The sequence below is a fragment of the Xiphophorus maculatus genome, chromosome 23 (genome assembly GCF_002775205.1).
Source record: "Xiphophorus maculatus strain JP 163 A chromosome 23, X_maculatus-5.0-male, whole genome shotgun sequence".
Taxonomy (NCBI): domain Eukaryota; kingdom Metazoa; phylum Chordata; class Actinopteri; order Cyprinodontiformes; family Poeciliidae; genus Xiphophorus; species Xiphophorus maculatus.
Window position 1 is genome coordinate 19322773 of NC_036465.1, and position 283448 is coordinate 19606220.

A 283448-nucleotide genomic window follows, 5' to 3' on the forward strand; every position below is an offset into this window, starting at 1 on the left:
TCTATTCAAAATAAACATGCTGGAAAAATAAAACAACCTTAATCTGGGCATCAGGCGTACGAATTATATAAAGCATAATTAGTTTACTATGTTCAAAACTTACATATGTTACCTAAAGCAGCCATTAATTTGGACAGCTTTATGCTTCAAGTGATAAGCAGCTTTGTGTGCCTTGCGCAACAATTGTTTGTTTTATTGTTTGTTTCTTCCTTGCAAAATGTTATTTATTTTTACTCATCTTTATAAATTTATTATAATCTTTATAAATTTATAATTAATTTATAATGTAATGATGTTACAATAAATCAGACACTCAGTACTAGATCAGCTTTTACATAAAACACTTTTCCTCTTGGTCATTTTTTTTGATGACTGCTCTTGTGCAGCACCTGGACACATACTGGCAAAACAAAGGTCAGAGGTCAGAGGCTGCGGTCGCCCTGCACATTGGAAAATTAAAATTTGCGGGGCATTCAAGTGCCGTTCCCATTCAGGAAAAATGATACTTAAATGTGTTCATGTTAAGAAACTGCACTGTTTGAAAACAGTAACGTTCAGCAATGGTTACATTGTAAAAACATTCTCCATTTCCTTTGGTAAGAAATACTATCAGAATATTTTTATATATTTACTGAAAACATTGGTTTTGTCAACGTTATTCTCAGTTGTCCTGGGTTGTGTCTAGAGTGATTGCTGCATTTATATTTTGTGGTGTTTAGTAAAGGTTAAGAAGAGTCACAAGACTTGAAGCTGTAAAGGTGGTGAGGCAAGAATTTCAATGTGTATCTCAGTTTTGCCCACACTGATCAAATAAACTGTTTCTTACCATAATTAACCAATTTAATTGGTATAACATTCTATTTGGCTAGATTTTGAATAATATTATCAAGTAGATATGATGTAAAGCTTAACGGCTGTAAATTAGTTAAATAGCAATGACTTGCAAAAACGATGCTGGCAACTCCTAAGATGATGTTATTGGTTTAATTTATGAAACAAATTAGTTACATTCTTACTATCATGGTCTTATATTGGCTCAGACTGTAGACATTCATCAAAGTATTATTTTATTAATAAATTGGAAATGAAAACAACTGAAAAATCTGTTTTTAAGAAAGTATGCAGTCAAAATTTCTCAATGAAGAATATGTTTCCACAACATAAGCTTACATCAGTCATTACTAAACACACTTAATTGATAAAGTGTACTTTTATAACTATTATTGATTGTTTTTGTGTGGTTTGGACTTTGAGTTTATGTATCTATACAGTTTCACAGTTACAGTGACTAATGCACACAAAATGTCAGTTCTCAGATTCTGTTCTCAGACAATGACATGCAAACCTTCTCCCTGACAACAGAAGCTAAAATGGTGCTCACTGGCAACCACTGCTTCAAGTTCAGCTTGGTAGCAAGTTTGCTACCAATGACTTAAACATCAATGTTGTTGCTACGGTAGTTGAAGCATGAAATGCTACTGAAATAGTAACAAAATGTTGAAATCAAATCAATCAAGGTGGCATGGGAACTGTTTTCCTAACAACCACTGTTTCTTAGCAAAGAATCGTAGCTGTCAGGAAGTTATGTTCAAAGTTTTAGGAATCGAGGAGGGCAAAGCTTTTAATGCATACTTTTTCTGTTTTCTAGCACTGGTTTTGTTGTTGCAGCATAATCTTAGTAAGTTGTGGGTGTTACTGTTTTATTATTTGATGAATAAATGAACTATTCCTGTCAAGAGTGAGCAGCAGAGGGGAGGATCCCTACCCTCCTCAGGGGAGGCTAACTACCAGGTTGGGAGCAGCGGGAGGCCAGCACCACAGGAGAGCTGGAGGCTCTGAAAGAGTCAGAAGGAAGAGGCAAGTGAAAGCAGAGCATGTAGCAGCAGAAGAAGAAAGGCAGCAGTAGTGATGCCAATCTTGGCTGGGAGAATTGAAAGATCTCAGGGAGCAAGCAGAGTCCAGATTCAGAAATGGCCGCCGTGTATTTTCCACCCTCCCTTGGACCAAGCGGACCTGGACGCCTTGAATGCTAAGAATGTTTAACCTAAATCATGATTTTAATTTTTTTAATAACTTTTTGTGGGTTTTAGTTTCTTTCTTTCTTACAGTGATAAATCTTTTAATTTATCACTTTGAATTTAATACAGTACCTTTTCACCCCATTCTTAAAAGAACTGGGTCACACCATTGCTAAGCTAAAGGTGGATATAAACAGAAATTTTTGCTCCAACACAGTCATGAAGCAGCTCTTAAATTGTACTAAGTTGATATATTTATTCATAATACAGCCTTTGATATTGTCTGGAGTCTGGACACAGCACACAGTAATCGAGACCAATGCTTAACCAGTGAACTAACAGCTTGGTTTAAATTATTAGAAAAATGTTCAGGCCAGACTTGTTACAAAAAAAAGTAGCTAATGTTGTTAGAATTTAATAATTACTAAAAGTTACATTTAAACACTAATACATTTGAATACAATGGGTATTATTTTAATGGCTAGTATTTAATACCATCCAAATACATTTATAGTAAAGAGCGAGGCTGAATTTGAGCTAGATGCAAGGATTTTAGTTTAAGTTCAGTGACACTTCCAGTGCGAATGTCAAATTGACCAAAAAGTCAAGTCAAGTTTATTTGTGCAGCACATTTCAGCAAAAAGCAGTTCAAGTGCTTTACATGATAAAAACATAATACAGCCATCAAATTTTAAACAAGCAAAAAGCATAAAATTTTGTCAAACGTCATCATCAAATATACATCAAATATACTGATTCATGTTCAAGGTAGTATTAATCACAGACAGCAGGTGGGGTTTTAGGCCTTGATTTAAAGCAGGGGTCCCCAAACTTTCTCCTGTGAGGGCCACATAACTTGTCCCTTCTCTGATGGGGGGCCGGGGTCAGTTTGTAACAGAAAAAATGTGACGATTGTAAGAGTGCTAAACATAAAAATGTATTGTTTTTCAGAAAGCACAATCAAATAACCTTTTCTGGATTCTTCAGAGAACAAAAGTCAGGAAATAACACTATTTATGAAATAAATAATAACCAAATAACACTGGGTTCTCCACATAAAAAAAAGGGTTAGGGTCAGTTATATGCATGTATAAAACAGTTACTAACTAGTAGTTAATAATAAATAAAGTTCATTACAAAGGAACATTTATTTTATTGCAAAAGTCCAACTTATCAAATAAAAATGCACATATATGAAAATACTCTGGTATTGTTCAGGGGGCCGGACCAAATGTGGAGGCGGGCCGCATCTGGCCCGCGGGCCGTAGTTTGGGGACCACTGATTTAAAGGAATGTTCAGTGTTTCAGCTGTTTTGGAGGTTTCTGGAAGTTTGTTCCAGATTTGTAGAGCATGAAAACTGAATTCTGCTTGGTTTTGGTTCTGGGGAGGCAGAGTAGACTCTACGCCATAAAATCACTTTAAAGTCTATTTTTTGAGCTAATGGGCACCACAGTGTAAAGACTTTAGAACTGGGGTAATGTGCTCAGTTTTTATGGATCTATTGAGCGTTCTGGATCAGATGCAGCTGACTGACATTTTTGAAACTCAATCAGAAATAGAGTAAATTGATTGAATTTATTTTATTGACTTTTTAGTTGTTACATTTATACAACACCTGCTGACTACAATCTAAACCATTCAAAGTGTAAAATGCAGTTGCACTGGTTTTGTTAGTTAAATTCCAACAGTTTGTTTTGTGAGTGCAGCAGCTCCTTGAAATGATTGCGACATGATGGTGATAAGAAAACTTTCACTGTCCAGTAACCCTGACAGTACAAGACAAATATTTTCGTTATCCTGGAGGAATTTATCAGTTATAATATATATAACTAAATGATAGTAATTCAAAGAAGTAAAAGAGACATTCAAATTTTGTGTTTAATTTACTTAAAAAGTAAATGATGTTGCTTAGAGTAGTTTGATAGCTGTTTTATTCAAATGATCATTAAAGCCATCTTTACATCATTACAGACTTTAAAAAAATAAAAAAGATAAAAGTTACCCAATGACAGCACTCACAGGTGACACAATGGCGCCCTCTACTGGGGCATTCACTGATCTGCCGCTTTCCAAACAAATCTCAAGTGGAGAGTCAGAAATCAAAGCTGACCTCTTCCAGCACTTCTTTATCCTCTAACACCGTATTTAAGTTTTAGTTTCACTTGAAGACAGTTCACAAAGACAGAAGGACGTCCACTAGTTTTAGTCCTTTGTTTAAATTCAGCTGTTTTTATTGTTTTCCTTTGGATTTCCGGTTGCACACTTCAAACCACAAAACGGCAGTCTTGAGTCCCAGGGTTAAATAATTTATCCGTGCCAGCTAGGCACCGTAGTTTCAGAACATCGGCTTGAATTTTTCAAACAAACATGAATCTTTCATGTTTTTCTTCACGTCAGCAGAACTGGGGGAATTCTAAAAATGTACATATGGCTTTTACATCAAGTCTGAGAGCAACAGAGATGACTTATTCAAATGTTCACATCAGCTCTGGAACAGGACATTCCTCCTCCTCCGTCCAGGCCTCCCTCAGCGACTGCTGATTTAAGCTTTTAAAATATTTTTCCACACTGAAACTCAGTATAATGTCTTCCTGTGCAGCGAATTGATTCTCTGTCTTCCTTTCAGCGGTAAAGAGGGGGCAGAAAATGGTCTTTCAGAGGAAGTGTGTGCATAAGTGCTTATCAGCTCCTCACAGTCCGACGGTCAGGCTGGCCTCCGCAGGGAAAGCCCTGTGTGCCGTGGGGTGAAGAAACAGGTCTGATGTCTCTGATATGATGCCTATATGGTGCAGAGGGAAGGCTGTCCCCTGGTGTACATCTAAGCAGGTTGCACAATTTCAGAATATTATGACTTGCCACACGTTTCTTTTATATTTGGCTTATAGAAGAGAGACTCCTCCTGCTTTCATGTTTTATTTAAAGTGCTGTCTTACTTAGAGAGAGATGCCAAGTCACCGCCTTTCCCTCTTTTTCATCAGGCAAGGAGACTCTTTCTACCCCTTCACTCTGCTGCCATATTTGATCATTAGGTGTTTTTTTTTCTTCAAATGCTTTGGTGTGTATGAGGAATGGCGCCTCCCGAAAGCTTTCCCATTTTGATGCTGCAAAACCACATACCTTACTCTGCATTGTGAGAGGAAATGAATGAACGATGTTCAAGGTTTTCTTTTCAAATATGAAATCTGAAAAGTGTGGCTTGGACTTGTATTCACTGCCCCCCGAGTCAATAATTCATAGAAAATGCTTTATTTGGACTTACAGCTTCAACTGTTTGTGGGTATGCCTCGACATGGTTTGCACAGCTAGAGACCGATGTTTTTGCACAAAGTAACTCAAGCCCAGTCTAACTGGACGGAGAATGTCTGTGAACATCAATTTTCAGTTGCTAAAAATCAGGAAAGGTCATAAGGCTATTAGAGCTTGAATTTACTTATTGATATGTTGACTAAAGCTCATTTATCTTTCAAGTACAAAGCCTTTAAGTTCTTATCACGAGAATTAGATTATTTGCTTTGGGTTGTTTATCTTTGTAAGTTTGGTGTATTGCAAATGTTTGTTACCATAGAATATTTTAAAATTTAGATTAGTTTGATTAGTGGTGAATTTTTTCCTTGATTTATGCAGTTGTTTCCTGGATCATCTTCGTCTTGGGGGAGATGTCCTGAACTGTGGAAGAAGTCGAATATAGTGCTAACGACTAGACTTTCTGAAATGTAATAATGGTAAAATAATCAACTTCAGGCTGATAGTTAGGTTGTCTGCTTAATTGTAAAACACATAAACTGATTTAAATATTACATAATAATGTAATCTAAAGTAGTTCTAAGCTGTGCTACATCATTGGATGGCTCCCAAGTACCGACACCTCAGCTGCTGTTTTAAAACTGCAAAAAGTCAGGTGTGCCGTGGTGGAGTAGTGGTTAGCGCGACCCGTATTTGGAGGCCTTGAGTCCTCGATGCGGCCGTCGCGGGTTCGACTCCCGGACCCGACGACGTTTGCCGCATGTCTTACCCCCTCTCCTTCCCCGTTTCCTGTCAGCCTACTGTCATATAAGGGACACTAGAGCCCACAAAAGACCCACTGGAGGGGTAAAAAAAACCCTGCAAAAAATCTAATCTACTCCAATTTGTTATTTGATCCCAGCCCAGTGGTACAGTTGGATCTCTGTCAACAACTCAGATCTCAAGATCCAATATGGCTGCTGATACCTGCAGTAAAAAGCTGTTTATTTATTCTTATTGCGGGCTTATCGCATCCAGTCACTCAAAGTACATGATGGTTCACAACTTCTGATGTTGCTAATCAGACCAGTTTGCCTGAACACTGGGCACAAAATTTACCAAAAGATATTATTTACAGATGCAAATTTCTGTTACGCTGTTATCAACTTTAGTTTCAGAAAGGTCTTCCTAAATAAATCCATAAAGAGTTGTTGAAATTGAAGGAAAAAAATAATAAAAAGATAAATGTGCTTAAATAATTAATCTTTTGGCTGTGTAAGTTGGTTGGCTTGACTTCACCGTTCATCTTTCGCTGGTTAAGTGCCAAAATACATCCAGTGGTACTTGTACCTCAGAGAACTTTAAATCCAAACCTGCCTAAGAAAATACCAGAAGTAAAAATGAAATCTTAACTGATTTACAAAAATGTCAAAAAGAGAAGAAATAAACCCCTCAATGAATAAATAATTAAAACAATTTGGAACCCAAATAGCAGCTGATCAGACCACTGATGATACAAAAGTAACAAACAAACAAGAATGAAGTGGTACTATAAAAAATATACACAATTGAATCAGGATTGTCTGCCCAAAATAGAAGACAAACTGAACAAGTAAACACCAAACATCCCATCCCTTTACAATCAGAAGGTGGTTTGACTCACTTGAGTATTTATGCTATTCAAGAAGAACTGCTGCAGCTCCAAATGTGACTCCAACAACAACAGCAAAACTCAAAATAGACTCATTAATCTGTTATCACCAGTAAATAGCAGACTGACAAAGTTCACTTAATGTGTACAATCCAATAGTAAACTAAAAAGTCATATTAATAATATAAAAACCTATTTTAAGAATGAAAAATAAACAGTAACTAAAACATAAGCATTTCCATTCAGTAATTTATGTGTTCAGCTGTCTCCATCCCAGACTCCAGTCTTGTGCGGCCTGCAATGCATTCCCAACAACTCTGACTCACTTCAGTGTTCCTGCTGAAGAGAACCACAGCATGATGCTGCCGCCACCACTTTTCACCCTAAGGCAGGTGTGTCCCAGGTGATTAGTTTTTGATCTCACATGGCGTTTTGCATTTTGCCGAGAGAGTTCAGTTTTAATCTGCTCTGACTGAAACGGCTTTCCTTTCACGACCTGGCTTGTCCCAAACTGGAAAGAGAACTTCTTCTTGCTTCGTTTTTCCCTCCACATCACAATTTAGAGCTACTTTATGTTGGTCTATCACATGAAATCCTTCTAAAATACCTTGAAGTTTGTGGTTGTAACATGGAAAAAAAAAGAGAAGAACTTCAAGGGATATGAACTCGGCAGCTCAATTTGAACTCATAATCCTCGCGCTGCAATGCCTTGGTGAGGATTAGTCACAATCAACTAACGTGACGACGAGTCACATTAGGTGTGTCAGAGAAACCTAATTAACTTCTCTCTTTCAGGAGGAACTAATCCTCCACCTAAAGGTAAGAGGGTCATATGGCTGCTGCGGTTCCCAGGTGACTCATTTGCATTGTTTCTCTGCAAAAAAAAAAAAAAGCAGCAGCATAAATAGTTTTGTTTGTTTAGAGTGAATGTCTGAGGGAAGGAGTCAGCTTGTGTTTGCAGGAGGATCGCAGTATTCCAGTCAAACCAGCTCAACTGGAGCATCTGCTGGGTTTTCTTTTTTTTGTCTTTGGCCCAACACTGTTTATACCTCACCTTGTATCCAGGTGAATTTTTCCACTCTTGCTGCATGAGAAACTCCAGCTGACAACAGAGTGGAAGGATAATGGCCCTCAGTGTGTTGTCACTGTGGGTCCACTGACTCAGTCATGACTGCCTGTGAGTTTGAGAATGTCATTTCGGACTAAAATATACACAGAGCAGCAGGCAGTCTGCCATCAGATGTCTTTTTTCCCTTTTTTAAGCTTCCATTTAAAGCAGCTTGACCATGTCTTGTCACTCCCACTGTTTGCTCTCCCTGGCTCCTCTGCCTGCACATTGAATCCTGTAAATATTTTAGAGTCGATAAATAAATCAAACAACCTCTTTTCTTACTCCGAGGCAGCACGCTGAGATGCTCCCCTACCTACGTCTGCAGCAGCTTATTATCGCAGCTCTTACTTTGTTTCAGCCGGAGCCCAAATGAGGCTCCGCTCAGGGACATTTTCATTTATTTTTCAAAAAGGCATCAAATGCATCCTCTCTGCTGCCAGAAACAGAAAAAAAGGTTGTTTTTTTTCACAGAAACTGTGCTGGAAAACCTCCTTTTAGAAGGTTTTTTTTTGTTTGTTTTAGATCTACCAAAGCATTTGATGTATTATATATTTTCTGACTTTAAAGGACCAGAGCATTTTTTGTTGTTGTTAAAAACAGCAGACATGCTTGTCAAGCCTTTCGAGAGAAAACCAGTGACATCTGAGCTCTCCATGTCATTAATGACCTACTTTGACTGCTCTACGGCTGTCATCTCCCTCTATACATTAAATGTACCATAGCTGCAGCAATCTGACTTATCAGGCTGCAGGCGTTGTGCATCAGCAGCGCGGGGGTCATGTGACCTGTGTTTCTGTTCATGTGCAAAAGGAACCCTCCCCGTCTGAATATGTAACCAGAGCAGGGCGAGGCGAGAGAGGCGGCTGGGGTTTGAGCTGAAGTCACCTGTGCTGGAGTAAACTTTAAGTCTCCCTCCTCCCTGGATGTCTGTCTGCAGTGACAGCGCGCTGAAGACTTTTTTTTTTAGCTTGCAAATGTTCCAGCAGCTGTTTGAGCCTGAGATGTGCATGAGGGAAACCAAAAATAGGAAGCACACACCTCAGAGCCAGCTGTCGTTCACTGCCTGCGGGACTGCCTCCCCTCCTCCCACCGCTTCTCGCTCTCCTCCGTCTTACCCCCCCCTGCTCTCATACTTTTCTTAATCCCAGAATCCAGCCTGGTGCTGGGATGAACTGCGCTTTCCCTCGCAGTGGTTCATTATGCAAAGTCATGAAAAACTAAAGGATGAAATCTTTGTCTCATGAGTTCCAGATGCAAGTTTATTGGGAGGCACACAGCAGTTTCTGTCCTTTCTAAGTGAAGAGGATGAGTGGGTGGAAATAAAAATTACTTGGATTAATCCATCCATCCCAGCCCAGACATCCCCAGCCACTTGGGTCAGCTCCTCCAGGTGAATCCCAAGGTCTCTCCAGGCTTATGGCCGTCAAGGCGACTGGGCATATTGGTGTCCCAAAAGCCAGATTAAGGTACCCTTATGGTTGCCTCCCACCTGACACAGATGTCCCCCCCAGGTTGTAGGCTCATACGGTTGGGGCTCCCAAACACCTGAACCTGGCGAGCCTCAGGAGCCGAGACGGGACCCCACAGGCACCAGAGCTCAGGGACGCTACACATTTTAAAGATAAAAATTCTGTACTTTCCCAGAGTCGGCTTTTTAGATATGATTTTCAGTCTTTATTTTATGACGTACCAGACATTTGGGTACAAAGGTTGCTGTGGAGCTGGCTTAATAAAACCTAATTATAAAAGAAAAAGAAACAGAAACAGTAAGAGCGATTGGAAGCAAAGGTTTAAAAATATGCTCCACAACAGCTTGTTTCTGTATTTTGTGGTCAAATTAAAATTCTGTCTTCAAATGAAGGCAGTGTGTAAATGACTGAAAACAGCAAAAACAAGAAAATCAATGAATAAACATTCAATGAAAGATTGAAGGAAAAACGAAAAATAAAAGTGTTCGTCTGTCAGAACTCCTTTATTTCAATGGCTCCTGGCTGTGTAGCTGTAGCTCATTCTGAAGTCCATAATGCCGGAAACATCTTCTCAGTTTTAAAACTGATTTGCATAAAGCTTTCCCCCTCAGCTCTTAAGCCCATCAACTCCATTTCAAAGAAAGACAAGAGCACCTGAAACGAGGATGGACACAGTATTTCAAGTAGCTGTTTGGTGTTATTTTGATGTTTTTATCTTTCACCGCACCTTTTAAGATGCTTTTAAGATTCAAAATGTGCATCAGTTCATAACCTGCTGCTGCTTGTATAAACAGCAGAAAGTGAAGAAGGATCGAAGTAGGTTAAGGCTGAGCACCGCTCGAAGCTCCACTTGGAGCAGAGTGAGCTGAAGGCTTTTCTAGCCTCCATTGGGTTCTGTGGTTCTGAAAGTATCAAATCTTTCACTCAAGCAACCGTTAAACTTTACAGAAATGTGTCCAATATTATGATCCTCTAGCGGACCATCCTAAGATTTATTTACCCCTCGGTTTGTACATTAATCTCCAGTATTATTGACGTTAAGCTAAGCATTCGGAGGGAAAGCAGACTCCCAGGTGCACTAGTATCAAATGCAGGTGTAATTTGTGATAATGCTGTCTCTGCTCTGATGTTTTCTGCAGTACATTGATGCAGACGTATAGTAATGTTTACTGAAAACTGCACTCCCAACGTGTTTTTACATCTTCAGCCTGAACAAATGGCCTCGGGGTAAGACAAGGTAGAGAAGACGGAAAGTACTCAGAGGAGGACGAACATGCTGAGGGTTTTTGTTGAAACAAAAGGAAAAGAAAAATGATTGAAGGTGAGTTACGAGACCCAAATTATTAATAACCCAAATTGGGTGTATTATTAATACACTCAAGGAAGCAGATTTAGATTTAAAGCAGTGCTTTAATTTTTGTCTATGGATGTTTTTCCTGACTGGAAGTAATATTAATATTTGAAGTTCAGATGTGAATCTCATAGAGAATCTCTGGAAAAAAAGTTAAAGATTTGGGCAATTGCATGGAGATCTTCTCTAACTTCAAAGTCTTGGAGCTCATCTCCACAAATAGGTTGTCAAAATACTAGTGCAACTAGTGCAAAGCTTATCAAGCAATTAGAAGCAAGATTTGATTAACCGCAATAACAAGGCAACAAAAAAAACAAAAAAAAAAACTGGAAAAGACAGTCCAAATACAGAGTAGACTTTGGAGTAGTAGATCCGTCAGAATCCCTGATCACAGGGCTGGTGGATTTGTAAGATCAAACAGAGAGAGACTCACAGTTGCTAAGGAAAATGATTATTTAATGCTAAAATACACTTAATCTTACGACATCTGTAAAGGGATAGCCAACACTTTATTTGGAACAGTTTTCTGTGGAGCATGGGGGAAGCAGGGCCTTTTCTTCCCCATTGACACAACAGAGCAATAAATTTGCATTCCAATGGGAGTGGGGGCTACGCAGGTGTCTGTGAAATCTCATCTTAGGACGTTTGGCGCCAGGGATCTTCCGTATCAGGCAGAGATGACCACGGGGTAGTCCGCCCTCTGCTTAGATAAAAAACAGACACCTTTGCCACAATGAGGGGAGTTTTTTTTCAAGTTCTCTGAGGGCTGAGGGAGTTTCTAATTTGTCAAAGAACGGAGCGCCTTTTTTGCATATATTAAATAGGGAAACTCCTCTTCTGTTTAAAAATTCCAGGCCAGAAAACGGAGTTAGAGTTTTTTTCATCTTTTCTCCACGTGGGCGCCTTTGTCTGTCTTATGTGTTTTCGTGTTGTCTGTTTCATGTTGTCTGTATAAAATGTATATCTCTGTACCTCTGCAGCTCTGTTAACGGATTCATGCGGTGCTTAGTATGAATTAAACTATGTGATCTGTGACGTCATTGTGCCTGCCGTTTCCTTGCCAGCTGTGACGAGATCCGCTCGACCCGGCTAACAGGAGGAAAAGGAGAGCCATGCTTTTCCAAAATTTAAGCTAACATAATAACTTTTCTCCTTAACACAGTCTAAAAAAAAAGTAAAGCATTGATCTCTGTTTGTGATCCTTGAAGACCCCACAAACACAAATGTTCCCCTTCCCAAAGTAAACGCAGTTCCATGGTTATAATGGCTCGCCATCTGTGTGCAGATGATGAAAGTCATTCACGTCTGAGTTTTTCACTCATCTCATCTGGAACAAACTCCCTCAATCACACCCTTTGATGTGCTCTAGTCTGTTTCTAATTCCCATTCAGCAGGCAGATACACATGACACACAGTTTGCTTGGTATCAGTTTCAGAGAAAGACTCAGAATAGATTATGCAAACTTCCCTCTCTTCCTTTGGCTCATCGTTATTCATGCTCATTCTCTGCAAACATCCATACAGCGTTAAAACTTGATTGTTTCATCCAGCAGGGAACAAATCAGCTGCGCATTCAAGGCAATATGACAGCTGAAGCCATCAGACAGGTGAGTTTATGGCAACACACAAAAAAAGAGAATCAAGTGGGAAACATTAGCACATTGTCTGACAAACACTTCCCAATACTTTTATCAATGCTGACCTGTTACTTCAGTCATAAAAAGTGTGTCAGCGGTGATTAACGTGACACCGAATCACATGTAGAGGCCGGATCACGACTCCTGTTAAACCATGGATATAATTTGTATGGCGCACAAAACCGAGAAATGTCACCAGTGCCCCGGAGGGGTTTAAGCATTCGCTCAAGGCTCCGTCTCACGCATACACATACACGGCACACACAGATACACCAGCTGAATGTTGTTATGTCACATTGATTTCTTCTCACAGTCAGAGTGTTTTTCGCCATGTTTCGGCAACAGTGCTGAACAAGACTGAATCAGGATTTTCTAAACTCAGCGTGGTTTTTTTTTTCTCCAAAAAATACACTGAAATACGTTAACATTTGTTGCTGTAATGGGAAAATATTTTAAACGATGAGAGGGGTTTGATTTAGATTGGAATGCAGTGTACAGCAACTCCACAATAGGTTTACAAAAGGGACAAAAAACGATTGTTGCATTTTTTTTTACATTTGGAGATACCAAGGAACGTTTACAGAGATGGATAAAAATATCACACACAATTAAAAAAAAAAACCTGCACTTTTAATTTCTCCATAGGATAAGTTAACATGGCAGAGCAGCTATTTAAAACTCCCATGAGTCCTTGCATTAAAAGTGGCAAGATAATTTATAGTGTTTCATATTTTCCCTTCAGGAACCCATGACAGCTAATCATTGTGGTGATTTCCTCAAATATCTCTAGTAATGCTCAGGATGCTGCACTGGTGATCATTAGCAACAGTGTTCATCACGTAGAAGTGTTTTTTAAACATTTTAAGATTTAAAATTTGCAGTATTTCTGTTGCAGAAAACTTTATTATGGGGGTCTCTACACTGCATCATTGTTTCTATTTCCTGGAGTTGCTTCACCTCATCTCATCCTGTGGTCTCCTTTATCTAAAGTTAATCACAGAATCGACCTTTCCTAACATCCAAACTGTGGATTTATCTCCCAAACATACACACTCTCACAGCAGATCAATTCGCCTTCACCCTGCCCTTAATGCATCTATCTTGTTTCTATTTTCACCTTCATTTTGCTGTCTGAAACCGGACCTCCTGTGGCCTAATAAATGACCGGCCAGATGTTGACTCTTCAGCTGGTAAAAAATGAAAACAAAGAAAGCCAGGACCGTTGAACCGATTCAATCAGAGTTATTTCTAAGGCTAATCCGTGGTTCAGCTGTGTAAGAGCTTGCAGGTTAAAACCAGAAGACAGCTTCCCCTGATTGTGGACTTTGATAGCCTGCAGAATGGGTCTCTTTATGGGGCTTAATAATTAACTGCATCTTTATTTAAATGCCAGTCATTTTTTGGAGTAGTCGCACGGCTCCCATTTAAAACTCATCATCAAAAATCAAACCCAATTACTCTCCGTCTTAGAGGCTGCTGGATTACTTTTCTGTTTGTTGCCATGGCAGTCACCCCACAGTAGCATTTCCAAAGTGTGGTGAAGGATTACAGACTGGAGTCAGACATCTGTGTCAAATCCTTCTCCAGCTCATTTCGGCTGGTTGTCATGTACTTGGATGACAGACGACAGCCCGACACTTTGCAGAGGAGATCAGAGCTCTACAACTCCATGATGAGCTTCAGACTGATGCTTATACCCTACTTCCTCCTCCTGCCTCACGGCGTCTCCCTGCGTCCTGTGCCCTGAGGTAATATGGCCTTTGAGGTAAATACCATTTGTTTTGTGGCTTTTCTATGATGGCTGAATAATGGCCTGGAGTTTGTGGCTAAATGAGAGTCTGAGGCCAGGATGGGAGTAATCTCGCCTTTGTTTCTGAGCCCTGACACAGGGCAATAGAGATTAATGAGAGCGCAAGGGTCTAAACACTTTCAAGGGGAGAAACATCTGCTCAGCTTTGTGGTGTTTACACTCTTGCTTGCAGCAGGCGGCCATTTTATGGCCAACGGGTGAATATATACCAACAGAACAAATAAATGAGTAGGTAAGAAAGAACAAAGCATGTCACTAGTATGCATAAATTACCTTCAAGTTCTCGACCAAGTGAAATATTTAAAATATTCGATTTTCATTGTAATTATTTTTTTCTCTTTGCTACTAATTTATGAGGTCTGGGGATATGATGTATTTGGTCTACGAACAGTGGAGGTGTTTCATAAATGGTATTCTGAGTAAGAGCCTCCTTCTGCTGTTCCACAACCACTGAATTTCAGAAAAACATTTAAATTCTGTAGCAGAGATAACATGCAGTGCAGTACAAGTTGACACAAAACACTTGAAAATAATCTTTCTGCTCTTAGTATCAAACAGGGGACATCGACTCTCCAATGACTGCACAAGCAAAAAAGCAATAAAAGATTTGTAAAGGCTACAGATAATTTGTAACTTTTTGTATCTGAAGCCTGTGCCCCTTTTTAATGCTCACCCACACTGTCCACATAAAAAACCCCACTGTCTGTGAAATTCTTATTGAATGGTTAGGTTATTACAACCACATGCAAAACTGAGGAAATATGCCTGTTTTTTTACTCACACTATATTAACTCTTGAAAGATAAAATAATGGATGTACATACATATGTACATATTATTCAATTAGTTTTTTATCTCCTTTAACATTAAAATATTTTGAGGATGTGAAACCAAATTCCAATTGTTGTGTCCACACAAACTTGGTCAATATATCATGTCTGTTAAGAAAAGTACTCTTGAGCTGGCAATAATTACAGGCATAAATGTTAAATAAAGTTTGAAACAATTGGACAAGCATATGGTTCTTCTTCTTACACGGTGAGCCTCCAGGTTTGCAACTGAGGAGGAGAGGTTTGTGGTTCAAATCTAAGGCTTCAAATGAGGAAATATGTTGAAACACTGTCTGTGAAACCTTCCTGTTCCAGGAGGCGATGGAGGTCCAATGTTAGCTGTGTACACCCACAGAGTCTGAGGCTGACAGGTGGTGCTGAAGGGCTCAGAGTTGGGAGTCTGGGGAACATTGGCAGGTGGACAGGCAGGTGAACAAGCAAGTTGTCAGGGTGATCAGGACAGCTGATATCAGGAGGGATGACCTGAGGAGCAATGAGGAGATTCAAGGAGGGAGTCCTGAGAAGAAATCTCACCAGGTGCGAGGAAGCAGAGCACTGGAACATGAGAACTGAACACGAACCTGGGAACTGGCTCAGGTAGAAACGAAGACAGCAAAGGTAAGTGTTAAGATACAGAAGAAGAAACAGAAGAAGAAAATACACTTGATTACCTCACATTGGAGCAAAACAATAAGGCAGGTGGATTGGAAAGTCTGCTCCTCCTTATGCTCCTTTCGATAAGTCCTACAGCTGTGAGGACACACCTGCCAGTAACACCCTGCAATGAGAGGAGGAGAGACAGACACACACCAACCTGCACACAGTTCTGTGGACAATAAATCTGAAACTGCTAAAGCCACATATGAATGAACTCTATTGCGTAATAAATACCCTCCTAACCCAGAAAAAAACTTGTGCTCTACCACAAGTTTTTTCTGCTTTCCGTTATTATAATTGACATCATTTAACTTAGAAATAAGCAGTAAAAATCTTACAAATTTGAAGATAGTGACATTTGCCGGGTAAAGGCTCAGCAAACAACATTTTGGGTCTAGGGTCACTTGTCCAGATCTCTTTTGCAAAGACATAAATCTGCATTCTGTTTAGGTTTAAAGCAGGCATCAGAAGGTCGGGATCAAAGTGATGAAACTCATTGTAAGTAATGTACAGTCCACCAAACTACGCATTTGTATTGTATTAGTTTAAAATTTGTGTTCATGGTTGGGTTTTAAATGCATCCTGTTACATCCACCTGCTGTTTTAGCACAGATGAGTAGTTACTAATTACATTTAGCCAGTCACATTTACTTAAGTAACTTTTTAGAAAAGTATCACTTTTAGGAGTAGTTTTACTTTTTACTTTTATTTGATTATTACCACTATAAAATATTGCTACTCCTACTTCAGTAAAATATCTGGGTATTCTGCCTAACGTAACTAAATGAAGAAAAAACATATTTTAACACATTTGTTTGCAAACAATTCAAGCAATATAAAAACGTGGAGAATGTAACTCTCAGTTTTTCTCCCTCTGCCTCTCTCTACCTTGCCAGCCAAAGAACCATTGCAGAGTATGCAGACCACTTTGATGCCCTCATAACTGTCATCTGGGTCCACAGCTTCAAGATTTGACAACAAATAATGTGTCTTAGCTCTGTCACCTCTTCAGATTCTTGTTGATGGTTCAAATCTTGCATTGCTACTGGGCCATAAGTGCTGGTAATGGGCTAGCTGCAAGCCTCTCTTCAGGTCCCTGGTGAACATTTCACTGAAGTCTCGCTGCAACTCTGTGACACATCAGGATCGATGAGGATCTGCTTAACTGAACTCAAATAGAAAATCAACAACATAAGAAGTTATTCTAGTTTCTTAAATCTGCTCAAATGCTATGAATCTATTTGTGTATCTGTGTGCTGTTTAGCATTACCATACAGAGTCAGTGGCTGCCAGCAAAAGTATCTCAAGAACTTTGGACTCAGAGTTTCTTGAGGGTAATGTTGCTTCCTAAATAAGTTCCTTCAGCGATGTCTAAAAGGTTGTGATCTGAAGCAGGTGCAGATGACAAATAGGTATGATAGATATTTATGCATTTTGTGTCTGGTGTACCACTTCTATGTTGAATAATAATCCTGTGGAATGGATTTTCCAAATTCTGGCATATATTTATTTCAAAGAAATTATGACGCCATGCACTTTGAATAGATGTCCAAGGTCTTTAAAGGAGAAACAGGCCCACTGCATCACAGATCCTTCATCATTCGCAACAGTGGGCTTGAAGTGCTTCAATATATATCCAATCTTTGTTTCGCTTCAGACCCACCTGAAGGTTTTTGTTGACAAAAGCACAGTGTTATTCTCATTTCAGCAAAACATTTGATTCCACTTAAAGTCTCAGCAGACTGGGTATGTTTGTGATGGTAGGACAGACTGGTTTTTCAAGTAGTTACTATGGAAACCTGTTTTCTAAGAGAGAGCTGTGTAGATTTTGTGCAACCTCCCCACGTCATAAATATGACTCCCACACCCATGGAGGAATATGTGAATCACATGGCAAGATAAGCCGACTATTTTACTCCAAACCTTTACAAAAAAAAAAAAACACTCACATATCAATTACGCATATTATTTCTATTTTTATTTCCGTGCTGGGTGTAATCTTGGTGGAAATATTTATTGCACTGTTCATAATCGTAGAGCAACTGATGCATATGTAGCATGCCCACCATCTGCGCGAGTTTAATCCACGGAGGGATTAAACAGGCGCGCTTCTGGTAATGTGAGTGGTTTCTAGCATGCATAATACTCTCAAATTGGTAAAACCAGAGTGTAATATCACACATCCTCACCTGCCCCCCGCTGAACCTCAAAATGAGATCATAATCATAGCAGAATAAAATAAGAGTTTTTTAATGAGTGGAGCACAAAAAATGAAGGCATGATAACACAGCTCCTCATAGAAAGTGCTACAATACCTATTCTTTAAACACAACACATTTCCACTTTAAATAAACTGGATTGCCCTCAAAGAATGGTGACACACTGCAGTGGAAAATAACATTTCCCACTGTGGGTTTGTTCGCCACTTAATTGCCACCGTCCAGCTATGATTCATTTCTTTACTTATAAAACTTAAATATTTAATTGCAGAGAATCTAGACCACCAATTATCAAACATTATTTTTTAAACTCTCACATGTAATTGTTAATAAACTATTTTAATCTATAAAGATGTATGTAGGTGATCAATATCATAACAAGCCTGATATTTGATCAAACCTTTGTCTGAAGGGTGGATTCTTACTCCCCAGTGAACGATCTTATAGAAACAAGGAGATTCTTTCTGTGTCTCATATCTTCAAGGTTCTGAAAAACATTGTCTTCATTATTAGTAATTTCTTTTCCCCTATGAAAATCAAACCTATTGATCATCATTCACATCTGTCTAGCGTTTCATTGATACATTTGCAGATAAAAGCATCAAGCATAATTTACTTCAAACAGACAGTAAAAATTTACATTTAGAAGCAAAAAGTTATTTTTTATTTTCTATTTTTATTTTTGACATCAGTCTCTGTGTAGCTCTTTCTCATCTTTGTTTCTGCTGTGAAAATATTGTCTTTCTAGTGGACCAGCGGTTTCTCATGTTGTGTCGTTCCCTCATTTGGAACCTGTTTAGTTTTAAAGGGTACATCAAAGAGACAGTTGTCCCTTCATCACAAACTTTGCAGGTGGTAACAAAGTGCCACATGACTGGTGAAAGGACAGATCATCCTCTTTTCCCATGAACTGATCATATGCATTCAAAATCGGGCATAGATTATCCCTGTCTAGCCACCACTACCAAATTCAGTAAGGATTCCATCTTTTTCATAACTACATTGTTGTATTCTTTGTCTGGCCATCACTAAGTCCAATAGATCAAGAACCACACTCAAAATTAATCTTAAAAAGGAAGAAGTTTGGAGAAGTTTGGAATCGGAAGAATATGGTCTGTATTTAAATAAGCGTACCTAGGTCATATGTATTGTCCCACCGGTCACTATTGTGACCGTCAACATGTTTGCACATCCTGCTCACACAGCAAAACAAGTTTTGTAAATGCAAAGGTGGATATCATAACTAGACACTTTAAATATGATGTTCAATAAAAATCTTTGTTGTATGTTTATTTAAACGTACATAGCTAGCCTCTTCTATGGGAGGTTTGTGGCAGTCTTCCTCTCGTCGAGGTGCAACCAAGATATAAACAGCTCTGGTCATGTGATAATTTACTCTAAACATGTGATGCTGCATCAGTATTATCTAAACACTCTAAACTTTCAATATTTGCTGAACATTAACTGAAAATTTAAATCAGTAAGCTTTTTGGAGTCCTTGAAAGTGAAATTACTTTCTTGGTCACTATTGTGACCGATGGGTTTAAATGGGTTAAAAGGAGAAATTGCTAAAAGGTGTCATGTTTGCGGTTGCGGTGGGCCCAAATGCAGAAAGGACTTGGGAAGAAGAGTGGCAGATTGCAACAAAACACAGGAACTTACAGATGCAGCATAATGAAAACAGAAGAACCCAGTAATGGCTCCTTCAGCAGCTCCACCGGGCCCAGATAGGGCAGCAGGGGAAACCATTCCCACTGCAGTAATTTGCAATCTGCTGCCACGCTTAATCATCTCCATGGTGAACAGACTTGAGTCACGGTGTCCTTGTACACTCTCACTACTTGTTTATGTTGTAGTTGTGAGTAGTGAGAGTGATGCTTCTGTCATGCATTGACAGACGCATCAATACAACACAGAGAAACCATCAGAGGAGGCAGTTTCTAATGTCAGTCCATCAAGGATATGCTGAAGAGACTTGAAGAGAGTTTCTCAAAAGGTTTGATCATAACTAGCTTCATTATGGTAACTATAAAACTGAGACTTTTTTGTATGTACAGTGAGAGCTTGGTAATGAATACAGAGAAGGATTTCCCCCCTAAGCTCTCCTAAAAAGGCATGAGAGAAATTAGCCGCCATCAGGGTCTTTATCTTGATTATACAGTAAAGCAGGGGAGAAAGAAGGAAAAGTGCTCTACAGCTATTTGAGGGTGTTTTATAAAGCAACGACACCTCAGGCTACGATTGGTGCGTGCAAAGATAATTGGGCAGCGTAGGTAAGAATTAAGACACTGTTCCCCTGCTGATTATTTAATAAAGCAACACAGTAGCTGGGAGCAGCAAATTTTCACTGAAATTGATGCTAAATAGGCGCCTCTTGCTTCATAAAATCAGCCGAAACCTATCAAGAAGCTGTGTGTAAATACTCTTTTCTATTATTTAATGATTCCTAGCGGATTGGCTATATATTGCTGTCTCGTTTCCCATAATGTCGTTGCTGTTTACCTGTCCCGCTGCGTTCACTGTCTGATATCACTGCTACTCAGACAATCACTGTTTATTTTCCAGATTTATGATGCAGTGTCCTCCAGTATTTCATCACCTGAGCTATACTCTGCACTCCTCTTTTGATTTATATTACCCCACGGCCCCGCAGTGCAGACCACAGTACTTCAGTGTAGCTGAGCAGTAGCCCTTGGAGGTGATTTATGAGCAATGGCATTTCCGGTCAGAACATCTTAATTGAGCCTGGATATTGTTCAGTGCAGTCCTTGAGAAAGGGATAAGGTAATGAGGGGGCAAAGTGACAAGAAGGAAGACAATTTGGCCCTCTTGCATCTCCCAAGAGGACACATTTTATTTTAAAAGAAAAAGCACGCCATGTACATTTTTGCCAATGCTGTGGAGCTTCAGCTGAAAATTGGCTTCTCTTCATTATTTTGTGCAGCTCATAATCCACTGGTGGGTTGTTTGCCACAGAGGGAGCTCAGGTAAGTCTGAGTAAGCAGCACTTCGATTGCTCTTGCTCTGCCCTCCAACAGCCTCTGCCTACTCTGGCTCGGTAAAAGCTCTGCAGCTGGAACTGAAAGGTTCGCTGACTGCACGCTACAAGGTATGAATGAGGTAGCTAAGCTGTATTGAACGGCGCTGGTAACACAAACAGCAGCTGTGATGCTGACAGCGGCTGTCTAAAGAGCTTAATGATGGCGCGTACGTCGTTGGACCTCGGTACTGGCGCCAGAGCAAAGAGCCGAGGGAGAAAATACAACTGGCGCCGTAGAACTGCCTAAGTAGACTCACAATGGACTCGTTGCCTGCTGCAGTCAGCATTATTGACTGGCATCTGTCATTGCAGAGAGTACGAGAAATTGGTGCGTGCATGTGCGCCTGTAATAATAGGAACAATACAGCGTAAAGGCCAGTGGAAACATCAGGCTCTTATTGAGTCTCGCACAAACGTTTTGCTACCTTTTGCATACGGCCAAAAATCTTAATGCGGTTTCTGGGGATTTGACTTGACGGTCAAAACCCCAAGAGGGTGTAAAATAGTAAAAATTATAGTACATGGCACTTTGTATTGAGTCCTCTTTAATGCCTGGGAGTTTATTTTACTCCTTTAAATACTTTCAAGCTAGTAGATATTTTCTTAAGGTTATTGCCTGATCGTCTAATTTACTTGAACTCCTTTTTATTCTTATTTTCCATTTTGGATAGAATGGGAATACACCAGAGAAACAAGAAGCCTTGAATTACAAATTACGAGTTTTTACTTTATATCTTAACGGGTTTTAATTGTGCTCACTCATTAAAATGTAAGTGTAAAATTTTACTACTACAGTAGAGAAAAATATTGATTTTGTAGCTCTTCATACATCTTTCAGAGGGGGCCAACAACAGAACAAGATAAAGAATTAAAAAGACAAAAGGTTTGACTGAATAAAATTCTTATAAAAGAGAAATAATACATATTTAAGAACCTAACAGAATTTAAACCAACTTTTTATTGGACTCTAAAAATTGTTTTCCAATATTTAATGCAAATAATTTTATCTTCCAATATCTACAAATCAGATGTCTTGTGCCTTAAAATTTTATAGGCTATTTCTAGCTTACACAGCCTTGAGGGTTTATGCCTAAAATAGAAAAATCTATATTTCTGTGAAATAATGACTCTTTTTTTTTTTTTTGCAGTAATGTAAACTGCTATGATGTAATTTTTGTACAACAATTTGTTGTTCCTTCAAATTTTGGACATTTCCTTCAAAATAGCTCATCGTTTAAAGGGATAGTTAACGATTTTGAGGTGATGTTAATTAGTTATAAGCTGTTACTTTTTAATCTTAATTTTCAGTCTGCAGTCGTCAAAATACTGCAGACAAGACAAACCGCATTAAAATTTTTAATAGGGCCTCACTTCAACAATCCTGAACTATCGCCTTTAGGCCTTTAAACAACGTTAAGTATCGTTTGGAGGTTTGTTTTACTTGCAGATCATAACGTGCACTGGTAGGTCATCAAGCAGAGAGACTACTGTAGGATATCTTTTTTATGTTTCTTTTCTGGGTTTCACCTCCAGAGTTTTACAGGGGTTATAAAGCTGACTTTCACCCTCGTTTTGTCACTTCTGTGCTTCGTTGCATTTAAAATATGCTCCCCTGGTAGTTTCCCACACTTGACATGGCAGAATAAGGCCAGATTGAGACCCTAAAAGTGCTCTTAAGTCACCTATTTTTGTCACTGCAGGCTCTGCAGGCATGTGTAGCAGGAATGTGGGTTTAACTTAGCTGCAGCAGAGCGTCGCACGGAAAGAAAAGCTGGAGATGTAGCTGTTTTAGTTGGTATCAAATGTTAATTGACAGAACATCAATTGGCAAACATAGCCCAAGAGGGGTGACAATATAGAGTAAATGCTGTATTTCTTTTTTTGCAGTCAGCTCAATGAGCTGCTGAATATGTAGGGAGAACAACAGCGTTTGATCGTTGATCCTTTTTTTAGACAACACTGTGGCACAATCAGGGGAATTCCTTTTTTCTTTCTCCCCCTTTACCCCTGTGGAGAAATATGTGAATCACAAACATGCAAATGGAAAACTTTAAACATTTGAGGTGTCTCTAAATATTTTTCACTCTCTTCCTGTGAGCTTCTGAATCTTTCTGTGAGATGTCATTCATCTAAAATTAGAAGAGCGAGCAGAGAGATATGTTGGCTCCGGATATTTTTGTATACATGCAACAGGACCTGTCCCAGTAAACACTTCAGAAGAACGAGTTAAATTACATAATTTGAATTCTTTATACCACATATCAGTGCTGTCAGAAACCATCGCCTGCCTACCGATGTGCGGAGTTTAGCTGTGTGAAAAAAAACTAGGACATTCACACATTGATCTCGGATTTCAGTTTTCATTTGTCTCAGCAAGCATGTGATCTAATTCTTCCTAAGCCACAGAAATAAACGTTATTTTAGTTATTACACGAAATATGTAACAGATATTTTTCTTGTACGTACATTTCTCACCCCTTAGCGCAACACCTTCAGTCACCCTCCAGTCCCTGACATTGGGGATAGTTTCCCTTACTGATCACTTTCAACTCTAAGATGTTGGAGGGATTTCAATTCGCCTCACAGCATATGAACCAGATTATGATCCAGGACTTTCCACGTCTTTATTTTTAACACAGCATCCAAGATTTTCCTCAAAGTCTCACATGGCAGAACTCTACAGTGGAGAGCTGGATGGCTTCTGCTGCAGCAAAAACACGCCCAAACCATGACACATCCACCTCTGTGCTTCATAGTGAGGGTTATTTAATCAAATTCTCTATATATTGTGCCACATGCATCTTCTGTTCAGGTCTCCGAACAATTCAGTTTTAGACTCATCAGTCTGAATAACTGGTCTTAATCTGTGTTGTCAACCTTCAGCATGTTGTAACATATTTATAAGAATAACAATATTCTATATTGCTATTCAATATAATTGGATTTTGACCAATAAGGTAAGTGGCTAGTTGTTTCCTCAGAAGATAAGTAAGTACGACTCAAAAAGAGCAGATAGGCTGGAAATTGTAGTTGCAAGTTGTTTATACGTATTTGCAATGTGAATAATATATATACATATTTACTATAGCATTGGGAACATTCAAATGGCCATTAATGGCCATTTGAATGTTAATGGCCATTAACAAACATAAGGGGAAAAAAAAAATAAAGAACACAACACAACAAAGGAAACTAAATCAATCAATTGTTCCCAAAGTTTCACAATTGAGAGGCCACACCTGTTAGTTCATTCATCCCAAATTGGGATTAATTAGGGCTCTCAACAAGATAATTATACTTTGCTTGGTTCAAATCCTGGTAGGAAACTGAAGTCTTCGATCACCCTAAAAGAGTGAATTCTTTCTTTGGCTCTATGCCCGGTCTTCTAGCTCGCCATCAACCTGGCCTGAATAACAAAACTGGACCATTTCCTTTATATATATATATATATATATATATATATATATATATATATATATATATAATCTAAACATCTAGTGTATGCACAATTCAATAAATAGCACTCTTTATACTACAAATAATTCTAAACAATCATGTTTAGTCATTGCAATAAATCTAAAATTCAGTATAAATTACATTCATGAAATATTCAATAAATATACACCATATAATCAACATGAAATGTAAAATCTAATTTAAACCAGTGTTTAATAAATATTTAAGCCACCTTTTTGCTTATCAATAAGAGTGTACAGTCAATAATTTAGCAGCTACACAATAACAGTGATTATTGTGAATATTATTCCAGTTTCGCAGTTTTATCTCACCCTACCGGGGTTTATTTTTTCCATCTCCCTTCTGGCTCACACCAGTTGGCTCCTACGGTTTAGCACATTAAGTGAGCATCGTACAGATTTACGGGAAATGAATAACACCACACTTAACTGACCTGCAACTCGGCTCCTGCCAACGTGTTCCAACCTTCCTGCCTCCCCGCTCCAGCTAATATACCTAGCAGGTAACGCTGCAGCGGTACATGTGACCCCAATACTCAATCGCAATTGGCTAATTAATAGTCTCGCGAGAATCGCCAATCATTCTATTAAAAGCATGGCGGGGTTTGAGATGTAAAAAGGTTAAAAGACTGGAAAATCGGAGGAGGAAATAAAGGTTAAAATTTACACCCGGATTACAATGTCCTTCATGATTTTCTCATAGAACAAAGTTTTTTTTCGTGCATACATTAGCCTTGTATTTCGACTTCAGAAATAGCCTTAACTTCAGTTACTTATATCACTTACAGCAGTGGTTCCCAAAGATTTTCTGGGCCCCCCTATGGATTACATTAAAATCCCCCCCACGCCCCCCCAGAAAAAAGAATCAACTGGGCACACACATCGTTCAACCAGACAAAAACCTATACACATCTTTTGTTTTCAAACTTCACTGAAGTTTATTTCACACTTCAGATTGCAACAAAACACACTACAAACCATCTTTACAGTGAAACACTTTTATGTAACTGTTTTTCTTTAGCATCCATACCGCTTCCCACGCCGCCCCTGCAATGGCACTGCGCCCCCCACCCCAACCCCCAGGGGGCGCACCCCACACTTTGGGAACCACGGACTTACAGTGACTCACAGTGTTTCTTTTAAAATACTTATAGTCTGGTCTGAAGGTTACCTTGCTTGGATGGACAAGCCTGGGCATGCTGGCAATTACTTTGACCTTCCTCCACTTTTATACTGTTTTCCATGCAGTGAAATAGCTGATATTAAACCCCCACAGATACAGAAATGCTTAAATTTTCTTTCTGAAGAACCCAGACAGCTCATCAACACTCAGCAAATTACAGCAAACCAGGATGATTCTCTAACAAAATGCAGCCAATGTGATGCAGCTTCGTTTTAAGACAGATGCCCAAGTGTGATAACCATGCTTCTTTGACAGAAATGTTTGTTTTTATTGTTGATTTATAGTACATGAATTTCTCAGTATTGTTAAAACTGATTTTAGATATTGTTCTGCATTGACATGTTAACCTCCAGTCTAGGGTGTCCTCATTTTATTCACGACATTCTTTCAGGTTGAAGAAATGGCAGCCGTCTTTGTCTCAGATTGAGGAGTCAAAAGAATAATAAAGGATCATTTCTGCTAAGCCTTCTTTAATGCAGAGCTTAATCTCCTAATAAATCCTATTTGTTTGGGCTTACACCATACTTCTATGATATCAGGTCTGAATGACAATCCTGTTTTAATTGTCTAATATCAAATAAACAGGAATACTTTCACTTCTGTAAGCTCAGTTTCTATTAGAGGGGCTGTCAGAGCAGTGTCATTGTCCAAACAGCTGCTGTGTGTTGCTCGGCCTTCAGTCAGAGAGTTGAGGCCAATGAACAGCGACGGTGAAGCTTTTCTATGGCAGATTTTCCGTTGCTTTGCATCCTCAAGGAGGATGTCGGTAATCGACCGCATATAAAGACTGCAGCGCCCGTGCCAGGATCTGAGGAAATTGATCTGAAGGGAAGGCAGAGTGCCCAAATGGATAAGTAAGTTCTGGTGGTTCTGTGCTACGGGTCAGCAAGGTCGTGTGAGTCAGGCCGCACAACGCCCCGGCTGCTCCGAGATGCTGTTAAAATTTGATATGTTAATCTAAATGAATTGATTTTCAGCACTGGTCGCAGCATTGGATGTCAGCGGATACGCGTCCAGGTGCAGAGAGACTCTGAATTTGCTCCTGGACTGAGAGAAAAAGGACAAGAACTGTTTTTCAGAAACGACTCTGTAATTTAAGATTCTGCTCAAATATCTAGCCGAATTTTACTGTTTTACTTCATTGCTGCCTCACTGAACCTTACAATGGAGCCTGTTAATCACAATGCTAAAGGGAACTTTTAAATTATAAAAAAAAGTGACATTAATAACAGAAATAAGTTATAATCTGCATTTGTATGTTTTTTTAATGCGTACAAAAAACTGTTAAACCCTTTTTGACACAGTTGGAGCCTCTGGAGGCAGTCCATTAAACTCAATCTGTTAAAACACACTGGCTCTCAAAAGTGCACTCACCTTTTAAACAGCAGATTTCTGTGATGTGAAACCACAAACTGTTTTAAGACTTTTTCTGCACTTGATGCGACTAACATTCTGTCAAATTCAGCAGGAAAATGGAAAAATAAAGACGCTGCAACAATGGACAATGGTAACTTTGTTGCAGAACATTTTGATTCATTTTTCGGGAGGAGTCAGTCAGTGTCTTCCATCTTGCCTCGTCAATGTATGGAAGATTTCACTTGCCAAAGTTCTGCATTTCTTTCTGTGAGGACATATGTTGTCCACAACCCTCTTCGGGCGACTTTATTAATTTCTGTCAAATTTAGTGCAGCTGTTTTCTCATGAAGCTAATTTGTTGCATGCTTGGACTCCCTGTGTTGCAAAAAATAAAAAATTAACTTTCACTTGATCTCTGTCTTTGCTTCCAACCCCTGAAATTTTAAAGATCTTCAGTTTTGATTTTTGCTGTTGTTAAACGTACCTTTTGGTCTCACTGGACCAAAACACTTTATCCCACAAGGTTTTTGGAAATCTTAGCCAGACCAAAATCCAAGAGGATTTCCAAAAACCTGAGAAATAGTGTTGGTTATTTCCAAGTTGGAAAACAAATGAAAGAGGACTAAAAGCTTTAATTTTTGCTTCTTTGTACAACTTTTGTTGTACATGTCTTGTTATTCTGCTCATAGTAGTTAGTCTGGTTAACTACAACCTCAAACAGATTTTTTTTATTATTTTATTTTATTTTGTTTTATTTACAATAGGAAACCAGAAGCTTTTCTCTCAGGTACAGACTGATTTGGTTTGCAGGTATGCCTCATAACAACAGAAATGCTGAATATGCGCTACATTTTCTCTTAAGACCAGATTATTGTTTTCTGCCTTTAGAACAAAAACCACACGCCCTGACACAGCTTCTTTTTTCCTTGGAACTTGTGCTGGAGGACACTTGAGCCCCCATGAGAGAAGCAGGTCTTCATCTATCATCTCAGGAGCTGTTTTTGGGGTTGCAGTGATGCAGCGCCCAATCGGAGCGTCTCACGGATGCAATGTGGGAACACTGCAGAAATCTGTTGGCTAAAAATAGTGCTCTCTGTGTGCAATGGTTTTTCTTCCTCTTTCCTTGAGGTCCTCTTGAGAGGATGGAGTGCATGTTTAAAATGTCAACAAGAGCGGATCTATTTCGCTACTTAAATGGAGTGAAGGGTTTGCTGGCGACTGGGCAGGAAGCCTGGATTAATGTTCAGACAAATTTCTTGCTTGCAGAAAACACTGAAGTCATATTGAATCAAAAATGTATTTTGACAATGTGTGCTTTCATATTTTCATTAGCACACACCTAATAATTAAGCACTTGCACTAAGCAGGCATTAAGAAATTTACATGTGAGCAGGAAAATATAAAGTACTTTTGGTGAAAACTAAACCGCTGCATGGGCAAAATAAACCAGTGTGTGACAGCGACACTAAAAAAGACGACAATTTTATCCACGACAAAAAAAGAAAAAATAGTCTGGCAACCAACGGATTATCCTGCATCATCAAGTTCAGTAGCAGGCAGAAATTTCACAGCTGGCAGGTCCCTCCATGCGTGCTGTCAAAATGTTTCTGCAGAGGCACGAAGAAATAAAAGAGACGGAGTTCTGGAAACAGAGCAGTACGAGCTAGGAAAACTTCACATGCAGAAAAAGAAAGGCTGAAATGTCCAGCAGTGCCATTAGCCGGAGCAGAGATCTGAAAGGAGGCAGCAGGTGCTCCGGGCGGACGAGCACAAAAATTGCAATATTTGAATCTGATAGAAGGCAATCCACGGCGGAGAGGCTGAAGGAGCTGTGAAAAAATGAAGGGAATGGAGGTGGCAGTTTCACACAGACATGTTTCTGGTTTCCAACAAATGCAGCAGGGCGCTGGGTCTTCAGATCTCAGAAGCACAAGCTGATACTTGTCTGTCAAGCTGCAAATGATAGGTCATCATTGTGCAGTGGTACAAAGAGCGAAATGTAAAGCGGGAGTGATGGAAAGCAATTTTCTGACACGCAGAACAAAGAGAAGTACATCTTGAGATGATGGAGTCAGTCTGACATTAAACACAGACACATAGGAAAATTCGATTCGTCCACATTAGTTTCATTTCTGTTTTTTCATCATTTTACTTTTCACGTCCAGCACTTGTTATTTCACATTTGCTGTCATATCTAAGCAAATAAATCTCTTCTGTAGAAATACAATCACTTTAAATGCTGTAAATAAAGTATCTTCTCTTTACAGATTTATTCTAATTTAACTTTTTTGTCACACTTAAATCCTTCAGATATTCAAGCAAATACCAACTCCTCTTCTCTCTTCAAATCACTCAAATTTAACCTTTCCAGTTACACAAAGACTTTAATGACTTCATTTGAATGCTGCTTTTGTATTTACTTGGATTATCTTGTTATGATCGTAGACATATGTGTGATAGAAAAGTGACAGACAAATAGCAAAAAAAAATATTCTGTAAAGGAACATGTACTTTTCAAAGCATAGATTTTTTGTAGTTTTTCTCATTTCTTAACCTCTCCTATTTTATTCTTTTGAGACATGCACAGCATCTTACAACAGTACCGTTTTGCATTTGAGCGTTTCCAAATTTTGTGATGTTACAATCACAAAATGCAATATATTTTATTGGGAAATTATGTGAAACCAACACAAAGCAGCGAATAAATGTAAAGTGAAAAAAAGCGATGGATCATTTTAGAAATTTGAATCTCCCTTCATTTACTCTGATACCATCATTCATTATTTAATACGCATTTGGGTTCTTCTGAAATGTGAGAGATTACAGATAATGATCAAATCAAAATAACTCAGAGTGCTCACCTGCTCACAGACATTAGTACTAAGTTCAAAGGTTACAGTAGATGGCTACATTTCATATCCTGAAAAGTCAGGTTATGACAAAATTATTCATATCTCTGGCAAATCTGGTTGAACAACCCTTCCATTCAGTCAACATATTTATTTGAAAATGGAAGAAATTAATATCTTTTCTTGACAGAACTAATAAGAGTTCTGTCTTTAATCTAGTAGAAAATCTGTAGAGCAAGCTAAAAAATTAGATTTGGAGATAATCACCAAACAATAAATCCTCAAAACATCAGTGGAAACATTCAAAAAGCCAGACAGAAATTATAAGAAGAGCTTGAGAAAGTGCAAATAAAGATTTTTGCATCTGTTGTTGAGAAGGTTGTAAATCCTTCTACCGTGCCCCATCAGAAACAAACTCCTTGGTAAATTGAAAATAAATTTAGATCAGAATCTTTCAGGGGTATAAATAATTGTGGGAATAAACAAGGCATGAAATTGCATAATTAGCACCTACTGAATGGCTGTGACAAAACAAAAATGAAGGGATCATAAACCATCCTGCAACTTGCAAGATTTAGTGGTAGAAGTAGCCGCTTTTCTGATTTCCAGTAGCCAATAGCTGTGTTGTAGATCTAACTTTTTAAACAGAAACAACATCAAAATAACTTTTGATGCCATGCTTGGTGTATAGTTACAGCAGAATTAAGTTGCTAAAACCTGCAGCCATCGCACCTCCCCTGCAGACTCTTATACCTCAAGTTTCTGTACTGGATCAAAGCTTAATAAACCTCTTTTACAAAGACCAAGAAGGTTCACATTTTTACATAGAATTCTAACCCATTTATTTCGTCTTTTAGCACATTTACAGTCAGCGAACCCACAAATCCCATTGCCATTTGCTCTACATACATACAATCTTCTCACCAAGACAACATCAGACAAAAAGTAATACAAACAGATCAAGGCAGTGCTTCCCTCAGTACATTAGTCTCACCCACCAACACTCTTTTCACCCATCAGACAAAAACAGTGAATTGAGATTTTGTTTGATATTGCATAATTATGCTAAGGGTGAGATGACATGCAGTGTTGTTGCCGAAGCATACTTAACATGTTTGTGTGTGTGTGTGAGAGAGGGAGAGAGAGAGAGATAGAGTGAGGGAGAGAGAGAGCTCGGTGAAGTATAGTGATAATGTGTTGCTAGCTCACAGCACCATCTGGGTACATCCGCTTTAAAAACAGCCATTGTGGGCGACTGCGCATGCAGAATGTGGTAGGTTGGTGAACTGAAACGATGTTTCCCCTGAGGTCGCTTGTTGTCAGTGATGCTATGACCTGGAGTATACCTTTCTTTCTCGTCTCTACACGGAGAGAGCGGGACGTTTTGTATAAGTCTCAGTCTGATTTACACGTGTGCATGTCATTCACAACACTGTGCAAAGGTTACAGATAAATAACTCACACTGCTTTGTATTTTTGTGTGCTTTGCAATCCTTCCTGGCAGGATAGTCGTATTCTCTGGTGCAACATGTGCCTTAGAGTGTGCAGTGTATCGATAATGCATTGTAATACTCTTTAATGGCGGTGATATGACTCCGTAGCACCATCTTGCTGTCTTTACTCCCCCCTGTCTTGCTCATTTTTAGAGTCTGTACTTTCTTAAGAGCTCGGATTGCCACATGTACTTCCTCTCCGGGAAGTGATCGGGAATCCTAATGCGCCGGAAGTCCTGAATGCATTTCTGCAGCTCCTGCTCCGGAGTCATCTTCTCTTTGTGTGCTTTCCTCTTGGCGGCGTCTCGCTCCCGCACGCCGAAGGTCCTCACGCGCAGCATGTCCGTCTTGCGGCGCATCTCGGCCTGCTGCTGCAGCATGAGGGCTGGGACTTTGGGAACAGGTCGATCCAGGGTCTGGATTTTGGACTGACGGCTCACGGGCGCGTGGATCACGGTTCCCTGGGGGGTGCTGGCCTCCGACTGGGTCTCGGAGCAGGACGTGGAGAGGTCGTTGAAAGAGGTGCCACTCTCACCCTCGCGCTCACTTTTGTGGCTCTTGCAGCAGCAGTCACAGTGAGAGGACGACCACCGCGAGGGCCCACCTAGGACAAAGCACGCAAAACATTTGTTCATTTGATTGCTGGCAAATAAATATATTTAAAGCCATTTCACATTTTGAAGCTTTACAACCACAATTTCTAATGCATTTTATTGTTATTTTAGGTGATAAACCAACACAAAGTAAGGCAGTAGAAAAAATATAAAAGGCTGGACAGAGTATTAAACTGCAAGTCTGTCAAAATATAGTCATCTACCTAAACCTGGAGGAGCTGCAAAGAGCCACAGTTCAGGTGAAAGAATCTGCAAGGAGAGCCACTGACTCCACATATCTGGCTGCTATGAATATGTAACAAGACAGAAAAGCAAGAAAAATCCTGTTTGCAATCAGCTTCATGCCAGATAGTCAGCAGTCAGCTATTTGATTCAGGTGTGTTGGAGAAACGACACATTAACACGTTCAAGGACATCTCAAGGACTTGACTTGGGCCTTCCTGATTTAGATCAAGGCCTATTTGGTATAAATAAATGTTTTGCAAACTCTACGCGCTGCTGCTCTTCTTGGCCGGGATTCTCTTGCAAAAGAGATTTTTAATCTCAGTGGGATTTTCCTAGAGATATAAAGATTAATACTAAATTATGAGTTTGTCCCAAGGTTCAGACCTTGATCCAACTCAGAATCCCTTTGACTGCACTGAAAATCTGGCACAAAAGTCAACACATCCTTCAAGACATGCAGCTGTAATTGCAGCAAATAAATGCTCTACAGACTGCTTTTGTGTTGATTCCCTAGAATACAAATGCAGAGCAAACTTCTCCAATTTTGAAATTATGAAATTAGTATTTTCTTTCCCCTTCACAGTTATGCACTTTTCTTGTTGGTCTATGACACTGAATGGCAATACAGTTAATTTAAATTCGAGGTTTCAATGTACAAAAAGAAAATGCCAAAGGCATCATCTGATATTTATGGAACAACAATGTCAGATGATTGTATGTGCAGATATTTAAGGGGTTCAGCAGTTTGAACATCTGATTTCTTGTGTGATATTCGGTGATTAATTCCCCCCCAAAAGCTAGTGAGCTGTGCATATTGCTCCATGTGATAAGTCGACCCCTCCAGAGCTCAAACAGCTCAGCACGACTTGCTGAAAGATCTTTCCCATTTCCCACGGCAAACCTCGCCTCAGATCCAGCGCAATCTGCTCTGTCGTCACGGTTTCTAATTAGGCCTGTAGCCGCACCGCCAAGGCAGAGGCACGTTAGTTTAGTCACCTGAACCAAAAGTAAGGTGCTTTCTACCTTTAGGGAGGCACCAGGGTAAAAAAAAAAACAGGCTAACAACTTGCAGGCTAGAGAGAAAGCGAATGCATTCAGTAGCTGACCCTGAGGGTCTCCTGCTCTCTTTGAGTTTGGATAAATCGGTACAAGCAGAAGATTCCAGCTGCATTTTTTTCTCTCTTTTCTTGTACCTTCCTTTCGTCTCATCTCACTTCCTCCTACACAGCTAATTGCGGGACAGAAATACTGTACAGTACAGTGCTGCCTGCTGGCTTGAGAAGTGCTAGAGTAAAGTCACTGGCACTGTCTTTCTTTTCCCCAAAATAACCAAGATCGCTTAGATCCGCTTGCAGTTAGAGATGTGCTGTGGAAGTAGTAGATCTGCTAACTGTATGTAAACAGAAAACACAAACTCTGAAGACCTCTTAATAGCTTTTTTTTCCCTAATGGGATGACTCAAATTCGATAGCAGAGACATCTCAGGGGTGGAGGAATGATTCGTCCATTGCCTCCCTCCAGCACATGCACCAATTTAAAACGGCCAGAGTTCAAGGGGGATTTTAACCTCTTTGCGCAGACTATAATAACGACCTTATCTCTGCTGTGATGATTGCATTGAGCTGATATAGTCGGAGAGTTGCTAACAGCTTTTTAATGGCTAATCCATGAGTAAAGAGGCCAATCAGAGCACCAATTTCCCCCCGCAGAAAATGAATCTGGCTGAATCCAGCAGCAGACGAGCAGCGCAAATGGGAAATGGATGCAGGCGCTTCAGTAAAGGAGGATCAGGAGCAGGAGGAGGCGGAGGCAGAGCATTGTTTCTAAATGGATGGATGCTGTAGTCCAGAGGGGCAGCCCGATTAGGAAACGAGCCAACACCCAATAATAGCAACTGAAAAAATTTCCAGGCCATGCAAGAGAATGAGTAATTAGCAAGGCAGTGAGAGAAAAGTACCTGGAGGTTTTATTTTAGTGATGGAAAATCACATATTAAAACACAAAGTTTTGTGTTATGTAATTTCAACGGGGGAAAAAAAAAAAGAGTCCCAAGAGCAATCACTTTGGCTGTAATCTCAGATCTTAATGAGATTTTTACGGCTATTAGAGGCTGTTTTCTGCAAGTCATTGTTAGGAAAAAACCAAATGAGGCAATTTTTATAAGATCTGACATCTCTTTTGGTCCCTGCAATCATCAGCAATCAGAGGCGCTTAGCAGCTGCCAAACTCCCTGAATATTCAAACGAGTGATTCAAAGCAAGAAATGAGAAGAGCTGATACGTAGAGAGCAAACTGCAGTTCAGTCGACATGTCCCGTATTTTTAAGGAAGACCAAGTGATTGTGACTTAAAACATTTAAGTAAAGCTTTTATTCCTGGTCCAGAAGGCAGCATGAAGAACTAAAAGAGCTTCAAATCAGAACATCAGCAGAACCAAAATAATGAAAAAAGCAAATACGGATACAAATAGATCTGGTTTTGCTTTTGAAAACCATGCCAAGAAAAATCTGACGCAATTCATTTCCAGTGAAGGGCTAAATGAAACAATTAAATATTTCTTTCTGTCAGAACAGTCATAGTAAAACCCTTAAAATAATAAAGAAATCAGTGATATTTTGACGCTTATTCCACAGATGTGAAGCAAAAATTTAAAAATGTTTTACCGACTGGAAACATTTACCCACATTTTTTTTATTTAGACCAACTAAATAATGAAGCAACACAAGCTTAATAAAAATATTTTTTAGAATAACAAGGTATTTCTCTGATTTAAAGAGATACATCCAAAAAGTACAAAGTCTGAGAGCCTGCAGTTATTACAAAGCGAATACGCTTTGTAGCGGCCACTTGCAAATATTGGGTTTGACCTCCGTTTCTCTTCAGAATTGCAATAATTTTCTGTAGCATAGATATAACAATAGTATTAATATTCCTCAGATGCACATCCATGATGTTGATCCCCCTCTTACACCACATCCCAAAGGTGATCTATTGGATTAAGATCTGGTGACTGGAAGCCGCCAAGGTGAAGTCACTGTCATGTTCAAGAAACCAAAGTGACATCACTCAGGATTAGTGATGTGTTGTATTTTCTTGTTAGTAGGGTTGGATAGGCACACTGTGATTAGCAATAAACATAATCAGCAATGATATAGTAATGTGTTGCTTAATTTGTACAAATAGGCCCAAAGAGTGCAAAGAACAAATTCCCAACAACGTCAAACCACCACTGTGATCCTGAACCATTGATACACAACAAATTGGATTCATGCTTTCCTGTTGTTTACACCAAATTATGACCCAACAAACTGAAGGTTGCAGCTCAAATTGAGAAGAGGCAACCACTTTCCAATTTTTCATTGTTCAATACTGGTCAGCCTGTGCGAATTCTAGCCTCAGTTTCCCATTCATAGCTGAGAGAAATTGCCCACAGAGTGGTTTTCACTGCTGTAGTTTATATACTTCAAAATTCACAATGTTGTGCATTTATAGATAATATGTTGTTGACATGCTGCTACTTTTATATCATTTTGGAAGCAGTCCTCCCATTGACACACTGTATCCCCAAGGTTCAACAACACAACTGCTGCACTGTGGATATTTTCTGTTTTTATGCACCACCCCTCTTTTAATAAGAGAAATATTTATACCTGAAAATCCCAATAGATCAACAGATTCCTCTGAAATGTTGAGAACAGCCTGTCTGCTACCAATAAATATATTGATTTTGTTATTATTTATTGTTGGTCTTTGGTTTGAAGATGTAAAGGCAACTGTATGACCTGGAAGGTTACAAATGAGCTGCACATCAGAACTAAAAATGTTGTCAGAGTTTAGTGTGATAATGCAAGGACTGAACTTTTCACATGATAACATAAGAAAGTCATTTACCCAACTCATTTTGTAAAAATAGGAAATAATATCAGGCCTACGACACTTCCTTAGTGAACACTTTTAGATATTGCAAGGCAGTGTTCTCCTTTTTAAGATAACACACCAGGTTGTGTCAGACAATTTCTAAATCGGTTCAGAACCAATTTCCTGAGTGAAAAAAATATTGTCAGTGATTTGTATTTCTAATTTACAGAATCAAAAGCTTTAGCCAAAGAATGCTGTACAGTGCTGTTTATTTTTTAATGACTTCATGATAACATTTGTAGCCACCATTGCTGATGTAAATCTAAAGCCCAAGCAAGAAGGAGAAGAATATAGGAAGGCTTATTATATCCAACTTGAATAAATAAATCCCAAAACATCCAGAATTTGAATCCGTGGCTGAATAAAAGCTGAAGAGTTGCAGTCTTCTCTTTAAACAAATGGGTGTGTTCACTTTACTATCTTTTCAGGGAAGCTATTGATTGAAATGTGTTTTTCTCAGCTCCGTGCAGCCTGTCTGAGAGATCTGATTTCCTCCACATTAACAGACTGAGGCTGTGTGTCTGAACTCCTTATATATAACACAGATGGAGTTGAGTTCAGCACAGAGCATGTCTCACGGGGTGTCCCCCAAAACTATCCCCCACCCTCTCCACCCAACAATGACAGCGGCGATGTTTGTCCTCATCGTGCCCGAGAGAGATCAGTTTTGTAGAGATGTGAGTGCTTGTAGATCTTAGAGGCTCTAATTGGCAGAAAAGTAGGACATGATGTGGACTGAAGGCAGAGCTCTCTGACAAATTCAGATGTAAAATGTCACTGAGTTTATTTCCCAGCATCCATTTTTCTGTATAATTTGAGCTTCTTAACTGACTCATTCGAGGCACCTCTGCACATTATTTTGATAATCTTAGAGGGACTTTTAACACTTGAAGCTGAAACCAGATATTTACATACATAAGCTGTACAAAACATTCATAATCTGTTAATTCTCACTGTCTGACATTAAATCAGTATACAGTCTTCAGTTAGGAATACTAACATTTTGTCTCTAGAATTACTAGAGATAATATTTGAGAATATATTTATTATTTTTTCCAAATTGAGAAGTTGACATTAAATTACTGTGCCTTTCATCTATTTGGAAAAGACTAGACAGTGGCACAAAAGCTTTGTACGATTTTGATTCTGAACATTTGAGATAATTGGAGGCACACCTGCGGATACATTTCAAGGCGACGCCTCTAGCAAACTGCTTTCTCATCTTACATGGAAAATTTTAAAGAAATCAGTCGAGGCATCAAGAAGGGATTTGTGAGTCTGTAAAAGTATTTGGACACAATTTCAATCTGCTGATGGAAATTTATAATTTTGCGTGCCAAAGACAAACAAAAACAGAAGATGTTGTTTGAAACTGGTAGATGAGCGTCATTATTACTGGTTAAATGAGTCCTGTTTCCTCATGGACTGAATGTCACGAAGAGGCCATTACTCCAACATCAACATAAAAAGTGAAGACACAGTTTACAAAGGCTCTCTTTTTATGGAGACATGCACTGTGGTCTGACAAAACTAAAATTGAAGTGTAAGACAATAAAGAATACTATTATACTTGGTATAAATAGGGAGAAGCTTGTAAAGCTGTAAATAAAAAGAACAGCAAGGATATGTAATGTATTATTTTTTTGTTTTTTTGCTACAGCATAGGCTTGTACACAGAATAGACAATGAAAAATGCTTATGCAGAAATATTGAAGCAGTTCCTCAAGGCATCAGCCAGAAAACTGAAACCTAGACAATGACCCAAAGCATACTGTAAGATGAGTTAAAAAGTGACTTGAGGGCATCAAAGTTATTGTTTTGGTTTGGCCATCACTTGTTCTCAGTCTAATAGAAATGTGGATGGCAGCACTGCAAAGCTGTGTAAGAAAGATGACCTAAAAAACGTACTCTGTCAGGCGGAATGGGCCGAAGTTTCAGTAAACTATTGTTCTGGAAGGATAATCAAAGTTTAAAGGCAATGTTACCAAATACCAAGAAAATGTATGTAAAACTTCAAAGGAAGTTTAAATATATTCATATTCTGACATTTACTAAATATGATAAACTGAATCGACCTAAAACATTAAACATGCAGTCTGACTTATTGTCTGACAGGGAGAAAGAAGAGTTATGCTTATTTTAGAAAGTGAACGTCATTATCTAGTTTCAGCTGTAAGGTTTTATTTTGTTATAGACTCAAGTGACCCAAAGCTGCCTCCTTCCTAAATATGATTTCAGACGAAGTGTGAACTGTAACCCGAGTCAAAATTCATGAGAATAACTTTTAAACTAAAAAAGAGAGCATTTTACAGCTATGTTGTCTGAGTGTAACAAAAAACAACATCTAAGCGACATGTCTTTTCATTACTGTCTGTTTGCCTGTAACTCAGCCTAACCCAGTGAGACTGAGCAGTTTGAATTATCTTGAAGTACTTCAGGTGCTGCCTGGCTCAGGTGCAATATCATTTTCTGGCCAAGACTTTGTGAAATAAACAAAACACAGGGAAAGCTCCTGACCTTATTTGGGAAGGGGGAGTAATCTACATGTGCAATACATCAAGGCTAAATGCAAGTTGATTGAAAATACATGCAGCCTGTCAGCGAGTACATTCTGATGCTGCTGACCAAATATTCCTTAATCTTCCGCCGCCTCGAGGGAAGAATAGCTTACATGCTTGTTAACTCACAAATGAGACCAGTGTGCCCTTGCAGCACAAAAAGGGCTTGTCTTGCAAACGCAGCGACTGTCCCTACAGCGAGAGGGAAATCCATTTCACAGAGACTCGCTTCATCACCCGATGTCCAGCCTGACTGATGACTACAGCTGTTTTCTTGCCATGCAAAATAATGCGTTTTTGAATTTGCCAATAATGATTGCTTCCATGAACAGCTTCAATGTGAAGGAGCTGGGGGAAAATTAAGTTAAGTGCTGTGGTGCCCCCGCGAAAATCACGCGATCTAACTCAAGGTTACCAGTGTTGTACGCTCCAGGGTACGTCTTGCGTTGGCTGTTACCCGTGAGGAGAGTGACAGCTCCACCGGCTGAGTATTAATGACACGAGAACGTTGTCAAGAGGGTGCCGATCTGATGAGTGTCACCCTGACCGAGAGACGAACAAGCAACGCAGGCAGATTGAAGCGTCCATATCAGCCCCTCTCTCTCTCTCCTGACCCTGAGCCACACCTCTCCCCTGTACAAGGCCGGATTAAGATGGAAAGAAAGGTGTTCTTATCATCCTCTAAATTATGCCTCAAGAGGATCATCTGGAGGGAAGGAGTAATCGTTCTTAGAGCTGTCGTTATAGGGAAACTTCTATGTTACACTACCCCACAATAGTATTTACCTCAGGAAGCACAAAACTTTGGGGAACAGACAAACACAAAGTGTTTGGACAACAAATCAATAATATCATGCAATAGACACATGTATAGATAATTCGTCTGAAAGAATATTCAATAATGTCACTGAACTCAGATGCAGCATTCTGGTTGATGTAGCGAGAGGAAATGCTTTAGCCGCCAAGAAAGGTGGGTGGCGTCACCTAACTCACTCTCTCTCCAGTCACCTAGCAACGTCTTGTTGAATAATTTTCACAGCAGTAGTTTAAGGTTTTGCCACCATTAATAAAACTTTTATTTTAAGGCCTCAGATACTTTTGTTAGAGCACATTAGAGAACAAACAGCATCATGAAGACCAGGGCACACAGTACAAAGATCAGAGATACTGCAGTAAAGAAATTTAAATGTTCAGTCTGTCATGTGAAATGGGTAAGGATACTGTTCAAAAGCAATACTACCAAGTTATGCCAATCCACCTAAGCTGACAGGCATGTTGTAGGACTAAATCTAGTTGAGAATTTGTGGCAAGACGTGTTCTCCGTACATTCCGGAGACATTTTAATAAGAATAATAACAATGCATTTTATTTAAAAAGAGGATGATGTTTAACAGAATCAACAGAAAAAAAATAATGTTGGTAACAATTTCAGTCTTTTGACATTAAAATCTGGTAGAGGTCATTCCTTCTGCTTGCTATTGAGAAGAATAAGTAAAACAATTATCTAGGTAGTCACTTAGACTACTCAGTCATTCAGAGGGAGCTCTAAACAAAGAGTGAGGTGATCTGGATTTATGACAAGACATATTCTCCATATTCTGACTGAGCTGGAGCTATTTTACAGAAAAACTACGGTACTGTAGGTACTGATTTCAATTTATTGACCTGCTAGGGGAATACCCTAAAGACTTTCCACTGTAGTTGATTTATTCATTTCTGCTTGTGGATGTAATGTGACAAAATGAGACAAAGATCTGGGTATATGAATACTTTTGCAAAGCACTATATAGATGTTCTGTTAATTACCCATTTAATGCAGTTCCCCCCCAAAAAAGCCCCCCCCAATCTACAAAAATCTCCTTCTGCAAACCAACACTTTGAATGCCGCTGTCTTCAGAAAACACTCAGCATGTAAGACGATTCTCATCCAAGCAGCCATTAAGTGCATCTGGAGTGATTACTATGGTATTGTCCAGGAAGAATACCTGCCTCTGATTTCTTCAGGTTACAAAAGTAGCAGAAGAAGGGACAATAATACTAAGTGGGAGGCATGCTGGAGACTTTAATTGGTGGAAGGTTGAAATTAAGTGAGAATTTAACCTCTTATTCCCTTTCATATTTGAAATGTTGCTTTTTAAAAGTCTTACTTTGTTAATCTGTCAAAACTGCACTTTTAATTAAGAGTCAACTGTCTTGCAGGACGCAAAGAAGACAAGAGGCAATTAAAAATAGTTTAAAAGGATAGCTTTTTCTAAGGTGGGGGAATATTTAATCTTTAGTTCCTGTAACTGCACTTATGAATTAATCATTAAGTATTTCAAGGAAAAAAAACAGCTGATTACATTTCAATTAATGTGCTAATTGTTTAGGGTTATGCAAATGTGAATATGCAACAGTATAACCATGTGTCTATTTCATTGGATAGCTTCAAGAACTAGATTTTTAATATCAGTTTCTTTCTAATAAATTGATTTCTTTCCAGAGTTGGGCCAGATTGCCTGCTTTAGATTGATGAGGTGCAAAGACATCGACACACATTTCTCCTCCTACTGCCAACCATTCCTCTGCAAAGGTGCTATTACAGACATAAATGAGTTATTCACAGGAACATCATTCGTCTCTTGTAGGTATTGCCAATCCGCACTCCAACCAGGCTCTGTGAGAGCTCAGCAATGGGCCAATCTCTTCCTCTTTTGGACCCAAGCAGTAGATTACTCTCCCTGTCCCTCCCTGTTGTCTTGTTATCACTGTTCAGAAGCAATTATGGCCACACATCACCGGATTGTGGACCAAACTGAAGGCTCTGGATTTATTTTAACAAGCACATCCAGGAACCATTCTCTATCCAATAGTACATTTCTCCCACTCTGACTGCGACTGACTCTGTCAGAGTCTGAGATGATTTTGCCTCTGGAGTTACAGGTTTTCGGGGTCTAACAATGATTTCTGTACTTTGACAAGGAGTCTGTAAGTTCAGACGAGGTTATGGACTTATTTCATGCAAGATGACAGCTAGTTGTAAACCAATGAACCAAATTAAACTTCTCCTTTTGTTTGAGACGGTTTTCAGTTTCAAATAGTTGAGAAGAAATAGGTTCAACACTCTGCTGTGTCTCAGTGAGTGCAGGAGAAGGGGAGGGAAACTTTGGAGCTGAATATTGCCTTCATGTCGCATCTTTCCTCAGAGATGGCTTTCAACCACAACTAAATACCAGCTGGAATCTTTAATGCGTTAATAACAACAATAAAGATGGACTTTTTAACTCTAAAAACATGTAAAGCATTGTTTTGGAATACATTTTTTTGTAAGTACTGCAAATATTCATTCCTGACTGATTCAGCTAAATGCAGATGATTAAGCCACGTTAATGACAAGGTCTCGACAAAAATTTAGTTTTATCTCAGTTTGGAATTTCTTTGGACAGTTAATGTTGTGTTGAAACCACAAAATGTTTTTTTGAGCCGGGCTGCAGAGCCTGGCCTGAAGAGTTTGCATGTTCCTCCTTTGCATGTATGGATTGTCTTAGGTACCCTAGCTTCATGTCACAGTCCAAACACGTGACTTTTAAGTTACTGTAAATCACCATGAGATATGAGTGTGAGCTTGGATGGTTGTTTTTCCTGTGTGTCTCTGTGTTGCCCTGGCGACCTGTTCAAGGTATACCCTGCCTCTTCCCCATTGACAGCAGGAAATAGATAATTGTCCCCCATGGCACTGTATGGACCAGCATATATGGAAAAATTGATGTTTTTTGAGCAGATCCTTATTTCAATCTTCTCTCATATGAGCCTGAATATGGTGTTATTCAAATAGCACCATATAGTGCCGTAGTGCACTATCTGGATTTTTTCGTTTTAGTTTTGCTGCCATTGTGAAATGTGCTCTTCAATCTGTTCAATACTTTCTTTCATGTAACACAAACAGCTCAAGTCAATCATGAGCTGTTTCACTTCCATAAAGCATGTTTATTGGTAACTATGACGATGTACCATCTACTGGGTGTATTTGTTATTGATTTATCAGAAAAATGTAAAACACAAGCAGCTACCCTTATGAATTGCTCAATGTGCAGATATGTTTTACTTCTGTTTTTAGTAATAACATATAACATGGGCAAATACACATTTATGGCACTGAATGTTTAATTTATCTAACTGAAAAAAAACCCTACTTGTTGGTAAAGTATACTGAGGAGATTATAGAAAATCACTTTAAACTTTTGCTTATCTAAAAAGTTATAAAGATCCAGCTGTTAAGTACAGGTTGAAGCATGGCCAGTTTCATATGAACCACAGACCTTCAGTTTTGAACCAACCAACAAGCAGAAAAAACAAAATGATCTTTTTATGTTTACTTAGCCTCCTGTGCTGTTTTATTTTCTGGAGTGTGCTAAGAGCTCAGTTACCAGGCCTTTGTTCTCTCTTCATTCACTAATCATCTCGCCTCTGTCCCTCTCTTCTCTTCTGCTCTATCAGTGCACATATCCCCTGGTTTCATTTGTCCCATGCTATGTCTGTCTTGTATTATCACGCCTCACACTCCTGGAACATACAAGGTTCAGGACAGACAGCATTGATTCCACTTACATAGTTTGATATTGTAATTACTGATGTTGTTTTAAAGTGTCTTCATTTTGATTGTACTGTATTAAATTGTAGATCTATAATGCCTCAACACCACTGAAAATGAGAGTTCTCTCTATTTGGGCTCGCTGAGTAATAAGTAATAAATAACTAAGAGAAAAAACATAAATAGACATCTTTGTGTTTGTGCATCTCTGAGTCCAGTTGAGTTATTTTTCTTCTTCTTTGGTTCTGAATCTGCCCTTAGTATCCGTTGGATAGCCCTGCCTTGGTGCCCCTTGCCCACAACAAATCTCCAACCTAGATAACTACCATATGTTCTATTCATGATAGGCTGAGCTTCCGTGATACTATAATTATATATTCTTCTATTTTCTATGCCGTCTATTCAGTTCATTCTAATTTGGTCTGAGTACTTGCTTAAATTATTATAATTCATCTTGCCCATCAGTTGAAAAGGCTCCTAAATTATGATGCTCCTGTGACCCCTTGATGAGAGTGCCCTTTTGTTCAAATTCTCCCTTTTTTTCTCTTTGTCTGAAACAAAAAAATACTTTCAACAGGGTTAGAGAAATGAACCAAAACCTTGAAAGTGAAGACCTGAAGACAGAGAACACACCAGGAAGAAAAGGACATTTGCAGTACAGCTTTATGCAAAATGTCCACGGTAATGTGGAGAATCTGTGGAGCTGTGGTAAACTACTGACGCATTTAGCAAGAAGAGCAACATGAATGATGCAAAGGAACCGGCAGGCTGGAAGAAAACTCTCTCACTTAGCTCATTTTAGAGTATCATTTTCCATCCATATGAGTTGGTGTTTGGATGTTTGCATAGGTAAGGGGGAGTTCAGTAAGGAGTTCAATGTTCTGCCAAAAGAAAACAACAAAACAATGATGTGGCTTGTGATCTGGTTCGTCCCCCTCCTCCTAATATTTCTGTTTGTCTGCTTGCATTGTTTCATCAGGACTACCTGCTCTAGGCCTTCCAGTGTCCCACATTCACCATGAGTTTACGGTATTAGTTCTGATGGTGGATTCAGGCCGCGGTGATGCTATGAAGCAAGGTCCTCTCACGCCTGCCTGCTTTTGACGTGTCTATCCATCATGCTGACAAGGTCTCCGTTTTCGTAAACATGCATGTTTCCTCTAACTGTAATGAAAAACAATTCTCTCCTCTCTTGAGTCTGTCTTATCACCTAAAATATTCTCCTCCCACCACTTCCTCACACTCGACGAACCTTCCTGTCTCATCCTTACTTTTATCTATTTTTGTCCCCTCTCCCTCTTGCTTCTTTCTGCCTCAGTTCCCTCTCCACATGGCCAAGTCTCATGCAACTTTTACTCCCTCATCCAGCCATCCACTTCCTCTACAGCCTTTTCCCTTCTTCTCCTTGGTTCCTCACAACTTCTTTGGCTCTCGTCTCCTCTTCGTCCCGCTTTGCTTGTCATACTGGGCTTTAGCGCTCTCTCATCCTCCCCCTGACTTCATCCCAGAGCAATGTTTGACAATAGAGAAAGAGGAGAACACCTACACTCTGTGCTCTGCTTGAGAATAATGAATGACTCAGGAAATCCCATACAGAGTGGGTTATTTCAAAAAGTCAAAGCAAAGCACTTGGTGAAAAAAACTGCACAGTTTGAAAGACAGTCCTACCCTCCGACTGTAGCCTCTACAAATTGTTCATATCAAAAAGTTATGCATTTTGTCACAAGCTTAAATGTTTTTATTAGGATTTTATGATAGACGAACACTGTAAAGCATAAAGAAGCCCACACAAGAAGAAAGTCGACTCAATCTCAAGTCTTCTTCATCCTCTTATAGGTTATCTTCCAGGAGAGCCCTGCATTTAGCTCCATCCATCCTCCCATCATCAATCTTCCGAATAAAAACAACCTCATAGCATAATATTGCCACCACCATGTTTCACCATAGGGATAGTGTTTTCAGTGAGATGTGCGGTGTGCGGTGCACAGCTTTCTCACATTTGTTGGACTGGATTCTCTAGGAGTATCACAGCAAAGAACATATAACTATAAGTTTAATCCACACTTACTAGATTTGATTAGTAAAAAATGTCTTCCTACACCACAGTAATACACTACTTTGTGAAATATATTTAATTGCAAATCCTCTCTGCAATTTTAATGTGTGCTACTTTACAATAGCGTAGGACATTTTTAATGCAATATTTGGCAGTAGCCTATATCATTTTTAACTAACATGCATGCAAAGATGTATGGACTGACTTCTTCTACATACTTAATGTATAATTTTAATGGCCACAATTAGGGGCAAGGGTAATGTGATAAAGGAAAAGAAAGAAAAGTGTCAGAATAAAGTGAGTTAATCATAATTGCAAGATTCAATAATGGTTTCACAAATACATGTTTGTTTGTTTGTTTTTATGTCGGCAGCAGAAAATCCCAGAACACACATGAAAGTTTGTGGTGCCAATGTGACAAAATGTGAGCATACACTTTTTCAAGGCTTTTCTAAAGGGAGCCATTCAGAACAATTCAGATTGATGAACAAATTGCTTTTTAATTGCCCATATGTCTCTCTTCTCTTCAAAGGAACGGGCCAGATTTGCCTCTAATTAAGATATTAGCTGATCCACAGTCTTTGTTTCCAAGTAAAACTGACTCAGAACCATGCATGTTATATCTCTTTCTCCTCTTTTTTGCTGCCCACTGGCACTATATTATTCATAACCCAGAGGCTGTCAGGACCCGAGCAGTAAGCTGTATTTACGCATGACACATGTGTACTTAAAGTGTGGTGGCATTGTGACTCAACTTCCTTGGGGGGCCGTGAACAAGTCTGCCTCTAATCTCGGACTTTGGACAGAAGTTTGCAGAAAGCAGCTGAAAGGGATTTAAACATTTACAGGGAATGGGTTTAGGGAGGAGGAGTTTGCTTTTTTCCTTTCTTCTTTTTCCACCCCATAGTTGTGTTTTTGTATGGCTGATTTTTCAATTTATTGCGAATTGACTCACAGGTTGTCATCAACCTGTCAGGGAATGGAAGGACAAATTAATTTATCAATTATGTCAGTAAAATTTTTACACATTGATTTTGTTTGCTAAACATAGGACAGGAAACAGGATTAATAGAAATAGTGTAACATGTTTCTATTTGATAACTTATTCTAGGCTCACATTATTAGGTCAAAAATTTGGAAAAAATATAGATTTTTAAAATTATGGACACTAAGTTTGTGTGAGTTAAAAGTATGTTCCAACATATCTAATGTAAGTACTTTAAATTATGAAACTACAGACTACAAGAATATATATTTTCTAAAATTCCTTATTTTTTTCTTATCAGTGCAAAATTTCCACCTAATTAAATTACAGAAATTCTGCTATGGCTTAGCTTTTGATGAGCCATCACAAAACCTCAGGCACATCTCAGAAAATTAGAATATCATTTAAAAGTTAATTTATTTCAGTAATACTAAAAACAAAATTCATATACTTTATTGCACTCAGAGCAATATGTCACATATATTTCTATCTGATTTTACATAAATACCTAAAGGGTAACAGAAATCCACATTTCAGTTCCTTAGAAAAGTAGAAGATTAATAGAAATGGATTTTTAAAACAAAAATGATACGTTGCAGCCTACGCCATCTTTGGTAAGACTGCTGACTTGACAGTTGTGCAGCAGACACTCATTGACACCCTCCACAAGAAGGTCAGACCACAAAAAGTCATTGCAAAAGGAGCTGGTTGTTCAGAAAGTGTTGTATCCCAGGCTTTTAATGGAACGCTTAGTGGAAGGAAAACATGTGGTGGGAAAGAAAATGGACAAGCAAAGCCCTCAGAAGCAGAATAAACCAATATAAATTCAAGAGTCTGGGTTGATTCACTATTTGTGAATTGCGGTTGTATTAAGAGCTTCAATATCCACCTGAAATTAGCATGATGTGAACTGAAACAATTTGATTCCTTTTATTAATTCACTCCTGAATCAGAGACATTGCCAAAAGCATCTTAACTGGGATAAAGATTTCAGTTGACTTATGAAACTGACTCCTTGTCTTGAACAAGAACAAAAAGGTCCAAAACCCAGGTTCCTTGTGCTGGTCCACTCACTTTTTTTTCCCACAAATCTAAAATGAACGCAGTTATCTATCAGGAAGTGATAAACCAGGAAACAGTACTTCAAGCAGTGTGGGCAGGTGAGACAATTTGATGAAAAATGAAATCAGCATCTCCATAAAGCTAGTCAGAAGAGGGAAGCATGCTCTAAATTTTTCTGGTCGATGGCTGACTAATGCCTACAGAGTATCTTTTGGAGTATTGCCAAGAAGTAGATGAGACACTAGAAACAAGATGAAGGCCCCTCCTTAACACCCCAGCAGAACCACAGGCTGATCACCTTCTTACCATGATGCAAAATGAACCCCAACCGAGTATCTAGTGCATTGTACAAGTGCATACTTGTCAGTAGTCTTATGTAATATAAAAATGTTCAAGTGAAACTTAATTTATCAGCTAAATGGGAATAAATAAGTGCTTTACCCACATTATGCAATGTTAATAATATGTGAGTTTCATTTTTTTATTTTTAATGGATTACTGAAATAAATGCCCTGCAATGAACTGAGTGTGCCCCGCCTCGCGCTGCTGGAGTTAGGCACCAGCCCCCTCCAACCTTGCAAGGAGATATGGACAGCGGCTGGATGGATGGACTGAAATAAATTAACCTTTTTGACAGTATTCTAATTAATTATAATGCACTTGTATAGCTCCATCTGGCCACCTCTTACAGAACCTTCTGGTCACCTCACATCACTTAAACAGAATGGAGAATCAGATATTCACTCACGGTAAAAGATGTACTGTGTATAGTTGGACCAGACCCTGTCGTCCGCGTAATGACCCGTTGAGGACGCAGTCAGCGAGGTGTTACAGGCCACAATGTGAAAGCCAGTCTCTGACAGCATGTCAAAAGCCCTCTCCAGGTGCTTGAACTTGAGGTAAAACCTGCAGGTGTATCGGTCCCGGGGTCTGTCCAGATCCCCGTTCTCATTCAGGGCATCTCCAAACACCTCCTTGGCCAGTCCAATCCGGCTGCTGATGAAGATTCTGGGTAACTTTTTGGCCTTGGGATCAGTGTGGTACTCTCTGCCTCTGAAGGCGACAGTAATGTAACCATACCTCCTGTCCAGGGAGTAAGACGGGTACAGCCTGTGATCGCTGCTTTGCGACTCCTCATCCCAGTCACTGTCATCCTGAAACAGCTTAGGCTCCTCACCTGACAGAAGTTTGGTCAGTTCTGGCAGCTGGAAGTACTCGGCCTCTCTTTTCAGCCTCCCTCTCTCTGGAAAGTGGTCAGGGAGGACAACCTGCTTGTCTCTGAGGTAATCCAACACATATCGGAACAAAAATCCATCTCTGTCAATAAAATACCGCCCTCTGAAATCCCGTGATAAGTCATTTGAAGACCCCTTCTTGTTAGAAAACAGCTTCCCAAGTAAGGAATTCGGGAAGCTCGTCAGGGTGGCGTGACGGGTATAATAAACCTGCCCACCCACGTTCAGCTCAACCACATCTGACGGCGGGTTTTGCACCGAGCCCTGGTCTTTGGCGGGCTGCGTTTTGCAGTTTTCGCTCAGTGCCATTTCGCTTGCACGAAACGTCCCAGAAGTTCAGGGTGTGGGGTGCAGCTGCATGGAGCTGAGGCGCTCAAACCCAAAGCGGAGTCCCGATTCCAGACACAGTCCGGGCATCCAGCGCTTTTATGACAGAACAATCCCAAATGTACGTCTGCGGTGCATCCTTCAAGTGCGTGCGTAAAAGTCAGGCATCGATTATCATAACCAGCATCATGTTACGGGGCAGCCACTGCGATTTGGTCGCGGAAGTGACTTCAAATGAATAAAAGCGAACTTTCAACAAAGAAAAATACAATTTTAAAAAACTTTCAGTAAACCTGGATCTTAGTGCAGCCTTCTTAAATGCAGGATTAAATGGAAGAGAAATTGTGAGAGCATCCTATCGCTCTCCTCCTAACTGCCGGGATGCTGAAACGCGCTCATTGGGAGGAGGATGGCGAGGAGGAGGAGGCAAGAAGCGGGACTCCTTTGCGCACCAGTCTCTCCAAACTGCTGAGTGCGGAAGCAGCCAAACCGGCTGAAGATTTAAGATAATGTTGTTCCAAGCTGTGACATGGAGGAGGGGAAACAAATCCACCAGTGAAGCACAGTCTTACATCATCTTAAAGGAAAATGTCACTTGCAGTCCATCAACACGAAACGGGCTGATAGATGGGGGTGAGCATCTGTGCCGTTCTGCTGTGGCCACCGGCGGCGCGGTGCGCAGCTGGCGATGAGGATTCAGGGTTGTAATAACGCGGCTCCAACATCCCAGCGGCGCGGATTTTAATCCAAGCGTTTGGTTCTTCGCGGCGCATTCATATTTAACACCTTTAGCTGACGCGCTTATCCCGAGAGAGGTTAGGTGTCACCGTCTGCGACTCCAAAACTCATCCGCTGTGACAAGTACAAGCTGCAGATCCACAGGACAGCTTTACCCTCTTCTGCGAGCAATGCAGCAGTTATAAATAGGCTAAAACGAAAAATAAATCTGACAGGTGCACTCTTGTGATGGAACCTTTGACCATAGGTGTCACTGAAAATTGACCCCGTCATTATGGATTTGATTTACAAAAAGTAGATTTTTGGTTCATCACGGCGTACAGATTGGGAACATCTCTGCTTCATGATGCTCCTCTGATAACTGCAATGAAAAAAATATAGTGATATACTCGTTCCACATTTTGTCACATTATAGCCACAGACTTCAGCGTATTTCGGGAGGGATTTTGCATAAAGTGAAAGCAAAATTATATAGGTCAACACATTGTCCAGCCTGAGCTGTGGATATCTGCAGCTCCTCCAGAGCCACCTTTGTCCTCTTTCCTCCAATCTTTTCATTTTTAGATTAGGAACAGAGCAGTGTTCTGAGAGATGTTCAAGACTTTTGGTATTTTTAAAAGTCTAACCTTGTTTTAAACTTCTCCACAACTTTATCTCTGACCTAAATGTTGTGTTCCTTGGTCTTCATGAGGTTGTTGTTCTCTATTAGTCCTTCACAAAACATCTGGATTTATGATGAGGGTGACTTCTTTAGCACTATTGTACAGGGGTTGATAATATCGGTATGCCAGGATTTTCATATTTTTGTTTTATTTTGTTTGGAAAATCATGTGTATTTTTCCTTTCTCCTCCAAAGTACGCACTGTTTTGAGTTGGCTTATTTATTGGTCCTAATAAAATAAATCCTTATAAAATAACACTGAAGTTTGTTGACAAAAATTCAAAGGGATAGTAAAACTTTGCAAGGCACTGTGTGAGTCCCATTCTTTCACCCATGCTGCGTATCTTTACAGGCAAAACCTCCTTAATAAGCCTCATTACTGAAACACTTTGCTCTAGAATATACCCAGTAAAGCAGGCAGAGGTGTGGGACTGATTGCACAGCAACTGTTAAACGAATATGTCACAGAGTCAGCAGTGCAAATCTGAAGCCAAGTGCCTCTGGGTGCAAAATCCACTTCGGATAAAAGTGAAACGCTGCACAGCTGAAGTAAAAGATTGACAATCATTTGCATACATTTTTATGTGGGTCACAAATGTGTGCAGGCACAAAATGAACACATTTAGGTGCATGACTCAATTTTCACAATCATCTGAATGCTGGGGACTTCTTTTCTTTTTTTTGTTTATTCTTTTTTTTTTTCTTTGTTTTGTTTTATGAATTTTTCTAAACCACCAGGGGAAAAAAAACTCTCAATGCTTCAACGAATTCACTGTTTGCAGCTGGTTTGATTTTTATGTGTGTGTTTGTTTGAAGTTATAATAAAATCATATTGTTGCTGTGCTAAGAGAAGGCATCAATGGTGGGAGAGCCCCTTTGACTCGTGGTTTGAGAGGAGGCAGCGGTCACGCTTTACCCTGTTAATTCACTGTATATTGTGCTGGAGAGGGGTTGCTAAGCAGCCGCAGGGGACTGAGTGGGATTTAAACAGTAGGGATTTAGAGCTACAGCAAGCTCTCTGATCTCTTTTCTCCAGTGATGTGATGTTTTGCTTCTGACATTGTCTCTCTGGTACAGTAATGTTTTGACTATTTAGTGATTGTAATATCATAGCAGAAGTGATATGAAGTGTACCTCCATTACATCTGCGGCTTGTTTAAAATGCAGGACAGCTGTGACAGACGAGGATTTCATGTCCTAGATTTGGCTTCTAAATGATTCTCCTCCCAGATGTCCTATAAATCCTGTGACTTACTTATCTCACTCATCCTCCTATTAGAAACATCCTCCTGTCGTTGCTTATTTCTTTGCTCATCGCAAAGCGATGAAGGTTGGTTTCTGTATTTTGGAAGGAGTTGAATTTCATGCATGAATAATGTAAGACAATATGGCTCCCAACTGAGCGTGAAGTAAGAAATCTGTATTTGCTGGAACATTAAAATGGCAGCTTTGGGCTTGCAGCCCCTTGCATAAAGTTGTCTATGGTGCAGCTTTGAAGAAACATTTAAAAGCTTGTCCTTTCGCATGTTTACAATATGCAAAATCTGCATCCTTTCTGATCAACGTCAGTACTCTAAGCTGTACTCCATTGAGAAATATATTGTCAGATGAGTGAATGTCTCGTGGAAAGCTACTGCACTACTTCAAATGCTCCAAATAATCCAAACAGGGTCCTCCTCTCTGCAGAGTTATTCTTCATATTCACACACAGCATCTCTCATCCTATTTCCTCCTCTCCCACTCACTTTTTATTCCACTCATATTTTCACACAAAAGAGACTAAGGTGCGAACTGGAATGTTTAGAGAAACACAGTGACTCTTGCCGTTTTCAGATAGACTTTAGTTTCTGATAGAAGACAAAGTTTAAACTGATTGAAAGGGACCTTTAATTACATTTTCTGCTAAATTATGCATTATATAATGCTATGTTAGTCATAAATTTACTTATTATTGTGCTTTCAATTTTATGTGTTGCTTGGTGCCCCTAGAGGGCAGTGTGGTCAGTATGTAAACAGATGACTCAATCTTTGACGAATATTAAAGTACAAGGAAACTCATACTTTAAAAAAATTGTTTTATTTGAACAGATTTTCAGCTTGTCTTCAATAAAATGTTTTGTCTTAAGTCAACTTTATCATGCACAGGGTATTTAAGATATATTTTGTGACTTGCAGTAGTATTGACTTTGCACATTTTACTACATTACAACTACAAAGATTTTATTTATTTTAGAGTTACCAACATAATTGTGAACAATTGCAAATCAGAGGAGAAATTATAATTGGCATTCAAATAAAAATCTTAAAGGTTGGTGTGCATTTATATTCAGCCCCCTTACTCTGACGCCCTAAAAATTAGATCTCGTTCAACCGATCCAATTTACAGGATAAATTAATCCGCTTGTAATACGACCTCAGTATGAATATAGCTGTTTTTCACAAGGCCTCAGCGGTTTAGAGAACATTAGTGAACAAACATATTCATGAAGACAAAGGAACACAGTGGGCAGGACTGACATAAAGTCTTGGAGAAGCTTAAAACAGGTTTTGGTTTACAAAATAATATCACATGTTTCGCTATTTTTTATTGAACACTGTTTAAAACCATACATGTTTGGGTCATGTTTGCTCTCTGTTCCAAGCCATGCGGGGCCACAGTAATCAAGTATTTCCAATCAAAACTTTTGACTTATATAATAGAAGATTTACACTGTTCATCGCCTCCAACAACCACACAAGCATAATACCCCCATGGTGAAACATGTTGGTGACAGCATCATGCTGTTGAGCTGTTTTTCTTCAGCACAGCACAGGGGTTCCAGATAGATAAATCCTTGTAGAAAACATGATAGAGGCCCAACAATGCTGAGACTGAAAGTGGACATTCCCCTTTCTGGCAGACTTGCACTAGTTCAGACAAAGACATAATCATGTGTGAGAATGGCCCAGTCAAAGCCTTGGCCTAATTCCAACTGGCAATCTGCTTCACAAAGAAGACCTGGCAAATGTTTAAGTCTGCAGATATGGAAAGTCAGTTAGAGACACAACTCAACAAACTTGCAGATGTAATTCTAGTATTGAAGGTTGACAATTATGCTCTACTTTGTGTAGTTATATATGTGTAGGCTACTACAATCCTAATAACTTATATGTAAATTTGTAATTTTAACATTATCAATTGTGCAAAAAGGTTTTTGAGGTATGGATGCATTTATGAGCTGTTCATTGGGTGTCAGTCTTTGGGTATTGCCAAACAACAAAAAGCTAGTTTAATGTTTTGAGTTCTAATTTTACTGTTGTTGTCTGCTTCTAGAGTGCTACTTGGAGATATGCTATTATTAATCGGTTCGTTTTGGCATCATTGTTCTGTCTCTGTCCATTATCGTTGTGTTTGGTGTTTTTTGCTTGGATTATTACCTCTAATTTCCATTTCTAGCTCTGACCCTGAATCGATCTTTCTCGCGCAGTTCCAGTCCCCGACCAGCAGGTGGCAGAGCTGCTCCCTGAAAGCTGGTCAGCGCTGGAGATTGCCTTGCCTTGATCTCCATTTTGTATGTTTTTCCTGGAGGTTAGCATCCACTTCCCCAACGGCTAGCAGCGCAGCTCAGGCAGTGTGACATTTTTTGCATGACTACTCACTGCAAAATCGGACCCGGGAAACTGAAAAGCAGACAGAACACACCCAGATTCACGAGTCCTGCCGTTTGGTGTAGTCATGTAGCGACGATACGACGAGTGGGGAGTAACAGAATCAGTCAGCGTGTTGTGAACTGCCACTTTCAACCAAAACAATGTTGACTGATGACCTGTGGACTCTTATTAGCAGCCTGTCATATCAAGGGTAAATATGATAGTTTTTTATTATATTTATTGCATACGGTTAAATACACTAACATAACTCAATAATAGCTAGACGTGCACTTACAATGCCTGTGGTAGCCTTTAGCCCCTCGAAATGTAGCCAATTTAACTCTTAGCCACTCTGCAGCCTAGCATGCTAGCAGTTCGCAAAATGCTAACAGTAACTCATCTCGGATTTCGGTGACATTTAATTATCTTTGCGTTAAACTGGTAGCCGAATCCCTATTGCTTAGGTTTGTTATGAAACGTGTGTAATGCATGGGGATGGGTGCCCGGACGTTTGTAATTATTTTTGCAAACTAACGTCAAATAGCCTAAGCTAACTGTCAAACGCCATGGGAAGGGGGGGGGGGGGGCTGTCTCCGCTGTTCACCCAGCCATTCAGCCATGCTGCTGTAAGGACCGCTGAATATGCATAGTGGGATGAGGGTCCAAAAGGATCCAGAGGCCCCGGGCCTTGCTCCAGTGTTTGGTGTGATTAACGGCTCCTGCTGGGACGTTGTTTGGAGGAAATACATTCACAAAGAGATGGGATCTGGCGCAGAGTTGATGTTTTACATAGATTACATTTTGTAGTTGGAAAAAAAAATTAAAGGTTTTATAGCTGTAAAATAAATGAAACGGAGTCCAATTCCGTCTAAGAGGTGAAAGAAATCCTAAACTATGAAAGGTAAAAACGTGAACAAGAAATATCACTACACGGTAATCCACACTGTTTACTACGAGGCTCCTGCACAGCCAGGAAATGCAAATTAACCAACGAGCTGCTAATATAGTACATCCGCAAAACTGTAGTCGACCAAACACACGTAATGAAGCAGATGATGGTTAACCATTAGGTCACTGGCTTATAACATAATTAACAATGTTTTATGACCATGCATATGGCTCTATAAAGTGTCTAAGCAAAGCTAATAAGCCAAGGGCAAAATAACACAAACAGCTCATACATTACTACAAGCGCTATTTTTAGTCTCTTTTTGACTCTTGTAACAAATATTTTAAATATTATTTTAAAAAATGCTGTAACAAAGTTGTAATAGAGTGGAATTGACCTATTTCCTCATTATTGGTTTTGATTAGTGATCAAGTCAATTATGGACCCTATTGCTTTTTTCTACTGATTGATGATTGATTTATGTAACACACACATGGTCCACAAAGACATAAAAATTAATACACATTAAAAAAAAATAATTGAATGAATCAAAATTAAGAACTCCCATATTTCTTAGTTTATCAATACGTCAACCACATCATTTTTCCAGTTCAAGAAATATCCTAATCTTCTCAAGACCCCCATGACCCAGAATGGGGGGTCCTGACTTCTGCCACAGATCAAATGTACAAGATCTGATATGCATTGCTCAAAGGTTACGCCCACAGAATGGTTAACACGATCCCTTCAAACTGCTTAAGTCGTTTGAAAACACAGTGGAGGCAGTTGTTGGGAGACCTTGCTCTGCAGCCTATCCACAGATGCTTTTGTTAGGCTTTAGTTGCTGATTTTTTTTTTTTTTACCCCCCAAAACTATGGAAATATTGGGAAATCTGATAACTGGAGGGATTTTAATGTTTATAGGTCTCCTGCTACCTGGTAGGTAAAAACAAAATTGTTTTGTGGCAACCTGTCAGTGATACTAAAATTTTAAACAAAAATGTTTATTGTAATCTGTTTATTGTAGCAAAGAAAAAAAACTCATGGGTTGTTATTACAGTCATATTAATGCTACCTAAACCATTTAGTTTCATGTGACTTTGTAAAGGTTTGTAAATGTTATACCTGAAAGTAGAATAAACACCCGTTCCATCAAAACATATTTTCAGGTGACCATTCTTATTATGCAGAACATCACTTGTTTTTTCTATTCTGCTTTTTATATAGTAGCAACAGTATAACAGACCTATATAGCTGTTCAGTCAGTCAGGCTACCTGCTCAGGTGCCCAGCCTGCAGGCAGCTGCTTATGGGACATGGCAAGTTTAGTTTCTTACCTTCTACAAAGGCGTCACCTTAATACGATCGATGTTGCTCCTTTAGTTCCCACACCATGGCTGTCCTTGTTTTAGTGATAAGAAATATTTTTAAACAGGGGCGACGTGGGAGAAATGTAGGAATGTTTTTTAATACAAGCTGATCAACAATTGGCAGCAACATGTGAGGGAGGGGAAAGCTGTATTGCTTCATGTTCTGTATAGCCGGTGAATAAATATAGTTTCTCTGGCATCTCTGTGAAAAATCCCAATATATCTTGATGCCTGGGACCAAAAGCAACTTAAAAATATCATATTTTAAAGATAGATAAAAGGAATTATGTAGCCTGTAAAATGCTGACCTATGTAAAATCTGTGCCCTTGTAGGCTGCACAGTGGATTATAATACAATTTGAATCATGTCCAAACCTTCAGCAAACAGCATAATCTGTCTGTAGGAACTTGTTTGTTTATTCTTGGCATGTCCACACATGTTCTTGTTACCCTTAAATTAGCTGACAGACCATACTTTTGACTCCAGCAAGGCATCTAAGCCTTCAGGTTTTGCCTTGGATTTTTTTTTCTCAGATAGCAAACAGAAGGAGCTTACAGATTCATTTCAGAAAACTTGATTTCTGAGCAGATTTTGATGTTTATAGCTTGCCTTTGTTTTGTAGAATCTCTGTGAGATTAATGTTATCATATATAGAGTTATTGTTTGTATATTTTCCAGCTATCTGGATAGTTAAATTCTCAAATTACTGTAAAGTGGGATTCTAACAATGTCTTTTCTTCCCCAAATCAAAAGATGGATCAAGGTGGAGTGAAGAAGATAGCGTACAGAAGAAATGACCATCTAAGCAAACTGGTCTACACTGAAAGCCCTGAGGAGGGAGGTCTTCTAAAGGTGGCTCCTCACAGTGCCATGTCCATCACCTCTCCTCCTTCTGTTGTTCTTCCATCCAGCCCATTAATGCAGCCTGGACAGGTGACCAACGGCCTCAGCAACAGCCCACTTCCAGAGGAGCTTGCCTCAGCCCCTGCCACGATCGGTTCCTCGGTTGACAGTTCAGAAACCAGGGGCCTGACCAAAGATCAGAGGCCTGAAGAGCTACAGTTGTTCCAAACGCAGACTTTCAATACTTTTGGGCATCAGGTCCTGCCCCAGTTGGATGCCAGCATGGCAGACATTACCCAGTCCTCCATGGACTCCCTCATCGGGGGGTCGGATCCCAACCTATTTGCTGTGAAAACGGAGGATTTCTCCATGGATAAAAGCGAGCAGGACCCCAACGATCTGGACCATGCCTTTGACCACATTGGCAAAGATGTGGACATGAACCAGAAACTGTTCAACGAAACCAGTCTGGATCTCCTTCAAGAGTTTGACCTCACCGCATCCCCCTCCGATTTTTACGTTGGGGACGATGATGCCTTTTTGTCCACGCTGGCAGACGATTCTTTGCTCGCAGACGGGGAAATGAGAGGGACGACTGAGAGGGACGTGAAACCCTCCGTGGTTGAGAGCGTCGGCACCACCAGAGTCTGCGACAGCAGCAAGGCATCAAGCCCACTTGAATCCAAGTCCAAGACTCCTTCTTTGACCCCTACAACCACTTTTCCCGCCGTGGTGAAGAAAGAAAAAGATACCGGCTTCATTCAGCTCTGCACACCAGGCGTGATTAAGAAGGAGAAGACGTCTTCGGGGTATTGTCAGATGAGCGGCTCAAGCCCCATCTCTATCTGCGGGGTGAGCACTTCAGGGGGCCAGAGCTTCCACTTTGGAATCAACGCCAGAAACAACGACGCTCTGCAGGAGAAGGACCAGAAACCCGTGTCTGGCTTGTTCCTCCCAGTAACGACCATCAGTGGAGCCTGGAACCGGAACCAGGGCGACAACTCAGCAATCCGCAGGGCCAGTGAGATTTTCTCAAGCTCTCCCTCCTTCTCCTCCAGCTTTGCCAGGTAAATAAATGTTTGATTTAATCCTCCATAACCTTTAGAAGATAAAATAGTGATAATATTAGTGTTTAACAGCAAGTCATTACACTATATTGGAAGCCATGTTTTTTAACGGAAATTTTAGTTCTTCTAATAAAAGAACTAAAAGTCATTTTAGTCACTTTAGATGATAGTGACTAAAATGAGGCCCCGTTGTGTCAAAGCATGGGCTAGTATGAGAATGTCGTTGTATAATTACATTGAGTAAAGAGTTTATGCAAACTCTTAAAACATCTTTCCATACAAGGTCTTAAATTGCCTTCGCAGTCTTACATTTGTAAAATGATTCATTCATTGTTTCTTCTGTTGACTTTTCTGTTTTTAATTATTTTTTGAAGGAAATATTTTGTTCTTTATGCTTTAGCTCTTGACTAGTAATATGGATTGACAACAAATACATTATATTTAGCCTTTTCCTTTTGCAAATTAGCCCAAAAGTGGCTTCTTGTGGTTTAAGTAATTGAAATCAAAATGTTTGTCTTAGTTCCAGCTCCTTTGTCATCAAAATGTGCATATAAGGAGAGTTTGGCCTTAATCCAGGGATTTCATATGTTGTGAGGCTTGCTGTGCTTTAAGGAGTTAAATTGAGGTAACTCATAGATATGAAATGACTGGAGTCATGCTAGAGCTGAAAAACACAAAGATAAGAGGACAAAGTGCTGCTAAAATAAGGCAACCTATTGATCATTAGACATTGATAGTGACACAAAGGCTTTAGCAAAAATTTAAAAAATAACTTGTAAAAATTAGGGTTAGGTTTTAAGTGCCTATTAAGGATCATATTTGAAATGGGTTGATTGGTCCAGTTTTAGTTAGTCAGGCTGTTGTTGATAGTATATTGAGCCCTATTGGAACTATGTAACTTTTCTGTTGTGAACATGGAAAAAGTCTGGCAGTTTTCTTTCAGCCAACTGACTGGCAGTGCACAGTAGTATCCTGGGTGAAGAGGTAGTTCTGCGTCTCTCAATGCTGCTTAAGCCGGAGAAATCTCTGGTCTCTGAAACTTTCTCAGCACAAACAGTGGGAGTGGAACGATGGAAAATTTCAACTTGAGATTTTAAAACCGGTTAGTGGTTATCAGCCCCTTCCTGAACTGGACAGTCGAGCTTATGTTGGGGTTGGTACCACTAAATATTTAAGTGGAAGTGAAATAACTTGATAAATTGTTAATAAAGCTGCAAAAAGGTGGTTTAAGAAACATTTAGCTGTCAAGTCAAACTTTATCCACAGTAGCCCTCATCTGCGAAGTTGTACCGACTTCTTTTACTCTGTTTTCTAAACCCGCCACTACTTTTTATGAGAGAAGATTCTTGCAGTATTTCAATAATCTTTTTGTCCTGACACGCATGATACCAGCTTTTTCATTCTCCTAATTTTTATAGAAAGACGGATGACACCTGGAATGATCTGTTGCATGCTTCTAGACGGGTGTTGTCATGCTTTGCAAACGTTGGCTGCTGATTGTTTGCTTGGCTTACATAACCTCTGTGCAGTGAAATGGTTTATGTGTCATAATTGCTTGTTGCTGTTGTAGTGTTTGTGCTGCTTTGAAATGAAAAACGAAGGCAGGAAAAGTAAAATGGTTCTTCCCATTATAAGAAGCTCTTACAAAAATAGAAGTGTTTAAAACAACTGTTAGTTGTGATGGTAGTCATGCTATTTATAGTTCAGACCAGACAGAGCTGAATAACCAGACTCACAATGTGATTATCAAATGCATGTTATTTGTTTGTCCATTTTGTCTTATATTCTTTCTCTATCTTTTTTTTTTTTTTAAACCCTTTACTATTCTTAAGTTAGAGAAACGCACAAGAATTAAAATGTGCTTATGCTATAATATATCTGGAAAATAAATTATATTCTGTTAGTGAATGGCTTAATTTCCAGTCAAATATCACTTAAAAACAGATGTTTGTTTTATCATGTTTATAGAAACATGTTTGGAATCAATTTGGTGTGGTAAACTGAAGAGGAAATGATAAAAAAAAAAATAAGCTCGTGACAGTAATTTATCCGACTCAGAAGAGTCCTTGTCCCAGCCAGCTAATGCACCTTGCCGAAGCACCACCATGCTGCAGCAACAACAATTTTCAGTGCTAATAGTGTCACCGAGGGAAATTTAAGTAGCCTGTCACAAATGCTAAGGCTATCTAGCGTGGCTAACCGATGACAGCGGATAAGATGTTTTCCTGGAACGGTAAGTTATTTCTCCGCCATTAGCACATTGAGTAGCAATACACAAAGTTGAAAAGACAGTGTTTAAAACTTCCTCCTTGCTCTGATTGGTTGTTTTTGATCGGGAGCGGTGCATTTTTGCAGACGACCATATTAGATCAGGGGGAAGATAGAGGAGCTGTCGCATACTATACTGTCAACCTAGTGACCATTTTAACAAATATAAAAAAATCAAAGAAAACATATTGTTGTAAAAGTTACATAACTTTAAGGGAAGTTAGCATATTTAGCTAGCCAAATATAGAAATGTAAATGTATTATTCTCCCAAATATTTTATCCAAGCAATCCTTTGCAGTAATAATATTCCCCACACTGACATTGCTATGACAAATCAAACTCACTATAACTTTAAAGATTTTTTTTTTTTTTTTTAGGAAACCTGGAGATAGAAAATAGGCCTCTAAATTCTGTGCATTGCTACTAGAAATTGTTTATTTTGTAACATTTGTTGAATGTGATGTGAAAGCTTGCTGTATTTATGTTATGTTTTGGAGTTTCAGCTTGATGCCAGATAAAGCCGTCGTCACAGAGAAAAGAACCTGCGTAAATAAGATAATGAACCGACTGAACTTGCTTAGTGAGAGGTTCCTTACAAGCAATTAGGAGAAAGATTAACTTTTTTAAAGGGGGAGTTCTACTTTGATCTGAGTGACTTTGTTAACTTTTGCAGGAGCCTAAAGGGTCGTCTGCTTGTTTATGATGTGTCTCTGTTCCACTATGCAGTCATCTGTTGTCGCATTGTTAGTTGCAAGCTAAAAAAATCTCTTTTTTTTCTTTGTTTTTCCTGAGTTTTTCTACAGATTTGATCCCTGTGTCATCACAAAAGCATGTGCAATAGCCACACTTGGTTTAACAAGTAGAACGAACAAATTATGACCTTCAAAGATCACTCATGCATCTCCTATAAGATTAAAATTCTTTGGATGTATTGAAGGATGAAGGGGCCTCATTGTTCCTGTACTTGTTTCAAAAGCGTTGCATTGACATTTCTGCTGTAATTTTTTCATATAGCCAGTATTTAGACCCCCCACCCCAACAATGCATCTTTCATAGCTTTATTACTTTGTTGCCCTTTAAAGTGTTAGGAAGGAGGCATCATGTGGAAACGACCAGTTCTCGTGTTTGTGTCGCTCTCACATTCACGCCTGTCTGGTTTAGTATCTGACAGGGAGCGATCAACTTAGCGTTTGCACGCCACAGTGTTGACATTGTGGTTTACTTTGCTTATTCTCGGTTCCACCTTCACTATTCGCTGACATCTGTATGATTGGAAGGTGACCAGGAACAGATGGGTGGAGACATAATATACACCTCATCTTCTCCTAACATGCAGCTCAGATCACCCTGTCTTTGTGTTCTGAGTAGGTGTGTGTTTGTGTTTGTGTTTAAGCTTAGGCTTACTCCTGTGTGTGGTGTGTGGCTGTTTGCCCTGTCAAACACGTCAGGGTGTAAGTTCAGCATTTATGTGTGTGGAATGAGGGGAAATTTGTTTTTCTTGGGACGTTTTTGTTCATCCTGAGGCTTGAAGGCTGGAATGGTTTGATGGTTGTCAGGGGGTTTCTATCAGGTTTTCCTCTTCAGTTTCACAAGCAGTGCTGCACCTTCTTCCTACTAAATATGTCCTTGCCTGGTACTGAATAACCGACCTGCCGTAACCTCATACTCTGACATGGTTTCTCTGTGAAGGAGTGACTCAAAGTTACCCCAGTAAATAATTATTTCTCTCGTAGTTATTATTTTTTTTCTTGTTTGTTTTAGCAGTATGATTTCCAAAGCTCTTATTTACCTATGATAAAGAATAATTTGCTCTGGGAAATGTCAGCTTTGTTACTATTCTGGTGGAATACACACCCTGACTGGTTTGACTATGTGAGGTGACCTGATTGAATCTGAGTTGTTGTGAAAAGAAATACCTGCAAGGAATTGCGAAAACACGCCGAAACCGAATTCCTCTGGAAGATCCCGGCTCTTTATTAGGCCTGTGTTTGCTAACCGTTGTTTGTGAGGAAGGCATTTCCTCCCTAGGCCCTGCAGACCTGTTTTGAATATTTATTAAAGAAGACAAAGCGCCGCAGGCTATTTGGTCTGTAAATTCAGGCTTGATCACTACCATGAGTCTTTAGGAAGTCTTGGGGGCTTTTTTTTTTTTTTTATTAATTAAGTGTTTTATATTGGTGAGCTCTTATAAAGCTGGCTTCCTGCACGTGCAGACAAAAGCAGCATGGTGTTGCCTCAGCATCCTGTTGCACCAGCATGCAAAGCTTTACACAAACTTTACACGGCTGTTAAAATACCAGCTTTTTGAGCCTCAAAAAAATTTAGTCCATGAAGAATTATTTACAAACATTTACAACTTTATGTGGGTGTTACAAGGTTTACAAAGAATACAAATAAACTCGCTGTACAGAGCTATCACTCAAGAGAAATTGCAAAAGAATTGCATAGCATGGACATTATCAATAATTGGAGAAAATTTGAGACATTAACTCGACAAGGAGGGCTGATCACAACACAGGTAGTTGTAACAGGTTAAAAATGCTAATTGTCTTGATAGGGCAAAATCTGTTGTAATCGCTGCTTTTGTTTTCTTCTAAAACAAGAACCTCTACACCAGGAAGAGTTCTCCCAGAACCTTTTGGGGAAACTGGGTTATGGTTAGAGCCAGGCTCCGAAACTAGACGTTTTGTCTCGGTGGGTAGAATAATTTGCAAGTCGAAATGCCAGTAGCTTTTCACGCCAAACGTTCATATGTCTGCAAGTAACCTGAGGATAAAGAGGGATTTTTGCTTACAGAATCACTGGGAATGCAAATATGAAACCATCTCAACAACAGATTGACTTAAGAAGAAAATTAAGATTTTGCAATGGCTAGGCTGAATCAAGAGGTAAAACTAACACAAAATCTGAGGAGTCACCTGATAAAAGCTGTGGGTAGAAATGTCTTCATTTGGTAGATTTGGAGAACCTTGCAGTAGGGAAATGTCACCAAGTCAGGCTGCGGGACACAGACAAACCCCTATCAAATGAAGCTGAAAATGAATCATAATGTGCTTCTACAATGTGTCAAAGGGTGTCACCATACAACCAATTTCTTTCACCAAAACTTTATTTTTACATTAGACAACCACTGTATGTTTTTCATGCGCATACTTGTGGCCATCCTGATTCCAGAGTTTTCCGTTCATCTTGTATTTCCAGCATCAGTTCAGTTTTAGGGCCAATACCTCTAAATATTTAAGTGGAGCTGAAACAACGTGATAAATTGTTAATGAAGCGGAGAACAGCTGGTTAAAACTTAACAAAGAACAACCTCATCTGTAAGGATGTGATGTCCTGTGGGCGGGGGTAGCAGTAGCTAAATGGCGTAGTTTTAGCCTAGCTGCTCGTGGTTTCATTGAATTTCATGAAGCAGTAGCTGTTTTATTTGTTCAGCTGTTTTTATTGGTGTAATTAGGACAACAACCTCTATATTACTGCTACATGAATAGACAGTCTGTATAGTGCTTTAGTGCGGTAGCTCATTCAGTGCAGTTCACAAGAGTTTTCACTTCACAATGCTTGTTGCCTCAGGTTTTTTACACAACAAGATCAAGTAACTGAAGCACATCCCCTACCAACCTGTCTGCTATTGTCTAAGTTATATTATGCATTATACAAGCCTACAGCAGTCTTTAAAAGGTAAACAGCGCCAGCTGCATTTACTTGATAAAACAAGACCCCATCTTGAATTAGTCTGGAGGACATTTTCTGTTTCAACAAGCTGTTGCTTTAAAAGTATTGGTTTGACTTTTTGTACTAATGAAACTAACAAACACATCTACAAATTTTGTCTATTATTTACACAAAATGAAATAATGGTTGCATTTTAAAAGGGCTATAAGTACTTTAGCTGGACTTTGTCTGGTAAAATTATGAAAACAGAGTGCATTCACACCAGTTTTTTTTATGCTACAGAGACTAATGTTGTCCAAAAGCTTCTTTAAAGCATTTAAAAAGATCAACATTTAAAGTGAGTTTAGTGATTGTATCAAACAGGGTCATGACTTTGTGCTTATATCTATTGATCTATAAACTGTAAATGTATCCTCAGCATTTTCATAATGTCCTTCTGTAGCAGAAGGTCATGGATTGAGTCTATTCCTCCCTCTGTTGATCTTTTTATTAATTACATGGAATAACACTGTCTCTCTCCTGTATTGATGGGATGAGTGACGAAAATGAAAAATTTAGTAAATGCACATAAATTCAGACTTAAATAATATTATTACCTATTATTTATTTACAATTTAGCTTCTGCTTCTATACATAATATTTTTTATTATGTATTTATTGGAAACAATATTGGTTTACCCCCCTGCAACTGCACCTTTTTGATCACATTACTGATCAGGTATATCTATCAGGGAGCATTCCCTTTTTAACAAAACTACTGACAGAAAACAGCAGATGGTTGAGAAGTGTCTGAAAGGCGGCAATGCAGAAGCAGAGAGTCGCAGTAAGTGAGATCCTGCTGCCGTCTGGAATTAGGCTGCCTGACGAGGTGCCTGGACAAGTCAGAGATCTCACTGTGGTGGGAGAACTCCAGGGTGTTTCTCACACGGGAACTCTGAGTATGCTCTGAAAAACTGACTGACTCACTGTTTAATAAAGCTTCAAAGAGGGGAAAAAAAGCATATTCAAGTGGATTACACCCCGACCAGATGCTGAAATATTGCGCTTTGTCTCAACTTCTGTTATTGAGTTTCTGTAATCAATAAACCCCTGCATGAACACGCAGAAGTTACATAAGTTTTTAAAACAAACACACACAAAAAAGAAATCTTAAAAACTGTTTTTGTTGCTGTAATTTCTATGTGGGTATGCTTGTTGGCCCGGCGGCTGTTTTTCACAGCTGTAGCGTTTCCAGGACTTTGCAGTAACTTGAACTTACATGCTTCATAGCGGCTAACCGAGCCGAATACTGTAGTAGAGCTGGTAATTATCTGGTAATTATTTTTGTCTTCGAATGAAAGGTAGCGTTGTAGAAAAATTTGTGAATGAAGCAGTTCATGTGATTTAAGCAGCACTCTAATGCGATCCAGTTTGATTGAGCTGTTTCTGGACTGTAGGAGTTTTATAAATAGCTGTATGTTTTCATATAAAGCCCACATCGTGCGTGAGAGTGTTGGTCGTTCTCAGCTTTCGCTATCTGCTGATCGCTTGGTCAGAGGAGCAAATGTTGCTGCGCCACACCCCTCGTCTCCTCTCTGTCTGTCTCTCCTCTCCCTCTCTTGCTGTTTTACTGCTGCTGTACTACGCTCAGAACTGGTTCAGGTCCACTCAGCTGGTTTGATTTTTCCACACTCCCAGAACGTCCCCTGAGCCACATCAATACCTCCCTTTGAACGGCTCTTCTAGTAAATATTTGAATGCTTACCGTCTACAAAATGCTGCTATCTGAAATGATCACATTCTACTTATTTTTTTTTTTTAAGCAAAACTGTGTTTTTGAGCGTCGGCGTCTAATATTCCAGGCCTCCTTAAACAGGATTTGTGCATGCTTTCTTGCACTGAACACTTTCTTGTTGCTAAAACTCCATTTCACTTGCAGTGTTGTAACATTAAACCGCACATAAATGAGTAAAGGTATGAGCTAATAGTTGCTCACTGCTGCTGATTCAACGTTGAAGTCCTGTTGAATCAACAAACAGAAACATTGCGCTGGAGCTGGATGCTTAAATGTTCTTCATGCATTTTAACCAGTTAAGTCGGACTCCATTAGCCCCCCTCTGGACCTCTGACATAAGCCAACTCTTGTTAGTGAAAATTGAAAACACTGGAGCTCTGTGACGGCCTCTCTGTGTCTGTCCATCTTCCCTCCCTGCAACCAAGGGCAGAGAGCTTGTCTGTCAGCAGAAACTCTGAGCTGCTGTAATTCACCTTCATGCTTCAGCCTGCGTGTTTGTGTGTGTGTGTGTGTGTGTGTGTGTGAGATGCTCGCTTGTTGGCTTTGTGCATTCGTGTGTAGGTGTGCACGTGTGGGCGTGTCATTAGGGCCGCTGATGGCAGGAGCGCCCGCGCGTCTGCACGAAGCGCTCGCTCTTCTGACCTACTTTTCTTCCCGCCTCCCCACATCTGGCGCCGAGTGAATGCACCGGATCAAATGCCAGCCATTCCAGCTGCTTTCACACTAGTGCAGCATTCCGCTGCAGCCACTGCTTTCATTTTTCTGTTTACTTCTTGATCTGGTTTAGCATAAGCAAGGAAATTTGCTGTGTTGAGGTTTGGGAGAGGCAGCAAACTGTCTGTTGGTTTTGCCTCTCTTCCTTGTTTTTTTTTTCCCATCATTGTTGAGTCAGCAGAGTGAAACTTGGGAAAAAGGGGAGCTAAGGACGATAAGTTTCCACTCAGTAGACAGCCTTCAATTAATTTCACAGACCAGGAAGCAGGTTCCCATCTACACTGTTACTAACAGCTCCCTTTAGGAAATCTAATATGGAAACTCGGATCCTTTGGGGTTGTTTTTCTTTCGCTTCATCATGTTCCGTTTCCTCCTGTGGTTGTGAAGCCAAAGCTGCTGCTTTGGGCAAAAAAAAAAAAAAAAAAAAAGAAATATTTAATCGAAACAAGGTTGTAAATACAGCCGGGCTGATGTGGATAGAACAGAATTTTTTAATATGAAGATGATTATTTATCACATAGATATTTGTGAATAACAGTTCAATAGTGTCTGGCCCTTTTTATGTCACTTTAAAAGCAAAAAAACTTAAAATATTGTAATATTTCACTCATTTCTTCTTTTATGGTAGGAATAGCATGGCTTTGTTAAGTTGTATTGTCATTTTTATTAGAACTGAAATTAATTTTGATGAATTGATTTGGCAACTAATTTAGTTTTAATCTCTCAAAAAAAAAAGGAAATTTGCAGAAAGAACAATATACTCAGAACAATAATTAAGCTAAAACGGTACTAATGTGTATATATTTTGCATTAAGATTAAAGAAAACTTTTGTCTGTAAATATTTTCTATTGTTTAGCTGCCGATGTATCCGTCGCTGCAAATGTTCAAGCAAACACTAAAGGACTGCTATCTTATTGCATTTTGGACAATGAAATGTTTTTTTTCCTTCTTTTAAAACGGATTGAATTATTTATTTGCATATTTTAATGTATTTCTTGTATTGTACAAAAAAGACTTAAGTGGTTTAGTGAAAAATCAGCAGAACATGCCAATGGTAAATTACTTAAATAGTTATTAGTTCTTTTGATATATGGACTAAATATAGAATAAACACGTGCAAAGTTCAGTGGCTATTTAATTGTTTTCACAGCAGGTTTAATCATTTCCAGTCAGTTCATCGCCTTCGTGTGCTGAGAAAACAGAGAAATGACATAACTTCATTCAGCCTCACCCAGCTCTCTTCAAACAAGTAAATGCTGACAAATATGACTTGCATGCAGCCTTGCTCTCACACAATAGAGTTGAGGAATATATTAATAGTGACAATGCATAACTACTGCATGAAGTCTCTAAACACAATGGCTCTTTGGAGTGTCAGCGTGTCGCATGCTTCTCTCCTAATGGCCCTGTGTCGTTAGCTGACGCAGCGACCATAAAACATTTGACATCTTAAGAGCCTCACAAAGGTGAACACTGTATTTACGTTTGCCATTTGGCACAACGAGGTCCTTGCATGCAAAGCATGAACCGTCGCATTTCTTTTGGCATTTGTTAGCACACGCTGCAGATGTTTCTGGAGTGGAACACAGTCAGACTGTCTCCTCTCGCCCTCCCTGCAGCTGTGTTGTTATTCTGCGTGTGAGAATGATTCAGAGCGTGCAGACCAGTTCCTGCCTTACTATTTTGGTTGGTCTGACCTCGGGAAAGAAGCACTTCCTTAAGCTCGTCTCCTGCCTTCCTCCGTTTGCTCACAGAGGTTTGAGGGAGAGACGTTTGGGTCGCCTTTGCATAAAAAGCCATTGCACTTAAAACAAGTACGGTTGAAAGCGTCAGCATTGGAAAATCATTCATTAGAGTTAGGTTACAGTTTTTTCACATCTTCAATAGATTATTATGCGGTAGACCAACATAAAGTTTTGTGTGATTGTGATGCAGAGGGAAGGATTGTACATGGTTCTCTACGTAATTTACTAATAAAAATTCAAAATGTGTGGCATTTATTTGTGTGCAGGCTTATATTTGAGCTTGAGACATTTTACAAAGAAAAAAAAAATTCTCCCAAGATGGGAAAACATGTAGAGACATACCCCAAAACACGGAGGTCAAGTTCATTTGAATAGCACATTTCAGCAACAATACAGATCAAAGTGCTTTTTTTTAAAAGGAATAAATATTGTATTTTGTAAAATACTATAATGAAAAATCATCTAGTAAATACACCTGAAGTATTCTGAACAACGTTCCCCTTATTACTAACCAAAGGCAGCTCTAAACAGGTGGGATTTTGAATTTGATTTAAAATAATTCAGTGTTTCAGCATCTTTGCAGAATTTTGCTGATGTAGCAAAAGGTGGTTCTACACATTACCTCAGAGCGGAGGGAGGCACGCCACACTTTTTAGATCTAGATTTCTTAGAAAATATGAAAAATATGAATCCTTTTGTTACTAGTTTACCACTACTTTATTTTTCTATCCTGAAAAATTCAAGCACATGTCCAAGTTTGTGGTTGCAAAAGTCTCGAGACAGCTCCAGGAATGAATGAGTGAAGGAACAAACGTGTTTTGTGTTTGCTGGTGACCCTTCGGGCTAAAAGGTGATCATGAACTGGTAAGCAGTGCACTGGGACACTGGGATTATTGTTGGTGAACCTTTCCCCCATATATACCTGTGATCGATCTCCCTGCTGTAAACTGCAGCAGTCACAATTCTGTGTGGTAATCTTGACAAATTCGATGCCCATCTCAGAGTGGCTGTAATCTTCTGGCCGATAGTAAACTCTCAGGGAATGCGAGAGCTTCCTGTTGACAGCGAGCATTAACTCATACAGATGGTTTCTGAAAGAGGAAATTCGGTCTCACCACAGAGCTCTGCAGCTTCAAGCGGTTTGTCTCCGACGGTCCACAAAGACAGATTTGTAGTTCTGTGTCTGATGGTATAGTTGGACGTAAGCTGCTTAATTTGAGGTTTGCTCGCGCGCTGGACGGCAGTGACTTCATTTAGTGCGCACTTGTTGTTGTTGTTGTTGTTGGGAGCGTATTGTGAGTGAGGTAATAGGATCTGAAAGCCCTGCAGCAAAGCCGACACCACCTCACTGACTGAGAGGACAAACTGGTTCCCCCTTTATTTCTTCCACCGTCATTATCTTCATCTCTGTGAAGCGGATCACTGGCCAGAGCAGCTAAAAGGGCTTTGAATGCGCTTGCAGTTTCTCTCTTTGATTGTAAACAATTAATTAATTCAGTTCCATGCTAAGATAAAGCCGTAGATTATACCTCATTTATTTGCGTGGCTGACCCCTGCACCCCTCTCTCCCTCATGGTTTTTCTCCCACTGACCACTTTGTTCAGGCTGACCCGACAGAGGTGGGTCTGTGCCAGCCTGTGCTCACAGTTTGCCATCTATGACTCCCCCTGCACACAGATGTTGGTTTGTGTCTGATAACTGTCCTCACTGTCGGCCCAGACGATGCACCAGCTTGCTGCTCCTAACTTGTCTCTGCGCTCGCGTATCAACAATTTTGACGAGCAACAAGTCCAGAGTGAAAGTGGATCGAGAACTAACTTCTCCGACTAGAAAAACAAAAGAGGCTTACGATTAGCTCTCCAGCCTCCGTTCAGCCGTTACCTTTTGAATTACAATCCACCAAAGGAGCTGGGTTTCCCTGAATTCTTGGAGCTGCAAACCTTTTCAGTGCCTCTCTTTGTTTTGATACGCTGGATGTGTATTTGACTTTGGTTATTAGCTGCTTCTGTTGTCTGTTTTAGTTTCAGTCATGCATAGATAAACCACAGGGCAACATTTTAGGCTTTAAATGGTTTAATAAATTTAAATTCTGTTTAATATCTTTGCAGCTAATTCAGCATAGCTGATTTTATTCCACCTAAAAAGTGTCTAATGATATGACTCGTGCAACATTTCAAACGTTCAGACTACATTTTACAAATATAAACAAATTGTAATTAAAAAGGAAAACAGTGCTTTGAAAAAAAAAAAATCAAGATGTTTGCGAGGTTGTGCTTAAAAATGTACCGCACAATTAAAAACAAGATTTCAAATATGTTTAATCTTCAATTTCAGCAACAGCTGGAAACTCTTGAATGTGATAGAATAACTAAACATTAGGGTGATGGCAAGGAGGCTTCCTGACCTCAAACCCTTGGAGCTCAAAGATAAAGTGAACAGTGAAGACATGCAAAGAGTTATAATGCTAGTAAAGATTTTTAGTTATTGCAAAGAGCATGAATCATTCTCAACATGTCAATTTTCTTGACTGTTTTTTCTCTTTTTAACTTACAAAAGTGCATATTATGAAGCTGCGCTCTCCTTTTGGTGTTCATGACTGAGGCCAGAACTTTGTTCTGAGCAGATAACTTCAGACCAGAAGCTGCAGTAGGCAAGACAGTCTTCCTCTATGGCTGTCCTCTCATTGTAAACGTCCTGGTAAAGGCTGGCAACCTGCTGTGTTTGGAAAAACTGTACTCGTTGTGTCACAAACACATATAGAGAAATGTAAATTTTAAGTTTTAAAGTGGTGAAGTAACTTAAATAATACAATATTTTTCCAGTTGCCTTTTTGTAAATGTTTGATAAAAGATCTTTTTAAATAAAGCTAAGATAAATAAAAGAAAAGATAACTGAATAAAAGTGAATTTTATATAACAGTGTATGGAAGGAGTGAGTTGTGAATAATGTCCTGAAATCTACTAAAAAAATTGTCTGAAGAGAGGAGGAATTGAGCGCTGAAGTTGGACCCATTTCAGTGATGACTAGAAAAAATATATACTTTTATATATATAACTGGGGAAAAAAACACATTTACTCGCAAAATAAAATGTTTGAAAGTACAACTTTTACAGCTGCACCATTTAGATTTAGATTATTCATCCAATTTATTACAGTGTGCTTTTGGCTTCATTAAATTTTAAGTGTACATAACACAGTCAGATATTGTTTGGTAAGCTGAGTAAACAATGTTTTGCACAAGTATTATGGAAGACCTATTGACCGCTGTGTGTTGTCAGCAAAGCTCAGAAAGCTTTTCATTCTTCCTGTCTTGATGTTTTCCTGCTTCATACCTTCTTTTTGTATTACAAAGTGAATAAAACGTCCCTGATTCAAACCCTGCAGAAGTTTGTTGGTGTGTAGGGCCTCTACTGGGAGACATTTATCATTTAAACCCGTTCACTGAGGTAGCATACACACCCACCCAGACATGCACAGTATTGTATGTCAGAGACTCCATATCCTTTCAGTGTGGTTGTTTTTACTGTGGCCACTGGGCTTGAAAGGGGTGTTGACGTTTGGCGCATGGTTGCAGCAAAGCCTGACATCTCCTAGTGGTGGTGTGGAAGAATGCATCCCCAACCAGAGTGGACTGGAGCTGGAAATGCTTGTGGTTCAATCAAAGGAGGGCGGGCTGGTTTATAGAAACCGCTGGATTTAAATGGTACCACAAATCTTAATATATTACAGTTATATAAACAAAAAGTATCCTGGGACTTTGTCTCTGCAAGTAAAAGTTTGTCTTTTTTATTAAAGCGTTTAGTGCTGCAAGTGGAGACTAAACGAAGTTTCCTTTGAGATCTTTGCTTTCAGTCGCTAAATCTCTTCATCTTTGTTTTCCTTCTCATGTTTCAGTTCCATCTCCAGACAGGAAGGGGGCACTCCAACATCCACGACCCAGGGAAAGAGCGGGACTCATAAAATCTGTCTGGTGTGCTCTGATGAGGCCTCGGGGTGCCATTATGGAGTCCTCACATGTGGCAGCTGCAAGGTCTTCTTCAAGAGAGCAGTGGAAGGTACAACGACATCACTGATGATTATTAGCATTTGTGATTTGCTGTATATGTTGACCGAAACGCTGTTGCTGTTGAGATACAAATATATTTAACAGGTTGATCTTATTTTATGTGCCTCAGGCCAGCATAATTACCTGTGTGCTGGGAGGAACGACTGCATCATTGACAAAATCAGGCGAAAGAACTGCCCGGCCTGCCGCTTCCGCAAATGCCTGATGGCAGGCATGAACCTGGAAGGTACAAGCAAGCAAACAGCCTCCGAAGCAGGTTGTTCTTTTTTTTAGTGCATAACCTAATGTCTTTCTGCATCTCTCTCCCCGTTTTCTGTCCGAAAGCTCGCAAAACGAAGAAGTTGAATCGCTTAAAGGGCAACCAGAACAGCAACCCGCCAGAGATGATGCCTTCGCCGCCGGTCGAGGCTCGCTCGCTGGTGCCCAAGTGCATGCCTCAGCTCGTCCCCACCATGCTGTCCCTGCTGAAGGCCATAGAGCCGGACACCATCTACGCCGGCTACGACGGCACGCTCCCCGACACGTCCACGCGCCTCATGACCACACTGAACAGGCTGGGTGGGCGACAGGTCATCTCTGCCGTGAAGTGGGCCAAAGCTCTGCCAGGTTAGCGATGGGTGTAGCTGCTCAGGATAAAACGGCTGTCTGCTGCGGTTTGACTGAAATAGTATTCCACACGCATCAAATTTGTTGCTAGAACTTTAACATCGAGACTGAACCCGGGTTAATGGTGCGTATTTTTTTTTCCGTCTCGCCAGGTTTCAGGAACCTGCACCTGGATGATCAGATGACCCTGCTGCAGTGCTCCTGGCTCTTCCTCATGTCTTTCGGCCTGGGCTGGAGGTCTTACCAGCAGTGCAACGGCAACATGCTCTGCTTCGCACCAGACCTCGTCATCAATGAGTAAGCACTGCACCCTTATTTGATATTTTAAATGCTAATAATGAGAACCGGAGGGAGGTGAGTGTATGTCCACAGGATGCTTTCTTTCTTTTCTTCCATAAACGAGCTAATCAATAACCTTGGTCTGTTATAAATGTCCAGAGTTGAGTTGTTTGTAGCAGCAAGTTGAGGACTTTGGCTTATTCTGTCGAGGTTCAGGAATCTCTGAAAAGATTTTTTCATAACATTTCACTGACATAGAATCAATTTGCATGTAGGAGGTCTCCTCACAGATAACCTAACCTGGAAATGTTAAAAATTCACTTAATTTATGATGTAAAAAGTAAGTTGGTGTTGTTAAAATTTAACTAAGTTTCCTCCGGAAAATGTTTTAAATCTGAGTGTAGAGATCCTCAGAGCCACCACATGGTTCTGTCTGTGGGTGGCTCTAGTTCAGGCCGTCATGTAAAGTTGATCCAATTAACTTGTGGTTTCCAGTTTATGCACGATGATGCAGGATGATGTTGCTTCAGTAACAAACCATGATTACGTCCATGTGTAAAGCCGTTTCAAATACTAGAAACGCATCCGTATATGAAGTTAGTTCTGACGTACTCTGTTGAGCTAGTTTATTGTGATGTGCCAAAGTCTCAGTATTAGATTCATTTTTGTTGAGGCAGAAACACAACAGTAGCAGGAATCTGGCCTGTAGACACTGTGCACTTCTCTTTTTTATTACAAATGTTTGACTTCCAACATGTTGCCTTCTGTTTTGCTCCACCACACCGGATTTAAAGCATGTGCAAAGGCAGTGCTCAATTATATAACATAATTGAAGCATCGATTCAGTTTTTTCCTTTTTTTCAAATTTTTTATGATTGGGTCGTTAAAGGAACCAAATAAATGTAGCTTTTTAGTGTGATTCTTCCAACATTTAGGCGTCATGTTTTTGTTTTGGTCCATGCAATGTTCAGCTGTCTCTCCATGTTGAAACACTCAGAAAGCACTTAGTTGTACTCAAAGGCTGCATCAAGTGTCGTCCTTTATTTTTACAATACACGAAAGTTGCAGTGCTTATTATTAATGTCTGATTTTGTTATTTTCTGTTTATTCCCTGTTTCTTTAAAGTTTTAATTGGTCACCCAGATTCAGGTCCGATGGGGCCAGCAAGCCCCTGAATCAATCACGAGTGACGTTTGTGTGTTTTTACCCGTTTGTGTTTGAACTCACCAGGGAGCGGATGAAGCTGCCCTACATGGCCGAGCAGTTTGAGCAGATGCTGAAGATTTCCAGCGAGTTCGTCCGGCTGCAGGTTTCCCATGATGAGTACCTGTGCATGAAGGTCCTGCTGCTGCTCAGCACAGGTCAGACTTTTGCTGATAATAAATGCAAACAGTAATACAAACTACACTTAGCATTTATACCCTTTTTAATACTTTGAAATCTTATGAGCACAAACTTCAGCATGTTTTATTTTTCGTTATGAAGCAAACACAACGTGATGTAAAATTGTGATGAAAAAATTGTTTTTGAATTTTATTTTTTTTGATTCAACATAAATTACATCAATACATTCCTTCAGTTTTCTGACTAGAAAAGGTTTCATCTTTCTTTTTAACTTGCCTTATCTAGTAAAACTGGAGCTACACCAAAAGTGGTTTGATTTGAATATTTTCCTGCGTGTTCACCTTGAGTGTCCCCTCTCCCGCAGTGCCCAAGGACGGCCTGAAGAGCCAGGCGGTGTTCGACGAGATCCGCATGTCGTACATCAAAGAGCTGGGAAAAGCCATAGTGAAGCGCGAGGAGAACTCCAGCCAGAACTGGCAGCGTTTCTACCAGCTCACCAAGTTGTTGGACTCCATGCACGAGGTACGGCATGCAACACACACACACACGCGTGCGCGCGCACCCCCACACACATAGAATATTTGGATTCACATCAGCTGTAGAGAAAAGCAGCAAATGGTCATTAGCTCCTTGTTTGATGACAGAGATTTTATCCTTGAGTCAGCCATTTTTAATTATTGTTGAACAGGCTTTGTTCAAGGACGGAAAATCTTTCTAAAATAATTTTTAGTAAATAATTCCTGAGTTTAGGAAGAAATTACTGGTATCACTGGCAGATTATTTCACTAATATCGTGACATGAAATAATCTTCCAGTGGAAGTAGTACTTTTTCATCAATATTAGGGAATATTGACTTTAAACAATCTCCTTTATGTTTTAAGCTTCATTCCAAAGTGCCTGTAGAAGGGATTAAGAGGCAAACTTACAGAAATAATGACTGAACAGATTGAAGGTTTACCCAGTACAACCATTAATATTATATTATCTTTATTTTTTTATGCTACAACAGCCATTTTTTATTTAAATTATCTATTTTTATTTTTAGGAATTAACAATTGGGTGACTTATGTTTGCAAATTGAGGCATTTGATTTTATTTGGGGATATCAGAGTAAAAGGCGCAGTGCACAATTTTTAAAAAATAATTTTATTTGTAAGATACAATATTGGAAACCATGTATATTTTTCTTTCTCACGACAATAATGCACTACTTTGTGTTGGTCAGTTCCATAAAGTCCCAGAAAATACATTGAAGTTTGCGACTGTAGCGTGACAAAACAGTGACAACAGTTCAATACATGCGCAAAACCCTTGCGTGTGTCCAGTGTGACCCGCACTGGTTGACGGCCTTTTGTGGTGTCTCCACAGATGGGCAGCGGACTGCTCAGCTTCTGCTTCTACACCTTTGTGAATAAATTCCTGAGCGTGGAGTTCCCCGAGATGCTGGCCGAGATCATCAGCAATCAGCTACCAAAATTCAAGGCTGGAAGCGTCAAACCTCTCCTCTTCCACCAGAAGTGACTGTTTCCCGTAGCAGCAACAATGCCTTAAACTCCCACCACGTCACCTCACCAGCCCGACAAAACCTCCCCACCCCTTCGCCACCTCGGGAAAGAGCAACAACAAAAGGATTTTACACCAGTAGGGAGCGGTGTTTTCTAGCAGCAAGTGAGCATCTCTGTGCAGCAGGCTGATGGGTCTGTTGGGGTCGGGGGGGAAAAGCAATGTTTGTGTAGGAACCAGACCGTGAGCACAAGACGTTTCGCTGTGTTGAGTAGTCTAAGATGTAGTGTCTAATAACGAATAGGAAATGTTTGTAAAGCTAATGGCAAAGAGAAATAGGCTAACATTCATGTTGTCTCAGGTGTCTTACCTTGAAATTCAGAGCGATATCTGAAATAGATAAAACAAAATATCTATGTAAAGGTTCTGATAGTATTTTCTACATTTTCAAAGTAACAGTTTATACACTTTTCCAGGTCATCGTTGCCCAACGAGGCAACAAATCGGAATAACACGCTCTTATTACGTAGGCTTTTTATGTTCCACTTTTAGTTTTTATAGGAGGTTGTAACAAAATGTTTTTCAGTCGCACAGATACAACAATGAAAAAAAAACAACAACAACAACAACAGTTTTCTAGTGATTTTCAAAAGCATATTTTATTTGCTTTGATTAACATATAAAGTTGTGTGGGCCGGTATCTAATGGAGTCCTCCCACAAGCAGACCTCTTCCAGGTTTACATGTCAACTACAAAAGGGAAAAAGATGTGCCTTTTTTGCTTCGAATATCATCTAAGCCATTTTTTTCCTGCTATACGTGAACCTCTCATCATCTACCTTCATTATAAGTTGATTGTACTTTTTTATATTACACGCAGTTGCAGCTTTTCTCTTTTCTAGTGGCTGTTTATCTTTACAAATGGCAGCTCGCTCCATCCTTTGTGTGTAGAAGTGTTGTTCTCGCTAAGAAATGATATTTAGCCTGCTTCCCTTCCCCTCGATCCGACGCGCACGTCGGTGCGACGCGAGCACTTGGCGCTCTGCAAAAGGCTTTAAAAGACTGTGAAGAGAGGCGTGGTGTTGTGTATCGGTCTTTCGAGAAAGACGTAAAGATGGAAAGTGTGGACTTTTTATCTTGCCCCAGTAGTCTAATCTTAGAAGATATGTGATGGATATGTGCGTTTCTCAATCACAAGTGAAAGGGCATGTATTGTTGTGCTTGCAAGTTTGTCGTTTTTGATAATCGGACGTACTAATATCTGTAGATTTATTACTGCTAAAAGTGATTAGAAAATAACCGTCCTGCACCCTTTCTCGTTTTTTGATTTTTAACAATCGTTTTGGTATAAATAGTCATAATTCCTCTGAAGACTTTTCCTCTGCAGTACAAACTTTGCTCTGTGTAAGAATTGGCTATGGGTACCTTTTAATCTTGAAACTGCATTTGTTTTCTTTAAGGAATAGTTACATTTTTTGGGAAAACAGTGTTTTGCAAAGATATAGATTGGTACTACTGTCATGTCTCTGCTATAAGCCCAAGTTAAGAACGTGAAAAAGTGAACTCCGTCTGAAAGAAAGAAAGCTCTTACCTCTGTTATCGACCATCTGTTTACTGAGATGAGAGACCTGGTCTCCATCAGCTGATCGTCCTTCTCTGTCTGGCACAATAGCAGGCTAGAGAGCTACTTCATTGTAAATAAAAAAAACACATTAATGTTCAGAGATAGATATTAATACTCAAGTTGTGCCTGATTTGATATAGTTATATAAATAAGTCATTTTTTTTTGTTAAGAAAATTCTAAATTAAGTATTGCACTTATTATAAAATATGAATTTGAATATGATGCAGATGTAATGGCAATTTGGAATCAAAGTAATCCATAAACCTTCCCAGTCACAGTAGATTATTGTACTGCTAAACTTTGCTTTGAAATGATAAAATAGGGTTCAGTGCCAACCATTCTGGTGTTTCGTCGACCGCAGGATATAAAATACTGTAAAATCTCAAAAACTCTGAGCAGCATGTAGCGCAAAGGGCTTCCAGTACCATGCTGCTTTTGTGTCAAATATGCATCCAGAATTCCGCATTACTGTAGAGACATGATATGTATTAATCTCAGGTCTTAGCAAGAACACAACATATGATGGTTTTCCCCAGAAATCAATATAATCCTTTTCAACAGAATAAGTAATGGCTTAATAAATAAGCAGCACTTTTGTTCAGGCGTTGGTCGATCACGTAAACCTCCCACAGATGCTGATAGCTGATAAATATCTCCCTGTGTTCCCTCTGCAGCCCAACTTGACCTAAGGTTTGTGTGTATGTATGCTGCACCCTTTGCATGTGTTCTGATTGTCTGCTACGTAGCCGTGCCCCGACGCCCCGCCCCTTCCCTGCTGCGTTTTTACAGCACTTTGCATCAGTTACCACATTGCAGTGAGAAAGAGTCCCATTACTGACTGCAGAGGCAGGCAGGACTGATTCTTTTTATTCTCTGGGAACTGTTTTTGTTTTTTGTTTGCTTTCTTTTTTTTTCCAGTGCCAAACTCCTGTTTTTGTCTATTTTCAGGGATGCTAAAAGTTGGTCAGTATTTGTATTGTTTTTGGGTTTTTTTTTTTTAATTTTCAGACAAATCCAAGCATTATAGCGTAAACACTTATCTGGTGAAAGGAGTAAGAAGCCCAGAGCTGCCTGACCTTCAGTCCCACGCAGTAAAGGGGGAGTGTCTGTCGGTGTTTCTGATTGATGCGTTGCAACATCTTTCTTCTAATCTGCGCAGCTTGTCGTCTGTTTGTCTCCTAACTCCCAATCTGTCTTTTACTTTAAGATTTTAATATGAATGTGATATTTAGAGAGTTATTAATAAATTAGATATGAACTGTTATTTGTAGATATGTCGTGAGCTGTCAGAAAGAAACAAAATATGTCAAGTGAACAACTTCAAAGTGCTCACTTTTATATATATACATATATATATAAATATAAAACATGGCAAAGCGAACTGTTTTTAAATGTTTATCCCAAATACATAAAAAGTACCTATATATGTTTTACTCTGCTCCAGAGCTCAGGTTTTAAAAACAGATGATCTGATTCACACTTATGTTGATGTCCACCTTCTGCTCCGATGTGAAGAACCAAAAGCGTCCGACAGCTTCACACATGCGTGGCTACTTCTGTGTGTTTTGACGTTTTATTATTGTTAAAAGTCAGTCGACAGATGTGCAAAGTTGTAAGGAATCTGCCTCCGCCGCTCATACCGTCTGTAGACTCTAACAAACGTTCTGTTTTCCTCTGAGGTTTAACCAGAACAGATGAAAAACATTCTTGCTACCTACCTGTTTGAGGGTTACTTTCACATTCAGTGTATCCAAATCTCTGCTGCTGCTCTTCATCTTTACAAGTATATATATATATATAGAGAGAAAGAAAGAGATAGATATATGTATATACATATAAATATATATGTACGAAATCGCACACTTGCCTCATCTTGCCCAAAAATGTATCCTGTTTACATTTTTGTGCACAACTGAATATGCAATAGAAAAGACAGATAATCTATCACCTTCACCTTGTTTTTGTTTTCCATCCTTTTTAACACAGTATAAGCTACTTTCATACAGGGGATCTCACTTCTAACTTTTGTCTCTGCAGGCCAGATTTTCTTGGGGGCGGGGGGGAAATATTCAGAAAATTGTAATCACTCACACAAACGACCTATTTAATGTTTGAGTACAAGGTGACCAAAGGCGACACATTACACATAATGTCAGTGTAAACTCCAGAGCTCTCAGATGACAAATGTACAGCTCTCTTCAGCGGGTCCCGCAAACCCATTTTTTGTTTTTTGTTTTTTCTTTTTTTTTAAACAAGTCTTTGGTCAAATTGTGTGATACTGTGAATAGGATAGGACTTGGGCTTTTTCATACACAAACTGTTTGTGAAAGTAATCAACCAGCTTGAATCTAAGAAATTGCACTACCCAAATATTGTTTGAAAGTCTATTTTGTATAAAACATATGCAGACAGAAACTATGAGACTAACAAAGGGCGGATCACATTTCACTGGTGTATGTTTTCTCAGAAAAAAAATGAGCTTTTTTTTTGTTTGTTTGTTTTGCCTAAAACAAGTTTAATATGTACATATAATCCATTGTAAAGAACATGTGGTGTATTTGTCTTCAGATGGTTTTTCAGTACCTACCCCTCTGTATTATTTCTCCTCTGTAGCGTGACTCTTGTTGATCTTTCTCCTCCATCGATTAAAGGTCAAACCGTACGTGTTTGTGTGGTACTTCTCCAGTAAAAGCGTCTGTATGCTGACGTTGGCCCCATTCTGAACATTGGACATGGTAAGCTTGTTGTAAGCCCCCTCACCCCCCCTTTTCTTTTGGAAGCACTTGTTCAAAAAATAAATTTCTTTTTCTCCATCTGACACCTGGTTTATTGACTGTTGAGATGCCCTGAAACTGAACCTCAGCACTTCTAAAGGTGCAAAGCAGAAACACTGCAAAGGCGCTCACACCTGATGAGGGAGCCAGTGGGAATCACGTCTGTTTTTAAATACATTTTAAACACATAAAATAGCAATTAATCGGTGGGATACTCAGCATACTGTTTTATCAAACATCTTTATAAAGAAGGTATCCTTCAGGTGAGAAAAGCAACACAATTTTGTCATGTTAAACCACAGAATTAAATGTACTCCTTTAGTTTTCAGACTGAAATTAAGCAGTGGACTATTGCGAAGTGGAAGGAAAACAATTCATGAATTTCCAACAATTTTACAAACGAAAATTTGGAAAGTTTGGCATTCCTTTGTTCATTAATCCTCTTTTAAATAAAAAATAAAGAATGGCAAATATATTTGTCCAACTGATCCCATTTTATGTAATTTAATCTATCAAAAATATGATAGGTGTTCTGGGAAGGCCTGAGACCATGCACCACGTCCCTGCTATGAGATGTGGTGGCAGCATCATGCTCTGGGGAGGTCACAGTTCCCTTGTGATCAAATTTCGCCTGTGTTACTTTTCAGAGTCCTGTGAAAAGAAGGTTGCTTTAGTGGTGGAAACATACGACTGATAAACTTGTTTTGTCATCAATTTTATTTGAATAGCACACTCGGCAAATAAACATAATTGTGAAAATAAAGAATTAACATTACACTGCAGCTGCAAAATATAGAGAAGTAATGAAAAAAACGAATGTCGTTTGAAACTCACTGATTCCAATGAAAACATCTGGATTAAACATCTGCTACAGGTATATTTTACCTAACTAGGAACAATGTGAAACTAAGCTTCACGTTATCGTTATATCGAAATAAAACTGGAGCATTAAAATGCAACATGTTTGTACAGGTGTTCCAGTTATGAACCATTTTAGGGAGTTTTAATCCCAGTTGATTCATGACGGAAGGTGCAGGTTGAGGCAGGAATCGGGAGCGCGCTTCGCTCGTTCTCGACGACACAAACAGTAGACCACCGCAGGACGCAGACCATCCCCCCCCCCCCCCCACCCCCTACCTGTGACCCACCTGCTGAGCCCCGCTGTCCCGTGAGGATGATGGCGGATGAAGACGCGTTCGCGGCCGAAGAGCGAGCTTTTGACGGCGGCCCCACGCTGCGCGACTACCGGCGGTCGACGCGGCTGTACTGCATGAACGGCGGATACCACCTCCAGATCCTGGCCGATGGGACGGTGCGGGGCGAGCGGGATGAGCGGGATGATCACAGTGAGTGAGGCTGCCGCAGCACACTGCGCATTTTCCATCCAGGTCAGGCCTGCAGCATGATGCCTTCACTTCCTCCGGTGGTGCATCAAACTGCAGCACTGCCCACAAACCAGTGACGCTCGGAAATGATTGTGCTCTTCTCTAAAGTCACAAGCACACAGCTTTATGGAGCTTTGCGGTTTTATTCAGAGGTGGGTATAGTACCCCGAAAATTGTACTCAAGTGAGAGTAGCATTACTTCAACATAGTTTTACTCAAGTAACAGTGAAAAGTAGCGAGGAATTTATGAATTTACTCAAGTAAGAGTAAAAAAAAAAAAAAAAAGTATTTGGTGATTCAAGTAGTAAATCATCAAAAGATGAATCTTTTAATGTTTAAAAATTATATCATCAGACAAACTCAAATATAGTGTTATTTTTTTAAGAAAAATTGGTATTTTAAAGACCAAAAATGAAAGTAATTTATATAATTGCACAAAAAAAAATTCCAAATTTTAATTCTTTCAGTATAAAACTTTAACAAAAGCTGCAGGTGTGTGTCTGTGTCTGGTGAATATTTGGTTAAAATGAAGTTACTCTCAGTGGGACGAGTATCCAGATATTTTACTCAAGTAATAAAAGTACTCAAAAAGTACAGCTTAGTGAAAATACTCCTAGTAGTCTTCTTTTCCCCCAAAACATGACTCATGTAAAAGCAACAGAGTAAATGTAAGACGTTACCATCTTACTCCACTTTTGTAGCTTTCAGTCCTTTTTGATGCGAAGAGACACTGGAAAAACATTCATGTGTTGATTAGAAAGACTTAGAAAATACTTAGTGACGACCCATTTGTAGCTACATGGTAGAAAAGGATTATCTTTAAAATGTGCCATAAGGTTCCCAAGGCCTTTGGAAGAGGAACAGACCCACAGCATCATATAACCTCCACCATGCTTAACAGAAGACATGAGTCACTTTGTCATCCATTGTTTCACAACAGACCCATGTGGAGCGTTTCTCTGCGTTTAGGAAGCTCCACAAGTTTGTTGTTGATGGCTGAACATAATTTTTTTTTTTTATAACCAGCTGGCGTGTAGCTACTATAGTTTCTAAAGGTTGTTATGGAAATTTTGTGATACCATTGTGCAATTTTGTGCTGCTGATCTCACAGATTTTTTAACCGTCTTGCTCACTGCGCCCAGAGGTAAGATAAATATGGGACTTCACCAAAGAAAATGGATAAAAGAAATGTTTTGCATTGCTGTTATACCCAATAAATCATAGCTTACTCATTGATCACATGCTCTGATTAACAGAAAAAAACTCAAATGAAGGATAAACACATTTATCTTTAAAGGGCTTCTTTGGCGCACCAGTGCTGAGGAAGTTTTAGTTTAAGACAGTTTTTTTTTATGTTGTCACTGAATAAATGCATTCAAATTACATCTATTGGAAAGAGACATTTGAAAGTATAATGTCTCTCTCTCATTTATTGAGGAGGAGACCTGATCTGGCTCTTTACCGTAGTTGCTTTATTTGAAGTTCACAAGTGAAACAATGGAAAATAAAGCAATGTTTCAAAGGACAGAAGGAATGCTTTGTAATATGAGGTGCAATGCCCGGCAAGAGCTCAGAGCTCTTAAACTTTTTCACATTTTGTTACATTTCAACCACAGATGTTACTGAATTTTTGTAAGTTTTACTTCATGGAGTAGACTGACAGAAAGCACTTCACCGTGGAGAACTGGAAGGAAAGTGGTGTGTGGGTTTGAATTTTCTTTACAAATAAAAATCTAATAATTGGGGCTTGAAAAGGAGACTTTTGTGGATGCAGGGCAGGACAAAAGAGCAGAGAGAGAAGGACAAAGTTCAAACCATCTCTTGTGATGTGGGCAACGTTGCTGTGCCCACATCACAACAGTTCATATCACAACAGCAGCTCTGGGAAGGTTTTCTGACATCCTGCAAAGAAATTCAAGCAGAAACTCCACAAACTCACAAGTTCAATGGATGCAAGAATTGTGCAGGTGATATCAAAGAAGGGCTCCTATGTTAACATGTAACTCTGTTAAGATGTTTTTGATTGAAATAGCTTTTGATTTTAGTGCATGTGACCACTTAATGCTGCACATTCAAAGAATGACCGTTTGCAGTTCTTTATAATCCATAAAATGTTTAGAAAATCTGCTGTGCATAACAATTTGGAACAGTGCATTTTGAGTTTTTTATTTTTGAAAAAAATACTGCTCTCATGAAGAGCTTTGTTCAGTAAAATTTGATTTATACTGTAATAGTTCAGAACTATAAAATTATACTGACCATCATTTGCATTGACCATTTAAGAAAATCTGAGAAAACATCACTTGCATAGTAATTTGGAACACAGAGTATTAACAAAAATGCTTTAATTCTGTAAGTGTCATTGAGTATGTGGGAGTTTTCTTATTTTCTAGATTAAATTGCAAACAGAACCTTTCCGCTTTCTCGACATGGGGTATTGTGCGTAAGGCTTTGAGGGGAGAACTCTTGTTAAGTTATTGTGGGGTTTTGGAGGCTGTAACGCAGCGTGGAGAAAGTGAAGCGCTCGCTGTGAATTGCTCCCCAGCTGTGCTGAAGATGTTTGCATGGATCAGATCTGCAGGAAATGTTTTCCTGTTGTCAAACCAACACAACAAACAGGAATCAACACGTGTTTCCTTTCCTCTCAGAGTGTGTCGACACTTTTTTTTTTCTTTCATCAAAAGCACATTTAAACGAGCTGAAAATGAAAACACTCTCCTAAATGTTTACATAAATACGATTAACTGATCATATCCGTTTCTGAAGCTCTGTGGTGTGGGTCAAAGGTTAAATCTGTCAGATAAGTTATTTATTTGGCTTCTAAAATAACAACAGTGGCTTTCTGAATAGAACCAGCTGCAGTGGAGCTCCTGTAGGTTTGAGTGCGTCTTTAAGGGTTTGTATCTAGTTTGATTTCTCGCCTGTCTTCCTGTCAGCTGTGCTGAAGCTCAAGGCCGTGGGCAGAGGCGTCGTCGTCATCCGGGGAACGGCGGCAGAGCGATATCTGGCCATGAGCGCCGAAGGCCGTCTGTACGGCTCAGTGAGTATCCACAGCTACTTTTAACGGTCTGGAGGTCTATTCAGCTTCACGCAATCATTCCTTAAACCTTTTGTCTCCGTCAGTCCACAGTAACAGAGGAGTGCTACTTCGTGGAGAACCTAGAGGAGAACTACTACAACACGTACAAGTCTCAGAAATACCAGGACAGCAGCTGGTACGTCGGCCTGAAGAAGAACGGCAGAACTAAACTAGGCCCAAGAACCCACATCGGACAGAAGGCCATCTTCTTCATCCCCAGACAGCTGGAGGATTCCTGGGATTAGTGAGCCACTCTGATGACAGGATGTGAGGAATGTGGAGCTCTGATGCATGAGTAGTTTACCTCTAGAGTTTTATCTTCCGTATAAATGAAGCTGCATCTTTCCTATCAACTAACAACTATCTGAGCAACCTTTACTTAGCAGCAATTTTACTCAGCTAATCGAAACACAATCCTGACTGTATTGATATGCAGCACCAGTAGGTGGTGATGCAAGAAGATTAAAGAGAAGTGGACACGAAGAAGCCACAGACCGGAGCGGGTAGAAACCTGAGGGTATAATGACTGATGCTGTTAGTTAATAAACCAGATAACTTTAAAAGACTTGGCTTCCTTTATGTACTGCTGTACAAACATTACATTGACTTCACCAAAATTTGAATATCAGATAAGACCAATTATAAGTGGACTTTAAGAAGTGTTTCGTTTTATCTGGGCATACTAGAGGGAGCATACTAATCTTCCCTCTAATATGCTCAGAGGGAAGACTGCTGACTTGGCAATTATCCAGCAGAAAGTCTTAGACTCCCTCCACAAGGGCATAAACTACAAAACACTATTCCAAATTAAGCCGGCTGTTCATTTTGGTGGAAAGTTGAGTGGAAGAAAAAAGTGTGGGAGAAAAAAAAAAAAACAGGAATAACCAAAGCCATCAGAAGGGCTAACCACTTCCTTTTAAGAGTGTAGAGATACAGAAGATGTGAGTCGGTGCCTCAAGAGCCATCAGTACCAAGACATGAACGACAACCACATCAGTCCTTAGCACCGCAACACATTAAAGATCTGCTGTTGTTGCATCAACCTTCCAGACCACTCAGGCCTTCTGGTTCTGGATCCCCAGAAAACATGCATCTCTAAACATGGAGCTTCTATGCACCAGAAATCTAGAACAAACTTCCTGAAAATTGTAAAGCAGCCGAGTTCCTTTAAATCTAGACTAGAAACCGACCTGCTCAGACTTGCTTTTGCACCATAATAAATGAAACACTAACCAACATTTTGATGTTTAATGACACTTAAAAAAATTTACTGTTTCAATTGTTGATTTTTGTGTTTTTACGATGTAAAGCACTTTGAACTGCCTTATTGCTGAAATGTGCTATACAAATAAAATTTAATTCTGTTCAGCAACTTCTGAAGCAGAAAATGCTCTCCTGTGATATTTTGATTTACATTACATGCAAGCTGATAGTCAGAGCCAACAGAAACTAATACTTGAATTTTATCCATGTGCAATAAATCTATGAAACATATAAATGTCCCTTGTTGTATTTAATGAAATGAATCACTTGGTTCTTAGAGACGTGCCCGAATGTGGAAAGGAAGAACCAGAGAAAATGTATCTCTAACCAGGTTCCAAGCACTGCTGAGTTTCTCTTAACTTCCCCTGTGAATTTATGAGTAAGAACCAGAACTCTGATGTTTACAGGAACATAAAACTATTCTTGTAAATTCAAAATGTTGTAGATTCAGTGATTTAGTGACATTTAAGTTTCTGCTGATAAAAAAACTCTATAGAGTTTCATGTCTTTCTTGACTTGAAGCTTTATACTTTGAGAAAAGTTGTATTAATGGGTGGGCGAAAACTAGAAAAATAAAAACAAGACAACTCAGACGACCCATTGAAAGTGACATTTATTTAACACTACATGATTTCTGTACAGTTACATAACATAACCCCAAAGTTTGGCTCTACGTCACATAGAAACAAGCATAACTGGTGTGTAATCAAAGCCATGGCAGAAGTACGAAGTTAATGATTCAAACTGTTCAGTGCGGACTGGGAATAACATCATCTGGGTTTTACCGCCAACACTTCTACAAGTGCAGCTGAAAAGCAACGTTCTGGATTTAATTGATACCAACTTCTGACGCAGTGTGAAGAAAGTTGAGAGGGAAAAAAGAAACACATCTGTCAATTAAATCTTAAGGCAAAAATCCCACCTGGAAGAGGAATTTCAGCTATTTTTGTGCTCATTATTGTGACGCAGCTGCTCAAACTGGATCATTAACAGCTGAAATCCAGACAGCTTTTCTTTTTTTTTTCTTTTCTTTAAATCTCTGAGCTTTTCCTCCAGCAGAGATTCTCCCTGACTCACAGCGGAGTCATCGGCAGGTCAGACTGCAACATTCAAATGAGACCTTCTCAGACAAACACCAAAATTCAGCAGCGCCACGGCAGCAGCTCAGAGATTTAGATGCTTGTCTGGGGGAAATGAAAACAAGAGGCTGGATTTCTTTCAAGAGCAATCTCAGCAAGTTGAATTCTTCTTCCAGGTTTGGATTGTTTCACCTGATTTAACCTGCAGTAATTATTAAAAGAAACCTCTAACAAGCAGAGGTCGATCTGGTATGTTTGGACTGCAAATTACAAGCAGGCTCTCTTGTTTGTCTCTCACGAAAACGTCTGGAAATGTGCAGACCACGCTGCCCCCTAGTGGTTGAAGAAGGAACAGCACAGCTTAAAGCCAATGGCTGATTGAAATACAAACGTCTAATTGGATATTAGACCGATGAAGTGAATGTTACAGAGTGTGCTGCATGCTGTGGTCAATCTTCAGTGTTGCGCGAATTAGAAAACCAAACAAGAACTCGGCTCTAATTAATAACCTGGCGGCAGATGCATGCTCTTACGCGACCATCAAATCATATAAGGCAATACTCTTACATTACAACAGATGTAAATAGCACTTAACATTAGCCACTAATGAATAGCTAAAGGGACTATTACTGCTTACCATGTTCCATTAATGAAATGTCTAAACAAAAGAAAAACACATGTTTTATATATTTCCTGAATATGTTACCATCTTAAGGTTGTCTTCGTCTAGAACTCGTCTGGCTGATTTCCGGTGAAGTCTCTTCATGCGACTCTCGAACATTGTTTTGCTTCATCTCCTCTCACCGCCTTTCATCTGCTCGACGTGACGAGAGAAGGCCGGACAGAGATCAAAGGTCTGTTTCTGCACCAGATGTTGAGTTACAGATGTGGCCGTATTTAGTTTGGCTTACATATTAATGGCTACTCTGGTGAATGTGTAAAAAAAAAAAACCTTAAAAAAAAAAAAAGAAGAAGAAGAATCTCGTCACAGTAAAGGAATTTCCCACTGAAACATCCCACCTTTCATTTGACTTTGGAAAATGAAGTGGAGGGAAGACATGTGTAATAAAGTGTGTAATAAATTCTGAGATGCATTTTTTGGGGAGATGTAGAGTTTGCTTAACTCTACTGGGAGTTTATCTAGAACTGTTTGGTTTAATCTGTAGACATCTTCCCACACCAAAACGTGACGACCAAAAATGGTTTTAAAACCGGTCTTTTCTTTAGGAGAATTCACGCAGAAAAAGATGAAGTCAGCTTCAGTCCAACAACATAAATCGAGGAAAAAACCTGCACTATGGACGATCTAGAGCTAATCGATAGACCTGAAAGAGTATAAGAGTGTAAAAACTAACAGACGGACTGATAACAATTGTGGCACCAATGATTTTATAGAGAAGAAAATAACAGAAACTTTCAGTGTTTAAAATTATGTTCCTGCCATAAAAAAGTATTTATTTTAAGGGTTTTTTTTAAACACATTTACCAGATGTGCCTGTAACTCTAGCAACCAGAGTAAACGATCATCTCAGCTAGGCTAAGTGCACTCACCTCTAATAGATGAAAAGCACTCTTGTTCTGGGTAGGTTGGCGTAAGCGGGATCAACCAGTTTGCGCACTATGGAGTAGTTAACGAAGCCTCTGATGAACAGCATGAAACCTGAAATCCACAAATGATGACATAACAGACAATCTCAGAAATACAGTCATAAAAGAAACAAATAAAGTTTGTTCTAACTAGAATAAAACGACTTTTATGAATACAAAATTCCTCTCACTCACCCAGAGCCAGAAACACCCACCACAACCAGTACTGTCCGTCAAAGTATCCGGGGAAATAAGTGGAAAACTAGGAACAGAAAGAGATGCGGTGTAAGGAGCTGCACACGTGACGCGCCCTGAACGGTAAGACTCCTTTCTGCTGAGCGCAGAGACGGAAACACGCTCTCACCCTGACGATGAGAACCCATTTGATGAGGGACAGGCCGAAGCCGGAAATGGCTCCGTACCGACCGGCCGCTGACGTGGTCAAACAGAACGACAGAAAGAAGCCGATCCAGTTGAAGAGGAATGCCACTGGGGACAGAAAAATGTTCTAAATGATGTCAAGCAGGAGAAATGTTTGTCCACATGTATGAATACAGAAAGGAACGAAGGAGGAAGGTCATACGTTGTAGTGGCGAAAACAAAAAAAAAAGGGCATTTAAAATATGATAACTGACAAAATCTGGAATGATGCACACTTGCTAATAAAAATAACTAATTAACTTTGAGTGATTGTAAGGTTCCCACTTTATGTAGTTGGAGGTTTAGAATGTTGAACTTAGTAACAATGCAATCATACAATCTTCCAGATGTATGGTATATAAAGTGCTGTGAAAACATATTTGCTCTCTTGCGGATTTTTCTAATCAAACCAATTTTAACACACAGCATAAATAAATACAACATACTGACTTCAAATAACGATTTCATTCATTAAGCAAAAGCAGCTACCCACACAAAAAAAAAAAAAAACTGTAAAAATCAGAGTGAGAAACATCACAAAGCTCAAAGCACAAAGACTCAATCTGCTCCTGGTCCATTTCTGTCAAAAACGCCTCATATGTCTGCCATCAGAACCGACCTGCTCTAGATGTACAATGTCTGCTCTCTCTACACCGGCTTACCAGCGAACACTTAAAATGTCTAGACCACGTCTTACTGAAGAAAGTGAGCATGAAGATGCCGTCGTTTCCTATCCGCAGCTGGTCGGAGTCTTCGAAGTCGTCTCTGGCCACGAAGTCGTCTTCCTGCAACGACAGCAGGACATGCGTTCCAATGACTCCTGCTTCCTTCTGCTGCCTCCTAACACGGCAGAGAGAAGAGGAGACGTACCGAGACCCTTCCGGTGACCAGGGGGACGGCGGCCTCGGCTTTGCTCCGCTCGGCCTCGTCGTAGGAGGGTAAAGTGGTGGCGACGTTGTACGACGGAGGGTTGGGAAATCTCCCTCCTTCTTCCTTGTATTCAAAGAACGCTGCGGATGGAACGAGTGCAGAGGGTTTTTGATCAGCCTGATGCTTGCAGGAAGAGGAGAAAAAATATTGAATTTGCAATGTAAAATTTAGTTTTTGCTTTCTGCTATTTCTGCCTGTTATGATGGATTTTTACGCAAACATAAATAAAACATCTTTAAAGGAAGAAAATGTTGTTTTTTGGGGGGAAAGTTCATAAGTAAAATTTATTTTCCCTTTTGTCACCATTACTATGTTAATATTTAAATGTCGTTTAAGGTAGACCTATTTATGCACTGTCCTAGTTCAAAGAAACAAATAACAAGTACTTCAGATGGTTTATAGAAGCACAAATTAGAAATGACTAATCCTTCAGTGTTAAACTGCTATATGTACGGTCAGAGGCTGGTGAGAAAAGACTACATTTTTAATAAGTACCAGCCAAATAAATCTTGAATCTCTCGCAGACCATAAGCATGAGGGGAACTTTGAGACGTAAATGCAGGCATATCAGCGCTCAAATCCTGAAGGTTTTGGAACATCATATCTTGGATAGGAAGTTAATTTGACAAGATTTAAGGTCATGGTGGAGATATTTTCAAACTAGCGGTTAAATGTGTGTGAAAGCTCAGACCTGAGGTGCCATGCACTACATACACTAACAGTCTGGATGGCAATTTTAAATTATTTAAATCTAAATCTGGGGGGTGCTGTGGTGGCACAGGGGCAAAGCACAACCCACGTATTGAGGCCTTAGTCCTAGTGGCAGTGGTCACAGGTTTGATTCCCGGCCTGGCAACATTTGCCACATGTCTTCCCCCTCTCTCATTACCCTGCTTATTGTCAAACTACTTTCAAATAAAGGCCACTAGAGCCAACAAAACCTTTAAAAAATCTAAATCTGCTTTTGGGGACAAAATCTGCTTTTGTCCCCAAAATCAGTAGTTCTTAGCTTTCATTTGGGGACAAATGAAAGCTAAGAACTACTGATTACCCCACTGTGGTTAAGGACCGACTGTTGACATGCGCAGAAGTCTTCTCTCACTTCTCTCTAAAAACGAAAGCAGCAGCTGAGAATTCCAGACCCTGGACTGGGTGGAATCAGTTACAGCAGGAAGAACAGCATTAGCGGCGGACATGTCCATTAATGCTCACGCTCTCCCCATAAAAGCCAAGACTTTTATCTGGGTCGTCTGGCTCTCATCCAGGAGTGCTCCTTTCAAACACTGACAACACCAGTTCAGATCAATGAACTCATCCAGGAAGAGCTCCAGGCTGCGCCCACTTACGCAACACACTGGTTGACCTATAACCTCTAAAGATGCAAGATTAGAAACATGACACTCGCTCCACTCAGCCTACCCATCCTTAGGTAATACATAATCTAGGGCCAAGAAGAACATTCTTTGTTATTTTCCTTTCATATGCATTTTAATACTCAGATCATAGTAGTAGTATTTACTAACTTTATGGAATACATTTTATTTAAACTATAGATTGCTGGTCACAGAACGACTTCAGCAAAATACTCTTGACTTCCAGATGTAGTTGGGTTTTATGCACTTTGCGAGAATAATTGCTCTTAGAAAAAGATTCATTTTAACGATTAATGCTGTTTGCTTTTAAAGACACTTTCGCTTTAGATGGCGAGTTGTCATACAGTGGTATCAATAGGACAGAGTCAATAAAAAAGGGTGTTGCCTGACAGGTGGAGGTGAAGCAGAAACTTTCTTAACCTGCATTGGCTGCAGCAACGCTGCTGTAGGGAGGTGGCGCATCCTGTCCAGAGCTCTCCTGGGAGGGCTGGGCGGGCTCCTCCTCATTCACCAGCTGTTGAAATAAAAGCACACAACAATATAGCTTTTTGTCTGAACAAAACACACTATGATGCTGAATGAAAAGGACTTATGGAGAAATTCTGAAAGCACACATCTTCACTATTGCTGTCTGTAATGTGACATTTAATGTAAATAGGATGATTCATTTTACTGAACATTGCAGCTATCCAGAGAAGATATGTTTACTTTAAGCAGCAAAGGACAAATATTTATTTATAAGTCAGGATCACTTCCTGGTTCCTTCATCTTGAGAAAAATTGCAAAACAAAAAGTAATTTAAACTTGAAACGCTTTCTCTTAATAAGCTATCGTTGCCAAAAACAAATGCACACTTGTAACTATATTTACTTAATATACCAATTAGTGTGAAGGTATATGGACTGAGAATTTGGTAGCAATATTGTGTGGTGTTTATTGTAATTGTTAAAACTGCATTAGCAAAACTTTTCAGCAATGGGCTGGTTGTGAATGCAAAGTGCAGGGACTCAACAGACAAAAAAATAATTAAATAAATGCAAAAATAACCTCAACACTGCTTTTAAGTTTAGGTGTTTGCAGATATCTTCAGGTAGAGTTTGATGTCATAATTCAGCAGATTAATGCATGACTCATGTTTTTTTTTCTCTCTCAATGTTTACCCAACCAGAGAAGTCTATTCTATCATAACTATTTACTTAAGCACTTACTACATAACATTAGTTCAATGCTATTGAATGACAATACATTATCAATGATTTCAAAAGGATCCTAAAATAAACGTATCAATATTAATTTACAGAATTGTGAGGGCTCTGTCTGGTGAAATTACTGGGTTTGTTATTATCTACATTATTACATTCCGAATAAAATGCAAGTGCTCTCTCCTGGCCTGGAAGCTAAGATCGCTTATGCCTCAGGCCGGCCTATTTTTAAAGTATAGACGCAGTACGCAACTCCACAGGATGTAATTTCTTCTTTGTATTACAGTTAAAAAAAAAAAAAAAAAAAGATTCGCATTGACATGCATGTAGATCTAAAATGGTTAATTTCTTATAGACTTACAACCTCTACATTTTAGCGATAACTTTTATCTTCTGATTAGCTTTATTGTCGCATTTCTACACCACAGTTACGAGGTTTTCCTGAAGTTAACGTTGCAATCAGGTCTACACTAGTTTTCAGGCCATCTGACGGTCTAACCGATTAGCTTAAAACAAACATGCTGCCTTTTTTTGGCAGCAACAATCATATCACCCGAGCCTGACTGGGTGCAGTTTTGTTTAAAATACAGATAAAATTATTTTTCGTCACATGGGGCCTCCGCCCGTAAACAAACAGCTAGCTGACAGCTAGCTGTTAGCAGCGTTTCAGCGAGCCAGCAACCTGTTACCTACCTCCTGATATCTGACATTGCTGTTTTGTTCTGCCATCATGGAAGAGGGGCTGAATGTTTTTAAACGTCCCCCTCCGGTTCCAGAATGTGAAAAATAACCTTGAACAAAACGAATCTGGCCGACGAAGAAGCAGAAATGTGATATTTTCCTTCTACTAGTCGGCCATCTCCTTCCTTCTTTCTCTGAGCCGAAATCGGTTTTGAAGCTGCGTTCAAGGGTTGTCGGTAACTGTAGTGCTCCACATATCCCTAAAATACGATTCGTGACAATTATTACAGAATAAAGCTAAATAGTATTAAAAAGATACACATATGTAAAAAAAAAAAAAGCACTATATAATGTTCTTGTAAATAAAAACCTAACTCAACAGCGAACTTGCATTTTGAGCAAATTTAGCAAATTCCACACAAATATGGACGAAGAGCACCGAAAGGCATCATTTAGTCATGTGATCTAAGTGGAGCTGGGGAAATCAACCAAGCCACACAAGGTACATAAATCACGCATTTTATTACAAAGAACAAAAATGACACGGGGCTGACAATCATTTGAAACCTGACAGCCCGCACTGCGCCATTAAAAACAGAAGAGTAGATGTTCACCATCATCTCTAGCTGGAGTTAAAAGTGTAAGAGGAATGATTGGAGTGTATTTTTGTGATATTTTGTCCCATGTAAGAGGTATCTTCACTTCTTCTGTTGGGATGGAAGTGTTTCCACTAGCCTGTTGTGCACATGCATCATCCCTGAAAAAACAAGCAAAATTCAGCAGATTTTGTGATAAAACCTTAGAAAAACATTTAGTCACATTACAACTAAAATCTGTATTTTCTGGAATTTTACATTATAGACCAAAACAAAGTATCGGGATATCTAAAGTTCATCCAGTGAGTCTCTTTTTTTTCCAATGCAACCGATTTCATGATTTCTGCTAATCTAAATACAAACCGTTTATCCATGACAAGCGAAATATGCATTGTGGTTTTGGCGTACCTTTGAAGTACTTGACAGTCTTAACCCGCAGCTCCAAGGTGGCATCTTCGTCACATACGAAAACAGTCTGCGGGTGCTGCTGGAAGGCCGACACTGTCCACATGTGATTGACACCTTCTTCTATCGCTTTGTACAAAGCAAATGCTTTGTGTGCTCCAGTGATAAGGATCATGACCTGACCAGAAAGAAATTGTGACCACAGAAACCACGGCATTCAGTCACTGGTCATCAGGAAGACCCCAAACAGCATGACGAATATATGTGCTGTTGAAATTAGCTCTTTACCTCTTTTGCATCCATGACGGTGCCTACTCCCACTGTCAGGGCCATGGTGGGAACTTTAGAGAGATCTCCATCAAAGAATCGAGCGTTAGCCATGATTGTGTCCTTTGCTAGCGTCTTCACTCTGGTCCTGGAAACCAAACTTGACCCAGGCTCATTAAAGGCAATGTGGCCATCAGGTCCAATCCCTGCAACAAAATGTGAGGATTTAGCTTAGTTTCATCTTTCTTCAACCATGACACCATTAAACAAGGGATTAAAGTGTTTCGCTATCAAGGCTGACCTCCAACAAACAACTCGATCCCTCCGGCCTCTTTTATCTTTTCCTCAAAGGAGTTACACTCTGCTTGAAGGTCAGCTGCATTTCCATCAAGAATGTGGGCGTTTTCTGCTCTTATGTCGATGTGCTTGAAGAAGTTGTTCCACATGAAGGAGTGATAGCTCTCAGGGTGATTTCTGGGAAGACCTGCGACATGGGTTCATGAAAATGTCCTCAACAAAATCACACAGAGAAGCCCTCGAAGCTGAGGTAAACGGAGATCAGCACTTACCAACGTATTCGTCCATGTTGAAGGTTTTCACAAACTCGAAGGAGATTTCTCCATTTTTGTAGTATTCGATCAGCTTCTTGTAACATCCTAAAGGAGTGCTTCCTGAGGAGAGGAGAGGAGATAATTTGTTAAATTGACAATGGAAAGCAAAATAAAAGGAAGTCCATAACTGTATTTAAGTCTTTAAAAGTTGTGATGCTTTCCAACAAACATCATTCTGTAGAAGAAGAGGTCAGGAAAACCATTGTTGATCCTTCGTCTTTGTCTTCCGGCAAAACACTATGTGTGTGTGGGGGGGGAGCAATACTACATATCCTAAATACACCAGTCCCAAACTGAAGTACAGTGATGGCAGCATCATACTATGGGTACCACTATTTGGATCATAATTTCTTCCTTTAATTATTTTATTTCTCCTTCTACCACCAAATTCTCCCAATAAACCCCAACAAGTTTGTGGTTGATAAAAATTGGGAAAAATTAGCGCAGTATGAATATATTAGCGAGGCTGAAATGCAGAGCGCATCTAATTTACATGTAATGGCTTCAAAACTGTGTCAACAAGGAAAATCACATCTCCTTTCAATATAATAACCACCCTATTAATCTCTGAGCGTTAACGTGTGACTATATAAAATACAAAATAGATGCTTTAATACTTTTTAAAATTATTGCTGTGACCTACATATTTTCAGTGCTGCTGAATTATCTTTGTATCATCCTATCTTACTGAAACCATTATGCAAGTGGGTGTTAACTGGATATTTTGTCCAATGGAAAATGCAAATTGCAGCGGATTTCGTTTCTTCTTTTTCCCCCCCCCTGCCATGTTCGCATTTTTATAAAGTCCAACTAAATCCCTTTATCTGACTCTGAGTCAGCAGATATGTGTTGGTTAAAAAAAAAAGCAACTACAGTACTCTGGCTGATTCAGTGCTTCATATCGGGATTTTAATAAGGAAGAAAAGAAAAAAAAAAAAAAGACCAGAACATGGACGCTTTCTGTTTCCGCGTACCTGTGGGAAGTCCTAATGTGAAGAACTTATTGGGTCCAGGTTGGAAATGTAAAATCTTGTTTCTGATGTACTTTGCAGCCCACTCGCTTGCCTGGTCGTAGTCATTTAGGATGATCAGCTTCATCGTCCTGCAGGAGAAAACAGCGACAATTTCACCATTAAGACGAAAACTTCAGCAACGAGGCAGCTCTGCACACACTCCTAAATTAGACTTTAGACTCATCAAAATAACCCCATCATTCAGCAGAACTGCTTCATTTATCACTGTGTGTCTCTTTAAGGGTTGGGGGCACGGGAGAAAGTATCGCCACGACTTTATCGCATTCGTTTACGCAAATCTGTGTTAACGTCCAGATATAAATTAGTTATTAGAGTTAAAATAGTCCACATTACTTACAGCCTTCAGATGTCAGTCGGAACAACAGCAGAGAGCGGGTGGGTCACATGACTTCCTCGGCGTGAGCGTCGGCGCTGCCTACTTCAAAACCAACAGCCTCTTAAAGCTGAAGCGTCGTGATTTAATTTGAAAAGTGTCACTTTTTGGCACTTTTATCAAATGATTTGAATGATTGTGTAAAACGGACCAAAAGCCATTCTCTCCTCACAGCCCTTTGTTGCAAATTTGTCACACTCCACAAGTTCTGGGATTTAATGAGGTAGCTTTGCTGTACGGTCTTCATATTTCAGGCTTTCTTCTTTTTAAAATAAGCTTAACCTCAGTCAGATTGGATGGAGAGCATCTATGAAAATAATTTTTTAAGTCTGTGTTTTGATCCAGATCCTTTTATTTTGTCTCTGCATGGATGATTGCGGTCATTGTCCTACTGGAGAGTGAAGCTCTGCCCCGGTGTTAGAGCCCACCAACTCTGACCAGTTTTAAAAAATATTTCCACTGCATGATTCTCCCACCACTATGCTTCACTGTGACAAGGATGATTCAATGGTGATGTTTCTTTAATCTGAATTTATTTTATAGTTATATTAATTATTTTCATTTTGTCCTTTACAATTCAAAAAAATTACACATAAAATTTTGGTCTGTCTGATTATGTAATTTTTAGATATTAAATTGTATCAAAAACTTTACTTTTGAGTAATTTTTTGGATGGCTAGTTTTTACATTTGAGTGGAACTATGATCGAGTACTAATGTTTGGGTGCAGTATCCACCTCTGGGTGCAAAGACCATTTGCAGTATATGTATTAGTTCACATTCATATTCTTTCTTCATTCATTGTCAGATTAAAGATGGGAGGTATCTTCCACCCACCTATGCCACACTGACTTGCAGTTCTCAACAGAAACAATAATTCTCTTGGCATCAACCAAAATCAGAACATTTTTCTGTCTTAAGCATGACAGGGCTAATGTTGGGAGAGATTTTCAACCACTTTATTAAAACCAGGTTGTGACACAGACCAGAACAGTTACAGAGCACACAACAGAAATAAATACCATCATGTGTACAGCGCTCATTATCAAACAGAGTAATTGCAGCTGGCTTTTGATTTAGGTCATCCAGAAGAAGAGAGGGCATGCTATGTCAGATAGATGTGCCACCATGAGCTGGGCTCGGTGTGCTCACCGCCCTGCCTGCTTTTTCACTGTCCAAGTGCAGTTCCTGAAACACGTCACCAGCTCTGATAAACGCCGCCAGGCCGCATCTCAGTCTGACTCAACCGGCCCCTGTTCAGCGTAGCTTCAGGAGGCGTTTGGGCTGTTTTAGTCGAGGTCCATGTCAGGCTTGGTCTCTGTAGGTTCTGAGGTTGGGTTGCCTGTGTTCTCAGCTGCTCCCTTGTCTGTAGTTTCCTCCTGGGCCTTCTCCTGGCCGTCGACTGGACCGTTCTGCTCTGCAGGTGTTTCCTCCTTGGGGACCTCCACCTTTGGTTTGGGCTTCGTCACAACCGGGTTACAAGCAGAGAACAGCTCCTATAAACCAAGAGAGGGGTGTTAGAGAGAGGATGGATTCTCACATGAATATAATAAAGGGCACAGCAAAGACTCACCCTTGTTTTTGCTTTAATGTCTTTCACTTTAACAATGGGATCTACAGCTAGGCTCTGCTTGCTTTGCTGGTTCATGCTGCTGTTCATCCAGATCATTGCTTCGTTGTTCAGTTTGTCCACTTTGGTGACGTCTGCCTCATCTAAATGGTCGTACTGCTCGTCCTGGAAGCACAAAATAAGAATGAAGTTACTCACTAGTGTGTAATCAGTCTCCAAATAATTAGAGCCGTCACTATTCAATATAATCATTCATACTTGCTGTAATAATTTAGACACATCTGCATATTTAGATGTCACATTCATAAAATGTATCTTTTTCTATTTCTTAATCTTTTTCTAAAAGTAAAGCTTGTTTTCCTTCAGACTTTTTTGTAGCTGCTCTCATTGTGTGGACTTATTTGTTTCTGAACAAACATGTCAGACAAATGTGCAAGTTTTTTGTGCACTACAACAACTAGAGCGGGGCATAATACGCAGAAAAGACAACATCCAGGAGCTACTGATGAGGCGACAGAAACAACAAAATCAGCAAAAGATTTTTTAAGCTCCTAAATGCTCAGAATGAAGTTAAACAAATGGTCGACAGCTGCGTTTTCCACTGAATACAGCTGTTCAGGTTAAAAGGCAAATCAGAAAGTCTAAATAAGAGTAAGATAAAATTAAATGAAGCAGACTGCTGTTTCTTAAAGAAACGGAACACCTTACAAACTGAAAGTGCAATAAGGACCTAGCACTTAAAGTAAAATAAAAACTAAATAAAAAAACAAAAATGCATGTAAAACTCAATTAAAAGCTATGCTAAGGAAATATGTTTTGAGTTTTTCTTTCTGAACTGCCTCTAAAAATTCAAAGCAGAGCATTAATAGTTTTTTTGTTTTGTCTCAACTTTTAGGTAAAATAAAAAATTAAAAGCAAAAGGAACTTGGAAGGTGCATACTCATTGATCTCACACTGCAAACAGCATGCATTTGTTTAGATGGTAATGTATAAAAACCTAACTTTTTTGTATCATTTTTATTTTTAGAAAATTTGTTAAAGTTATTTGCATAAAAAGCCTACGGTTTAGTTTAAAAGTAGTGTCAGTCTTGATAAGTAGTAATTTAATGTCCTTTTTAAGTCTTTCCAAGACTAAATAGATTTATAGTGAAAAGCTGAGAAGAGAAGAGAAATAAGTCTTAAAAATCCTTCTGTCATTACCTTCATTTTGAAGGCCTCTACAAATTTCATATACATCTGAATTTGTTTCCCCAACTCTTCAAAAGCTTTGGGTCTCTCTTCAGCCTCCATAAAGCGGTCCATGATGGGCTGCCCAAGTGTCTGCAGAAAACAAATCAGTTTAAAACAATAAATATATTTCAACAAGATCATCAATGTGAACGGACGCTAACCTAATCGTAATTACCTTCAGCTCTGCGAGCTTGTCAATGTAAACTTGTTTGGGTTGGTCCTCTCCGTCTTCATAAAGCCAGTTTTCAGTGTCCTCCAGCTTTAATGACAAAGCGTCTCGGTCCTAAACAAATAAAAATATAATTACTAAGAATCTTTGCAGGACAATAAGGCACTTCCTGAAACAAATTGTGCTATGCTGTGGAAAAAAGTGGTGGTGATTTACTCACAGACTCGCTGACGAACTTCTCCAGCATGCCGTGCAGCTTGTCCCTCATGTCGTACACGTACTCCTCCACGTTATTCTTTGCATCGTTCCTCTCCTTCTCCAACTTGTCTTGCATGATCATCTTTCCCTGCCAACACAGAACCACCAGATTTAAAAGCTGAACATGGCTGCGCTCTCCCATCTAGCAGCTGAAGATGTAGTTACCTCGTTCTCCACAAACAGGTTGAGCATGTCGTTTGCTAGCTGCCACTGTGGACTGTTCTCAATGGGAAGCTCCAGCACTTTTGTTTTGACTTTGGCCTTTTTGGCTTGTGGTGGCTGGTCTGACTTTTTCTCACCTTTGTTCTCTTCTGTGCTCGTCTAAAAACAGAGAAAGAAGAAGAAAGTAGATTTAAAATATCACATATCCCTGCAGATATTTACAGGCTAATTAGGTGTTTGTAAAAATTAATATAGAAAAACTAGAAACATGATGAAACAAACTGATAGATCTTTAAATATGAGGCTCTTATGCATCATTTCATCTTCTAAAATACAAAGTAGGGGATGCAAAAGTCACCTACTTTAATAAATTTGTATTGCATAGAAAAAGAGCATCTTACCTCCATTTCTTCGCTTTCATTTGGCGTCTTGTCATCTGTTTGTTTCTGAGCATCGCCCTGGGCCGACTGTGTTTCCTGATCAGTTTGCATCTTAGTCTGAAGACACAAACATGCAACATTACGTCTCAAAAGAAGGCGGCACAGCAAAGATGAAATGAGTCAAAGTTTTCATATCAAGCTTATTGTTGGGCCCTTCATTCAGTCAGTGCCTCGTTAATTCAAAAAGCAACCCAAACCACTTTTTAAAACACATGATTTTAATTTGTAATCTCTTTTATAGACCTGCTGCTCAGTCTGAGAGTTAGTCATGTAAAATATGGCTAAACATTTCAAATTCCTACATGAATATCACCCAAACATTCTGAAGCTCAAAAATGTCATGGAAAATGGTTCATTTGTTGAAGATTTTGCAAGCTCAATGTTGCCCCCTGCTGATCGTAATGTTTAAGGTTTCAAATGACAATAAACTGTCCAAAATTATTTGTACCTGTGGCAGATTTAGGCTTCATTAATCAACTAAACTTACTATTAGAATTTATTCTTCTCACTGAAAAGGATATAGTCGTTTAGCAAAATATGATGCAATGATAACAAAAAGAAAAACGTTTTTGTTTTAATTCAGTTAAAATTGTAAGAGTCTATGGGAAAATTCAAGCTTCCTTTCTTCAGTTGCTCTAGTCGACCCGTGGTCACGGGACGTTGGTATTCACCCGCACTTTTTATACAATGGAGCAGACCACCGGGCCACATCTCTCCCGTTTTAGAGCACATACCCACCGGGGTCTCCATTACCTCCATGGATTACATGTTTTGTTAAATTAAGCGGTCACAGAACTAGCACCACCCTTTTTTAGCATGGCCTCTTTTGTGAACAACAAGGTTGCAATTTCCATCTAGGAGTTTTAGGCATCTGACAATCTTTGAAGTTACTCAGTGAAGAATCATAAAAATGTACACAATTCCTTGCTGTGTCTGATAAACGTTCCTCAAAGTATTCACGTAATCTACAAAGACAGGATAGTGGAAGCGGACTAGTTGAAGTCTAATATCAAAATTGGTTTTGCATTTCTGCATAAAACACAACACTTTGCCTAGAGGTTTGTCGAAATAGTAAGACTCGGGCCCGATGTTGAGAGAAGGAGAGGAAGATTCCACTCTCCGGAAACAATGGCGCAATTTTCGTCACGCGACTACATCAAGAGTACATTTCGACACTTTGGCTGAAGTACGGGAGAGCCTTAAGCCACACAAGCCTGCCTGGCCTTTGCAAAATCCCATCTGGGGAAAGAGACAACTTTTGGGCCTGTCAGATAATAACAGTGCTTTTGCCACAATGATGTAGCCTTCATCTATAATAAGACAAAAGAGGCATTAAACCCCTAGAAAGCCATCTGTTACTACCTTGGCTGCTGTTATAGCTAATAAAGGTTTTTCCATTGAATCCAGACAAGGATGTGAATTATTTTGGATACTTAGACAAGAGTAGCTTTAAGATTTAAAGAACATTTCAACTACTTCTGAGCAACACCAGTTCTTTAATTGCAGTACCTCTCCATCTTTGTCGGACACCTGCTCAGTTTCCATGGGCTCCTCTGTCTCATCAGACTTCTGCACTTCAACCAGGGAGGCGCTGGAGACGCTGAAGATGCCGTGGATATTCACCCGGACCTTGACCTTCACCTTTGAGCTCTCACCTGTTGCCTGTGGGACAACCTTCTGGATCACAAACTGACCTGGAAGAGAAAATAAAAAAAGTTTTCACGCTTGATAAAAAAAAAAATGTGAGTGAAAAATAGGAAATGTAATGTTTCTACAATTTTTAATGTGTTCATGGAAAATATTACTACAACAATCAGGTTTTAAATATGGAATTTTCAGAAATCCCAGACAGAAAAAAACAGAAGAATTGATTCAATGAGTGAAGAAAACAACACAAAGAAGAACTTAAGCAAGGAAATAAGGGATGAACAAAGAAAACGTTTTGACAATGTGATAGGGAGTTTGGGAAAACTTTCAGTCTGCATGACAGAATGTAGGACTTTATCTCAAAGTCTTTCAAAAGTCTGGGTTTCTCACCAATGGTAGAATCAGGATATGGCAGCTCATTAGGACTGCAGTAATAGGCCTCCAAGGAGAAAGGCTCCTTCCGGTAGAAGGTGAGTACTTTGGAGAACGGTGCTGCATGGTTCTTAGGAAACACCTCGCAATCACTGAAACAACAAATACAGTCTACGTTAAACAGGAAACTCAAGCAGAAGAAATCAACTTAGGCTGATACTAGTCGTTTTTATCTCACCTTAGACCTTCCTCCGCAGCCGAATGCCACTTCAGAGAGATTGGATAAGGGACGACGTCTGTGATGGAAAATTCCCTGACTTTGAAGGCAGGAGACAGTATTGCACACTGTGGGGAATAAAGATTACCTCATTAGTTTCTCTGGTGACACACTGCACTCAAACAGAAACAGGTCGAGACCAGCTGCGAATGCTGGGCGTAATGTACCTGCAGGGCACATCCTCTGGCCACTGCTTCATCAGCATTCAGGGTGGTGTTCAACTCCTTCCCAAAGAATTTGCTGATCCTTTCTTTGACGGCTGGAATTCTGGACGCTCCACCAACTATCTCTACTGCATAGATGTCTTCCTTTTTCAGCTCTTATCAAAGAAAAGGAAACAGTTTCAAACTCATTGTCCTGAAGCCAGTCAGGCAGGTCAGCGAGGGAGTTAAAGTCAGTGAAATTTTACTCACTGGCTTGTTCCAACAGGCTATGCAGAGGAGGTTCGACTCGGGCCAAAATATCAACACACATCTCTTCGAACTGACCCCTTTGGCAAGAAAACGGGAACATTACATAAGCGGTGAAGACACAAACAATGAGCACAAGCAGGAGGAAGCGTCTGTTGTTGGTCTACCTGTTCATGTGTGCCGATACGTCGATGTCGTTCATGAAGCACTCAATGTTCAAGGGCAGGTCAGAGGAGTTGGCGCTCATCAGTTTCTTCAGCTTCTCACACTCCTGGTAGAGCCGGACCAGAGCCCTGGGCTTGGTCTTCACATCCAGTTTGTACTTCTTCCCAAATTCTTCGCAGAAATGCTTCACCAAGACTTCATCGAAGTCCTTTCCTCCCAGCAGCTGATCGCAGGCCGTGGCGAGGACCTGAGAGGCGGTGAGATGTTTGTGAGAATAAATTAAGCAGGTAGTGAAGAACCGATCAGAATTTCACAGGCTTGGTTTTTGTAAAGCATCAATATAAATAGTAATGTAAGATGATATCGAAACAGTATTGAAATGAGTTCTTTCTCATCTTCCAGTGGTTATTAATTATTCATACTGGGAGGAGATGCAACATCTCACTCTGTATGAGAGAGCAGTTGCTGTAAAACAGGTTTTTATTAGTATATAAAAAAGATCTTTATTACAGAGTTGGCATTAAAATATAACATTAGGAGTCATTTTGCCGAGCATTGGATATGCACCAGTTTTGTGCAATTGATGTGTATTATTGATGTGCATTATGGATCCAGCAGGGTCCATAATATAAAAGGTTTGGAAGGTCAAACAATAAATAGAGCAACTCTACTGTTCTCCATTGTGCTGAAAGTCTTGATCTCTCTCACTCTCTCACAGCCTGACCAGTTGATATGTCTCAACAATACAGGTTCTTTTTAAAGAGTCGTGCATCTTGGTGCAACTTTATATTAAATACCTCACAGATACTAAAAACTTTGTTATTCAGCATCAGCTTCCAAACTAAAGAGTGGAATCCTTGGTGTGACCTGGGAGTGTGTGGTACATTCACTGACCAGTAAAAGAAAAGATTTCTTTAAGCAGCCAATCTTCCAGTTAAGAGTGACGGCTGATCTGATTATGGTCAACTAATTGAGAGCTAAATATAAAGAAATCACAATGGGTGTTTTGTCGAATTCGTACCTTGAGCTTGCCCTTATTAAAAGCACACACTGATGTCTGATATCCAGAGTGGCCCAGGTCCACGAACACAACATTCCTGGCTTTCTCCTCGGGAGCAGGGAGATCCTGTTTATAAATCCCATACGCCAATGCAACTGTAGGAATAAGAAAATGGTAGGTGAATTACAGAGAATAAAGGCTGAAATTATAATAGTGGATCAACTCTACTAATACAGGAGATAACTACCTGACCTAAAGTCTTATTACAAACCTGCAGTGGTTTCATTCATAAGCCTCAGGCAGTTTAGTCCAGCAATCTGAGCTGCATCCATCACCGATCTCCTCTCAGCATCGGTGTAGTAGCAGGGAACCTAAACCCAACAAAAGAGCATTTAAAGTTGCATAATGCTGGTAAATTAACCAAATCTAATATTTGCATTATTTTTTACTAAAAACAGCCTACAGACTGGCTTGTATCAACCAGTCAAGTGTGAATCACTATAATTCAACATCTGATTATAATTAGACTTAATTTCTTCCATGCAAAGCTGCCTTTATTTTTGTTGCGTTTGTTTGAACAGGTTGCTCTAAAATCATATTTCCTTCATCACACATCAGCTCCAAGAACTTTATTGTTGCTCTCTTTTTAAGTTTTTAAAAAAATAAGTTTTACTGTTGGGATTAGTTTTAAATATGAAGTTATTTTCATGACAAAAATAGATTATCATTATAATAGAGATACTTTATTTCCCTTTGCGATTAATGAAGTTTTTCAATTTATTCCTTCATTCATACTACTTAGAAATCATAAGCACTTTACCATTGACATAACCAATCTAAAAATTCTCATGAGAGCTTACCACTAAGACCCAAACAAAACATAGGACAACAGACCAGACTGTGGTAAAAGTGAAAACCTCCAGACAAGTCAAATCAAGTGGAAGATCTGAAGTGGAGTAATGGGTGTGTCAGTGGAAACTTACAGAGACAACGCAGTCTGCCACGGGCTTCTTCAGCGCACCCTCAGCCGTCTCCTTCAGCTTGGTCAGCAGCATGGCAGTGACCTGCTCAATGCTGAACACCTTCTCCTCCTCCATGTACATCACCTGTGGTAACAGAAGTACAACCGCATGACATTTCTTTATGCAACTCCGATTAAAGTAAAGAGTGAGTGATTCCAGCTGAAGATGTGCCATGAAAGAAAACTTCAATTAAAACAGTAATCAATTTGTCCAAATGCACTCCTCAGTTTTTGGTTTTTACAACAATAATGTTTATATAATGCACCACTGTGAGCTGAGCAAAGGTGAGCCTGTTGTGGCACTAATGTGTCACAACTCCACACAGTACAGGTGCCGTAAGCAATTTCCATGTCTAAGAGCAGCGTTATTGCAATATTTACTGTCTACAATATCCACATCACAAAGGAATGCTTACATGCAATCTCTGGTGGGATACTGTATTTTAACTGTCAAGCTTCAAACAGCCCTTAATGTCCACACATGATGCATATTTTTAGTGGTGAGAGTGAAAAAGTGGTCAGGACAGGGTTTAATGATAAAGAAAGAAATGAGTCAGCAAACTGTGGGTTGTTCACAGTTTTCAGCACCAGTATCCCATTTTCCTGATATCATGCAGCCCAACAGAACCCAAATGAATCACTTGTATAAACACATTGGTCAGAAGAAAAATCACCTTTTCATCACTTTCCTCTCTAATGCTGTAACCTGTTCTGCATGTGACAATAATCTCCTGTATTCTGTGAAAATCTTTTAAAAACAAAAGAGAGCAAAAAGAGAAGTCTTTTCTTCCAGAGAAAACATCTAGGCTGAGCTTTTCCCAAAATTCTGTGGAAGAATGTGTTATGGTCTAATGAAAACAAACTTGAACCTTTTGTCATAATTGTGGTAATCACATCACTAAAAAAATTATTTATATGTATATAATACTTGACCTGAAGGAAAACACTTGTGAAATGGAATAGTCAGTGTTTAGAACGTCTATAACGTCGCAGGAAGAGGACAGAAAAGCTTTTAAATGATTTACTACGGTTTCATTTTTGACTAACAGGAGTGCAAATACTTTCTATTGCCACTGCAGCTGAGGCTCAACAAATAGTCATCTGCTCACAATTATTCACGTCATGAAAGTTAACTAGATTTGGAAATGACCAGAAAGTCTCTCAATCATTCAGTGAAGTATTTGTCCCTCTATTCAAGATTTACTACTTTGAAAACAAAATGTGCCGATACTGCAGAAAACTCAGAGAGGCTGCGAAGTGGAATTTGATGAAGAAATATAAATAAAAGTAGACGTGGCTGCCTCTAGGTTTTCTCTTACCTTGATGCCTGTTGTTCCTGTTGGCATTTGTGCAATGTCATAGACCAAGCTATTTTTGAGGGACTGCACATATGGGTCTGAAAAGGCTCTGCCGTGAAACCTCTTGAATCCTTGGACTGTATTCTTGCAGTTTGTGACGACCTATCACACAGAAACAGTAACCCACCGTTAGCCCTCAGAAAATACCGAGCTAGGACATTTTTTTTATTCTTTGTCTGTGCTGGATAGCGTGTCTACTGTACCCATGTCCAGTATCGTTCTCAGTCCCCTATAGAAAAACTAACTTTTTTGTCACTTGAACAATCATGTGCCGACCGTCTCCAGAGTTTAGTAAAACATACCTGACTTTTCGCAGCTGCACCAATAGATCGATTCCGGGGTCCAAATGAAACACATGCTCTACAATGGAAAAAGAAGACATTTAATTTCCCCTAAAAACTTTTATTTTTATGTTAAAAATACTAAGCATGGGCTGGTTATTTATAAAAATTTTGAAAGTTGTGTTGGGTAAACTTGCTAAAAAAAATCTATGATGCCATTCCTATGATGTGAAGTCCTGGTAAAATGACAGAAGAAAGAGCCAGAGCGCCCCGAGTTATTTTTTCTAAACGTATTGATTAAAGAGTAACGCAGTACAGCCCCCCCCCCCGTCTTGTTACTTTACAAATTCAGCAATTTGTAAATTATTCTTGTGATACACATTGGATCAAAGAGTAAAAAAATAAAGAACAGGGGAAGGAGTTTGTGTGCATCAAATACTTGAAAACAACTATCTTACTTGACATAGTCAGATCTTGATGACCCCAAAGTGTTTTTCCTCATTAAAATGATTTTTTTTTTTACAACTTTCTTCTGGTAATATTGTCTTTATTCTACTACTATGACTATATTCTTATTGTCACTTTGTTCTCATAATATGACTGTATTCTCATAATTGAAAAAACATTCATTACATTAATTTTCTTAGTCTGGTCCTAAGCAGTTAGAGTACAATGGAACAAAAAATTAATTGCTGAGACAATTCAGACTGTAGCAAAACCCAAAGAAAACAATTACCACTAAAGGAGGCAAGAGATTTTAGGCAAAACACCCAGGCTTCAAGATTACTATAAATCTTTATTGGCTTGTGTGTGTTGTGTCTTATAATTGTGCAGTAATTTTTTTTTAAACGACTCATGTTCATAATTTAATTATTTGCAGTCAAATCCTGCAAAAAAAAAAATTGTTCACTCGTGATTTTCCCTGTGCAAACTGGACGGGTCTGAATAAAAAACACAACGGGCTGAAAGCGGGTTTTGAGAGACGGATGCAACCGGCCTCCTCTCATCATGTGCTTTATGCCTGCATCACCTGATTGGGCCTGTCAATTACATACCAATCTTTTATCAAGAACATACGCATCACTTTAAGAGTCATAGATAATATTTTAATAAAGGTAAAAAAAGAAAACCACTTCTTTATAGGCCAATACATTCGAATTAGCTAGCGTTAGCTTTAGCACTCACATGCCTCAACATTTCCTGTTGTGAAATCGGTTAGCATGCTAACTAGCCATGTAGCAACATTAGCTGCATACATTGTTATTAACTTAAAAAAATATCCAATTCATTTATGTTTAGGACGTATACACGTTTAAGCAGCACGACTAAAACCCATAAATAAATGTTCAACTACTTGTACTTACGGTGTACACCGGTCGCTGTATTCATTAGCGACAGTTTCAATCCCTCCGGCTCTGGCTACTGCTACATAGCAGTTCATAAACCCGACGTCAAAACCCACAACGGACATATTTTCGTTAACTAGCTAAACCAGTTCAGAGAGATAAGGAGGAATTACAAATAAAATCAATAGTGCTAATAGTAAAAGTAGCAGCTCTGGTGGCTTTCAGTCAACAGATGTAGATCCACCCTTGCTCTTGTTCCATGAAACTAAGCAGCAGCAGCAGCATGCGGTGCGCCCGGCGGATCTGAGTGAGAGCGTTCAGGAATTTTCTGACAGTTCGTCGACCAATGACGTTTCACTGCAGAGCCGCACTAGAGTCCGCCAGGGTGCGCCACCTACTGGCCAGAAATGTTACTATTACTTGGGAGGCAAATGATTTATGTTGAAGTAATCCAAAAAGTGATCATATTATCTTCTGCAACTTAACGTAAGTTATTAGATTGTATTCAGTTTGTGCTTACTGTGTTTTTTTTTTAAATAACTTGCAACATTTACTTTTTATTCAAATGGACTTAATATCTTATTTGATTTGTGCAGTTTGTGGCTTTTTGCCTATTTTAAGCAATAAAATATTAAAATGGTCTGCGTTTTTATTATGTTTTATGTCAATTTTCTGTTGATTTTTTACATTTAAGGCATCATGGTCTGAATGCTCACAATTTATTTAAAACATCCGGCAATTAATAGTTACCAAATGTGTTTCTAAAGATAAATATAATAAAAATTTCAAAATTGGAGTCATTTTAAATTCAAATATTGTTTTTATTGTACAATAGTTTAAAAAATCTAATTCATTTGAGTTGTCTTGTTTTTTTTTTAGTAATGAAGGTCATAACATGTGGCATTATATTCATAAGGAATCTGGTCTCTAAAGAGAAAACAAAAACTCAAAAGTAGAAATCAAATGTTATACACACCACCAGACCTGAAAGTCCCACTACTTCAAAAATCAACTCTGAAAGTGGTTCTAGATATTTAAAAAAATGTAAGCCTATGCCTTTTCAAACCCAATCAGATATTTTTCAAATAATTATAGATTAATTTCTAATAAGTTCAGTTTTGTGTTATAACACAAACTAATGTGCAACAGTGAAAAAACTATTCAAACAAACAGAACTGATTTCACACAAACATTTTAAATTTTTATTGGTTACACAGAGTTAAAGTTAACAGAGCAGCTTTTCAGAAGATGGAAAACGTTCATTCGTCATTGGCGTAGTCAGCAGGATTCTTTCTCTTGCTTTCCTCATAGACACTGTTGCCCCAGCTGTAGGTCAGATACATCAGGATCATGGCTGCAAAAGAAAGCAAAAATTAGCAAAGGTTAAGCCCATTTGCTGAATTTTACACAGGCAGCTAATTTCTGCTAAAACTATACATGGAGACAGCAAAGCACACCTGAGCAGACTTTACAAAATATACACAAGACATGTTTTGTCACAGAATAGTAATGACCATTGACCTGTAAAGACTTAAAATTAAAGTCAACATTGAACCAAGAACGTGTAAAATGTATTTCTTCCTTCAAATTAAGGTATATTGTTTTAGGTCCCCTTTGCTGTAAATTACAATATCCTTTCAAAATGTATACTCCATCAATCTTAGATTGACTATCCAGTGTAAAAAAATTCTGGCTTAAAAATCCACACACATTTACATTCTGTCTGGCAAAACTATTCACACCAACTCTTGTGGAAAATCAAATGCATACAAATTGGAAAAAAAAAAGTTACTATTTTGAGTGACATTGGCATTACTAACATAGATCTGTGAGTGATCAGTCTACGAAAAACAAAAAAAAAGTAAAATATCAACAAGGCATATTCAACACGCACCGTTCACCTACAGTCAGTGGCAAAACGTAAAACAAAATATACCGTAATCATGTAAACTCACGGGGGGCAACTTTAAAGAAAGAACTTGTGAATCTTCTCCACACGTTGGGAATACCCTTTGAGAAGTAGTTGGCGAAAGCCCTCTGCTCAAAGGGCGACAGGCTGTACGTGATCACATGCCTGACCCTGGCTAAATCTCCAAAGTGGCGGCCCATGTTCACCAGAGAGCTGATCTGAAAACACAGATGAATGACTGTTATGAACACACAACCATTGACACACAAACTAAAATGTGTTCAGAATGTAAATAGTTGAATCAAATAAGACTAGGTTTAGGAAAAATACTTTACTGAAAAGAATTTCATTTGTATGCACAACTGTAGTTAACCAAAGCAAGCCATTATTAAAATCGTGGCTCCAAAATCTCTTGGTGGAGGACTAGTTTATAATCATCTTGTATTTTTTTCTGGTAACACATGTGGTTTGAAGAAGACTGTTTGCATTAAATTTCAACAACATGGGAAAAAAATTGCTTAAAGCAAAGCTTGTGTAGGCCACACAGGAAAGTAAACAAAAAAAACAAAGACTTTATGATTTCATTACATAATCACACCTCCCATCCTCACGTAGGCACTGGCTACTTGGCCATCAGTGACGTTAACAGCTTTTGCTATTCTGATTTAAAACACAAACAAAACCCTGTTACTCGGTTCCAAAACACTTCATTATAAACTTTACAGATGGCCGACCATTACCTGACTCGGTGTCATGAAAACTACGTGGTAATGTGGCAAACTATTCTATTTAAAGCTATTTTCTTTTTCAAACGTGAGAAATAAAGCGTTAATAGGTAAATATTCTTGACGAACATATATCCCTAAACACTTATTTAATAAGTATAAAGCGAATATCAAGAAGCTACTGCGGCCAAGTTAAGTGTTAGCAACAACAATTAGCACCAACCGCTAATGTATAAACATCTTTATAACATTTGAAATCTTCACGCGGAAATAGCTGCCATATCATAGGAGAGTAAATTGGCCTAGTCAAATTAAAGCGCTCGTATTTAAAAACGAACAGGGAAAGAATATAGTAAAGAAAAAAAGCGAATTTAAAACGTTGACATTGAGACGCACCGTTCGGCCTCTTCACAGACGGGACATCTAAGAACCTTCCGGGTCAGCGTCTTCTTCTTCTGTCGCTTTAAATCACGGAGGGCATTGGCGCCACCAAGTGGAGTGGAGTCTCCATAGGCAAGAGTTTCCTTCACTTAAATCAGTGCTTCTCAATTCCAGTCCTCAGGCCCCCCCTGCTCTGCATGTTTTAGATGTGCCGCTATTCCAGAACAGCTGATTCAAATGATTGCGTGACCATCAAGTGCTGCAGAAACCTGTTGATCACCCATAGATTCAATCCAGGTGTGTAGCAGAAGGGAAACACCTAAAACATGCAGGGCAGGGGGGCCTGAGGACCAGAATTGAGAAACACTGACTTAAATGGATCAAATTGAGTTATTGGAGTCTTAATAAAAATACAAGTGTGGAGAAAAAAAAAATAAATATAAAATTTCTTAAGATGATGGTTTTCAATGTATTTATAAGTAAACGGACATGGATTTCAGTCATCAATGTGACCATATTCCACAGTTCATTCAGAAATGTTACAATATTTTTTAAAATATTTCATAACATTTTTTTTTAAAAATCCTTACCTTTGAGTTGCAATAGTTTTGATAGAGCATAAGAAGATACAAACATATGTACATCTGCAAAAAAAAAAAAAAAAAAAAAAAGAATGTAGAGAAAAGTTAAATATTTGTTACATTTTCAGAAAGTGAAACAAAATTTCAAGCTTTCGTTTCTTGTAATTTTGATGATTTGGACAGTGGCTCTGCTGAGGTGGAAAGTAAGCCAAGATTGCTTTTTTTAATGACCTTCAGGTCATCTGCATTATTGGCTCTGGCGTCTCATCGTCCTTTTGTACTCTGTAGATTCTCTATTTGGTGCAGTTCAGGCCAGTTTGCAGGCCAATCAAATATAGCAACACCACAGTCATTGAATCAGTTTTCGGTATTGGCCAAAAAATAAACATTTCATAATTAAATTATTTTAGATGGATACTTGTGAATCCTACCAATATGGACAGACCCATGGTTCACACTCAATACAAGGCAGATGGATCACATACCTCTTGACGCTTCAAATGTCTTTGAATCCTTACCGGGATGAGATGGTGGCCTTGGTTGGGTTAGATGAATGTCAAGAGTTTAGCCCTTGGATCTCTGAGCCCACAACTGAATCTCAGACTGGCCAAGGACAATGGATGAGTAGCAGAATATACAGCAAAAACTGACAAAAATGAAAAACTATTAGGCACCCAAGGGGATGCTCAACCAGGTAGAGGCATGCAATTTAATAGACATGCATTCTATAAACTAGCATTTAAAGGCTTTCAGAAAGCTTGAAAATCTAGGATTGGCACCCAGAGGAATACGTGATGCCATCACAAATAGAAAAATAGATTATCATACAGTTATCAGAGCATCAGCCAGTCAAAAACGGTAACTAAAGGTCATGAAAAACACAAAGCTGTTCAAGTGAATTTGACAGTTTCATGGGGGATGTAACCTAGATCCCTAGCTTAGGGATCTACAAACTTTTCCAATCCAAAGAGTCATTTTTGCACTCATCCCAGCTAAATAAAACTTTAGAGCCACAGGTATTACATTAACTTTTAGAAAAATAAACGTATTTATGGAAAGTGTCAAAAAGCAAGACAGTTTGTTCTTTATAATTTCTGAGCCAAAGGTAATAACCATAATGCAGGGTCCAAAGAGCCACTTGCAGAACCCCTGGACTTGGTGGTAGGAGTGCAATGTCCAGCATTGGGAGCAGACAGATCTACATTTACACAAAACACGGCATCATTCAGGCTTAAAATGCGACTCATATCACTTTTTCTAATGTTTCCATAAGAAATTCCATGCATTCTTTCATCATCATTAGCCAGACTAGATGCATGCATTTTCCAGTTCTCTGGTACCAGCAAGAATCAAGCAGATTTAAAAACATTTGATTAATGGACTCGTACAGAGAGGTCTATACATATTTTTTTATTTTCCACTTTTCAGAGTATATCAACTCATTTCACTCCTTTTGGACATCCATAAACCGAGCACAGACAGTCAATTCATCCAGATTGCATAAATAGTCATGATATATTAGTCACATTTAACCAGTATAAATCAGTTCGCACAGACACTTTTTGACAATAAATATACACTGAAACCCTGACAACTTTCACTCTGCAAATTATGAAGACAGTGACTTGTAGTAATCACAGGAATAAAAGTATATGTAAAAAGGTTTGATAAGAGTTACTGGTGGTGTGATTTTTTTCTTTTTTTCCAGAAGAGGACTACTTAAAAGAAAATTACTGTATTAAATTAAATAAAGACAGACAACTCACACAAAATTAGCAAAAGAGAAAAATAAAAAAGGACACTTTTTTTGCAAGTGATCAACTCAACTATATTAACCGCATGTTGAACAGGATGCATTTGCACCACATTTTAACAAAAAGGAAAACAAAACACCACAGTCCCCTTTCAGATAATAAAATACTTTTACACCCCTGAAAATTTTTTTAAATGTTACTTTTTTTTTTAACAGCTTTATGAATTCATTTAGTTTTGATGTACAGTGGTCAGTTGCAGATAAATGGAGATGGTCCAGAAGAACTAGCATTGGAGCAGTCATGATGGTTCAGCGACACGTACACCTGGTAGCAACCATGTCCTTAAACTCCTTGTAGGCGTAGGAGCCATCTTCTTCAAAAATCATGACGCTGAGGGGGCTGTAGTGGGACGGAACGCACGACGGTCTGGGAACAGAGGAGTCCAGCTTCTCGTAGATGATGTTTTGCACCATGGTGTGGACGGGGGAACCGTAGATGAAGCCCATGGTTCTTGGGCAGATGCCTCTGCAGTACCTAGGGTTGTACTTTGGTGGGAAAACAATCCAGTGATCCAGTTTGAGCTGACTGAATCGCACCCTGAAGTCATACAAGGCACAGTCTGTGGTCGGGAATTCAGAGCTGGATTTAAGCTCAGGCAGCTGCATGTCTAAGCTTTTATCTCCACGCTTGCTCTTCGGAGACGCCCTCCTCCACCTCCTCTTCTGTCCATGCCTTTGTGCCGATTTGAAAACTTGCTTCTGAAACGTGTCTAACGCAGTGGGTGACCTTAGATCTGCACTGGAACTCACCAGGGACCTCTGGTGGACGACTTTGCTTGTGTCATTGAGATATAGAATCAGAGAAGGAGACCTCAGGGTGAACCCAAAAGGAGATCTGAAACCATTGCTCCCAGCTCTTTGCTCCTCGGGACAGGAGATGTTAACAAGAAGGTTTACACTCTTTTGTACAGGTTGAAGAAACAAGGTAACATCCACTTCCACCCAGTTTCTGCGCCGCCTCTTCTGCGTGCCGTCTGTGAGGTTCAGGGTATGAGAAATCCCAGCACACAGCTGGCACTGGTTGGCCTGCTCATGCTCCTTTATGCTCAGGTAACACACAGAGCTGACAGCTGCCGGGTTGTTGAGGTTGAAACTGTACAGCAGGGATGACTTCAGGAGCTGCTCTTTTCTTCTTACTTGTTCAAGGCTGTAGGACAAATCCTGTGTAAAACTTTCTGAAAGAGAAGACAAGATCCAGGTACTGCACAAGACTAGATTCACCAACTTATTTACACACTGAAAAAGTATTCATCACATTACAGACAGAAACTATTTATTTAATCGAAATAGAAGTGTCTGAAAGCAGTGCATCTTTTTTTGTTGCCATTTTGACCATTTCTCATTTTCTGCAAACAAATACTAAATTTATGTTTGGAATTTCAGAGACATGTTGTCAGTAGTTCATAGAATAATAGAACAATGTTCATTTTACTCAAACATTTACCTATAAAAAGTAAAATCAGACAATTTCAAATTGTCTCTTAATTTTTCCAGAGCTGTACATTTCAAAGTGGAATTGGTATTTGCATGGAGCCCCTGCAATGATAAGTCTAAAAACATCCATTTGGGACCAGTATCTGACATTTTAGATGCTTTCCCAGTTCAAGAAACTTGACTAAATTATTACCAGGCCTCAGCAGATACTGACATGGTCCCTCCAGATTGCTTTCATCTGATCATTTCATACATTTTAGGCTTAATTTCCCATAGTTTTCAGTCAGTCACATACAGTTTTGGGAGGGAAGGAAGGAAAGACACAAGAAATGAACATGAAGGACCAAACAATGAAGGACAATGAAAGAAAGCAGTAAGAACACAAGGAGGGAAAGAAGGACAAGAGAAAAAGTATGGGGAGGAAGACAAAATATGAAAATGAGAAAGGAAGCAAGAACAAAGAAATGGAGGTAGGCGAAAAACTTTGTATGCTATACTTTAACAGTTTAAACAGTACTATAGTATTAATTATAAAAATGTTAGAGAACCTCTGATCTATAGCAAAAGATCAGGGGTTCTCAAATATTTCAGACCATTTTTCTTTAAGCAATTATCTTAATGAGTTTTCACTTTAGGTCTCCAGGCCCAAACCATAAAAATCTTATGCCCTAAACTGAAACCTACAATCAACACTTCGCTGCTCACCTTTATTGCTTTGTGCAGGACATTCATCTTGGGGCTTGATCAGCCTGATGGTGTTGTAAACCTCACCTCCATCAACGCTCCTCTGCATCCTGGTGGACTTCTTGTAAACTTCCGTCAGATATTTCACGTATCTGTGCTCGGGTTTCATCTTTTTCCTCACGTCCAAGCTCCACCTGCTCCCTCCGTGCTCTGAAAGGGCTTTGAGCAGCGGGGAGAGGATGCTGCTGTACGGGTAGGTCAGGGCGCTCAGGTTGTGCAGCGCATCGGAGGGGCTAACCAGCGGGGGGCTGCAGCACACCAGAAACAGGAGCAACAGAGCACGGAAACAACCAACAGCCGCTGACAACAGCATTTGTTTTTCCATCATAAAAACAGAAAACCGGTCTGACGAAAGCAAGAGAGACTCTCTGCGGGGAGAGAGCTCGAGGAAAGCGGAGCAAGTGTCGCCGCAGATCAGCGCGCTCAGGTGTTGCCAATTACCTGCGTCAATCAGAAGCGTTTCCTTTTTCAAGAAAAAGAAGAGAGCCCGCGGGAAATTTCAAATATGCATGTACAAACAAATTAATAATAACTGTAATAGGTAGGCATAAAAAAGACAATAGTTGAGTGGATATTTTATTTCCTAATACTGTTCGATGAATATGCTACTGTTTTGTCATGCTGCTCTTTCTCTTGAATATTAAACCCCTCCTTCCACCGCGTGATGTTGATCTGTTTATTCTAACACGAATTATTATTACAGAAATGACAGGAATTTTCTTTATGGCACTAGAAAAAGGGAAATTATGGGCATTATTTCCAGCAATGCTGGATATTCCTTTCCAGCAACACTGAAAACATATTTTCAGTAAAGCTTTACGTCCACTTTAATGAACTGATGAATAATCGCAATTACATAAAATTAATACATCACCGCTTTTGTTGATTTTATTTTAACCTGGCCAATAGGGCTGAATTCTTTTTGTGGTGCAGTTACACACGCTTCCCAGCAGGTGGCAGTGCATTGAGTGTTACATCAAAGTTCATTGAAGTGCCTTTTTTGATACAGTTTGGATTGTACATTTTATTTTGAAGGGGGAAAATAATGAATAAATAGAATCAGCTTTTAGGTTAATTTTCATATTTTCCTGTAATCAGAAGGGCTTCAGCACAGTTTCAGCATTTTTATCTGTAAAATAAGTTTAGAGCCATAATCACAAATATACACTGTTTTAATGTATCACATTAAACCCAAACAGAAAGTTTATCACTGTAATAAAATATGGAAAAGTTTAAAGGGTATGAATACCTTTTCTGATTTGCTGCACTTTCCTTTTGTAGCAGGGAAAGCAAGTCAAAATTGAACCAATTTTTGTCACAAGTACATTAAGAATAAATAAATAATTTAAGAACCTTAAAATTTCCTAAACTTTGGTTGCCTAAAACGTGTAATCTGTTGCTGAGACCAAAGGTTGTGCCACTGTCCTCCATTATATAGTCAGTCAAGATAAACTGTGATTTATTTGCTGTTGTTTCTGAACTGAGAGGATCTCCTGATAGAGACTTCGTGGTCAGCTATTCTGTTTAGACAGCTGGAGCTTTTCTCCTGATGTATGCTAAAGCATTCCTTACGTCGGGAAATATGAAGAATCTGCAGCTGTGTTGTCTCCACTGATTAGCATTACACCAGATAAGAAAATATTTGGTTCGTCATCAAGGCCGTGACATATTAAGAAACACTACAGTTTTAAAGTTTTACCTTAGTCACAGAATCTTGTAACACATTTGTAAATAGTACATCTCATGAAAAGGTACTTCTAAACGTAGTCTTTTTTTGTCAGTTAGTTTTATCGTTTAGTTTTGTTAAATAATTGACCAGTTGGCTTTGGACAAGTTTTTATTATCTAATCCGTCATAGATGTTACAACCTGCAGAGAGTATTAACCCTGTTTTACAAATCCGTCAAAAGAGCATTGAGTTTTGCCTTGCTTTAGAGCTTTGATCTACGACTGGATGACCATCTTTTCTAATCATTTAGTCCTTTGACAAAGTCAAAGAAAACTTTGTTAAAACTAATCACTTAGTTCATATAATATGGTGAACAATTTATATGAGTGCAAACATCTTTTGTCCACGCAGAAAAGGCTTTGTTTCTTACTAACTACAAAGAGGACATTGTTCTGCTTCTGTTTTGATTGTGACGACATCATCCGTGTCTCTTTTTATGTCTTCTGAGACTTGTTTTCTGGGTCAGCAAAAGAGAAACATTTGACTTTTTCAGTGCACAAAACATAACACATACTCGCATAAACAAGAAGCAGAAAATCCCTGCTGTAGTGGATGTTTGGTCTGACAGTAAAGGAAGGCTCGGTCATTAGAAGAGGACCAATTGTATTTATTCAAATAAAGTGTAAAAACCTAAGAATGTTACACTTTAGACAAATTCTTAACTAGAAAATAAGAAGAAGCACTTTTTAAAGTGTATCACACTAAACTAAAAAACATAACTGTTATAAAATACATACAGAATGTGTCTATACATATTTTTAGTTTGTTAAGAAATAGATGTGAATTTCTATTTCACAATTAAAATTGGTTACTCTGTCATGTAGACTAATAATATTACCTATATTATTATATTAGTATAGAATTTAAAGCTACTTGCTAGACATTTCTGTAAAATCAACCCGTATTATTTTAGATATTCTTTGCCACGGATACATAAGTCAGTTTCTAATAGTTTTGCTGTTTTATGTAAATTGTTATTTAATATTGACGATTGCATGCTCCCAAAAGCAAGCTTGATCACACATGCCTCTGATGACATCACATAAGGCATAAGCTTAGGAATTAAAGGCTTAGGTAAAATCTCTCCATAACATCACATAGTCTGGTCGCTGCTTTGCATTAGAATGGTTTCCAAGTCCAAGTGATGATTTCTGCAGAAAAGCTGAATCACCGTCAACTTGAGCCAGTTGACTTACTTATATAGAGCTCAGCCCTGTTACCGCCTCCTGGCCTACACCTGCAGTACAATCCATTACTGCGTTACTAAAGTCAACGCGCCAGGGAAGAAGTTAGAAAAATATTATCTCTCCTGTGTGAGAAAGAGAGAAGTTGCTGAGTCAAACTCAAACATGTGAGGTTGAACCCCTCGTCATCTCAGATGCTTCAGAAGATAAAACAGAGAAGAATCAGCAGGTTTTTAATGCAGTGTGCTTTCTAAAAATGTTGTATTTTGGAAGTCCGTGTTTCATTAGCCTGCTGTGTTTTTATGGTCAGTGTTCGTTAGTCAATAAATACAACAACAACAAAAATTGCTACAAAATCAAGAATCACATCTACAAATATTTTACACATTAGGTTAAAAAACGTAATGTAATTTGTTGAAAATTAGTCATTAATACTAATAAACCAAAATTATATACTATGCATAAATAGCATGCTTATCAAACCAGTGATACACTGTACAAAGCTGTACAAGACAGTACGCAGTTGTAGTCCAGGCATAAATATGAACACTAGCTGTGAGTTGGCTGTATCAAGGTACACAAAGGTTTGAAATCCACCAAATTCTTTTAGATTGCTGAAATCTAAAAGGATTTAAAGTCATGTAAACGATATACCAGACATATATCTGAAGTAAACACAGTTTTGCAGTATAAATCAAATCCAGCCCTTTGCCCCTGCACTTTTTCCAACAACATGAAAGCTGCTTGTGCCATGTCTGTCCAGCTCACTGGAGACCAGCTACAGAAGTAGACAGCCAGACAAATTAGTTTGAGTTAATCTATATAGGACATAAGAATAAATAACTTAGCTTGAAAGAATGTTAACTTCAAAACCACAACTAAATGAAGAAGGAGACTATTTGACATTTTTGCTGAAATCTAAATCAAAATAATGATAATTCTGGTACAGGTACATTTATAATGTAGCATGTTGATTAGAACATTTATAATCCATATATTAGTTTTCCATCAGCAGAATGAATTGTTGGTTTTTGGTTAAAATAAAATCGAATCGTGTTTTTGTTTTACTAGCTGTCCATATCTGACATCCCTAGATTCACTTGTGGCCTCTCTTACCACTCATGAGCAAACCTGCAAGTCTTATGTTTCTTCCCTAAGTGAGGGTGGAACAGTTTGCTGATAGTGTTGAAGCCTCTCGTGTGCTCCTTGTATTCCTCGCCCTCCATCTTCTCTTTACTCTGCTGCTGTCCTCCCAGCAGGGCCCTGACCTCAGCCGATGCACCTTTCCCCAGGTAGTGAAGCGCCTTCTTGCCGTCATGGTCTCTTTCGTTCACACTGGCTCCGTAGAGCTGCACGAGAGCAACCATGACCTCAGAGTGACCATGCATGGCTGCGATGTGCAAAGGCGTGTATCCTCCGTGTGCTTTGCTGTTGACATTCACGTAGGTGCCTCTTTGGCTGGAAACATCAATGAGTTTGTGTATGATGTCACAGCTGCCGTCCTTGGCAGCCCAGTGCAAGGCTGTGAAACCTGACATGAAATCCTTCCTCTGTGCCAAGCGTGTGTCCTGCAGCAGTAAAGCATATATTTGTCCCCACAGCCCAGCAGCACACTTAACAAGCCACTCATGGGCTATTGGGTCCAAAGGCACAGACTCATCATCAGCCTGTCTGAGGGCCTTGTTTTGGGGCCTCACCAGGGGAGAACCTGGGGCCTGCTTGGCTTCTGTCTGCTTGGATTTCCAACACTGAGGCTCTTTTATTAACTCCCTCTGATGAGACGGGGAGTTGGAAGTTAGAGCTGGGAGTGATGGAACTCTGATGACTGCTTTGTCAGGGTTTCCATGCTGCTGATGCACCTGGGAGCGTAATCCGTCTCTTGCTCCCGCTGCGGAGTCTCTCTCTGGGGATCTGACTGCTATGACAGCGAACACAGCCCCAGATTTACTCGCTCCGCACGGCTGATCTCCGGCGATATTCAGGACTTTAACGGTGGCCGAATCCGCCGTGGATACAACAGGCCCGCTTCCCTGCAAACCCTCCACGCAGCTTTTATCATCACTGTAGTAATTGCTCACGCTTGACGAGCGCCGCGCGTTACTGTTCGCGGTTTGACGGAACAAGCTCTGATCCATCTCCTCTTTCACAAAGTCCTGGTACCTCTTCCTCACCACCACAAACTTCACCTCGTCGATCTGTCTGACCACAGCGATGCTGTTCACCAGCTTCTTGAACAGCTCTCTATTGTGCTGCTTTCCCGCGGGATCGCCGCTGTTGATGAGGCTCTTGAAATGGTTCACCAGCTCAGAGTTTTTCACTTTGCCTCCGCGCTCCAGCAGAAAACACAACACGGCTTCCTGGGTCAGAGCCATGGCTCTGCTTTTCCTACGTGAAAACGAACAACAGCTACAGGTGAGAGATGAGGAGGATAACTGCGCTGCGTGTCCCGCTCCTTCCTCTCTGTTGTCCTCCACCACAACCTGCTGCTTCCGGCGCCTCGCCAAATCAGTCCAGCCCGTTTAATATGCAGACACTCCCCGTCCAAAGGCTGTCCAGGGGCTCCTGCAGGGGATCAATGTTACTATTAAAGAAAAAGTAATAATAACTACATTGGCGTTCAAACTGTCTAGTAGAGTAATCATGCATTTTCTCTAATTATTTACATTGTTTTGTTGACTTTTTATATAACCTGTTTATGTTTTAAAATGCACAAGTAACACACTGTCCCCCCTCCCCCCACTTTTACATTCTATTGGACTCGCATTTTGCATTACACAATTTAAACATGCGAAAATGACTTTGAATAGATCCCGTCTTAGTTTGAATAAACCAGCAATAAAATAGTGTAACACTCTTTTGCATCCTTTTTGACTTTTGATAAAGCTAACTGACAGTAAAAGTCTAGATTAAAACCACGATGTCTTAATGTTGGAAAGGGAACTAATATCCGTATTTCAGCAACATTATTATTAGTATTAACTGTGACCTGTAGAGTTAAGATGAAAAAACAAATAAACAAAAACACAAACTATTTGGTCCTACTGCTTTTGTTATATGCCAAAAATATTACAGAGCAAACAATTCGACATACTAACAAACTAACAAACTTACGGTAAAAGCGGAAAAAAATTAAAAAAATCAAAGAATATTCATGAAAAATTTAAATAAAAAATTTAAACTGAAATGAAAATAAAAAACGAGTGATTCGTCAAATATACTTTGTTTCAGGTCATTGCTGATTCACAATTAAAATAAGGTCTGAATAAACTTGAAATAAAGAAACTGTTGAAGCGTAATGGACCCCTATAAAGATGGGGTGCTAAAAAATCAAGATGTGTGCGTGTTTTATTTTTAAGTTTATTTTAGTGCCCTCCATACAAAAGCCCACACAACACGCAGGCACGTCGTTTCGTGGGGATAAATTAGTGTTAGTCAAGTGAACAATAGATCATTCATTTATTTATGTTGATGTTCATTTTTGTCCTTAGCTCCCATTTTCGTTCCCATCATCTTTATTAAAGAACAGCTTTACAAAACTCCCGAAATCCTCTCTGCCTTTGGTTTTGGTGTTGTGTGTGTCCCTCCCATCTGGTCACCCTTTCGAAACGCGAAGCGCCCCCGAAGACAAATAACAACGTAATAATTTTAGAAACCCAAAAATAAAACAAAGACCCAATTCTATCACAAAGGATTAAACACATCTAAGTATTGCACATGGTGTGAGGAGGACTCTGAGAGAAGTGAAGCAGGCGGGCAGTGTGCTGTAATGCCGCCCTCCTGCACAGAGGGCGTGTTGCCTTGAATCAGCCGCACTGAGCGGGGAGCGTGAGGGGAGCAGGTCTGGATGAAGGCTGATTATTATTCCTGGACTCAGACACTTGTGATGATGGCGGCCGATGAGGTAAGATGTTTTTTTTCCCGCTCTCTTTAAGTGCGATGTCTGCAGTGACTGCTGATTAGAAATACTGAAAGGCTACGCAGTGACGGGATGCTGCTGCCTGCATGATGCTGAGAAAGCTCGGTGGTTAATGAATCACGATGAAGACGTCATTACACGGCTGGACATGCTTCTTTTTTTGGAGCAGTCTCTCTAGTCGTTCGGGTGGGGGAAAAAAAAAAAAAGCCTACCTAAGCACCAAAATGTGCTGCTTGCATTAAAGCAGCTCCCAGGATGAGCATCTAATACTTCTGACAGGTGCTAAATGACCAGGGCAGAGGGTTAGTTTGAATGAAACAGGACAGTGGGCTGTAAGAGGCTGAGTTAAGAGGATAAAGATAAGCATAAGCCTCTTTGCGTAGTGATGTTAACTACCTCACTGGGACTTATGGCGTTGCTTTGCAAAAACAATTCTACCAGCCAACTTTGAGCACATGCATGCAATGTTTAGGAATATAATATGCATATTGTTATCATAACATCGTGCAATTCTAATTTTGTTTTCTGTCAAAAAAAGTTGCGTTGTGAATATTGGCAGTAGTTTTGTTTTAATGTCACTTGGGGTTGTGGGTGCCAGGGTAGCCATCAGCTCGGATGCCCTCTGTGGAACAACCTCCAGATAAAGAGCTCTTTGTCTCTCTATGAGAGAGGGAGGCTGAAACGGAAGGCCGCTGTGTTTAACACATATTGCTCCTCATGTTGAGCCTTTTGCAAGATGCCAAGATCCCTGCTGGTGGATCCAGTGTTGCAGGAGAAACTTCTGAGCATAGTAAAACAACAGATATCAAGGTTTTAAAAGCAGGAATTTCTAAAGTATTTCTTCACGCCGTTTTACAGTTTAAAGTCCTTTTACAGAGATACCAGGATAAGTGCTTGACTGTTTCTGGCTGTCGAGTAACACAGTGCACCTCCCCGCCCCCACTTGTTGCTGGTCATCTGGCTGAAAGATAGCCACTCCATTCTCCTCTTACTGACAGAAAATTCTACTTAAAAGGGTTTTGGAAATAGTTGCAATCACACAACAAACCCAGAACTCGGAGTAGGAACTTGGTCTGGAGAAGCCTTGGTGTTCACCACAATAAGCTGGAGAGGATGGCTTTTGTGGGTGTCTAGGTTTTCAGGAGGAACACGTAGACCTCTGTTACCCCCAAAACTCAGATAAGTGTAAGACAGTGGCCTGATTAATGAAAAATAACAATTTATTAAATATGAAGTAGACTTTAGTTGTTGATTCCTAGAAATATAATCAGATACTAACCTAGAAATTATTCTCCTTCTTGTTTTTAGCTGACAACTTTAATTTGACAGATATAACCTTGTAATTGCGTTGGTCCATTCAGTGGGTCTAGCTTTTAAAATTGTAAATCTGCATTCGGGGAGGAGATTTGGGACAAACAGTACTATACTGACTTATTTTGTTTCTCCGCATATGGTTATTAAGAATGAAGAAATGCGAAGCCTGGAGCTCAGTGGCCAAGTGGGGTTCAACAGCCTTCCTCATCAAGTGGTCAGGAAGTTAGTTTCTCAGGGATTTTGCTTCAACATCCTCTGTGTAGGTACGTCTCAACACAGCATGAGTTCACTATGAGTTCATATGAGTTCATGACGTCGACTATTTGGATGAAGTTTTCATAGTTTGCTCTTTGTGTCTAAGGTGAAACAGGAATAGGCAAATCAACCCTGATCAACACGCTTTTCAACACAACATTTGAAAACGAGGAAGCTGATCACTACGAGCGAGAAGTGAAGCTGCGTTCGCAGACGTATGAGCTGCAGGAGCACACTGTCAAACTGAAGCTGACTATTGTGCACACTGTAGGCTTTGGAGACCAGATCAACAAGGATGAAAGGTGAAGAACGGCAGTGCATGCTGTGGCTTTTGTTTCCCAAAGCTGCTGTTTAGGTGATAAAATAGCAAACTAAACAAACAAAACACCTGACTTTGCACCAGATTTGGAGCTTTTTCTTATCCAGATTAATTTTGTTGACATGCACAATAACACAATAGATAAAATATTTGAATATCTTGACTTCGGTAGAAGAAGAATACCTCACTGCCCCACACATCGGTTGTAACTCAGTAAAAAGATTGTTTTCCTTCAACATGCATCACACAGGACCTCACATGGCTACAGAAACACAATAGCAACTGTTTTATCTTTAAATCATAAAATGACTTACAGAACTTAACAAAGTAGATGCTTGTTTTATTTTACATGTGCCTTGTTGAAAGTATTATCACCAACATTATAAACCATTATTAGCTCCCTTATTTTTGCTTCTTTGTCACACACCGGCACATTTTTCTTATGGCCCATGAGTTAAAGTGTCCCACAACTGCATGGTGTAATTTTTTGCAGAAAAAGAAATAAAGACTTATTCGGTTTTCTCAAGTCCTTAAAAACCCATGCTTGGAGATTCAAAAACAATTTCCATCCAAATGCTGTCACTCTAAGAAACCTTTTAATGTACATTGTATCCTGTTTAAATTACTGACTACCACATATTTATTTGTTTTCCTACAAATATTTAAGTTTATTTAAAAGGTTTTCCTGATGTCTTTTGATCCCATATGTCATGTTTTTAATGCTTCTCAGACAGCATAGTAGTACATTGAATGATGACAATAAAATAGTTGGATAATGTTGAAGTTCTGTGAAAGAAATTACTAGAAATGCCTCATGGTGAGATCAGTGTCTGCCACTAATCCTTCCCCTTCATGCTGTCCAGTAGATCTTTAGATTAAGGAGATTGTGTTGGCATGTAAGCTGGGGAGAAAATATGGCACAGATTCGGTCCCTGTCTGACAGATCAGACAGCAGGAAGTAGAAAAGCCTGACATTTTTGGCAGACAACAGAGTTTTTACCCTGGAAACTAATATATCAATAAGAAAACATAAGAAATCTGCTTAAAACTTACAAAATATCTAGTTGATGTTTTTATATCTGGTTTCGCAGCTGCAAACCCATTCTTGACTACATCGAAGCCCAGTTTGAGAAATATCTGGAAGAGGAGCTAAAAATAAAACGTTCCCTCTCCAACTATGATGACACCAGAATCCACATCTGCCTGTATTTCATTGCTCCCACCGGGCATACCCTTAAATCTCTTGATCTGGTTATGATGAAGAATCTGGACAGCAAGGTGAGACGACGAAAGCCCATTTCAGAATGTTTCCTCAGCTCCTTTTTGAGGCTCTTCTTGTGGTTTCTCTGATCAGGTCAACATCATTCCCATTATTGCAAAGGCAGACATCATGTCAAAGACCGACCTGGGAAACTTAAAGAAGAAGATCATGACTGAGCTGCAGAGCTACGGCGTGCAGATATATCAGTTTCCGAACGAGGATGAGGAAGTTGGAGAGATAAACTCTTCCTTAAATGTGAGTCTTAGAAACATGGACTCACATGGTACAGTACATGTGACTTGTTTAATTTTAGGGAAATATTTGCACAATGAACAATATTTTTCACTTTTCAGTCTTATTTTGGATATTTAGTAAAATGAGTGAACACATTTTTACTAAGAACTGATTATGCAGTAGCTTTAGTTAACCTAATAATCTATTATTTTTGGATGCTGGAAAAAAGGATGATTCCTAGGACTTGTCTTGATTTTTGTGATGTTTAGAGCCTTGTTAAACATTGGATATGATTTGGCTAAAATATGTTGCCTCTATCTTTTGGTCCATAAATTAAAGTGCCTGTCTTCCATACATGCTTCAATTCTGATGACATCATTTTTAAGCTTTTAACAGGCACAAATGAGACTAAATAATTAAATGCACAAGTGTCACGATGCTGCATTTGACTAACATTACAAACATTAAAAAACAAATTCTAAAGACAAGCTTACTCAGCAGTACAAAGCTTATGTTGCCTTGCAAAAGTACTCAACTTATTGAAGTTTAACCCAAACGTAACAACGTAACAGTGGAAACAAAAAACTTTTATACTTAAATAAAAAGAAGCCTGTCGTCGCTGCAAGAGCTGCACAAAGTTCAGCTTTTTTTTTTCTTTAATTCAGTATACTCTGAAGGTCTCATTTTGCTGCAAATATTCTCTGAATTTAGATTTTAAATATTTGTTGTTTATTTTTATATTTTTGTAGTCCACTCCAGAGCAAATTTTTATGACCACCAACAACAGCTTTACAATTTTGAGGAGCCCATCAAACAGACTATTCCATGTTTTCCTAACACTGTCTTCATGTGGGACCAACAGTGAATGACATACCTTTTTACAATGCACTGTGTTTGCCTTAAGAACATCTCTGCAATTTATCTGGTCTGTAGCATAAATTCAGAGATTTGTTTCTTAATGTACAGCTTAGTCAATAGTAGCGTACAAGTGGAACTGTGTTAACACTTAGCCAACTACATTAGACTGTTTGTGCCTAGCGTATTTTCAGCATCACACCAACTCTACTGTGATAAATATTTACAGATTTTAAAAGTCTTCTCTTTCTTTCTCTGTGTTACAGGCTCGCCTTCCCTTTGCTGTCGTTGGAAGCACGGAGGATGTTAAAATAGGGAACAGAATGGTGAAAGCAAGGTCGTACCCCTGGGGAGCTGTACAGGGTGATTCTGCAGTTATTATACAACAAAATCTTGTCACAATCTGTGTACCAGATAGAGGAATGTTTGCCGCTTTTAAAAATTGAGCAGCCAGCACGGTTCTTTCTTGTTTGTGCAGTGGAAAACGAAGAGCACTGTGACTTTGTTCATCTGAGAGAGATGCTTCTGCGCGTTAACATGGATGATCTCCGGGAGCAAACACACTCTCGTCACTACGAACTCTATCGCTGCTGCAAGCTACAAGAGATGGGCTTCAAGGACACTGACCCTGACAGCCAGTCGTTCAGGTGAAATGAGGGAACTTCAGAGCATTTTACTGAGGGGAATGTGTTCGAAAACAGCACCAGATTTATTCCACATCATGGAAATCCATCCGTATGCTGCATAATCTATTGAGCGCATCCCAATGAATTATCACTATTAATCTCACAAACAAAATATTAATGCCATGTTAGGCATACATGTTTTAAAGTTCGTCATTTAGATTTATTGCCATTTTAGACAAAAAAGCGTTGTGCCTCCATATCTTTGTTTTCAATCACAACTCGACGCCAGGCTGCATTGGTTGAACCCTCAGTAAATTCATGAAGGGGTTCTGTGAAAAAAGTATTTGCCTTTCTTCAGATTTCTTTGGTTTTTGCTTTTTATTTGTGAAATTCAAATATTTAGATCATCAAAGCAAAATGTTAATTTCAGACTAAAATAAGTAGCAGTAAAAAAAGTAGCAGTACATGAAATCACTGTCACTAACTGCATTTTGTTTTTACTCAGGTATTTGTGTGCTACTAAGATTAGTTTGATCACCTGAAAATGGCCAGGGTGGGGCATAAAAACAACAAAAGCAGAAGAAATTACTTTTTACATTACTGTAAATGACTTCTTTCATTACAATGAGCTAACTAAGCTGAGTATGAAATCAGAAACTGCTGCTACAGCTGCCTCACAGCGTCACATCTTGTTCATAGACTGTGTTTGTGTTCTCCAGCCTGCAGGAGATGTATGAGGCCAAAAGAAGGGAGTTCTTCAAAGAGCTGCAGCACAGAGAGGAATCAATGAGACAGATGTTTGTTAACAAAGTGAAGGAAACGGAAGCCGAGCTGAAAGAAAAAGAAAAAGAGGTGAGGAACGAACATGTAACAAGACACGTCACAAATAAACGAAGGAGCTGGGTGTGTCTCATATTGAGCTTTCTGTTTTTCTGTTCTTCAGCTTCACGAGAGATTCGAAGTGCTGAAGCGCATGCATCAGGAAGAAAAGAGGAATCTGGAGGAGAAAAGGCGAGAACTGGAAGAAGAGATGAATGCTTTCAACAGGAGGAAGGTGGCAGCTGAAACGCTGATGGGACAAGCGCTGCAGGGATGTTCACAACAGCCGCTCAAAAAGGAAAAGGACAAAAAGAAGTGAGTTTGTTTATATTTAGTACAAATTACAATAGGAATATCTGTTAAAAGTCCGGATTCATTACTCATCTTTATGATTTGCTTCCAATGAATCGGATACTTTGAGTGATCTTTACAGATGATATTTTAGCTTAGTTCAGTTCTAGTTACAATCCATCCATCCATAAATCCATTTTCTGTACACCCTTGTCCCTGAGAGGGGTCGGGAGGTGCTGGCCTATCTCCAGCTAACGTTCCGGGCGAGAGGCGGGGTCACCCTGGACAGGTCGCCAGTCTGTCGCAGTCTAGTTACAATAGAAAATAAAATTTTTTGCACAGTGCTGTATGTTATGACTTTTAGCGTGTCACTTGATGCCATCATACTGTGATGTTAACACAGTTCCTTAAGCTGTTTGCTGAATTTCACATAACTATTTTTGCAAGGCATACATACATTGCATACTGGCTAGGCTCGTCTACACTGACCTAATTGGATGGGGGGGGGGGGGAATAAAGCTACCATGCTATCCTCCTGGAGGCCATTTTGACTCATAAAGTGATCCAGGGACATATTTAGACTGACACGGTATGCAGACACCATAGGAAGGGTCACAGCTTGCATGACACAGCCTGATGCTTCTGTCTCCGCAGGCCGACCTGCCAGACTGTCTCTCAGGCAAGGGCACTTGTGTTTACATTTGACTTGTCTCAGCAGTGCTCATGCCATGTGCAGCACAGATGATACCCAGACATCCTACATGGAGCTGGCATCATTTTTTCAGGTGAAAACATTACGTGCCAGGGTGAATTATCAATGCGCAAACCGCAGATACTAGAGACTGGAATGAGCCAAACAACAACAACAACAACAAAATATATCAAAAAGGTTTGTAAACAGAAGCAGTGGGTGGAAATGAAATGGAAACAAAATGTCCAAGATTCAGATTTTTCACGAGCCAGATTAATAAGTCAATATTTTATGAAAATTATTCATTACCTTCTTGAAATTAATACATTTACGTTTTCTAAGACTACTATGCCTTATTGCTCAACGATGGTGTTATGACTATAAGATTTTTCAAGGTGATAAACTTCAAACTCTTAGCCTGAAAAAAACACACACAGAAAATCCAGAATACTTCTGTTTGATGTTACATGTCTGTAATGACAGCTGAGATATTTTAAAGCTTTTCCCATATTTTTAGATGAAACATGAGTGACTATGGAAAACATTGTATATGGTAAGCATATTAATAATTCAGCAGAAAATCTGGAAATGTTTAAGCCTAAGCATTGCTGCTCTTCAGTTTGATTAATGCTTTTATAGATTTTTATTTTTAATTAGTGCTAAACATAATATTTTTCTTTTGGGATTGTTTCCTCTTTGTTCTTTTTTCCTTTTAGTTGACATAAAGGTGAGAACATCCAAGCAAAATTCAGCTACCATCAGTGTAGGGAAAACAGACTTTTTTCTATCTGCAACAATAATAATAATAATAATAATAATAATAATAATAATAATAATAATAATAATAATAATAATAATAATAATAATAATAATAATAATATAAAATGTGAGCTAGAAGCTGTAGTATTGTTGTTTATCAAAATGTTGCTCAGTGTAACTGACTGTTACCTAATGTTTACTAATACAACATGCATGGATGATTTTTATAACATATAACATATTTTTTATATCCTTACTATGACTGTGTGTTTACCTCCTGCTCTGTTATTAATCTCTCAGTGAGAAACCTGCAGAACTTTGAAAGAAGACTTAATTCCTGCTTCTGACACTTTTCTAAAAAATATTTAGAGCCACTTTATGCTCCCTCTCTGACTCCTGTTTTCACTGAACATAATAACAAAGAACTGTGTTTTTTATCTGTTACTAAAAACTGAGAAAGAATGTTGTTTTCTAATTTAAAATAAATAATGTTGTTTTTGTCTTCCCATTTGTAGCTTCTTCAGTCTCCCCTCTGCGTGCTCCTTAAGCTCAGGAAGGAACCTGAATTAGAAGACTTTCTAGCGCATGAGAACATCAGACTAACAATCAAGTGTTTTTATTTTTACAATGTTTAATAAAGATTTTATAGAACTAAAACAAGCTTCAAGGTGAGTCAACCTGATGTCTTCAACGTCATCTACAACTTTATCTGCACACTTTTAAACAACGTGCTGTGGCATTGTCTCTGCATGGCTCCTGAACTTGATTCCTGCAAGTACTAAGACGTCCGCTTCGCCAAAATGTTTTTTGTACTACAGTGCCTTGCAAAAGTGTTCATACTTCTTGAAGTTTTCCAAAAATTGTTTATGTTACAGCCACTAACTTCTGTATCTTTATCATGCTATTATATTATATAAAAGAGCAATGCAAAGTAGAACATGTTGTGATGTGGAACGGAAATTAGACATGGTTTTCAAATTTTGTTTCTTTTGCAAATAAATATCTGTGGTGTGCATCTGTATTTAGTCCTTTTAAGGTCAATATGTTCTAAAGTAGCTTTGTGCTGCTGGTATGGCTTCTTTGCAGATCTAAAAATCAAAATTTTAAACCTGTTCAAACTCAATCAGATTGGATATAGAGCATCCTCTCTGCTGTGTTCCTTTGTCTGCAAAAGGATCTTTATTATTAACTAATGTTTTCTAAAAAACTAAGCATCGGAGTACCATATACAGTGAGATGGTGTTAGCCATGGGTCGGACGTTTAGATAATCATGACTTCTGAAGGAACTGGTTGCAGTGAATTTTATTAAGACATTCTAGAGTAAAGAAACCCATGCAACACTTTTTATTTTTTATGAAACGCTGAAACCGTGCATCATTTTCCTTAAACTTTAGAATCATGTGATATTTTGTGTTGCTCTATCACATAAAATCCCATTTAGGTTTGTGGTTGTAACATAACATATTGAAAACTGAATATTTTTGCAAGACAAATTTAATGTGTAATCATCCTGTTCTTGCCTTGTATTGCTTGTAAATGGAATGTTAAAAAATTCACTGTGAGATATATAATACCCTCATGTGCTAATGCTGTCAAATGACTTCTTGTTTGTAGTCATGTTATGATTTAGAAGCACTTTAAATGAACTGTAGTTCAGAAACTATATTGATATATATATTTAAAACAATGAATGGTGTCTTGCTATTCAAACATTTATATTCTTATATAATTTCTTAAAGATGTATATGTAATATGTAAGACTTTAAACTAGAAATGTTGAGTATGCTGTTATAACATAAAAAGACTGGATTTGAATAGATGCAGGATTAAAATCTCCTAATGTCAATAAATCCTGATGTCAGATTTGTGTTGACTTGATCACTTCCAGATTAGAAGTGTGATTTAATAAAATTTTTTCTTTTGAAATGCATTCGCTTCTTCAAATAGTTGTGATTTCTGATTAAAAAGAGAAGTGAAAAGAACAAAATCTGGTTTCTCCTGGCTCCTTCCAGTTTGTTCTGGAAACCGCAGTAGCCTATATTTCCGGGTAAATGGGAAAAATAAATAAATAATCGTTCTTTTAAGGTTGGCCAATTATGAATGTTTTATACAATATACTTTCAGGCGCTTCCAGAAATAAATTCTCCTTAATTTGTGTTTTTGAATACTTTTTAATCTTTAAAAAAATTTTTGTTTACGTATGTGCAGGAACTTCAGAAACTTTGATAGTCTTAATAAATTAAAATACAAAAAAAGACCAATTTATACTATAAATGTTTTGTCGCTTCTTTATTGATAAAGTTCACATTAATCTCGTAAATATTAGTCCTTAGCCTAATAAGTACAAAATAGAGCTCGGTTCTTTCCGTCAGGCTTCATTCAACTGTGATTGGTAATGAAGTCAATAAGGGGCGGGACTTAGTTTAGAGTGACTGGTAACCTGTCCAATCAAAACAAATGACATTAGTAACCAGCCAATGAAAACTCAAGATGTCTGGGCATGGTGTGGATTTATTCCTCCTTATTTACCTAAACTGTCCTTTTCCCCGTCGCCTTATGCCAAGGGTAGGGGGTGTGCATAGGCAGAAATTTACCTATGCTTAAAACTTTCTTTCTTGAAAGTTCATACTTACACTTTTTTGCGTTTTGTAACTTTTTTTAGACTCGCTTTCTAAGAGCGTGTGAAGATTTTTTTTTTGTTGTTTTAGTTCAAGATAATAAAAACAACTACTCAAGGTAAGTAAACTAACATTTTCTTTTTTATGTATATTATTGAAATTATACCTGCTAAGTTTTAGTCACAAACCGTTAAAACCTTTTTCTTATTTTAGAAGTCCGAATAATAAACAACGCAACCAAACATGATTCGTAGCTAGCTTAGCTGTGGTAGCCAACAATCGGTTCCGTATGATTTCTAGTTCACCATTTTCCCTGCTTTAAAGTTTGTAATATCCGCCTCAGTAATGTTGTTGGTGCCTTATATTTAAGTTTGGACTTGTATTTTGTGTTTTGAGCTGTGTTGCCTTGAACTGGATCTGTAACGGCATTCAGTCTCCGTTGATGTGTGCGGCAGGGACATGTCCTGACATGACGCAGGAGCTGCCCCGACAAGGCCCGATCCCTGTCCAAATAATCAAAATGTGTGAAAACTATGGGGGTAATGCAGGTTTAGATACTTAAAAGGACGTGGGTTCAACTAAAGCCTTATTGAAAAATCTGTTTTCACACATCACAGATATTTATCCGTGTAATATTACCTATTTTCTAGTCCTGTTAAGTCCAGTTCAGGTGGAGACTTGCTACTGGATTACTTACAAATATGGAAGCAGTCCCCCTTTAGGTGTCCTGTGTCAGACCAAATCTCTAATTTGGTTAATTTGTATTCATTAACGTTATTTGGTAGGGGTTTTTTTTAACGGTAATTGTTGTAATTACTGCTATTTAAAAAAAAAAAAAAAATCAATTCTCTTGAAAAAGTTAAATCTGTCTGAATTGTTTATATATTTTAATCTATGAGCCTAAGTTCCTAAACTGTCTGTAAAAGTGGAACCTTATCTGGATGCAATCTGCAGGGTTTAAAAACTTTTTTAAAAATCAGTATTAATAATAAACAGAAGTTGAATGCATTGTTTAAGTAAGATCAATTGGATTTTATGTATCATTGAATTGACTTTAGTTGTAAAGTGCCAATAAATAAACTGAATCTTGTCATTACATTATCTAAAGGACATAAGAGAATCAACAGACTGTCACATTGATGTATATTTTACCTTTTGACACAGAAAAAAGGTATCTGAAATTGTTTGGTCCATTTTAAAATAAAAACTTTTAGTAGTGTTTAGTGTCAGGATTCAGAGTTAATTTTTTGTCTTCATCATTCAGTTTTGTTTTACTTTTCTTTTTTTTTTGTCTAGATGATTGACACAGTAACTGGAGCACAGGCCTTTGCAGTAAAAGTAAAGGGCCTGGTGGATCTGGAGGGCCGATGCCAACCCAAGATCACTGGCTTGAGGCTCATAGAGACTGCCCAGGACAACGGCCTCAGGATGACCACCCGGCTGAGAGAGCTGGAGGTGAAGGACCTGCTTTATCTCTGCAGGTTCTTTGGCTTCAGCTCAGAGACGTTCTCGTTGGCGGTCAGCTTGCTCGATCGATTCCTCTCTGTAATGAAGGTTTGTAAATACATCAACACTGTTGTGGCACGTCATGTTACTAGTAGAGATACACCTATTGGAATTTTGTAGTAAGTATTGTTTTCATAAGGTAAAAATGGTCATATTCTGCTTTCAAGACAATTTCTTGAGGCCTTTCTAATTATTAGTCCAATTAAACCCACCAAGTAGTTTTGTACTAAAGAGGTCTCTGCTTGTTACCTACAGATTCAACCAAAGCACCTGTCATGTGTTGGCCTGTGCTGCTTCTACATAGCTGTGAAGTCCTCAGAAGACGAGAAGACCGTGCCCCTGGCCAGCGATCTAATCCGCATTAGTCAGAATCGCTTTACGGTGTCTGACATGATGAGGATGGAGAAGATCATCATGGAAAAGCTCTACTGGAAAGTGAAGGCCCCCACGGCGCTGCACTTCCTCCGTCTGTTTCACAGCCACATCCAGGAGCAGCTCGACGCCGAGAGGTTAGAACAAATACTCGTGTTATCCTTAATTGCTTGTTGTGTAATGAAAGAGCATTAAGTTTGACAGTGATTGAAATTGAACCTTTTTTTAAATTTTTGTTCACTCAAATACTTGAAAGTCAGATTTTCATTTCATTAAATGCATCAAAACTGTAAGTGACTATTCATTTCTGTTTTTAAAAGTATAGATGGCATCAAAGCAATTTGTCTGAGTTTAGTAAAAATCATCTGAAGGCTTTGAACATATGCTTTGCATAAATCTGGGTAAAAATCTTGTAGTGCTTTAAATTTCTGTTGGACTCAAAACTACTTTTATGGCGACTGTTTGTAACATATAGATCTAAATTTAAACCAGTTTTCACCATAAGTTTGCATGTGTTATAGCTCGAACAAAGGGAACCAGAAAGAAGCTTTTAAAACATTTTATTTATGTAAATTTGTTTTGGTAAATCCTTGTCACTGGTAATTATGTATTTGAATCATAATATTCACATTTGGCAGCTTACATAATTTAGGTAACCCAGATTCACTCTTGGCAAGCACTTTGTTTTATTGCCATATTTATTTTTAATCCCGTCATTCAATTGACAAAGTTTGTTCTTGCATGTGGGTTTTTAATGTGTTTTAATGCTGATTTATTTTCCCAGCAGGGAGATACTGAGCATTGAGACACTGGAGGCGCAGCTCAAAGCTTGTCACTGCTCCTTCATCTTCTCCAAAATCAAGGTTGGCTCAAAATGGATGTCCACATTTCCTGGTCTCAATTATTTACAGCATTATAAAGGAAGTTCTATTGTTAGCAAGTAGTTTCCTGTAGTAATATCTTTATGTGGCTTGTTTGTAGAATTAACAAAAAAAAAAAAATCTACAATTGCTGCCGTTCACAAACGGATTACACATTAATCATGTTTCACTCTTTAAGTTTTTAGGTTTCAGAGTTGGTTAAATGTTGGCTTTGGTTCTGTTTGAACAGACTGAATAGTCGCTGCTGTTTTTATCCAACTTTGTTTTTTTTATTATTAGCAGTTCTTTGAACATTAGGTCCTGTCTGAAAAAAGCTAGAATTTGATTTCTGTGTTTTTCACATCTGTTTAAGTATGAATGTAAATAAGAGTAGGGAAAATATTTACATTTTCCAGACTTTGTTGGATAATCAAGTGTCTAAACAATGTACCCATCGCTCCATCGTGTTTTTCTTTCATTTATTTTTGTCCATCCAGTCTCCAGTTTTTCTCTGGTACCAAATGCAAACCCTGCCCTCTGAACAGACATCTCTAATAAATACACATAATGTTTATATTTTAAAACAGATGTAAAGGACTAAGAAGTCTTAATTCTTGGAATTAGAACTTCGGGGTAGGGAGGGAAGCGTGTAGCAACCCTGTGAAAACATCTCCATTTATTTATATTTTTTCTCCACAGCCGTCTCTTCTTGCTCTGGCTCTGCTGTGCTTTGAGGCCCAGGAAGAACACGACCCTGAACACATGAACCAAATATCTGAGGCCCTGAAAAATCTGCAGCACCTGCTGAATGTGAGTTCTACTGGAAACGATAAATCCAGTGTTGCTCAGTAATACAGTATGCCCTCATGTGTACTGATTTCTGGTGTGTGTAGGTGAGAGACGGAGACCTGGTGTGTGTTAGAGAGCTGGTCGGGAAATGCCTGGCTGAATACGCCAACACCAAATGCTCCAGACCGAACAGCCAGAGACTCCGCTGGACCATCTCGGGAAGAACCGCGCGCCAGCTGAAGCACAGCTACTACAAGATCACTCATCTTCCCACCATACCTGAGTCAGCCTGTTGAAAAGCAGGTGCATGGATGGCCTTGCATGCAGGGAGAAATTCCTGCTGTGTGGTCGTCCACTTAATTTTCCTTGCAGATCTTCATTATTGATAATGAATTTCTTTAAGGAAAATATGAAACCTTTAGGAAATCTTTTTTTTTCTTTCCCAATAACAAGGAGTACTACTTTTGTCAGAACAGCCAATCCACCCCCCATCCTGTTAAGTTATACTTTCCTGGTTGAGTTGCCTGCATGGGTGTACAGTATGTTCTTGTTTTAATCCATACCTAAATGATTGTTGGTATGGGTTGCTGGTTTTAAGCTAAAAGTATTGAACCACCTAGGTCCTCGGTCCACCATGTGGAAGAGGAGGGAGAAGGATTTTGTGATCAGCAAAAATGGAACCAAGAAATCGGGCCCAAAATCCTTAACTCTCATCCTAGGTTGCTAAGCTGTCCTGAATGCACACTCCTACCCAAGGTGATGACTTTTTTGTTTTGTTTTTTTTGGCACGGGAAGTCTGGTTTTTAACCAGCAAAGTGAAGCTGGCGGCAATCCTGTCAGTTTTGTGGACACACAAAGCCTCCACAGTATCACTCGATTGGTATTAGTTGAAGAAAAGTGGGCGCTGCCGTGGAAATGTAGGTCGGAACTCGTTTTGCATTTTCTTTACCAATTTCCCAGTGTAGTACATTTTATTAGTGAGGAGAAATAAAATGTGTTCTGGAGTTCAAAACGGTCAAAGAGACACACAATCTGATCTTATGTTTGTGCACCTTTCAATAAAGATTTATTGAAAAGCTACACTTGAGTGCATTCTCCTTATTAAAAGGCAACAACACAGTTTTTACAAGTAGCCTCGATTCTTCATCTTGTATAATGAGCAGCACAACTTGTCAAACGAGGTCTACAAAAAGTTCCCTGTGACGGAGGCAATCCAGAAGGAGACGCTGCTGTGAAGAGACTAAACTTTTCCACATTATGGTCAATCTGTCTGGCTGGAACCAATTTCCTGTTCTCAAAGAAAAAAAAAAAAGTACATCCACTGCTGGAAGTCAGGAGAGAGGAGACTGTCATTGTTGTAAGCTGGAAAAATCTGGACCTCCGCCAGCAAAGTTTCCAGAAATCTCTGCCCCGCTGAAGTCAAATCCAGGATTCTAGACAAATTAAAATAAGCAAATCACATACAGTTGATGCCTTAAGGGAATACATTTTAAACCATTAATTTATATAGTGTATGTAGAGAGTTTCAATGTTGACTTAAAATTCAAAAAGTAAAAGTGATTTTGCTCTTTCCTAAAAAATATCTCAGAATCATACGATTGTTGGCAACAACTTAGCTTTTTCAATAAACAAACCCGGTGTAAATTAAAATTTACAATGGGTTGCAATATAAAATGCTGTAACCCATTGAACCTGTGAAAATCTTCGTCCATCTAGCCTTTTCTTTATTAAAGCATTGTGGTTAACATGGATGTATATACAGCATGGTTATTTTTGGCAACTTTTTTTTGCTTGAATTTAAACAAAAAATGCATGATCCTAAAATCTTTCTTTACTTTAAGGTTATTTCTGACGACAATTTTTCCAGTTATACGCTTTTCTTAAGATACAGTCTTAAAAAAAATATTGTGTGTAATCTGTAACTTAAAAATCTAAAAATTGTTTCACCATGTTTATTCCACATATTGTCACTTTAGAACCACAAAATCCAACATATTTCTATTGGATTTCTTGTGATAGACCAGGTTAAAGTTAGAATCTATGAATTGGAAAGAAACTTTTAGAGGATTATTAAAGTTTTTACAAATGCACTGATACCACATAAGATCTCAGTGAGACTTGAGGAAAAAAGTACAAATACCTTTGCAAGACACTGTTATTCATTGCAATAATCTTGTATAATAACTGTGTAGTTAATCTTTAGTATTATGTTACGATTCAAGTGTTTTCTTTCTTTCATTTATGAAAAAAAAAAGCTTTACTAAAAGATGTGTCTCCTCTTTACACTGTCCTGGAAGCACCCTGTGTGTGTGTCTCAGCCGTTCTGGGTCTAACTGACCTCTCTCTGGAACCGCTCCAGCGTGAGTTTCCTCTGCATCTGGTCCTGGACCCAGGCATTTGCACAGTACTCGCCCTCCAGCAGCGAGGTCCAGCAGTTACCTGCTTCTCTGTTCGTCTTCATCAGGACAATCCGAATTAGACATTTGTCCTCTGAAAAGAAAAGAAAAAAAAATCAGGATGGACAGGTGTTTTTAAACATTAACTTCAGGTGGAGTTGGTGAATATTTTAAGGCGCTTGCAGCTCACCCAGCGTCCATGTGGCCTCGTCAGACACGGCCATGTCAAACAACCTTCCCTGGTAGGAGGCAGAAAAACATACATTATGTTTTCATGCAGCAATCAAAGCTAATATGACATTAGGACTAACGGATGGTTGTAGCAAGTTACCACAAGAATACATAGAAAAGTGTAAACTGTTTATATAAATCATGTGAAACATGTAGATAAAGGGATAACAAAAAATAGAAAACTATTTGCCTATCCTTATTTCTGAAAGTCAAACTCATATTGATACAATGCTCATAAAATGATTTTTTTTTATTTGCTGTAATTTTGACAACCATAGGTTTAGAGATAATACAAATTTAAAGTCGGTATTTCGGAAAATTTGAATATTATACACTGTTCAATAAAGGGTGTTTTAAACAGAAATGTCAGACATCTTAAAAGTAATTCCCCTTCTTGTGAAACTCCCAGAAATCCTTGAATGGATTTTATTTTCACAAGCTTTTCAAGGTTACGGCCATCGCTGTTGCTGGTCCACCTTTCACTACCACACTTTTTCCTCCCACTCAACTTTCTATTAGTTACCTTTTCACGATATTTAAATTTTCTGAGAGGGTACAATGGATCTTCATCATCTGTAGGCAATAATCATCAAAATTAAAAGTAACAAAGACTTGAAATAATTCACTCTATGCGAAATGAATCTACGAATTTCAGTTTCTGAAATGAGTGATAAAAAACATTTAACTTTTTCCACACCGTTCAGATTTTTTATTTTTGCTGTACTTGAAGTCACTGGGGTCAGTTTTATCACTCTGCTCCCCTTACTGGCATGTGTCTAAGGATTTCTTTTTGCTTGAACTTAAACTAGAAATGCAGGGCCCTAAAAGTTTAATTCATTTTAAGGTTATTTTTTGACATTTGTTTTAAGTTACATTGTTTTCTTTTAGTATTATTGCCATTTTTTTACACTTATTTATGGTTCATTTTTTGTACTTCTGTATCTTCAGTCCCAAATGTGTATTAGGATGGTTCTAAACTTGTCTGTATAATACAATTGAAGAAGATAATTACTCTCTGAGACAAATACCTCGCTTCTTACCTTGAATATTTCCTTCCCTCTGACCTGCAGCTCGATGTCTCTGCTTCCTAAGCGGCACTTCACCTCTTTAGCAGAAGTCCCTGCAGGCACATGGACTTCGATGAAGACCTCCTCCATGGTCTGGTACCAGGACCCCCACGGTGTCTTACACGGTACAACCCCGCTCCTCTCCTCAAAGTGGACTGACATACTGCCGCTTCACAGCGCCTGACAACGCTTACTGGTTATACTGGTCACCAGTGCGGGTTTTTTATTTATTTATCCGGAATCACAACAAACTTCAACTTCTTCCTCTCCATCTGTTTCCGGTTGAGTGTATTTATGTATTTATTTATGTTACCTGCAGTGCCACCTGCTGTCCGACCTGACGAACTGCAAGTACGTTTGTGTTTCCCGATGCATCATACACACAACACTCTCAATAACCTTTGAACTCTGTTAGTTAGACTTGAATTGAGGTGTTTATTTCTTATTTTAATGATGCTGTAATTTACTCCCAGCAGTTATAAAGCGAATCCACAGTTTGTCTAAAAATGGAGTGGATTTACTAATCTGTTAATTAGATTACTGTTCTCGCCTCACTGCTTACTATACTTAAGAAGACGCTGTAGCAACACAGAAAAGAAAACCTCTCTTACACTTATTTTATTGTTGGTTAGAAAATTACAGAAAAAAACTGGTAACTGTTCCTGAAGATGGCTGCTGACCCTTTATCTGTGGCTGCTCTAATCTGCTTGATTAGGTGAGTCTTGAATTTAAAATTGTTACAAGGGAATTTAAGTCTTAATGTGTAACTATCTCTATGTCTATGCAGTGTAGCTAATGCACAAGGAGGTGAAAAAGTATACTCAGACAACATCACTCTCATTTTGGATAGACTTTTGGATGGTTATGACAACAGACTGCGACCCGGTTCAGGAGGTAATTACTTGTTTTTGTAATCTGAACAATATAACATATACCCCAGCTACTGTGTTGTGCCTTTTATGCATAATACATTGGTGGTTTGTCTGTCATTGTTGTAGGTGGTATTACAGAGGTGAAAACAGACATCTTTGTTACCAGTTTTGGGCCTGTTTCAGATGTTGAGATGGTAAGATACGCCTCGCAAAAATATTCTTTTTGAATACTACATGTTGTATTTTTCTTGTACGACTTATAATACAAAGCTGATCACTCAAAGATATTTCCTGTAGCTACAGCAATTATGAACAAATTCAAAGTTTGTCTAAGGAATTTATTCAGTGGTGATGGAGGTGGTTAGAGTATGTTTCCCAAAATAACTATACCATTATAAATAACTATGTTTAATTAAAACTCTGCAGTGATTATGTGAGTTAGACTTTGTATGTAGTATTTTTTTTAAAGCTGTGAAGATAGAAAGGTCCAATTGATTCTTAATTGTGTGGAATTTGTACACACAACATGAGTTTCACAGATGAAAACATTCCTGTAACAATGTTCAGGTTTAAATAAAATGGTCAAAGTCCCAAGCAAACCCTAAAAAGAGCTTTAGAATGTCTGGATAGATACCCATCCACACAACTTTATTAGATCACAAGAAGTGTTGTTTTCTCTGAAGCAAAATCTAAATAAATGAATGATGGCTCAAGACGTCTGCTCAGTACTGAATATGTGCAGACTGTTAGGGAGCTTCAGTGACCATCTGCCATGTGACCATCTAATAAGCTTTAATTTGTTTGACTAGCTCCATAACTCCATTATTGATGGCCTTGAAATCAATATGACAACATGTCAGACAGCGAGAATGGCTGAATGGATTGATTCATGATTATGTGGGATGAGTGGCATCCATCATCGCTCATTATCTCCCCTCACCTTTCACTGCATATTGAAAGCTCTGTCTGGCGTTAAATATGCCCATTATAGAATAAAGCCATGGTTTAGGGGTCATTAAAAAATATCTATTTTTTGTCCACTAATGTGTTTTTGTTCAGGAATTCACCATGGACATGTTCTTCCGTCAGATGTGGGTCGATGAGCGGCTGAAGTTTGAGGGCCCCATTGAAATCTTACGTCTTAACAACCGCATGGTGGACAAGATTTGGACACCAGACGCCTTTTTTAGAAATTCAAAGAAGTCCATTTCCCATAATATGACCACACCCAACAAGCTCTTCCGTATAATGCAGAATGGGACTGTCCTCTACACCATGAGGTGTTATTTTGTTTTCAAGATAGCTGTACTTGAGGTTGAATTAAATATATTGCAACAAAGTAGCAGCATATTTCAGTAGAAAACAATAGGAATTGAATCCGCGTTTGTATTCTGCTTGTAGACTAACAATCAGTGCAGAGTGTCCAATGAACCTCATGGATTTCCCCATGGATGGCCACGCCTGTCCTCTCAGGTTTGGGAGCTGTGAGTACAGCAGATGTTCTCAACAGAGCAAACATCATTTAGTTGCCACAGTATTAGACATTACACTTGATTGAATGAACATGTTTTTCTTTTAGATGCGTACACCAACAGTGAAATTATTTTCACCTGGAGGAAAGGATTAGCAGGCTCTGTCGAGTGTCCCAAAGAGTCAATAAGTCTTCTGCAGTACGATCTGGTTGGACAGATCTTGTCCAGTGAGATAATGAGGTTAAACACAGGTAACACGTCCTGTCAGTGAGGAGATTACTCTTCTTTTTTCACACTTCATACAAGATGCAAGACCTTTGAATAAGAGACCAAATGAGTCTTCAAGTTTTATTAAATACAACAAGGATTTAAGGTTCAGAAGATTCATTTTTACAAGAGAACAGAGTTGAGTGCTTTCAGTCTGCATCCATACTGTGTGAATGAACATTTAACATGTACTACTCTGCTCTTTATTGAGCACTTCTAACTTCACTTGCCCCGTTTATTTTCCAGGTCAGTATTCTGTGCAGGTGGTCCATTTCCTTCTCCAGAGAAAGCTCGGCTACTACCTCATACAGACCTACATCCCCCTAATCATGGTAGTCGTGCTGTCGCAGGTTTCCTTTTGGATCAACAAAGAGTCTGTTCCAGCACGTACAGTCGCTGGTATGCACCCTTCCTGTCAGCATCATTATGCAATTAATGTCTGCTAATCACTGTGGCCAATAAAGTTTCATGCATGCTTGATTAACAAATATCTGCCTCTCCTTTAGGCATCACCACGGTGCTGACCATGACCACCTTGAGCATCAGTGCTCGGCAGTCTTTGCCTAAAGTGGCTTATGCTACAGCCATGGACTGGTTCATCGCTGTGTGTTTCGCCTTCGTGGCCTCTGCCCTCGTTGAGTTTGCAGCAGTGAACTACTTTGCCACCTTGCAGGCAAACCGCCTGAAGAAGCAGAGAGCCAGACAAGACAGGCTGGAGGTGCTGGCCACTGGCAGTGACGATGACGACACAATATCTGTTAGTAGTTGAATTTCATGACATTAAAGGATGGATGACTTTGTTTAGTTTTCAGTGAGGCTTAAAAGCGACATATATCTTAAAGCTGAATCCAAAAACACAGAAGACAATGACGGCAGGAACCCGTAGCTCCTTCTGTCACTAATTGAAGCATTCATCCTTCAAAAATACACAATTTATTTACATGCGGTGTATTAAAAGAGAGAAAACTGTTTTTCTTACTGTCCGATACTAAATGCAATCTTTTCCTGTTTTAAGTAATTTAGAATGGCCAACATTAGTTATGTTTACTAATAATTACTGGATTTGGGATTACTAATAATTCTATTTAGATTTAAACTTATTAATGTCTTTAAATTCAGAAGTTAGCATACACCAACATTTTGTTGTTGGGAAAGCCAATGTGATGTCAATGATTATTATTTCACAACATTTAAGTTAACTGGAGGTTCAAACCTTGGATGTATTTTTTTTTGTTTGTTTTATGATTTGGATTGGATAGCCGTATGTTATTCCTTAATAAATTATTTTAAAGTTCCTTTTTACATTTCCTCAAGTTATATTTAATAGTCAAAAATCCTTAAGTTTGTCAAGAAAGAAAAATAGTATAAATTTGTAAGATTGCAGACTGAACTTTCTGTAAATTCATTTAAAATATTTGTGTTATACTTATTCTTGGTATACATCTGCAGAGTAACAAATGGTGGAAGTGTGCAGTTTTTTGTTTTTTTTTTACTCCACAAGCGGTTAAAAACAAGGCATAGAATACAAATCAGAACACAAATAAGTACTTTTGGGCATTTCCAAATCACACCAATTCCATTATTGCACAACATAAATTTGCTGTTTTGTGCTTTCATGTGGAGCTATAGGTTTCATGCTAATACAGTAAGCAACCACAGCGTCCTCCTGGGATCTGTCTCACATGTAAAGCTCATGGTTGGATGTCTTAAAAATAGCTTTAGTGTGAGAACAGAGTACAAATCCAAATACTCCTTGTATTGTTTTGAAACCAGCCAATGAATTTCTAGAAAACTACCTGCTGCGCTCTATAGAGATGCTTGAATATTATTAACATACATGAATTGAACTAGCAGAATTCAACTCATGTTGAGTGCATTTTTTTCTACTTTTTTTCTCTTATTGCTATCCAAAAATGCAACTTTTCACCAATTTAATCTTCCTGTCTTCTTCCTCTCAGACGGACAGCAGCCACCAAGAAGGCCTGAAGAGGAGAAACCACTCAGTGAGCTGCAGCGAGGTTGGATATACCCCCCCAGTGCCCATTTTCCTCCAGCAGGGCTCGGCTTTTCCTCAAATCCCTCAGCTTGCTGGAACAAGTCCGATTGACCTCTACGCCCGCATCCTCTTTCCCCTGACCTTTGCCCTTTTCAACTTAGGGTATTGGTACATATATCTGACCAAAGAAACCATTGAGTCGGCTACGTGAGTCATTCTTTTCTTTATGATACTGTTTGATAATTTAGATTTTTACAGTTGGATTGTGTGTTTATTTGATTTAGCCAAAGAAGTTATGATCAAGAAGATTATTTACAAGAGGCAAGGTGGATAATGGAAATTAGCTTTAATATTTTAAATAAGAAGACATTCTCAATTCTTTCTCTCACATTTCATAACATTGTAGTGTGTTGTTACCCCTTACATTTTGTCACATTACATTCCCAAGTTTCAGTGTTTTTTTATGTGTTTTGCATGACAGACCATCAAAAAATCACATTGCTGGAAAGTGAAAAGGAATGGAAAGTTTAAATATGTGAATGTCAACTTTTTACAAATGAAAATTTAAAAAGTGTGGAATGCAGATATACTGAGACTCTGTATTTTGTTATTGTTATTGATATCTATAAGGCTTAGGTTTAGTGGTGGAAAAATCTTCTTGGGATTTTAAGTCAGTCTTAAATTGGTTATTCAATTTGACCCTATTTCTAACACTGAAACACCAACACTAGTCGGAGCTATATAAAGGAGAATGATGTTAGGTTGCACCGACACTGCAAATGCGTTTTTATTATTATTATTATTATTATTATTATTATTATTATTATTATTATTATTATTATTATTATTATTATTATTATTATTATTATTATTATTATTATTATTATTATTATTATTATTATTATTATTATTATTATCTAAGGGGGATGGAGCTTGCAGCTAATTTAAGAAGGAAGCAATGCATCATATTTGCAGGCTGGCAAACCCCCTTTTTAATAACACTGTTTCTCTGTGGGGAATAAGACCAACCAGAGCTCACTTTGTAGTTTATTACACAATGAACCAACTTTTTGTGCTCATAAGTGAGCCACTTCCGAAGCATAAAGCTCCATGGCCAAGAAGGAAAATGGGAGCTAGAGTGTAAAAAAGACCGCAAGAAAAAGAGAGAGAGAGAGAAAAAAGAGACAGGGTGGTGGGGGAGAGATCTGTTATGTAACGCAGAGGAGTGCAGATCTGCTCATCATGCTTCTCATGTTGCTGTCAGAGAATATTTATGGCTGTTTTGTTTGTTTAATGTGAGAGAGAGACAACATGGAGAGCCTGGCAGCAGCTGTGGCACGTCCATTCCCTGGTATGCTCTGTTTCTACGCTGCTACTTTTGAAGGGTGTGAGGATGAAGAGTGCAGAAGCAGAGCTGGCTGTGCAGCACACTGCAGAGAGAGCTTCTCTGAATGTGGAATAACGTGAGCTCATGTTTCTGATGTGCCTTGTTCTGGTCTTGCAGGGCCATGGATCTGAAAAACTGAGAAGACTTTAAGGGAGGGGGAAGCACACATGCAGCTTGAGAGACCTTCTGGATCCATCCATCCCTCCATCCATCCATCCATCCATCCATCCATCCATCCATCCACCCATCCATCCAGTCTCACTTCATCCTCCCCTCACTTGTCCTCTCATCTGACAGAGGAAATGAATCAGAAACTCATTTATCCTTGTGCTGCACATCTCTTCACTACACCACCTGTGAGCCCTGACCACTTGCCAGTTTGATCTGCACCTGATGAGATGCCCTTTAACAAAGGCTCCCAGTCACTTTCAACCCCACCATGCATGGCAACCCCTCAATCCAAGACAGATGCTCCTCGCGCAAGCAGGACGCACGATGCGCACAGAACGAGGAACGCATCAAAAAGGCTGGCATGATATAATCTGCGGTGGCTGTAACTGGTGGTGATGCAACAGTGAACCAATGCCTTCAGAGGCCTGCCCTCTACAGAAGCACAGCTCCATCTCTGCAAGAAGATCAAAGGCAGTTTAGAAGAGGCTCACATCCCCCCCCTCACTGCTTCAAAAAAAAAAAAAAAAAACTCAAATCTGGAAAAATGAATTGTGGGACCATGTTTTCCAACCCACCTTTCCTCCCTGGAGCTTCGCTGCTCCCCTCACACTTTGTGATGTGCTGCATTGTCTCACTAAATGTTACGGAAACGAGTTGAAAACATTGGTGGATTTTGGTATGGAGGGCATGGCACACTGCCCAGGGTGGCATTTCGTGGAGGGCAGCATGAGTGTAAAGGATGTAATAAGATTTTTCTATACATCATACCACTGTAGTTGGTTCATACTGATGCTGATCAAACCAGAACTGGCTGTTCTACAGTGAACACAGTCTTTTATGTCCCAGACTGCACAGACCTTCATATTTTTTCAAAACCCTTTTCTGTTTGTTTCTAATATTCAGGTGCAAATATTTGTTGGTCGTAAAAGTAGAAATATTTTAAAAGAACATCAAAAAGTGGAAATTTTCTAAAACCCTTTTTGTGTTGTATATGTCTGTTCTGGATTTCCAGGGATTATTAAAATCAGTGGCCTGATTTTAAAATACCAAATTTGTTGTACTTTATTATTAAATTTCAAATATATGCTGAGAAGGTTGAAGACTGAGATCAGAGTGTGTACAAGAAAACACGAGCTGGAACTCTTTTGGGAGAATCGTTAGCCTAGTGCTGCTTTAGCCATGCAAATTATTTTCTTTTGATTTTTTTATGCGTAATTTGTCTCAGAACTTAGAGGTGGGAGTGATGTCTGACCCATTTGGAAACAATTTACAGTAAAGTCATGAAGCAGTGAGATTTGCTAATTATTATGGTTACTTGGTGGTACAAACTGATAATAGTGCATTTGTCCTAATTCTTTTTGTTAAAAACAGAAGACAAATATGTTCAGAAACTGTCCAAACTCCTTGTAATGACTTAGAAACATTTTATACCTGCCATCTTCAGTATATTTTATATGCAAACAGTCATATTAGATACCAGGCTGCTTCACAAACTCCCACTTTCCCAGTAACAATGCTGATTTCCTGTTGTTTTTCTGACTGGGAATCCTGAAAACCCAACTTTAAAAGACAAACGGATCACACCATGCCGTTATCACCACAAGCTGCCAGAACAAATGTACTACAGCGCTTTTGGTTGGAATCCAGCAGACATAATAATGGAGGACAGAATGTAATTTCAGCAGGAAACTAAAATACTGCCACTTATGAAAGCGACATTCTGCTCGTGATACTCGGAAGATGAACGTTTTATTTATTTGGCATTTGTACCATCTCAGGTGTCTGGTATGAAAAGTTGAAAAAAATAGACTGGTACAGACAGGACTAGTCACTAGGGGTTTCCCAGTGGCACTATTCTTGTAAGAAGATCGACTGAATGGATAAGATCCCCTTGAGTCTTAGTTGGATTAATTTTCTGTTTTTGTTGTTACATGAAAAAATTGTTGGAACTGGTGTCTGTAAATATCCTTTTTAACAAATTTTGTCAAATGAATCAGAAGGAACAAACTTATTCTAGTTGATCCATGAAATGCTTCACCTTGTCAGTGGACAAAACCATCTCCTTTGTAATAAACAAGCAGAGTACAACACAGATATACGCGCGTTCTTGCTCTTTCTAAACATTAATGCCCGCGTCTTCATTACGCACATCCAGTAGTCCCTTTAATATTTTCCTCTGCAATGGAAACGGCTCATCCACCATCATCTCTCTCCACTCTTTGATCTTGGACTCGCTGCACGCATGCGCCCCTCATTGGCTCCTCTGCACCGTCTGGAGTAAGTTGGATGTGCGCTCTCCTCACTCGCATCCAGAAGCCATCAGAAAAACTGTTGCGATGGGGAGGATCAGGGAAAACCACTTTGGGATTTTGACTTTTTCCTTATTGTTGACCTTCATCTGGGCTCAAAGGTAAATCCCGGTGAAGCTTCGTTTTTACGTTTGATTTTGCATGAGTCGTTTTGCATGTCCTGTTTGATATTTATCAGCTCGTGTTTTTTTTTCTTCTTCACCTTTTTCGTTTCTCCTCCTCAGCGTCAAGGATATTAAGGATCCGAGCAATATGCCTCTTGTGAAGGAAACAGTGGACCGGCTGATGAAAGGATACGACATTCGGTTGAGGCCGGATTTTGGAGGTAACGAATTTTTTTTTTCTTTTCGCGCCCCTCCCGACGTGCGATACATGCTTAATGAATCGCAAAATCCGCTTTAATCATCCCTTCACAGTCAAATGGGCCTTGCCAATTAGGCGAAGAGAAATGATGAGCGTATTCCGCTTTGATGAGAGGCTTTTTAACGTGATCGATCCCGCTCATCAATGTTTGATTACCCCGCTAAATAAATGAAATTAACAGCATTTCAATTAAAGTGGGTGTCAGACGTGACGGCTGCTGCCCGGCCCGATGATGCACAGCTCTCCTGCAGCGTCACGGAGCTGTTAAATTTACATGATGGCAGAATTATTCATATCTCGTCCTGTATTAACGCCTTCTCTCCTCCGCAGGTGCTCCTGTGGCGGTGGGGATGAATATTGACATTGCAAGCATAGATATGGTATCTGAAGTAAATATGGTAGGTGGATTTTTCTGCAATCATTCCGCTATTTTGTTTTTCTTCTTCTCCCTTTTTCTTTCTTTCTCTTTAATCTGGCACGGATCGCCTTTTATCACCTTTTTGAAGTGGGCTACTTATCACGGCTCAGTTGGAGCCAACCTGACGACATTTTTCCCATTTTCCTCAAACACATCACCTCCTTCCCTCTTCCCAGACTCCGCATTTGCTGCTCTGGTGTGCTGCTGCATTTGAATTCAAAACACACACTCACTGGCGCACTCGGACGCACAGCGCAGCCGTGTGTATTTGGTGTGTGTTTGATACGCGCGCGCGCGCGCGTGTGTGGGTGTGTGCGAGAGTGTCCCAGCTTCGGTGGTGTAGGATAGACCGTGGTTGGTTGTGTCACTTTGCACTCTTGCATGAATTGTTCATTATTGAAACGTCATTTATTAGCTATTCCCTCGTTAAAACAAAATATATTATTTGCAGTGAAATAATTTGCCAACAATGACACTCTGACACTTTGTTCCGGTTAACGCCCAGGGTGGCATACAGTTGCGGGCGGCAGGACCGCAAGTGCTAAAAAAATATATAGCTGTGTTTCATATTTGGCTAAAGATGCTGTAACTGATATCAGATGTGAATCTTATAATCTGACATTAAAGTAAAAAGCAATTTCAAAGTGTCTTCTTTAAATAATCTGTACTTCATTTGATCATGTGTCTAAAATATTTAGCCTGGTCAAAATTACATTATTCTACATGTCTTCAAAACACTGTTTGAGAATTATCAAGCTGTTATAAAGATCTACCCCCGCCCCATTTTTTTTATTATTTTTTTTTTTTTTGCCGTTTGTACAACCTGAGATTTTAATTAGGGTTTGCAAAATTTCCAATTTTAAAAGTTGGAAATTTTCAATGGAATAAACAGGAGTAAAACTGGGATGGTGTTGGTGCTGTGGACTTTGGGCGGGAGTAGAGCTGCCAGGGCAGCACAGAGGCCCACAAACCAAATGATCACACACAGTCACAACGAAGGGAAATTTAGAGAGACCAATTAACCTTGCAGTCATGTTTTTAGATTACGTGAGGAAGACAGAGTACCTGTAGGGAACATGCAGGTTACATGCAGAAAGGTCCCAGGATGGGGGCTCAAACCTTGGATCTTTGCAAAATGCTAATATTATTATTATTATTTTTATTATAACTGTGAATAAATTCAGGCAACAACAGATCAAAATATGTTTTAAAAGATTTTGTGTTTGCATATATTGACTAAACAAGATTTCACACTGGAACACATCTATAGTATTAATCAATCACATGCATGTTGCATTGCTGATTACAGGTGCATAAGTCCCCCCTTCCCCTCTCCTACATGCATGTTGCATTCCTCCATCTGCAGATGATTCCTAGAATGCTGAGGCTGCATTTCTGGGAGATGATGTTGTTGATGTTCAGGATGTGGACATTACCTAAATAGGTTCGAAGCTGTAGGCTTCCTAAATTTGAGAAAATATAGTTTTTTGGTCTACATGCTGAATGCCTCTGTTTCAGATTGAAAAGAGGCTCTGTTCATTTTAACATTTGACGCTGCCTTTTTTTAAGTTATGGAGTTGGGATGACATTTTACAATTTTTGTTAAGTGGTTGGGTCAGGAATGAGAAATGTTTTATTCAACACTCATGTTTTGTTATTTGATGAAAAGGTTGGTTGTTGTAGCCTCGCAGTGTTTATGCTAAAGTGAAGCTAGTTATCAATAGGGTACCATCTATTGGACTCGCATTTTAAAAATAATTTTAATTTGATATTAACTTGATCAGTTACTGTGAAATGTATGATTAAATCAGGGGAATACTTATAATCCACAAGACTTCAATAATGGACTTTTTTTTTAAATTAAAGCCACAAAAACCACAGTGAACATATTCCTAATTTGACGACATTAAGCTAATTTTCTTGTGGCCACTGTAAAATGCAGACTCTTAGGTGTAATGTGTAATGTCAAAAAAAATCCACAGCTCAGTATCGAGCAATGTGACAACCATTCGCAGTCCAGCCTGAGTAAAAACAAAATACACTGGTAGAACAAGCTGTTAGAAATGAACCAGCAAACTTGTTCTAGATCAGTTAATTCAGTCCAATTTTAGCTAAATATCAAGGCGATTTTCCTTGAGTGGCTTTATCTTACATGTTAAAAGTAATAAAGAAATATAAACTGATGTGTTAGTGACGTATAAAATGAGGACCACAGCTAATGTGACAATCACTGTCTGGTGTCTTTCAGACCAGGAGAAAAAAAATCAACATTCTATGAATGCAAGAGCACCGTCTATTGACTGGTGTCATAGTCAGGCCAGTCCACCACTGCCTGCAATACGTCTAAACAGCTGCAACTTTACTTGGGCCAGAATACACATAATCCACCCTGCTGCAGGTGTAACATTTAGATTTTTTTTAACGACTAAAAACACTTAAAAACATGTTTGTTGTCTAAAGAAGTAAGGGGAAACATCAAGTAACATAATTGAAATGTAAGATGTTATTTCTAAATAGTCTATTCCAACGACTTATTTGAAATCAGTCTACAGATAAAATAAAATAAAAAAACCCTTCAGAATATAATTTTTTTCTCCTTGTCAAACATTTTCTAAACCTTGTGTATCATTTTCTAAAATCCATTCCATGATTAATATGTTTTTATCTGTGAAAGTGTGATGTTATCATTTAAGTCCATCTTTTTAAAGAATTCAGAGAAAACATTGTGAGCAATCCCCTAACTGGAACAGAATGATAAAAACATATTATAAGACTTAAAGTAATTGAAAATCAAAAAATGCCTCCTACATTGTTCATTTGAAAATTTTACTGAAGTTTTCTTTTAATTTTTATTGTTTTGTATTGTCTTCTTGTCAGTTTGTAATGTAGCATTCAGCCATATGGGTTTGATGAGATGATAGACATCAAAACCAAAGGGAACAGAGATTAGTGTAGTCTGCAATTTCTCCACTTGATGACCAATTTGTTTTATGGTCCTCATATCATCTCAACCTAAAATAAGTAGTATAGCACTCTTTGATAGTCTTTTACAGTCAAGCATTAAAGTTATTCTACCCTTGAGATGTGCATTTTTTTAAAAACAAGATTTTCCCCCCCATTTTTTTAACATTAGATAATTTAAATATATGCTTCATACATATTTGTTAATGATTCAGCTTATTTCATATTTGAAAAATATTTATACATAATTCATGGGAAAATTCTCAGCAATCTTAACATAAACCTAAAATAATAGAAATGTAATATCTGACTTCTATCTCCTCTTATCTACATGTGTCAAACTCAAGGCTCTGGGGCCAAATCTGGCCCATCATATCTTTTTCTGTGGCCTTCTAGACACATGAGTAGAACATTGAAGATAACAGTTGTATGAATAAATAATACTTTATCAATAAGATAAAGGTAGTTTTCATTTGTATGGTGCCGAATTACATCAATGTGAAAAGATGTTCAATATTATAAACCATTAAAAAGTACTTATCAAGTGCAGAGAAAGCTATTTATTCATATTTAATAGTTTCTCAATGGGTTTTATCAATGCATTCTACCACAATCAGCCATTTTACAACATTGAAAATCTTGACATGAGCCAAAATGAAAATTAGTTTTACACCACTATTTGCCTTCAACCTCTTCAGGAGCCAAAATGCCAATAATGCTTTTTTACACATAGAATCATGTTTTACATCATCCTTTGCTGTCATGTTGCTGTCAGAATTATGCGAAATTATTCCTAACTTCACAAATTTATTTTATATATATTGCCACTTGGGGTCAAAGATGAACCTATTTATCTTTATGTTTTATTTGGATTTTGCATCATGTCAACTCGTCACAATGGTCATTTTTAGTTCTTATGTTCAATTATTAAATCTAATATCTCATACAGCTAAATGGACTGTGCTACTTTTTATGTAGCACATAAAAAGTAGTCACAGACTATGCCAATAGATGGCACTATGTCAGCTGATGCTTCAAACTTTGATAAAAATTGTCCCAGGCTGTGTGACCAGATTCAATATGTTTTACATCTTTTAAAAAAACCATGGCAATGTCATTATTTTTGAATAATTCAGAGGCAACAGTCACAGCCTGAACATATAGAAAAGCACAAAAAAGAAGTTATTTAATTTTCCAAGCTTTCAAAATGGAGTGCCTGTCAGCCATTTATCGCTTTTAGCAGGAAAACATGGCGGCTTATTTAGGTGAGTACGGAGTAATCAGAGCGTCTCCTTCGATGGAAGTGATTTATTATTAGTGGAGGAGGCTGCCAGAACGGAAGTGACTTGGTGGGAGAAGAGGGGGTGTCCATGGAGAGTTGAAATCTTCTCCTCCCGTCTCTCCCGCTGTTCTGACTGGATCCCTGGCTGTAACGCTGAGCTCAACAGCCATGTAATCCACCCCTGCCTTGCTCCAAAGGGTTATCTCACTCAAGAACTAGGCATCTAGGCGGGCATTCATCTGGAAAAAAAAAACAAAACAAAAAAAAAACACTGCTTCATACATCCGCTTGTGTCTGCAGCAAAACACAAAACTGTGCACACAGAGTGAAAGGCAACTGACGTCACAGCTCCCAGTGGCTATGCAAGAACCTTCATCCCTCTCGTTTCTCAGGAAAGCTCTGTCTGCCAGATCCACTTCGACAGATTTAGACAGAAAGTGAAAGATAAAACACTGTAACCACAAACCTCTAGCTCCTAGTGGACTCCTGCTCCACATGTTGTTACCTTGTGAAGAATCCCTGTAAATTGCATAACAGGTTGGAATCTCCTCCCCTCTTCTTCTGCTCTTCATGTCTAGCTCCTTTCAGCTGGAATAAAGGGTAAGCAGTTGACGAGATTGATCCTGGAGAAATCAATAATATCACCGTGATCACGAGGACACAGCCGGTGACCTGTGCTCGGTGCGGCGCTGCTTTGATCCTCCTCATCACGGCCAGCTGCTTTTAAGATTAAAGTGCTGATGGGAAAACAAGCAGGAGAGGAGAGACTGAAACAGGCAAAGACAGAGAAGAGGAAGGTTTTAATAGAGATGAAGCTGGCTGTGATTGCACCTTGATTATCGGCACAACGGTGGGAAATGTTGCTGTTGTTTTTGTCTTACCATGCAACATCTGGAGAAGCCATGTGTTGTACTGAGATGAGAGGAAAGCATAAAAGCATTTTTATTTAGCGAGCTAACTAGCAGTGCGGCAACAAGTGGGGAATAGGGCAGAATTGTACTACTATTCTTCATATAGACAGATAAAAACACAGATGCTTTCTCTCTTGCATTCTAGTGGCAGGATTTTAGGTATAGGTGTAATCTGGAGTTTGTACTTCCCACTGTCAGGGTTGGGGTGCTTGCTTATAGAAAAAAAAAAGGTTTTAGTCAAATTGATAAATAAATACAGATAGACACATGTCCTAATGTCTGATGAAATAAGAAGGGTTTTGGTGAAATGACTTGGAAGTTACAGAGAAAAATCCGTTATGTACATGGGGTACATCACGGGGTGGCAGCATCATTTTCTATTTTGCAGTGGAAAGGACTGGTGCGCTTCACAAAAAGAAGCATAATGACAAAATATTAAATTAACAATCCCAGACATCAACAATGATTCTGATGCGTGCAGCTTCGACACAAATCTTTCAAAAGAGTGAAGCCAAATTAGTCGCAATGTGGCATAAGGACAACAAAGTCGAAGGTCTGGAGTGATCATCACAAAAGTTCTGATCAGAAAATTTGTATGAATTGTCAAGTCCAGTTTATTTGTAAAGCGCATTTTAGCGACAACACAGTTTAAAGTGCTTCAAATGATAAAAACATAACACAATAACCAAAAATTATTACACTGCAGAGGCAAAAAAACAGAGAAATAATGAAAAGTGGCAATTCAGACTAGGATTAATCTATGTTCCACTTATTATTAATCAAAGGTAACTCTAACAGATAGAGTTGCAAGAGGATGTGAGCAATGTTGCCTACAAAGCTGACTCAGTTCTACCTGTTTTGTCAGGAGGAACAGGCCAAAGTTTCTGCTACTTTTCTGAGAAGCTTGTAGAAAAATCCCCAAAACGTTTTGACTCCAGTTCTGCAGCTTAAAGAAAATGCAACCAAATTTGTTGGATATCTGTGTACTGCTGAGTTTCTAAGTATTATCCTGGCAATTTTCAAACATACATTATTTTGGTGATTTTCTGAAAAACAAAGACTTACAGTTTTTATACAGTTTATTTAAAAACATCTGAATTCAAATGAATCTGGTTGGGACCACGTAAACAACAGACAATGTAAATGTAATGTAAATGATGTTGCAGATTTGATCATTTTGGAGGCTTCAACCCAGGAAATGTAGCTAAATGGCTCCAGTAAATAATATCTATGAGCAAGGGGTAATATGATTATCAGCATACTTTATGAAAATATTTAACTGTAATGAAAAATAAAGTGAGATACGACAGCCAAAATAAAACTAGAAGATGACAAAATGCTACCAATTAGGGGTACAAAGTGTCACGGTGGAGATCTAACCTAGAGCTATATTCTGCAGACAAAAAAAATGCAGATGTTTGTTGTTGTGATCACCAGTCAGATATGAGCAGAAACATTGGTGAAAACCAACTTTTTTTCTACTTCTAATCCTTTATGACTGCTTATAAGTCATAAAGATTTGAACCAAATGTTGTTCGCTGATGATCACTTGAAGACTGCTAAATGTGAAAACATAAGGTGATAGTGAGAGTCACATACTGTAGCCTCACCCCATCCCAAAATCAAGACTTCTGCTTTTGCTGTGATAAAACTCTAAATGTTTGTTTTTGTTGCCATAACTGGCAATGGTGATTTACTCGCCATTTTATTAAAATAATATGCTTTGTACGAAAGAATCACTAAAGAAATTATTACCCATGTAAATACAAACAGTAGCAAAGAGAAAAACAGTATCCTCCTTTAGGATCACAATTAATTAGAATAAGTAAGTTGAGTGGGGAAATCCTAAGTTGAAAAGCAGATTGGTTTTGATCGTGTCAGGTTGAAACATGCAAATCTAACCATGTGAGTATGAAGGAGATGGAGGACTGAATGAAGTGGAAAGAATAATAGTGGATCTGAAATCTGTGTGTGTTGGTCTGCCATGGTGAAGTTAGCAGGACTTTGTTGTCGACAGCTGCTCGCTGCTCTAATTAAAGACAAAACAGCCTTTGGTGAGGAATGAACTCTCCGTTTTGGTTGAAGCTTGACATCTGTATTCTCTGATAACATGAAGGGCGCCACCGTCGCTGCAGCTGAGGATTTTTGTTGCCTCTCCTTCTTTTGTCAGGCTCACGTAACAAGCCTTTTTTTTTCCTTTTTTTTTTGGTGCTTTATTGTGTGACCCAGCACGCTGGCCTGCTGAGGCTGAAAGGTCAGCCATGTTGTCGGGCAATAAAAGCATGCAGCCCAGTCAACACCGTGGTCGCAGCTTCGCCTGCGTGACATTACAAATGTGCTATTCTGAGAGGGAAGTGTCCTCCGAGTCCGAGGTGTGACCACACATTCTGGGTGAACGGGCTCTGCTGACTCACCGGGGTTAGTGGAAAACATGAAACAGATAACATCGCGGCCGAGACCCTCACTCCACTGCTGATCCCTGTCTTTCTGATCAGTGCTGGCATCTCGCTCCATCGCTCATCTCCGCTCAGCTGAGGTTTCATTTGCATAATGCTGTTTGTTTTCGCCGAAATCACACACCCAGGAAGCAGACCCCGGTTACGGTGCATTATAAAAGTGTTTCTGCACCCAGCCGGTGCAGCTGATTAAATACAAGTCGAGTCTGTTTTCTCAGCAATGCATCAGTGCTACATAATAATGCGTTCTCCGTGCAATCTGTACGTGGAGTGTGGCTGCAGTGTGCACTGCGAGGCAGGAATAAGTGGGAAGCTAAATGAGTGTTTTCAGTCCTCGCCTCTACTTCCTCCCGCTCGTTAATTACATGTAAAATACCTGAGGTTGGTGGTTGTTAAGAGGAGCTGTCTGTTCCATAATACCATTCTCTGAATGTTAATTAGCTGCTAGTGAATTATAAGATTTAAACAAACCAGCTGTGGTGGCTTCTGGGACAGAGGAATTAGTGGGGCGTTGTTGTATTAAGATCATTATCCTGACAAGTGCTGGTTTCTCTCCATGAGTAAGAGGATCCGGCCGCAGGATAACAGCCGCCGATGACCAGAGGGAGCGGCAACAGGGGCCTCCACGCTACGGTGCGACCGTGTGAGGGATGCGGCATCTCTGAATTAGCAACCATTTTTATCTCGTTTGTCCAAACGGATCCTGTTCCATTTTATTTTCAGCTTGTGGAAAATAAGCTTGTGTTATTTTTACTCGGCGTTGCCATGACAGCGCTGCCTCCCCCCCCACCCCCCTTTCTCTCCTTTTCATCCGGGAAAGTCAAGGAAAAGCAAACAAAGCCTTGTTTTTCAGGTTTTAAACGATGCTAATCCAGGTTAAGAATGCTTTGTTTTTTTGTAACAGCACTTACTGTTTTATTAGCATTTTGTTTTGCTGCTTTTTATGCAGAATTGTTTGTTTAGAATTTTTTCTAATATAAAACTGCAAGCTTTGATCTTGATTTAGATGACATATATGCAGTGTCTAGCAAAAGTATTCATGCCTTTCTTTATTTTTTCACCTTTTGACACATAACAACCAAAGACATCAATGTGTTATTTTAAATTAATCTGATACACCAACATGAAACAGTGCACAGCTGTGAAGTGAAACATCTAGAAACATTCTTTTTTTCTGAAAATGCTCACGTTTGGTCAGATATGATAGAGAGCGTCTGTGAATATCAATTTCAAGTCTTGCTGAAGGCTCTCATCAGTCTAAGCCATTTAAGGATGTAAGTTTGAGCAAATCAGTTCCATTGTAGCTCAACTTGTCTGGATAGGGTTGTTGCTCTGCTAGATGGTGAATCTTCACTCCAGTTCTAAGTCTTTTGCAGCTTCTTAAGGGAGTCCTTCCATTATTTCCCTGTTGTTAGCTCCATCCTTCTGCCACCACCATGTTTCACAGTGGGATTGCTGTTTTCAGGGTGTCAGTGTTTTGGCCACACTGTGTATTACTTTTACACATGTGCTATGTCTGGATTGAATGGTGTTCTTTAAAATGTTTAAAGCTTGTCGATGCTGTGTTAATAACCTACTGTAAACTTCTCCACAACTTTGTCTCTGACTTGTCTGCTGAGCTCCTCTGTCTTTTTGATGCTGTTTGTTGATCTCTAATGTTCTTTAACACACTCCCAAGGTTTCTGCATTTTTTTGTCTAAAATGGAATTGCATACAACTGTGATCTACTTACTATTTAGACAACGTTTAAAGGCAGCTGGTTGCACTGGATTTTATGTAGATGTATCACAGCAAATAACCATCTAATAAATTCCCTGATTCACCCTGTGAAACTCTTGCATGCATTAGTATCCTGCAGTCCTAAATAATGCATTGCAGTCTTACCTGGATGTCCTGTTACTTCCCCTGCAGTCTTTCAGCTGATAAAAAATGCTGCAGCATTCTTCTTACTTCTTACTGGGACCGGTAAAGGAGATCCCATTTATTGGTTAATGCATTCAGTAATACAGTGCAAAATCCTTCTTATCACTTGTACAGCCCTCAGTGACCTCAACCCCCATAACGCTTTCCACCTCACAAGAACAGTATGCTTTCAAGATGCAGGTTTAAAAAAAAAGTGATGCAGGTTGACTCGTCATTCCAGGAATTTCCATAGTAACAGCTGGAAGCAGATATATTATTTTCCAAGCCACTCTGCTTGTTTTTTTATGGCCTTTTTAACCTTCTCTCAAATTTTTACTTCAGCTTTATTTATTTAACGTAATATTTTAATCTATTTCTTTCCCTTAAATTTAAACTTGCTTCATTACAATGTCATTTTGCTTTCATACCTTTGGTCAACCGTTTATGTGCAACTTATGTGTGAAAAGTGCTATGCAAACTGATATGAATTTAAATCATTTCCTGCAAACTTTACAGTGCATGCACAATTCTTTTTTAATAATTTAAAGACATAAGAAAGATTAGTCTCCTGTTCCTCTGTTGCAGCTCTGACTCTGTTCTCCTCTGTTTGCTCTGTGGAGTTTTCCAAAAAGCTTAAAACAAGAACACAGACTGTCTGGAACAGCATTATTAGTTATGCTGAGTGAACCTGCACAGTAGAAGATTTATATGGTTTGTAATATAATAAGAACATAAGAACAGCTGTTAATCCTTCAGCTTTTCTATGCATCCCTGGTCCTTCACTGAATATTTGTTAAATAAACACAGTGGAGTACTGACGTTAAGGCTTAGAAAATACTTATTTACACTACAGTTGTGAGAGAAATCTTGGTTAAAAAAAGTCCAGTGTCAATAGCGTATGGTGCCAAAACTGCCTTGGCCTCCCCACCTTATGTCCTCCCTGGGTTATGGTATAATGCCATTGCCATATCAAAGTATTTTGGAAAAGGAGGGAGGTAGTTCTTAAGTAATATATTTTTTTTGGTTTTGTTTACAAAATAGCAACAATTATTGGTTTGTGTTAAAAAGACTACAAGTCAAACTATGACTAACAATGGAGATTGTTGTTGTACATTTATTTTGCCACAAACCGTGAGCAACAAGGTTAGGAAACTCAAAAAATCTCTACGGTTAGACACTCGAAGGGAAAGTCATGGTTTACAATTTTCTACAACATCTAGAGACCATGAGACATGCCAACTGATTGATTGGGAATTATTCCATAAAAGTGCATTTTTTTAAAACCTCAGACCTAGCTCTTATTGAAAACCTGTAGGATAATCTGAAGAGGGGAGAACATAGGTCAGAACACTGGAGTCTGGAAGATCTAGTGAGATTTTTCCAAAGAGATGTGATGTAAAATACCACTCTCTATACGCTCCAATATTGTGGCAATATAATAAAATCCTTCTGGCAGAAGATTGCTGCATCAAGTGTTAACAGAAAGTATGCTAATAATTGTGGTACACATGATCTCATTAGAAATCTCTTCCTCAGGTGTTGGATTTTTTAAAATGTTTTCAGTGTCAGATTATACTATTACAACAAAAGAAGCTCAGTGAAACCAAGTAGACAAAAAAAGGGACAATTTGTGAAGAGCATTATAAAGTTAATGGTGTCACTTCATTCCCAGGTTCTCCCTCAACCGCACTGTTAAATATGAAACCAGTAGATCACTCGAAGCTTGAAGGGGCACAAATATTGAACATTTAATCAGTTTATGCCCTGTGTAGAATATAATCCTCAGGATTGTAAATTAAATTAGCTCAAATTAAGGCCAGTAAAAGGTAACACATAGAATTTGACTTGGTAGTAAATTCTTCAAAAAACAAAATTTCATGACCTCTTCAGTATATTTAGAATTTTACATTGATGCTGAGTTTTTGTTTTAAGTTCGATTAACTATAAAATCTGTATTAAACATTATATCTACTCCCAGGACCCGAGTTGACGTTGATAGACTGGATTGGTTCCGCTGTCCGATCTGATGTGCGCATGCGTAGTGTTACAAGGCGTCGAGACTAGCGAGTCATTTTGCGCCTCACCATGAGAAAGTATGATTTCACGACTTTGGCTCAATGACAAGGTGACAGAGACGCGCTTTGTAAAGTATGCAGAAAAAATATATAAATACTTAGTGAATGTGATCAAACCAAACCGAGCTGAGCGTCTATCGTAAGTTAAATAACATCACCAACTACAACACAAACAGACGGCAGAGTGTACATGAGCCAAAATAAAAATTCTACTGCAGTTTTAGGAAAAGTAGTAAAACTTTTACCTGTACAGCATTCACCAGCTGATACCATACATGTTTTTGTTTACAAGCGGACATTTCGCGAATGTGCTGGATGAGAAAAGCCGATTCTTTTACTTGCTACAAGCAGCCGCGGCAGAACGATCCCGTTAACAAAATGAAACCTGGACATGGAGATGTTGTTCATTCTGTGCTATGCGCAACAGCATAGGAAAAATAACGCTGGGAACCCGTTAAAGGACAACTCAAAACCACTATTTTCTCGCTCTGTCTGTCAGCTATGCTACACGCAGACTTGTTGCCGTAGCAACTGACAACAGAGCCACTGGATTCCACGCCAACAGACACGAAAAACGATTCCCACTCAAAAACAGAACATTCAGTCCGTTTATGTTTTCAGACGTGGTGTTTATTTTGAGGTTATTAATAAGTGATCGTCTGAACACAGCGGTGGTTAAACTTTATTAGCTGATTTATACATCTGCTCTACTGGTGATCTGTCAGAGTTGGTGTGTGGGTTGCCTTTGTTTAAGTTTACGGAAACACCCAATTCCGCTGCACATCAACATATTGCATTTTTTAAAAACTTTTGTTGACAGTTAGTAGCAAACCAATATTATTGCTTTATTGAGAATAAAACGTCGGCTTGTGAAATTTGTATGTCATAGCATTTTTTTAATATTCTTTAAAAAAAATGCTTTTGGAATATTTACATGTGAGATCTTTGCCAAGACAAAGTCACAGTTGCACCTTTATCTCCCAGTAAGTGGGATAAAGTTTTGTCTTATCTGGGCCATCGTGTTACATGGGTCAGAGGACTCGTTGTGCACCGATCGCCGATTACCGACCTTTAGAAACCCGGACCTGCCGATTCCGATTTTGCTCCGCACCATTTTTTTTGTCTGAAATGTCACTAAAAATTGCTTTTGGCTACAGTAGGTAACTATTAACTGCAACCATGCAGACATGACCTGGCAGGCCAGACTGTCAGTCAAACCTCTCTCACAGCAGAGCAGGAGAGGACAGTGTATGATTTTCAAACCTTTGTACAGGTAGATAAGATTGGGGGATAAGATTGGCTTCACATGTAAATATCGGCCGATCACTGATCTCCCAAAATTGAGGAAATCGGTGCTGATAAATAAAATGTCCGATAAATCGGTGCACCTTAGAATTCACCGCTCCCCCAAAAGAGACTTCTGCTCGATTTTGTGTTAGTAGTGAAAATATTGTAGAGGTAGTAAAAATAGGTAGTAAAAGGTAGTAAATTCAAGTCCAGGATTCCTATATAAACCCCAAATCCTGCTCTGAGTCTTATAAGGATTTACGATTTTAACCAAGTTCTTCTGTTTATATTGATGTTAGTAATCTACTCATTAACATTCCAGGTTAAAATATTTTATGTTTCTTTAACTATATCTTCCAGCAGAGAAAGTTTCCATATCTGAATAAATTGTTCGCTAAAGTTTCCTCTCTTAATTTGGAGAACTCCAGGTAGCAGATCTAGCCTTCTCAAAATTAGTTTGGGTGCAGTAACAGGAGCTGCTGATGCAGCATAAGATGCTGACTCCTGCAGTTTGTAGTGGAAATACGCAAAATGAATGGAAAAAAAGTCAGTTCTAACTAAGATAGTTGAAGTGCATGTAAACACAGTCATTAATCATGATCAGCACATTTCTCTTTGGTGCTCCTGGAGAGCTCAACATGAATGTGATGGATGTTTGAGAAGCTGCAGAGATGAAGTGAAAGCACCCATGACTCATTTTTTTTTATTCCACTTTCAGTTTTTTCTCTGCTTTATTAAAATTATTTCTGGGGTAGTATTTTTCATTTAATGACCAAACATCAATGTGTAAAAAAAGAAATGGAGACATCTGCACAAATTTAATGGGCTCTCCCTTTGCTTGTTCAGTAACTTTCCACCAAGTTTCACAAAAGTCAGCAGAAGAAATGTTGCTCTCTTTGCTTACCTTTCTTTGCAAACACAGTATTCAGTAATGAGATGATAAAAGTTCAAAATGTGAACATTTTTATGGCTGTTGTTCCTGTTAGAATTTTTACAAATGTTAAACTGACCTAACACAGGATCCTAAAGGGCGTCTAGGATTTTTGCCATTACTTGTACCAGACCCAATCTGTTCACTCAAGTTAGAAAAAATGCCACACCACTGGTAATGGATGGTTTTAATGGTTTTCTATTACAGATTCACATACAACATTGATGCCTAGAGTAAAATTTTCCTGTTGTATTTTTATAAACCCTATTTTGTTCATCCCATGTTGCTTGTGACAGCCGATGTAGCTGTAATGGAGGTTTTTCGCCAACCCTGTTCTGACAGATCTCACTGGGAAACATAAATGAACTCCTTGTCACTCTGTTAGGTTCTTAATGGGGGATTTTTAAGCCCAGAAACACTTGAGCAATGACTCACTGTCACTGAGCACCCGACCCTGATGTTTTTTACATTAGCTTGACCTGGTATGAATTTGTACTTCCATCCTCAGCTCAGTCACGAGTTTCTCTTTCTAATGTTGAGGTTCTCCATAAGATGTCTTTCTCACTGAAGCTCAAAAACCACATCTGTGTGACCTTAATGGAAGTTTCCTCTTCACCCAAAGAATCAACATGTGACAAACCAGTTTGGCACTTTTTGGACTTTTGTACAGTCCTGTAATATCCTCATGACTTGATACTTTATTCTGTTTAAATTGTTCATGTAATTAAGAGAAGATATACATTTTTTAGTTCTATGTTTTTTTCCTTCCGAGTTCCAAGATGTTTGATCTGCTGATTTTACCGCTGTATTCACGGTACAATGGCTGCTGAAAATACAAGTGTTTTGTTGTTAACATACCGTCCAGAAACCACTTGCTGCATTCTTGTTGGATGTGCAGGAGGCTCTAGTTCTGCTTTTCAAAGATGTTTGGTTGTGTAATTGCTTATCTGTTTGTAGCCATTCTCACATGCGAGTGTAAACGTTGAGTTTGAGGGTCGTGGCTGGCAACTTTATAACAAATCATCCTGAAAGGAGCTCAAAATATTCAGACCTCAGTAACCTAAAATGTGATTATCTAAGAATGATTCTGTGCAAAAAAAAATATAAAGGACATATAAAGGACATGTTTTCTATAGTCCATAGACCTATCCTAACCTGTTCAATAAAGTATGCAACATGCTTCGAGTGCATGTGACTGGAATCCTTTAGTAATAATTTGTTTATGTCTATATTATATTTTATATTATACTTTCCAGCTGAAGCCCAAGCCTTATTTTTCCTATATTTGTGTAATAATTCCTCCTGAATCCATTTTAAAGGTGGCACCTTTAAAACTTGAAATTTTGCAACCTTAATTTTATGTTTCTAAGGCTGCTTCCACACTGGTGCAGAACTGCAAGATAATAAAAACAACAACGAAAAAACCCTCCAGCCTGAATATGTCTCATTCCATCAAAAATGCCTTGCACTATGCATTATATATAATGGAGCCTGACTATTTTAAGACTCCACTAAATCAGCATGATAAAAGCCAACAGATTTTGAATTTTGTGTGAATGATGCTGTCTGATTTGTTGAGTTGTGCACTGAGCCAAGCATATTGTGCACTGATGGCACAGTTGAAAGTGCACAAGGTAAAGAAAGTGCTGAGGGTGTTTTCTTCTCTTCAGTGGCGCACAAATGGATAGCAGATGTGCAGGAACAGGAGGGAAATTCTCCATCCTCTTTTAGACGTGATACCTATAGTAGTAGTGATATAATGGGCAGGAAATGAGCAGGGGAGAACCCATTACTGGTAAGAGTGCAATATCATTATCACTGCCTTTGTAAAGAAACTACGGTAGGAGTCCTGGGGGTAGTGGAGACTGCAAGGTTTTTTGAACAAAAAAAATAAAATAAAAACAGCACCAGCTGTGAAATGGTTAAACATGTTGCCAGTTTATCCTACAGACAGAGGGCAGTGTTTACTCTAGGTTCTCTGTACAAATTTGTACCCTTAAAGAGATTTAACACAGAAATAAAAAGCTGATCTCTCTGACTCCCTGTGCTGTAGTCACTGCACAGTTGATCAAAGCTCACTAAAAGTATTAATAGCACCTGGGCTACTGACCCTGATGTGAATTAAACTAAAGCAAAAGTCAACCAATTAGTTAACCAATTACTAATGAGAAGAACAAATAATTACCAAACTCTGAGGTAATTAGTCAGTCTTACAAGCACAATATAAAGATAAAAAATATGACAATTTGCTTTTGAGATCTGAAAATGAATTGTTATTTTCTTCTGTGAAAACCTGGATCACACAGGAACTGTTTTCCGGTGACTTTGTGATTTATTTATTTTTGTTAGATTTTCTTTGACATCTTAAAAGAGCATTTGTGTGTGAGAAGTAGACGTATATCCATGACTACTCACAGTAGCTCAATGTCAGGATCCCTCAGTAAAAGCAGGTAAGAGAATCAGCGCTGAGGCTAATCGGTCTCCTGCTACAGACAGAATTGGATTTTTGTGAACTGAAACTGCTCCCTTCAAAGCATCAGGTCTCCTCTGACAAAGCAGAAATTTTACCCCAAGGTTGGCAGGAACATACTGGCCTGCTGCTGTACTAGTCGGTTTACAAACTAGTCCTGTCAAGCTTGATGTATTAACCTGGTACTGCTGACATTGTCTTAGTTCATCCACAGAATAAAATTACTAGCATCAATGTGTTGCGCCCATACTGCGAAGTTTCTCTCATAATTTGACCAAATTAAAACAGAGAATATATGATAGATAAACCTTTGCACTTGATACACTGGTGCACCTAATACTTTCATTTATGTGCATATTTGTTGCACATTTATGTCATTTCCCAAGCAGACTGAAAGTAAAATAAAGAATCTTATTATACTTTTAAAAAATCTATTGGGAATATTCTGTCATAAAAACGTAAGTGAAGTTAATGTACAGAGACTTTTTTTATTTGTTGCTTTTATTAGTGGTAGTAGTTATTTTTTTCCATTTTCTACTCATTTCAGTTCACTCACTGTCATAACACACCAACAAACACAGAATTTCTTCTGGTTTGCAATTTATTTGTTTTGTGGTAAAAGAGAGAATAAGGTCTAAAGTAGAAGTTAAAAAGTTTATTAACTTTTATATTTGCAAATCTTTGAAGAGAGGCATTACTTTCACCGTGATACAGAAGAAAGTCTGTGCAGAGTTCCATCCTCTATGCTACTCTATTAAACCTCACAAGGAAGGTTTAAATGGGGAGCCGGTGCCTATCTCAAGCAGTCAATGGGGGAGTGGCAGTGTACATCCTGGATGACTTTCCAGTTAATTACCGGGAAACGCTGTGAGATATACTGGACAGAAAAACATAGAAACACACCATATTAGGAATTCATACATAAAAACTGTGTTCATTGTTGGCAAAGCAACCTACAACTGCTTGATGTTAAAGAAGTAAATATAATATTCTGCTCTCTGTCTGTTGTGCATCCTTAGTTATGCATCCAACATGTTGTTTTTAGCTTATTTGACAAGCAGCAACAAACTTCCTTCTAATTCTGTCTATAAAAATGAACAAATGTTTTAGGAGTTGATGAGTCTGGAGCACAAACACACAACCTCCCAGCATCAAGACTGCTGTGTTTAACAAGCAGAAAAATGCTGAGGGCTATCCTAATTAGATGAATCTGCTCATTAAAGACTTTTATTTTGAAGGCTTGAAGGAAGTTGTGTCTCAGTGCTTACGCTTTATTCAAACGTATGAAAAATTACAAATTCTTACAAATCTGGGTCTCTATGGCCACAGGCCCTCATTATTAATATTTTAATATCTATGTGGATGCACATGTTAGGAGTATCAGTGGACCCTTGTTTACAGACAAACTAGTTCTTTCTGAATACCAAATACATCTGGCTAAATGGTACCTTACATAGCCTTAGCAGCTGCAGACAGAGAAAGAGGAGACATCTGTCTTTTTGCATGCTATAAAGACAATACTTTGTTCACAAACACTGAAGATAAATTAGATTTCTAATTGCATGTGTTATGTGTGATTAAACTGATACAAAAGAAACCTTTTGAGAGAGCTAAAATGTTGCTGCTAAAGGTTTCTTTAAAGTTTATAAATCATACTGGTATGTAAATGTTTTCTATGCGAAAATTACAACCTGCAGTTTTATTACAATGAATTGTTTTTATGTTTGCACTTAAGGCCTTTTATTTCCCTATAAATGTTTTAATTATTTCTATATATGCCAAATTGGCTGGTAAACAGACATTTGTCCACAGTGATCTGCTTATTATGCTCAGTGGTTGAAATGAGCCTTGAAGAGATTCTCACTGTATAGTTTAAATGGGTGTGTGATGTAAAATCAACTTTTTTCAGTTTTATCATTTTTTTATGTTATTTCCCTCATCAAAAAACATACCTGGAGTGTAGCTTTGTTTCTTTCATGCTTGTTTAAGGAAATCCTTGAATCTCCCATGGCAACCAATCAGTCCTATCTTAACACTTGTTTTCACAAAAACCCAGCATCCCAAATCACTTTGGGATTCTGCAAACATAGATCTGTTCATGCAGACATAAAATATTCTTCACATATATTACTTACCAATATGTAGTGCCATGAATTCATGTTCAAACCTCTTGAATGTACCATGAATTAAAGTCTTTGGTCCCTTTAATTTTGATATTCATCCCTTTAATTTTGATATTTATGTGATGTACCATTTGTAGTTTGTATATTCCCAAACTTCTAATCTCTAATAAATAGTAAACAAAGTTCAACTGTGTTTAATTTAATCTCAGTTTGAATCCAGATGTTCAGTGAAGGCATTAGAGGTTTGGTGAAGAACATTAGTGAACAAACAGCATCATAAAGACCAAAGAACACATCAGACAGATCAGGGTGTGGAAGATCCGGAGAGGTTAAAACCAGGGTAAAGTTATAAAACTAAATCTCATAGAGCACTGTTTAATCCACCATCTAAACATGGAAAAGGTATTGTGCAGCTGAAAAGAGATGAAGACATAGCTACAGAGAACATAAATGAGAGAAACATTTTACAGGCTTTCGATAACTCTGGAGGAACTGCAGAAAGCCACATGTGCTAGTCATGGACTCTATAAATCTGGACTTTATGAAACAGGGGCAAGAAGGATATGACTGATGAAAGAAAGCCAGGAAAAGTTCTATTTGTCATATGCCATCAAGGGAGATAGAAAAATAGTACTTGCTGTTACCCTGTCTGTGACAATGTTTTTTGTAGTCATGCTTTTCTGCAAATGGGACAGGGAAACTGGTCAGAGTTGGTGCTAAATACAGGGCAGTCCAGGAATAAAACCTGTTAGAGACCGAGGTTACTTGAGATAAGGGTAAAGGTACAACATCTATCAGGACAATGACCCCAAACACACAACCTTGAGCTACAATTGTACAAAGAAGAGTTTAAATCAAAGCTTAATCATGTGTAAATGTGGCCCAGTCTAAGTTCTGTAGGTCCAGTGAAAGATGCTGTGACTCAGGACTGCTGAAACTAGAAAACATGTATCCTTTACTTGCTCCTTACTTTGTGTTTCTCTGTCATATCATCCCCATAAAGTACTCTGGAGTTTCTGGTTGTAATGTGACAAACTTAGAAAAAGTTCAGGGGTTATGAATAATTTTGCAAAGCAAAATCTGAGAAACTACTAAAACAGTCACTGACGAGCAATGTGCAACAATCTACTGTATAGTCCATACCATAACACAGCCTACTTTGTGGCAATTTTGTCAGTGAGTTTTACTGTATTTCATCAAAATGGAACAGATGACGCTAAAGGCGAGTTTGTACTGCAGGAGAAGCTGTCTCAGTGGATGATACATCAAGAGTATGGCCAACAGCTAACGATCCCAAAGGTGATAGAGATATCCAATCGACGGAGCGATAATGGGACAGAGAGGGAGCCACTGTGAGAGGATGGCTCAGTGGTAACTCTCCAAAAAAAAAGAAAGAAAAAAAGGATGCATCCAACCTTGCTTGACTTTTCATCCCTGTACAAAAAAATTGACATGGCAGCAACTCGTGTATTTTTAGATGGCCTTTTTACGCAGTGTTTTGACTGTGCATGCTGCATGCAATCAAAGATGAGTTTAAGAGTGAAAGTGGCAATTGCCTTGCAGAGTCACGCTAGTGCGTTTCGGACAGACATAAAATCCCTGGAAACATAGAAACATGGTGATAAGTAACGATGATGGAGTTAAAGCTCAAAGGGCCTTGTTTTACGGACTGTATTTTTTAATGTGTTTTCCCACTCAGTGATTGCACTGCAACACTGCGTAACCAAACAGATCCGACTGCAGTGCTTTGTTTTACTGTGACTGTGTGGGTGTGAGTCTGTTTTAAAGACTGAGGAGAGGAGGAGGTATAGTTTAATAGCACACCTCAGAGCACGTGTGAAAACGAGCTGCACGATATGAAAGCTGTTTGTCCATCACTAAGGTTGAGTCCGGGAAACTCTCTCTGGATCTCAGCAGTTTGGGTAGCCTGGTAAAAAACATTCCCTTGTTTTATGCATTGCTTCGTGCAGAAGGTCTGGACCCTCAGCTATTGAGAAATGATTGCTTGCTGGAGGCGAGAACTCTGTGGAAACATTAAACGATTGAATCTGATTTTACAACTGCAAATGTCTGGCCAATATTTCTGCAAAACAGTTCAGTGAAGCTTCCCAGAAATTAGGTGAGCTGTAAACAACCACGTGAGGAGTAAGACCACAACACTTTTGCCAGTTGTAAAATGTCATTCCTCTTGCTCTGAGTTTAATTGCTGAAAAGTTGGAAGCGTGGCCAACATGGAGCGTTCATTTCCTCTGTTGCAATTGCTAAAGCTACAGGCAGACTAAAGCAGCACAGAAAACTTTTCCTTCAGTTCGCCCAACTGGCCTGGTTGAAACGCAACTAGAGAAATTGAGCTCAATGGGAGAAATCTCAGACAGAAAGGAGATGTGAATTGAATGGAATTGCATAGGAAGACAATGGCTGGTCTAATGTTTTACATGGGTTATGTAAAAACAGACAGCAGGGGGACACAGCTGCAGTTATGTGTTTAGCAGGAGCATTGTCTTTGTGGACAACAGAAATTTGGTTCATTCATTTAAGATAAAACTAATATGCTGAACCTTTGAGAGCTGTCAGCCTGTTCATCAAGTTCACCTCTGGGCAGGGACTGAAAATCAAGAGTCTTTTACTAGCTGATTTCCAGGCACAAGCCCGACTTTCAAACATAGTCCACAGATAACTTTTAACCAAATATAAGACACTTTAAACTGCTGTTTTGAGTTAGAGTGGAAAACATTTTGGTAGTCCTTTGGGCTTCAAAATCTCTTCCACTGCTTGTGATGCACCATTAGCACTGACAGTGTGATAGACCCTTAGCATTATGCTACTATTATTGTGGTATATGGTAGTAGTAGCTTATGACAAGAAATGATTTAATAATGCATGTATAATCACCAGTAAGTATTACGTGTGGATTTATAGACTTTCTCTTATTTCTCTAACTCCTGCCTTCCCTCTTGTGTTCATCAGGACTACACTTTGACCATGTACTTCCAACAAGCGTGGCGGGACAAGCGCCTCTCATACTCAGAGATCGCCTACAACCTGACGCTGGACAACCGGGTGGCTGACCAGCTCTGGGTCCCTGACACCTACTTCCTCAATGACAAGAAGTCCTTTGTTCACGGCGTCACGGTCAAGAACAGGATGATCCGTCTCCACCCCGATGGGACGGTGCTTTACGGGCTCCGGTGAGTCAGCTGCACCTGTTTTATTTGAACATTTTAGATTAAATCTCTCCTAATTTATTTCTTCACCAATAATAATAATGGTGGTCAGAAGGCTCGGTGGCATCTGTGCGTGGCATCCTCACTTCTGTCAGACTGCTCCATGGCTGCTGTGGCTACAGCGTAGCTAACCACTATCAATGTGCGAATGTGTGCCTGAATGACTGAATGTAGTGTAAAGATCTTTGGAGTCCACTGACTTGAAAAGGTAGTATATACAGTAATTGCAGGGCATTTAACATCATTTATTTTTGCTAATTGTTTTTTTCTATATTAGTAACTGAACAAACTGAAACTAATAAATTATGTGTATCACAGAGCAAATAAATTTGCTTAAGTAAACAGTGTTTATGGAGTTGTTGACTGTGTGTATGAGAGAAGAGGTCAAAGGGAGATTTTTGCTGCATTCTCTTTGTATTTAGAAATCAGTCAAAAATAAGAACATTTTCTTTTGATAGCATTCACAATACAGTAAGCTATCTATGGGGTGCCATGTTCCTTAATTAATTTTTCCAAGTCTGCTCTCTCAGCCTGCCTGCTCTCCTTGATAAATTTTTATTTTTTACGATGACAATATTTAAAGGTGTAGGGGCCAAATCGTAAACAATTTTAAACACTGCTGTAATATATGATTATTTAATCCTGTTTTTGTTCAGTTAAAAAATGGTGGTATGATTTATTTAGTGTTTATTTTTTTAATCATCTTTCCAGTGATTATAATGTAATTATCTTTCCTGTCTGTGTCCATCTGCTCAGAAATTGGTTCACATGTAACTTAGTGTGCATATAGTGTACATTTGTAAAGCCTCACTAGTTGAATTTCTTTCATATTTGTAAAATTGAACATAATGCTGTTTGAAACTTTCAGCACTTTATTTGACTTGGTGCGCATAAGACTGACATGACACTGTCATAAACATGACATAACATCTGTCATGGACATGAAGGAGTCTTTATGAATGTCTATGACTGTTGCCATGACATGTCGTCCGGTAAATAATGACATTTATTGTAAAGTTGCTTTAAAAGTTGCATTAAAAGTCCATTAAAAGTGCCAACTTTGCATTACTTACAAAATAATGTCATTATTTACAAAATAAAGCAAAGTTGGCACTTTTAATGGACTTTTAATGCAACGTTTAAAGCAACTTTGCAATAAATGTCATTATTTATCCAAAGACACTTCATGACAACAGTCATAGACATTCATAAAGACTCCTTCATGTTCATAACAGATGTTATGTCATGTTTATGACAGTGTCATGTCAGTCTTATGCACACCCCGTCAAATAAAGTGTTACCAAAACTTTTACAGTGGTCTTAAGTACATTAACATGATTGTACAAGTTCTCAAATGAATCTCAAATTAACACCTGGTTCATAAGTAACAACTTGAAGCAATGACTTGAAAATGAATCAAAAGGTTATCTCCTCCACAAATTCAAAATGTTTTTTTAATTTTCCCAATAACAAGTTAGCTATTAGTAGTGTTGTGTGCACCACCTCTTGGTTGTGAAAACATCCATATTGTGAGCCTTTTCCTATATTTTGTGTTGTACATGGAGGTTCTAGAAGGTACCTGGTAACAAATAAATTTAACCATTTTATTGCAGTTTTCTTCTTTATTAAATCTCTTTTTTAATGACCAAGAGCTGACCCCTAAAAGCAGTGTTGGTTAAAGACAACAAGCATCCACTGATTGGGATGTTTAAGATGTGATATTGCTTGAACAGACCTAAGTTAAATGGCAAAATGTTCACCTCAGTTTTGCTTCAATTTATGCTGAATCTTGTCAGTGGTCTATTTGTTTAAGTCAGATGTGTGGAAACAGGGAAAGATGTAAACGAGGCAGAACAGAAGGTCCTAGAGTCACAGTTGAGGTCCTCCTGAGGACCAGGGAGACCTGCATCTGTGCCTGAGGAATCCAGCTGCAGTGGCGACTCTGTTATAACTTATCCATATTCGTCAAGTAAAGCAACGGTCAAGTTGCAAGTTGCTTCTTTACTTTGCAGACTTTCATATCCCTGAAGCTCATCAATTTCAATAATTGATAACTTGTGATCAATAATAAATACGGCCAGTGCAAGCAGCAGCACTGAGCGTGATTGTGAACAGTAGTTCAGCCCATCTACACAATATCTCTTTATTGGTGCTGGACTCTGATGCCTGTGAGGAGGCTGTAATTCATAATTGATCACTTATAATCAATAATGTAGCATTTGAATACAAACACAGTGTTTATATGTAGCAAATGCATGCACAGCCCAACACAACCCGTCCATCAGTGTGCTGCCGTCTTCTCTGATCTGTCACTAGCTTCATTCGAGTCTGTGTCTTAGAAGTTATTGTTGTTAATTCAAAACAGCACTTTTCACTCATTCTCTTTTAGACTCCGATGCTCCTCTTGTGCAGAAGACTGCTTAAAAAATTTAAGTATCTGCACTGCAGCAGATCTTTCATTGCTAGATTTGTTTTAGCAATTGAAACATGCAATTTATAACAGTTTCTCTTAGTTATGTAACCCTAGCACGAAGTTCTGCATGTCTGTCAAAATGCGGTGCAACCTACCTGAATCGAAAATGCTTTGTGAAACAGGAGGGCATCTGTGCAGCAGGGAGATATATTCGCTACATTTGATTTGCAACCCTTGTCAGTGCTATCCTTCATTATTTGGTTTGTGGTTTTGGTCCAGGTTTTATTTGATGACTGCAAGTCCAGACAGCGAGTCAGCCTGCACGCTCTGAACTCCACAACACAAACTCTCTATTTGTAGCCACCAAACCCTACTATGGCCTAGTCTGTAAAAGCATACTTTCATAAAATTTTCTAGTTGTGCACAGTTAAACATAATGTTCATAACTTGCACCTCACTCAACTTGAGTTTAGTGTGACAGACAAAAAAAAAGACAGACTGATCTAGCTGTTCTAAGCAGCGATTGGGGATGCCTGCTCAAGCATAAAAGACAATATAAAACTTACTTAGCTTGCAAATAATAAATACAATGCTTTTAAAATATATTGTTTGTACGTGCCCCTACTCTAGTGATGCCCAGAGCAACCGCCCATGAAGTTGTGAAGTCAATGAAAGAACATGCAGAGTTTTCAAATTATTTTACACATCAGAGTCTGTGATCTGCCTTCTTAATCTAGTCTCAGTTTGACAAACAGATTTCAAAGAAGGCTTGAATGTGAAACTACTACATTTATATGCATTTTTGTTCAACAGTTGTACAAACAAAAAATGCAATCAGGTATTAGAATTTAAAATTCCCTTTTCTCAAAGCTGCATACCTTTTAAAAAGGTGCACAGAAAGCATATTTTCTCCTTGACAGTCAAAATGTGGAAATTGTTTCATTATGGGTGGATTTCATATGACTAAATACCAAAACAAATGGGAAAACTGCAACATGTTTTATCTGTGATTAAAATGTCACTTTAATTTGTTTTACAGCAAAGTCTTGATTTTACATTTTGGAGAGCGATAAAGAAACCTCCATAATGTCATTGTGATCTCATTCTGGTTTCTCCGGGTTCAGCTTGGCAACTGTGCAACGTTATCAAGGGAAATCATGCAGGGTAAAATGATGACTATGTAGGAGCCCCTGTTGCAGTTATGAGAATTCTATTTCCTTTATTAAGTTCATGAAACTTATGGAAATGCAACATTGTATTCTAGTAAAAGACTTACACTGAAGCAGGCGTTCTTTGCAGAACATTTAGCTGTTAGATGGCATCTATTAGACCTTTAATAAATGAGGTAATGAGTGAACACAGCAAAGGTTCCTCATCTTCCCTCCCTGCAGTGTTATACAAGCACTTTGTGCATAACTAATTAAACCCCAATAAAAACCATTATAGAGATGTAATGTTATTCAAAGGTATACATTACAGCTGGTGTAAAATCCATTCTCCCTAATTTGTAAATCTCTGGTAAAGATGTCATGCTGAGAATGCTCTCTAAGCCCCTGCATAATAAGAGTCAAAAGTATTGTTATTGCCCTCAAAGGTGAGTGTGGATTTGTGCTGAACCAACTGAACTAATTGTTACACTCCACCTGGGGAACACAAGTAGATTAGTCGGTTGTTAGTTAGCCAGAGGCATTGGATATTGGATGTGTGCATGTCGGTTTGTATGTGTGTGTTTGTGCAGGATCTACGCATGTCTGCGGGTGGGTGTTTGCGAGTGGGCGAGTGTTATTTTTGGGGATCTTGCGGAGGAGGGAGGGCGAAGGTGTTGTTTACTTCATATTCTCTGGAAATATAGTGCATCCCAATCCTGCCAAATCCCAGTCTTCAATTACCGGGAGGAGCAGAAAATTACAACCGCGCTCCCAACTGTCACTTTAGAGCTCGGTTCGAGTCTCAGGGAGAGGCAGTCTGATCTAATTACCCAGACCCTGAAAAGGCTAAGCCAATAACACAGATACCGCCCAGGCTGCGAGAAGAAACATTCACACTCACATGCATGCATAACAACGAAAAACACAAACTCCTCTTAGCATTTTTATTCAATGCCTGAAGGGAGAGGAAAGAAATACACATGCACAAACCTTCAGATTTACACAGACAAGAGGGATGAGTGGAGAGAGAGAGAGGAGGGCTGAAGAGAAAGACAGAGACATGAAGGTCAGACTACATTCAAGATGGAGAAATTTATTAGGATTCTCCTTCCCTGCCCTCTCCTCTTGTGAATAATATTGCTCTTTTTGTGAGAGGACGTGTTCTTGCAGGTTTGCAGCTGATATATCCCATTCAATGGGAATAGAACTGACTTCTTTCTTATTCTCTGTTGTTAGGTTCTCCTGTAAAATGATCTCTCATATATATTTTTTAATTTACCTACTAGAATGTCCTAGAACAAAAATAAATAAATAAATACCCCAGCAGGGAAACATAATCCAGCATGAATTTCTTCTGCTTCAACTTGAGCTCCTGACCCAAAATGGAGGAAGCATCTTTGTCCCAATTCAACCTCTCTACACATACAGTTTTATTCCACTTCCCTGGTTGCAAAAGGTCAGTTAAGTTAAGACTGCACAGGTTTGCACCCTGCAAATTTCTCTCCCTCGAAATGAGATTCTGTCTGGGAATTCGTGGTGGTTGTGTTGTGTCCGTAAACAAGGTCATTTGGAATATAGGTGCACAGGCTGCCTTAGGCGGGGTCCACACACAATCACACACACGCACACACACGCATCCACGCTGAGAAAGCTTGGACTGAACCGTTAGAGGACATGCACAAAGAAAAAACAAAACAGCCATTTTTAGAACTCTGTGTCCTATGAGCTCCGACGCAGAGCAAATGTAGCGTGTTTGAACTGCGTGATCCACGAGAACACGGCCTCTACTCTCCGCCGGCAGGTCGGGTTGAGAGGGAGAGGCACCGGCCCTGATGTTGACGAAGAGCAAATGAACCTGCGCTTCATGATCATCGTAGACTTTTTTTTGCTGCAGTGGAGATGACAAACAGGAGGAGGAGGAGGAGAGGCGAAGGCAGGAAGGGAATCCTGCAGAGAAACCCTCTCCTGCTTCTCCTCCTTGCTCATTATCAGTCTTTCATTACTGGTTAGCATGTGTTTGGACGTGCTAGTGCAGCCATTAGAGGCAGAAGTAACCTCAGACGGAAAGACTTCGAGACCAGCGCTGATGATGTAGGTGGGCTATAAATAGGACGTTATTTTTACCCCTGCCACTTTGGCCTCATTTCTGTTTCTCCCCGGTGTTTTCACTGTGAAGATCTTAGTAGTGGTGGTGATGGTGAGTGATCAATACTTACCTGGGTTGCACCACGGTAGGTTTGAGCCCATAAAAAGGGGTAAACTAGGACAGAAAAGAGAGTCCTGTGTTAATCCTCCAGTGCACCACATAGCCCTGTTAAACTGGCTCTTATGTAAGAGCGCAGAGAGAAGGAAAAAAGGAGGAATGACAGAGAACCTAAGAATATGAGAGAAAGACTGGGAGTCTCGACTTCTCAGAGAATAAAACCAAACTCACAAGGCTGGCCCCTTTGCAGCTTTACAATTTACATATTAAGATAGCCGTAATAACTTGATTGTATAAGTGTGCACACTCCTACACTAAAACTTTGTTTTTTGATTGACTGCATCACCCAATTGGGTACACACCTAACACCTGGAACAATGAATCTGATTAACCTAAAATAAAGTCAATCTGACCTACTAAAGTCTCTGCTCATTTGCATCCTTTTGTTAAAGCCACAATTTGCAGAGAGGTTGCAATGCATTAGAATTATCTATATATAAATAAATGAACACCCAGTTATTATCACTTTGGTCCCATATTTTCTCTACTACAACACAAGAAAAATGTGTTCAGGGAGGCGTCACTGTGAGAAGAATCCTGTGTATTCTTCATAAGGTTTAGGATTGAAGCGTTTTCCTTCCAGGGACGGCATTTGTGCTAGACTACAATTTACCAAAATCCTATGGGAAAAAGTGCAAAGTTCTGAAGGAACCACATTATAAATTTTGACCACAGCTCCAAATCACAAGAGAGGCTTTTATTTACAGTGAAACTAAGTCAAGCCATACTGTACATCCAAATCGGCAAAGGAAAGACTTCACTTGGAAGGTTTTAGTACGCTTTGTTCCAAAGTCCAGAACTAAATCTGACAGGAAATCTGTTTGTCCACCTGAAGAAGGATGTTCACCTAATCTGAATGGGGAAGCTGAAGAGGAATAAAAAGGTTCTTTAAAAAGTATCAGTTTAACATTGGCCATACTTGTGCAACCAGATCATTGAAGTTTTAACAATAATATTCCAATATATGTTAATTTTTTTAGTTGAATTTGAACGGACATAAGTGGAAATGTTTTGAAGCTATTTGCCATAGATTTATGTTTTTACTCCAAGACAACTTAGGATTTAAACCAGGATTACCAGGACAATGATTGGAGCCACTGCGAGTGAAAGAAGCTTTAGGTTTCTAGACCATTGTTGTTGTTTTTGTTCTTTTAGGGCAACCTTCTTATGGCACCCTAGTCACAGTAACTGTTTATGGACAAAACATAACCCATGCTTTATCACAAAGGCAGACTGGAAGCTGCATCAGCCACTACAGTCTTTTACTGTGATTGTCATGGTGCAAAAGACTTAATGTGGCTTTCGAATCTCACAGTAACAAGACTTTGAGTTCTCAGCATAACAAGATGAGAATTTGTGTCTACAATATGCGACGCTGCAGAGCTATTGTCTGTGATGATGCTAACTCCATAAATCTATTATCGAGACAGAAACAATAATAGTATGGTTGGACTTAGTGGGGAAAGACGTGTGAGGAGACGCTTTAGTAATTACTTTGGGTCTATTGGCTGCAGAAAAATGCATCACAACACTAGGTGGTCAGACTTCAACTTTGACCAGAGCACAGTGTAGACTTGTTTACTGCATGCATCTCCACACAAAGCCTGAGGACTGAACTCCTCTTGGGCTTTGCTCAGTGCAGCTTAAAACAATCAGCATGACACATGCAATACTAGCAGTACCATTAGTGATGTTTTTAGTCTGAAAGATAAGCTTGTTAGTGAAAATAAGATGTTATAGATCAATAAAATTGTGTTTTTAAAAACTATTTAATATGAACTACAAAATCTTACTAAAAATCTCACAAAGTCAGATAGTAAACCAGCTGCAGGTAATCGGGAGTCATACACTGATCATTTAAAAACGCTGTAACTGCAGTAATTGCAAATATTTGACAAGAATTTTTGTTTTATAATCAATAATGTGTGTACTTTGCTATTTTAATTAAACATATCTTCTCAATCGTGGAAAGCACATGATAAGTTCTTCATCAAGTCTTTTCTTCTTCTCTTCTACATTTGCAACCCTTTATTGAGCAATACTGGCAACATCTTACCTGGTAAAAACATGTTCAGGGTTTTATTCAAACACTCTTACATACAGCCACCCTAAGGGAGAAACTTTTAGATTCAACTTTAACTCTCTGCATCTGAAAGCTTTTGACATATATTTGACATATAAAAAACAAACAAAAAAAATACACAAAGCATAGTTCGTACTGAAAAATGTATTTTATTTGTATTCTTAATTCATGCTTTGTTGCGCAGACGGAGCTGAATCAACTTATATTGTAAGTAAACATGGGGTTGTATCATAGTCCTTCAACCATCTTTTTAAAGAGCGGTACAAATGTTATTCTACAAAGTCTGTTTTAAACTGCCTTAAAAGTCAACACAATCTTCCTTAATGGAAACCTTTTTTAATAACAGACCTTTTATGAAATGAAAACGAACCATTAAAGAATTTCTTAAGTCAAACCTTATCAAATCCTAAAAGGTTTTCCAATCAGTTTCTCTGGGAATGGACAAGGCAACATCATGACGTCATAGTTTTGCTGAAGAAAAATAACTGTTAACATCACAGAATATTTTATCTATGTCTTTCCTATATTAAATAGGTTTTTACTTCCCTTTTTCTTATCTTTTGTAATTTGCATAAATTATATTTAACTGCATGAATGATTCTTTTCTGGACTGGTTTGTGTCTCCATTAAAAGGGGATATACAGTATATCAAAATCAAGGAATATTTATAACATTACCTTCTAAAATAGATTTTAATTCAGATAATAGTTTTACGTTTTGTAATATATAAAGCATGAATTCCCTGCTGGGTGCCAGTGGGAAAGCAGGTTCACTGTATGTAAAGACTGTAGACCTCAACTCAGCGGTTAGACATTCGATTCTCGACCCTAAAAATCTAATCTTAAAAAAAACCCCACAGTAAGTAAATAAATTCTAAATTGTGCAAATTTGTTTGGGGAAATATTCACTTGCCTTATCCATTTTCCCAGTCTGCCATTTTGGCTGCCGTACATGATGCAAAGACCCAATGGCGAAGAGATAGCAAACCTGTTTTTAGGATGCTCAGTTCAATTCATCAGCATGGAGTGAAAACCGCTCCTCCAGGCTGGAAGCATTACTGCTGGTTGAGCGATGCTATCATGTTTTATATCCATCTGTTTGAGGGTGACGTTGTGTGTTCAAGTGTGTTGGTTTGACTTACGAGTCTTGGTGGGCTGTGCTATATTTACTTCCTGTAGTTAAACTGTGTGTCCGGTCTCTCAGACATCCTCCGGGGCTTGGCACAGCCAGATGCCAGCCCATCTCGGCTCTGGCCATCTTGTCATGTGTTACAGGAAGTCCGTCGCTCCGAGCAAACCTGTCGGATGTGGCGGCTATTAAGTTTGGAGCTGCATGACCACAGGGTGAACCTCGCTTTGTTTTTATTTTTTATGAGGTGTAGTAAAGCCCATATGGTTGCCTCTTTTAGAACTATATGCATATTTTATGGAGTACTTACTTAAACAAGAGCAGCCCTTAGAGAATAGAACCAAAGGAGAATTTTACCTTTTAGTAAATTGTGAAAGATAATCTATATACTACACAAGAAATTTCCAGTCAACCAGTTTTACTAATGTCTTCCCAATAATTTCTGAATACTTTTTCAGTCAGCCTTTTGTGAGATAATGCTTGACCACGTTGTTTTCTTTTTTCCAGAGTTGACAAAATACACAGAGTCTCTAAAACAAGATTATTATCATGTGCAATCTGTGACTGATCCTCTGGGAAGAATTTCAATACTGAGGACTGAATTATTGTGGCTATGGATTTTGCAAAACCATACAGCTATGACATTCAATTTCTCAAAAAATCTTCAGTTCTAGGAAAAGAGTGTTTCAAGTGGAAAAAAACACTTTCCAAGCTAGACTGTATATTATTTAAAAGTATAAATAAGGAAGTTTGATTTATGAAACAAAAAAAATTAGTCACAAAGGAGAAAAAAGTTTTACATGGCGATAAAGGGCATAAAATTTGTCAAAGGTCTGCATAATAAAACTTCTAATTTTATTTACCAACAGAACGAAAAGCCCAATTTCGAAACTAAAATTCATTCAATAGTTAAAGGTGGGTTTTAAATATTTTTTTTATCCTGCAACTAACAGACAAACTAACAATTAAAAACATCTGCTAACACATTCCTCCTGCCTTATGTCTTCACATATTACTATTATCCTGGCTAATGAAAAGGCCTCTGTTAGATTTCTTTCTTAGGTGATTTAGGTGAGAACAAACCATCAAAACAAAGGCCCTTACCGCGACGTTTAAATGTGGCAGTGCAGATGCAACTTTGGGACGATAATTTCTGATGTGAGTTATCCAGTCAGGACCAGTTGACTCTGCCTTTCACTCCACTGAATAATACATGTTCAGTACATAAGGTTTTTTATCACAAAAGACTAAGCACCTGTCCTAAAACAGCCTGTATTGTTTCATGCTCTGGTAAGCTTGTTCACACTGCTGTTTCTTCACTCCATGCACAAATAGCATTACAGCAACTGTTTTCTGCAGAAACAGGCACAGTTAGCAGGACAAGTAAAACTGTACAGAAATTTGCACTGCTGATATAAATACAAGGGATTGTGTGATGTTTGTTAAGTACCGTCAACTTTAATAAATCATTCCAGTGGCAAAATCTCTACCTGAAACAAAAAGGAGACTCTGAATATAAAGAACAGCAAGTCATAAGTTTATGAATGACAGGGATTTTTTTGTACTACAGTATTTAACTTTTAACTTATATGTAAAGGAGATAAAAATTAAAAGTATTCAGTCTGCTCACTTTTGAGAACATGATGCTATACATTTGTCAGTCACATAATTGGATGTACCTCTTCAATTAACACACAGTAAACCAGTCGGTCGTATGGCAGAAACTCAGTGCATTTTGGTAACTAGATTTAGTAAAGACAGCATGCTGAAGTTCAAACCAAGCATCAGAATAGAGAAAAACGGGGATCTCAGTGACTATGAACAGTGCATGGTTCTTGCTGCTAGACAGGCTGGTCTGTATGTTAAGGAATCTGCTGATCTACTGGGACTTTCACGCTCCACCATCTCTCAAGTTTACAGAGAATGGTTTGAAAAAGTGTCCAGTGAGTGGCAGTTCTGGACAAAAATACATTGGTGATATCTAGGGTTAGAGAAGAATGTGCAGGTTGAGCATTGTTTAAATGCCACAGCCTACCTGCATATTGCTACTGACCATGTCCATTCGTTTATGACCACAGAGTAAATATCTCCATACTAGACAAATAATAATAACAATCTCAAACTGGTATCTTGAAAAATGACAACAAATTTACTATACTTCAATGTCCTTTGTATGGTTGGATTAGAGACATTTATCATGATGTGAGCCGACAGACATCATATGTGAACCAAGATCTTATTTAAGGTGGCTTCTACATATGAGGGTATAGTTTTCCAAACAAAAAGCAAGAGTATTAAGTCACTAAAAATCCTAAATAAAGGAGGGAACTGTTTATTTGCACCAGTTAGAAACAGAGCAGTGGCACTTTGAAGCAGTTGTGTGTATGCTTTTAGAAAGAATAGGCTTTATTATTGAGAAAACACTGGAGAAAGCAGGAATAGACCAGAGTTCATTTGACCATCAAGTTTAAACAAGGAGCCACTTTCACCACACAATTTCACGTTGTTGTTTTTCTTTTTAAAAAGTAAGGGAAGATCAATACATACAGTTCTTGCAAATGCTAATGCCAAACTTTTTGTGCCATCCAGCTTCTTATCTCTTGTCATCACTCATGGATAAACCTGGCAGTTGTCTGCATAAAGGTTGATATGCACAAATATAACACAAAGTCAGTAGGAAGAGATTGGAAACCATAATTATAATTAGTAAATCTGAGTAAATTAAAAAGCTGTAGAAATTATTTATAATATGCATATATGCTTATATGTGATTGTGTGTTCCTCAGTAAAATTCTGTTAGTCCAATAAATAAAATCAAAATAAACAAATGCATTCAATACTATGAAAGAAATCTTTAAAGAAACAGTTCTCTCAGAGGTGTAATTTTTGTTCTAACTAGAAAAAATTTGCATATAAAAGAGTTATCCATGTCGCAGAATTAATGACATTTCCCTCTGAACCCTGAGAATTGTCTCCTACGTTGCACAACCTCAAGTGGGGATGCAGATGTCTTCGCTTTGTGGCGGTGAAAGTAAAATCTGGATCAGGTCTTTGATGAATCTCAAAATTTTGTCTTCCCTCATTGTCCATAGCATCACTACAACTGCTGCCTGCATGATGGACCTGCGCCGCTACCCTCTGGATGAGCAAAACTGCACTCTGGAGATAGAAAGCTGTAAGTACTGCTCTCCCTGACAACCAGCTCTCACACCCACATGCAGATGGAGAATTAAACAGATCCCACACACACACACACACAGACACCAGCAGCCTCCCCGCAGCACCAAGGTAGAATGGCATGTTGATAAAACGCTACGTTAAATGCTGAGGAAGGCTGATGAGATAGCTAGAGATATGCATCAAGAAGAAGAACATCACTAATGGCTCAGTGACTGATAACATCCAGCCTAATTAATTCATCTTCAGCTGCAGTGGCTTCCCAAGGCGCAGAGGAGCCTGATTAGGTCCAGTGTTTCGGGGATGTGCTGATAGTCGATGTTATGTGCAGCTTTCTCCCCAAACTGCCTCTCCGTGTTTGTACAACACAAAGAGCTCATTTCACATGGAGTTTGTAATTGTATGTGATCCAGCGCTCTCGAGTGGAGCGAGTGCGGGGAAGAGCATGAGAGAGAAAGACGAGGTCCTCTGCGTGTTTTATCTGGGTCCCCAGAGAGAAGGATTATGGTGCTGGGATGTGGTCTATGGGGCTCAGTCTTTCCGGGTTTGATCACACTGTTGCCAACAGCTCCAGGCGGCACAAAAACGGCACGGGTCAGAACCGCCCCTCTCCGCTCCTCTCCCGTTATGTTCGCCATCTCGCTCATCGTTCCCTCTTTTCCGTTTCTCATCTCTTTTCTTTGCAAAGACTCATCCCGTTCTCTTTTTTTCTCCTTGCAGCCTTTTTATCTCTCTCCTCATCACTCATATGCTGTTTTTCCCCCCTCTCCTCCTCTCCCCAGCAGCCCTACAAAATACACACACTCATATGCGTGCACACGAACACTCGCAGCTCTAGTTTTGATCACCAGGCAGGATCTGCTCTCATATGGATTAACTGGCAACGGGTTTAACGCTGGAATCTCTTCATGCCAGAGCATGCTATTTTATTCAGACTAATGAGCCCAGAGAACTCTAACTTCTCTTGATAAACTTGATGCATTTTTTAACAGACATTCCTAAAGAAAAGCTACAGATCCTTCAATTCACCAGCAGCTCACTACTGCAGTTCAGGCCACTTGGTCTAACATGATGAGCTCAAGCTGCAATTCATCTCCTTCACTTTATTAGTTAATGTAGATAAACTCTGACTTCTGCATTCACCTCTTTGCTCACACCAGACTGTCCTTGTGTTGTGGGGTTATACTGTAAATGCCTTTCACAAGTTTTCAGACACGTAGAATCTTTTCAGATTTTCAAAACGTACATTTAATTAAACACTTTTTACATCTACAACTAAAAAATTTTCAAACCTCAAAGCAAATGAGGTGGTAAGATTTATTCGGTAATAAACTATTTAGATGAGAAAAGCTTAATTAGATAAAAAAACACTAACATTACAATAATTTTATTTAAAAATGATTGAATAATTGATTACCATAGTCTCACAATTTTTAAGACCCTCAGCTATTCATAATAGCACACTTTGTCTATTATGAAGACCCAGTTCTGGTACAAGCAATCAGTGGTTTCAATGGTGGCATCAGGTTTGCTTGAAATAAAAACAGGCCAGATAGCGATTGTTCATCAAAGTGTTGTATTGCCTTTTGGATATAGTCTAATGAATTGTCCAGAGAGTTCAGAGAAGATAGAATAACTTACTCAAAAAAGGAAAAGGATACAAAATTATAGCAAAATGCGTGAATGAACTTGAGCCTGCAGTTGAAAGCATAGTTAGCAGAGAAGTTATCAGTAGTTGGATTTGTGAAGAGGCAGGTGACCAAACACCTTCCTCAGACTGGAAAAGTCCTGCAGGCAAGCTTGGTGGCAGCAGCAGCAATGAAGCAAACATACTGTATATATATACAGTACAGACCAAAAGTTTGGACACACCTTTTAATTCAATGAGTTTCCTTTATTTTCATGACTATTGACATTGTAGATTCACACTGAAGGCATCAAAACTATGAATAACACATGTGGAAATATGCACTAAACAAAAAAGTGTAAAACAACTGAAAATACCCCTTATATTCTAGTTTCTTCAAAGTAGCAACCTTTTGCTGTGATTACTGCTTTGCACACACTCTGCATTTTCTTGATGAGCTTCAAGAGGTCGTCACCTGAAATGGTTTTCACTTCATAGGTGTGCCTTGTCAGGTTAATAAGTGAGATTTATTGCCTTATAAATAGTCATGAAAATAAAGAAAACCCATTGAATTAGAAAGTGTGTCCAAACTTTTGGTCTGTACTGTATATATATATCAGCCGGGGAGAGTATGAGAATATTGTTGAGTTGCCTTTGATTGATAAAAAGTGAAACAGATTTTTTATTTATATTTTTGCTTGCGTTACAACATTTTATTACTTCTCTATTTTTGCCACTGTAATGTGCGTTATTTGTTCAATGTGTTGTTTTTACCATGTAAAGCCGTTTGAACTGCCTTGATGCTAAAATCTGACTCATGATTCTTTTTTTCATTCTTCTGAGAAGAAAAACTGATGCTGTCCTCCCGGTCTGACTGGACAAAACAGACTTTGGATTTGTAAAACTGGTGGAGACACAAGCAAAATGACACCACATTTATGTTTTTATTTGTCAAAATTCTGAAGACCATGTCTAATCTTTTGCTCATAAAATTCCAATATAATACATTGAAATTTCCGGTAATAAAGTCCAAGGGATACTTTCGAAAAACACTTAAACTAAGCACAAATGTCCCACTAAGACAAATTGGTCCTCATGACACAGAAACGGCTGTATTGGACTCTGAGTGGGAAGTCATACAAACTTGCATGAGGCAGGACGAAAGATTAGCACCCTGTTTGTGTAGTTAATGTCCTCACCTCTGTAAGATAAAGCAATAACACTGATAAGCACATTTAAACAAATGAAAATATCCAAAGCCAACAAATTTGCCAAGAAAAGCTCCTCTGACATCTGAAAGCAACACACTTCAGTTAGCTACACGTTGCACTGGTTAATGCATTCCTGTATTACTCTGAACACATTCACACACACACGCACACACACACCGAGGTTTATTTTGATTGGATCCCACATATGCTGCCCGGCTGCTGTGAAACACTCACCAGAGCGCCAAATGCGCTCTGCAGCTGCAAACCTCAACAGATGCATAATTTACTCCTGTTTGAGTAATACTGGCCACGAGCTACAGGACCCAGCTGTTTGGAAGAATAATTTAGCTCCCTTTGAATAACAGAAACTGTATTTGTGCCTCGTTGCGTTGACAGGCAATGTGACGAAAAGTCAGACTAACATGAGGGACAGGCACCCTTTTATTTCCCCGCACTTCGACACATCCTTGCTGGTAAAGGACAGGTATAAATAATAAAATGAACGGCCAATGTTGTGTGCGTGCAAGTTTCTGCAGATGAAGGCCATTGCTGATACTATTAGCAACACCTGAGCCTGTCCTGCTATGACAAATCAAAATGTCTGCTGTAATAAAAAGGCCTGTGGCTGAAGCAGGCCGCCTGCCTAAACAACAACAGCCCAACATGACTAACTTCGCCTTGAATGTCAGCGCCTTCGCGACAAAGAAATTTGTGTTAATTTTAAAAATCAGAGACTCGGAGTTTAATTATTCATTACATGTGAATAGGTCACCCCCTGTATTTTAAGCACGTGGAAGACAAAAATGGAACTCTTGTGGAGTGTGGAGATTTCTGTGACTTTGTTTATGTTGGACGACGACAACCTGCGACGCAGCGATCCCCTTGATTTTTTCTTATTTTCTTTCAATTCAGAAGTTTTACACTTAAAATTACTGTACATGCCTTTACAATATATAGTGAAAGTCCAGATGGGGGGAGTTTTGAAAATTGTTGAAAAGGAAGAAGCATAACATTTGCTGTTTTTGACTCATAACATTTATAGCTCCTTAATTGAAGGTGATAATTCTTCTGCCTCTCTCGTCCACAGACGGATACACCACAGATGACATCGAGTTTTACTGGCGAGGTGGGGACGGCGCTGTGTCTGGGGTCGACAGGATAGAGCTGCCGCAGTTCTCCATTGTTGACTACAAGCTCATCTCCAAGAATGTTGTCTTCTCGACAGGCAAGTCACGGAGAACAGATATTTATTTTTATGCTTTTAGATTTGTGCTAATTTTGAGCGGACAAATTCAGTGCTACCCACAATATTTGGCACTCCTGATAGAGATATACTAAAAAGCCTTAACAAAATCAATATTTTATAAATATGTATTTTCTGCATAATTTGACACTGATATTTTTATGCAATTAATTTTTTCAGTAGGGGAAGAAATTGGGAATAGGTTTTTGAAATCAACCAGGCTAATTGTTCGTTCTGCTGTTGTTAGTACTTTATACAATCCTTAACACATTACAACACTAAGGGAGCACAGAGAGTGAGGTTTTTGACCTTTCCTCTTTGCAGTAGCCAAAGTCTTTAGGTCTATGTTATGCTCTCTTCAGCTCACCAACACATTTTCTAAGGGATTTAAGTTTGGGAACTTGTATGCCAATGGAAGATGGGAAAGATTTTATATGTGTTGAATCTGGCCATACTTTACAGATTACTATCCAACTCAAAGACCCAATGATGACCCATTTTCACTTTCCTGGCAGAGGCCACCAGAAATTTATAAAAAATCTCACAGTATTTTCCAGAGCTCAGGGAACAGGCTCTTAGCATCACAGATCCTCCACCATACTACATGGGGTGCTTTTCCACACACTGAGTATTTGTTTTAAGTCACACCCATCTGGAGCATTTGCTGCTCCAGTCGGAGCAACAATCTCTTGTCTGACTACTAAAAATGGGCGTCTGAATTATGGTGTAATTATACCACTGGGAAAAAAGAAGTGATGGGACATTTAAAGTGTCCGTTTTTGACATGGGCCTGTCCCCAGGATGGTATTAGAAAGGTGGTGCAAAGAGTTGATTTAAAATAATATTTCTCAGAGAATAAGAAAACTATTTTGTGTGCTTTGTTTGGGATTACAATGCATTTATGCTGCTTCAGATATGAAAAATATTTTGCATTTTGAATGATTTGGGGTTGACGGTACTCTCCCAGGGCACCATTCGAATCCAGACCCTGTGGTTAACTTAAAAAAAAAAAGTGTCACCAGAAAGATTCTTTAGTTGGATTAATTTAATCCAAGTAAAGATCTAACCTTGTTAGATTCTAATCTAACAAGGTTGTAATCATATGTGACTGCAAAAAAATCTAAATTATTTTTCAGTGTTTTTTTGTTGTTGTTTTTTTACATATTTTCCCCAGGGTTACCGTGTGAGAATAATTTTGCATGGAGATATTTGTGTAAGGCGCCACAATGTTGGAAGGACAAAGTTGGCACCATGAAGGAGATTCTGTTTCTCTCCCTGTGCCTCTTTCAGGTTCTTACCCCCGCCTGTCTCTCAGCTTCAAACTGAAGAGGAACATCGGTTACTTCATCCTGCAGACATACATGCCTTCCATCCTGATTACCATCCTCTCCTGGGTCTCCTTCTGGATCAACTATGATGCATCTGCTGCCAGAGTGGCCCTGGGTAGGACTGTCTTCCCTCTGCACAGCAGTGACCCAAAGCCAAATGATAACTGTGCATGAAAGGATCCATTTATCCTATTATGTTTCAACATGTTGAATTTAGACGTTATTGTGTCCTTAATAAGGGAAATTCTTTATTTTCTGCGCATTTGCTTTCTTTGTTTGTTTTATTGGTAAATTGTCTCAAAGTATGTGAATGATAGCAGTGTGTAATAAGCTGTCTGGCTAAATGTCTGTTGTTCAGAGATGACTATGTACATGACTCATGCACCGCGAGAAGCTCTGCAGCCTGACCTTGAAGCTCGCTGTCTTTCTCTCTGCTCGTCTGTCTGTCGAAGCCCCTCAGCGCCCAAAAATACCTGCTCATCCTCCAGATTACATTCAAAAAAACATCCAAACGAAGGATGCAAGTGAAAGCAGTCACCCAAAAATGCACCTGGATGTTTTCACACACAAAGTCAAACCGACACAAGCAGGCTAACGCAGCACTGCTGGGAAGGCGATTTAAAGATGTGCCCACATGCTCTCAGCACCCTGAGATTGTGCAGAGAGCGAGCTCAGCCAATGAACGCCCGGGCTCCGTGCTACAGCGCCGCTGCAGGCTGCTGGGTTATTTATAATGCGTGTGAATCTGACCAAATGCAAATTGTGCAGGCAGATGACTAATGTATCAAACACAATGTGTGTGTGTGTGTGTCATAAAAGCAGGTGTATTGTGCTGTGACTAAACACAGATGTTTGCAGCAGCAGTGGGTTGCTTTTGATGTGGTATGCTCAGAGTATGTATGAACGCATGAATATCACCTGAAATTATCTGATGAAGCACACGTGCTCTCAGTCTCAGGGGATTCAGATGGAGGCTGTAAACCTTATGTGGTCTAATTTAGCGAGTCTTGTCTCTTCGTCGCAGTTAAATACTTTATAATGTACAAGACAGACATGAATGCTCAAATGTTCCTGTCCATTCCAGACTGGCACCTGATCTTACTGTTTGCAGGGAAGCAAAGCAACAATTTATGACTCTGGTACAATAATGGTTACAATTTGTAACATATGAATATGAGAGCATGATTTCAGGAAATCTCCCTGGTACAATTTATCTTGAAACAAACTCATTTAGCCAGAAGGGTAAAGAGGAGAAGAGAAAAACTGCAATGACCTGGGTGCAGAAGTGTGCACACACAATTTTTGATGAAGAAACTTGTAATTTTATTTCAAGATTCAGTCTTTGGTAGGAGTCTGTCATTGTACCACGTTTGCCAATATCTCCCATTGCGTCTTGCAAATGTCCTCCAAATCTTCCATATTGGGAGGACATCTATTGTCTTCAGATTGTTCGAGTTAGATCTGGACTCTTGCATTCCAAAACTGCTCTCTTCAGATGAAGTTATGATTTTTTTTTTTATTTTTAAATTCGGCATCATCGTGATGCAGTAAACCAAAAATCTCTGTCCGTCTGCAGCACTTTAGAAGAAGGTTTCAGGTCAGAACTGCCTGGTGTTTAGAATTGTTCATGATTTCATCCCCCATGACAAACGATTTAGTTCAATCTGAAGAAAAGTGATCCCAGGGCATAATGCTGCCACCACCATGTTTCTCTGTAGGTATCATTTTTTTTGGTATGTTTGTGATTTTTGTGCTATTTTTGTGTCCAATGTACTTTTTAGAATTGTAGCCTAAAGTTCTAATTAGAGTCTATAAGACCAAATCTGTGTTTTCAAAAAGTTTTTAGCTTTACGTTTAGTGCAGACATATTGGCATTGCTCATATTTATTTGTTAAAACAGACCAGTCCATATCAAACATTCCTACACCTCTTTCAATGTTACATGCAGCCTCTTTGACCAGTTCCCATCTTGTTTTTTTATTAATTAGGGACAAAATGTAAAGATGAATTTTGACTTAGTCTGCACTAATGTGAGTTCTGCTCTGATCTGTTGCGGTGAAGTAGAGTTGGACCGAAGCTTTCAATTTACGTCTCTGTCTATGTTCCAACCCTCACCTGTAGTGAGGAGTTATTGGTGTGTAGAATTTTTGAGGAAAGAAATTAATTTAATACAATTTAGAATAAAGCTGTAACATAATAAAATAAAAGTTTAGCGATGCTGTGAATACTTTCCGAATGCACTGTATCCAGAAGTCCTGTATGTCTATACTGTATGTCTAGAAGTCCTGATCCATTTATCTACAATATCTATCGCCTCCTCCATCTTTCCAGCTCTATTTAAAATGAAAAAAAATTCTTGAACTCCTCTGCTTGAGGCAGAAGATGTGAAGCTATCACAGAAACATCCCAAATGTGCTCTTCAACACCACAGAATATGAATATTTAATAGATATTTGTCCACTTAGCTTTAGATGATCACTTTCGTGTTGTGCCCAGTTGCCCAAATATGGTCATTTGAGGCTGCAAGCAAGATGATTACATCTGAATGCTTGTGTTAATGGAGCATTTGTAGCAGTCTATGGCCGATACTATTAGAAACTAATAATAAATTCACCAACTCATCCTGTGGACATTTCTTTACCCCTTTTTCAGTTTTTTTTTTCTAAAACCCAATGCAATGTATTGTTGTGGGGATGAGGCAGGAAAAGACTCGTCTAAAGACTTTCTTTAAGTGTGACTCCACTGACCTGCAGGAATCACTACGGTGCTGACCATGACAACCATCAACACTCACCTGCGAGAGACGCTCCCCAAGATCCCCTATGTGAAGGCCATCGACATGTACCTGATGGGCTGCTTTGTGTTCGTCTTCCTGGCTCTGCTGGAGTACGCTTTCGTCAACTACATCTTCTTCGGCCAGGGTCCCCAGAGACAGAAGAAGGCGGCTGAGAAAGCGGCCACGGCCAACAACGAGAAGCTGAGACCCGACCCCAATAAGGTTTGTGCGAAGGGAGTTGTTTTTAAAATGTTTTTGTGCTGTCTTTTGATATGTATGTTTGTTTCTGTGTGAGCAAAGGACTTCTTCTTCTTGTTCTTCTCTTAAGGCCAATGTGATGCTGTAATCAATGTTTCATGTCCTTTACCAGCACTATTTACTTATACTCTCACTATTTACTTACACAACCCTCTGTTGCTTGCTGCTTTAACGTTCTTACACAGACTTGGATCTGGAAGAGCGAATGCAGGAGCAACGACTGCTTTTTAAATACTTTATCTCCACGTTTTTGTGTTTCCCAAAGGACGAGGCGCATGAAAAATCCCTGGCTGCAGCGCCAGAGCTTTCTCTTTAAATATTGCTCAGCACCATTAAGAACAACAGCATTTTAAATTTTAAATTTGAAAAAAAAAAAAGAGAAACATCCTTTCCTTCTGAGTGTGGCAAGCTCCGATTTACCTCAAGTAACAGTGCTGATTTTGTATGCTTGCAGTGGCTGGTGGGAAATGTAGTTCAAAGAGATGATGCTCTGTATGCCAGAATGAAACAGAGGGAAATTGACGCATATGACTCGATGTGGGATCCCATCTTTGTGGACGATGCCGCTTTAGGACTAGGCGATCAAAGAAATAAGGTACTGGAGGTTTTGAAAGTCAAAACTTAACAATGTCATCAATCTGAATCAGTTCAGATCAGAGGAAAATACTGTAGTCTTTTGTTTATTTCTTTGATTTTGTTTTTGTAGAGTTTTAAGGCAACCTTGACCATCACTCCCACCATTGTGTTTTTTTCCCTCTTTCGGTTTGCTCTTCATGCATTTTCCTGACAAACATGGCTCAGCAGCTTCATTTCTGCAGGAACTGATTTAATCTGAACTCTAGCTGATGGAAAATGACAAAGACAATTTCATTAAAATCCAAAAGAAAAAAAAATTCTGTGACGAAAAATAATACATTCATTACTTGGACCCAAGTGAAGAAATTGTGAAGAAGACTGGGCAGGTACTAGAAACACATTGCATTTGATGAGTAGCACCGCTTCAAAGTGAGTTACCCTGAAACAGCAAAACACATCAAGGACAGGATTGGATTATAGGGATGATGCTTTTCCTCAGAAGTCAGGCTATGGATGAAGAAATGTTGATCCGATTTCACCTCCCACAACGCCTCTCCCGACCTGCCCTGAACCTGTAGCCTCCTCCATCCTTGCAAAGTCCTTACTATTTCTCTCAACCTTCTCCTGTCACTTTTCTTTTGTATATCTTTGCTTTTCTCTTCTTTTTCTTTCTTTTTTTTTTTAAGCTTTTTGTTTAGTTTGTCTTGTGAATCGGCAGAATTTTAACCATATTCTGGTTGAAATTCTGAGATGACAACAAAGGTTTCTCCATGAGAATTAATTTACAAACTGCTTCTTCAAGAATGTTATCACTTTGTAGCCTTCTGCTTGTATTATCATTTATGGTTTGACAAATGATAAGAGAATTTACCTTCTTTTTTTTTTAACTTGGCAGTAAGTAGCAGTTTTCGGCTCATTTGCATCACCCATTTTTAGCACCTCATCAGTATTTTGACACGCTAAATTGCTTAAAGTTCACTGCAGCATTTCTTAACTTTAGTTTAAAACAGTTAGTGCCTTGAAAAGTGTTCATTTCCCTAGAACTTTGCCACCTACGTTGTAACAACTGCAAACATCAATGCATTTCTGGGGGAACGTGGATCAGTGTGCGTGTGATAGACCAACACAAGGCAGAACATAATTGTAGTACTGAAGTAAAACGGTTCATTGCTTTCAGTATTTTTGCAGAGAAAATAAAATGATAAGTAAAATCTTTCCCAGTTTTTTACAAAATAACTCAAAGCTCGGTTTCAAGTTTCAAGACTAGACATGCATCTAAACTGGACCTATGTTTTGAGTTTTGCTAGAACTATAACCTTTGTACCCCAAGCTGTATGTTTAAAGGGAACCTATTATGCAAATTTTGCTTTTTGCACATTTTTGTACTTCCATGTGGGTCTCTACCACTTCTAAAACAAGCCCAACTGCTAAAAGCTGTTTTCTGGTAATAAGTTCATTTTTTTTAGTGTTTAGAAAACGAGGCATTTCAAAAACCTCCCGATTATTAGGTCACACTCAGCGGGCACTACGCCGTTTCGTAACAACCCCAGACAAGCCTTCCATTGTAGCGCTTTGTTATTGTTGACTTACCAGAAACAACTTGCTGCATTCTTCATGATTCTTCTTCTGTTTCTGGGTCTGACTCAGACTCAAAGATGGATAGAGTGTAGATGTTGAGCTGGGTGGTGTGGCCAGCAGCAGTTTATTTGGATTTAAAGTGACAGAGCCCTAAAACAGCTCATTCCGGAATGAGTTAACCTTAGGTAGAACTGAGACAGAAATTAGTTTTAATTTCGTGCAAAAAAAGTAAACATGTTTTGTATAGCCCATAGACCTATTCCAACTTGTTTAAAATGGACCATGATACGTCCCCTTTAAGACCAGCTTTTATGCCAGGAAGTAAAGTCTTCAGCAGCGTTTTGCAGATTTTTTTTCCAGGTTTCCCCAGTGGTTAGATCCATCAGTCTAGCATGTCCAGCTTTCCTGTTTGCTGAAGAAAAGTGTCAGCATGATTCTGGTGCTACCACGATTCACCTGGGGGACTTTGTTTTCAGGATAATTTTGAGTGTTTGGTCCTCAGTTTCAGACTGAACTATAACTAAAAGAGAGATCAAAAGAAATAATTTTGGTGTCATCTAACAGGAGTGGCTTCTTCCACATTTTTGCTGTTTCCTATGACTTGGGCTAAACTGCAGTCAGGACTTTGAGGTTTTCTTTTTCCAAACCCTATGTACTTGTTACTCTTTCAGAAAGACCAGGTTTCTGAAATGTCCCTCTAATTGACACCTGAAATACAGTACAAACATGAAATACAATAAAACTACAGTGACATGACATAAACACATAAGACTAAGAAATGTCAAAATTACACATTTAACCAAATGAGAAGCTAAGAAGATAAAATGTTAAAGCGGTCTTTGGCTTTCATGGGTAAGCTGCAGCAAGCACTCTTGTTTCAGTCCTGATTTAAAACAGAAATCAGTTGTTGTGTATCTCAGGTTTCAGGCAGACTCCCCTTGTTCAGTTCTGGTTCTAGAAACACAAACTGAATAGGTTTCTGATGACCTGAGAGGTCTACACACTTTAGGACTAAGACTCTTCAGTGCTTTATAGAATAAAAATAAATAAAATAAACTTTTTAAAGTCTATATTTTTGCAAACAGCCATTGTGATGATTTAAAGACAGGTGTAATATGATCCATTTTGTCGTTTTGGTCAGGACTGTGGCAGCAGCATTTTGGACCTAAAACAACCTGATTAATTTTTTCCAAACACCTCTGCAGACAGTGTCCTAATAACTTATGCTGCAGTTTTCCATGTCCTGTTTTAACAGAAAACCCTTTGTCCCAGCTGTATATTACATGATAGAAGTAAAATATATTGACAGACCTTATCTTAATGCACTCTTTTTATATATTTATTTGTAAGTAATATTCAAATTCATCCTTCCTGTTCCTTCTACTCTAAAATAATGTGCTAGTTTGTGTTGGTCTATCACCTAAAATCCCAATAAATAATTTCTCGTTTGTCACAAAATGTGGAAAAGTTCAAGGGGTGTACATACCTTTGCAAGGCTCCATAGTTTAATAACACACTCTTGCTCTTTCAGTAACTTCTCATGGCTTCATCTGTTATTTGTGCACCTTCACACAGATGACCCCCGATGACAACATCCTGTTCAGCGCCATGGAGATGAAGAATGAGATGGGCGGTGCCGGGGATCTGTCCCGGGGTCTGGGAGCTCCCACGGATCCCCGCAACACCATGCTGGCCTACGACAGCTCCACGCTGCAGTACCGCAGGGCGGCCATGGCCCGGCAAAACTATGGCCACAGTGCCTTGGAGCGCCACGCCCAGAAGAAGTCCCGCCTACGGAGACGGGCCTCGCAGCTCAAGGTGAACATCCCAGACCTGTCCGACGTGAACTCTATCGATAAGTGGTCCAGGATGATCTTCCCCACCGTCTTCTCCTTCTTCAACGTGGTCTACTGGCTCTACTACGTCCATTAAACCCCGGAGAGCCAGGAGGCCGGCTTCCCGCCAGACGACTGACGAAGACGAATTAGCGTGAAAAAATCAAGAAAGATAAATAATTTGCGTGAGAGAGAGAATGCGAGATGAAAACCGTGTGCTGACTTTTTTAGAGCTGGTTTGTTTCAGACGACGTGAGGAGAACACAGAGACCTTTTTGCAGCGGCACCCACTTCAGTCAGCAGTGACTCTTTTAGGATTTGGGAAACACCTTCAAGTGACTGACGAGCACTCGAATAAAAGAAGAGTGAATAAACAAAAAAAGAGAGACAGAAAAGGTGCCTGTTCCAGAATTTCAATATATCACTAATATTTGTCATTCGTAGCTTACTATCTCTCTGTGGATCAAAATATTTATGCTTGTGTTTGCATATACTTTGAGGATTTCTTTTGTTTAGTATCTATTTACTTCGTAGCCGAGCTGTCTGCATCCAGGAAAAGCTTTATAAATGATTTAAAAGGAGGTCATCCTTGATAGTCTATTTTCCTATATTTACTGTATATCAGAAACATCCTTTTAAAAAAAAAAAGCATGCTTATTTTTGGTTTTGTTTTCATCTCAGCGATGATGAGGAATGACAGTATTTTGGTTGTCCTAGTTGAAGGTTTCTTGCAGTTAACTTAGCACAGGCCACCGGAATTGCAACAGGTGAACAGCAGGGGGCAGTCTTATCTCTGGAGCTTTAATGATCAAAGAAAGAGCAGATCTGGGGAAGCTGATGCTTTTGATAAGGTTTATTTTACTTTATCTGTGCTGACAGATTCCCTTCCATTTATCTGTGAGGTTTCATTTTCCTTTCCAAATACGTTTAACTGAGTGATTTATTTTTTTTCCTCTATCGTGCAGAGAATGGCTTTAATTTAAGCGAGCTGGCGTAAAGAACTTTCCCGATGGAGCGAGCTTCATCGCTGCATAAATATGGCAATCCACAACCATCGTTACGAGTAGGAACTGAATGATAGGAGTAAGATGCATTTCATTGTGATTAGGTTTCTGTTTCCAGAAAAAGAAAAATAATTATTAAAAAATACTGTAGATAACATATTTAATGAAAAAAATTATTCATTTTTATAAATCAATACTCACTTTATTGTGTAAATATTATGAATTTATTCTATTTAAATGGGTCTTTGTTGTTGTTTTCTGCAGTTGAATTACAGCTCAAATGTTCCATTTAGTCAAAAAGAAAAAGAAAGGAAAAAAAAAATCTCAGCTTAAGAAGAAATAAAACACAATTTACAACTTTGCTGACTATACTTTTGGGACTTTTCTCTCTTTCTCTCTCTCTGTCTCTTGTTTTTTTTTTCCTTTTCTTTTTAATGGACTCTGAAAGCATCTACTTGCTGAAACTAAAGCACTTCCAGACACCACTGACTTTTGGGTCAATGTCTCACGCCCCTGAAACAACATAACCAGGATCCCTCCCCTTACTATCCAGGCATTGAAGTCAGGCATATTTTGTACAAAGTTTCTGTAAATTCTAATTGTAATATTTCATAATGACTGTAAATATCTTGTGTAATAACTGTCAGCAATTATGAAGATGTATCTAAATTGAATTAAAACTCAGTTAAGTCTATCACTTCAACAGAGGAGCGCCACTGGCGGTGGTTTTATGTCCTTCCTGTGTGAATGTGAGGCTGATCGCTGGCGGGCTTGTGGCTGATTGAGCGTCTGAATGAGCAAGCGAACAACTGCACCCGACACGGGGACGGAGTAGGCAAGCGGTGGAGGCAAGGGTAGGGCCGAGCTGAGGAGTAAAGCTCTGCAGCTGGGTGCTACTGGCTGCATAATGGATGGAGGGGCGGAGGAGCTCGAGCGAGAGGCTGCAGTGGTGGTCCGGCGCAGTGCTGGGGTCTGAGCAGGCCTGAGCTCAACGCCTGGCCTCAGGGGACATCAACGCAGAGAGCCGTGGCTGTGGAGGCACACTTTGGACTCAACTGAGGGCCTCTGGCTGCGAGGGACCACAGTGCCTGCGACAGAAAAAAAAAAAGAGAAGGAAAATAAAGCACAAGAAAGAAAGAAAACGCATCCATCCGAGGAGTGTGCTCTCTGCGCCAAAGACTGAACACATAAATGGAGGCTGGTGAATATTTGATGGTGCAAAACACAGAATATTTAATATTTAAAAAGAGATTTTGTCCTAGCAGGAAATAATGTGCAGCTGCTGTTTGATTTCAAAAAGAAAAGAACACTATGAGATTCAAAAGAAGAGCCTTTTACAAAAAAACAAAACAGGCTACACAGAAGTAACAGCTGAAGATTTAGAGATGGTCATGATAGTTTTCAGAAGAGTTAGATGCAAGAAAATGAAGCTAAATATACAGAAAATTGTGATGGAGGGTTGCTCATGTTGGCTGTATGTGTGCAAGACGCCTCTGGGAATAAGTAGACTAAGTGCAACGGACCTTTGGAAGCAAACTGATGTATCAAGATGTGTAACCTTGTTCCTTCATGCACCAGTAAAACATTTTCCAAAAACACTCTGCACAGCCACATAACAGATGTATGACCTCAGCAGACAGATGGTTTGTACTAAATTGGTCTTTTCTTTCCTTTTTCCTCCTTTCAAAAGGGGCTTTAGTGTTCACATGAGAATAGGAGGGGAGGCAGATGCTTCCTGCTTTGTAGTCTTTCCATGTCACTGGCGTAATTAGCCATGCACAGACCTCTGCTCTGTGGAGCCACGTGTGTGAGGGGGTGTGTGTGCCTGTGTGTGGAGTCGCAGCTGAGCTCTGTGAAGTTGGCTAGCCGACTAAGCCAAAGGCAGCCAGCGCTGACTGGGATGGGTGAGAGGGTGAGTCTGACACAGTCGCGTCACGCCGCTCCCCGGCCACGCACATATGTGATGGAAAAACACGTTAGGCTGGCTGAGAGGGAGGGAGCCTATTGTGTCATGTGCTCACAGACAGGAAAATATGATGTGTCTTTTACGATAAATACAAGATCATATTGTGCTCAGGATTTCTAAATTTTGAGACCCTATATGTCCGTTCGTGTCTGCTTGCTTCAAACTACATCTGGATTTGACTTCTTCACTGCAGGTTTACTGAGATTTTAGCAATAAACAAGTGGTCTGGAATAAATCAGGCATTTATCAGAGAGACTTGGCAGGCAGGTTTGGAAAAGACAACTTGCGTCAACATGAGGAAATGGAAAGCTTCCTACATGCATGCCATCTGCGCAAGAAGCAGCCTTGTTGGTGCCCTTCAGAGTCCCTAACAAATGCAATAAATGTTGTAGTTAGTCCAGTTTTTCATTCAGTTTAAACAATGTGCTCCTGCTCACATTCTTCTCCATTCAAATGACTTTAAGGCTCTATAAGAGCAAATTAGACCAGTTAACCAGTTAATTAGACCACACTGAAATGCAGGAGTTTCAAAGAATTCACTGATTTCATGAGACAAACCAACACAAAGTTGTGCAAATTTGTGAAGCTGAATTAATGTCTTTCAAGCTTTTTCCTTTACACCAAAGATCTGGAAAGAGTGGTGTGTATTTTTGTTAATTTCACCTGGAAGGTGATACTTTCTAGAATCACCTTTCGCTGAAACATTTAGGGTTTGTCTCTACCAGCTAGAAACTACAATTTTTCCTCACTTTTCTTAGCAAGATAGTTAAAACTCAATTAGATTTAAGAATAAAGAGGATTTTACAGCAAATTCTCAATTGGATTGAACCCAACTTTAAACTGGGTCTCTGATCTGTTTGCTGTGTTTATTAGTTTTCCTAGAATCTCCATACAATATGTCACGGTTTGTGATTGTACCATAGCAAAATGTGAATATTTTTGCAATACTGTGAAACCCATGTTTTCCACTCTCTGTAACTGATGTATAGAGATCGTTATGTAATCATTCAGCTGTTTGCTCACTGTTAAACTTGTCAATTCAAATCTCCTGATGTCCAGCAGTTCAAGTTTCATGATCTGACCTGATCTAGCAGAGCATTTTGGGGAAATTCTCCTCGATCAGATGGATTTTCTTGTCAAAGCATCAGTTTTATTTGTTTAAAGTTTCATGGTTTTCTTTATTTTTATTTTTTTTTATTTTAATAGTCATTATTATGCTGAAGGAAACACATAGCTGAAGTACTGACTCAACTTTCTACAATGTAAAGAATTTTGGTGAAAATCAGCTGAGTCTCTTCAGCACGTTTTTTTTTTTTTTCTCAGTTCATTTATCTTGCCTCTCTCCTTTAATAGCTCCAGAGTAAGGAATGCAAACACACCTGTCACTGCAAAGGGGCGGTCCTAGGAAAGGTATGTTGTCACTTGTTTCAACTCAGGCCTCACTCACTGACAGAGAACCACAGAGAGAGATGATGGCTCTGAAGTGAAGCCCTTCAACTTCTGTGGAAATGGAACTTTGGTGAGGAAAGGAAACAAAAGCAACGTCCAATCATGACGTGGAGGAGTCCTCTGGCCCTGGTGAGGGATGCTCTGCAAGGTCAGAGAGCACGGGAGCGGGAACTACGCAGCTTGGTGTCCAATCTGCTGTACGAGGGACTGGAGAAGGCTAAGCAACCCAATCGCTTCTTCCTTTCTAACGCCATCAAAACCACAAAATACTCGCTGCTGCTATTCCTTCCCATGAACCTTTATGAGCAGTTTCACCGTTTTGCGAACCTCTACTTTGTGGGCATAGCCATCCTGAACTTCATCCCCGTGGTGAACGCGTTCCAGCCTGAGGTGGCCCTGATCCCCATCTGTGTCATCTTGTTGCTGACGGCCCTGAAGGATGGCTGGGAGGACTTTAGGAGGTACCAGTCGGACAGGAAGGTCAACAACACGCCATGTTTTATCTATAGCAGGTACGTTCAGGGGGTTCTTGTGCTCTGAATGCTCATGCATGATGTGGCAGGTGTAAACCACATCAGCACATCTGTTTCTGATTGTCTGCATTGTCTGCATCTGTGTATTTCATCGACTCTGTGTCTCAGCACACCTTTGGGAATTTTCGACTTAAAAATAGAGTAAGCGTGGGAGATTATACAACGTTTCGCGCCATCACAGTGAGCATCTTTGATGAAATCCTCATCTGAGTGTTACGTAAGCAGAGACAGTAAGGTTAGCTGTTTTCTATTTTTGAATGACTGGTGAAAAGGAAAAATTCACAAAGGATGATAGACATTCTCACACCCTTTTTTATGCTGTGAACTGGAGAGCAGAGAAGGGTTGATCCACTGAATGGTTATAAACTAAGCCTGGAAATATGTTTCGGTTGATATTTTGTCTTGCAACATTGCTTCCTGGCAATAAATCTTTTACTGTGCCTGGTCACACAATGTTGTTGACATCTCACTGTTGTACTAGCATTTGTTTCAAGTCAGTATGATTGTGTTGGTCATGAGTGAACAGCCCTCCTAAGATGTTTTCAGTGGGGAAATCCACGGCAAAATTCTGGAGATAGTCTCCAATAAACACTCACATCATGGAGGATAAAGCATGGTCCTAAAAAGTGTGGTTACAGGAGTCTCACTGGCTCTAAAATCTAATCTCAACATGGAAATTCCCACACATACATTTTCCTTACAAATGTGTCACCATCTGGGGTGAAATAAAAAGTCTTTCTTACATTAAAAAAGTTTTACTATCAAGAAAAATTTATACAACAAATATCAAAATGAACCACAACTACATTTTCTTACTTTTTATGCAGGGTGCAGAAAGCTAACAAATAGTTTTAAAAGCTTTAGACAGGAGAAAACACTGCAGATTTTACCCAGTTCATGCAGAAAAGACTGCAGATTCCATGCAGAGTTGACTCAGTGTCAACTCTGCTGAGTTTCTGACACTTGTGCAATCAAATAATTAGCTTGATCAGGTCCACTAGGTTCCTTTGAGTTTACTGGAACTCCTAAACTTTCATTGTTGGATTGTAAAGAGCTGTACAGTATGTTTTCTGAAGCAACTCAGGATTTTCACATTTTTTCATGTATAGCAAATAGAAACTAGATTAGAAGTCGTTCGTTTAGCCTAGTCATCTTTGACTGTGGATCCCCACGTGGAATGCAGTCAGACGATAGAAACTTGGCCCTAATTCCCATCTGTTTCCCATCAAGTCTTTTTTTCCTCATTGTTGTTTGAATAGTTTTAGGTGAAGCATGAAAATGTCTTATCCTGTGTGCCATCAAATACTATTTTTTCGCATCTGAAATAAAAATGAAATGAAAGAAAAATCTGTGCTTAGGCACAGCAGCTCTTAATAGTGCTGCTAAATGCTATAGCATAAAAACAGTATATTGTTTTTGTGCTAGTGCTTAACTGCCTGCATAAAGAGAACATTTATAACCATCACCACTATCACCTTACAAGCATTTTGTTGTATTCAATGTTGTTTGAAAGAGTACATTTTCACATAGACTGAAAGTAGCACCTATTATTTGTTATACATGATTTCACTAAACTTTCTTTGTTAAAAGGTTTATTTTCTCCCCCCCCCCCCCCCCCCAGAAAAACAGATACATAAGTTCCTTTAGTTTTAAAATAATTTCTCAAGTTAAAGTTCATTCTGAAACTTTCACTGTTTTGATATATTAACTCACTTTGCAGAGAAACATTTCTTAAAATGTTTTTTTTTTCCTTACACAAAATCATCCCATTGTCATCTTCTGACTCACCCAGATGTTGTCTTGTCTGCAGTCTGTGCGGAGTTAAGCTAATTTTACCTCAGGCAAAGGCTTTAGACTTTGTGTTCAGATTGTAAAGCAGCCTTGATGTGTTTGTTTCTTAAGTAAGCAGACAAGCACAATGTCCCAAAATGCTGAGTTTTTCATATGAAACGCGATTCATTATTCTCTAAATCTGGTACTTGGATTACCTTTAGAGAAATCATGGTTTAAATTATTCACGAGATAAACAGAATAACTGATTAACTGTGATGAGCAAGCCACAGTTGACCAAATAAATTGTTCAAGCAAAAATAATTTTGCTTTAAACATTTCATACTTCTATTGGTCATTTATTTACTCTGAAGCTGAACCCTGGATCTGGAAATCACATCAAACCTACTTAACCATGTTCCAGTTGGAAAACCAGCGGGACCTGCTATCTGCTGTGTGCTCTGATGAGCTAATTATGTTAGCTCTACAAGCTAACTGCAAATTATCTTTTGTATTTTATTTATAGCAGTACAATATCAGAAAAAAAAATCAGTTCTGAATGTCAAAATGGCGATGTGATAAACCAACAATTACTTCACTTTTTATTTATTTTCCTTCATTACAATGTCCTAATCGCTGTTGGTAAGTTTTAGAAACAGTGGTATCAAATATGACAAAAGTCCACCCAATAGATCTGTGTATTACTGCCATGCAGAATTTGCACGGTATTTGAAATATAAACTCAGCACTAATTTAATTTATTTAAACACCAAAACGTCTATGAAAGAGATTGTGAAAAGATTTTATGTGTTACAAATCATTTATCACCTCAATTAACACTGTGTGGAAGACATGGCAGCCATGTTGGATTTTTATGGCTGGAGTAAGTGAAAACATCCACTTTCCCTGTTGGCATCCTTCACAATGGATTTTGCGTGTGCTGAGATAATGAGAAAAAGGTAAAGAAATAATTGTGTTGGCTTCTGTTGATTTTCTCCTGCTAGCATTTAACATTTGTTCTTTGCTCAGTTTCCTGAACTCTTGAGTTTAGTAGCTTTTTGGCTTGTCTGCATCATAGGATGGAGTTAAGAGTGTTGGAGAAAAAAAATCTTCTAAAAAACAAACAAACATGAAAAGCGTATTAGAAAGAACTTCAGACATTTTGAAAGCACTAAAAACAAAGTGGGAGCACATCTAATTCACATCTAAACTCTGACTGTCTGACGCACAAAATACATTTTTGAAAGTACAATAACGTATGCAAGGTGATGAATGCAACATCCTAAAAATACAGCTGGCTCCCCTCCTGTCTTTGTTGGGAGTGAGGTGTGGTATTGAGTAGTAACTAACCCATCAGGTTCTACATGCAGGGCAGCATACTTTCAATGTTCTGTTACCAGTCAGCTTGATATGCTGGTTTTAACCATAATGCAAAACACTCCTTGAAATCTTGAAACTGTCACAGTTGACAAAGTTCAGAACAGTTCATTCACAAAACATCTTTTCTTTCTGTTCTCTCCTTCAAAAACACAGCAGATTTATTGGATTATCCAAAATGATCATTTCCTCTTTACATAGAGGTTAATGTTGCTTCAAGTTCATGTTTGTTTATGTTTGCTTCAAGCAAACATTAACCTAAAAAAATTGCTCATTTTTTTATTTTTTTAAAGCAAATCAGGTTAGGAAATAATTTGAGCAAACTATACAGTCCCTCATGTTTCAAGTAGTACCATTGAACTTTCCTACAATTATTTAATATCTACATGATTTTGCTAAATCATCTTATAAGAAGTGATTAGTCACCATCACTGTGCAGGTAATAACAATGTCACCAGGTGAGTATGGACCCATTTAAACACTGAGCAGATGCACAAATCAGTGCGTGGATGAGCCTTAACTTTCTCCAGCTGAACAGAAACAAAACTGAAGTTATTATCTTTGGGTAATAACGATCAAGGTACAAGCAGTTTCAGTTATTACAGCTGGAAATTACTGATCAAGACCAATTTCTGAGTATAGTGAGAGACTAATACCCAAACCTTCAAAGACACATAAAGACAGTTAAAAAGTCAGCCTTCTATCACCTGAAGGACATTTGTAGGATTGAAGGACTAATATCCTTATGAAATATTGATGAAAAAACATCCATGCATTCTCACTACAACTAGGAAAATAGACCTCACTACCCCACTATTAAAATCTCTACATTGGCTCTGTTTTACTCAGAGAACGGACTTTAAAATACTTCATATGAGTATGAAAGCCCACTCACGTTTAAATGACCTGGTCAAAGTACAGACACAAATGAAATTGAGAACCTGTGGCAAGATGCATCTTCATATACACCCAGTCAGTCTGACTGGGTTTGAGCTTTCTCACAAAGAAGAAATGCAAAATGTACTGGAGCTGGATGTGCTGCAAAACAATTGTGTCCAATTGCAGCAACACTGCGTTCTAAATAGTTTTCACTCAAATGGCACAAACTCAGTCATGTTTTTCACTTTTTAATTTGTAAAAGACGTTGAAAACCATGTGATACTTTCATTCCACTTCACAATTATCTATGTTGGGCGTTCCCATAAAATGTCAATAAACTCTCATGTCGTCTTGTGGGGCACGATACGTGAAAGCCAATCTGAGGTTTGATAGTTACAGACCCATTCAATAAATTAGTATATTCCTGAAAAGTAAATTAATTTCAGGAAATTTGTTGCTAACTGAGACACATTAGATAGATTAATTAAATAACAGCCTTTATTTCCATTAATTATGAGGATTTTTCATTTATAGTTATTGAAAACATGAAGAATATTACATTAGTCCAATACGAAAACAATTTTTAGAAACCAAAATGTGGGCTTGATGCCCAAATTTTAAAGGTTATTTTTGTCTGAAGGTTATTTTCTTCAAAATGCACTTTTAATTTGACAAACAAGAGTCATCGGGTCGCATACTCTAATTTATTAAATATGACTGTGACTTCTCTGACTACAGGAGGGAGAAACAATATGTGGAGAGACGCTGGAAGGATGTGCGAGTGGGAGATTTTGTGCGGGTAGTTTCCAATGAGATCGTCCCAGCAGACCTGCTCCTCCTCTATTCGTCCAACCCTAATGGCGTTTGCCACATAGAGACGGCCAACCTGGATGGGGAAACCAACCTGAAGCAGAGGACAGTTGTTTCTGGACTTTGGGCAGCGGTGAGAAATATTGCTGACTCGTTCTGACATTACTTACAGTTCCTGCTTCTCTTGTTAAATGTCAAAGAGGGAAATAAAAGTCAAAAAACATACCTGTCAGTCCACATACATTAGAGCTTATATTTGGATTGCAGGCAGAAGGACTCAGATATAATTATGCTGTTGTTCAAGTTTAGCTGAAGCTGAAAATAAAAGGTATATATATTCATACATAAATGGGTTTGCTTTGTGTTTTATTCTCCAGAATCTTGGATTTGAACCGGAGAGCTTCAATTCGGTTGTGGTGTGTGAAAGGCCCAACAACAATCTGAATCATTTCAAGTGTTTTGTGTGAGTGTAAAAATGCACATTTGGCGTAGATTTTAAAAAGAAGCTATTCTTCAGAACCTTACCAAGAAGCCCGAAAACTAATTCCGACCCACTCACTGGACTTCTCAATAATAGCCGACACATCATTGGGGCTGTAATAGTCCATAATCGATTTTCCCGGGCACCACAGCTCCTACAGGCGGTCAGCTCTGGCTGTTCATTTACAGACATAAAGCAGGAGAGCTCTAATGGGGAATATGTCAGCAATAATGAATATCTAACAAGGTCTGACAGTAAAAACGATTGTCACTTTCCCTCGCTGCAGAGAGAAACCTGATAAAGACAAGGTGGGCGCCAGCATTGAGAGTTTGCTGCTGCGAGGCTGCACAGTGAGAAACACGAATCATGCTGTTGGCTTTGTGGTGTATGCAGGTAATTTCACAACTTGCTGGTTGCTTTAGCCTTCAGCTTTTCAACAGGACAAATGATGCATGTTTGGTTTGTACCTTGACTTCACTGAGATTCAGTTTGTTTAATCAGTTTGCTAAATGTGCTGATATAAGTTTGATGCTTGTTGCTAATACGAGGACGAGGCCTAAATTGCCAAAACAAATACAAAATTATGTAAATGTTTTGATTCAAATTCTAAACAGAAAGGCAAAATTATCAGAATAATATATTTAATGAAAGCTGTTAATGCAAGGTTTCTTTTTAGGGACATTGCGTCCTTATTTTTTTTTTTTATCTAAAAAAACTTGCTTATTTTTTACCTGTGTACTAATATCAGTCTGAAGATATGATGAGGATTTTCATCAGTGTTTGAATAATTGCCTTCTTCTGAAATTTTCAAGGCCATGAAACCAAGTCCATGCTCAACAGCAATGGGTCGAGATACAAGCGAAGCAAACTGGAGCGGAAGCTAAATGCAGACGTCTTCTTCTGCCTCCTTCTCCTCTTCACCATGTGCCTCATCGGAGCCTTTGGTAATAAATCACATCACTTAAATGCAAAGTCGCTGTGTGACATTAGATTCTTGATTTAAACCATGCTAAATTTGATCATATACCTAAACTCATCCTTCACAAAGAGAGAGAAAGCAGGAGGGATGTGATGAGGAATCCAGGTTTCCTGTTTGTATGATGATCAGAGCAAGTAATTGGAGCTGTCTTTATCCATACAGGTCACTACCTATGGCTGGAGTCACTGCCAGGTGTGCCCTCTTTCCTGGTTCCTGACAGCAACGGCCACCTGGATGTTCCCAGTCTTGAGAGTTTCTACATGTTCATCACCATGATCATCCTTCTTCAGGTGTCAGACAGACATCACTCAAACACGTTGTTCCAACTCAGTTTAAACTCCATAAGCTAACTCTTTAGTTCTTGTCCACTTTGTTGTTTTTTTTCCCCCTTTTTCCTCTCTGCATTATTTTCCACCACCTCCGCTGGACTCATCGTTCCTCCCAGATTCTGATTCCTATTTCTCTCTACGTGTCTGTTGAATTGGTAAAAGTGGGTCAGATCTTTTTCATTACTAATGACATCGATCTGTACGATGAGGAGACGGACAGTCGGATCCAGTGTAGGGCTCTGAACATCACGGAGGACCTCGGACAGATTGAATACATCTTCTCAGACAAGACGGGCACCCTCACTGAGAACAAGATGGTGTTCCGACGATGCTCCGTCATGGGAACTGAGTATCCACACAAAGAAAACGGTAAGGAGATATATAAGGATCCAAGATGATGCTCCTTGCTCAGCGTTTTATGGACAATTCTTCTGGAAGATAATTTTAAAGTTTATGAGAGTTCTAAATGGTCACATGACGAAGGAAAATTTCAGTAAAGAATTTCGCAAAGCACATCAAAAGGTTATTTTCCAGGTAGATATTACCATTTTAAAGCACAATTCAGTAGCTATGTTACCTTCAGTTGTTATAAAATGTTGTTTACATCAAACATAACTTTACCCCTTCACTGTCATGCTCAAAATGCTTACATGTTATCCAATGGGTGTCTTCATGACAGTCAGAGGGTTATAAAAATAAACTTTGTAATTTCACCTTGAATTTGGCCTATGCCTCTTTAAGATGCTCCTACTGTTTCTGACACTCTGCCTTTCCCACATCACCAAAACAATACTCCTCCATTATGCCATTTACAATCAGTCTTAAGAGTATTGGAGTGAGAAGTAGCTTGTATAATAAGCTCAGCAGATGTGCAGTTCTATCAGGTGTTAGCTCATCACTGCTGCCACTAGTCTGAAGGTGCTGAGTTAGAAAGGCACGGAGGGGAAGGCACAGACATAAACATGTGTTTATGTATGTACGTTTTATGTCTCTATTATGACTAAACGCAGTTCAAAGCTAATTTGACAAAATCTCTGATGCCTTCCAGCCATCCGACTTGATGTCATGGATGAGCCTGAGTCTGAGGAGGAGGTTATCTTCAACCAGCATCAACAACTCCCACGAACCAGGTGGTCCTTGGAATCTGAGGGCATCAGCCCGGCAGACACACAACAGCATGGCAGAAGACGCAAAAGCAAGGTGGCAGCGAATGCACACAGCGATGTGGCGTTCAGCAGTCCACTGGTATGAAGACCACATGCTCATTCTGAACTTGTAGGACGTGTGACTCGGGATCACAAAGACACAACATTACATCAAACGTCACATTGGGCTATGACATCTCATCAACTTTTCAACCTCGTTTGCGCATTTTTAGGATTTAAAATTCACAAATTTTTAAACAGCAAGAATATATATCAAACTTTCACAGCATATAAATCTGCCCAAAGAAAACCTCATAGTGTCAATCTGTTTACCCAAATCTGACTCATCCCTGAGTCAAAGGCCTCGTGGTCCCTGTCCCTGCCGCAGATGGTCAAGCTTCTCGGTGTCAGCGATTGCTCAGCTTTGCCCCTGTGTCTTTGACAGGACATATGGTCACACTGAGTACCATTTGGCACAGACTACCAATGTTACATCAACTGTAAATGTGCACGATAGATTAGTCATTGCTGTTTAGACATACAGTATAGTTTCTCTGAATCTATTTTTGTCTACAGAGCAAAGGGGAGGAGATACAGAGACAGAAAAACACAGCATGGATCCCATTTTTACTCCTCCTCATGCTGCGTCTCCAGCAGAGTAGAATGCCTCTATGAATAAAAATATAATAATGCTGCTTTCCTCTTCTCAGCCTTCTCAGCCTTTTAAGCCTGCCTTATCCTTGGTCAAACACAACTGAGTGGAAAGTTTCAATGAGAAAAACTTTCTCTGAGTCTATTACGTCAGCTTTGGGAGAATTTAATGTAACTGAGACATGGTTTATCAACACCCAGGCAGTATTTAATTAACAAACTGATTAACTTTTGCTCCTCCAGGAAACTGAGGTGATTCCAGACCAGAAGCTGCTTCAGCAGATTAGCAGAGCAGAGAGCAGCGGTGGCCGCAGAGACGGCAACAGAAATTTTGATCCTCACCTGGACTTCTTCCTGGCTCTTGCCATTTGCAACACCGTTGTTGTTTCAATGGAAAATGCTCACAGACAGAGGGTGAGTTTACTGCAACTAACCCCAAAAAACATGAATTTATCTCTGTTTTAAACAATCAGTATCCTGCAATTTCAAGAAAAGAATGAATACCTGCAATTTGACTGTGCTGTCTTTTTGTGTCATACAAAAAGCAGAAGTAACAGCCCTTTGTAAAAGCATTACAGTTTTCTCAGTCACTTTGGTTCATTTCTCAGAATAAAATTTTAATTCTTAAAACTTCTTATTCAGGTCATTCTGTCACTTCTGCACATCAAAAAAGCTGTTTCATATTTCTGTGACGCAAGTGATTATGTACAGTGCTTTACTTTTTACTACAATTTCATTTGCTTTGGTCACAATGATTTAAATGTATTATACACATCTTTGTTGAATTGTCTCGACCACCACAACATTTAAGCATAAGTTCGTTATATACGTTTTAACATTCAAAATATTGTCATATTATGTCAAACATATCAATATACATACTGCCCTATGTTCCCATTTCTATTAAGAAATAGAAATGGGAACATAGAAATTAAGAAATATCCCACAAATACAAATTACAATAGTTGTCATCAAAGTTTTAACATTAATTCACAGCAGAACATCCATAAACACTGTTATATTAACAACACGACTAAACAGTTTGACTGTCTTATCCATAAACAATGAAATGAGGACTTGAAATTCTGATGGACCTGACATGTTCATTGACACAAAATATTTACTTTTCAGAGACGAACAAAGGATTTTAAGAAAGTGAGGGATTCTGCATTCACTTAGTATTTGCAAATGTCGAGGATGATTCCAGAAATGCACCAAAGTGACTGAGAAAAACTGTAATAGCTCTTAAACCTTTCCACTTTGTGTCATATTACAACCACAAACTTCAATGCATTTTATTGATTATTTATGTAATGGATCATAAAAATGAATATTTATGTGCAGAGAAAATAGTAGGCCTACATGGGTTTTAATTTGTTTGTGTTTTTTGACAATGGAAGTGTGCTGTGCATTTATATGCAGTTCACCTATCACTGATATACCTAAATTATGTCCAGTGAAGCTAATTTCCCTCAAAAGTCAACCAAATAATAAATAAAGTCCACTGTTGTATAATGTAATCTTGGTACAAATATAGCAGGCAATAAAGATATCAGGGGTTAATTAGAGAAAATTAGTGAACAAATACTATCGTGGAGATCAAGTAACCCAGCAGACAGGTCAGGAATAATGCTGTAGAGATGTTCAAGGCAGAGCTACAGTAGTTATACAATTATATCTGAACATTTGAATATATCTCTGAGCACAGCTTAATCCATTATAGTTGTGGAGGAAATCCATTACTCAGGTCAAATAATCTGCTAACATGACAAGCACTAGAAGTGCACTCCACAAATATGCCTCTTATAGAAGAGTGGCAAAGAGAAAGCCATTCTAGGAGAAAAGCCATATAAGACCCATTTCCACTTTACCACAAGCCATAGGGGGAGAGAGCAAAGATGAGGAGGGAGTTTCTCTGGTCAGATGAGAACAAAACTCAGGTTTCTGGCAAACCCTGAAATGTTCACAGGCATTCTTCATCCATTCTGAGTCAGCATGAGCTATTTACAAGATAAGATTGGGTAAAAATTAAATGTGAATTCTGGTAGAGGGAACGCCAAATGACTTACAGGTGTGACTGTTATGGAAGGTGATTCTACTGTGACTCGACTGTCAGAGATTGGATACAAATGCATAACATGCTTTTAATTTTTTTAAATTTGGAAACAGTTTTGAAAATCATATTTGTTACTTTGTGTCAGCAATAAAATACAAACGTCAAAGTACATTAGAAAGGCAGTGAGTTTTTCAACCCCTAAATTGGAAATTGTCATGTGCTGTGGTGGTGGGTGGTGAGGCGATGGAACCAGGTTGTAGTGAAAAATGATGATATTTAATCATGAAAATCCAACAAAAAGTCCAAAAACCAGGCAGCACTGCTGAGCGGAAAATCAGTGTAGCAACTGGCTACACGAATGGACATGAATACAATAGACAAGCAAGTAAACAAACGACTGCTTAGACAAGGACCTGATGAGGAACAAAGAACACAGGTGGGGTTTAATACACTGGGGGTAATCAAGGAACGAGACACACCTAGGAAACAATCAAGGGGAGACAGTACAACACGGAGACTCAGAAACACAGAAACTCAAAATAAATAGAGAAGAAAAACACAGATCCTGACAGAAATATATATGTTTTATAAATGTGCATCATTTGTTTGGCTCATAATAAAATATCTCTTTTACTATAGCATTATGACTTTTTGCTATACTGTTACATTGATTCAGGAGTGCACGTCTCCACACTCCAGCCAGACGAACAACCCTCTGGAAACCTTTTCAAATTTGGTGAAAAAAGCTGGGGCTTTCTTCCAGCGCAACAAGTGGAACCGTACTCGCTCAGAAGATCCAGTCATAGACTCTGCAAAAACGGAGAACGAAGCAGACACAAACGAACTCCAGACTTGTTCTCTCCATCCTCCGTCTCAAAATGGCAGCACTATAGCAGAGGCAGAGGAACTGTGCTATGAGGCGGAGAGCCCCGATGAGGCCGCCTTGGTGTACGCAGCCAGAGCATATGGCTTCATCCTGCTGGCACGGACCCCTGACAGTGTGACTGTGAGGCTCCCATCTGGGGAGGACCTGGTGTTTGAGGTGCTGGACACCTTGACCTTTGACTCCAACAGAAAGAGGATGTCTGTTTTGGTGAGACACCCAGTCACCAAAGACTATGTGCTGTACACTAAAGGTGCAGACTACTCCATTATGGAGCTACTTGGAACACCTTATGCAGGTACATGCTGACCAAATAAAATACATTTCTAGATGCATTTTGTTCATGCTTAATAAATCGAGCTTATTGTGAGTAAACATTTCTGCTTCTGCTTCTAGAAAACGTCAGTGGTATTGAAAAAAATATAGCAGCTGACACTCAATACCACCTTGACTGCTATGCAAAGGACGGCCTCCGCACCCTCTGCATTACAAAAAAAGTATGAAATCCTCAGCAATTCACACTGGCATCATTTATCACACAGTGCAGGAACTTGTTTTCATAATTTCTCTTCATCTGTGACAGGTTGTGAGTGAGAGCACGTATCAAAGCTGGTTAGGTGAGAGAAAAAGGGCGCAGGCTGCTATGGAGTGCAGAGAGGAGCTCATCATGAGAACCGCTGTGCAGCTGGAGACAAACCTCACCCTGCTAGGTAACACCCATCAACCCCACCATTCCCAGCACCAGAGAGGCACATCCTCATGATGAGATCATTGTGTGAATGATACTGTCTCGGGATATTTGTCCTCCTACAGGGGCGACTGGCATTGAGGACCGTCTGCAGGAGAACGTCCCAGACAGCATCGTGGCTCTGCGGGAGGCAGGGATCCATGTGTGGGTGCTGACAGGTGACAAGCCAGAGACGGCTGTCAACATCGGCTATGCCTGCAGGCTACTGGAGGAGGAAGACCTGGTGATTAACATGAGCTGTAAAAACAAGGTGAGGAGGAAGCAGGCTGCTTCACTGAATGTTGCTTGCTTCAGCGTGGCACTGTAATTTATTTTAAAAAATCATAACTTTATAGTAAAGGTATAAAAATACTTAACACAGCCTTTTGATGACAGTTGAATAGATAGATAGATAGATAGATAGATAGATAGATAGATAGATAGATAGATAGATAGATAGATAGATAGATAGATAGATAGATAGATAGATAGATAGATAGATAGATAGATAGATAGATAGATAGATAGATAGATAGATAGATAGATAGATAGATAGATAGATAGATAGATAGATAGATAGATAGATAGATAGATAGATAGATAGATAGATAGATAGATAGATAGATAGATAGATAGATAGATAGATAGATAGATAGATAGATAGATAGATAGATAGATAGATAGATAGATAGATAGATAGATAGATAGATAGATAGATAGATAGATAGATAGATAGATAGATAGATATTATGTAACTGACAGGTGCTTGTATGAACAAGTGAAAGTCTAGCTCTCTGTCAGAGAGTCACAATTGCTCATATCAAAAAACCCAGACTTACTGGTCTGGTATGATGTGTTTCTATTCCTAATACAATCATGTTGTTTTTCATTTAAAGTGTTTGTCGCATATTGATAAAAAAAGGAGCTCAGTTCATATTTTTTATTTTACATCAAAACTCACTCAGTTCATGTGTTTTTTTTTCACTTAATTAACATACAATAATCATTAAATACCAAACAGAACAGGTTTTTGAATTTGCATTTCAGGTTTAACATTTGTGCTAAAGATTTGTCCACGATGTCATTTCCTGCTTCCTGTATTGCGTTACTGTTGAGTGCAGTTGCTGTGTTCAGCTACTGTGAGAGTGGGACTCCAGCCTCGGCTGCCTCTCGCCTCCCACATTAATGCATAGAAAATTGACTTTAGGACCTTAATTAGGTGTGGACTTTTCTCAATTATGCCCAACAAATTCAATCATTCAGAGACGAAACCTCTCAACAAGCATTTCTCATGCCAGGTAGAATTAGATCCCATTTTGTATCAAGAAGCTTTCCAGATTTGTGACAAGAATATTTCAACATTAATTTCCACAAGGCTAACTCTATGTTAGTGTGTAAATGGTCAAAAAGTAAGACAAAATGTGAAACTTGCTGATTATTTTTTATCACATTTAATGGTGACTGTCAAAAAAGTGAGACATGTTTATGTTTCACATTATATCTTATGCTCACATAATGTCATAATGAATGAAGTCATTCATGTAAAGATGAATTCCAGCAGTACAATAAAATATTTGACCAACACAATGATTTTTTAAATAGTTTCAGTTATCCAAATCTAAAAATATTTTAAAACTTGCAACACTTTTGTGTGTATTCATATTCACATATATCTTGTTTGTAATAATGTTTTAAATGTTTCTTATAAGGATTTTACGAGGTGCTAATTCAAGAAGTTTCCTGCCTCCGACTTAAACGTCTCTATTCATTTGACCCCTTCTACATTTAAACTAAAATTAAAACCCTTACTTTCCACTTGAGCGTGATAAGGTGTACGGTGTGGGGGCCTGCCTCACTCAGGTCATTAAAAAGTGGTTGCACAGGAACAAGCCTTTCATAATGACTTGACCATGTCTTCTCCTTCTGGCCCTGGATGGATAAAAAATTACTTGGCAGCTCTAAGGGATACACGTGGATCTGTCTGAAATAAGTGGGGCTGCGGTGTGTCCCTCGGAGGCACCAGTGACTGATGATGACTGGGGTGAGATACCCCCAACACCGTAACTAATGCTTTCATATCTAATTACCAGTCTAATATTCAACCCTCTCAGGAAATACACTTTAATGAACTTTTTTTTTTTCTTATAACCATAACTCAGTGACCACTGGAGAGCCGACCTCCCACATCCACCTTCCCACCAACACTAATGAACTTCACTGAGAACTATAATCTGTTTTTAGAAAAACTAAAGAGTGGAGTAGTCATCATGACAACCTTCTTTTGGCTACGTCTGGAGCTATTCAGACACAATAATGATGAAGCTAATGGGACCAGAGCCTGACTCAGCACGTACAGTAATCTGTGTCCTGTTAAAGAGCAGATTTCTACTGTGTCATCTCTATTTATTTTCTGGGCATTTTTGAAAAAACATCACTTGGTTCCTTAGCCAAACAAATGCTTGTTTTATTGTAAAATATGCATCTCGTCTTTAGCTAAATTTCAAGACATTAGCAGCTTCTGTATTTTCCAGGTTACGTGCACGTCCAACCTGGACTGCACTCTGGAGGAGGTGAGGAGGTACGGAGACGACCTTCGCAACATTGGCACCACCCAGAACATTTCTCTGGTGATTGATGGAAACACTCTAGATATTGCTATGTCGCCTGACCTGCAGCAGCGGTTCATAGAACTGACGAAACACTGCCGCTCGGTTCTCTGCTGCAGAGTAACGCCCCTGCAAAAGAGCGCAGTGGTGAAACTGGTCAGGGACAAGCTCAAAGTCATGACACTAGCTGTAGGTAAGTTAAAGTAGAATTTATATTGTGTTTGTTTTTATTCAACTAGTTTCAGAATTATGCTGAATCATTTAGTGGTTTGTCTTCAACTGGTCTGATGTCAAATCTAGCTGAACCGCTTCTATTTCCAAAACTGGTTGATAAATATATTAAAGGAAAACTTGACTTACAAATGTTGTGGAGTACATGTGCCACTGATTAAATTTTCTCATAACTAAGAGAACAGGAAATAATCTTCTACTATGGCAGCTATCTCTACCTTTTATACGCTTCTTAATCATGTTGAATTTTAAGGTTTGTTTGGTTAAGAAGCTACACATCAATTATACTTAATTTTTTACAATAATGTTGCTTGCAAAATGACTTTTCTCTCTGGATTTACAAACGTGTGTGTGGAACCAGACACAACTGGTAGACCAGCAGAGTTAACCTGATACACTAATTTATTAATTTATTAAATGTTCTCATAAAACACCCAATCTTGAGTGAACTGTGTTTAGTACGCGGCGCAAAGTGACCACCCTTAGGGTCAATTAAAAAAATTTTAAAAATTGACAAAAAATTAAAAAAGTGACCACACAGGTAATAATGCTTCAAACTGTTTTCACAGGTGACGGTGCAAATGATGTCAACATGATCCAAGCAGCTGACATTGGCATTGGGATATCTGGTCAGGAGGGCATGCAGGTGAGAATTGACTTCACCATCAGTAAAGACATTTACATCCATCCCACGCCCAGACTGAATCACAGTGTGATGTGTGTTGGATGTATTGGTCTTTTCAGGCGGTCATGGCGAGCGACTTTGCCATATCACGCTTCAAGCACCTCAAAAAGCTTATCCTCGTCCATGGACACTGGTGCTACACTCGGCTGGCCAACATGATCATTTATTTCTTCTATAAGAATGTGGTGAGTGTTGTATCTGAATCACAGTTCTCTGCTGTATGAATAATCTGTGTATTCTGTTATAAAAAAAAATAATGTTGCATTTTAACGCACTCCACAGGCCTATGTGAACTTGCTGTTCTGGTATCAGTTCTTCTGTGGATTCACTGCCACAACAATGTTCGACTACTGGCAGATGATCTTCTTCAACCTGTTCTTCACCTCTACTCCACCCATCATGTTTGGCATCTTTGACAAAGATGTTTCAGTAGAGGTGCTGCAAGGGGTTCCTGAACTGTACAGGACTGGTCAGAGAAAAGGGGTTAGTGAAGGAAATAAATTCAAAGTAACAATTTTAGTAAATATGACTTTTAATTATTGATTTTACTACTGTATGTAAATATGTGTCCTTTTTTAATTTAGGAATACAATTTTTTAACTTTCTGGATTTCCATATTGGATGCCTTCTATCAAAGTCTGGTCTGCTTCTTCATTCCATATTTGGTAGGAAACACATCTATAAGTCTGTCATTATAAGTTACAGTAATTCATCTATTAGTCATTCTGCCAAACATTTGACAACATGTTTCATTCTCCCTTTAGGCTTACCAGGATTCAGACGTTGATCTTTTCACCTTTGGAATGCCACTCAACACAGCTGCTTTATTTGCTATCCTGCTGCATCTTGCCATCGAAATTAAATCATGGGTGAGTGCTGCACTGATATTTATATGTAGCTCCATTGGACCAATCAGTCAATGTTTTAACTAAAAATGACCAAAGTGAATTTTCTCCCAAACTTCAATAAAAACCTGCTACCATATGTTTGATGTAACTGACATCAAACCAATACTATTATATTTGGAATAGATTTAGGTTTGTTCAGATTGTTTGTTCATGTAATTAGATTGTGTGTTTTGTTTTTTTTAAATTGAAGTTAAATTTGCCAATTATATCTACAATTGTTTTATTCAAACAGCAGTAAAGAACGCTAGTCTTTTAGCTGATTGGTAATGATGTCTTCCTGGTTACTTGCCAGCTAGAATATGAACTGCAGCACAACTGGCTTCTTCAGGAAGTTAGAAAAGCAGCTCTTTAAACCTTGATGAGTGATTGCTTCAAAAAGTTCAGACATTGTTTATTTTTTGCAAAATGTTATTTCCAACTGCGGTGTCAATTTAAGCACATAAATATTTTTAATTCTGTTTTCTTAATGTTAATCATTATGGTGTTTTATGTCGGAATTACAGAGTCTTCATTCAAAAAACCAGTAGGAATGTTAGCTTAAGTCAGTATTTGGACTGCAATTGTTGAATGGCTGACACACATTTACAACACAGTGAATGTTGAAGGTATTAACTACTTACTAGCACCGCTGACGGTTGTTTCTCATCAAACCAGAGAAACATTTTGTAAAACCTCTAGTTCTGCTACCAAACAGCTCATTTTATCTTATTGCGATGCTTATTTTCACTTTAACACACAGCTCTGTCAAAATATGTCAGAAAATCTAGTTCCTATGGTTGTGTGTAGCTGAGTTTTATGTACCGCTCCAGTGCTGATCTTCATTACAGCCCCCAACCATGGAAATGTCTTCCCTTCTGGCTGATCTAAACCATTTCATAAAACCATGTTTAACTCAATAACTATCTGAAGTTCCATAAAATTATTTACATAAAAATTGCACTAACCACACAATGCTAATGTCAGTATGTGTATTCGATTTGCTTTTGGTAGACGTTGGTCCATTGGGCTATCATGCTGGGCAGTGTGGCGCTGTACTTCGTTGTGACGCTGGCCTACACCGCCGGCTGCGTTACCTGTAATCCTCCATCCAATCCTTACTGGATCCTCCAGAGCCAGATGGCCGACCCCATCTTCTACCTTATCGTCACCCTCTGCACTGTGGTGGCTCTGCTGCCCAGGTACAGTCCTCCTCTCTGCATCTGCCACTCTGTGATTTATTGCACTAATTTATTTTTACAACACTTTCTGTTGAAAATAATACACTTATTCGTACACTGATAAAGCACTAAAAAAAATTTTAAATGATTTTTCAAATCTGTCTTTCATCCTTAAACAAAATGACAATAGAAACTGTCTGATAATGTATAAAAATTAGGGAAAAAAGGAATTAAAAATGTATATAAACATTGTATTTTTTTTCTAGTTTTCTATTTTTGCTTCCAAATGTAACAAAAAAATTCTTACAGAATAAAAAACTGAACAATCCTCAAAGAATATCCTACAGAGATTAGCAATTACACAGTGAAAATGTCAGAATTTGTCATCTTAAATTTAGAATCAGTTACAAATTAGCTGGAGACTGATAAATTGTAGTAAATGCTATGAAGGCGTTGTTCTTATTTTCCCAAGTTTCCATTCTCTTTGCCTTACAGAAATAAAACTTGGAGCATTTGCATAGCTGCAACCTGTATATTAGTATGTTTTCAACATGTAAATCAGATCATACCTATTTTATTACTCTGCATTTCTTTTTGACTTATTCAGCTCAATAACCGTGATAAAGATCCTTTTCCTTTTACTGAAACTACATTTGCAGATTTGCAAACGCATCATGTTAATATTAACGGTGAGGATCAGCTGCTGCTTCAATCGTCTTCCTCCCTGCTTCCTCTGAAAGTGCTGACTTTTTAGAGAGAGCGCTCTGATTTACATCAAAAGCCAATATGTTTTTCACTGGCCTACTTTCTCATCACCGCGCTCTTTCCCTCAGGTACACGTTTCATGTGCTGAAGAACTCTGTCGCCCCCTCCCCGCTCCTGCAAGGCAGGCAGCTGGACCGGATGGACCCTTCTACGAGGGACCAGTGGATCAAGGAGTGGAGGGGCTTCAGGGGTGGCGCACCGGCCAAACGCTATGAGCTTCCTGACCCACCCTCTCCTACCCTGGAGACCCCTGTGGACTTCTTCCCTGACTTTCTCCCTGACTCTGATTTCATGGGGGATGATCTTAGCCTGAACGTCATCGCGGAGAGCCGTCAGAGGGCTGTGCACACGTGAGAAACGGAGGCAACTGGATGGGAGGCGAGAAACGCTGCGATGATAATTTATTCAGGAAACTGTAAATATCTTAACTGGCACATGTGTGACTCTCTGACTGTAGTTAATTTTGCAATAAACTGCTTAATTAAAGCATGCACAGACCTGTCTTCCTCTTCTCATCATAACAAAGCAATACATAAGCCTGTTACAATCCCGGTGGGTTTTCAGGAGGCGGTGCTAACCCAGTTAGTGGCCACCCACCCTTAAAAAGAAGCACCTTTCTCTAATGTCTCCAATATTATCTTCTCACCTGTTTCAGGCCAAACAAATAAAGCGATTGTGAACATTTGTGCGTATGATGATGGAGCATCTTCATTAAAACAAGCAAAATCCAAATGAAAATGAGTCAGGTGGAAAATTGGTTTCTATGCTGCAAATCCTGGAGCTTTTTATGGAAATGGAGTGTGCACAAGCACATCCACTTGTAAAAAGGGCTGAGTTATCATGGGCATACTTCATTATACAGCAGCGGCTCAGCTTATATAACACGCTGCCGCCCGCAGTTAGATCCCTGCTGCCCTCTAGCGTTACAAATGAAGGGCTGTGAGAAGGTCACACGGGACATAGGGAAGCAGGGATTCAAACTGCTTAGATTTGGATTCACCACACGAAACAACAATAAGAAACACAATTACCTGCTTATTAACACCATAGAGAGCATGTTGATGTCATATCCGATTACAGGTAGAGTGAGTCTGCTCTGCTTGTTTTTCTGGAAAAACCTGCATCCCGGTACTCACTTTGATACTCGGAGCCAGTTACACTCAATAAACTGCAACAGCATTGTTCCCTCAGCAATATGGTTGCACTAAAATATAAATATCTATAATCATACTGAATGAGGTTTGCTCACGTTATAGCTGCCCTATAATTACATAAACTGAGGGTGTGCAACATGGTAAAATTGTTATTTTGAAGGTTTTTAGTGTAAAAGCCCAATCATTTAATCAAATGTTTCCTATGTGATCACATACTTCCAAAATAAAAACATAACAATCAGCAAAAAGGCTAAGAACATTTCTAAACATATATGAAGCTGTTTCCTAATTTAGCCAACTTGTGTCAAAAGTAACTAAGATGTGATGCATGCATAGACAAATTTAATACTGGAAGCACAAATCTGTTTGTGCTAAGACAAAAAAAATTTATTTCAAAAGAAAACACCAGCTTCTGAGTGAAATTCACTATTGCTCAATAAAAGCTGGTTTATGAAGCTAAGGAAAAGGAGGTAAAAGGAACTGACTAAGTTTAACAGGACAGAGCAGAACAAAGATTATTGTTCCTTAAAGCAAATTTCTCCATTTTGGCATCTAACCCAAATGCCCATTTGCTGATTACTGATACTTGATATCACATTCCCCCAGTATTTCGTCCTCATTTAGAAACTCAGGTAGCACAAGTTTTGATTCAGGATAAGCCAAGAAATAAGAGCCAGTCACCAAACAACCACATTTAACATGTTGTGAGTACATTCAGTCCTTCTAGATAAGAAGGCAAACAACTTAAATAAAGTGTAACATGTAAAACCACTGAATTAAACTTTAAATGCACAGAAGAAGCAAAAACAAATTGCCACAAATACACCCATTGTGTTTTTACGTTAAGGTGTGACACAATAAACTGGAAACACTTGTTCTTTCTTGATCACAAGAGTTTGCGCTCTTGGCTTCAGTCCACCTAAGACAGAAGCTAATAATTAAAATAAAAGCACTCCAAGTCAGACAATTAAGTAACCTTAATACATTTATATCTTATGTGGAAAAAATGACTCAAACAGAGACATACATATAAACACTGAAACTTGTATAGCCTATTCAACAACTTATATATATAGATATCTCTCTATATATATATATACAGTATATATACAGTACAGACCAAAAGTTTGGACACATTTTCTAATTCAATGGGTTTTCTTAATTTTCATGACTAATTATAAGGCAAGAAATCCCACTTATTAACCTGACAGGGCAGGTTGACCTATGAAGTGAAAACCATTTCAGGTGACGACCTCTTGAAGCTCATCAAGAAAATGCAGAGTGTGTGCAAAGCAGTAATCACAGCAAAAGGTTGCTACTTTGAAGAAACTAGAATATAAGGGGTATTTTCAGTTGTTTTACACTTTTTTGTTTAGTGCATATTTCCACATGTGTTATTCATAGTTTTGATGCCTTCAGTGTGAATCTACAATGTCAATAGTCATGAAAATAAAGGAAACTCATTGAATTAAAAGGTGTGTCCAAACTTTTGGTTTGTACTGTATATATACTATATATATATATATATATATATATAGTTTTAAAGCCAATCTTTAAAACTAATAACACCAAGAAATATGTAAAATTAACAGTAGTTACTTTTACATATATATACTGTATATATATACAGTATACTGTATATATATATGTAAAACTAACTACTGTTAATTTTACATATTTCTTGGTGTTATTAGTTTTAAAGGTTGGCTTATAATGCCTAATCAGGGTAGGGTCTGTAAATTAACCTTTGGCTAGATGGCTTATAGACAGAACCAGAGTTTTGTAACATTGTTTTTTCTTATGTTGCATTCCTCTGTTTAGGTCTCTGCTAAAAAAAAACTGAAATAGATAAAGAATGATGATATTTCTAGAAATTATTTGGTGTTTTAAAGAAACTTTTCAAAAAGTCAAATAGCAACATAGCTTTGGAAAAACAATGTTTGTTTGAATAAGGCCTAACAGTTCCCTTATTCGATGTCCAGATAGGTTATGCTGTCACTGGCTGGTGTCCATTTACTATCACTTTACCAGGTGGGCATCATATCAGGGAACCACAGGCGGCCCAGGTGCTTCGACACCTCACTGTGGATCTGCTCCATGTTGTAGCTGTTATCTGGAATCAACACCTCCTCCATGATCGACAGCTGCGTCAGTCTGCCCCCGCACGTCTTCACAAACTCCACAAAGCCACTGCAGGTCACCTCGCACTCACCCAGCCCGATGGCTGTCAGGCTTTTACAGCGCTTTGCGATGCGGATCAGCTCCTCGTCCAGTGGATTGAGGCCGTTGGCGCACACCACCAGCTCCACCAGCCGGGGGCAGTTCAGCCCGATGCGGCCCAGCATTTCTTTACTCACTGCCCGGCCAAAGTACAGGTGGGTGACCGGGGTCTCCTCGCAGAAGAAGGGCCCAAACTCCTCTTCGTAGAGGAAAAAGTACATGACGATGTTGACCTTGGGGGAGTGACGGACCAGAGCCTCCCAGCTGTTTCTCTTGATGGTGTGAAAGTGAGTCTGGCCAGGGTTTTCGCTTACCACGTCGATGCGGAGATGCTCCAAGTGGACGCGCTTTTCAGAGGACAAAGCAAGCAGGAGCTCATCACTGAGGAGATGGTAGTTTAGCGCCAGTTCTCGGAGGCCATGGCACTGATCTGCCACACACAAAATGCCTGAAGAGAAAAAAGAGATTTATAGACGTTCCCTGTTCAATTTAGTTCAAGCTAGTGTTCAGTCTATAGACTGGAAAAGTAACATGTTTTTTTTATATAAAATATTGACTCCCAATGGTTTAATACAAATCCATGCCCTATTTCTTAGATTTTCATTTGTAAAAACTTTGGAAATATTTACTACATTCCTTCAAGTTCACAATTATGCCTCACCTTACGTGGGTCTATCACATTAAATCTCATTAAAACTACTTAATATTTGTGTTTTCCAGGTGACAAAATGGGCTAAAAGGCATTGTACACTACATCATTACTGCAGTCCTACAATCATATAACAACCTGCTGGGGAGACATGAGGACAGCTGCTCATCTTCAGAAGCTTCAAGGTGTCGCTGTTGTTGGCCACCAACACCTTCAGAGATGGATCATCCACCGGGGTGTCATCGATCTTGATGGACGACAGAGACTTGGAGTTCACAAACACGACTGTCAGAGCAGAGACAAAGTGGGCCTGCGGAGGAGAAGCTAGCAGTTAGAACAGAACCTTTTCCTTGCAGGAACCCTTTTTACCAAGACTGTTGCATAAAAAGAGCAAGACGGGCAGAGGACTTACCTGAGACACATCCATGAAGCTGGACCGCGCTGTGGAAATCAACCCTAAGGTTTTGATGGTGCAGTTCACCAGCTGAGAGAGAATGTCGCAGGCTGCCTCTGCAGACTCTGTGCTACTGTCAACCTGATTCAAACAGAAACAGGAATTCATAACTTATTAAAAACAATAAATGTATAAAAAAGTATATCTGTAAAGCAAAAAAAAAAAGCCAAATCAATGTGACAGTGCATTTGGTTTGGATTAGAAAAGGCACATAATGTTTTTAAAGCAGCTGATCTGGGATCATTGTGGACAGGAAGGGGGTGGAAGGCTCTTACTTTGAAGCTAACATACTGCAGGTGTTGGGCATGCTTCTTGATGATCTGCTGAATGAGGTCGGGGTGAGTGGAGCGCAAGTAAGACGTGGCTGGCTGATTGAGCTCAAACTCGAACCGTCGCCACAGGTCGGGCATGTGAAACACGTCGTTCCAACACCGGCACACGGATGAGGATCGAGCCCGGTCCACCAGGGACAAGTGCTGGAAGATCTGCAGAACAATGCAGTAGGGCAGGTTGCCCCAGTCCGTTGGTGGAGACAGCGCAAAGCTGGGCTTGTGTCTTTTTCCTGGTTTCTCATGGTAGGGGAAGATGGGGCATTTGGAGTTGAGAACAGACCTTCCACGTTTCATTTTGATGCTAGTGAGGTTCCTGTGAGATAGAAGGATTGGAACGGGTTAAAAAGACATTACAGCAACATAAAGTAGTAAATGTTCAAACGATGGTGAGACATGTTTCCAATCCCAGTTATGGTTTTTCATGGCTTCTCATCCCAGCCTCTCTGTCTATGTTTAATTTTTATATATATATAAAAGTAGTGCCAGGAAAAACAAAAATATACAGTGGCCTAAAAATGATCTTTCTATATTTTGTAATATCACAAATTAAACTTTCAATCAATTTGTGGGAATTTCATGTCATAAACCAAAACAGCCTGAGCATAATTTGGAAATGAAAATGAATAATAGATTACTTTAAACATGTAAACATGACTCTGCAAATTATTAATTCAACGAAATGCATTCAAATAAACCAGTTTTCCTTTTTTTTAATAAAAGTTTTAATTTTATTTTTCTTCCTTTCCACTTTACAATTGTTTTCTACTTCATGATCTTTCACAGAAAATCTTGATAAAACACAAATAAAAGTTTGTGGTTGTCACAACATGTTATTTCTGTTTACCACTGAAGAGTGATCTTGTACAAACATTATGAAAGAGATAATTTCTCTGGGGGGTTTCTAACCCAAACAACTAAAGAAAAGTTGACTAATTGAAGAAAAACACGATCCTTGCATGTTCGTAAGAGTAAGAGTCCCCCTGATGTCAAATATTAAAACCTGTAAACATAATCTCATTCTCTACATGAAACACAATCCATGAACTGCAAGCTTATTCTCTGCATCCTCAAAACAGGTTTATTACTTACTGAAACCGCATATAAAATAATTCATTAATTCATTGTTTTTTCTTCATCACTTTACAAACTCAATTTTCTAGACTGGCCAAACTTGCAAGCTCTTTTAACCAAACACACACACATTTTAACAGAGCAGAAACAATGAAACTTTTTTTTTCAATCGTAGCTAACAAAAAAATAACACTAGAACGCGCCATTACTTACATTGATTCATTAAAAGCATGGTTTCCGTCTGAGTTTGGTTCTCTGGAGGTTGCGAAGGCGCCGTTCACCTGGAGCCCTGACCGACAGTGACTGGGGGAAGCCTGGCTCCTGCTGCTCCTGCTGCTGCTGCTGCTGATGATGATGATGACGATGATGATGATGATATGGGACAGCAGGAGCTGCTCCTTTAATGAGCTCTCCTCTCTTCAGCGACAGCTTGACGCGGAGCGGCGGGTACACGTGAGTGCGGGAAAACATGGACCCGCATCTCTGCTCTGCTGTGTGCACAGGAGCTGAATATTGAATCTGCATCTGTGGGAAGTGAACAAGTTTGGGTTTGTTTTCACAGAAGACAGTCAGCCCAGTCCCTTGTTTGGTTGATTAGTTCGTGTCAGTCGGCATGGTCGCTCTGTTTGAATGAGTGCACGTAGATCCCTAAACTGTGTGAACGCAGGATGAGAAAGTGGGTCAGTGTGTCAGAGTGCGGACACCTGTGTGTGTCTGATCTTGTAAACAAGTATCAGACTGTGCGTAAGAAGGACATCTGTGGCTTTTCTGACACCTTCAGGATTTCCCAGGGGTGAATCTTGGCTAACTTTTGCTCACAGAGCACCAACGTTTCCCAGAAGGACATGAGGGGAAGCAAAAGTCTGGTCTTTGCAATGACTCATTTTGTGTTTTCTATTTGTCGTTATTTTGTGGAAATCATTTTTCACTTTAACATCAAAGAGTTTCTTGTAATTATTTTAGTCTTAAAATCAAACATTGTTGACCATGATTGATCTGTCAAAGCAATTAAAAGGATAAAAAAATCCAAAGGTCGAATACTTTTTTAGGCACTGTATGTGGGGGGGAAAACCCTCCAACATCTCACAGCTGAAATCTGTTAAGCGAGCTTTCCTTAGGTCGATGTCAGAGATTGGCAGATAAATACGAGAAGCAGCTTACTAAAGTTAGAAGAATGGTATGGAAGAATGTTCTACTTTTTTCCTGAGCATTTCTTGTATTAATATTATGTTCAATGAGCAAACCAATGTTAGTTTTGACTGTTTGACTGTTCAGTATGTAATTTATTTTCCAGGGATATATAAAATCAACGAATGAAGATTAAAAACTTCAGTATAATTCTTTTTCTCACAAATGTACTTCAGTTGTGACATTTGGTGAAATTGCTGGACCTAAAAGCAGACCGGATACCTGGAAGGTCATGGTGATTGAAATGTTCAATCAGAAAGATTTCAGTAGATGTATAATGTTGGACGAGCCATGAAGTCAGTGCATTGGTGTGGCTGTCCTACAAACCTAATCTCAGCCCCATTGGTAATTTCTGGCCAGAGCTGAAAACCAGTTCTGTTGGGAAGACTGGGCCAAATTTGTTGTGATGATCTTGTGTTAGGATAACAAAAGCAACTGAACAAAGCCATTCTGTAAAAGGAAATTCCATCAAATGCCAGGGAAATGTGTGTCAACGTTTGAATTTGAAAAACCTAATAAAAAGTAGTTTTTATTTTTTACTGTGCACTTTGGCAAAGTGAGATAGAAAGTTTGTGTCTTTTTAGTATGTATATCAATATCCTGTTTCAACTGTATGTGCAAGCAGGACCAGCTTTGCATTGATATTGTGCAACAAAACAAGCATGCACATTCACCAGGATGGTCATTTTCATCACAGTGTTTGCTCAGTTTTGCTGAGGTTGTTGGGAGGTCGAGAGGTACAGGTTAAACTGGAATCTACCCAGCTCTTTACATGTTTTACATTAATGTGTTATTATAGCTGCTGTTTTAATCGATCTGCTGATATAGAAGTTACAACAAAGGCATTGTTGCAACACTCATTTTGCTAATATCTAGCATAGCACATATTATAATTCTTTCAATATCAAATAACGCAAAATTCGATGTAGAATATCAGATTATTCTTTGTTAAGCTTTGTTATACCCCAAATAATTTGGGGTTCTAATAATGCCTCTACGAATAGCAGCCTTAAGAACGAACTGAGGGCAAACTTAACCCGTGACGCCTGAACGTCTGATTCGGAGCTCCGCCCCTCGGTGATGACGCAGTAAAGCCCAGCGATCGGTCACGTCTGCTTGAGTTGAAGGAACCAAAAACAGCAGAGTTTTTATGAAAGCAAGGAAAAGGAAACGCTCAGTTTATCAGTATCAGTAGTTCCTCGCTTCCGACAACATGTCCAGACGGGTCTACTTGGTTCACTGTCACCAGAGCTGGGAAGAGGCTGTTAGCTTGTTAGCTTAGCTTCTCAGCCTGACAGTCAACACTGTGTAGCCTGTAGCTAACCTTTCTTTTTCCCTACTGAAGGTAAGAGTCCATCACTTTATAAAATCGCTCGTGTTAGCGGCGTATTTGTCTATACATAGATGCGGATCTCTTGCTAAAGCTCAAGTTGACTTAATATACTTTGTGTTGTGTTCCTGCTGGTGAAACGACAAAATAATCGGTTTAGTAACTATTGCTGTAAATGCAGCTCCTGTTGTGCTTAACCAGGCATGTTTAGTATAATTTTAAATTGAGATAAATTAGGCTTATACGCTGGATCTGGAAAAGAGCATGTGTTTTCATTGTAGAAGCGACCTGTTGACGAAAGCAAAACATCAACACAGGTCATAAATGATTTGTTTGTCCTTGTTGGTTGAAGTGAAAATCCAAGTCTTTCCAGTTTTGTGTCTCAGATCTTAGAAGTGGTTCTATAAATTACACTTTAGTTAAGGCTAATAGAACCTACTGTCTACATGATTGGCTTTAAGAAGTCTCAGTAGCTCTGTAATGTAGAAAAAAAACAGTTATAAACACAATATTTTAGATAAACTCATAATAAAGAGACTGGTGCTCTGACAGCAAGCTTGGACCTTTAGAGAGAGAGAGAGCAACGTTTGCTTTTATAGAGATCATTTGCAATGAAAAGATCGGAAAAGCAGGATTCATTATATGTGTTTCTTTCTGAATGTATTTTTTCCGACAAATTAATTTACGAATTAGATAGGGTGAGTAACTAATAAAATGGAGCACAGAAAATAAATAGAAAAAACAACAAATACCTTAAAATAGTGTAAAAGATTCAAAATGTTTGTATTGAAATCTGAAATAATGACAAGTACGAATTAATATAATGGGTAAGATTGTAATGTTTGTTAAAGTTGCATAATAACAAATAAAATATACAACAGAAATTAAAATGAAACTATATAATTCATTAGTAATGAACAATTGGTAAAGTTCAGCACACATCATCAGTATCCAGATTGGTTTATGTTTTTTTATGGAGGTTTTCTGCATATACTTTTTTTTATTTTTATATGCAGGGGCTTATTGTTATTGACGTTTTAATAGAACTCAAACAAGACCGTCATAGTGTTGCAATGTCCTGGTTTTATTTCTCAAATAGAGAAAAACAATCTCCTCTGCTCTGTGTTTTTGTTTTTTTTTTTGTCTGGTGTATTGTTGTTTTGACATTTAAATCTTTTCTCTCCTTCTGTGGTTTTAGGTAAAGCAGTCATGACACAAAAGATAAACCTGTGCTCGGTTTCCCTCAGAGTTGAGGGAATGACCTGTGGCTCTTGTGTTCAGTCCATAGAGCAGCGGATTGGGTCTCTACATGGAGTGATACATATAAAGGTAATGGCTGATTTTGTACTTTCTGTTGTACTGCATTTTTTGCTCTGTCTTGACTCACTGACCTTTAAATTTGATGACTTCTGCTGCATTTATTTCCACTGCAAAAACAAGATCTGATAGTGTTTTAATGTTTTAACTATTTAACTCTTGAGCAGAGAATCCTCTTGTAAGCTTAGATATACATTTATATAGGTTTTATTCTCTTCATGGTAGAACTGGATTGTTTGGTACAGTTCTGCTTCTTAGGGAGCAGCTTGTCTGATTTCCATCAGTGCAGCCATGTTAGACAGCTTAATTGAAGTAGTGGTGGTCTGCTGTTTTGTTTATTGTATGTTTACCCCTCAGGCTAAGGCTGAATGAGAAGATAATGTAATACTGTGTTCCCAATAATCCCCTGCCCTTTGCAGGACTGCGACATCAGGTCGCTATATCCTCTGCCCCCACAGGAAATTATTGTGGGTAACAGAATTTAGTGCTGGGATTATCTGTTCATAAGTGATCTGAGCAAAGTGAATTGTTTTTCATTCTTCTCTTGGAAGAACAATGTATATTTTTCTTTGTTCTCTAATTTTAAGAAAAAGTTACTACTAAAGCAGCTAGAAACTGCTTCCTTTTTTTAAACTTATGGTTGAATCAGGTGACGCCTTCTGAGCATCACATGTTTCCTTCTTGCTTAAGAAGGCGACCTGAGGGTCATCATGCTGACTGAACATGCCAAACGCTTACCAAAGGCCATGAACAAAAGCTGTAAAATGCCATTAAATTAGAGCTGCAGTGACTTAATATGGCCATATAACAATATTATGTAAACGATCATTGGACTAACTTCAGTGTAAGTTGCTTTAATAAGCGTATACAGAGCCACTGTTTCCTGTGTCGGAAACGCAAAGGTCTAGATGCTTTAATTGGTATTTTATGTAGTATGCCAACACAAAGTGGTGACGACATAATTAAGTGGAAGGAGTTATGGTTTTCATACTGTTTTGTAAGCATAAATTTTAAAAGTGTGGCAGACATCTCTATTGAGCCCCCTGTGAGTCAAATCATTGTTAAATAAGTTGCCACCGCAGTTGCAGCTGCAGATTTTTGGGGGAATTTTTTCTTACTGCTCCAGAAATCTAGAAACTGCAATTTTTCCCTAGTAACCATTGCAAAACAGTTCTGTTCAGTTTATTTATACAGCGCCAATTCACAATCAAAATGCACTTTACAAGACAAAGTAATCCAGTTTACATACAGAAATATATGTAACTGAACATTCATATTCATTTATTTACATGTCATATCAGAGCTAATTATAACACAGTGCAGTATATACCAATCAGTAAAATAATAATAAAAAAAAAAGACATAATTGATAAATGAAGTCACGGAACATCTGTGGCCATCAGGTTGTGTGAAATCTTAGTAAAAAGAGGCTCTTCTGTGTAACAGTGGTTGCATGACTTATGGTGTTTCTTGCTTCCACCTTTGTAGACCTAATTCTTTCTTCGTTGATAAATTGCTCCAACTCAGTCAAATTGGATGGAGAGTGTGTCTGTACAGCAATTTTCAAATCCTGCTGCAGATTCTGTATCGGATCTAGAACTAGACCTTGTGTGAGCTCATGAATATGCTCCAAGTCACTTGTTTGCTGTTGGGGTGTGGGGTGTGGGGCTTTTCTCTGCATGAAGAGGAACCTCCACCCCCCGTCTCCAGTCTTTTGAAGCCTCAACAGGGTTTCCTCTGTTTATGAAAATAGGTGAACAAAGTCAGTCAAAACCACTAAAACCCAAGAGCATTAAGGCGTTAAGCTTTATTGTAAAATAAACTAATTGCAGCTAGAATTAGAATTACATCTCTGCCTGTATGGGAAAACATTGATATCTGATATCCAGTTTTAATAAATGAATCAGCCCTGATATTTAAAAAAATTCCAGATCAGGTATCGCGACAACGTGGTCCATCCATAAGAGCAGATCTATTTAGTCTACGTCTGTTCTCTGTGCTCTGAGTGATGTCCTGCTATTATGTTATTTATTTTACATTATATTTAGAATTGCTAATCGCATCCTCTGAACCATTTGAAAGAACCAGCTTATTTAGTTTAGTCAACCTGTTGTTTTAGTCAGTTTACCTTTCTGATGACACTTTATTTGAAGTGGTGTGCATAAGACTGACAGGACACAACACCTGTCAGGAACATGAAGGAGTTTTCATGACTGTTTACGACTGTTGCCATGAAGTGTCATTTGGTAAATAATGACATTTATAATGCAAAGTTAACACTTTTAATGGACTTTCAATTCAACCTTTAGTGCAACTTTGCATTAAAAGTGTCATTAGTTACTGATTGACACTTTATGACAACAGTCGTAAACATTTATGAAGACTCCTTCATGTTCATGACAAGTGTTATGTCATGTTTATGGCAGTGTCATGCCACTCTTATGCACACCCTTTCAAACAAAGTGTTACCCAGTATTTTTTATTGTTTATTACACAATGACTGTTATACTAATTGTACTGACTGAAAAAAAAACTAACTATGTTGTGTTGTTTTTACATGTTTGACCAAGCTTGTGAAGCTATTGTTGTATTTACATGTGCTGTACTGCTGTAGAGCCAATACCAAACCTCAGATATCTGTATCGGAAGGGGAAAAAAAGCGGAGCAGTGCATCCTTAATCGGAACAATAATTCTCCACAACATCATCCTTGTTTAACATATGTGTTTTTTTTATTTTTTATATTTTCAGGTGTCTTTAGAGAAGAAGAGTGCCACGGTTATTTTTGACTCCAGTCAACAGAGCCCTGAGTCCCTGTCAGAGGCCGTCGAGGACATGGGCTTCGAGTCCAGTGTACCAGAGAGCAGCACTGCCACTCCGGTGTTTACAGACACTCAGCTGATCCCCATGTCAGGACTGACGACTGCAACCCAGCAGGAGGCTTTGGAGAAGCTGTCACAAATTCAAGGGGTGCTTGATGTCCAGGAGAGCGCACCCAGCATGGGCCTGACCGTCACTTATGTTCCTTCCCTGACCTCCATCCAGCAGCTCAGAGAGGTGGTGGAAGGTGTCTCACCTCAGGAGAAACAAACCCCTGGCAGCCCAGTGCAGAAAGGCCTGAGCGTGTCCCAGCTGGACACCGCGGCCAGTGAAGTTGCGGTTCTGAAACTCAGCATTGAAGGAATGACCTGCCACTCTTGCACCACCACCATTGAAGGGAAGATTGGAAAACTGAAAGGGATTAAAAAGATCAAAGGTGAAGTTCTCGACAGGCTCTGAGACCTGCAGTCACGTACGACTTCGCTAACTGAGGTGCTGCGCTGCACGTCTCACAGGGCCAGGGCGTTATGAACCTGAGAGATTGTCTTTATGGATTTGAGAATGACTCGTGAAATCCTCTCACAGGTGTTGCAGGGAAGGAAATGAAAACAGATGGGATTATATTTACTGACATGTCTCTGTGTTTACGGTGACAGTATGTTTGCAGACAGATTTATGTGCTGATGTAGAAGCATGAAACACATTCAACACTGTGCTGCATCTATTGTAAAAATATCTGCAGCATTCTTACAATAGCTGCAGCTATTGTAAGAATGCTGCAATAGCATTCTTAAATCTGTCTGCAAACATACTGTCACTGTAAACACAGAGACATGTCAGTAAATATAATCACATCTGTTTACATTTCCTTCCCTGCATCACTTGTGAGAGGATTTCACAAGTCGTCTCACAAGGACTTGTGAAATCTTATAGCTGCAGCTGTAAGATTAGCTGCAGCTATTCTTACAATAGCTGCAGCACAGTGGGACAAAAACGTTGGTTTATTTTATCTGTGGCAGAACGTTATGTTTTATAACAGATTGTTCAATTTAATTCTTTCAAATAAGTTTATATTTAAAAACATTTCAATTTAAAATTAATAGTAGCTGTTTGCTAAATACAGTTTTTTTTGTTTTGTTTTTTGTTTTTTTTTACCAATGATGGGGCTGTTGCACTAAAAGCTTTTCTTCCACTGAATGTAAGCTTTTAGATAATCTTACACAGAGCAATAATTAAATAACCACTGTATAATACCAATGGAAAATGGTTTATGACCCACCTCACCAATTTGCTACCCTGGTTTAAGTGTTTCTAGTTGTTCTTTCCAGAATAGGTTATCTGCTGTCATTGTACAAGCACAATAAAATGAGTTGCAGTCCCATTTCTTGCAAAATAACTCACAAAACTGACTAAAATAAAATAAAACAATCCTTAAATGTAGATGATTAAGCAAGACTAAACCAGTATAAAACAAAAATAAAATAAAAAAATAATATTGGCATAATGTTTTAGCTGTGAAATGGTCAGAAAAAGTTTAAACTAGTATTTAAAATACTTCACAAGATAAATTACATTTAGGCATTTTGAGGCTGATATGAACAAAAATATTCATATACAGAAACACTGAAAACAAGTTAGATCCGGTTGGATTGCACTGCCCCCTGGTGGACAAAAAATATGAAAATATAACATCTGAAACCCTGTAGAATTATTACTTTATCTGTTAGAGGGCAATGTAGGCAACTACTAGGAAGAACAGTAATTATTGATATTTTACTTGAATATAGTTATTAAAAATAGCTATTCTAAAAAAAGAAATGGCTATCGGTTCTTGCTGATAAAGCCAGACACTTTTTGTGTTCCACTCCTGTTTGTTTTTTTGTTTTAAGGCAAGAATTAAACTCCATGAAAGATTTCAAAAACTATTTAAGCTAAGCAGTTTTTAAGAAATAGCTTTTGGTAAATTAAGTCTTTAATTATTTAGATTTAAGCTCCAAAATATATTGAATTACAGTCATTAATCCATTATCAGAATGTGTATTGCTTGAATGCATCATTTAGAAGGTTATTTTATTTGAATATGCATTAAATTGGAAGGATGCTTACCGCCCACACCTGATATCCTTCAGATTTTAGTGACTGAGGTGCTTAAATTCATTGGAAGCTTTGGGCTATGGCCATGTCGGAGAAAATTTGGATAAAAATACAATTAACAACATCATTGCAATAATCAAGAATAATATTGCAGTCAATTTTACTAATATTGTGCAGGCCTTATGTATATATTTCCTTTATCTAAATATCTGTATCTTTGCTCATCTTGTGTTTTACTCTGCATATTAACTCACTCCTTTCCTCTCTGCAGTTGTTCTGGATTCTCAGGAAGCTACGGTCATCTACCTGCCTTACCTCACCACCATCCAGACCATCATCGAACAGATTGGTGTGGCTGGTTTCAAAGCCTCTGTCAAATCCAAGCCCCGCCCCCTGCAGCTCTCCAGCAGAGACATCGAACGCTTAATTGATTCTCAACAAGCGACGGCTTCTTCTTCTCCACCCGAGACATCCGACGAGACAGAGATCTTCATAGACACGGCGTGCGCTAGGCTCAGGGTGAAAGGCATGCACTGCCGTTCTTGTGTGGTCAACATTCAGGACAATGTCTCCACGCTGCCTGGTGTTTCCTCCGTGGAGGTCTCTCTGGAGAAGGAGCAGGCCTCCATCTGCTACGACCCTCTGAAGGTCACAGTGACTCAGCTGCAACAGGCCATCGAAACTCTTCCTCCTGGAAACTTTAAGACCGAACCGCTGGACTTCTCCCACACTCTCAGTCCCGTATCCACATCACCAGCGCTCACCGTCTCAGCACTACAGCCCAGACCTGCTGCTTCACAGCCGTGTTTCACCCAGCCGCTGGTGTCTGCTGTTCATATTCACATTGAAGGCATGACCTGCAACTCCTGTGTGCAGTCTATCGAAGGAATGATCTCCCAGAGGAAGGGGGTGAGGTCGGCTCAGGTGTCTCTGACTGACCATCAGGGAGTCTTTGAGTATGACCCTCTTCTCACCACGCCAGAGGAGCTGAAGGAGGCCATAGAAGACATGGGCTTTGATGCATTTTTACCTGGTAAGAGTGTGTGGCATGTATTATATCCAGGTGGCTTTTTCTTCCTCTTGACTAATTTTCTGCTGCTGCTTTTTGTTCACCTTGAACATTCTGACCATTGATATATTATCAACATCGCAATCATCCTCATAACAGTTGCTGAGTAGATATTTTCTCTTTTTCTGATCATTCTGTGTAAACCTGAGAGATCACGGTGAATGAAAATTCCACTAGACCGGCTCATAAATAATATATGATTTTTTCTTACCCCTAAAGTTGTATATTTTGCTGACATTTCACTGACAGTGTTGGTCATGTACATGACTGACAACCTAACCTGGATCTAGTTGGAGTGTTTTGGGTTTTTTGTAACCAGCTACTTCAAGTGGAAGATCTTTCCTTCCTTTTGTGTGTCTGAAGGTTGTCCCGTTCTTGAAAGACTTTACTTTTATATACCATATATTTCCTGTAGAAAAACACTGAAAGAGTTTCAAAAGGCCTGAAGAACTACTGATGAAGACGCTGTGAAAAGAATTGCAAGAATGTCTGACTACATTGACGCACAGCGTATAAAAAGGAGGGGTTTTGTTTGCACAGTGTGGTGACTTTTGTGAAGTTTGTTATTTATTCTTGGAAGTAATCTGTAAGCTCTTTATCTCAACAACAGAAACCAATTCTCTGCTGCCTGCATCAGATCCCATATTACCAAGGTCTCCACGTGTCCAGAAGAAGAACTTAGACAGTGAGCTCCTCAATGAAACCCTGCTGGGATCCACTGGAGACATGCCCTCCAAATGCTACATCCAGATCGGAGGAATGACATGCGCCTCGTGTGTGTCAAACATCGAGCGCAACCTCAAAAACGAAGCTGGTGCGTAAAACAACAACGGGATTCGTCTGTGTGAACCTTCTGGTGATGAATGCTACAGAGGAAATCTCAAATGTCTTTTAGGGATCTACTCGGTTTTGGTGGCTCTCATGGCGAGTAAAGCAGAGGTCCGTTACAACCCCGAGGTCACAGATCCGCTGACGATAGCGGAGTGTGTGAAGGAGCTGGGCTTCACCGCCTCTGTGATGGAGAACTACGAAGGATCCGACGGAAACCTAGAGCTGGTGGTGAGTCGGTCACAAGCGTCAGCTTTTTGTTTCCATGTTTGGGTTTTATGCAAATGCACATTGCAGGCTGAATGTGATGCTCATGTGCTCATCTCTGTTTGGTTCTCCCACCGTCCACCAGGTCAGGGGGATGACATGTGCCTCTTGTGTTCATAAAATCGAATCAACCCTCGTCAGAGAAAAGGGGATTATATATGCCTCCGTTGCTTTGGCGACCAACAAAGCACATGTGAAGTATGACGCAGAAGTGATTGGACCACGAGACATTATCAAGCTGATTGAGGTACAGATATAGAAAATATGTCCATTGTTCTTGGATGTTCAAGACTGTTAATGACTGTGAAACAATGACTCAATTTGTTTTATCTAAGTTTTGCTCGATATTATCAATAGTAAACAATACTTTGTTTGCAGAATATGGGATTTGAGGCATCTTTAGTGAAGAGGGACCGTACAGCCAGCCACCTGGACCACAGCAAAGAGATACAACAGTAAGCATCCTTTTTCTTTTCTTTAGTGGTTTCAGTTTTATAGCTACACTTTTTTCTCCCTCTAGTAAAATGTGTTCATGAAGTAAAATTCTTACAAGATCAAACTACGATGTGTTCACTCGTTCAGGTGGAGGAAGTCCTTCCTGGTGAGCTTGGTTTTCTGCGTGCCTGTGATGGGCATGATGATCTACATGATTTATATGGACCACAAGATGAACGCTACGCACCATCACAACGCTACCATAGAGGACCGCAACCATTACCACTCCACCATGTTCTTGGAGAAGCAGCTGCTCCCCGGCCTCTCCATCATGAACCTCCTCTCCTTTCTGTTCTGTGTACCTGTACAGGTGAGTAGCACAGATTTTAGGTATCCAGCTGCTTAATCTGGCAGATTAAATGTAGGGCAGTGAGTATTCTCTGTTTTTGTCTTTTTGTTAATGGTCAGTTTATTGGAGGTCGTTACTTCTACATCCAAGCCTACAAAGCAGTGAAGCACAAGTCTGCCAACATGGACGTGCTCATCGTTCTGGCCACCACCATCGCGTTCAGCTACTCTCTGGTCATCCTAATTGTTGCCATGGTGGAGAAAGCAAAAGTCAACCCCATCACATTTTTCGACACGCCTCCCATGCTCTTTGTCTTCATCTCGCTGGGACGCTGGCTGGAGCAGATTGCGAAGGTCTAGTTCCCTTGTGATTGTTGATTGTTTGTTTGAATTTGGAGAAAACCTTTTAAATTCGGCAGCTTTTTTTTTTTTTTAAAGGCGAGTAAACATTTTTTTGTGCGTCCCTTCCAGAGCAAAACCTCTGAGGCTTTGTCCAAGCTGATGTCATTACAAGCAACAGAAGCCACCGTGGTGAACCTCAGCAGTGATAACTGCATTCTCAGGTTCTCGTTGTTTTCTTCATCTATTTGTTTACATCTTGGGATATTTATAGATTAAAATCATACAGTATGTAAACGCTGGAACAGAAAAAAATGCAGATTTTTGATCAAATGAATATATTAACTTGAATAAGGGTCAGATTATTTGATTTTTGTTTTAGTGAGGAACAAGTGGATGTTGAGCTGGTGCAGAGAGGTGACGTGGTCAAAGTCGTCCCTGGAGGGAAGTTTCCAGTTGATGGGAGAGTCATCGACGGACATTCGATGGCAGACGAGTCTCTTATCACAGGTTGGTTGCATTTGTGTCTGTTTGGAGTTAAGGAAGGGCTTCGTAATTCCTGAGTACAGTTAAAAGCAATCATCAGGAGGTGATTGCCCTTGTTTTTAGGAAAAACTTTTTTACAATGCTTTCCCAATTCCCGTTATTACATAACATTTCAGTACAACACTTTGTATGTTGAAAGAAAGGCCAAAGGAAGTCCCTCTTCCAGTTTTGTCAGTGTCAAATTTATTTATATAGCACTTTAAAAACAGGTGTAAAATTGCACCAAAGTGCTGTAGAAGAACGACAATAACACAAATTGATAAAAACAGAGTATCAAAACACTACTTCAAATACATGCCAAAAAATAAAAATGAGTTTTGAGAAGCGATTTAAAATGATCTAGGATGTGGGCAGATCTAATTTGGAAAGGTAAATTGTTCCAACAGAACTTGCAATTTGCACAAATATGTGGAAGCAACTTTTTAGCTCTGTGTATGACTGGACACTTAACGCTTCACATCACCCTGAACTGTGAAACATGGTATATGGAGTAAGATCTGCAGAAGAACGTTTGATTCCAGTGTTTTAAACCAGAGAAACATCTAAAACATGCAGAGTGCACTTAAAAAACTGAAAACAGGATAACAACTTTACACACCTACAACAGATTGATCGTAGAATAGCTGGTCTAGTCAAAGTCTTGTCCAGAATCCAACCAAGAATCCTGATGTTGAGTGATGCTCTCTCCTTTATCTGAATGAGCTTGAGCTATTTTTCAAAGAAGAATAAGCAAGCCTTTAGTTTATAAATAAAGCTGCTAAAAACATATCCCAAAGTGACTTGCAGTGACTCAGCGGGATGCATACAAATCCACGGCATACTTTTTTCAAACCTTTGTCTGTATAAAATGTTGAAAATTTTTATTCCATGTTACTATATAGTGCACTACTTTGTGTTGTTCTGTAAAATAAAATCTTCCCACAAAATGTGTTAAAGTTTGTGGTTATAAAAAGTAAAAAAAAAAACAAGTTAGAAAACAGAAACATGCACATATTCTTAACTTGTGCTGTATTTCTGATCAGTAGTTGCAATGTGATTGCAGGTGAGGCCATGCCGGTGACCAAAAAGCCCGGGAGCTCAGTGATCGCCGGCTCCATAAACCAGAACGGCTCTCTGCTGGTCAGTGCTACTCATGTCGGGATGGACACCACCCTGTCTCAGATAGTTAAGCTGGTGGAGGAGGCACAGACTTCAAAGGTGAGTTCAAATCTCTGCTAAATCTACAATATTTAGGAAAAACCTCCTGTAATTCTATTAATTATTTTAATGATGTTTTGCAGGCTCCTATCCAGCAGTATGCAGATAAGATCAGTGGCTATTTTGTTCCTTTCATTGTTGTAATATCGGTACTCACACTGATTGCCTGGATCATCATCGGATTTTTGGACTTTTCTCTGGTGGAGCATTTCTTTCCTGTGAGTTTATTGCTTGTTCACCTTAGAGTGACAGCTTCCTCGTTATGGCAGAAAAATGTTTAACTTTTATTTTAATAATTAAATGTAGAGAAGAGCCTTCCCCCTATCTGTAATATTTTTATTTTTGTAACCAAGTACTTGTCCCTTCTTTCCACTGCAGGGTTATGACCGAAGCATTTCCAGGACCGAGGCAGTGATACGGTTTGCCTTCCAGGCCTCCATAACTGTGCTGTGCATCGCCTGCCCCTGTTCTCTTGGCCTGGCAACCCCGACAGCTGTCATGGTGGGAACCGGGGTTGGAGCCCAAAATGGCATCCTGATAAAGGGAGGCGAGCCCCTAGAGATGGCTCATAAGGTGCGTTTGTAATTATTCTCTGACGGTAATCTATTTACAGATTTCCTACAGTGAGGAAAAGTCTCAAATTTCTTTGAAATACTTTCAATGACTGTATAAGTATACAAAAAGAGATCAAAAGGACAGAGAAATTGTTCAAATATTTGACTTTCCATTCATCCATTTTTTGTTTACAGATGTCTTAGTCTGAATAAAAGTTATCAAAAGATTTATTGTAAAGTCATCTAAATGTCTCTGTCTTACTTTTTACCCACCTGGTTATTTCAGATCCAGTCTGTCGTATTCGACAAGACCGGGACGATCACGTATGGCGCTCCGAAGGTGGTCCAAGTCAAGATAGTTGTGGAAGGGAACAGGATGCCTCGCTCCCGCCTGCTGGCCATTGTGGGCACAGCAGAAAACAACAGTGAACACCCACTGGGAGCTGCTATTACCAAATACTGCAAGCAGGTTGGTTTTCTCTCTCAGATGTAATCCATCAGCCCACACTTCCCTTTGCTGAAATAGTTAGAAAACACCAAACGTTTGTGTTTTCCTGTTTTGTGACGCGAAGGAGCTCGGTACCGAATCTCTCGGCACCTGCACCGACTTTCAGGCCGTGCCGGGCTGCGGCATCCGATGTCAGGTCAGCAACACGGAGTCTCTGCTAAAGCAGGCGGACAGCGACAGCGAGGACAACAACCAGCGCAGCAGCATCCTCGTCCAGATCAGTGACACTCGGACGCCGGCCAGCTCCCACCCGCTCACAATGGATCCGCAGCCTCTAAGTACGTGGAGAAGCCAAATTGTAATGATTAATTTTTTAAGCCTGAGTTTAACAGAATTTGAATAATATTTCCTGCAGGTTTGGTTCAGACAGCCGCCTATGTTGTCCTGATCGGCAACAGGGAATGGATGAGAAGAAACTGCCTTCAGGTCAGACCAGACATCGATGAAGCCATGATAGAGCATGAGCGCAGAGGACGCACTGCTGTGCTGGTCGCTGTGGACAGTGAGTGATTGTTCAGCTAAAAATACACTCTCTTTAACACAAAACAAAACAGTAACTTGTAAAAATGTATTTTTGTTTGTAGACGAGCTGTGTGCAATGGTAGCCATAGCCGACACTGTGAAACCTGAGGCGGAGCTGGCCGTTCACACGCTGACAAACATGGGTCTGGAGGTGGTGCTGATGACCGGAGACAACAGTAAGACAGCGCGCGCTATCGCCGCCCAGGTAAGGAAGGAAGAAGAACAGGAAAACATTTGTATCTCTTGAACTTTTCTCAATTTTCTCACATTATCACCAAAAACTTTAAAGTACTTGAAACGTAATTATGAAATGGAAGGAAAGGAATACGGGATACAATTAGACTTGCAAGTCTCTCTGTCAGGCTTCCACGTCTGGGTTCTGAAATATTTGGCCTTTTCTTTGGAGTCTAGCTCAGGCTGAGTCAGATTGAAAGGAGAAAAACTACCACTCTTCTTTAAAGACCGGATTTATGGAGTGCAGCCCTCATAGTTATCCTGTCAGCTGTGGATCTCTGCAGCTCCTCAGGAATTATGCTGGGCCTCTTGGCTGCTGCTCTGATTAATGCTCTCCTTGCTTTCTCTTTCTGTTTAGATGGATGACCGGGTCTTAGTTGGTTTCTATTTAGTTTGTTGTTGCTGTAATATGGCAAAATTTGAAAAAAATTTAACGGGTATGAATACTTTTGCGAGCCACACCTGATTGCACCTCTTTATTTTTGTATTTCTTTATTTTTACTATTTCCCAAAAGGTGGGCATCAGGAAAGTGTTTGCCGAGGTGCTGCCCTCCCACAAGGTGGCCAAAGTGGAGCAGCTGCAGCAGGCCGGAAAGAGAGTTGCTATGGTGGGCGACGGGGTCAACGACTCGCCCGCTCTGGCGATGGCTGACGTCGGCATCGCCATAGGAACTGGAACAGATGTTGCCATTGAGGCAGCAGATGTGGTGTTGATCAGGGTAAAAATTAGAAATTGTCAAGTTGTTGAATCACATAGGAATACAAAACATTATTGGTCAAGTTATTAAATGTTTTTAAATGTTCTTAAATTCAAGAGCATCTTAACATTTTGAGCAGTGATTAATAAAACCTAAGTGAAGCTTTTTTTCTATTATCACAAGGGTTTTTCAACTTTTTGTAAAGAGTGAACATTTATTGTTGACATTTTCAGTTTCAGATTTACTCTCTGCTTGCAGAATGACCTGCTGGACGTTGTCGGCAGTATCGACCTCTCCAAGAAGACGGTCAAGAGGATCAGGATCAACTTCATCTTTGCTCTGATCTACAATCTGGTTGGCATTCCTATCGCTGCTGGTAGGCACTGTGAAAATACCCGAAAGGTTTATCTGGATTCCTGTTCGGAAAACTGTGGGATTTTCCAGGTCGGACAAAGTGTGAAAAATAATGGAAAGGTGTTTGAATTTCAAGGCTCATACATTTCCTATTGGAACTGTCTGTCCACCCAAAAAATGATTTAAGAACCATTTCCTTGTGAAAAAGAAATCTTTCTCAAACTTTTCTGGAAAAGTTTGGAATTTTGACATGAAAGTTGCATAATTTTCGATCTGAAAATAAAACAGGAATCCTGCTTTGTTTATTTTTCTATCATGACGCATGTCATTTAAATAATTTTCAAGCCTATTGGTACTGAGACTCGGTACTGTTTTTCCTCCAGGTGTGTTCCTACCCATTGGTCTGGTGCTACAGCCGTGGATGGGTTCTGCTGCCATGGCGCTGTCTTCTGTGTCTGTGGTTTTGTCCTCCCTTCTGCTTAAATGGTAATGAGATATTTTTGGCTCGTGTTCTCCAGTCTGTTTGTTTTTTTGCTGTTGTTTTTTTGTCCCTCACTGCTCTCCTTGTGTCGTCGTCGCTCAGTTACACGAAGCCCAGCGCCGAGAAGCTGGAAGCCAAACTCGGCGGCAGCAGGCAGCAGGGCAGCCTGTCTGACGTCAGCGTTCACATCGGCATGGGCGAGCTGCGCCGTCCCTCCCCCAGACTCAGCCTGCTGGACCGCATCGTGAACTACAGCCGAGCCTCCATCAACTCGCTGCGCTCCGACAAGCACTCGCTCAACAGCTTGGTGCTGAGCGAGCCCGATAAACACTCGCTGCTGGTGGGGGGGCCGCTGTGCGAGGAGGAGATCTGCTGAGCACATGCATCCCAGGCGGCCTGCTTAGACAAAAACTGCAGTTATTAAAGGCTGAACTACGCTGAGATCAAAAGGTTTCTTTGAAGACCAGTCCATCCATACTTGAAGTTAGCTCATAAGACATTTTGTTCTTCTTAGCTCAACCAGCTGATCCCATATTCTCTTAGAGAGACCGTCTGTGGTGGGCCAGAAAGATGATCTTCCTTTGCCTTTACAATCTTCAAGATCGACCCAAAGACATTTAAACTTTGGTGCCCCTTGTTGTTGAGTGGACACTACAGAAGAGGAAAATTTGAACTCTGTTGTGTGATTATTCTTCTATTTATATTATTATTTATCTACTTTTTGTCATTGTATCCTCTTATGTGAAGAATGAAGTTGTTGAATCCAAATGCCAAGTTTGATTTTTAATAATCACATGTGTAATGATAACTCTAACTAAGCAGCCTTGAAACAAGCAGAAAGTTGATTGTAGTGGAGTGAGCTGTAAACGTTACCCAAGTGCCAGCTGAAACGCTACCTTTGCAAAGTCCAACACATTCCAAAGATAGCAACCTTCACCCGTTTTCTTGGACTTTAGGTCCACGATGTGTGAGCAAAGGTTACATGTTCATAGTCGGCATGCGCTGAAGGATCTGGGATTTTGCACCTTTTCGTCAATGTGAAAGTGAATGTGTTTATACTCATTTATAACTGAGCAGAAGTTGTTACACGAGTCACTTTGTGCTTGGATTGCTTCAGTTGCCTGCTGCAGACATGCCTGGCCTCACAAAGGCCGAACACTAAATGTGTTCACTTCCTGCTTCTGGTTACAACTCATAAAATACAGTGTTAATGTTTTCTACGGACTTATGTAATACCAATCTGTCACTTTGCATTTATTATGGATTCATGTTAGTGCACTTGATGAACGAATCAACTTTCGTCCTGCAGCATCAGAGGTTTCCAATCGAGTCGACCAAACAGGTGCTGGTAAATTCACTAAGTAGCTTTTGTTACTGAACCACTTTGTACAATCAAATGAGATTAGAAGGGTCCCATTTTGCAGACCATAAAACTGTCATTGTTTGTTTTTACAGTATTTTATTTGCAGTTATCTGATAAAATCTGTAGAAAGTTGCTCAGCTATACTTTATTTTGTATTGCTTTCTTCCTTCCTAAGCTAAAGATCCACCAGGTTCATCCAGTAATGCTGTTTTCTTCTGCAGACCATTCTTGAATTTATTTGTGGGTCCATTTATGCCAATCTGTTGTATTTGTGCAATCTTTTTGTGAAAATGTTCATGAAGTTTGAGGTTTGTTTGCAGTCTGCCCATTATCCTCTGTGGTTCTTCCAAACATTGTGCCTTTAAATAAAACGCTTTTGTAACGCAGCCCTGTTGTGTATCTCAGTAAAATAATCATAGGAAAGTTAAACTATGAAAGTAATTAAAATTAATAGTTTAAATTTATGTTGTATAGATTCATTGTACACAGAAGTACATTTCAGTTAATTTTGACAAAAACAAGGCAAAATCTAGTTTTTAAACATTGTAAAATATTACTTAAGACTAATAAAAACAGTTTGTATGAAAGAGTAAATGTACAGGATGTATATAAATCAAGTGCTTGGTCTAGGTTTTTTTTCCCCATCCACTGACTTTCCCTTAGTAAGCAGGAATTACTGATTGACCAACCAGCTTCTTTACTATCCACCTTTCATGGCTAATCTTGTCAGCTGGACATCAGCTTGACAGTCCAGGACAACACATGGTCATAATGTAACATTTCTATAATTAAAACATAACATCTTAACTGGTTTCAAGAAAGATGCATCTTCCAGGAAATAAATTTAGTTTTCAGTAGCTGCAAGAAATAATCATTAAAAGCAACAGAAATAAAATATATGTTTCACTGTGAGTGTAAAGTGGAATTTTCTTCTTTTTTTAAAGCATTTCTGAAATAAATCAACTTTTTCAGAATATTCCTGCATTTTTATTATGCTCCTGTGCCTGTGACCAAAAGGTGGAGCCATCTGCTTAAAATGAACAGACAACACAAAACAGATTAAATTACCTTTATTTCACCCAGATACTGTTAACATCACATCACCCCATGTTACTGCAGAACAATCACGGTTTTTGTCACATGAAACAGTGAATGACTTTTTACCCTCATGTCCATTTGAATCACTTTGGTTGTGATGCTTCTTTTGGCTGAAACTTAAGGGTTACACTTCCAACACTTAAATAGAGCCATCTGATGAAATGCAGCTTTAATCCATTTCAAATAAAGGAGAAAGTTTTTTTGTGTGTGTGTTTTTTTTAAACTGTCATTCACCAATCAAAGATGAACAAGTCTTAAAAATGTGCTGCATTTTGTTGCTCGTTTGTGCTTTTCTAAACCAACACATCTTTTAACACCTGGGACTACATTCAGTTACCTTGAAGACAAGAATAACCTTCACTTCAAATCAGCCAGGAACAGCTCCTAAAAACACCTACAGTCTAAAGTGAAGTTACTCACACCACAACTTATGTGAGGAGATCACAGAAAACATTAAAACACCAGGAAGGGGAAGGACTGCACAAGGATTGAATCGATGGCCATTTAGGAATGTAAACATCTGTAGTAAATGGAGAACAACCTCACTGCATGCCTGGTCCTCAGAAATATAGTTAAAGGTTTATTTTAAAGTCCAAAAGTTGTATTTGTTTGGATAAATATTGCATGTAAGTTTTCTGGCGTCAAGTTAATCTTTTATTTGTCTCTTATCCCTGATTTTAATCATGCTTAACGATGGATATTGTACAAGAATAGCTCACTGATGACAATAGTATTTTTTGTGGAAGAAAAAAAGAGAGGTCAAACACCCGACAGCGCCCAAACACAGCTGTCATCTGAATACAGGAGAAAAGTAAGTTACAAGACCAGAGAAAAACTGCTTGATCTGATTGAGGTTTGAACTCAGATATTCTATGAGCTCAAGTAACTGTAGAGTTGGCGTTTAATCTGTCAGTCTGGACAAAAGACAAAACACTGAGCTGGAGACTGCTGCTGCAGAGTTTTCACATTCCTCAGACTCAGCAGGATAAAATGACGAGTTAAAATGTCCACAAAGTTTTAACTTGAAAAGAATTCTCAGATTTCATTAATGCTTCTCTCGTGCATCTTTTCTCCAGTTTTATACCTGAAAGTGGTAGATATAAACTCCCAAATACATGTGCGAAAAGTCACACTAGTTTTCAATCAGCTACAATGGTTTTTATTGAGATTCTGATAGAGCAGCACTAAGAACATAAACGTGAAGTGGAAGGAAAACGATGCATGGCCTTAAACATTTTTAATGAACAAAAACCCCCAAAACAGAGCCGTGTGTTTGTATTTAGCCCTCTTTATTCCGATACCCTTGAATAAAATCTGAAGGAGTCACTTAATTACAAAATACAGTCCCGATGTTTACCAACATCAGTTTGTTCAGCATCAGAAAGAACAAACTCACAGCAGACAAGCCACGTTTTGGAGATGTTGAAATAAACTTTAAGTTAGAAATCATCTCCTAAAACACTGTCCTCTCGACATCATTTTCCACCATCTGAAAATGAAAATAACATGGCACAACTTCAAAACGAGTAAGATCCGACTGTCCAGCTAAACTAACAGATCGAGCAGGGACAGCATTAATCACAGAAGAAATTTAATAGGCTGGTTTTTGGGGGAGCTGCAGATCCACAACTGTTGTTAAGGCAACTGTTGCTAGTTCACTTCACCAATCTGGCCTTTAAGAAAAAAAGAAGCAAGAAGAAAGACATAAGAAGTTCTCTGTTGCTTCTTCAATAACACTAAGTGAGACAGGAAACTAGCACCTCTCTCAAAGTTGAAGCATAGTGGTGGCAGCATCATGCAGTGGGTAAAAGCCTTTCTTCAGCTGTGACAGGGAATCTGCTGTAAGTTGATGGGAAGGTGGACAGAGCTACAAGTCTAGAAAAAGACTGGTAGATGATGTGTGACTGGGCCCTAAACACTCAGCCTGAGCGACAGAGAAACAATTTGGATCAAAGCCCATTAATTAGTCAGAATGGTCCAGTCAAAGTCCAGACCGGTAGCCAACTGAGAATCTATGGCAAGACTTGAAAATTGACGCTTAGAAATGTCTCCACCTAATCTGAGTGAGCTCGAGCTTTTCAGATTTTTATTTGAAAAATAATTTTAAAAAGCATGCATCGTTTCTTTTCTTCCACTTCTCAATTATGTGCTACTTAGAATGAAACACAAAAACGTTTGTGAGAAGAAACGTTTATGTAACCATCTGCTCCTCTATGCAATTGTTTTGTGTGGTCAAACGTCCCCAGGTTTGCAAAAGTTCACCAGAAATTAAGCAACTCTCAATAAATGTTAGGATGTGGCTGGGTAAAACCAAAAGATCTTCTCCGGGATTTCCACATGAGCAATGGTTTGTTCGCGTGTGTCTGGCGAGCAGAATAACTAATATAATAAACATTAATTATTAAGACAGCAAATAGCACCATGTTGGCCCATCATTGGCACCAACTGTCGCTACATCACATTTTTACAGGGCAGATCCCTTGAGAATCAGCTTAAGATACACGATTAGATGTCGAGAGGCTCGTTTTAACGTAATCACTTTCCTAAAGGAACTCGGGTCAAGAGGTTGCAATTGTAGATGGATTTTTAAAAAGCATCAGTACCAATTTGGCAAAAACAAAGAGGAAAAACCCTGCGTGTTTTGTACCAGTTACAATGTAGGGGGTTAAAAACTATCTGCCAACCTGAAATACAGTGATTCATGGGATCAAACGAGCAACGAGTCACCAAACTAAACACTGCACAGAAGAAATGTTCACTTCAAACAAGTTCACACAGGTCACAACAAACCCGCTGGGGGGGAACATTAAAGGGGCAGTGCTAAGTAAAGTCGGCATGTTCTAGTGTCATTCCCTTCTCAACAACATACTTTTGAGTGTTGCCTTGATTCTTTCATGCATGTTTGAGAATCTTAATCTCACGAATAGCGGTACAAAACACTTGCTCTCACAGAGTTATGTCTTTTCTGCAAAGCTCCTCCAGCTGCAGTCTGCAAGCCGAGCTTCCGCATTACAGAGCACCCCTTCTCCACGACTCCCACACTCATGCCTTCAGACTAGCAGCAGCAATTAGAAAACACCTGGTGGAACTGTGCATCTACTAAGCTCAACGTAAGACCTACTTATTCAGTGCAATTCTGGTGTGAAATGTTGTTAAAGGCTTAATGGAAAAATGTTGTAATGACTACCTGAAGGCGGAGCAAGAGCAGGAGCTTCTTAAAGAGACACAGGCATTAAGTTGTAATGTCAAATTTCTTTTAAGTCATGTTGGATATAAGCAGCATTTCTATAACAACTTATGGTGACAGTTGCTTGATTATGCTTTGAAATGGCATAATACTGCCCCTTTAAATCATTTAATCAAGCCCTGTGCAAGAATCGATTTGCAAAGAAAAAAAAAAAATTGATTGAAGCAAATATTTGGCCCTGATTTATTTATTTTTTAACAGAGACTGACTGTGACAGGGAGACCCAAGATCTGGACGTGAATGTTGGAAATAAGACAAGAAAACCTAACTTTGGCACACTGAATGAGGAGAGTAGTCAGAGCGGTGAGGGCCGAGTCTGCAGCTGACCTATGGCAGTGTTTGATGCGCGCTCATAGCCCTTTGTTGAAGTAGACCCGCTCCACTCCTGGGTGGCTGGCCCGGATTTTCTCCTGCAGCTCTGGCTCCAAGCGGCTGACGGACATGGAGCTGGATCGGACGGGGAGGGAAGAGTTAACGCGGCTCAGATTGAGTTTTGTCGGCGGCGACTCTTATCGGAGCAGAGTTATAAACTCACTCACCTCTTCTGAGGGAACAATGCGCAGCACAAAGGAGTGGCAAACACCAGGCTGAACAAGGAACAACAAAGACAATAAATGTGGTTGTGCTATCAGAGTGAGCTGTTACACAAGAGGACCATACAGGGCACAAAGATTTGCGCTTGCAGTCCTGAGAAAAAGAAAGTACACCTTCTTTCAGTTTAAAAGATTTACATATCAGGACTCATAGTGATGATTTGGTCCAAAACATTCAACTGATTCTACTAACAATGAAAAACATTGTGTGAAAAAGTAAGAACGCCCTTATGGGATTTATGAGGAAAAGTAGTTGCAGTAGAGAGTAAACATAGATTACTCTCAAGAGGAAAAACAGGTGCGAGTGTTCCCAGGAGTGGGCATCTTAGCACATTCTCCTTAGTTTCTTGTTTCATAGTTTCAACATGGCGACACAACTTACGATTGCAAAGCTGCATCTGAATGAACCGCAGGACTTCTAGGAACAAGGTCCGTTGAACAGCTATTTTTGTTATGGTAAATATGTTTGACCATAACAATCCTAAACAAAAACACGTTCATGCTAACTGTCAAGCACGGTGGTAGAGGTGTGATGATTCGCGTTTGTTTTGTGGAGTCCAACGTGAGGTCTTCCGTCTCACAGCTGATGCTTAGATGAAAGCTCAATTATGTACTTAGTTATTGATACACAAGTTTTCCAGTTTTGTTCTGCGGTTTTATCATTTTTATGTCTTATACTTAAACCCTTATACTCGTACTTAAGATGGGGAGTGCTTTCTTTTGCAATGGTTTGTTATACTGCAGTGAGCGCTGCTAACGATCATCATCGTATCGGAAAAAATGCTGGCCGTAGTTTTAACTTGAACCTCTGAAGAGATGTGCAGATGAATCATTTTTCAAAAGAGGAAACAAAGCATTTTATCTAAACCCCTTCGCTGTGATGTGAAGGTCTCAGTTTACTGCTTCAATCCTGGAATTATGGTGATCAAATGTCTCTGCTGCGAGAAGTTAGGCTGGTATTTGAGAGGACTCTCATGAGAGCTTATCAGGTGGGCCATCTCTGACCACTCACCAGAATCCCACCAGGCTGACTTGAATGGGTGCACTCATCCATGGAAACCTCTGAAAAGACAAGGCAGAAAAATGACCGAGGCACACAAAGGCAGCGGGGAACTCCCGTACAAGAGCGGTCTCAGCGCCTTTCATTCCTCTGTCGGGTCGAGGCTGAAAGGGGGCCAACGTCAACCGACTGTTTAGCTTCATGGGAGCGCCGCTTTTTGTCTTGAAGAGTGCAGCTCTTGCTTACCTTCAGGAAAGCCTTCTTTTCCAGGTGATTCATTAAAAACGGAGGGATGGCTGGAAAGAGACCAATGAAGCATGACTTTCGCAGAGCGTGCAACTCAAATTGTTAATATAAAATCTGACCAAACAGAGAGATTCATACCCATTCCTGGAGAAGCCATGAGGATCCTGGAGACCACGACCTGAGAGATAGCCTGCTGAGCAGCTTTTGTTGACTCTCCTAATCTGTTGTCATTTTCGTCTGTTATGGGAATCCCATGTTGAAGTTCTCTGAAGACAAATCAACCAATCAAGCTTCGTTTATGCAGCACCTTTCATTAAATGTTGTGATAGAAAATGATTCTCAAGTTGATTAGAGCTTCTAGACACTTTGATTTCATATCTGTCTGGTCAGAAATAAATCTGACCAAACACTCACAGTGAGGAGGATGGAAAAGACGGCAGTAAAATTATCTTAATCTTAGAGATTTCAAACAAAAAGTAGTATTTTGTGGTCACCATGCCTCCATTAGTAGTATCTGGCTCTATCTGTAGTCATATTCAGTAAATTGGAGTATTACTGAAAATTCACTCATCTAATTCGCTAAGTTGAACACTGTATACAGATGAATACCACAGAGGCTGAGGCTTCCAAGCATTAATTTCTGTAATTTGTAGGTATTTTCAGCTTCCAGCTCATGAAAACATGATATGTAAGATTAGAAAGTTACATCAGACCAATAAAAACATCTTACTTCAGAAATTAGAGCTTATGTTATACCTGCTGAAACATTGTTAGTTTAAAAAGCTACTTTAAAACTATTTTAAATTTTCAAAAGCCTTATCAGGACACATGCTTCTTCTTTATTGAATATATCCCAACCAGGCGCTTGGAAGTGATGCTGTTCTACAACAACAAGGCTAAGTGAGCATATTCCCTCCTCACCTTTGTCTCATCAGCGGGATGTTGATACAGTTAGCAGCCGCTACAGCAGCAAACGGAACGAACCGTCCAATCAGCGGAGACACGTGCTGCAGGAGAGCAAAAGACAGGAGACGGATTCATCTGACTGCTTCGTCTCTGAGGCTGGACTTGAAGCTTTCCCCATCAATCAGCAGCATGTCCATCAAAGAGTCCACACAAGAGCTGCCATTATAATGGGATGCGTTACGGGGTTAGATGAAGTGGTACCTTTGTTAGTGCATTTAGTCCTAGAGCGGTGGCGACTGCCCCTGTGGTAGCAGAGACATAAGCGGTGCCAAGCTGACTGCAAACAGAAAAGTCGCATTAAACCAAAGCACAGGAGCGGTTAAATTAAAGGGTTAATCCGTGCGTGGGAGAGTCCGCGCTGCAGCTGCTGTCTCCTACCTGACTGTGATTGGAGCGTCACCGCTCCTGTTGGTGTAGTTCACTATTGCATTGAAGGACTGATTGATCCACTGCCAGAACAGCACAGCAGGAGTTGTCCTGTGAGAAGAACACAAGTTGTCTGTGTTTGACTACAAAATAAAATCAGCACTCACTGATGTTCTTGTTGCAAACAGGATTCAAAGTTTTATAATATGATCCATAAGGTGATTTATAGTGCCTTGCAAAGTATTCATTTTTAATCTCTATACATATTATAGTCACAAATTTCAATGTATAGTATCAGGACTTTATGTGATGAATCGGTAGAAAAAAAAACACATAGTTATAAGGTTTTTATCAATTAGAACTAGAAAATTGCAGGATCTTTTTATCTAGCCTCTCTGAGTTAATATTTTTGGATATGAACTACCCTTCTTATTATATACACTTGCAAGTGTTTTGGGGTATGTTTCTACCAGCTTGAAAAACTTTTTTTTTTATTTTATTAGCAAAAATACCTCATTTTCAGTCTGACTGAATGGACGGAATCTGGTCAAGTTTTATAGCAGAATCTCAAATGGATTTTGGTCTAAACTTTGACTGGGCCATTCTTAAACAATTAATATGCTTTGATCTAAGGCATGTTATTGTATCCCTGGATGTACGTTGAGGGTCGTTACCTGGTCTGAGGGTCAACCTCCACCCTGGCTAGTGGCAAACTCCAAAACCACCATTTCTGTCCTCCTTTCAAGAATTGCTTTCTTCATGCCACTCTTCCATGAAAGCCAGATTTGTGGAGTGCATAGAGGATGTTTCTCTTGATTGTCCTACCTGAGTTGTGGATCCATGCTGCTCCTTTAGTCGGTGGACCACTGGTCTACTGCCTGGTTTTCTAATCAGTGATCTTCTTAGGGTCGATTTTAAGTGTTGCCATAATCTTCTCATATTTCGAAAGAATTCAGAACAGTCCTATCCTAGGTGTTTTATAACTTCTCTATCTCTGATCTGTCTGCTGTATTCCTTGGTCTTTATGATGCCGTTTGTTCACTAATGTTTTGTAATGTAGCAAAACGTGGAAAAAAAGTTACAGTGGTATGAATAGGCTCTGCAAGGCACTGCATAAGCAACAGATCAGAAAGCGTCCCAACAATGTTCACCAAGTCATGAGGTGTGTGCAGATCTTACTTATAAAACGTCATCATACAGCCAGTGATCGTCATGTTCATGGGAACCTGAGCCGACATGCGGCCGATCAGAATCATCTTCTCCTCGGTGTCGGGATGAAAGGCCGAGTCGAAAACATATTTGGCCCTCCACAGTTCATCTTCCGTCAGACCCGGCGAGACGATGCCTTTTCTGCGAGATCGAGAACATGTGAGCAAACCTCTTCCTAAACTCACTCCTTGTTCCTGCTGAACTGCTTTACCTGTAGTCAGTGATGATTGAATGTGCATGTGAGAGTTGTTCGTTGGTCAGGAGGATGTTCCTCGGGTCTGTGACGGTGAAGAAATGTTTGGCTCGACCAATAAATGTGCTCTGGTCCCACCGGGGCTCCTTGATGTTTATGGAGGTTGATAGCTCGGCTGCCATATTTATCTACAGAGAGAAATGGTAAAAAGATGAAAGGTGTCCGTGAGTGCCGGGCGTCCCTCCAGTACAAATGACTTCTATTTGGGGGAAAGAAGTCAGAGGAGTAGTACTAGAGAGATACAATGCTCCTTTCAGTTCAGTATAATGTTGCCATGGCAATGGCCAGACTTGGCACAAGGATTGTTAGGCACCCAGCCATGAGTGCAGCAAAAGGGTAAATCTCAAACTGTAACTCAACAGCAGTTTGCAGAAAGTCTTAAAGGGATTGGAGGATTTACATCAGTAAATCAGACCCTGCTGAGTGTAGAAAGTGTGATTTTAGTCACGTAACTTTGCATTTTATGAAAGAAAAAGTTCTTTAATAATATAACAGCAATGGGGCGTGCTGTGGTGGCGTAGGGGATAGCGCGGCCCACATTTGGAGGCCTTGAGTCCGCGACGCGGCCGTCGCTGGTTCGATTCCCGGTTCAATTCCCAAACCTGACATTTGCCGCATGTCTTTCCTCCTTTTCTCTCAGCCTACTTTCATATAAGGGACACTAGAGCCCACAAAAGACCCCCTGGAGGGGAGGAAAAAAAACAATATGACTGCAAAGTCAAACAGAGAAGAGAATTATTATAGATGTGCAAAGCAGGACGCTCATTATTCCGAGTAAAGGTCGTTATAATCATTAGCGTGGTGTTTGGGGCCAAAGCGACGAGGAAAAAATTTCAAACTCTTCGTAAGCATAGATACTGAGTAATTCTGATGATGTTACTGCACTGCAAACAAGCTGGTATTAGCATTGCAACACAGCTAGTTGCTACAGGAAGTAAGAAAAGTAGCAGTTTAAAACACCATAGAAGTTATTTGATTGAGTTTTGCTGTAGATTTGGCAACCAACTAGGCAGAAAGAGTTGCAGGAAAACAAAATGCATATTTGCTGCTTCCAAGGGATTTAAAGCCAAAATAAGCAGGCAGATGTTGACCCATCTGAGTAATATGGATCTATTTCTGATCTATAAAAGCAGGAGGTTGTCCTTTTGGTGCCCTGAACATATGTGTTAATACATTCAGGGGGAAACATATCAGCAACGATTTCAGGAAATTATTGCTTCTCATCAATCTGAGGAGGGTTATCAGTCTCGTTAAAGGCTATTTGAAGCTTTTTATTTTACAGGAAGAAAGGTTCATTTCAAGTAGAAAACTCCAAAAGAGCTTCTGACCGTCCAGGTAGAATACAAATTCACCCCAAAGTGAAACCATCTAGTCCTCCAAGAAATGTGGTTCTGATGTTAAATGTTAAAGTCCATTGCAGGTCAGCTAGATAAATACTGAACAAGCATTTTTAGTTTCATATGACATATGTTAATAGGCTTAGCTTTCCAGAGTTGCTCATGAGTGAAACAGAGTACCACTGAAACAATTTCCTTAGCACAGAAGAGACTAGGGTGCAAATGACCAGGCATAATGCACAGCACCATTTTGGGTAAAAGGCAAACACCACATCGTGATTCTCAAACTATTGTTGATATTTGAATTGTCCTTACTTGTACTTGAATTAAATTAGGTTCTAATTGTTTTGAAAGGGAAAGCTTGCCCAAATTAAATGTAATGTGTAGCTAAATAGCACCAACAGCAAGGGGGGTGGGTGGGGGGGGGGGGGGAAACACTACAACAAATCTACATCCGAATGGCTGCAAAGCAACGGAACAAAGTGTTACAATGACCAAGTCAAAGCCCAGTGTTGATTGGTGGGACCTTAAGAGAGTTTTGGACAAAACAACATGACAATCTCATTAAATGGACATGATGTTCTAAAGCTACTTGAAGTTCCTGCTGCTGAAGATGGTGGTACAAGGTGTGAATGACGAGGTGCATTTAGGCATTTCATCACTACCGCTAGTGCAGTGTCAGCAGTTTTTAGTTTTTTATTTGTTGTTAGGTTTTTCAGTGACATGTAGTGCCAGTGTTAAAATAGCAAAGTTCAAATGATTTGGTAGATTTCCCTACCATTTCTGAGTATTAGTGGGGGGTTTTCTAAATTCTGTGCACCAGAATGAAACCCCGGTGAGGTATTGCATCATTTGGACCACACTTGATGAAAGAGAGGAGGAATCCAGCATCATGACAATCAGCTGCAAGAATTTAAGTTTTTAACTGCTTCATAAAGTTGCTTCTGTGCGCCACATTGGTCAATATATTGATAGCATTAATCTGACGCTGAGACAGACATATTGATGTGACATGAGAGGACTGAACTTTGTTCACTGCCGGTCTTTAATCTGCAGACCCTGAGCTGCTTCTGCCCTCACTCTCAGCCAATCACAGGGAGCCTTCGTGGCTACACATTAACCTGAAATTCACAGCAACTCGAGATACATTAATCACATAATGAACACAAGCAGCATCACAGGGGATAGTATAAGAGTGACTTTCTGCTGTTTATATGCTGCAGCTTTCTGCCAGTGATCGCAGGGTAAACACGTTGGACACACTCATTGCTCAACGACGCTGAAGTTGGCATCTGATTAGAAGTGTCGGATTCTGCTCTTCAGTAAAGGGATATTCCGCTACATATAACCTGTCCAGACTGCATTAAACTCCTTATAGTTAGAAATATTATATATTGGTGACTTTATTGTGTGTTTATGATGCCTTTGTGTTTTTCTGATTTAAAGCACTTTGAACTGCACTGTTGCTGAAGTGATATATAAATACACTTGATTGATTGATTGATTGATTGATTGATTGATTGATTGATTGATTGATTGATTGATCGATTGATCGAAACTAGAATTGTATGGGTCTATAAAACCTATTTCATATTTTATGAAAACCTCCTATTGTTTTTGCAAGTCTTTTTTTTATTATCAAGAACTGTTATATAGAATCTGTTACGTGTAAAACCATTTCTGTCATTTTCTGATCTGAGGTGGAGTTCTTTTCAAACTTTGCAAAGTGATCTCAGGACCAAAATATTAACTCACAATTTTCTAGAGGGAGTTTATGCAAATGGTTATAAAGGTTTTCAAAAGCATTTGATAGAATCCAACAATATATAACAACTGAGAAGTTGTATTTTGTAAGCTGGACTCAGGATGATGTGAAACCAAAACATGTCTTAAAAAATTAAAACTACAAATATTGCTTCACTGAATCCGTCATCAGTCAAATAACTTTGTCTGGATTTGACCTGGTAAGATTCTGTCAAACTGGACCAATCGTGACATGATCTTAAGATAAATGAGTCATTTTCTCAAATTGAAAAGTTTTACAAACACCAAACTACATGCTACTAAATCTGCAATCAACACAAAAGTAATTCTGTAAAAGGTTTGATCTAAGGTAGTACTTTTAAAATGGCACACCTCAAAATGTGATTAAGAAACAAGAAAGTAAAATCACACTTCTTTGACTCGTTACAATGTGAATAAAGGTTTCACAAACTGTTCTTTATAGAATTTGTCATTAGTGTAGAAGAAGTATGTCGGTGGTGTAACTTTCAAGCTAAACTTTATCTAAGATAAACTTTCATAGGCACAAAAAGCCGTAACATTTCTCTTTTGGAGTTTTCATAAATCAAATAATGATTTCTGAAATCAGAAACTGTTTTACAAACTCTGCATAGTTTTGATCTCCGTATTTTGTAACTTGTACGGTAGAAGACAAACTCCATAAAAATCCATGAAGACCAAAAAAGCATGAAACTGATCCTTCTTGAGTTTTCACAAATTGAATAAAGATTCCAAAAATAACAAATGTTTTATAGAATATTTAAAGAGTGCAAAATAACATTAATAAACCAAAATCCAAATTAATTCAGGTTAAATATGACCATTCTAAATAATCCAGATTTAGAACTAGAGCGGATTACATTTAGACCAGAGAGGTTAAATTAGCAGAATCGCCCTTCAGTCAAAGTGCCGTAGCGACAGCTTCGAATCGGATGCCAACTTCAGCGTCTTAACCAACCAGACATAGACCAGTCAGATCTTGAATCTGACTGCTGGAGCTGAAAGAACATCTGGAAGAACAACTAGCACAAAGCCTCTTCTAATCAATCAGACCCACAGCTTCCCTCATTTCTAGCAGCATAATAAGGAACCACATCTGTCAGAGGCCAGCTATTATCCAGCTGTGAGACGCTCAGGATTCAACTAGTATCAGCAGGCATTTTGAGGAGCCACGACATCTGATTTGAGTCCCCTCCAATCGGAGGAAGCGGGGTTCCTCTCTGCGGAACCAAATCAGATAAATGCACAGGTTACTTACTGCACTGTGGGCTCCGGGAGTCTGTGTGTGTGTGTGTGTGTGTGTGTGTGTGTGTGTGTGTGTGTGTGTGTGTGTGAGAGAGAGAGAGAGAGAGAGAGGGTGGCCCTAACTGGCTGCAGCCAGCTAATTTTACATGCAGCAGCGTCGGTACAGCAAACAACACGGAGCGTTCCCCACAGCCCGGAAACGCTCCCCGGGAAAATAAAAGTCCTGCCTCCGTCCACACGGCAAAACACACTTATATATGCTCCAAAAACAGGCGTCTTGAAGAAAAGGAATGAACGCCCCCTCCTTTTAAATGAAATGCGATATTTAAAGAAAATATTATGTGACCAAGAATCCCTCAGTTCACTCAGTTTTTGACGCCAAGCGTTTTATTTTGTAGACATCAACTTTAGCTAAAATCTGCAGCTTTGCTGCGAAATTTATTTTCAAGGCAGTAAATCATTAATGCGTTAAAACTTTATACAATCTACACACTTGTGCGAGAAAATTGCAGAAATGTGCGAACACCACTGCTAAGGCGATAAATCCTACAATAAACGCCATTTTAGTTCAGAACATAAATAATAGTTCAATTAAAATGTATAATGGAAACAATAAAAGTAATGACAATAAAAAAGATTCGTGTTGATTTTATGCAAAGTACAAAAGATAGACAAAATATGTTGTAAAAATCAATAAAATCAACTAGTTTGTCTTACAATCCGGCTATCACCGCGATGATCTCATGGTTTTCAGCGAAATACAATAAGAACTCTGTCTCCATCTAGTGGTGACTCTGAGGTGGTGACTCTAATTTTGACCGAGATTTATCTGGGCATACGTCGAGAACAACGAGTAGAAACAGCAGATCCACTTACAAATGTAAATATTTTCTCATTTAACATGTGTTTGATTGCAAATAAACAATTGCAAAATTTGTTTTGGGATATTTTGATGTATTATCTTTGATGTAAATGTAAATTAGGATAAGAATGTCTCAGTTGAATACATTCAATTGGACAGGAAGGGAAGGAACCCAACATTTTTTCTCTGTCTAAAGAATACTGTTACAAGAATAAGAGATTGGGTAGAGCAGGGATAGTGATGTCTGGATGCATTTATAGTTATTACCCTCAAGAAAAATCTATAAACTCTACAATTCTGAAATATTTAGGTATACTTATCAGTCCACATCAAATATACTTGTAGATCAGAGTAATTAAAATGTTTCTTTAACAAGCATAAAACATCAACATTACACAAAGTTGTACAGGTTCCAATTGCAAGTTGGAAAGCCAGTGAAACTTGCTCCAAGTTGTAGTAAGTAGTCTGCTAATTAGAAATACAAAACAATGATTCATTTATCTCCATTTCATGTGTTCAAACATCAAAAGAACATGTTCACATTTGGGTGTCATAAAGTTATATGTCTGTTTTGTCTAATGACAAAAAAAATGTTTGAAGTGTTCATAAATAATTACATGTGCAACTTTCATTACATTTTTTTACTGTATGTCCAGCAGCTATACTTGATACTGAGACCTCTGTTGTTGATTTTCCCAACTGTGAACTTGAAACATCTGACCTCTGAACAGAAAGCGAATGCACCATAACTGTTGAGGGAGAGAGGGAATGCCAAACTCTTTATTTTAGATAGTTCTGGCTGAAAAACATTAAGTTATACTACACAAGTAAGATCGTTTGCAGCAGTAATGCAGGTTTAAATAAATACATTGTGATAACAGAAGCAGAACTACTTAAAACAGTATAAAAAGAACATTCTTCCAATGCAATGCAGCAAAAAGAAAAAAAGAAAGCAAATACAAAAGTGTTAATAGACCATACACAATTCTGGCTTTTAGCCTCATTATTCTACTTCCAGAATATGCTGTTGTACTTTGGCTACAAAATAATACCTATAATGCTTTCACTTGGATATGAGGTCATGCCAAATACAGGATGCAGTTTAAAGACCTTATTTGGTCAAACAGTCTAACTCGTCATCAGTAATATTTTTTATTTCCTGACATACCAGCAGGTAGTGTAACAGTACAGTAAAGAGTGGCAATCATTCCAAGCACTTAATTCATGCACAGACAGGTAAAAATTAAGAAAACGTTGTGTGTGAAAGTCAATATCATGGCACAAAGCCTGTGTACCACCACAGTCTCCTTTTCTTCAGCCTCTGTGCAACCTCTCATCGTGTTGTTTACAGGAAGTAGTCCGGTGTGCGCCTCGTCACATGGGGCTCTCCTCTGCGAGGCGCAGGGTCAAACTGGAGGCTAAAGGATACATCAGACCTAATCATCATTTATGAATGTATTTTGCATTTACAAAACAGCAGAGTCCCACTAGAATATTTGGATTTAGAGAAGAGAAACTGCACTTACAAGGAGTACTTCAGGGTATCATCGAGCTCCATGATTGCTGCCTGGTTCCCACAACGATAACAGTAATTTGGTGCACTGAAAATTGTCACTACGTTGCGGTCGTGGCACCAATTAAAACCCTGGATCAAGAGATAAACTAAGTGTTACTAACTGTTGGGGCCATAAATGGTGTTTAAGATGCAATCCTGTTTCCATGGTTGTTTAGATATGGGCATGATTATCTGTAAGCATCTGGAACATGACTAGGAGCTAAAAACTATTCAAACATATTTATGTTTCCCAATAAAGCGAACGCAAAGGCCTGCTTAACCAGTTGGGGTTGAATTTCAGATTAATGCACGTGTTGTATGAAGAGAATCTCATGGTATTTATGTCTAAAGAACAGCATCAGTCATTTAGAACCCGTTTCTTATTATTCAGTGAGCAGTGAAAGTCACAGTACCTCCATCACCAGCTGGTGGGCTCTTGAAACTAAAGTTAAGCCGTTTGCATGGTTGAAAGTCTCAGATATATCCTGGCCAAATGTATAGCCGGCACCACGAGGTGAGATTCCCCAGCCACCACGGTCATCTGGGTCAGACCATAACAGGTCACACATAGGACCCTAAGACATGGAGCAAAGTGTCAGTGTTGGTGAAACATCCCTGACTTTATACGTACATATACATCACTCTCTACTCTATAACATTAGTTTTGAACCTACAGAAACACTACTCCTCTCTACATACTATCCCCAGAGCAATGGTGTCCAATGTTGGACATCTGGGGACAGTGCCCAGCCTCTTTTTGGATGTTCCACTACTTGCATATATTTGAATCAAATGAATTGTTCTTTTATGAAACCTTTGTAGACGTTGACGACATGCTGACAATGTAATTCATCCATTTCAATTTGCAAGACAATGACTATTAACAATTGGAAGTGGATTTTAGAGCTTGAGATGGACCAGCATGCTGGGCTCTCTCTTTTGGTTTTTCTCCTTCAACTCCTCAGGATTTCTTCGGGATTTAAGTCCGAGGAGTGAAATAGCCAAGGAAGATTGATTAGTGGTTGGCAAACTTTTCCTCTGAGATAACTCAGAGGTAATACGTGTCCAATGCGCACTCCAAAACAAAGTCTAGGATAATTCTGGATCACCAGAGACGGCAGTATCAACACATCCCCTAGCCAAGTGCCAATGCTACATGCACAACTGAATTTGTTTATTTCCTGCCATTTGTCTTTACAAATACAGCTGATATAGAAATTACATTATGCCAGCCGATGGTTTAAATTGCTATGGGGTGAGTGTACCTCATGAGGAACCTCCTGTAACCGATCCAGCGCTCTGATGTGCTCCAGTGTGTCTATAGAGGGGGACAATCCTCCATGAAGGCAGAAAATCTTAAAAGACAGAAAAGTAAATACATGAGTCTTTATTTTTGGTTGTTGCATAACTCTGAGTACTCTCCTCTACAGTACTCCACGTTCACATGTTACCTGGTTATCTACTAGTGCGGTGAGGGGCAGATAGTCAAAAAGGTCTGTGAAGTACTTCCAGACATTAGCGTTTCCATACTTCCTTAGGCACTCATCATAGAAACCATACACTTGCGTGATCTGTCTACTCTCATGGTTCCCTCTGAGAATTGTGATTCTTTCAGGAAATCGTACCTATTCAAACAGAAAATAATGCACTTTCAAAGGGTTCATAGAAATTTTTTTATGACAAGATTAATTTGCAGACTCATATTCCCAGCGTTCAGAACCAGTTTCTCCAATAACATTAAAATATTGAACACAAAGGCTCACAATTGAAGAAAAAAAATGAATACATTTATAGCAACTAGGCTTTAAATATGCATTAATGTTAGAAGTTTAACCTTTAAAGAAACCAGCAGTGTTACTGTCTCCACAGAGTAGTAGCCTCTGTCAACATAGTCTCCCATGAAGAGGTAGTTGGTGTCTGGAGACTTCCCTCCAATCTTGAACAGCTCCATGAGGTCATGAAACTGCCCGTGGACATCTCCACAGACGGTCACCGGACATCTCACCTCCTGTACATTGGACTCCTTTGTAAGAATTTCTTTGGCCTGGAACAAAGAGCCGAGAGAAACTCAAGATCATACTGGTACCTCCACAGAAACCAGTGATATACTTTACATGTGGATAGCAGGTAGTGACAAAGAACTTGTAACCTTACTTGAGACATAAGATGAAAGAGAAAGAGAAAATTGGCAGTTTCTAAATATTTTAATTGAGAAAGAAAAATGGACAGGAATGACATGGAAGCTAAAGGAGAGCCATCAATGACTCTAAATTTGTTTTAAGTCACAATAAACAAGTGCAACATTCTTTAAATCAAAGACATTTATGTGAAAACTCCAACAAAACTGTACTGGTAATTATTTTATATTCTTAGTGACATTATTATAATTATAATTATCCAGGTGACAGGTCTCCTGTTTAGCAAGATTCTCTAACTTGCACCTTGGACAAGCCCCTCCTTCTGCTGCCTTCCAGGCACTTAAAATGTAGGAAATTATCTAAGAATCTGGAGCATGATAAAATGCATTACAGCCTGGCAAAAATAATTTTCCTAGCTTCCCGAAACACCAAGAAGTACCATCTCCCCACTGCATGTATATAAAAGCAATAGAAAACTTGTTGAAGGTGCAACTGATTTTTTAAATTAATTTATTTATTTCGTGCTCATGCTGCCCCGGGCAATTGTCTATGGCCCACATCAAAATTCACCAATGGTGGAATTATAGGTATTATGAACAAGATCTGGAGAAACCAATAGCTGTTGTCATCTTTCGGATCGTGCAGCAGGTTATTCCCCGAGTCTGCCAGAGCGTTTGGTGAAGGAACCAGTATGCAAAACAAATGAAGGCATTTCTTCATATTCGAGTAGCATCTCTCGAACATGGAGGCTGCGGTCAAATGGTTTCTGCTGTTGCGGAAAATATCCCCTTCTAAGTCGGATATTCAGAAGACGTGCCAGCTAGCTGTCCGCTAGCCATTAAACATGAGCAGTGTTTACCTTCTCACACAGGAGTTTAACCTGGTTCTCTGTTAGCTGTTTGCATTCATTCAGCTGTTCGATCCAGCCATCCACCTCCTTGGTGAAGGATTTGTCATCCATGCTTGTCAACCTGCAAGCCGACCAGCTTTAAGCCCGCAGGAAACCCGGTAGGTAGGTATGTTGTGACTGCTCTGCGTCTCCCAGCAGGTGGTGGTGGTGATGGAGGAGGACTGGGATGGGAGTGGTTCCCCCGTTCCTGCAGCTGGTTAATACAGATGTTGTTGTTTTTTTATATTTACATGTACTAACAGTGCTGTCCGTTATCACAAAAAATAACCAAGAAGCTCACCTTTGCTTACCTTGATCGGAAAGCGACACTGCAGATCAACGCGTATTATTTTTTTTTTAATGATGTCACCGCGCCCAGCGTGGATCAAAGCAGTGTCTTAGTTTAAGAATAATTTAAAAAATGTTAAAGGTGTGAATAGTTATATTAAATTACACACTGAACTATATTCTCTGTTTGGATTATAAAAAATAACACTATTTTATCATGTAAATATCAACAGACATTACAAGTCTCTCAGTACATGTGGGTCCGCACCATTTACACGCCGGGGAGGGAAAAGCGGTCAAATATTGTGAAGTTGAAACATTGGACGGTATTTATATTTTTCTGTAAATTGTTTGTAAAGATTTTTCTTTCGTCGCTCTACAGAGGCTTCTGTAACTTGGGGGTCATTAAGATGTTTTTTTTTTCTGTCTTTCTTTTGGGGGTGGGCGGGTGGAAGAAGGGGCTTTTGTGGGATGATTCTTTTGTCATCAGTGAAATTGGAGCTTTCCTAAGAATGTCATTTTTGCCCAGTCTTATTGTTGAGGCATGAACCTTGCCCTTAACTGAGGCCTGTGAGGCACAGTGCCTTTAGATCTTGTCCTAGGTTTACTTGTTGCCACCTGGATGAGTCGTTGATGTGCTCCTGGAGTCAATTCGGTAGGTCTCTCCATTAGTAAATGTTGGCTCTCATTGTAATTCAGTGGAGTCCCAAAACCTTAGAAATTACTGTAATAGCTTATACACTGAAATATTTCAATGACTTAAGTTTTTGGACTTTCTTTAGGTTGGATCATGATATATACCTTTTTTAGCCAATGTCATATTGCCAGACTGGTCTTACTTTTTTTTAATGTTAGCACCACCTGCATCTGTGGTTTGAATAATATTTGCTTTAATTTTAAAGCATTTTGAATATTTGTTCAAACGCTGTCCTTAATTAAACTTATAATAATAATAATAATAATAATAATAATAACAACAACAACAACAACAACAACAACAACAATAATAATAATAATAATAATAATAATAATAATAATAATAATGTTTGGGGAGTGGTATTTCCAAAATGATATGATTTAGAACACTTTTGCTCGACTTTGAGCATCTCTATCTGTCAAAAACTATTTCCCATTGAAACACTGCCCCTAAATATACTTTCCCTGAAACGATTCAGTATATATATTTTTATAAAATTATTGCTTATAAATCAAAAAGAAGGTAGTTCCAAAAATGAATATTAAATTTACAATTGATAAAATTTCTGATCGTGATGTCAGTAAAGTAATAAAGACTTAATTAGACCTTTCGTAGAGGGACGAAAGGTCTAATTAAGTTATTTTTTTAATACAAACTTAGTAGAGATTATTTAGTTTATTAATATGAAGTTGAATTATTAAGTTGATTTCATCATTAGTTTTTCTTCCTGTTTTATCGCTTGTCCACATTCCAGTTCAGTTGGTGGCGGTAATGCACCATGACAGTTGGTCTGCCAGCCGCCATAAAACAAAACAAGAAGAAGAAGACGGCTCCTTCTCAGCTACACATGCGCAGTCGCTCGTTCTACTCTGGACAGCTGTAGGAGAAAATGGCAGCACACATGCTAGGACAGCAGGTAAGACATTGACACTTTTTTCGTCATCTGCAGGATTTTACCTTAGTCCCAAGCGATATTAACCAAGCTTAACTGTATGCCCTGTACATTATATATATATTTTTTTGTTAGTGGTTGTCGCTAAATACTCACAAAATGTTTACAAGTTAGTGCACTTGAATGACTGCTAATGTGTTAGCTTTGCAGCTAGCTGTCCGTAACGTAAACCGCGTAGAAGGCTTCAAAATCAGATTTAGCTTGCTCTGTAGTCATTTCATTTTGTTTACGGCTCAGTGGTTATTTTTTTCCCCACCAGGCTCGCCGGTTCAGCACGTCTGTTATTAGACCAGCAGCTAAACTGGTTAAGGTAAATGAGTTAGACTTGCGCCGATCGATCATTAACAACATTGCCCTAATTATTATCATCGACGGACAGCTGCATATTGGAATTGTTTATTGTATGCTATATCTTTATTTCTAGCCTCCCATCCAAGTCTATGGAGTGGAGGGCCGCTATGCCACAGCTCTGTTCTCTGCGGCCAGTAAGCAGAACAAACTGGACCAAGTGGAGCAGGAGCTGGGCAAAGTTTCTGTAAGTTGTGCAGTGCTCATTTCATTCTTTGCAAGAATTAATTCTAAGCTCAGTTCAAATAGATACATGATATTTAAATCATATTATTAGTCCACCACCTAAAACATCCTGATTTAAATTCACTGTTCCAACTGGAACCCCTATATTTTTCATAATTTCTAGCCCATAAACGACAAAAACTAGAAAGTGTGCATTTCCTTTGAAAATGCAAGTGTGAATGCTGGATGCTTTTGTTGAAAATGCCAAAACGTTTGAAGTCAACTGCTGAACACTTGCAGAAATGCAAGAAATAGACAGAAGCACCAGAACAACTTATATTCCTGCAAAGTGCCTAAATGGGATTATTATAACAGGAAAACTGTTGAAGAGGAGTAAAAAGCTTTTGAACAATGCAAAAAGTCCACTGAAACAGTATTAGAAGTAATATAGCCTATGCAATGTTAAAAAAAATAAACTCAGGTAAAGCCTAACATTGGAAAAGGACAGAAACGTTCCGCTAGTCATTCTGATAAAAACGGTGGGTGAATGAAATCCATACCTTTTATGGTTCCTGAGATATCAACATTTGTTTGCAGACATCGTTTAGCACAGTGACTACAAAAAACATGCTACATGCAGTACGAAAAAAGGCGATGTCAAAAGCTCAAATTATTCCCAGGTGTTAAACAGCATAAAAGCTGTTAAACTGCCCAACTTCAAAATGACCACTGCCTTGTGTCCTCCATGACAGCCCTGAAACTGGATGATTCATTGAAATTAATAGGCAGGACCTGAAACATCCACTGTGAAACACGACATTTTATATTATAATTCTCAATTCTGCGACAGCTGTTTCCCCCATGGGGTGAAAAATTCATAAAAAGCTGAATATCATCAAAAGTATGAAGGTTATGAATACCAAAAGATATAGCCGGCATTAGGAGAGCAAGCTGAATAGTGTAAAAGTTGAATGGTAGAAATAGCACAAAGTATCCAGGAGAAGAAGCGTGGTGACAAAATGTGCAACCAGAATAAAAATAATAAAGAGAAACAGGAAAACAAGAGTTGCATTACATCAAAGTGAGACAAGTTCTCCCCGTGTTCCTGCTTTATAAGGATGTTGGGAATCCTTATGAAGCAGGATTCTTAAAATCACAGCTCTTGTAAATGATGCATTTGCTGGTGAGTACATCTTAATTTATTCATGCCCAAAACCAGAGTTTAGTAGTTTTTTTGTTTTTCTGTATGTAAGCAGCAGTAAGTAAAGGTAGCACTACTTTTTAACAATTTCTTTTTAAAATCGGATGCAGTTTTTCTTTTCTTTAAATAGGACCAAAATTACAAAGTTTTTGCATAATACCAATGACTTGGTGTGAAATTACAAAATATAGTACTGCCGTAACTTAATTTAATTCAACATTATTGTTTTTTTCTGCCTTGTTTTCTTAGGACCTGATCAAGGACCCTAAGATGTCTGGTATTGTAATGAATCCTCATGTCAAGCGCAGCATCAAGCAGAAGACTTTCCACGATGCCCTGGCAAAGGCCAATGTTTCCCCAATCACTGTCAACCTCATCAGTGAGTGCAGAGCTCTTGTTTTAACCACCATGTTGTCACTGCATTAGTTTAAGTTTGCTCATTAGACCACGGTGATCATTAAAACTTTTAACTGAGCTGCAAGAGAGTAAATTTGACAATTGACAAGAATGTTAGATGTGCAAGTGCAGACTTTAGGCCCAGATTAGGGCTGCTACTAAACACTGTTTTTTTGTATTAAAAAAAAAACATCTGTAATTTTATATAAATAAATACACACTTGTGCACGGCAACTTGGTGAAGAACAGTTGTACCCTATTTTAAAAAGTTTAATCAATTTAAATTGAATTGAAAAAATGTGTGCAAACAAAAAATATTGTCAATTATAATTACTGTTACTGATTCAATATGCTCATGAAAATCATTTACAAATACATTTGTAGCCTCCTCTGTAGTTAATCAGAGGATGAATGTGTTCATTTTGGACCCAGATAGTGACACCAGTTATTTCTATTGGTACTTATTATTGCCTTGCCTGTATTTTTGTCTTGTGAGTTGAAACATGTTAGTGGAATACATGATAGATTTCTTCTGTTAGTCTCCGCAACATATTTTCCTCTGCATTATAACTCAACCTTGTCTGTTATTAACATAAGAGAAGTATAACCGGCTCTTGAACTAAAATACAGAGATAGTTATAAAACACAATAAGCTTAAACTACATATGATAATGTATGAATTATGTGCTTTTTTTTTCTGAGTAAACTTTGTTCTTGCATGTTTGGTTCATTTCTTTTAGATGTCTTGGCTGATAATGGTCGTCTCACTCTAACTGGGGACGTTATCTCTGCGTTTGGGAAAATGATGAGTGCACACCGTGGAGAGGTCATCTGCTCCGTCACCACTGCTCAGGTAGGAAATGTGTTTTTCCACAGAGACCTAGTGACTTTATTCATCACTGGTATTGTTAGTGTTGTACATGTGGTCTTTGATAAATGATACTGTAACTAATTTTTGTTTCAGCCTTTGGATAAATCTAGTCTTGCTGAACTGAAAGTGGCCCTCAATGGCTTTCTTCAGAAGGGGGAAACTATTAAGCTGGAAACCAAGGTACAGTTTTTTTTGTTAAACATACATTAAAGCAATTAGCCGGGGTAGAAAAACATATCGGGCTGCATCAGTATATTTGTGTTGTCTGTAATTTTTAACTCATTTTCTATTTACAGTCAGATCCTTCGATCCTGGGAGGCATGATTGTCAGCATTGGAGACAAATATGTGGACATGTCCACTAAGACAAAGATCCAGAAACTGACCCAGCTCATCAGGGAGACTTAAGTCCTGTGGACTTAATTTTGCAAACCCAAACATAAATATTGCTATTTGTCCTAGCACTGCGGTTACTCCTTAAATCCGGTGTTTGTGCTTAAATTCTTATAGATGTTAATAAAAACTACAAAAAACTGACTTTTGTCTTTGCCCTATAAGGATGGACAGTACCTTGTAAAAGTATTCACTTCGGCTCAGACTTGAAATTTGTTAGAACCACAAACATTAATGTATTCTGATTTTATGTGGCAGAAAAATACAAAACAATACTTGAATATGAGAGTTTGCTAATGGAAATCTGAAAATTGTCTGGCATATTTAATCAATGTCTCTTTAGTCTGAAACACAAATTTAACAGATCAGTAGATACATCCATGTGTAATAAAAATCTAGATGTGAATCCAACGTTTCTGTGAACAGGTCAGGGGTAAAGTGACATTTAAATCACAGTTGAGGAGTAAAACCGTTTCTCCAAGGTTTTAATATGGCACTGTTCAACCCAAAGACGGCGGCCTATCTAAACTGTCATCTAATCAGAGAGGCAAACTAGGGGCTTTTGTAACTCCGGAGGAGCACTCTTTAGTGAGAGTATGAACACAAACAACTATCCACAAATCTGGCTTTTGTGGAGTAATATCAAGGAGGGGAAAAAAGTCTTGCTTGGGCAAGGGGCACATCTCCCTGAACACATCGTCCCCATTGTAAAGCGTGGTGGCAACAGCATTCTGTGGGGTTGCTGGAGCAACAATAGAAAAGCTGATCAGACTAAAACGAAAGATGGATTGAGCTATAAGTAGGATAATCTTGAAATATGGTCGATTAGAGTTTTCAAAAGCCTAAATGACTCGGAAGAGGTTCACCATCCAGCGCAAAACATGAAACCAGAGTTATCAGAGTCGGGACCTATATAAAATTTTTGTTCACAGATGCTTGTCATAAAATTGAATTAGTTTGAAAGAAGCATAGCCCAAAATGTATGTCTTTACATGTTCAAATCTAGTTAACAGAACACCAATTTATTTAAGTATAAATATTGTATGATTTCTTAAATATAAACATGTTGGAAACTGTTTAAAATTGCAATAAAATACGCCTAACTTTTTGTTAATATGATGAAATATGAAAATGGTCATGAGGTTAATATCAATCTAGTTGCTCTGCAACAGTTAGAAAGATATTAGTTATGTTTGATCTGAGCCTCACTACGTCACTCTGACCCCCTCTACGTCTTGTAGACCCGCCTTTGCGCATGCGTGCTCGGTTAATGCCGTTTTATTAATTTTTTTTTTTCGGGTCAAAAATGGCTGCCGGTCCCATCTAACCCTCCTCAGCAAGGATTAACCAGGCCATAAATAAACTACAAAGAGCGGGGTGGTTTCCGGACGGAGCTCTGGTCAGAGCACCGGGGGCGTAGGGTGCGCAGCGCCCGCACAAAGATGATGCTGCTGCTTCCAGAGGGGACAAACCTTTACGAGACAGAATTAACCCGTTCCAACACAACACCCAACAATAAATGAGGTACGAGCTGATCCGTTTATGTGTTACCAGTGGCTAAGCTTTGATTGCAACGATGATCTGATTTGGAACAAGTTACAGTTTTAGAAACTCTGGCTTTGCTTTTTGTTTTTCATCCTTAATGTTTTGTGTTGCAACCTGAAAAGAAGGCCTGTGTGCTTCATCAAAGTAAGCTGCTTCAGTTTGTACTTGCCACATGTTCTCCTCCTTATTTCCACTTCTCTCCACCCCGACAGAAAAATGATGCACCGATTGAGCAGCAGCACCAGTGACTTCTGTATTGGTGGGCTGGCAGAGGACTGCCACCCAGCCAGCCACTTTGATTTATGCAGCACCCACTCCAACAAGTTTTATGCCTCTCCGGCAAACCCTGGTTTGCAGCTGTCCCTCGCCAGTCTTACCCCCTTGCCGCAGGGAATACACAAAGCCATGACATGCCAGCTGCAGGAGACCCAAGGTGACTTCCAACCACAGGCAGTGAGAATCGGGGCCGGCGAGGCCCTGGCGCCTGATGGCCCCAAGAAAAAGAAAGGTACTGTTAAATCAGGGCGGAGAGGGAGGCCTTCGGGGACTACAAAGTTGGCTGGGTACCGCACAAGTACTGGACGCCCACTTGGGACGACCAGAGCGGCCGGATTCAAAACCAGCCCAGGGAGACCCCTGGGTACCACCAAGGCAGCGGGATATAAAGTCAGCCCAGGCAGGCCGCCCGGCAGCATCAAGAGTCTAGCTCGTCTCAAAAAGCTGGAGTTTGGCTGTGATGCTGCAAAAACCCTTGACTTGAGCAACTGCAGCATTCCCAAGAAACTGGACTTCCCTGGCAGTGATGTTCCGCCTTTTCCGTACGCCATCATGGAAAGTAGAGATCTCTGTGACGCCAGCAGCAAAGTGGATGAACCCGGCGAATAGCTCAACAGACGGCTCTGTTATTTGGTTGCATGAGCATGCGTCAGAAAACTTTTTTTTTAAAATAAAGAAACTGTATCACCTTTCACTCACATCTAATAAGTGAATCAAAGTGTAATTACCGATGCACTAATTCATGCATGCATGCAAAAAAAAAAAAAAAAAATCATCAGAAAAAGCAAAAAAAGTCATAAGTAGCAATTCAAACTTTATGTCAGAGTTGTTTGTTCCCTCAGTCTGGGCCAGCTCAAGGTACAAGTCAAAATTGAATCTTCTTAGGAACCCAAATTAAATTTACACATGGTGACCATGTTAAATTTAAAAAAATATATAAATTAAAAGTTTTTTTTTAAATGAGCACTCTGTATTACTATTTATTTAACAATGTAAAGTGACTTTTGAAAATGCATTATGTTACAGTCAAATGAATTAATGTTCGTTCGCTAGTCGACTGAAATACAAGCTAGTTGAAGGCAGAAGGTAAAACTGTCCAAGCAGCCAAGCATGGACATTATGATGAATTGAAGGTGGGCCCCCAAATGAAACTCTGCTTCAGGCCTCACGAATCCTTGAGCCGGCCCTGGCTCCAGAACATTTTTTTATGGCTTGTGTTTTTGTTCTAGTTTTACTTTCTGAAACAGACCAACCAGCTCACTTCCTTGACAGAAAATGTTTTCAAACTAATCTACTTGTACAGTATGTGTTTTATTTTGTTTTACAACCCAGCACCAAAGCTAAGCAGATGGGTTTGACCTACCAGTTTCAGTTTTGACTGATTCAGATTTTCTTGCTGAAGACACATTAATGGGGACAAAAATGGCTCCAGCTTATTTTATAAACAGAGTGTAACCATGTAAGTATCAAAGCATTTGTCCTATAAATTTGTGTGATTTCTGTTGAGGCTCAATCGTGCATACATACAGTTGTCTACTACATTTCGAGGCTGAAAATGGTGGGAGTTGTTAGTTTTGGTTCTACAACAGAAAAGAAAATTACCATCTGTGGCGAATTGATTGGTGCATCTCTTCAAACAATTTGTGTTTAAATTTTTAATTAGCTTCAACTGCTATAACTTACTACTTTTTGAGCACAGTGTTTATTCTTTCTACACTTTGTAAATATAGATGTCTTTCCTCTTTGTTATTGAACTTATCATAAGCACTTCCATTTTTATGTAGTTATACTTGTCACTATTGAAAATCAGAAATATGCATTGTGGATTATATAATAAATCCTAATGTGCTGTATGTGAAACCATAATAAAAATCTTTTCAAGTACGTGGCTCCAGCTCAGTTCACCCCTTTGCTAATTTGCAGTGCCTTTTTGAACCTATTTATTAGAATTTCGACCACTCTGACTACCATATAGTGCTCATCAGTAGTTAGCTCTGTTTCCTTGCAGCTTTGCAGGGTGTCCATGTGTATGTATAGCCTTTCTCTCCATGTACTTCAGCCTCCTTCTACAGCCCAAAAACATGCAAGTTAGGTTTATTGCGCTATTCAAACAATCTCATACACAGTTGGGTTCTTTGTTTAAATCCTTACGGGAATGAAGATTTATTTTCTGACCTAAATTTAAAGTTCTGCTACAGCAATATACTTCAACTCATATAATTCTAGTATGGCTTTTATTTATTTTGGTCTGCAACTCCAAGGACATAAATAAAAAAGCCCCTTTCTAACCACCCATTACAAAATATTCAATGCTCATATGTAGCCACTAGGGGGCTTTCGCCTTTCTGACAATAGTTATTACTTTGTAATAAATCCTCATATTTACAGTTAGTCAAGTTAAATCACGGATGTCATTATGACACTATTGGAGTGCGTTTTACAGGGATGTATAAAGGAGGAGCTGGTTCATAATAAATCTGGGCCATGTTGTTATGTAAATCGTGTTTAAATTGATAGATATCACCCCCTGTAATCTACCGGATATTTCCAGAAACATTTCGGACTTTTAAATAGGGTAAGATATAAAAATGGGTGGATAGGCTGTATGAAGCAATCACGGAGTCTTTGTGTGATCCTTAAAGAGGACTCGAGCCTACTGTGCGCTTTTTTTTTTTTTTTTTTTACATATACTTGCGCTTTTGAATCTGAATAATTGCAGTGTGCGTTAACAGGACATGCCTGTGTGATCTCGTTGAGAGATAAATCGCTGTTTAAAAGCAAACAGAAAACAATAACTTTTCACGGCGCAGCGGCTCTCGCCGCTTGTCTTTATCTTTTATTTTCCTCTGCGCCTGCCTGGCGGCCTGCTTCCTCCTGCCAGTCCTCTGTGCGGGAAGACAACATGGCGCACAGAGTGAGGTCTGACCGGGGAGGCCGTGTGTGCGGCTCTGAAAGTGGCGTGGAAACCGTTCTGCTCGGTCACAAAACAACACACCCAGAGTCTGCTTTCAAAGACGCCCTGGCACCTCGTTCTTTTGTGGACTCCTTAGAGTTTGTTATTACTGCTCTTTTATAGTTTTAGTAACTTCACCTGGATGTCCTGACGCGCTTGCGCTTTCGCCCGTATTTACATGAGTGTGTGCGGTAGTGAGCGAGTGTCACGGCCCTCTGCGGAGACGGGGGGTTGGGTAGCTGGGTAGCCGATTGGCTGCTGCTCACCAACACAGTCAGCCTGGGCTTGTTTTAACATAACCGGGGGCACTTCGACTAGCACGAAGATAAAACATGTAGTAAATAATCTGCTGTGGCAGAGGGAGACACAGACACCGGTTGTGGCTCTCAAGGTGCAACAGCAGATTGGATCTTGTTCTTCACTGTAAAGCTGACAGTTTCTAAGCGGAGGGCCGTCGCCGCCGCCGTCGCCGCTGCTGCTGATGAGGCGATGAAGTGCCGAGAATGAGAGCTGTGCCTGGGCCTACTACTACTATCAGAGCTGCTGCAGCTGGGATTGTGCAGGCAAAGCCGAGGAAAGCAGTCGCTTTGTGTCACTCCAACTAAGATCCGCTGTTGGTTTGACGGTGACCGACCTCCAAATGGTGGGTTTTTCGCCCTTTTTTCCACGTGTTGACAATGTGTGAGTTAATTGTAGCTTCCTATGATCGGTCGTAGCTTGTTTGTGTGAACCGCTCTTGTGTGTGTGTTTTTTTTTCCTGTGATGGCTCAGTGTCACCATCTTCACTACAGCCTCGGTGATCGCCATGACCCACAATTAGCAGACAAAGCGGCGCTATTTTTCCTAATAACTCGCAAAACAGAAACGTGTGGACGGAGCTCACCGGTGGACGTGTTTAGGGTTTTGTCTTGAGCTGGCCTTTTACAATGGAGGCCATGCTATCATGGTGTGTGTGCGCTACAGTCTTCGCTTTATAAGTTTCTTTGCAGACTGGATAGGCTGTTGTTTTGCTCGGATTTATGTTTGTTGTGGTAGTAGCTATTAAACGTCACACCTCCCTTATCTAACAGTGTCTGTTTCTGTTTACCAGGATATAAGGATGACAACATGAATCAGTCGTACAGACCGGGTCCTAGGGTCGAATCAGCGTTTGGCCCCAACCAGCCAGATCTGAGGGCCCGAAACGGCCCTCTGAGCACTTCTTATAGGAACCAATGTGGCACTGTGACTCGTGGACCGGGCCAGATGCCACAGCCTGCTTTCCTGGGATACAATCAGCTGGAGCGGTTTCGCTGCTACAGTCCACAGAGGAGACCACAGCGTCTGAATGCTGACCCCCAGGACAGGAGCAGCTTACGCTGTGCAAGTCCAATCACTGATGACGACGATGATGAGTTTCAGCCACCAGCAGTCCAACTGCCTCCATCTCCTGGCACTGACAACATGGAGCCATTCGAGACTCTGCATGCAGGTTACAGCCCACAGAGGAGACCACAGCGCATGAACGCCTCACTCAACAGCAAAGACTTTCACCCCAGGAGCAACTTGCACTGTGCAAGTTCGATCACTGATGAAGATGAGGGGTTTGAGCCACCGCCCATCCAGCTACCTTCGTCCCCTGGCACAGACGACATGGACCCTTTTGAAAGTCTGCAGAATGGGAGCAGGAACGGCTTCTCCCCTCGCAGTCCAGACAGCTTCGAGCGCATCCCCGATGCTCCCATCGCCTTTTGGGAGCATCGGGGCTTGCATTTTGGGTCCATGCTGTTTGACAGCAGTGACATCAAGGAAGAGGAGGAGGGCCACGGAGGCGTTCAGGACCTCAAACCTTTTCAGCTCCCCTCAAACGCGACCCAGGATAGAAATGTCACTGGGAGCAAAAGCACATGTAACTCAGTGGTAGAGAGAAGAGCATACAAACCCACAGTCTTTAATCTGATGTCCAAAACTATTTCTGAACTTAACCCCACACTAAGCCCCAGTGCACTGCCAGAAATCACTATGAGAGACGGGTGGAATGTGGGCGAGGAGTCGGACAGCGAAGTCGAACTCACCTCTCCTGTTGACCCTGGGTTTGTCTCACCAGCTGGCACCAACTCTAATGTGAGTTGGACACACGTGGGGAATTTGATTTGCATTGTTTGTGCAGCCAAATGAACATTTGTTTGTCTTGGCTATGTATTGGAGTGGAGAAATCTAATCCATGAGGGGAAGATTCTGATAAAAGTAGCACTTGAAATATATCTTATAGTGATGCACCAATCAGTCAGCCAAAGATAAGAATCTGCTCTGATTAGGTAATAGATACAGAAAAAATATGAAGTATTTACCCTGTTCCTCAAATAAGGCAAAACCAGTTTTAACTTAGTAAAACTCAGATATAGTTTAGTGACATATGCTTTAATGTAAAAATGAGAATAGTCTTATTATTTCCTTGTTTTCTGTTTGAGTCAGAAGCTACCTACGAGCCGGCACTGCAGTTCTTTCTCTTTTGTAGTGTCTAGACACTTAATCTTAATCGCTCAAAATTAGAATCTAGGTCTTCAAAGAAAAGCAGAAGTTGTTTATGACCAGAAAGAAACTGAATATTTTTTTTCAAATTGGTAAAAATACATGCTGAAATATACACTTATAGGTGAAACGTATCTTGATTAAATCTAACACTGAAAGAGTAGCTGCATGTGCTTTCCTATAGCGCTCTGTCACGGTTTTGATTTCATTTGAAGTCAGATGACCTGTCATTTTAGCCTTTGTCTCACATTAAATTGTTTTCCTTGTGCTGATTTAGTCCAACAGCCCAAAGAAAAAACTTCTCCCTGTTGTGAAGTACTTAGACGGAGACCTGGTGTGGGCAAAATTCAACAGACGACCTTGGTGGCCCTGCCAGGTCCTCTGTGACCCAAACCAAGGGGTCCACACAAAAATGAAAGGTGAGTTCTGATGAAGCTTTGATTACTTTTTGTATTTTTATGTGCTGTGGACAGATATGCCGTTAAAATAAAATGTAACCACATAGTAGCAGTTAAAAACCATCAATTCTTATACAGTAATATAATATAGGATCTAAAGATTAAATCTGAAAAGCATCACAAAGTTAACTCATTTTAAGCAAAATTGTTCATAGTTGTGTTTGTACTCCCTTTTAGCACATTTATCCTTCTAGTTTACTTTCTATTAATATGTTTGTATACAGAAATAACCTTTCGAAAAACACTCTTCCCTGTGATTGTGTTGGCCACACATGATCATATTTCTGCAAATATGATCAGAAATATATTTGCAGAAGTTAAAACTCTATATTGTTTGGTTTTTATTCAAACTCACTTTTATTCAAATCTGCTTTTGGACTCTGACAGTTTAATATTTCTCTTATTATTTTTAATAAGACAAATAATACTACACCATTTTTTACTGGTGTAGTATTATATATATATATTTTTGAGAAACTGAATAAGGAGTTTTCATTAGCTGCAAATCCTTATTATAAAGATTAAAAGGAACTCCACAAATTTAACACTGTTGGTAGTAATCAATATAATGAAGAAATTTAACTTTTTTCACAAAAGTAAAATTTGATATTCAGATTTAATGATATGCAGCTTTAGCCATCTCTATGAAACATTTGATCTCACTCGCTAATTGGCACTAAATCTAATTTATTGTCTGTGTGTAACGCAACTAATAACTAATCTGCCGTTCATTTCTCTCTCTCTGTTTTTTTTACCCCTTCAGTACCAAGTAATCGTCCTTGTCGGATGTATTTCCTGGAGACGGTCGGCGAGGTCTCTGAACGCACCTGGGTCCCAGGGAGCGTCATTCTACCATTTGAAGGGGGACATCAGTTCGACGAGCTGCCTGTTCTTAGACGGAGGGGAAAGCAGAAAGAGAAGGACTACAAGTATACGGTAAATAAGTACATTTACAGTCACGGTCAAAAGAAAGTACAGCATCTTTGAATTCTAGAATTTTAACCATCAGGACCTCTAAAAAAAATAATCTGATCTTTACATGGTTGTAGAAGTATTTGCATTTTTAAATGGCTGTGTGCACAAACCCATAACAGATTCCACAGAGTAATGATGTATTGAACAAATCTGAAGCCAACATGGAATAGCTGTGTGTGAAAGGCCCACAGTGACTAAATGTGTCTCTGCTACGGACCCACGTGGGGAGAAACACACACTTTAGAGCCTGTCTACCAGGACACAAAGGAGAACGCGAGAACGTACGGAGCTTTTCAAAAGTGTTAATAGCTCTTTTTCACATTTATTAGGTTACAGCCACAAATTCCAACGTATATGATTTGAATATTAAGTGAGCAGCACAGTAACTCATGGCTGCGAAGTGGAAGGAGAGGGATCCATGGTTTCAAAAAGTCTCTACAAAGCAAAATTTAAAAAGTGTGCCATGCATTTGTGTTCAGTACATCTGAGTCAGTACCTTCTAGAATCATATTTCACACCAGCTACAGCTGCTAGTCTTCTGTGATTGACCTCTACCAGCTTTGCACATCTAAAGACAAAATTTTTTGACTGTTTCCTGCAAAATCGATCAATTTTAGTCCAATCAAAAAGAGAGCATCTGTGAAAGTCTTTTTTTTTTTTTTCAAATCTCACCAAAGAATCTCAATTAAGCTGGACTTTGGGTCATTCTAACACCTGAATATGCTTTTATCTGACTATTGCAACATTCCTCTTGTTCAGGTTTGTTGTCCTGCTGGTAGTTGAACCCACTCTCTAGTCTTTTGCAATCTCCAATAGGTTCTTATCCAGGTTTCCCCTGTTTCTAGCTTCATCCATCTACCATCAGTTCTGACCAGTTTGTTTGTACCTACTGAAAAAAATACATAATTACAGTATGATCGCCATGTTTCACATTGGGGAGGGCATATTCAAAGTGATGTGCAGTGTTTCAACCACTGTCTGTTATATGACTTCCAAAAAGATAAGAAAATGACACTTTTAGACCAGCTACTTAATAGTAGTGGCCCAAATTGTTGCACTGGTTTCAGCAGCAGCGACTCCTCCCTCCTCTCACTAGTGATGTTCGATACCATCGATTTTCTTTTCGATCCAATACTTAGTAAAATTCAAGCTGGTACCGAACAGATACCGATACTTTGTGCAAAAACACCTAATCTGTCTGGTAAATCTAGAAAAAAGTGTATCAATTCTAATCCTTGCTTCATAAGGAACACCGGGCATCACTCTGATTTATTTATTTTAAATTCCGAACTACAGTGAGGTAGGAGCCTTGTTTATTATAGCCAAGCTATTTTAATCATATAACATATGTGAAATAAAAAAAAGACAAGTAGAAAAATAAAAACCCTACTGAAATAAGTCCATTGTTTATGTTTCTGTCGCTGCTGATACTGTCACAGAAATGGTGGTCACGACCCGTAGAGGAAATAGAATGAAATTACAAAAGAAAATAGTAACGCACAGTAACGCTAAGTGATTTCGATAAGTAACTGTAGTCTGACTACTGGATTTGAAATAGCAACGCGTTAGATTACTTGTTACTGAAAAAAGTGGTCCAACGTCAGTAATGCGTTACTGACATCACTGTCTATACGTGTAGCAAAGTATTAACACAACTAATACCATTTCTTTAGAGAAAAAACTTTCTCCTGTCAACCCTTCTAAACAAGCCACACTTGTTCAGTCTTGTTAGAATTTTACTTTTATTAACTTTAACATTTATCATTCTCATGCCTGAATAAAGCTTGAGATGCAATTTCTCTGAGCCCTCTTTGGTCTGAAATTGATGGAATATCCTCTTCTGAAAAGACTGGAAAATGTCAGAAATTTTCCACTACTTGCTTGACTTGCTTGGAATAGACATAATAACTCTTCCAGGATGGATTGCCAACAACAGTTGATTCTTTCATGTCATTGCTGAGGTGTTTTCGTCTTGGCTTTGTGTAACCTACACCTGTATGCTCCAGGTGAGCAAATTTGTAGACTTGTGGTTGATAAGTAAATTAAGTTCATTTAACTATCAAAACCTGGTTGCTACTTTCCCTCTTAAATCTGTTTTTAAGCTGGAGGGGTTGCACTTAGTTTCTCAGACAGAGCTTTTCCAGTTTTCGTTCACATTTGTTTAATAACTACAAATGTGCAATCTATTCTATGTTTTAGCACATATACAGTAAATTTAAATCATATTAAAAGCTGTTAAACCTCCTCACCCTGATAAAATCTTTTCTGACTCCTGATATGTGAAACTTTAGAATTCAAAGAACTGTGTTTATGTTTCTCCATGACTGTACCTTTTATTCTCTTATTGTGTAAACTTATTTAAGCATAAATTCTGATCTGGGCAGATTCCAAAAAGTTTGCTGACTGCGTGGAAAGTCAGTGTGGCCGAAGCTGAATATCTGCTCCCTGGTCGACAGAGGAACAGTGAGAGTACACTTTCACTACCTGTCAATGGAGAAGAACATCTGTCCAGCCTCCCTCCACCTGAAGAGCCGCTGGAGGCCCCCTCCGTCTCCATTGTCCCAAATCGGCCCGACTCGCCTGGTCCGACGACCAACGGAAATGGTCACCATCTCTTCAAAAACTCCACAGCACACGGAAATAAGAGCAAAGCTTTGAAAAAGAAGAAGAAATGTTTGTCGGACATATTTGGTCATATTGTTGGTGGAAAGGAAACTGCCAACAAGGCTGGTCAGCTTCATGCAACAACACGCGCACTGAAGGAGGAGCCGAAGGACTCGCCTTATGCTGATTTAGATTCAGTTCCGATGCTGAATCGACCTAAACGCACAGCTCTTTCTCCAAAATATGACACCGATACCACGGACAGAAAAGAGCATGCTTCAGTAAAAGTGAAAAAGACATCTAAAAAACTAAACCTTTGTTCAGATCCGTCTGATTCGTCCTGTATATTTCAAAACAAAGCGACTTCTAAAGACCCTGAGCAGAGGCCAGGCAAATTGTCTCAGGGTTCAAGTGAAAAGCACTCTGGGACTCTTTCGGCCAGCAGCCGTCTGATAACAAAGGCTCTGAAAGCAGCAGAAGAGACCAATCACAAAGATGGACCAGCCACAAGCCGAGTCCCCCCAGAAGCTCCTCGTGAAGACTGCTTCAGCAAAACTCCTACTGACACTGCCATCACAGCTGAACTATCTCCAAATCGGAAATACCCCAGCAAAACATGTTCCTTTGTTAACCACAGCTCTCCGAAACGTCGCGCAAGGAAGCTGAATAAGAAACCAGTTCACAACGGCTCGGTGGTCAGGTCGAAGTGCGAGGGGATAACTCGGCCTGCGCAGCAGCCGGTTAGAATCAAGGCAGAAAACAGTCCATCAGATCTATCTACCTCCTCCTCTTTGTCTCTGTCTCCAATGGACACCTTTCAGGATAGTAAAGAATTAAGGTTCAAATCACTAGCGATGGAGGAGTGCAGTGACTCTGAGCTGAGTGTCTTTCGACCTGACTCCAATTACAAATTTAGCACTATTCTGATGCTGTTAAAGGACATGCATGACACTCGAGAAAAAGAAGGCAAACCGCTGGTGCTGCCGCCGTCGGCTACCTTAATAAAGGAGGAACCCCTGGTGATCCCCACCGCAGCAGAAGGCGGTCCGCTGAGAGGCTCCTGCGAAGGTCTACCTCTTCAGATCAAATTAGAAAACGGGCAGTCGGAGAAACCCATGCTGAGCCAAAGCACGCCGGTGAAAACCAAGCTCTGCACTAAAGATGGCGCCTCAGCCGACACCTATCACTGTGAAGGCTTTCCTCCTCACGCTGAGGTCGGGAGTTCGGAGAAGCAGCGCAGAAAACAAAGACTTCCGTCTAAACTGAAGCTCACAACGCCTGACCTGCGTTTGGACTTACCTGAGAGAGACTTCATCAGCTTCCAGTCTGGCTTGACGGAGCCTGTAACAGACTCATTTGGCCCCGATTCCTCCGCCAGCTACCTGGAGAAGTCCTCAGAAATAGCTGTGGCTCCAAAGAAGCGCTGGCAGCTGGTTGAGGAAGCTGCTGAGACTGAGGCAGCTGGGAGTGAGAGGTCCGCTGAGACTGAGGCACCTGCCGAGATGAAGGGTTCTCCGACAATGAGAGCATCTCCAGATCTCGAGGCGCACACAGAGAATGACTCGCGCTCTTCAGATGCAAGCAGCACAGCCGGTAAGACTCGAGCAAAGTGCTTTATAGGTTTTTTGGGGTTTTTTTCTTACTGGACATATGAAAGTGTTTGTTTTTTGCACACAGGACAATCTGAGAACAAACGCCTCCGGAAACCAACCAAGAGGCTCTTGGAGTCCACCGAGGAGTATGAACAAATATTTTCCACAAAAAAGAGGTCAAAGAAACACACGGCAGATTGTTCCAAAATGGTGAGGAAAGTTTTGGGGGTTGTGGTTTCCTACAGAACAGATTAAAAACAAGAAACAAAAGATTGGGGATTTTTCAATAAATAAATAGTTACAGCTATCAAAGAAAAGCCCAAAACCATAAGAATAATTATAAAACTGTACAAGACTTGTGCAAATATGTGGACGTTTTTTTTACAATTTGTCCCATTATGATCACAAACTTCAGTGTATTTTATGAGAGACACAGGTAATTGTGAAGTAGAATGAAAATATTACATGGTTTTTAACTTTGTTTTTTTTTTAACAAATGAAAACTAAAATGTGAGTAGTGTATTTTATTTAGTCACTCTGGGTTTTGCACTTCATTTTATTTAGGTCCGCTAAGACTAATTAGGGGCTTAATTCAGATTTTTAAAGTAAGGCTCCTTATCTGTGAGCCTTCATTTCAGAATTTGAGACGACTTTGTTTTGGTCTGTCACATAAAATCACAGCAAGTTTGCTGTTGTAAGGTGACTAAATGTGCCAAAGGTGTGAATACCTCTACTATCCACTTGTGCATTGCGTCTTATGTTTCTGTGTGTAGGAGACTTCAGGGATTACGGCACTCCATGATCTCAGTGCTACAGAAGCCATGGATACCTCAACGTTGTCTTTAGCGGAGCCAGGAGAGGCTCGGGTAAAGATGGATCCGAGTCCGTCTCAGGAAGAGTTTTCTCCTCCAGCACCACCTTTATCTCCTGTCACAGCACCACCCCGCTTTGACACAGACGCAGCAGAGGAAACGTGTCTGTCTTTTGAGTGTGGTGAGTCTTACTCTCCATCTGTTCTCATCAGGTTTTCACGGCTCATCCACATGCAACTCAAGTTTTCTTATCTTTTTATCAGATCTGCTTGTGGCGTTCCCATTTGAACTGGTTATCAGGAGATTAGTAGAATGGTGATAGAGATGAGCCCTCCCATATTATCACTGTTGCTTTTTGAACTCAAATCCACAACAATGGAGCCATTTTTGTGTTTTTTCCCCCCACTTTTTTCAATTAACCTTTCAATTTAGAGGAAAACGTAAACAGTTAAAAATTAAAGTGATTATTGAGGAGATTTGATGCTATTGCCACCTACTGGCTTGATATAGGTATTGCAGTGTTTTTCACTAAATTGATAGAATATATAGAAACAAATTTTCTAAAATGTCCAAACAACATAAAGTGAGTATGATCTAAAAATTGTTTTACAAGTTTTTAAACCTTTAATGTGACGTAGATCCTGTAATGTCCAACTAAAAAACAACCAAAGCTGTTACATGAAAATGAAAAACAATAAGTGCAAATCTGCAATGATCTGGTTGCGCACCATTAAACTGATGTATTTGCTGAATCGGCATTTGATTAATTTCCAGCACTCAGTCTTCTTTGGTTCAGATCTGCATTCAGTCACAGATAGTCTGATTACCACAAGTAATGTTAATCTTTCTAACCAGTTTTTTTTTCTTGTGCTGCTCACTCAGATAGTTTAAATAAAGTCAGAGTAGTACAAATAACGACCCAGCTTTTAAAATGTACGTCGTGACACAGCGTCATCAACAATTTGGGAAAAAATATAAGCAACAATATTGAGATTTCTAAATGTAGATGTTTGATGAAAAGACAGAACAAAAGCCAGTCATGGAGGCTTCCAAGAACCTGATTGGAAGAGCTGCAGGAATTTCTAGTTACGACTGGTTGTCTTCTGCATGTTGCAGTAATCTTCTGTAATCTCCAGATATCTAGACTAAAGAGTTTGACTGGAGGACAGAAGCATTTCGTTTCAAAGAAAACTTCCAAATCTGGGAACAATCTGCTAAAATGTTTTAGAGAGCATGTTGTGGTCAAAAGATGCGATTCCAAAAGTAAAGTTTGGCACTAAAATGAGACTGCACATCCAAAGAACACCATACCAATAGGGAAACATGGTGGTGGCAGCGTCATGATCTGGGATTACATTTTTTATCTGATGGATCTAGACTTATCGAATGAGATCATGACCAGTTATAAATGTAAGTCGGTTTTTACCCAAAACCTTCAGCTGTCCTTTTTCATGATATACGATAGTTAGAAAAAATTCTGAAATTATTTATATACTGGTCTGATGTTTTTACATCTCAAAAGCCCGTTATTTTAACTGTATTTGCCATGTTGTCTGTCTTTGAATGTCAATTTCTGCATGTGAATACTTGAGACTTACCTTAATTGTTTTTAATGTCAGACTCGGGAACATCTCTTCAAGAAAGAAAGAGGCCCAGAAAGCTCTCACACAAGGCGATGGAGTGTACCATAGAAGAAGTGTCAGCAGGTTCCTCAAAGAAAAAGGTATGTTTACGAAATCTAAAACTACATTGCCTTGCAAAGGTATTCACACTAAACTTCTTCTCTTGTCTCTTTAACAACTGTAAACCTCAATGTCTTTTTTTACAGGTGTGCTAATATTTTTTACAGGTGTGCTCGAAATTATTCTTATTTCTGGCAGATTTAGGTTTGAAGTGGAGAAAGTTAAAGATTAGGGTGATGGCAAGGAGCCCTTAGTAGGCTTGGAGCTCATTGCAAATGATTGTCAAAATACACAAGAAGGGTTTGATTGCTTTAATGCCGATATATTGTTTTTTGGTCATATGGAACATTACACATTTTGATTAGCAGTTTTTATTATGACTTTTTTTCCCAAATTTGATCCTCCTTTTCAAGTTTTTTAGTACCTTTTCAGGGATTTATGTTTTGCTTCCAATCAGACAAAAGCTTCTCATTTGAAGAAAAATGATTTGCTAGGGGT

At 39.2% G+C, this 283448-nt stretch overlaps 22 protein-coding genes across 28 annotated transcripts in view; 11 read left to right on the plus strand and 11 right to left on the minus strand.

The window, feature by feature from the left end:
- Positions 1-30118: 30118 nt before the first annotated feature.
- Positions 30119-49626, minus strand: LOC102220136 (BTB/POZ domain-containing protein KCTD16-like). Its single transcript, XM_005795333.2, has 2 exons — positions 48108-49626; positions 30119-31976 (listed from the first exon to the last, which is right to left on the minus strand). Exons 1-2 carry the CDS (start codon positions 48901-48903, stop codon positions 31522-31524), a joined length of 1251 nt encoding a protein of 416 aa, XP_005795390.1. The 5' UTR covers positions 48904-49626; the 3' UTR covers positions 30119-31521.
- A 4238-nt stretch (positions 49627-53864) lies between these two features.
- LOC102220398 (glucocorticoid receptor-like) lies at positions 53865-80538 on the plus strand. Its single transcript, XM_005795334.2, has 9 exons — positions 53865-54161; positions 56963-58119; positions 72192-72352; positions 72473-72589; positions 72688-72969; positions 73122-73266; positions 74479-74609; positions 74957-75114; positions 75962-80538. Exons 2-9 carry the CDS (start codon positions 56963-56965, stop codon positions 76112-76114), a joined length of 2304 nt encoding a protein of 767 aa, XP_005795391.1. The 5' UTR covers positions 53865-54161; the 3' UTR covers positions 76115-80538.
- A 1094-nt stretch (positions 80539-81632) lies between these two features.
- Positions 81633-86242, plus strand: LOC102217141 (putative fibroblast growth factor 1). Its single transcript, XM_005795492.3, has 3 exons — positions 81633-81840; positions 84816-84919; positions 85003-86242. Exons 1-3 carry the CDS (start codon positions 81669-81671, stop codon positions 85201-85203), a joined length of 477 nt encoding a protein of 158 aa, XP_005795549.2. The 5' UTR covers positions 81633-81668; the 3' UTR covers positions 85204-86242.
- Positions 86243-86816: 574 nt separating this feature from the next.
- LOC102220661 (NEDD4 family-interacting protein 1-like) lies at positions 86817-93712 on the minus strand. Of its 2 annotated transcripts, none has more exons than XM_005795335.2 (8): positions 93506-93712; positions 92031-92124; positions 90178-90317; positions 90005-90092; positions 89252-89376; positions 89083-89149; positions 88852-88960; positions 86817-88114 (listed from the first exon to the last, which is right to left on the minus strand). In XM_005795335.2, the coding sequence occupies exons 1-7, from the start codon at positions 93542-93544 to the stop codon at positions 88854-88856; spliced, it is 660 nt and encodes a 219-aa protein (XP_005795392.1). In that variant the 5' UTR covers positions 93545-93712; the 3' UTR covers positions 86817-88114; positions 88852-88853. The 2 variants fall into 2 exon arrangements, with proteins under 2 accessions (XP_005795392.1, XP_023184713.1); XM_023328945.1 differs by having other exon boundaries at positions 86817-88162.
- Positions 93713-93996: 284 nt separating this feature from the next.
- LOC102220922 (glucosamine-6-phosphate isomerase 1) lies at positions 93997-96817 on the minus strand. The gene is made up of 7 exons (XM_005795336.3): positions 96744-96817; positions 96347-96474; positions 95331-95432; positions 95063-95245; positions 94783-94967; positions 94498-94672; positions 93997-94250 (listed from the first exon to the last, which is right to left on the minus strand). Exons 2-7 carry the CDS (start codon positions 96468-96470, stop codon positions 94192-94194), a joined length of 828 nt encoding a protein of 275 aa, XP_005795393.1. The 5' UTR covers positions 96471-96474; positions 96744-96817; the 3' UTR covers positions 93997-94191.
- Positions 96818-97715: 898 nt separating this feature from the next.
- On the minus strand, positions 97716-108809 carry LOC102221181 (heat shock 70 kDa protein 4-like). Its single transcript, XM_005795337.2, has 19 exons — positions 108503-108809; positions 107160-107217; positions 106819-106959; positions 105462-105584; positions 104750-104849; positions 104500-104633; positions 103481-103725; positions 103317-103393; positions 103071-103222; positions 102865-102971; positions 102645-102778; positions 102117-102301; positions 100569-100664; positions 100171-100326; positions 99968-100093; positions 99754-99861; positions 99549-99668; positions 98352-98513; positions 97716-98274 (listed from the first exon to the last, which is right to left on the minus strand). Exons 1-19 carry the CDS (start codon positions 108607-108609, stop codon positions 98068-98070), a joined length of 2538 nt encoding a protein of 845 aa, XP_005795394.1. The 5' UTR covers positions 108610-108809; the 3' UTR covers positions 97716-98067.
- Positions 108810-109660: 851 nt separating this feature from the next.
- Positions 109661-111590, minus strand: LOC102221627 (cytochrome b-c1 complex subunit 8). Its single transcript, XM_005795339.2, has 3 exons — positions 111515-111590; positions 110440-110611; positions 109661-109838 (listed from the first exon to the last, which is right to left on the minus strand). Exons 2-3 carry the CDS (start codon positions 110591-110593, stop codon positions 109744-109746), a joined length of 249 nt encoding a protein of 82 aa, XP_005795396.1. The 5' UTR covers positions 110594-110611; positions 111515-111590; the 3' UTR covers positions 109661-109743.
- Positions 111591-113481: 1891 nt separating this feature from the next.
- Positions 113482-116493, minus strand: gdf9 (growth differentiation factor 9). Its single transcript, XM_005795341.3, has 2 exons — positions 116033-116493; positions 113482-115068 (listed from the first exon to the last, which is right to left on the minus strand). Exons 1-2 carry the CDS (start codon positions 116397-116399, stop codon positions 114143-114145), a joined length of 1293 nt encoding a protein of 430 aa, XP_005795398.2. The 5' UTR covers positions 116400-116493; the 3' UTR covers positions 113482-114142.
- Positions 116494-120095: 3602 nt separating this feature from the next.
- LOC102217397 (ankyrin repeat domain-containing protein SOWAHA) lies at positions 120096-121355 on the minus strand. Its single transcript, XM_005795493.1, has one exon. It carries the CDS (start codon positions 121353-121355, stop codon positions 120096-120098), a length of 1260 nt encoding a protein of 419 aa, XP_005795550.1.
- A 1287-nt stretch (positions 121356-122642) lies between these two features.
- Positions 122643-132254, plus strand: LOC102222833 (septin-8-A). 4 transcript variants are annotated; one of them, XM_023328148.1, is made up of 12 exons: positions 122643-122884; positions 124362-124476; positions 124575-124770; positions 125879-126065; positions 126142-126303; positions 127404-127500; positions 127616-127784; positions 128483-128615; positions 128707-128897; positions 129528-130117; positions 130281-130291; positions 130839-132254. In XM_023328148.1, exons 1-10 carry the CDS (start codon positions 122828-122830, stop codon positions 129616-129618), a joined length of 1398 nt encoding a protein of 465 aa, XP_023183916.1. In that variant the 5' UTR covers positions 122643-122827; the 3' UTR covers positions 129619-130117; positions 130281-130291; positions 130839-132254. The 4 variants fall into 4 exon arrangements, with proteins under 4 accessions (XP_023183916.1, XP_023183918.1, XP_023183917.1 ...); XM_023328150.1 differs by lacking the exon at positions 129528-130117 and having other exon boundaries at positions 122649-122884; positions 130281-130327; XM_023328149.1 differs by lacking the exon at positions 129528-130117 and having other exon boundaries at positions 122649-122884.
- A 597-nt stretch (positions 132255-132851) lies between these two features.
- ccng1 (cyclin G1) lies at positions 132852-137549 on the plus strand. Its single transcript, XM_005795343.3, has 6 exons — positions 132852-133060; positions 134239-134496; positions 134704-134957; positions 135605-135683; positions 136380-136490; positions 136574-137549. Exons 2-6 carry the CDS (start codon positions 134239-134241, stop codon positions 136763-136765), a joined length of 894 nt encoding a protein of 297 aa, XP_005795400.1. The 5' UTR covers positions 132852-133060; the 3' UTR covers positions 136766-137549.
- On the minus strand, positions 137246-140431 carry nudcd2 (NudC domain containing 2). Its single transcript, XM_005795342.3, has 4 exons — positions 140137-140431; positions 139056-139104; positions 138808-138959; positions 137246-137902 (listed from the first exon to the last, which is right to left on the minus strand). The coding sequence occupies exons 1-4, from the start codon at positions 140323-140325 to the stop codon at positions 137819-137821; spliced, it is 474 nt and encodes a 157-aa protein (XP_005795399.1). The 5' UTR covers positions 140326-140431; the 3' UTR covers positions 137246-137818.
- A 334-nt stretch (positions 140432-140765) lies between these two features.
- On the plus strand, positions 140766-147587 carry LOC102217650 (gamma-aminobutyric acid receptor subunit alpha-6). The gene is made up of 10 exons (XM_005795494.2): positions 140766-140878; positions 140951-141057; positions 141162-141229; positions 142095-142315; positions 142437-142519; positions 142615-142758; positions 143021-143173; positions 143281-143531; positions 144733-144977; positions 146275-147587. Exons 1-10 carry the CDS (start codon positions 140832-140834, stop codon positions 146294-146296), a joined length of 1341 nt encoding a protein of 446 aa, XP_005795551.1. The 5' UTR covers positions 140766-140831; the 3' UTR covers positions 146297-147587.
- Positions 147588-148523: 936 nt separating this feature from the next.
- On the plus strand, positions 148524-197391 carry gabrb2 (gamma-aminobutyric acid type A receptor beta2 subunit). 2 transcript variants are annotated; one of them, XM_005795345.2, is made up of 10 exons: positions 148532-148738; positions 148862-148962; positions 149331-149398; positions 170784-171004; positions 183168-183250; positions 187178-187315; positions 188624-188776; positions 191415-191659; positions 192150-192290; positions 195425-197391. In XM_005795345.2, the coding sequence occupies exons 1-10, from the start codon at positions 148665-148667 to the stop codon at positions 195779-195781; spliced, it is 1581 nt and encodes a 526-aa protein (XP_005795402.1). In that variant the 5' UTR covers positions 148532-148664; the 3' UTR covers positions 195782-197391. The 2 variants fall into 2 exon arrangements, with proteins under 2 accessions (XP_005795403.1, XP_005795402.1); XM_005795346.2 differs by lacking the exon at positions 192150-192290 and having other exon boundaries at positions 148524-148738; positions 195425-195781.
- A 2714-nt stretch (positions 197392-200105) lies between these two features.
- On the plus strand, positions 200106-219702 carry atp10b (ATPase phospholipid transporting 10B (putative)). Its single transcript, XM_005795495.2, has 21 exons — positions 200106-200615; positions 205401-205605; positions 205850-205935; positions 206240-206346; positions 206766-206897; positions 207095-207222; positions 207378-207630; positions 208310-208506; positions 209301-209471; positions 211790-212294; positions 212393-212493; positions 212580-212706; positions 212810-212994; positions 215255-215522; positions 216130-216206; positions 216305-216430; positions 216528-216728; positions 216830-216910; positions 217010-217114; positions 218144-218331; positions 219144-219702. Exons 1-21 carry the CDS (start codon positions 200206-200208, stop codon positions 219427-219429), a joined length of 3939 nt encoding a protein of 1312 aa, XP_005795552.1. The 5' UTR covers positions 200106-200205; the 3' UTR covers positions 219430-219702.
- A 2365-nt stretch (positions 219703-222067) lies between these two features.
- LOC102218157 (F-box/LRR-repeat protein 3-like) lies at positions 222068-225230 on the minus strand. The gene is made up of 5 exons (XM_005795496.2): positions 225169-225230; positions 223828-224197; positions 223511-223633; positions 223237-223408; positions 222068-222897 (listed from the first exon to the last, which is right to left on the minus strand). Coding segments are annotated over exons 1-5 (1311 nt in total). The 5' UTR covers positions 225171-225230; the 3' UTR covers positions 222068-222253.
- A 1994-nt stretch (positions 225231-227224) lies between these two features.
- Positions 227225-243832, plus strand: atp7a (ATPase copper transporting alpha). Its single transcript, XM_005795497.2, has 23 exons — positions 227225-227488; positions 228672-228802; positions 231541-232045; positions 233975-234736; positions 235383-235586; positions 235668-235831; positions 235953-236114; positions 236246-236322; positions 236450-236672; positions 236771-237004; positions 237122-237213; positions 237372-237499; positions 238578-238732; positions 238816-238950; positions 239111-239305; positions 239573-239755; positions 239859-240072; positions 240150-240296; positions 240379-240521; positions 241066-241269; positions 241507-241624; positions 241986-242088; positions 242186-243832. Exons 2-23 carry the CDS (start codon positions 228683-228685, stop codon positions 242457-242459), a joined length of 4542 nt encoding a protein of 1513 aa, XP_005795554.1. The 5' UTR covers positions 227225-227488; positions 228672-228682; the 3' UTR covers positions 242460-243832.
- A 667-nt stretch (positions 243833-244499) lies between these two features.
- LOC102223523 (sideroflexin-1) lies at positions 244500-256835 on the minus strand. The gene is made up of 11 exons (XM_005795347.3): positions 256802-256835; positions 252383-252552; positions 252142-252312; positions 250975-251073; positions 250798-250873; positions 250552-250637; positions 249769-249896; positions 249631-249680; positions 249397-249446; positions 248331-248378; positions 244500-248238 (listed from the first exon to the last, which is right to left on the minus strand). The coding sequence occupies exons 2-11, from the start codon at positions 252544-252546 to the stop codon at positions 248142-248144; spliced, it is 969 nt and encodes a 322-aa protein (XP_005795404.1). The 5' UTR covers positions 252547-252552; positions 256802-256835; the 3' UTR covers positions 244500-248141.
- A 1567-nt stretch (positions 256836-258402) lies between these two features.
- On the minus strand, positions 258403-262623 carry LOC102223777 (serine/threonine-protein phosphatase 2A catalytic subunit beta isoform). Of its 2 annotated transcripts, none has more exons than XM_005795348.3 (8): positions 262544-262623; positions 262203-262446; positions 261040-261249; positions 260657-260830; positions 260471-260560; positions 259619-259780; positions 259177-259295; positions 258403-259068 (listed from the first exon to the last, which is right to left on the minus strand). In XM_005795348.3, the coding sequence occupies exons 2-8, from the start codon at positions 262302-262304 to the stop codon at positions 258996-258998; spliced, it is 930 nt and encodes a 309-aa protein (XP_005795405.1). In that variant the 5' UTR covers positions 262305-262446; positions 262544-262623; the 3' UTR covers positions 258403-258995. The 2 variants fall into 2 exon arrangements, with proteins under 2 accessions (XP_005795405.1, XP_014325542.1); XM_014470056.2 differs by having other exon boundaries at positions 262534-262600.
- Positions 262624-264027: 1404 nt separating this feature from the next.
- Positions 264028-267686, plus strand: atp5po (ATP synthase peripheral stalk subunit OSCP). The gene is made up of 7 exons (XM_005795349.2): positions 264028-264133; positions 264429-264479; positions 264594-264704; positions 266133-266262; positions 267020-267132; positions 267244-267330; positions 267447-267686. Exons 1-7 carry the CDS (start codon positions 264107-264109, stop codon positions 267555-267557), a joined length of 630 nt encoding a protein of 209 aa, XP_005795406.1. The 5' UTR covers positions 264028-264106; the 3' UTR covers positions 267558-267686.
- Positions 267687-267688: 2 nt separating this feature from the next.
- LOC102224293 (UPF0461 protein C5orf24 homolog) lies at positions 267689-271247 on the plus strand. Its single transcript, XM_005795350.2, has 2 exons — positions 267689-269066; positions 269300-271247. Exons 1-2 carry the CDS (start codon positions 269062-269064, stop codon positions 269970-269972), a joined length of 678 nt encoding a protein of 225 aa, XP_005795407.1. The 5' UTR covers positions 267689-269061; the 3' UTR covers positions 269973-271247.
- A 922-nt stretch (positions 271248-272169) lies between these two features.
- The window catches only part of LOC102218934 (histone-lysine N-methyltransferase NSD2-like), a 19323-nt gene continuing 8044 nt past the window's right edge, over positions 272170-283448 (plus strand). Inside the window, exons 1-8 of the mRNA XM_005795499.2 lie at positions 272170-272959; positions 273407-274419; positions 275105-275246; positions 276049-276221; positions 278645-280457; positions 280542-280666; positions 281230-281449; positions 282888-282991. Of these exons, the coding sequence (XP_005795556.2) occupies positions 273424-274419; positions 275105-275246; positions 276049-276221; positions 278645-280457; positions 280542-280666; positions 281230-281449; positions 282888-282991 (3573 nt within the window). The 5' untranslated portion in view covers positions 272170-272959; positions 273407-273423. The remainder of the gene's footprint in view (positions 272960-273406; positions 274420-275104; positions 275247-276048; positions 276222-278644; positions 280458-280541; positions 280667-281229; positions 281450-282887; positions 282992-283448) is intronic.

Excerpts from the sequence above, each read along its gene's own strand:
- LOC102223777 (XM_005795348.3), bottom strand. The coding sequence starts at position 262,304 with ATGGATGACAAATCCTTCACCAAGGAGGTGGATGGCTGGATCGAACAG. Across the intron at positions 261,250-262,202 it reads TTAAACTCCTGTGTGAGAAG|GCCAAAGAAATTCTTACAAA; the intron begins GTAAACACTGCT and ends TCTTTGTTCCAG. Across the intron at positions 260,561-260,656 it reads CCGCACTAGTAGATAACCAG|ATTTTCTGCCTTCATGGAGG; the intron begins GTAACATGTGAA and ends CTGTCTTTTAAG.
- LOC102221181 (XM_005795337.2), bottom strand. The coding sequence starts at position 108,609 with ATGTCCGTTGTGGGTTTTGACGTCGGGTTTATGAACTGCTATGTAGCA. Across the intron at positions 100,665-102,116 it reads TGTCCGACAAAGATGGAGAG|ACTAAGATGCAAACTGATCA; the intron begins GTACTGCAATTA and ends TTGTGTCTTCAG. Across the intron at positions 100,327-100,568 it reads ATGAAAGCGAAGAAATGGAG|ACGAGCACAGAAGAGAACAA; the intron begins GTAAGATGCTCT and ends CTCTGTTTTTAG.
- atp7a (XM_005795497.2), top strand. The coding sequence starts at position 228,683 with ATGACACAAAAGATAAACCTGTGCTCGGTTTCCCTCAGAGTTGAGGGA. Across the intron at positions 236,323-236,449 it reads CACAGCAAAGAGATACAACA|GTGGAGGAAGTCCTTCCTGG; the intron begins GTAAGCATCCTT and ends TCACTCGTTCAG. Across the intron at positions 241,270-241,506 it reads CAGATGTGGTGTTGATCAGG|AATGACCTGCTGGACGTTGT; the intron begins GTAAAAATTAGA and ends CTCTGCTTGCAG.
- LOC102218157 (XM_005795496.2), bottom strand. Across the intron at positions 223,409-223,510 it reads GCTTCATGGATGTGTCTCAG|GCCCACTTTGTCTCTGCTCT; the intron begins GTAAGTCCTCTG and ends TCTCCTCCGCAG. Across the intron at positions 222,898-223,236 it reads TCCTCATGTCTCCCCAGCAG|GCATTTTGTGTGTGGCAGAT; the intron begins GTTGTTATATGA and ends TTTTCTCTTCAG.
- ccng1 (XM_005795343.3), top strand. The coding sequence starts at position 134,239 with ATGATTGACACAGTAACTGGAGCACAGGCCTTTGCAGTAAAAGTAAAG. Across the intron at positions 134,497-134,703 it reads GATTCCTCTCTGTAATGAAG|ATTCAACCAAAGCACCTGTC; the intron begins GTTTGTAAATAC and ends TGTTACCTACAG. Across the intron at positions 135,684-136,379 it reads TCATCTTCTCCAAAATCAAG|CCGTCTCTTCTTGCTCTGGC; the intron begins GTTGGCTCAAAA and ends TTTTCTCCACAG.
- LOC102220136 (XM_005795333.2), bottom strand. The coding sequence starts at position 48,903 with ATGGCACTGAGCGAAAACTGCAAAACGCAGCCCGCCAAAGACCAGGGC. Across the intron at positions 31,977-48,107 it reads TACACAGTACATCTTTTACC|GTGGGCCCTCGCGGTGGTCG; the intron begins GTGAGTGAATAT and ends GCTTTGTCCTAG.
- LOC102220922 (XM_005795336.3), bottom strand. The coding sequence starts at position 96,470 with ATGAAGCTGATCATCCTAAATGACTACGACCAGGCAAGCGAGTGGGCT. Across the intron at positions 94,968-95,062 it reads GATCGAGTTGTTTGTTGGAG|GGATTGGACCTGATGGCCAC; the intron begins GTCAGCCTTGAT and ends ATTTTGTTGCAG. Across the intron at positions 94,673-94,782 it reads CCGTCATGGATGCAAAAGAG|GTCATGATCCTTATCACTGG; the intron begins GTAAAGAGCTAA and ends CTTTCTGGTCAG.
- gabrb2 (XM_005795345.2), top strand. The coding sequence starts at position 148,665 with ATGGGGAGGATCAGGGAAAACCACTTTGGGATTTTGACTTTTTCCTTA. Across the intron at positions 187,316-188,623 it reads GAATGTTGTCTTCTCGACAG|GTTCTTACCCCCGCCTGTCT; the intron begins GCAAGTCACGGA and ends TGCCTCTTTCAG. Across the intron at positions 188,777-191,414 it reads TGCTGCCAGAGTGGCCCTGG|GAATCACTACGGTGCTGACC; the intron begins GTAGGACTGTCT and ends ACTGACCTGCAG.
- LOC102223523 (XM_005795347.3), bottom strand. The coding sequence starts at position 252,546 with ATGGCAGCCGAGCTATCAACCTCCATAAACATCAAGGAGCCCCGGTGG. Across the intron at positions 250,874-250,974 it reads GACGCTCCAATCACAGTCAG|TCAGCTTGGCACCGCTTATG; the intron begins GTAGGAGACAGC and ends TTCTGTTTGCAG. Across the intron at positions 248,239-248,330 it reads GCATTGTTCCCTCAGAAGAG|CTCCATGTCCGTCAGCCGCT; the intron begins GTGAGTGAGTTT and ends CGTCCGATCCAG.
- atp5po (XM_005795349.2), top strand. The coding sequence starts at position 264,107 with ATGGCAGCACACATGCTAGGACAGCAG. Across the intron at positions 264,134-264,428 it reads CACACATGCTAGGACAGCAG|GCTCGCCGGTTCAGCACGTC; the intron begins GTAAGACATTGA and ends TTTCCCCACCAG. Across the intron at positions 264,705-266,132 it reads AGGAGCTGGGCAAAGTTTCT|GACCTGATCAAGGACCCTAA; the intron begins GTAAGTTGTGCA and ends TTGTTTTCTTAG.
- gdf9 (XM_005795341.3), bottom strand. The coding sequence starts at position 116,399 with ATGATGGAAAAACAAATGCTGTTGTCAGCGGCTGTTGGTTGTTTCCGT. Across the intron at positions 115,069-116,032 it reads TCCTGCACAAAGCAATAAAG|AAAGTTTTACACAGGATTTG; the intron begins GTGAGCAGCGAA and ends CTTCTCTTTCAG.
- LOC102220398 (XM_005795334.2), top strand. The coding sequence starts at position 56,963 with ATGGATCAAGGTGGAGTGAAGAAGATAGCGTACAGAAGAAATGACCAT. Across the intron at positions 58,120-72,191 it reads TTCTCCTCCAGCTTTGCCAG|TTCCATCTCCAGACAGGAAG; the intron begins GTAAATAAATGT and ends CTCATGTTTCAG. Across the intron at positions 74,610-74,956 it reads CCTGCTGCTGCTCAGCACAG|TGCCCAAGGACGGCCTGAAG; the intron begins GTCAGACTTTTG and ends CCTCTCCCGCAG.
- nudcd2 (XM_005795342.3), bottom strand. The coding sequence starts at position 140,325 with ATGTCAGTCCACTTTGAGGAGAGGAGCGGGGTTGTACCGTGTAAGACA. Across the intron at positions 138,960-139,055 it reads CGAGGCCACATGGACGCTGG|AGGACAAATGTCTAATTCGG; the intron begins GTGAGCTGCAAG and ends TTTTCTTTTCAG. Across the intron at positions 137,903-138,807 it reads TGGAGCGGTTCCAGAGAGAG|AATCCTGGATTTGACTTCAG; the intron begins GTCAGTTAGACC and ends TAATTTGTCTAG.
- LOC102221627 (XM_005795339.2), bottom strand. The coding sequence starts at position 110,593 with ATGGGCCGCCACTTTGGAGATTTAGCCAGGGTCAGGCATGTGATCACG. Across the intron at positions 109,839-110,439 it reads TTTCTTTAAAGTTGCCCCCC|CCATGATCCTGATGTATCTG; the intron begins GTGAGTTTACAT and ends TTTCTTTTGCAG.
- LOC102217650 (XM_005795494.2), top strand. The coding sequence starts at position 140,832 with ATGGCTGCTGACCCTTTATCTGTGGCTGCTCTAATCTGCTTGATTAG. Across the intron at positions 142,520-142,614 it reads TCCTCTCAGGTTTGGGAGCT|ATGCGTACACCAACAGTGAA; the intron begins GTGAGTACAGCA and ends TTTTTCTTTTAG. Across the intron at positions 143,174-143,280 it reads TCCAGCACGTACAGTCGCTG|GCATCACCACGGTGCTGACC; the intron begins GTATGCACCCTT and ends CCTCTCCTTTAG.
- LOC102217141 (XM_005795492.3), top strand. The coding sequence starts at position 81,669 with ATGATGGCGGATGAAGACGCGTTCGCGGCCGAAGAGCGAGCTTTTGAC. Across the intron at positions 81,841-84,815 it reads GGATGAGCGGGATGATCACA|CTGTGCTGAAGCTCAAGGCC; the intron begins GTGAGTGAGGCT and ends TCTTCCTGTCAG. Across the intron at positions 84,920-85,002 it reads AAGGCCGTCTGTACGGCTCA|TCCACAGTAACAGAGGAGTG; the intron begins GTGAGTATCCAC and ends TGTCTCCGTCAG.
- LOC102222833 (XM_023328148.1), top strand. The coding sequence starts at position 122,828 with ATGAAGGCTGATTATTATTCCTGGACTCAGACACTTGTGATGATGGCG. Across the intron at positions 122,885-124,361 it reads TGATGATGGCGGCCGATGAG|AATGAAGAAATGCGAAGCCT; the intron begins GTAAGATGTTTT and ends ATGGTTATTAAG. Across the intron at positions 127,501-127,615 it reads CCCCTGGGGAGCTGTACAGG|TGGAAAACGAAGAGCACTGT; the intron begins GTGATTCTGCAG and ends TTGTTTGTGCAG.
- LOC102217397 (XM_005795493.1), bottom strand. The coding sequence starts at position 121,355 with ATGGCTCTGACCCAGGAAGCCGTGTTGTGTTTTCTGCTGGAGCGCGGA.
- atp10b (XM_005795495.2), top strand. The coding sequence starts at position 200,206 with ATGACGTGGAGGAGTCCTCTGGCCCTGGTGAGGGATGCTCTGCAAGGT. Across the intron at positions 208,507-209,300 it reads TGGCGTTCAGCAGTCCACTG|GAAACTGAGGTGATTCCAGA; the intron begins GTATGAAGACCA and ends TTGCTCCTCCAG. Across the intron at positions 212,707-212,809 it reads GACAAACCTCACCCTGCTAG|GGGCGACTGGCATTGAGGAC; the intron begins GTAACACCCATC and ends GTCCTCCTACAG.
- LOC102220661 (XM_005795335.2), bottom strand. The coding sequence starts at position 93,544 with ATGATGGCAGAACAAAACAGCAATGTCAGATATCAGGAG. Across the intron at positions 90,318-92,030 it reads CGTTGCTGCAGCCAATGCAG|CGTTCTTTGAATACAAGGAA; the intron begins GTTAAGAAAGTT and ends TTCCATCCGCAG. Across the intron at positions 89,150-89,251 it reads AATGGGTTCTCATCGTCAGG|TTTTCCACTTATTTCCCCGG; the intron begins GTGAGAGCGTGT and ends TTCTGTTCCTAG.